Here is a 288,358-nt window from a genome sequence, read left to right as displayed (position 1 = left end):
AAATGGGAACCATTACCATAAATTTGTGTTTCCGCAAGGAACATGATATAATTGCATCTGAACAAATTTGGCATCAAATACGGTAAAAACTAGCAAAATTTAGCAAGGTCATGAAACAAGGTAATACCTGCAAATTGATCTTTGAGGATGCTAACTTTACTTTACTGAAACCAGCAACAATTCAGAGAGTCAAGTTTTTTGTACATTGGATCGTTCGTCAAAAACTTTGACACAAATCACTAAACTGTGGGGACAGTCAGGGTAAGAATGCATCTACCAGAATGAACCACTTCACTTATTTCACAATAGCAGAATATTTTCCTTTTTGATGACTTTTAAAGAGCAATTCTGTCAAACATGTTGCTGTTAATTATGTTTTGGCCGAAACACTTAAATTAGTTTGCACAGATTGGTTGTCACCATAGCTGGCTGGCTAAACATGGTCAAATCTTGTACAAATTGTAGTTGCATGAAACAGCCTTTGTATAAAAGCGTGTAGATAATGCAAAATATACGCTGTATACAGTAATTGGGAACAGCTTTTGATAGTGGCAACAATGCTTACATGCAGCAAAATAGATTTAACAAAGTTTTATATGTGCTATTTCCATCACTTTAATACAGTAATTGGGACCACAAACCGCTCTATATGGAATATATTTTAGCTGTAACACTTCTATGTCCCTCAATAACATCTAAAAATGATGACTAAAGTCCAGGGAAGTAATAATAACAGGAAGTCATTTCCGGACAGGAAGTATTTTTTTTAAACCAATCCCGGATTGATCCTGCCCATTGCACAATTTGAAGGCTTGCCGTTGGACAGTTGGACATACTTTGCGGGGGCTGTACAGATTGTGCTGGTGGGTTAACAGGGGCGGTCAGCTTCTACACACAAATGTACTGCAGTGAAAGAATGCGAAGTGACCGCCACTATGGGTTGTCCATTTTCTCCATCTGTGTATGTCTGTATATATTTGTGTGTGTGTGTGTGTGTGTGTGTGTGTGTGTGTGTGTGTGTGTGTGTGACAGACAGTGAATCAGGGATAAACTGAAAAAATATGATTAACAATATTTTCTGCGCAAAGTTCCACAAAAATGTTGGTAAACGTGTTATTTACTCTGACAGTGTAAAAAAATTAATATTTGAAATTATAGAGAAGGACTCTGAGAGCACAGACCTCCGCCAAGCAGAAACTAGAGCATCCACTCTAATGCGCATATGATAACCTCAAAAATACAATGTATGCTTGAACTCCAAAGTTTATTGACCCTACCTGCCAAAATATCGAAAAATCCCTCATAAAATCCATACAAATTCCAGGATCACTACCAACAGTTTATTATCTCTTCCTTGTGACATTCTCAACCTTTCCTGCAAATTTCATCCAAATCCGTGCACAACTTTTTGAGTTATTTTGCACTGGACAAACCAACAGTAACAAAAAACATAACCTCCTCCCTTGTTGGAGGTACATGTAACTAGCAGCACTGTCTAATTCTTGGGATTCACAAATCGTAGCCATTGTGACTTGATATGTATTGTGAACTGTGAACAGTATTACTTTGCAAAACAACAACAACAAAATTAATAAAGGTTTGTTTCTGTTGATGTGTTTGCCCAGACAATGAGACTGCCGAGTCATTTTTTTTTTTTTATTGCCATTTTTTTTCGCTTGGTGTCGAAGCGTGTCTGTACTTGTTACCATAGATACTAATTCTTGCGGTCGGCTACACGTTCACTTCCGGTTGACTGGAGTGAAAACAAACAGCTTGCACGCGCTAAGCCTGCATAATGCGCATACTGCATGCTGTGCCTGCATGTGCGACGCGTTTTATGTGCAACTCTACGCAGACAATGGGGGACTGTTTTTCATTGCTAGTATTCATTTTGTCATTTATTCATGAGATACATGCATCATGTCTTGCCAGCAATATTCTAAAAATCTGGATCCTGTCGATCGATCGGTCGGATCCCGGTATTTTGCCAAGTTGAAGGCAAGCCGGGACTGGACCTGTGCCCGTATGAAATCGCGGCAGGACTCTGGAATCAACGACCCGAAAATGGCCAGATGTGCAGTAGAACCTCATTGAGTAGGCCCTACCCCGATATCTACGTTTACTTAGCTACCTCATAGAAACTTCAGGTAGGTCTATAGGCCTAACGTTAGTACTGTAGTAGGCTTAAGGTAGGGCCTAATTTAGGGTAGGCCTAGGGCCTAATCCTGCTGCCCGCACAGCTACAGTAGTACAGCTTGCGCTAGCGCTATGCTCGCGGGGCGCCCCGGCAGAAAACACGTACAGCGTTACCCCTCCAGGCTCACGCGACTGTTTGTTTTCACTCCACCGCTATCCATGACCCCGTGACACGCAAAATACCCGGATGTCCGACCATGAGAATAAGCAAAATACATGCCCAAAGTTAAGTGCACACATTGTAGGCTTCATGTTGTGTTATGTGCTTGTGCCTATACCAGCTATTAAAAGTTGAGCAGAAAAGCATGTCTCCCGGCCAACGCCGTCCAAGTGAAAGAGGGGGGGAGCACTGTACTAAAATTTGTCCAAAAGCTGTTTTTGCATAACAAATGTGGAGCAATTTCCTTATTATACTTGAAGCAGCTAATGACAGGGCCTATAAAAACAAATAAGGTTAACACTTTCCCTGACGGTGAAAAAGAAAAAAGAGCAAACTTACTGGTAACTGTGTTGATGAAAAATCCGTCTATAGGGGGTCATCTGAGCGTCCCCACATTGTCCCTCTCATCCAGACAATGGTCTATTCCCAATGATGCCACCATCCTTTCATGGAAAGTCGCTCAACTTGTTGGGTTCTGCTGAAATACAAACAATGTAGAACAAACAGACACATCAATAATATGGTGCACTACGATACAAAAAAGTATGAACATACGATATAGCACAGGACAAAAAGGATATCAGGGAGACATTTCATGAAACTTGTCGGTCACCTACAACATTTTCAAGGTACTAAAATTCTTGCATCTAATTGGCTGAAACCAAATTTGTTCAGTGGAAATATCTGACAAAATTCTTGATGACATTCCCCCCTCCCCTCCATGAGGTGTAATTGAAACATCCCTTGAGTTTGTAAGTGGCTAAACATACATTGTACTGACAAGCAACAGAAGACTAATCTCACACACATACATTTTCTTCAAATTTTCAAGAGCACACCATTGCATTGAAAGGGTAAACCCACAGGCCCACTTCTAAGACAAGACCTCGCATTCAGCACTCCTTCTTGGCTGAATAAAAATGCTAGAAAAACTTGCTCGTCTAATTTAGTAGAAACTTGGCAACTTTTCCAAAAATTTGAAAAGATGGGAAAACAGTCTATACAAATGCAGGAGGAGCACATATGATAAACAACGACAACAACGTCAATCCCCCCCCCCCCCCCCGGGGGGGGGGGGGGGGGGGGGGGGGTCACTGCTTCAGTCTTCTGGACTAGACATTTTAGTTACTGTAGTATCATCCAGTCATTGAGGTACAGATAAAACTCTATATTAGTTTGTTTTGTGACACTTCACACAGGACAGATTGGGGAAGTTCAAAGTCTATCCTGACCCAATTGTTTGCATTATGAAATCAAAAACTTATGTACATGGCAAAGAAGTGCAAACTTTACAAATACTGTGTTTTAAGTCATCCTAATGCTCATTCATCAGTCATAAAATTTGTAGGAATTTGAAATTATACCCAGCCTGTTAAACTGTATGTTAATGATAATATATAATGGTATAGAAGTGAAGTTAAATCTAATCTAGACCTCTTCTGGGACCTAATTGAAGTTCTTTTAATGCACACATGTACATTCAGCGTATACAGTAGTCCATTGTTCTGGACCATACTGTTTTTTGGACAGGTATTGATGTCACTTGGAAATAGAATATATTCTTGTTGATACTATATGTGCAACACACTTGAGTAACCCTAATCTTCAAATCCTCTTTTTCCCCTTTCTATGAAACTGTATTCTTTTCTTTTTTTTCGACCACTTTTTGAATGGGTCAGGATGGTCTAATTTTATATATTCTTAGAATTTAGAAATTACTCTTTAAAACTACATAAACAATGGAAATCAATTTTGGCCTACTTTCTGTGGATTTTGAGCCCGGCGGTCACAAAATCTGCTATCTTGCTGTAGTCATTGCAACAGAAGCAAGCCTATGGTTGTTACACAAGTCGGAATCAATCCACCGACAAAAGGGCCTTCGCATACCACTGTTACCAGTCTTAATCTCTGTAATTCATGCCGTTGAATAGAACATTTTGTAAGAACAGAAAAAGGTCATTTGTACCGACAGCCATGTTGATTTGTAACTTCACTTTATAAGCAACTGTGGTGAAATAATTATTCATATAATATTTACAAATGGTGCTTGCCAGCACATCTACCTGATAGTAAGACTGGTGTTTGGCAATATTATCAAAAAAAGTTTCTTCACACATATAATGCACAACAATGAAGTGTATGCTAAGTGTTAATTGATAGACCATTCTTGTCACATGTTCTTGCGCAAGTTTGACTTTGTTTAGAACATGAATTCCATATGTTGTTATAAATCGGGCAAGTTTTATCTCTCCATGACATGAGTGAGGTGCCTAACCAACTGAGGAAAAGAAAGGTAATTTTCTTATGAGCACATAAGCTAATTACTAAATAGCTGTCTGCTGGATGGTGCTACTAGTATTTGGCAGCAAAAATCACAACCAGTCAGCACAGTTCTGTTCAAAGAGGCTGATGCAGTGTATGTATACTGCATTTTGCAAGTAACAGCTGATGAGTGAATTTAAAGCAATTCCATTGGCCAAAATGACTGTTAGTATATACTGTATAGGATATGCCAAATATTTCGCAAGGTTTTTTATTTTCATGAATTTTGCGAGTCAGGTGCTACATGTATTTGCGAAATTAAAGGCACACGAAAATAATGACTCTGATCCAGATAAATGTGATGCAAGCGTATGCATTTCTCTGTTCAATATACAGTACTTACAGGAAGTCCCAGTTCGCGAGAATTAAGACTCACTAAATATACGGCATACACAGTAATGAATTATTCTTTGCTGACATTATTCCATAAAGAGTGGGGCACAGGATAAGGCTTAGGAATGGCTAGCTCATGAATAATAATCACATATGATTGCAAATCTCATTAGGCTTTCATGCTGACATGGTCTGCTTTGGCTCTCTGCATGCATTCAGAACTGTTATTAGGAATGCCTTGAAGGCCGGTGAAAAAAAAGCTACACACTTCCTAGCCCTGATATCAGCTCTTCATGCGTCAACTGAAAACAGCCTCGGCGGCGACAGGAAGGACACCCAGTTTTCATTTCTAGTGGGGGGAAAAAAAAAGGTGTGCTACATGTACTACTGCATTTATATCTATAAAATAAAGGACAGTAAACACACAATGAAAGCAACTACCTCCTGCATTCAGAGATAACAGAACAGGATCATCATTATTGGGCAGACACTTTATTGATGGTAAAGTTTAGTCAGCGATAGTTTGTCCAGACATGCAAACCAGGTGCTTGAGGCCCTCATTTATTGTAAAGAAACCCATCAGAACTGTAACTCATGATATACAATGTTTAGATACAAGACTGTAAATTAATTACACTTTTCCCTAACCAAGCAGAGGATAAGACCTAGGAGCTGAGAGCTGTCCAACATGGCTCAGGAAGAAGTAAAAATCCCTTAACCCCCTCAATATTACCGCATGTCAATGGCATTACACACGTACAGTGTATACAACTAGATGCTGATGGCGATGACAGATTTACAAACTGTATTATCATGTAATGGTGTGAAGTGAACCTGGGTTGTATACACTTTACAGAATGATACTTCAAAATACAGAGAAAAAATCAATCACACTTGGACACAATTGTCTGCAACAGGGTTCTGCAGAGGCGCCAATTAATGCAAAGTTCAGTGATGTATTATTCACTGATAGACACTGAGACTGAGACTGAGACCGTCACACAACTTATGCAGCCCACTTACGAAAACTGGAGTCCTAAACACCATACAAAGGAAATTCTACACAACTAATCACTTTTTTTCCCCAGTTGTTGCTCTGAATTAGATCAGTAATTACAGGAATTTATGTCTTGGTTTGTTTGTTTGTTTATGTTTTTGTGCTTTTTTGTTGTTGTTTTGTTTTGTTTTTGTTTTTGTTTTTGATTTTTTGTTTTTTTTTTTTTTTTGGGGGGGGGGGGGGGGGGGTGACCAGTCTAGTACATGTACACCAACCTAAAGACTTCTGATGGCCTACTGTAGCTCATCCAGAACCAGTTGAAGCTGGTGATTGATACAGTTGACTTGCACTCATCAACATCCTCCTCATTACTAGAAAATTGAAAGCATAAAGGCAGACATTACAATGCGTTTCTCCCAGCGAATAACTTGAAAAAGTTGTGCTTTTTTCGGATTCACTGATGAATTGATGTGACACCTTTCAGAGTTTAACATTTTCAGCGAAACAGAAATCGATGCAAGACCACAACACCACCATGTAAGCTTTCAAGAGTTCAAGGTTGGTCCAGTTTATAATTCATTCCTGATCACAGAAACTAACAATGCATTTATGCTATAGATGCAAAAATGGGATTCTAAAGCCTCCTACACATATTCAAACCTCCTGGAGAAGGCTCGGAAACTGCGCCCACAGTATTGACCGATTCTGTGACGCGCTATGTGTATTTTTGGCATGCGTGCAGCCATACTGGGTGTATCATCCGACCCCCCCTCCACACTCCCCCACCCCTCTCCCTACATTAGCACGCGCGCAGAATGAAAAACTGCTTTAGCCAATGGGCGTCTCGTACTGAGTGCGCGAATGCTTGCTAGTGCGCGAACCTTTGTTACAAGTGCGTGATAAACATGATGCCCGGGGGTGGGGGAGAGCAGGGGGGGTCGGCTGATACACACCATGGCTGCGCCCTGTGCCGTAAAATGTCTGCTGCCCTCAACGAACCCGAATCGGTCAATAGACGGGATATATGCAATGCAGGTGCATCAATCTATTTTCACAACGTGGGGGGGGGGGGGGGGGAGAGAAGGAGGGTGTGGGGGGATTTTGCAAATTTCAGACGTGAAATTCAGCAGTCAGGTGCACACTTTTTGGTGAAAGTATCTTATTTTTTTCACATCAGAAAAATAAATATTCTGAGAAATATGAATGACTAAATCGCAGTATCTCAGCTCTTGTTAGGTAAGTGAGTCATTTTTGTATACTACAAATGTAAGTGTATGGAGGTAGATGGAAGAGGGTGTGTGGGAGGACCCCCTCCCATACGACAAAGCTTTTGCATTTGCAGAATTAAAATAGAGGACCTTAACACGCACACTTTTTGTGAAATATTCGGAAAATTGTTAATTCCCACAGTGTATCGAATCACTATATGGATGGGGACCGAACAAGGGGAGAGTCGGAGGGGGTGGGGTACAATTGTATCTCCCTCCCATTGGAGCAAGCTTTTACACTTTTATAATTGAAATTCAATGATCTCGTAAATACTTTGGGTGTAATATGCAGAAATTTGTGTCTGAGAAGTATAGTGATTCTGTCATCTATGGAGGGAGACATAGCGGGGGAATGATGTTGGAGGAGGTATCCCCCTCCAACATGAGGGAGCTCTTGCGTTTTTACGATTGCCATTTAACAATCTAGTGCGCGCTTTTGGTGGAGTATTTGGAAAATTGTCCATCCCCAAAGTGTAGCCACAGTCAATGCATTTTTGGAATTGAAATGAAAGTATCTCGTTTCCATGATTTTGATGGAATATTTGGGAAATTGTCAATCTAAAAAGCATACTACCAGTAAATAGAATGGATGAGAAACAAGCTGTGGAAGAGTTTATGGGACTGTACAGTACTGGTTGAGGTGGGGATTCAGGTTTATAGCATTCCTAAGTGAGATAATGAGAAACCTCTTATGAAATATATTGAGCATGTAATTTTTAAGAAGGATTCAAAGTTTATTTGATGAAAATTGGTTTTCAAATGGCTGAGATATCTAAAAAAGTGATAATAATAAAAGGCGACAGGCCATGCCTTTTATTAGGATCTCTTTGTTTCACCTTGTTTTTGGATATCTCGGCCATTTCAAAACCGATTTCCATCAAATAAACTTTTGATACCCCTTAGAATTGCATGCTCTTTGATATCTCAGAGTGGTTTCTGAATATCTCGCAAAACGGTTAAAGCTAAATCCTCACCTCAACCAGAACTGAACACACACTTTAATTGAAAGGGGATATCCCCTCCAACATGACCAGACTTTTGATTTTGTTGGAACCGGAGTGATAGATTTACTGCACACTTTTTGATGAAATATTCAGAATATGTCCTTCTCAAAAGTGTACAAAATGTATGGAGTAGGACCTAATGCGGGAGGGTGTGGCAGAGGGTATCACCCTCCCATGCAAGGGAGATCTTGCATTTTCAGAACTGAAATTCAACTATCTGGTGTACACTTCAAGGGTAATTATATTTGCACAATGTCTATCAAACAGCTAGAAAACTTCCTGCATCTAAGGCCAAATAATGTTTGTACCAATAACTTCATGGGGGGAGGGTAACTGCCCCCCCCCCCCCCCCCCCCCGCCCATTGACACCCTTGCATACTGCAGAGCTTTTGCATTATTTAGAATTTAACAAAGACAAATTCTTGTGAACACATTTTTGATGGAATTTGGGAAATTGTTAGGCCCAAAAGTACATACTAAATCTATGGAGGGGAACCAAGTACAGAAAGAGTTAACTGAGAGCAGATATCTCGTCCCACAAGAAGGCAACTTTTGCACAAGTTTTGGGAATTGAAATGACAGATCTGGTGCACACTTTTAATGAAATACTCGGAAATCTGTCAATCTAAAAAGTATACTCCACTGTGCTAAGTCTATGGAAAAGGACCAAGCGGGGAGGGTATGTGGGGTGGGGAGTATCCACATCAAATGTGAAGGTGATTCAATGCATTTTCAGAATTGAAATTCTACAACCTGATACACACTTTAGGTAAAATATTAGGACAGTTTTCTATAAAAAAACAAACAAGAAAATTGTTCACATCCATCATCACAAATTAAAGCCACTATTCACCATTTGCAGATTAAAAAAAAAAAACCAAAACAGCTATAGCGTTTGATTAGTTGTAAAATGTGAATCTGGGATAAAACAATCAGTGTAAAATTGTTAATCTGTCTAATTGATGTTATTTGTTATTTATATACAAAATATGACCAATGGTTAACTATTAAAATCATTTCTAAATTAACCACCTACAGTTATGGTTTACTGAGAAAATTTGCGATATCTCCACTGTGTTTGTGGCTTTACTGCAGAATTTTTATATGGTAGGATGTTTTGTTTTGTGAACTATACATAACATACATCAAATGTGATAATTCAAACTTTTTGTTAAATCACTGCTCCCAAAGGTAAACAGTGCCCCCCCCCCCCCCTCCCCGAACAACACCCCTGGTGCTATGTTTGACTGGCAGAATCAGACACAAATTAAAGTGAAAAGCTTCATTAGAAATTTTTTACCTAGCTCTGATATTTCATTGAAGCAACAGGTTTAAAGTTTACCAACATGTGCAAACAGTAGGCTATTTCTGTGTGTCCTCAGCTGTTTCATTGTGCAAGTTTCCTTAGCTGGTCTAAAAAGTTTGCTAATGTTTACAACAAACTTGTACACTCCATTGTTTTTTCAGCATGTCCTTTTATGGCACCACAGTGATGAAGTTCTCCCACATGACATACATATATACTGTACATGGACACGTACATCCTGCATACTCAGAATACAGTATGTAAAGTGGTTCTTTATCATTCATACCACAAGCTAGCACAAGGTCCGTTCACTCACTTCCCAGTTTATTTCCTGGATCATTTTACAGCAAACTAGTTTGCAGATGCCAAGGTACCGTACTCAAGACCTACTTTATGATATAGTATGTCCCCCTGTAGCCCATAGAGTATCTACACATTGCACATGTGATGAAGTTTTTCATAAAATATGACGATATATTTTCTGAAGGACCTTGTATTTGAAGTGGAATCATACTTCATAATTACATTATTGAAGTCCAAATTGTTTTCATTAGTCTTCACACTTAATAGATTGCCCAAACAATTTTTCATACTGCTCTGTTTTTATTTCACCGGCGCACTCCAATTACTTGGGAAATTTCTCTTCTGAGAGAGTGTTTCATTCTTTTGTTAGTTCAACTACAATAAAGGACTTCTCACAATACTTGGGGCTCACAAAACAACATAAAGCAGCCCATGGAACATTAAGTCTGATTCTGTTTTAATGATAGTAATCTGCTTTTCTTCAAAGTTATCTACTTTGGTAACCAGAATCAAGTCATGTTCATATTAATGCTCTATGAAGTTTCTCCAAGTATTACATGCATGCAAACATAAATACCACTCTCTCTATAAAGCTTTGTGAAAGAGATTGTCAGCGAATATGTATAGAATCCAGCTCAAGACATATCCATTTCACACTGGAAAAAAAAAAAACAGAACAAATTTGCAAATTCTCAATCTCTACATCATAATTCCACAACACAATATTCTGATCACAAATTCAAACACTCAAGAAACATGTGCAGCAAAATTGGGGTACTTACTGTATTGAAACAATACCATCCTCAAGCCAAGTATAGCCAAGAAAATATTGATAAAGAACACACTGTCCAAGACTCAGCTTTGATATTTCAGCCAATGAAATTTATAGAGCTGTATCTTCATTCCTTAATCCTCTAGCAAAAGTCACTCACATGAGGGCATTTCATAAAGGCTATGCAGCAGCAGCACCACCACACACCAACCACCATGGATATTCCTGCCATGAGCAATGAAACCTGGAAGAAAACTGGATCATTTATATACTCATCAGTCTTTCCACTTCTCTCCTTCTCTCGCTCCCTCTCCCTCTCTCTCTTGCCCACTCATCCATTCAGTTGGTTTAAATGTCATCATTTTTCTATATGATTGTGGTACGCCGTATTATCAGTTGTTCACGAGAGGCGGTACATTGTACCTTTCTCCTTGTCTCTCTCTACAAAGTGCGAGGTAGAAGTGGGCGGTGCCAGCGTTTTATACCAGTCTCTCTGAAGCACCCCCCCCCCCCCCACCGTCTGTGTGTGTATGTGTGTGTATGTGTGTGATTATGTGGGTGTGTGTCGCTCATACCATGGAGTTACAACACACACAGCGGCTCAGGGATATGCTACTCTGACTGCTGATGTCATTACAACAGCGCTAACCTGTAGAAGAGTGTATATGAGCGAAAGAGAAGGACAGGGAGCGATAGCAAATGAGAGAGCGAGAATTGTACACGTAGCACTAAATAAAACTTCACTCTCCGACCTCTCTCTCTCTCCTGTATGATCAGCTCACTGAAGCACGGAAAAACAAAACCTGGATACAGACTCATAACACTCCATTGGAATTATCAGCCCCACTATTAAAATGAGACTGCATAAACTCAATAAGGCACTCAATTAAGCAAACAATACAGTCAATCAGGTCTGACACGTGATAGCAATATATTTCAATTGTTTTCAGAGTTCAATAGCGGGTTCAACGATAAGACATTCTGAAGTCTGCCTATATTGCGATAAGTACTCAATTTTCAACACATGGCACAAATCATTAACTACGTGCGTAGTTTGCTTTGTAAAGTGATAAGCCAGGTAGATTAGAAATACTACAGTCATTATGATGGAAAACAGATGTTGCATGTGGACATATATTGGTTAAAAACAAAGAAGAAAAAAAATGATTCTGCTATGAGAAAATTTCCAGATTTAGCCAATTATGAAGATAACCAACAGATGAGGTATTTACTATAAAAGTGGATATTTTCATGTGACTATTTTCTTCTTCTTTTTTTTTTTTTTGCATTCAGCAGGGTGAGAAGAGTTTTGCATGTTTTTAATTCTGCATTCTACATTAAAAAGTTTTTCATTTCATTCTTTTCTGAAATTTATCAAGAAATTTACTTAATGGCATATCCTATAAAATATAACACATTTGATATCATAACTGATCAGACATTGTACATGTTTTACTCAAAAAGAATCTATAGATTGATGGTGGGAAAATTAGTACCAGATTATCTTTTTTGTTATAGACAGGGCACATCTGATGCATTTACGCTGAGGAGATACAGTTCGTAACTACCCTAGCTGGCAAGGGTAGAATTTGGCAGAGGTTACTGTGACAATGTCCAAGCAGCATTTTGATCATTTTAACATGCAGGGTCAAAAAAGATTACCTGGATGCTGTCACGGTAACTCTGGTTTGAAAGGCTCTTTCAAAATGGAGCATAAGATGTTAGTTGCACCTTGCGTACGAATAAGCAGTCATAGCAAGTACTGGTATACAGAAATAATTGTATTGGTACATGATGACTACACTCCATATAGTAGGCCTATGTGTTTGGATGATTGATATCACCAGTGTCTTTCACTGTGAGCTTTTCAGTTTCCCATAACAACAATACTGTGACAACTGAATTAATTTCAGCGTACCCAAAGGCCACTCTGTATAGCATCTAATATGCTGCCCAAACATCTGATGAATGTATGCATGCTAATTGAAAGCATCATTCTGTGGCTGTGCATTTGACCTATTCCACGGAGATGGAACGTCATTATATGAACTGTAATGGATTCATGGCAAGTGTCACACATACCAACACTGGTGCAGTTTTTACTCTTCCTTCATAAGCCAAAACTCTAGCTGCTATGTCACACATAACATGCATTTAAGTATAAAGGAATATAATATGACAATTTGTACAAGTTAATTTTTAACCCAGAAACCACACTTCTATGGATGGTCTTATGTGGTGTAAGAAAAAAAAACATGTCTTTCATTCTGACTCGTTTTTGTTCATATATACTTGTTTATTTCAGTTTCAGAGTCTTCTATTTCTTTTTTTTTAAAACTAAACTTGTAGGTTCCTGTTTCTCTCTCATATCAGTATTTTTGTAATCTGATATTATGTAGATTGAGTGAATTTTTCATATCCAGAAGGTTTAATTTGAGGAGACAATGTTGGTCCTACATGTACATGTGTATAAAGAAAGTGCTGAGAAGGCTCTTCTTTTGAAGACATAATAGGTATGAATGGAAAGCGTCCTAAATCTGCTGAGAAAACTATCTTTCTTTCTTTTTTAACCACTCCTTAGATATACCTCTGGGACAGCTCGACAGAGAGATTTAATTTCACATACATTTGTATAATCATAATGGTCAGCTGAATGTCCCTGACAGTGACATGGAGGCTAGGAAATACCATAATTTTGTGAAGAAAAACAAATAATTTGTAGAATTCAGACATTGGCCAAAACAGGTGGAGAAGTGACAGTTTGTTTCCACAAGGGGGCACACTTCCACTTGGAATGTTAATTGTGACCGTGCTGATGTTGGTCCTCAATTTATTGCAGGGCCTATTCGCTGACATTGTCCATTTGAGTGACCAGGGCATTATCATCCGATGAATGACCACTGACTACTGTAAAACGAGGAATGTTCACGTGCATTTTAATTTCGCGAATTTCGCGAGAGCTAAGATTCACGAAATTAAAATGCACGCAAAAGTTCTGGTCTACACAATATGCACTGAATGTTAGAGGCAACTCGCGAATATTTCATGCCGCAAAAAAGGCTGTCGGCTCCAATTCACAAAAATTTCATGCCGCGATAATTTTGTGTTTTACAGTACCCATTGATTGGTAAAAAAGTGTCAGCAAGGGGAAGGACATGCATGCAATATATTCAATGTTGCATTTCAGAGCAGTTGCCAGAAGGGGTGGACTGGATTGAGATAATCATACGTATGAAACTCAAGAGTCTGAAATAAAACCAGGGTATAAAGGACTTCAAAAATTGTAGTTCCACCCAAACATCTTCAAGTAGCTCATTGAATGAAGTCTAATTTCACTCCATCAGAACACATCAGATATGTGAAAATTTTAGCAGACACGGTTTCACATAAGACTTGTGTGAAACAGGACTTTGATTTTCTGATGATTGCTGGTGAGTGTGCAGGTGCACAATGCACAAAAAGTATGCAAACATCTATGAATGTTGAAACCTGTTACACTAGGTGGCTACAGTGGGATGAATATAATAATATGCCAAAGATGCAACAGATTATCATCAGCTGAGATCTCATCTCTGAGGGTTGTGATCCAGAGGTATCATCTATTTGGTGTAAAGTAAAATCTCGGTATTCAGATTGCGATTTTCATCCTATTTTGTCTTTGATTAAAGGGACTGTACAGCACTGGTTGGGGGGGGGTTCATGTTTTGAACATTCCTAAGTGAGATAATGAGAAACCTCTTATGAAACATGAAAGAGCATGCAATTTTAAGAAGGAATCCATGTTTATTTGATGAAAATTGGTTTTCAAATGGCTGAGATATCCCAAAAAAGTGATAAAAATAAAAGGCAACAGGCCATGCCTTTTATCAGGATCTCTTTGTTTCACCTTGTTTTTGGATATCTCAGCCATTTCAAAACCGATTTTCATCAAATAAACTTTTGATACCCCTTAGAATTGCATGCTCTTTGACATCTCATAGAGTGGTTTCTGAATATCTCGCAAAACGTTAAAAGCTAAATCCTCATCTCAACCAGAACTGTACACACCCTTTAAAATGCCACTAATGTACAGTAACCCTTTGTTTCAGAATACTGCTAAAACACTTGAAAGCCACAATGCATTATATTGACAAAACCCAAGGGAAGATGCGGAGTGGTCATTCACAGAGTCTCACGACCATACATGGTGTTACAACTTTCCCCATTCCAAATGTAGAATGTTTCCCTGATGCATGTATCCATTATGTGTATGAGCTGGTATAAATAATCAATCTTCCTGCTTGATTTTATATAATGTAACCATGACGATATACCCATGTGAATATTATATATGCTCCTGTTTCTTGTTTAGCCGGTCCTTTGGCCTCCAGGCAGAGGTTATTCCTATATAGTGACATTCTTTTGTTTGGTTGTGACACTGTTCAGTTGGTATAGTGTGGTCTTTAGTAGGCGAGTTTTACATTGTATTGCACACTAAAGTATAGTAAAAGTTCCCGAAGACAGGCCTCCTGTTCAGATGCAAGCGAGTTTATACCAAAACTCGATAAAGAAACGACGTATTAAAGAATCATTGTATAGGCGACAGACCATTCAGACGCTAATCTTGACTGTTCTGGAAATCATCACATAGATGTGTAGTTTCTCGCTGTGCGTGCTGTTATGGTCATGAGTGACAGGTATAGGGTCACCTTTCATGTGTGCTCCCATAAAGCCCCACCCAGTTATACCTTTCTATGGTCGCCATACGTTCCGATGCATAATGGACATGATGGAATGCTGATTTGTTCTAGTTCAAAATGATGCTCTGACCGTCATTTCGCTATACGTCGTTGCATTACATGTCGTTTCATTAGCGTTCAGAGGTAAAAATTCTTCGTATATCTATACTGTGTTGGTATAGCTACAAGAATACTGTTCTAGTATTATATATATATGTTTTTTTTTAAGTTTTTTTTGCATCTGAACACCATGAGAATAATCAGAAGTCACAAGACGCTTGTTCAATTCAGCCTCTTTTTTATTAATCTTTTGGTCGAATGTAGGACACCATGGACACAGCAGCCGCAGCATTGATGAATACATTATTGATAAATCATAAGCCTTTTCACTCTTGGGACGATTCCAATCGGGGCTGGAGTGGATGAATAGAGATAGCCTCTGCCGGGTGGCAAGAGGTCTGGCAGAACCAGTGTTCAGGGTGAACAAGTCCTTATAGTAGACTTATTTTTCAGTACAGATATTTTTGCGAATGAGGAGGTCACACACATTTATGCAAGATGTTGTTTTTGTGAATTGACACTAATGCTAAAGTAAATGCACAATTACCCTAGCGCCTGGCGACATTTTTGCGTGTTGTTAAATTTGCGTCCAACAGTGATTCACAAAATTCACTGAATTTGTTAAAATTAAACCCTTGTGAAAATAAGAGCTTATATAGATAAAGGATGTATAACTCCTTGCGCGGTGGCAAGGGGACTTGCAAAGCAAGTTTCAAAGCAGTGTACTAGACTCCTCTATCTCTTAAATACACGTGGACATGGGTACTAAACTTGTGAATATATTATTCCTGATACTTTACATTTTATAAAACAAACGGGGAGATTATAACTAACTTCACATACAGTATACGCAAATATATAGTGTAGATGATGGACATTATCAGGGGGACAGTCTAAATTTGGGAAGGGGAAAGTTCCGAGACCATCCATGTTAATGAGATTTTATGACTTGACCACTCTGCCCTGCTCTTGTGTTTGTCAACACAAAGGAATGTGGTGGTGAGTAGTAGCCTAAAACAAGGGGGCATATAGAGGTAGCTGTAGTACAGTCAGTGGCAGGGCGTGCGGAAGGGGGGGGGGGGTGGGCAGCCCCCCTTTTTTTGGATAATACATAGGAATACATAGGGTCTAACCCTTGCCCCCCCCCCCCCCCCCCTCCCCCCACCATGCACTGTGTCATGAAGTTTCAAGGGATGTGAGGAATTGGGAGAAGGGCATACTCTCTCTAAAAAAAAAAAATCGAGTGAAAATATTCAATCTTGAAGGATTGAGTACAAAAAAGAGTGAATTTTGAGTGAAAATTTTCATTTTCACTCATTTTGAGGTGACCTCAGGGATCACTAGAAGATTTGGGAGTGATCCCTTAGGTCACTCTAAAATGAATGAAAATAAACATTTGTACTCAAAATTCACTCCAATTTCACTCAAAATTCATTCTTTTTGGTATTCACTCCTTCAAGAGTGAATATTTTCACTCGATTTTTTTTTGAGAGTACATACTTTCCTCAGGTACACAATTTTGTATCTTATGCTGTACACTACCTCCACTCCAGCCTCGATTGGGATCATACCAGGGAGTGCCAAGCATGTTCCATTTAATATCATTTGCTTTCTTCAACTGCACTGTGTCAAGTTTTAATATATCAGATTGTCAAGTATTAATATATCAGATCATAAAATATTGGATGACCTGGACTCAATTCATATGACTTTGAATGATTCAGTCTAATGGATAACTCCTGCTTTAATCTACATTTTTTCCCACTGCAGCACTTGCCCGTAACTCTACCAGAGCATCTATAGCTGATGAATAATACACAAACAGAGTGTTTTTAACAAATGGTTTTGTGCAGTATATGCATGCATGCATACAAAACTCAAGGTTTTTCAATCCTATGATAAAACTCTGCATACTGGGGGGGGGGGGGGGGAGGGGGGAGGGGGAGGGACGGGGGGAGGGGTGCGAGTGCCCAGGATCATGTTCTTGCATGAACAGACCTAATATGTCCCTTCTATCCACATGGAGTATGAATTCATGTTAACTTACCAACGCCCTCTGGGAAGGGAGTGCTTGAAATGATGACATACATGGTATCCCGAGGTACCAAATAAAAATCAGCCATTTTGTTGAATTATTATTATTATTTTTTTAAAGGTTGTACTCTGGGTGCCAAAAAGTGGGCAATCATTTTGGTGCTGGAGCTAGCATGCGCTAGCCACTGCACTGCACTGCACTGAAGCACACGCTATATTGCTTTCACAGTACTTACACGTAGTATACCATGCATGCATAGTATCGCATTCAGTGGCATGGGAATGATTGTACACGCACACAGAGTGCATGCATTTCTCTGCGGGTGTCCTCGAGTGGACGTGAGATGGCGCTACACAACGTGGTACCCCGGGGTACTACGGTAACACGGGGTAACGCATGATGCATCAAATGCTGAGACTACACTGTGTAGAGTGAATGAAAGTACTAGGAGTTTCAAAAAACATTTCCCACTTTTGATTCTTAATAATTCATAAACTATATATCAGATAACACTGTCATTGATATGAGTAATAGCTGAATAGTGTACAATTTGGTTGAAGGTGGTTTGAATGTGAAAACATAAATCAGTTTCATGAAATCCATGATTAATTTCACAGTTAGGTTCCAGATTTTGCTCTATTTTCAACCCTCTGTACAAAATTTCACTTTGCACAGGGGTCAATGGGTGTGCATGGGAGTGTGTGGTTAACACCCTGACAATGGTCCTAAACAATGGTTAGGGTTTGAATGCTTCATTATTTATTCATTAGAAACTCCACAATCACAACTAGTCTTTATTCAGCCTGTGGCAGTATCTGTGTAAAGTCAAACGCCTGCTGATACTGTCGTTGGGTCTCGACAGTGCTCTCCCAACTTCTGAAAAACGAAAGTACAATGAATACCTTCTGTTCTATCGTAAACATGGTGACAGGAAGCAAAGAAAATCAATTAGAGTATACACTTGTGTAAATGGAGCCTTAAAGTGAAAACTAAGTTTCGGTAAGTGCTTGAGAACCCGTCTAGCACCATTTCATTTTTGCTTGCAATATATCGAAAGAGTCCACTAAGAAACTTACCTGGCTGACGCGGTTTGCCGGAATGATGAGTCGTTTTGGAGTATTTTGAGAAAAATAATAATAGTAGGAAAACCGACTTTTATTCCAGAAGGCTCCAGACTAACTCGGTCTCGGGAAAAATTCGACCCTACTTCAGACAATTCACACGCAGTAAGTGATCGCCACATTCTACTGGCCACTGCATAATACCAAATGAGGCCTAACTGAATGGACAGGAAAGTGCGTGCTAACGTAATCCTGTACAAAACAAAACAAAAATGACAGCGCGCCGTCCTCAGTTGCTGAGACGCGCGGTCTTTGGAGTTTTTGTTGTTGTTTATCAAGCGCCTTTGGTCGTTTTAGAGGTGCTTGATAGGCGCACACTAATTTTGTATGCGCGCAAAAGAGGTTTTTGATGCGCACGTTGTAACAACTCGGACCATTACTGCGAGTAGCCAGAACACGAAGCGCTAGTTTATACAGGCCGCTCCCATAGGACAACACTGTACAATAAGAGGGACAACCATTACAACTCATCCCGCCGTCAAAGCGAAGCCGAGATATCCCCGAGTCCGAGTTTAGCCTGACCCCGTTCGGGTAAGTACTGAGACTGAACCTTTTTGGTTAATATTTCGCATTTTCGTCGTTACCCATCGAATATCTTGTAATAACATCGTTATCCTGCATATTTCCTAAGCATACGTTCACATTTGGGAGCGGAATTTGACAACTTTTGCAGCCATACCAGAACTTTGTTTGGGCTTTAAATAAATCTACTGTGAAACATATCGCCCCAATGATAAATGCTGCTGAACTCTTAACCACAAATGATTTCTTTTTATCAAAAAGTGAAAAATTTGTCAGACTATTTAATTAGTAGACAGTTGTATCAAAATGAGGAACTTTAGATCACTTTTGCTTATTTATATCCCAAATTTAGTGATATGTGAAGCAAAAATTGAAAATGGTTGCCAGCTGGAATGGAATGTGGTGTTTGCAAGCACATGGAAACGTGTGCTTCCTTTTTCCATTTGCATGCAGTTTACTCTTTACAGTGCATGAATCCAGACTAGCAGTGCCCAGGGCAATCCACATGAATTATTGATTAAGCATTCATGTGCCTGGGAGCACCAGACTGACGCCTAGTCAACAGGTGGTTCAGGCATGTCCATTGTTACGGGCCATTGTCAGCACACACTCACATACACATCACTGGTTTCTGTGCAAGGTTCAATTTTTGTACAGAGGGTTAAAAATTGACCAAAATCTGAAACCTTACTTCAAAATCAATCTTAGATTTAATGAAACTGATTTACGTTTTCACATTCAAATTACCTCCAACCAAATTGTACACTATTCAGCTATTATTTATATCAATGACAGTTTTATCGAATGAATAGTTTTTTAGCTATTAATGATCAAAAGTGGGAAATGTTTTTTGAAACACCTAGTATGATGGATTTCACACTTTCAAACTTCATTTGTAACCATGTTTCTGATACTGATGTGTTTGCACAGGTTCAATGACACTTGCTCATGTGACAATTGCTACCATAAAATATCTGCAGGCTAAGCCAAACATACTTGGAGATGTCCGAATAATAAAGAAGTCCGGATATAAGAGAGGGCCGGATAATAGAGGTCAGACTGTATCAAGATTCAAGCAGAAGTTGATTGGAAAATGCTTTGGGAACGTGAGTGGCCAAATTAGATGAGAGGAAAATGTTTGAACAAACAATGATAAAAGTTTACTTTTATTTCCCCCCCCCCAAAAAAAAAAGTACTTGATAAGCCAAATAAGAAAAAAATGTCTCTAAACACATTTAAAAACAAGTTCTGTGCCAATCTGAAAGGGGTTCTTCTTTATCATTACATTGTCCTGTATCCTAGATCAAATATATGTAGACTATTAAATAAATCTCTCATCCCCCAGGGTGCTGTTTAAACATCCCGGGTGTATAGGGTATACCATCATGCATAATGGCCGATTCTAAACTTGGCAATGAGCCAAATGTTCAATGGAGTAATGCGCGGATAAATAGACTTTAAAGGACAAGTTCACCTTCATAAACATAAGGATTGAGAGAATGTAGCAATATTAGTAGAACACATCATTGAAAGTTTGAGGAAAATCAGACAATCCGTTCAAAAGTTATGAATTTTTGAAGTTTTTGTGCAGTACCTGCTGGATGAGAAGACTACTGCAGTGTATGAATAACTTAGATGTCACATGCGTACAACAATATAAGGAAAATATAAAGAGAATTTCACAAAATTCCATCTTTTGAAAAAAGTACACATTCCCCTGACTCGTTACCGATAAATGCTATGGGTAATATTATTCCCCCTGCCTTTAGAAAGAGGCAAGTCAATTGCTCTTTTATTATGCGAAAAAAGTGAAAATATGTTGAATTTTCTTTTATATTTCCTTTATACTGTTGTACGCATATGACTCACAAGCTGTAGTAGTCTCCTCATCCAGCGGTTCCAACACAAAAATTAAAAAAATTCATAACTTTTGCATCGATTGTCCAATTTTCCTCAAACTTTCACTGATGTGTTCTACTAATATTGTTGCATTTTCTCAATCCTTATGTTTATGAAGGTGAACTTGTCCTTTAAAGAGCTTGTTACCACAGGTTGCTCTTCTAGCAGCTGCAATGTTTGCTGTACCACAGATTTTTGAACAACCACCCGATACTCCGGAGGTCATCTCATGCAGCGCACTGTGCTGCCTCCTATATCTATTATTACATGCAGATCACTGACAGCAAACTACGCATCTTATCACCAATGATTAGGCTCTGTGTGAATGAACTCGTACTTTAATAAGAACAATTTTACCTATCACTGATAATAGCTATTACTGAAGATACACTGTAGCTAGGAGCCGGTTGTAGGGATATGGCTACCCTGTTGTTTATCATCACACAGAGCCACCAGTTGGGGTAGTCACACAATATTTGCAATCTTCAAAGTATTAAAACTTTGATGATTAGCTTGTAGTTTTAAATGATTGCACATCCACACAACATCTGATCATAAAGATTGAATTTTCATGCTGAGAGTCCCACTGGATTAAAGGGATTGTATAGTTTTGGTTGAGCTCTAATTTCAGGTTTCTAATATTTTTTGGCGAGATAATGAGAAACCTCTTCTGAAATATGAAAGTGCAAGTAATTCTATGAGGAATTCAACGTTTATTTGATGAAAATTGGTTTTGAAATGGCTGAGATATCCAAAAAAGAGTGCTTCTAATAAAGTGTGGGACCCACACTTTATTACGATCGCTTTGTTTTACTTTGTTTTTGGATGTTTCAGTCATTCCAAACGTGATTTTCATCAATTAAACTTTGAATTCCTCTTAAAATGGTATGCTCTGTACAAATCATAAGTGTTTTCATGGTATCTCGCAAAAATTTAAAAGCCCAATTCTCATCTCCACCAATACTGTACCATCCCTTTAAACCACGGAAATGGAGGAAATTCAAACACCAGCACTATCAATAAAAATGATAATGTACACAATACAGTAGTGTACAACACACAAAAGATTGACCCTGGAAAGTGAGGAAAATAGGTTTCAAGGAGAGGTCACACTAAACTTGTGTTCATTGATTATAACGTCCACACTACATGTAACTTTGTGTTTATTGATTATCGTGTCCACACACTGCTAAACTACAAGTTGAGACCACCTGTGGCTCATGTATAGAGCGCAAACCTGAAGATGTCTTGTAGTTCTAATCATCGATTCATTGTTAACTTTTGAGTGTGACTACAAGGGACTTTAAAATAAGCTGATCTTTAGGTTTAGGAACGTCGTATGAACGCATTGTTACATCATATGCATGTGGCATGAGAGAAGTACAGTTGTATCACAAGACAGGAAGCCATTTTCACCTCCCTGAACTGACAGAGGTTTTAGATATGAGGTCTTACCGCATTACTGCAGGATACCATTTCCCTTGTAACAACGTCTTGATCAACAAATACTGTAAAACAAGGAACATCTGCAGCATGAAATTTTAGAATTGCCACTGGCATTCAATGCATTGTGTAGAAAAGAAACCATTGCTCCTCGCAAAATTCATGAAAGTCTCATGCATGCAATTTTCCGGTTTTATGGTATCCAAGGTCTTCGGTAACTTGTAGAAAAGGCGCTTCATAAATGTAAAATATTTCTATCATTATCAGGGATGCAAGTCAGAGAGCAACAAGACATGTGATGTAACATGTCCCCCCCCCCCCCCCCCCCCCATTTACGTTAAGAAGTTTTAGCATATAATTTAAGCAGCAAATTGTGAGATGCCATCTGGTGCATACTGAATATTTTGGCTTTTTAAATTCTGATTCTTTTTTTTAAACTTTGGAATCCACTTTCTCTTGTTTTATGCGAGGCAAGAGAAAAAGCTTGTCAGGTGTTTATGTGTAAGAAGATCCATGAGATGTGAGTCTCATGCCTTCATAATGTACGAGACTTGATGGGTCTACATTATAAAATTGTATATTTAATGGTTAACAATTCATATTCAATTCAAGCTTAATTAATTTGCCAAGTTTTTTTTTTATTTCATCATTCAGCATTGAAATTCATCCAAACTTGACCTGGTCGTAAATCTAGCCACCCCACTCAATCAGGTGTAGCTACAATGTTAAACATATGCGCCTCAGGCAAGTACATTTCGTCGCTGGGGCAACAAGACCTTGTATGATCTACAAAATGTCAAATGTTCAGGGGGTTGTTTCATCAACGTTTGTCAGCACTGACAATTTCAGCAAAATCTTTGGTTTTGATTGGCTGAGATGCTCTGGTCACTGACTGTTACTATGGTGATTCAAGTTGTCAGCGCTGCAAACGTTGATGAAACACCCCCCCTGGAGAGCAAAAAAAAAAAAACATGGCAGCCAAAGCACTGCATCATATGGGATAGTCTTTCTTTTGACATGCCGGGATGGCTTCATTTTAGGGGTAAAAGACAGCTGGGATATGGAAAGGACATCACTTTAACAGATTATCTGACCATGAATCCAAAAATGTCATTTTCACCAAACTTTCAGACACGAGGTCTTGTCGCCCCAGCGACAATTTGTAGAATGGCCACGGTGACACAATAGGGATCAAGGGGATTAAGTAATCTCTATTCATTGACAATGTGTGTCCCTGAGACATCTGTGCCATTTGGAGAAGAAGCACAGTAAGGGTTAATAACACTATGCTTGGAAAAACAAAAAAACAAATCTTGAAAAACACAGTTTTGCCATGTCATGTGGTCTGTCAATCAGATACCGTACTCTATCCTTGCACTAAACACTGTTGTGATCTTACCAGTCAATTTATCATCTGCATCATAAAATAACAAATTCAAATGGTTAAGTCATCTTTGCAGTTTATGACTTCTATGCTTTTTTTGTTGGATTCTAAAGTGTCAAGATCAATACTTTCAAGATTTTAGATGCCAAATTCAGAGAAAACCCTCGCCTATACCAGGGCTCGACACAAACGGTGGCCCGGTGGCACAGGGCCACCAAAGACGCACGTCCGGCCGCCAAAATTTCAGAAATGAAGATTTTGGTGGCCCGATTGGCTCCGTAAGATGCAAAAACAAGGAAAAGTAGAAATTACGCGGTGCGTAATATACTGTATATCCCCGCTGGAAGTAGCATTTAGTAGCAAAATGTACAATATAGGTAAAAAATCAAGGTCAAAGGTCAAAGAAGTCAAAGGTCAAAATTCTGTCTAGAAGTTTTGAAGTCCTCACCTTGTGCCATCACATAAAGCAAACAGAATCGAAATCGGGTTAGAAATGGTGAAGGAGTAGCATTTTGTAGCCAATGTACAATATAGGTCAAAAATCAAGGTCAGAAGTCAAAGAAGTCAAAGGTCAAAATTCTGTGTAGAAGTTTTGAAGCCCTCACCTAGTGCCATCACATAAAGCAAACGGAAGTGAAATTGGGTTAGAAATGGCGAAGGAGTAGCATTTTGTAGTAAAATGTACAATACAGGTCAAAAATCAAGGTCAAAGGTCAAAGAAGTCAAAGGTCAAAATTCTGTGTGGAAGTTTTGAAGCCCTCGCCTAGTGCCATCACATAAAGCAAATGGAATCGAAATCGGGTTAGAAATGGCGAAGGAGTAGCATTTTGTAGTAAAATGTACAATATAGGTCAAAAATCAAGGTCAAAGGTCAAAGGTCAAAATTCTGTGTAGAAGTTTTGAAGCCCTCACCTAGTGCCATCACATAAAGCAAATGGAATCGAAATCGGGTTAGAAATGGCAAAGGAGTAGCATTTTGTAGCAAAATGTACAATATAGGTCAAAAATCAAGGTCAAATGTCAAAATTCCGTGTAGAAGTTTTGAAGCCCTCACCTAGTGCCATCACATAAAGCAAACGGAATCGAAATCGGGTTAGAAATGGCAAAGGAGTAGCATTTTGTAGCAAAATGTACAATATAGGTAAAAAATCAAGGTCAAAGGTCAAAGAAGTCAAAGGTCAAAATTCTGTCTAGAAGTTTTGAAGCCCTCACCTAGTGCCATCACATAAAGCAAACGGAATCGAAATTGGGTTAGAAATGGCGAAGGAGTAGCATTTTGTAGCCAATGTACAATATAGGTCAAAAATCAAGGTCAAAGGTCAAAGAAGTGAAAGGTCAAAATTCTGTGTACAAGTTTTGAAGCCCTCACCTAGTGCCATCACACAAAGCAAACGGAATCAAAATCGGGTTAGAATTGGCGAAGGAGTAGCATTTTGAAGCAAAATGTACAATATAGGTCAAAGGTCAAGGTCAAAGGTCACAACTGAAATTCTGTGTAGAAGTTTCAAAGCTCCCATGTAGTGCTATCATATAAAGCAAACAGAATCAAAATTGGCTCATAAATGACAGAGAAGTAGCAAATTGAACATTTTGATCACACACGGACGCACAGACGGACGCACGGACGCACAGACGGACGCACGGACACACGGACACACACACGTACGGAGCCCGTTTCATAGTCCCCTGCTCGAACTCGTTCGGCGGGGACAATAAATGTCAGATGTTTGCTTTTAATTTTGGAAATGAATAACGGTAATATTCGACTCCGTATGATACTAAAATAAATGTCGGATGTTTGCTTATACTTTTGGAAATAAATAACGGTAAGATTCAGCTCCGTACAGTGCTAAAATTAATGTCAGATATTTGATTTTGCATTTGGAAATGAATAAGGATAACATTCGGCTCCGGAAGATGCTGAAATAAATGTCGAATGTTTGGTTTGACGTTCGGAAATGAATATTAATTATATTCAGCTCCGTAGGATGATAAAATAAATCCTGGATGTTTGCTTTTACGTTCGAAAGTAAATAGCAATAACATTCAGCTCTGGAAGATGCTATTTAAAGTAAATGTCGAACGATCCCTTTGATGTTCGGAAATCAAATGTATAACAATAATACATATAAACACTCGGCTCCGTGCGATAATAAAATAAATGTTGGATATTTGCTTTTAAATTTGGAAATGAATAATGGTAATATTCTGCTCCATACGATGCTAAAACAAATTGTTGCTTTTACATTTGGAAATGATTAACGGTATCAATTGGCACAGTTAGATGCCAAAATAAATAGATGTTTGCTTTCACGTTCGGAAATGAATAAGGATAACATTCAGCTCCGTAAGATGCTAAAATGAATGTCAGTTTTTTGATTTTACATTTGAAAATGATTAACGGTAACATTCGGCTCCGTATGAGGTGTTAAAATACTAGTAAATGTTGGATGATTACTTTTACAATCAGAAATGAATAACGGCAACTTTCGGCTCTTTACAATGCCAAAACAACTGTCGGATGTTTAAAATTGTCTGCAAATGTTCCCACTTTATCATTTCAAACGTAAGTTTTGACAATCTAAATAGGCATCAACTTTTATAATAATCTATAAGCCTATTTGCTAAATCTTAGAACTCAGAATAACGGTAAGATGATTGAATTTTCTATTCATTTATTTTAGACATTGGTACCTGTATCACTTCAGTAATACTTGATATTAATTTTTCTATGTTTAGTACGACCGATTTAGTTTTTCTTATGTTTTTCTTGATTTTTTTTTCGGGCCACCAGATTTTACTTTTGGGCCACCAAAAAATAAAAATCAATGATTTTGGTGGCCCAATCGGGCCACCAAAAATAAAAGTTAGTGTGGAGCCCTGCCTATACTCATTTCAGCTAATCCTATCAGTGCTTACAATATACTGTCACATTAACAATGACTGTGTTATTCCAGATGTAATGAACCATTTCCAATATACTTTGACTGAAAATGAGGCAGCGTGGGGTAGGGTGGTGGCAGAAGACACAGTAACAATCTCTTGTTATCTCTCAAGGTGCTTTGCGACCAGCATTGAACATGTGACCTGGAGAAACATCAAGGAATATAGTAAAATGTTCAATATCACTGGAAAAGGTACTGTACAAACATTAATTATATTATATTGGATGGCTATGAATGGGATACCAGGGAATACTGCACGAGTTAGGGCCAATATTGCACGAATCGAAGATGAGTGCAATATTGACCCTAACGAGTGCAATATTCCCTGGTATTCCATGAATCAAGGCCATCCAATATAATTATTATCATCTATACAATCAAGCTGAGCAAGCATAAACTGCACAAAATTACCCGGCTTCTACTCGTCTTGGAAGTTGACTCGGCAGTCACATCCCAGCGCTGAAAAGGGGAAGCCCTTAAAACTGCGTATGAAACAAACAACTAGCAAGATGTCTGCGCGCTTGTGAATTGTAACAAAATGACGCCCACTAGTAGCAAGCGTTTGCGCATTCAGCAAACGCTCGCGCGATAGATGAGACAGAATTGAATATGGCATGATCTTGAACGGCAAGTAACAACGGTAGCCTATGGAGAATTAATACGTTGGCCTATATGCGTTTCGTTCAATATGCTCTGATATTGAACGGCAAAAATTGAGCAGACTACAATACGCGTTTTCAATGCGCCGCTAAAACGTCCTATATAGATGATAATGTGAGATCTTCTACAGGTTCAACTTTCTTTCATGAGTGCAACCCTGCCCTGAAGAAAACACCAACATCCATGCACATCCACGTACCAGACTTTCTACAATTGCCTCCAAATAATTGCGCAAAAAACAAATTTAAACAAACAACAAAAAATGAATAAACAAAGACAAGACAAATCTCCCACCTTCTTTCTACAACAGGAACGCGTAACACAAATCATGTCACTATAAATAGACATAAAACGTTTAATACCACTCTGACAGTAGCCAAGTACAGTACCCGTATCCACTCAACAAGCATTGCTGTCTACTATGCCAAGTGCAGGTTTTAAAGGGATAGTACAGTATTGGTGGAGATGAAAATTGGGCTTTTAACTTTTTGCGAGATACCAAGAAAACCTTTATGAAATAGTACAGAGCATACCATTTTAAGAGGAATTCAAAATTTATTTGAAGAAAATCGGGTTTGGAATGACTGAAACATCTAAAAACAAAGTAAAACAAAGCAACCGTAATAAAGTGTGGGTCCCACACTTTATTAGAATCGCTCTGTTTTGGAAATCTCAGCCATTTCAAAACCAATTTTCATCAAATAAAAGTTGAATTCCTCATGGAATGACATGCTCTTTCATATTTCATAAGAGGTTTCTCATTATCTCACCCAAAAATGTTAGAAACCTGAAATTAGGTCTCAACCAGAACTATACGATCCCTTTAATGCTGCAATAATTAGAATTTCAGTTTGCAATGCAAGGATATTGGTCCAACCAAGGCCAACAGGCCCAATTATGAAATCAATATTAAAATGCCATTTGACCCTTTCTATGGACTGATCAGATACAATTTCATCTGTCAAATTGGATAGATACATTATATAGCATATCAAACCAAAAACCCTTTTTTCCCCTTTCTTTTGAAGGGGAAGTCCATACTCAATAAAAGAAAAAGTAATAAGACCCGGGCTGGTCCCAATTGCAGTACTTGTGGGCACGCTTCAGTTTGTGTGTTTACACCAGTGATTTGGGGCTGGTCTAAATGAAAATACTTCAATATTTCTTATTGTACTAGTTACCACTCTACATGAAAACAAAGATTTTGGTGAGTATGGTAGTGGTGTGTGGACTTTTGTTCACTTGTGTAATATTCCCTTCCTGCATCAGTCTATCGTTGCTCTGCTTGCTGAGCATTTTAATTTTAACCTTTCATGCAATTTCTTCACTGCAGGTCATGGATGAAAAGCTACATGTTTTGCATCAGCGCCGTACAAAGATGAATCTAACTTTTAAGGCCAAAACATAAACCTAATTACAAAACATGTTGATTTTCCTAACAGCTTTATGTGTGTGGTAGTATAGGCCTAAATATCCACAAAAGAAAGCGGCTGTGAGGATTTTATTTCATTTCATGAAAAATATCTATGTACAAGTCGATCTTGCAAAATTTGTTAATTTGTTAATTTTGTGTTTAATACACTGTATGTGTTATGAAAACAAGCACAGGGGACAGCAATTTACTAATAGAATTTTCACAATGGTGTTGAGTCAGAAACATGCTTGCAAAAGCAACTTTATCCACAATTGATCAACAAAATTTCCCTCAAAGAGGAATTCCTAACACAGAACTAACGACCTCTTTGTGTGATATAATCATCTTAAATATGATATGTTCATATGTTTAAAAATGAGTTATAATGCCTTCAATGACGGAAGAGTGTCACGACAGTGAATTGTATGTGTATGGTTTACAGTTGGCATGCTGCGGAGGACATGCCCCATGATGTGCGTAAGAACATTGGACATGATCAGAATAATATGTCATATCACATGATGAATTGTACCGCAGTTGGGCCTGCCAGTCAAAACTGGGCTAACCTGGGGCCGGCCAGATACTCTCTCGCAAGGTTGTGTGAGATGAGCTGACCAAATTCTGTACCATAATGGGGCCCACAATTTTCTTTTCTTTTTCTTTTTTGTCCGTCCGATGTAGGCTCTACAGAGTTTCAGATGGAAGCTCAATTGACTTTGAAAACAAAAGTAAACTGCAAATAATAAACGTTGGTCATCGTTCATAATGATCCTAGACTGGCAAAGATATCAAATGGCACTTAGCAAGATGAAATGAAAGGGCATCATTATCATGAACAGACATACCCCATAACAGTGTACGGGTAGTCTCTGTCAAAGACTCTCTCAGTATACCGGTAGTACAAGTTGTAATTCCAAGAGAAGCAAGCAGAGAATCATTATGGCAGTGAAAGGTCGTGGGCCATGAACAGGAGCCAAGAGGGCTTTCAGGGACCCATCTGAATTTCTTAAATTCAACCTTTGAAAACTTACAAAATTTGCTACATGTACCATCATTTGGTAATAAAAGAATTCAACCAAACGATAGAGCGTAGTGTTCCAAGAAGCCCTATTCCAAGAAGCTCAAATGCATTCATGTATCACACTGACTGCTGATGGGCAAATCACGCAATGTCACTGGCCATACTGACGATCAAAATCAGTTTAACAAATGACTGAATAATTCACAAATTTTCCACAAATCTCACCCATTCAGACACACCACAATATGTGGTGGCATACCTGTGTAAAATATACCTTTGTAAACTATAAAAAATGTGATGTACCAGGAGCCATAATGCCACTAAAACAATGTTTAATACTAAACAAGAATTGCACACTTACACATCTGTTGAAAATAGATACTGTATACCCGTACGTGTATACTACAACAGCAAACCCCTTGGTAGCAGCCAGCACATAGTGGGTTGCTTACAATCCAATCTATCCATACATGCTGGTGGTTTATTTGCCTTGGGTTGTTACATGGTACCATTAGTAGAGTCCCTTTGTTATGGTCCTACTGTGTTGTGTTCCATCTCCACTTCTTGAAACAATGCCTTCCAACATTGCTTTTTCAACTCAAGTGGCACTAAACACGTCTACTTGTTTGTGATATACTGTAAAAGTGATTTTTTTATTTATTGATTTTTAAAATTTTTTTTTTTACGCGAGCAATTTTCGCACTCGGCCAGATTAGATGAATTTCGAGTGATTTCAATTCCGCGGAATCAGGACATTAATTACTGGAACATTGAAGGCATGCAAAAATATTTGCGTGCTTTCATTTTCGCATTAGCTTCTGGTTGCACAAAAATGCGCAAAAATTTCCATGTTTGCAGTACAGTAGAAGTAATCAAAGTAAATCAACATAAACACCTACAACAGCACTAGAATGGCATTTACAGAGTGACACCACAATTACTCGAAAAGTGAAGTTTGTTCTGAGAACCTCAGTACAAACTTTCTACACAGGCAATAAATTCCTTACAAAGTGAAACACTTTCCTGCCAATCGTATTCAAAACCTGCATCTTGGAATAAGCCACTTCTGCTTTCACAATGCATGTAACCAGTAATTGAACACATACATTGTAGGCTTATATTATTTCCAAAACTAGGCAAATCTTGTGATCCATCTTTATACATGTAGATCCCTTTCCCTGAAAAGTTGGATAACATCTAAAATTTCTCTAAGTGATTACCTCAGAGGCTGTCGAAGACGAGCGTTTATTGCAAGATTCAGAGTGCTGCTTCGCCTGCTTACTGCAGCATCTGCAGCGTACAACTATTTTTTCTATTGGTTTATTTCATCTCCAAGGATATGAAGGGTAGAAGATTATAATTAAGAGGAAGAAAAAAAACCATAAGATGCTGGAATACACAGATAAACATCACAGCCACAAATACAATGTATGGGGGAAAACACAGCAAATACTGAGAAAGCTGGAGAGCAGAATCAATGAAAAAGAACTTAAAAGCATTTCAGGCCAATTACAATGTAATTCTGACTTCATTTGAGTATGATAAGCATCTTGTAAATTGCTTCTACTCTTAGATACATTGTACCTTTGTAACAGAAACACTTTCCTCCACTAAACAATGTATTGCATTTGTATGTGTCCACACCATGAACACACATCCTTATGAAACTGGAAACTACCACTGGCACTTCATGCAAGGTACAGTAAAACGAGGAATGTTCGCGTGCATTTTAATTTCGCAAATTTCGCGAGAGCCAAGCTTCGTGAAATTAAAATGCACACGAAGGCTCTTGTCTGCACTATGCATTAAATGCCAGGAGCACTTCATGAAAATTTCATGCCGTGAAAAAGGCCGTAGGCTCCAATTCGCGAAAATTTCATGCCGCTAAAATATCATGTTTTAGAGTACCCAATACCCACAAGTATCAGAATTCCCCAGTACACACAAGTTTCAGGGACTTACCATTTAGGCCTACAAATGTACATGGTAGCCCAGATACAATGTACACTGTAGATGGCTATTAGAAGACCTTGTCTCCAGATGATTGTTAAACTTAAAATTAATTGGTAAAATTGGTTGTTATAGGTAAGGAGTTTCAGATTTTATAGTGATTGGGATGAAGAATAAGAATGTTTCCAAAATTCATAACACATCACAATGAACAAGGATGATGAGAAAGAAGTACAATGTACTGTACATGTAGCTTCACAACAGTACAAGAATGCATGATTGGGTGCTCTAGGAAGCACAACAAAAGAAGACAGCATGCATAAATTCTACACAAGTGAACTTGTTAATAAGCAAGTGGTACTGTAATGGAATTACCTTCATTGCTGCAATTACTGGAATGTGTGAGCCTCCTACATGTATGTTGACATGTCTTCATCCTTGTTCAGTCTATGTTGTTATTATTATTTGTTTGGTTTTTTTTTTTTTTTTTTAGTTTTTCAGAGTACTGGTTTATCTGCTGAAGGACGACAATAAATTCCACAGACCTATACATGACACTATCATTGATTCACTGCATGGCGTGAAATTACCAGTTACAAATTGTAAGGAATGCCCCTTTAACACCACTGGCTCTGTAGTAATCATCTGTTAGTCCTGTGACATCACTTCGCTCAGCCCTTTCCCCTCCTTTAAGTTTATGCCTCCTATCAGACTTTTTTTTAAAAAATACCTCTGCCAAGGAAGGAGGAGGTTAAGACGTGATCATCGGCACTGGTTTGTCTGTTTGCAAAATAACTCAAAAAGTTGTGTACAGATTATAATGAAACTGCATAAAAAGTCCATATTGACTGAAGGGACAGCTCATTCAATTTTGGTAGTGATCCAGGAATTTTTATGGATTTTTGAAGGATTTTTCATCTTTTGGCATAAGGTCAACAAACTTGGGGTTCAAGCTGTGCGTAACTCGCCTGGAGGTGTATACGCGTACTAAAGCGCATGCTCTGCTTGGGCAAGGCACCATGCAATGATGTAAACACAGCCCCGGCGATACGGTGTAATTAACTCACTGATAAGAGGCCAAAGCTTTTGAATTCGTAACGGTCATCGACAGACTGTGCGGAGGGAAGGACAAAAAAATCTAGAAAGTTCACCTCTTCGTATCTCCCTTATTTTTGCACCAAATCCCTTGAAACTTCAAACTTATATCTAATACGGATATATCATCCTTCATATGATTTATGGGCGAAAATGCTGATTTATCTTTCAAGATATGTGTGTTTTTCTGTTTGAATTGACCGTGGGAAAGGGTTATGATTTTTTTTCTGGACATAAGTCTGCGCCTGCATGACACTATGCATTTGATTTACATATTGCTAGTCTGTATACACCAGACTCACTACCTGCGAAGTTTCGTGTTGGAGCAATTAGTAGTTAGCTGAAAATAAGAGCAAAGAGACAACCCAACTTAAGAGAAAATACTGGACAAGCACAACTAGATCATCCTCCTGCGCATGCGTTCTCTACTGGTCAGTGCATGCTTAGCCAATCAGCGGTGTCAGGTTCGGCGCAATGCGACAGGGTTCGGTTTTCGGTCCACAGGGTGGTGAGTGGGCAAGAGAGGAATCCTGCAATGTGCTTCAACTGTTTCATGCAGCACAAAAACCGATACACCGGACTGCGTACTGCTTACGCTATGGACTTTACGAGGGTCACAAGTGACAGTGATCTCAATTTCTTCTGGACATATCTGTGCGCCAAATGATACAGAAAAGATATTTGGAACACAGTATGGATATACTACCATAAGTCATTTATATACAGAAGTTTCATTTTGGAGCAATGAAGGAAAATATAAAAAAATAACACTTGTCTTGAGACCAAATTTTCTGTTTTGGAAGCTAAGTTTCGACGTTATTTTCACAGGTTTATCCTCAATAAAATCCAAAATAACTAACATTGCGAGTTAGAGAATAGCTTCTTCTTCAATTTACTGTATAGGCCTAGATTTAATCATTTGATGGCTTCTGAGGTGAGATACAGTATTGCGACTGTTCTGCAACACTTCCCCAGCAGTTTTGCGTACACAAGCTGTCTACTTTATGCAAATGAGGCCTCGAGGTGATATGCTTTTGGCGAGTTAATTGCACTGTATCGCCGCGCCTGAACAAAAGGCTTCTATTTTGGGAAAATGCATGCGTGTAAGGGTGGTAATGAGTTGCTGGCTTGGCAGTGGTCTGTGTTCTCAGAGTGCTTTTCTAGTTTGTCAAGTTTTGTTCCTTCCCCATCTCCCCCCCCCCCCCTTCCCCCCAAAGAAAAGCTTTCATTTTGGAATTTATTGATTTGGATTTGAAGTTTCTTCGATAGTTAAGCCTGGACACTATCAGTTCATTGTGTCCCTCGTTTCCAAGCCCTTTCCCTTGCCTCTGACCCAGAACCCATTTATTACACACCCACATGCTTCAGTGGTCATATCCCCCTCTGAGCTCGAAGATCTATCCCCTGTGTGAATGTCCCCTTTCACTTTACTGTGTGTTGATTCGGTCATACACCAGAGGGAAAAACAGAGATGGTGCAATAGTGTGAATTTACCCTTTAGAACAATGACCCAAACACTGATGATATCACAAAGGTCACTTCGAATAATTTTGGGAATTATTTGTTCCTTATCTGAGAAATGTTTGTTCGTAAAGTAGGAAGACCTGTCCGCTACATAAAGAAATAGGTAAAGAAAGTATAATGACAGCGGGTGGGCGAGTGCAGACAATTCAGCTTCCTCTCCTACCACAGGTTCAAGACATTAAAGGACAAGTTCACCTTCATAAACATAAGGATTGAGAGAATGCAACAATATTAGTAGAACACATCAGTGAAAGTTTGAGGAAAATTGGACAATCGATGCAAAAGTTATGAATTTTTAAAATTTTTGTGTTGGACCGCTGGATGAGGAGACTACTACAGCTTGTGAGTCATATGCGTACAACAGTATAAAGAAAATGTAAAGAAAATTCAACATATTTTCACTTTTTTCGCATAATAAAAGAGCACTTGACTTGCCTCTTTCTAAAGGCAGGGGGAATAATATTACCCATAACATTTTGTCGGTAACGAGTCGGGGGAATGCGTTCTTTTTTTCAAAAAATGAAATTTTGTGAAATTCTCTTTATATTTTCCTTATATTATTGTACGCATGTGACATCTAAGTTATTCACACACTGCAGTAGTCTTCTCATCCAGCGATTACTGCACAAAAACTTCAAAAATTCATAACTTTTGAACGGATTGTCTGATTTTCCTCAAACTTTCAATGATGTGTTCTACTAATATTGCTACATTCTCTCAATCCTTATGTTTATGAAGGTGAACTTGTCCTTTAAAAGTGCAAATAGACTACATGCATAAATGATAATAATGGGAGACTTTTAGAGAAAATAAAATGTAGGAGGAAATGAAATATCTAACCAGTAAGGCTTTACAAATTAACTTGAACTAATCCTACGCAGAAAAACGACCAAAGGATTTTCATGCTAACAGTCACCTAACTGTCATTGACCAATCAAATATATTCAAGGAAAGGAAATCTGAATATTATTAGAAATTTGTGATCATTTTTTAACCCAAAAGGAAAGAGTTGTTGGAAGAAGCAGTTTGAATGAGTAATAGAAAAACAAAGCCCAAATATGTAACTGTGTATTGAGTGAAAGCAGCATTGATGTTATTTTAGAAAACATCAATGACAGTTTTAGGAAAATTGGACAATTGATTCAAAAGGTATGAATATTTAAAATTTCAGTACCATCATTGTTGGATAAGAAAACTACACGTACTACACTTCATGACATCATTATGAAAAACATTTATACACTGTATAAAGAAAATATAAAGAAAACTTAACATAATTTCACTTTTCTAGCATATTTGAAAGAGCACTTGACTATAAGTGCCACTGTCAGAGAGCAGCAACAGGGAATGATATTATTTACATGCGTGTCCACAACAAGTCGATGGAATGTGTAGTTTTTATGAAAAATGACATTTTGTGGAATTCTCCTGCCAACTGCCACTTTCTTAATACTTCATGGCAAGTAAGTTTAGGCCTGTGTGTGTGTGTGTGTGTGCTCTACTCTAGGACCTGCATTTCTCAACCGATTTCTTCAACTTGCCATAGTCATTCGTAGAAGTCATAGTTTATAATGTACATTGATTTTTAGCTCCCAGTATACTTGAAAGACACCATACCCTCATAGTCACATGGAATTAGATGACTAACTGCAGTTTCAGATTGTGTATGATGTCTGCAAAGCTCGCAAAGAGTCAATTGTTTTGAGCAACAATGGTATGCAAGTCAACATTAATACCAACACTTCCCGAAGACCTTTACAAGCTTGACTGGAAATGAGCTTTTAAACATTCCCAGCGATTATGGTGCAAACTGGTGTTGTGGGATTTCTGTTAATAGACAAGTTAGCACAAGAAGACAATACAATGTAGCTCTGGGTGGTGCAAATTGGTTTTGTGGGATTTCTGAGCTACATGTCTTCTTACACGGGTGATATAAGATAGGCTGCCTTGTACATAAAATATTCAGTCTACTTCTAACCAGAGTTAACCCTAGTGCAATATTATAGATAAGCACCAAGTTTTGACCTCTTGTGCTAAAATTATACCACGTGCAAAGGCAAAGGCAAGGGTTTTACGTATAGCCAGCTGTCGAATTTTGGATGGCGTTATGTAGGATCGGATTATCATTATGGGCGGCTTGCTGTAGTGCCAGTGGTATGTAATGTACGTACATTGTACCGTTGGTATGAAAAATCTTCAGATGTACATGTCACGTACGGCATACTCCAGAATACCGCTATGGGCTCTACAGTGACTGAAAGATCAGTCCATATCTTGTCATGGGGGATATATTCAAGAGGAGGAACATTAGTTTAAAAATGTCATATACCGGTAAGTCAACACTCCTCCGTACAGACGGATTTTTCTATCTAGGCTCTGCAGTAGTTCACTTCCTGAAATAGACACAACTTGTGTGCTTGTGTTGTAATCTACAGACTTTTCATTCTAAGTTCTAACGTCAATTACCGTATAGTCACCACTTGCGTGTATTTCCTATACACTCCCGGGTTGGTGAACTAACGATAGGCACTGAATTAGGCCAAGTAAAAAAAGAAAGTAGTTTCTCGTCCGGGTTTTTTGAGCAAGGCGATGAGGGAGGTCCTTACTATTTGATATCTTACTATTTTTTCGAGGATTGTCAAAATGAAAGTAACATGTGTTTCTCGTCCGGTAATTCTGAGAAAGGTAACGAGAGAGGGCTTTACTATTTTCTATATCCAATTTATGAAATGAAATATCACTCTGGTATGCGGTAGCTGTGTTATGAGAGACCAGGACCCAAGTGTATGTCTTGCCAGCACTCTGTGCATTTTCAAACAAAAATATTATGTACAATACTTGAAATGAAACTTCATGCATGCAGAAATACATTTGCTTTTCCTTTCCACTACAGATGTCAAGGGAAAACGACCATCTTAATACTGGTATTTAGTGTTGTAATGGCATTTCTGATACCAGTGTACTTGCAATTCTAATGTATTGTGCTATTAATTGAAACAGGTATAAAACACTCTATCAACAAATGTACGACTGAAATAAATTCCATGATATTCAAAACACTGCTTTATTTATCATTGGTGTTTGTGACTTTTTGTGTCCACACAGCTGCGCTGTAGGCCTATCTTCATCTCTTCACAGTACAATTGTAGCACATTCAACTGGAAACTGGCTGGTACATGGATGTCAAAATGATACTGTTATGGCATTAAACATTTAAAGATGTTTCTTCATGTTCTAAAAAGACATTTGATAATCACTCATCATTTGGATGATGAATGATTCAATCACACTACAGGTGATACGACTCACGGCCGTGTCCATGAATTTACATCGTATAGAAAAGTATCCCGCAGAAATACGAGACAAACCAGAATCCGTGGAAGAGTTATTCATTTTGTAGATACACCCATTTAATAATTCTACATTTGCTGGAAAAGCGCATTCATATTCTCTTCAAAATAGAATACTAGTATATCGCCGTCAGATGCAACGTTACAGAGCAGAGTGTTTGGGCCTCTACACATTCGAATGTGTTCATGCCTGCGTGCAGACAGCTGACAGACCAGGGGGATGGGGACCCTGACAGCTACAGACACGCATACGCGGCCGGCACGGCCACTGCACTGCACGGGCACCGTACCTTCCGACACTGCACACACATGCACATACAGAGTTGTAGTCACAATGACATGAAAATGTATACATATACAAACTCCTCACAAGCATTTGCACAGTACAATTCATCCGCTTAAAATATGAGAAACGGGGAAAAATACGAACAATGCGCGAAATATGCGTGGAATATCAGCGATTGTTCGAAAAAAATGTTGCCGCTATCACGTTCACAACGTACCGAGTGCGCTGTACATATACATCACAGCCCAGGCCCGCCGCGCGCCCATCCAACTACAGTTCGACTGCTTTGTGGGTCATTCCTTCTTGCCGAGCTCGCGCAGTGTGAAATGCATGCGTTATATTATATACGCACTACAGAAGCTACAGCTGTACTAAGTAGAGGACGCAAGGCGTATTTTAGCAAGGAGAAATCACGATTGGTAGGTGAATTGTCGATATTGTTTTTTTTTTCGGCGGCCGAAAAAATAGTAAATATCAAAAAAGTCGATGCGGCAACTGAAATTCGATGCGGGCGGGGAGCGGGCGGGGACGAGAATTATGAATTTCTTGGTATTTTCAGCGCCATTTTGAAAATAGTAAATAGTAAAAAAATCGATGCGGCGGCCAAAATCGATGCGCGCGAGGACGAGAAACTGGTTTCTTTTTTTACTTGGCCTTAGTTCGCCGCCCATAGCGCGCCATGTATTATGAGCGTGTGTTATACACACACTTCAATGTAGGATGCATTGTGCATCATCGTGTTTGAAAAACTGTTAATCTGCCACCTGAAATCCATTTGAAATCGAAAACATTTTCGCTTTAAAAATGGTTTTGTGACCTGTTACAGATGGTAAAATACATTTGGATTACAATTATTTGTGTTTTTATGGAGGAAAAAGGTGAATTAGGAATGTCTTTTGAGAGTGATGAAATTCTGTCGCCCCAGCTGATCTCCGATTGCGGCGCGCGATACATGAGATGAGAATGTCTGGCGACTTTAGATAGTGGTGACTTAATGGTAGATGGACGTTAGATCTATTCAGTCTCAGATTCAAGAAGTTAAATTTCATTTTGCCTCATTCATGTCTTTGTTCTCTCCATTTACATTATTGCTTTTAATGCGTAGCGATAAGGCACAAAAACGATGACCATGATGACTTTAGAAGTATCGCCCATTTTGATCTGTTTACAAACTAGACCTAGACCATCTAGAGTAAAATACCCTGTTTGCTGCAGGCTTTGTAGAGGGTGCCTATTTGCATCAAGGGCCATTTAACCCTATTCATTCACTGATGAAAAGGCCTATCAGGCATCACTTCCCATAGCACTTGCGAGTAACTCCTGCTTGTGTTCTACAGTGGGACTAAGCACAAATGTTCATTAGAGTATCCCTAACTACATTTTGTATTCTATTGATGAATGAAAGAGCCCCTGCCAGAAATACAAGTAGGCACCCTGCCGCATATTGGGTATTTTAGTACTTTACTCTAGCTATAGGGCCTAGGCCCTAGGCCTACCTACATGTAGGGTTTTTATTATCCAGGGGGGTGTGTTTCACGAAGACTCACTTAATGTAATAAAAGTTGAGATCGACTTGAATAAGATAGGTCTAATGATAATTCAAAAATTGGTTTCCCTGTAACGATTAGGGGTCTAACCACATGCCCGAATGTTTTCAGAATCCACTTCAAATTTTTATCCAAAATTTACGGTAAAAAGTCCTTTGACCTTTGTCACTTATTTACCTTATTTTGTTCATTTTTAATGCCTGTACAAAATATGTAGGGACCACTAAGTCTCCAAAATTGTATTATTAGGCCTATATAGTCCCCTATTCTAAAAGTTAGAACATTACTGAAGTCACATAAAATTACAGCTTCCCATAATTTTAAGTTGATCTGAAAATTAATTTAAATCTAATAATAGAGACTCTAACAGTCAAGTGAAATGAAACAGCCCCATGCGGCCTAGACAGAAAGATCCGTCTGTCCGGAGGACTCTTTTATATTTTGCCATTAACGCTGTCCTCCGTGTATACGGAGGGGATCCGTGAAGCCAGACGCAGTCTCCGCGGAACATTCCCCGACGGACAGATACAGACCGATCTTTCGGTCAACATGCGGCCATGCAGTGTCTGTCGCTGTACGTTACACAAGTGTCGCACGGTGTCTGGTCGAGATGCGCATGCCCCAGTTAGATACCGACTAGTCTATTCAGTTTAGATCAATATCATTATCACTTCATCGCATTTGAGCATTCGACCGCCAATTATAGATTCAGCAATTTACAAACTCTGTATACCAAATACCGGTATACCATCGTCTCGCCCTCTTTCCGCTAATTACGTTGGTTGTCTTCAAAATCATCTGAAAATAGACAGTACCACGGCACGGCGCACCATGAGCAAGAGTACCATACACAACTGTAGGAACCACTAGCTCTACTCTCTCACTTGTGTGCACCAAGGAGTTACTTGGCTTGGTGCACCGAAATGGAATTCTGAATCACAAGTGAACGTTAAAATCAATAAAAATGTATCTTACCGTCAAATACTGCCTGCTTCTGTAACTGCGATATAATCTCGAGTAAGTTGTGCATCACACAGAAACTTTGAGAAAGACACACGTTTACAAATCTCGTTGTCGTAGCTGTTCACAAAATTCTGTATACGTTGCACGTGATCCGTCGAAATGGTTGTTGTCGAATGTCCACCAAAAAGTACAAGACTACTAACATTAGACTACGTGGACGACCAAACGACTGTCTGGCTGGGCTACTAGTATTTGACACGTGCGCAATGTTTACAACCAGCGACGGCAAGAAGAGCTGCAGGGCTTAGAGGCGTGGCATGGTGGCGGCTTCTGTGAGAGCGCGCAGGGAGCCTGAATGGGCGTATTTCCTAGGCTAAGATACCAGGGAAAAACAAAGCTTGGAGGGGGGCGTCGGAAGCTTTTACTCCGCGTGCTCTTCGTCCGGCGTCCGTCGTGCGTCGTCCGTCGTGCGCCGTCCGTCGTGCGTCGTCCGTCGAGCGTAAACTTTTTACATTTTCATCTTCTTCTTGAGAACCCCACGACCGATTTTCACCAAACTTGGCAGGTAGCATCCCTAGGGGGATAGGATCTCAATTTTGTTCAAATGGGCACCATGGCCCACCTGGGGGGCCCCAGGGGGGCCCAAACACCCTAAAATTAAGGAATCTTTAAAAATCTATTTCTCTAGAACCAGAAGTGATAGAGCTTAGTTAATACTATGAGTTAGTACAATGATGACTGTTTGATAGTTTCAAGTTTGTTCATGAGGGAAGGGGAGGGAGATGGGGAGGGGTCCTAATGGGGCCTAAATTGTACATTTTCCTCTTCACTTTGATATCCCCATGTCTGATTTTCACCAAACTTGGTAGGTAGCATCCCTAGGGGGATACTAGGATCTCAATTGTTCAAATGGGCACCATGTCCCACCTGGAGGGGCCCCAGGGGGACCCAAACCCCCTAAAATTAAGGAATCTTTAAAAATCTTCTAGAACCAGAAGTGATAGGGCTTATAGATAACACTATGAGTAAGTACACTGTAAAAACATCGGTGTTAGATTTAACACCACGGGTGTTAAATCTAACACCGATCAAACTTCAATAAAGGACCACACCCACAGGTGTTAAAAATGCACTGTGATGGTGTTGAAAAGTGTTCACCTGACACTTCGTGGTGTTAATTTGACACTGTACCTGGTGTTATTTTGACACTGTACTGGTGTTAATTCAAAAATGACACCACATGGTGTTGATTTGATATTTGCTGGTGTTGATATCAATGGTTTAACACCCGTCCAGCTTCAATAAGGGACCACACCAGCTGGTGTTACTTCGGTGTAAATCTATTTTCACATTTTTTCAAAAATCTAGTATTTTAATGTAAAATTCTTGATCGTCTTGTTTGAATTAAAAATCAACAAGAAGTGCAGTTACTAAGAAACTCTTCAAAAAACAGTTTAAAATTTGGAAATGACACCCGTAGGTGTTAATTTAACACCATAAATGAGCACCGAAAATTTAACACCAGCTCGGTGTTCACTATTTAACACCGGACTTTTTGCAGTGTACCACATTGATGACTGTAGTTTCAAGTTTATTCATGGGATTGGCGGAATCAGGGGTACCCCTCCCCCCCCCCCCCCCCCCCTTGGGACCCAGGAGAGGGGATGGAGAGAAGTCCTACACTACAGTTGTAATGGGGCCTGAATTGTACATGTTCATCTTCTTCTTGAAAACCTCATGATGAATTTTAACCAAACTTAGCAGGTAGCATTCCTAGGGGGATAGAATCTCAATTCCTTCAAATGGGCACCATGTCCCTCTTGGGGGTCCCTAGGGGGCCCACCACCCACCCCCACCTCCACATTAAGAAATAAAGCATAGTTAATACCATGAGTTTGTACATTGATGACTTTAGTTCCAAGTTTGTTCATCGCAGATCCAGGGCTGCTTGCCCCCCCCCCCCCCTCCCCCACCCTGGAGTTGGGGGGGGGGGAGGTCCATATGTAGACCTAAATTTCCAATGTTCTCAGGTAAGAGTGTGCAAGAATGCATGGAAGGGGAAATTGCGATACTCAGGTGAGCGTGTGACCCGCGGGTCTCTTGTGTTTTTATTTGCCCGACACTGCGGCCCTCCGATTGAGAAGTACAGTTTATGCCTTAAGGAGTCCGATAGTATTGGTTGAGGTGCGAGAACCTTAGAAGTCACTTTTAAACAAATGTAAAAAAAAAACAGCATACAAGCCTAAGAGGATTCAATGTTTATTTGATTAAACAAATGTAAAAAAAAAGCATACAAGCCTAAGAGGATTCAATGTTTATTTGATGAAAATTGGTTTTGAGATGGCTGAGATATCCAAACAAAGTAAAACAGAGCGATCCTTATACTGGTGGGTCCCAACTTTTATTAGGATCGCTTTGTTTTGGATATCTCAGCCATTTCAAAACCAATTTATATCAAATAAACTTTGGCAGAGCAATCCAGGATGGTCCGTGTGGCTGCCGTGTAGCTGCCGTGTTGATCCGTGTAAGATGTCCTGTTTGTCCGTGTAGGCGCCGCGCTCTTCCGGCCTTATCCGTGTAGCTGCCGTGTTGATACCGTGTGTACAGTCATATCAACGCTCGTCGACACTCCATCGAGGTCGAAACTATCACGGATCTCCCCGGATCTCCCCGGTTCACCGTATATAGATCCTTGAGCATCTGTGTTTTTATTTGACTGGGGCCTTCTTAGTTCGAGTTCAGTGTGTTTGGAACATTTCTTAGGACATCTTGGCCATTGAACAAATTCTACATGACACTGTATAGCTGACTGATATAGGCCTATGCCTATGAAGGTCATTGAAAAATAGAGAACCACTTTATAAAACAAATAATGCACAGGCTAAGCTCATGAGTGGAGGAGATGCAGCTCACTCTCGGGTAAGATATTCACAATGTTGTGCAAGTTAATATTACACATACCCTCGAGTGCGCTGCTGCATCATGCACAATCATAACCACATAACGCCTTCCCTGTATACATTGTATACCTCCGCCGAGGAAGGAGGTTATGTTTTTCACCCTTGTTTCCATCGGCGTTGGTTTGTTTGTTACCTCCGCCAAAGAAGGAGGGGGTTTAGTGATCATCGGCTAAAAAAATTTGAAGTTTATATTAGCTAGAATAGCACACGAAAGAGGATATGCATTATTTGCACAAGTTTATAATAAAGTGTAATTATAACATTGATATTGTCAAGGTGTCAATGGATTCCCTGTGTAAGAATAAAAAAAGTATAGGGACTGTTCATGACCGTGAACTATAACGAAATCAATGAATGTCACGTGGTACCATCACAATCAATCCCAAGTATATATTGTTACCATTTACTACAATTACATTAATCGTTTGAAGTTGTCCTTGTTTTTCCTTTGTTTTCTTGTTGTCGTTGTTTTTTTTTTCTTCAGTTGCGAGGGGGGGGGGGGGGGGGGCGGTGGCCGAAATCTCCCGTCCTCGGCGCAATCAGCCCCCGCAAAATTAAAAGTTCAGAAATAATTATAACGGTCATGCATGCATCACCATAATAGATGATTATGGAAATATGGGGGGGGGGGTACTGCAGAGCAACACTGGACTTGTTTGTTATCTTTGAGATAGATTTAATTCGCTGATTATTTTATGAACTTTGAACTTCCTCATGTCGTGAGAGAAGAACGAGTTATGATCAAATACGCACTCGACTGTGACTCTGACAATGTCTCAGGAGCTAATTATGATTCATTATAAAAAGACCGAATGAAAAAGAATGCAAACTTCACAGACGATGAAGACAAGGTCAAGTATGGGGAAATTTCCTGGACTGTAAAAACAATGTTCACTGCGGGGATGTTCTTTATAATAGTGGTTGGTTCCGGTTATGGCTACGAGTGCACGCAACGATGCGCGGACAATAATTTACACTATACGTATAATATTATAATAGGGCTAGCGACTACAGTCATTACAGATGGGCTAATTACAATCAGCAGCCAACTAAGACCAAACGGGAGAAGAAATGTATATCTGTGTGTGTGTGTGTGTGTGCGCGCGCGGGCATACGTATTCATATATATATATATATATATATATATATATATATATATATACAACCGACGATATTATATATGAGAGTGTTGCATGTATAGCCGTTTTGAACGCTTGGCATCGTAACTATAGACACGTATATTGCTGCACATGCGCTCAGAAGGCAAGAGATATGAAATGCAGTGTATTTATACAAGTAAGCATGCATGGAACTCGAGAACTGTATACGTATAAGCTATACATTTCAGTTACAATCTGAGCATGTGTCGACAAAGGTCATTGCAGACCTCTTGAAAATTGGTGTTTAACTGCACAGGTGTTTGAAAAACTGAGTAGGCCTAGGTCTTCACGAATAGGCCTATATATTAGAATTTTTTCAATGTTTGTTCTTTTGTTGTTGACGATGTTGTTGTGCACTCCCCCTCTTCTGTCCAACATCGAAAACTACAAGTCTCACAACCGGAATTGGGATAAAGTTTACTGTCTGCCAAAAATATCAATATTCATGCAGGATCACTAGTGTCATTAGAGTTTAGACAATAATATTATAAAAACTCGTATTATATAGTTAAGTACGGGGCGCCAAGTGTCGCATGGTCTCTTTAAGTCAGTCATTTCGCATAATAGAAATGACAGTACGGGCCGATTTTTTTTTTTCTTGCCAACGGACATTTTTTTCAACAGAATGAAAATTTTTTCTACGAAATTGTTGTTTCGTCAACGAAATGACAATTTCGCCCACGAAATGGACGTTGTCACTTGTCACCGGAAAAAAAAACAACAACAATTCGTGACGAAACAGACTACATGCGACATTTGGCGCTCCATACTGAACTACGAGCTCATCCTCGAAGTAAGCTTAACTTACATTAAGAAAGTGCTGCAGTGAATTATCATAATAGCTTATTCCTGATGGAAAGAAGTTAGCAGTACATTGCTCAACACCTGCCTGAGTGAATTCACGGACTCTTTCATAGGCCTACTTGATCCACAAACATCACAAGTGGCACATTGGAGTGATGATAGGAAAATAATTACCACAACGATAGGTGATTGTGCACAAACTTTATTATGCGAATTAGTTGTGGTTTTGCAATTCCGGTTTTCTTTTTCCTTTTTAGGAGGCAAAAATGTGTGTGGGGGAGAAGGCACCCCCCCCCCCCCCACCCCGTTCCGCGGCGGTAAGTTGCATTGTGAAGACAGAAACGAATGCAAACGTCACAGACGATGAAGACAAGGTCAAGTCTGGAAATTCACTGGGGTGTGAAAACAATGTTCAGGGTGTGGTAAAACCAGGGAGCTGTGAGACAAGGAAAAGAAACAAGAGCCTCTCCTTTGTACCTTTACTTCGTGCCGCCGAGAAGTTATTGTGCTCTATTGCAAATGTGTGAACGATTTGCTCTGACAAAAGACCGCCATTCTGTTTAAAAGAAGAAATCCACCTCAATTTTTTTTTGTGTATAAATTTAAAGAGAAAGAGAAAAGAATCCCTGCAGAACATTACAGTACAAAAATGATCAAAATCGGATAAGAAATAAGGAAGTAATGACGTTCTGCAATTTCTATTTTTTTTCGGAAAACGCTTCTTGACCAGTCGTTATGAATATTCAAATCAGCAAGTTTAGGATGTCATGCTCTCACAATTCCTTATTCATTTCACATATAGAAGTGACAAAAATATAATTTTTCAGAATAATGTTTAAATGTAAACCTTGCCTTAAAACCACCGAAAATAAAAAGAACAATGTTACCTCTGATATATTTTGGAATGGGAATATGTTTTACCTGTATTAGCTGAAAATAACAATTTTCAGACTTTTATAAATGAAAAATTGTAAGGGCATGACATCATCATCTCATTCGTTTGAATATTCATAAGGACGGGTCAAGAAATGTTTTCCGGATAAAAAAAAAATCAATAATCAATGTCATATATCTTCTTATTTTTCATCGGATTTTTCGGCCATTTTTGGAACTTTCTATTACTTTCTGCAGGGGATTTTTTTTTCGCCTTCTTTTGAAGTTTATATATTTTTGGGGTGGATTCCCTTTTAAGTGCTCAATCACAACAAATCAAGCGGCAGCAATTCGCTGTCCCTATACAAACCCACAATTTTGGCCGCATTTTCTATTGTGTAGAGAACAGGACATGTGAGAACAAAAATCATTAAAAATGTAGTTCTTTAACTGTAAAATTCTACTAAACATGTACAAAACATGCATTGGCCAATCACATAATCCAAAAGATTTCGCATTCAGATATACTTAACTTGGTGAACAAAATCATGCACAAAATGTGCCCTGCATGCAAGATGGTTAAATGATAACTTTTATAAGAGACTAATATGTCTTCTTTTTTTTAGTCTTGAGGTATAGATAACAAGAGGATACGAAGAAAAACTGAAAGGATTTATTCCATTATATACCATGTAGAACGTTCCGTGGAGGATTTCAGCAATTCCTCTGAAATACAGAATGAAATACAATTCTTAAAATCAAGAACCTCTTTTTGTTGGTCTCCATGTCAAACGTCTATGGAAGAGCGGCTTGGAGCATCGAACATCAAAGCCATAGTCGAATGCTACAAGCATTCAATTGTCATAAACCAGGGTCCAGGGAGGACCGCAACCGGCGCACGCCCCCCCCCCCTTTATTTTTTTTGTTGAAACAAAAGAAATAAAAAGAAAAAAAAGGGGGAGGGGTGCGTGCGCCCCCCCTTTAATTTTGTAAACGCGCCCCCTCTTTACGGAATTCCTGGATCCGCCCCTGATAACCTATGCATAAATTTGCACAAAATTGGGAAGAGATTCCACTTCTTTCAAGACAACCGTTTTTTAGCGCTTTTGACTTTGTGGTCGCAACGTATAGGGCCTACCTCCCTGAAGGAGGAAGAGGGATATTCAATTTGAAATTGTTATTGATCTGAAAGTTTCTGAAGTAGTTTATAAGGTAAAATAAATCTTCCGTGACATAATATTGTGCTCCAAACTTTAATGACCCCACATTTCTATCAATTGATATTACAGATAAAATTTAGAGACTTCCTATATAGCATCCAAGCAATTCCGGCCTTGTGAATCCCATATTTTCATAATGACACCCGATTGTGTGAATAATGATCTTCCCATCATAAATTCAGGAAAATTTTGATCAAAATACCCATCAAATAATGTTTTTGATTTGATATGTCATTTTGTCATTCTCAAGCGTAACCTCAACACCAATACAAATAACAATAATCTTGTCTTGACTTTGATGGTGTCATCAATAGTAAGGTCAGCGGAACTATTATGCATCGCAATTAGTATTGCCAGTGTGCCTTATTAAACAAGTATCACCAGTTCATTAATAGCAACGCATGTTTCATTCAGTGCAACTCCACCTTTTCTTGCCTGAAACATTTTTCAGGCATGCGGCAATGATAACCATTGCTCAAAGGAACTGAGGTGTGGTTATTCCGTGAAACCTGTCTTGATATCGTGACTTTGTGCTTTGTTGAAGATAAAAGGTGATTGTCATGTGATGCTTATTTCAGCCGACTTTGCCGTTGATGACGTCAACATGTTTTTGTTTTGCATGACATTTGGTGCACAAATCAAAGGGAGCGTTGTGGGTACATGCGTATGGTATTTTCATTTTGATTTTGCTCACGTCCTTCACTTCTGAAGATAATTGTAGGAAATATAGGCATTATGCCAAGCGATTATACATCATAATGGAGCGTTTTCCCATTTAATTCAAAGTTTCTCGAAACATTATCTGCAATTTGCGAACGCATGAGACAAGTGGCAGAGCCTAAACACTCAATGACAAAATAAAAAGAAGAAGAAGAAGAATTGAAAAGCGTATAATACATATCCGGCGGTCGAATCCCGATGGAATCTCATTTTCTCTGCTCATTTGCAATCATGAATTTCTGATCAGTATCCATATTTGTTTGCATTTATTCAATATGATTAATATAGGGCCGGTAACATATAGGACCAATACTTTGAAGATTATAATGAATACAAAAATATATCAATACCCCCGGAGAACAATTACCCCCTAATAGCTAAATACGTGGTTAGTGATATTGTTAGGGTTGTTAGGATTGTAAAGATTAGGGTTAGGGTTAGGGTTAGGTTTAGAGTTATAAGAATTAGGGTTAGGGTTATGGTAAATGTTAGATTCAGGATTACTCTCTAAAAAAAATCGAGTGAAAATTTTCACTCTAAAAAGAGTGAATACAAAAAAGAGTGAATTTCGAGTGAAATTGGAGTGAAATTCGAGTGAAATTGGAGTGAATTTTGAGTGAAAATGCTCATCATACACTTAGAAGTTTGGGTATCCAGGGACAAGCTCTCGAATGGTTTAAATCATACCTATCACACCATTCACAGTCTGTTCTTTTGAATGGTGTCACATCGTCTTCAAAGCCATTAGGCTGTGGTGTACCTCAAGGCTCTGTTGGCGGGCCCACCCTTTTTTCTATCTATTTGATCGGTCTGCGGAAAATATTTCAAAGGCATTCTGTTCGGTATCATCTATATGCAGACGACATACAAGTTTTTGTATCTTTTCCACCACATCAAATCCAAGCATCTCATGCACTGCGCTGTCTAGAAAATTGCATCATTGATATTGATGCTTGGATGAGGTCTAACTCATTGTTTCTAAACCACAGCAAGTGTGAATTTATCCTTTTTGGTTCTAAATCTCACTTGAATAAGTTGGATATTAATTGTATTTCGATTGTAGGTAATGATATTCCTCTGTCAAAGTCATGTCGCAATCTGGGTGTTATGTTTGACTCTCACATGGCTATGTCCGATCAAATCACCAACATTTCTAAATCAGTCCGTTATCAATTGCGCAATATTGGTTTTATTCGCAAGTATTTGACTCGCTCTGCCACGGAAAAACTTGTTCATGCACTTATTTCTTCACGCCTTGATTTCGGTAATGGTTTGTTTTTCAATCTACCAAACTCGCAAATTGCCCAATTACAAAAGCTACAAAATGCCGCTGCACGTATTGTTTCTTTGTCAAGTAAACGCAGTCATATCACACCTATCCTGAAGAGTCTTCATTGGTTGCCTGTACAGGAGCGTATTCGGTTTAAGATACTTCTTTTGGTTTATCATGTTATTGAGGGAACAGCTCCTGATTACAATGTTTGTTTGTTTCGTCAATACCAACCTTCACGAACTCTTCGATCCTCAACTTCAGGTCTCTTACATATTCCGTTTTCTAGGAAATCTTGGGGGGAACGAGCTTTCGCTCACGCTGGACCAACACTGTGGAATTCACTTCCTCGTGAGCTGAAAGACTCGAGCTCTATAACATCTTTCAGGAGTAATTTAAAATCCTATCTGTTTAGCAGTGCATTTTGAAGACCAGTGTCTTTTGAAGACAGACTTTCATGTCTTTTTTTTTCTGCTTCTTCATCCTTCTTCTATTACTGTGATGTACTTGTATTTTCAATCTGTTTGCTTTGATGTACAATATTGTAAAGCGCCTTGAGCATTTAATCAAAGTGGAGAACGGCGCTATAGAAATTGTATGTATTATTATTATTATTATTATTTTCACTCATTTTTGGAGTGACGTCAGGGATCACTCGAAGATTTTGGAGTGATCCCTGACGTCACTCCATAATGAGTGAAAATGAGCATTTTCACTCAAAATCCACTCCAATTTCACTCGAAATTCACTCTTTTTTGTATTCACTCTTTTTAGAGTGAAAATTTTCACTCGATTTTTTTTAGAGAGTAGGATTAGGGTTAGGGTCAGGGAAAGGGTCTTGGGCAATTGTCCGGGGGGGGGGGGGTAATTGCCCTCCAATCCCGCAAAGGGGTGACTGGGTTCGAATCCCGGTGGATCCCTTTTTTTTTCAGAATTACGAACCTTCGGAATAACAACATAAATCTTCGAATTAGCCAATCCTCTTTCATTTTCAAATTAACAAACTTCTAGGTATAGGAAATTTGTGTGTTTCGGAATAACGAACCTTCGGAATAACAAATCTTAATTTGTTTTCAGATTAAACGAACATCACCCAATTTGGTTATCACTGCCAATGTATCTGCCTGTGTTTCCGTGACCAAATTTAAACAATTTGGTGCTCAATGATGATGACATCTTATCTGGCCTTTGAGCGCTTTATTCCGAGTGTGTCGGCCAGTTCTATAAGTCAAGGTTATGATCATCAATGTTCCTATAATTCTTTCTCTGTCTTCTTGAGATATACGTCTGTATCTAACTTGTGCTGTCATGACTGTAAGAAGATGAAGTTAATATGTAGTATTGGTACATGTAGGCCTATATGTATATGGAAGAAAAGGGGAGTCACAGAACAACAAACTCGAGTTATATCGGGTCAAAAAAAATTATACTTTTACTGCTTAACAGTGTGTGGATGAAACAAAAAGTCACATAGAAATGCACACATTTAAATGTTCTCGCCTCTTCTAAAAAGAAATAACATGACGTTCATTTGTACGAAAATGTTCGGAATTTGACTGCCCATTCGCGAAATTGAATAACTCAAGTATCGGCCTACCCTTTTCTGCGAGTGGTGGCGAATTTGAATGAACGTAGAGTACCAGCCAATTTGAAAGCCCTTTTTTACGAATTTGAAAGCCACATGTGCAAATTTCATTGATCGAAATGCTAAACTGAACGCACAAGTTGCAATAGGTAATTTTGAATGACAGACTGTGCACGAGCGGTATTTGCTATTGAATGAACCTTCTATCAAATGGACTGAAAAAAATGCGAAATTGGCCGGGAAAACCTATATTTGATGACAATAAATGTCAATGAAGTGAACTGAAAATTCACCCACTGTTATATGCCTGTAAACCTATACAGCAGCGATTCATTACATCATAGGCTGCGTTTATCAACTTTCCCCTTACGGCTTTCAAAAGCAGTTTCCAAAGCCCTTTCGAAAGCCGTTTCCAAAGCCCTTTAGAAACGGCTTCCAAAATAGTTGCGTTTATCAACTCTTCGCGAACAGGATAACTGGCCTGTCGCTGCACAGCTGCATATTGCGCAATTCGACCCGAGTAGAAGAGGTCATAATATAAGGCGTGCATTGTTCGTAACTGCAGTACATTTTACAATACTACAAAGCCGTTTCAAAACAGCTTTGCGTTTATGCAGACAACTTCAAAAGGCTTTTACAAACAGGTTTCTGAAAACCTGTTTAGGAAACCTGTTTGGAAAACCACAAATTTGCGGCTTTCGAAAGGGCTTTCCGAAAGGGCTTTCAAAACAACTTTGCGTTTATCAACTCGTAAAAATTCCTTGAAAGCTGTTTGGAAAACCTGTTTCAAGCTGTTTGGAAAACCTGTTTCTGCCGAGAAAAAAGAGTTGATAAACGCACCCATAGATAACCAGGACCGGCGTCGCGAATTTATAAGTGTGGGGGCAGTCTATATTTCTAGCTCCACTTCCGGGTTTCATCAGCGAACAAGCAAGGGGAAAAAAAAGCACACCAAAGAAAACAAAAACAAACAAACAAACAAACAAACAAACAGAAACAAAGAACGAAAACAAAAACAAACAAACAGGCAAACAAACAAACAAGCAAAGATTATAAAAAAAAAGAGGGAAAAAAGGCTTTACCCGCACTTTTTTTATGCAACTTCCAGGAATAGAAAAAATAATCAAGGTGTGGGTATGGGCCGCAAGTGGTTAGACCCTATATTCTTACATTTTTGTGCAAATAAAATTGGGGTGGGGTGGGGGGGGGGGGGGTTTCCAAGCCGCCGTCCCCCCCCCCCCCCCCCCCCCCCCCCTTGCGCCGGCTCTGATAACAACAGCAATCATTTTGGTACATGTATCACGAAAAGTAATGTTGTGGGGGGGGGGGGGGAGAAACATTACAATCGAGGAGAACATCAGGGAGAACCCCCGGGGAGAATAAGCAGCAGAATACAGTAGAAGGAAAAGCGTGAATTCAAAGGAGCTCTCGTAGACGTAGCCAAGGGTACGGACATGACGTCAGAGATGAGCGACGATGCGCGATCGAGGAGCTGATGAAGGCAAACTCTGTGGTACAGAGGAATTGGCTCAATTCTGACATATCTCTTTACCAAGACGGCATTAGGTAGGTAACCAGGGTGTTATTGTACCCATCTATGTCGATTTGAAATATTATTTAGGGTTTCTGCCGGCAAGTGCGAAGCTTTTGTAGCTGCTATTATAACACTGCAGATAGCGCACACTCAGTCCCACATATAGACAGAAAGATCCGTCTGTCCGGAGGACTCTTTTGTATTTTGCCATTAACGCCGTCCTCCGTAGACAGACGGAAGGTTGTAGTACCCATTGCTGTGTGGATGTTCTTAACCACTGTCTCTATGGAAAATTGGGTGAGGTACCTCACCCTTCTCGATTGCGTCTAATTCACGGCCCTAGGTCGGCAAATTTAAGCTTGAATAGTTAAATCAACTATTCAAGAATAGACTACACTCACCAGATTAATGAATAATCCAATATTTCGGTCGAATTTTCAACGCAAAACACACATCAACCAGCTCGTCGCGTCGTCATGTTCAAACTGCAGAAACATACAGTATGAATCTATTAGCCAATCACATGCGAGGTAGTTTCTACGTGTTTTTTTACTTAATAAAGTACCTCGCCTGTGATTGGTTTACAGATTCAAAATGGCGACCTACAGCTAGCGAACGGCGATGTTGCGATATGGATAAAATTTCTGCATTATAACCGCGTTACTGTGAGTATTTCGATTGCAAAATGTGAGAAATTAACCTTAAATATTGCTGCATAATGTGTCATGTCATGTCAAACTTGTTTGAATGTAAAAAAGCTGTCTGAAATTTGGTTTATCGTAACGTTTGATCTGTGCGCTACTGCCACACAGGAGCTGGCATCATTGACTTCGGTCTGCGCGTCTATACGGAGGGGATCCGTGAAGCCAGACGCAGTCTCCGCGGAACATTCCCCGACGGACAGATACAGACCGATCTTTCGGTCAATCCCACATATTGCCATTGGCGGGGTAGATATCGCAGAAAACTGGTGGTTTTAATACCCTAGAGAGGCGCGGCGCTAGCCAGGCCTAATCAGTTCGGGAAACCCACTCACAAGGGGGTCCCTCCTTATAAGTAACCCGTCCCCCTTATAAGTAACCCCCGGGGCACCCCTTATAAGGAGTCTCCACGCTTTTTTGCAATGCAACGCGAAAATGAAAGGACTGCGGCAATTCGCTTGATTATGTCCATAAAGCTTCACAAGTTTCCTAGTTACTCACGAAATTTGAGCAAAATCGGTTTGAGGCATCATATCTAAAATCATGGATTTAAATGCGATGTCAAACGACCCATGCGAATGCTGAAATGCGAGCGATTACTGGCGTGAGTGTCGCCAGGCGCGGCGGCGCGGCAATGCTTGAGTGCAGACGTGGCGACTGAGTCTGCCACTCAGATTGTGAGTCTAGATGAATTACTCCCCATAGAAATAACTTCTGTGTTTGATTTCAGTCTTTAACACTGCAGTATACTTTTGAAGTTTTGTACCGCCATGTAGTGAAATATAGATCTGCGATAGGTTTAGATTTACTGACACTACTGACAGTCATCTTTACACCACGTCAAGGTAATGTCCTGATAAGATTTATATGGTAGTGAAAATGATCTATTCTATTAAAGAACAAATTTTAACTAATTAAAAAAGCTTTAACCCTCGCTTTCAGAGGATTGGATATAGACTGCAGTGATAGTACAATTAGTAGATTATAACCCTGAAAGGAAAAAACATGTTGACTCGTTACCAATTATTGTTAGATAGACCTAGATAGGGTCTAGTACTCCTGCATGCTATGATTTAGTACGTCTTATGAAATAAATCTAGTTGAGAAAAAACTACTGTACTTGGACTTCTGGAGGTGAAGGCTTTGTCAATAATCTCAGGTATTTACCACATTCAGTATGCAATTTAAGCTACCTGCTCTTACCTCAAATTTTATTTTTTTTAATTGTTTTTATCGATTTTCATGATTAAAACAAATAATGTTTTTAACCATCCAATTCCATCATGTAAGATGTAGCTTTTCCATTTCAGTCAAAAATATGCAGATGATTTCTTGTGAGAATGTTCTGTAAACTTTTAATACATTTTGTAAATCTTGGTAGGAGGTGCCATTCATCTTTGAGATTTTAAAAGAAAACTACCACACAGGCATTGTAATGTGATTGAGATGGGGTCTCATGAATTGGGTAGCTCCATGATTATACTATGAAATCTTTGCCTTGTACATATTATGTACAAGGCAAAGATTTTTATATAGATGATGTACTAAAGTTCTGTGTATATTATGAAGATGTGTCTACACTTCATCTTTTCCGTTCACACAGCTGTACTTCATCAATCAAGATTCAACCAATCAAGATTGGAGCGGACAATTTGGGTCTGTCCAGTCATCGCTTGAGCTGCTTTGGCTGAATAAGTTTGGGAAGACGGGAAACGCTGCACTATGTCTCGTCAGTGTGTGCTGCCCTCATTGACGGCAATGTTCCAGTTTGGCATGCCCAGCATGGACAATCTGGAGACTGTCATCGCTGATATTGATGAACAGCTTAGTCACAATGACAAAAAGTGAGTAGTTAGGAATGTTAGGGATCACAGTTACATTTTGTAAGTTATGTCAAAAATACATTTTCGTTACAATACGTATAATCATGCAAGGCAAGTGGATTTTAAAATACAGCATGTATTGGAAACCAGCTATATTAATAACTTGTTACAATGTTCTCGAACAACAAAAAACAAAATCTACATGTCCAAAAATTTGACCTCATCAAGTTTTTGAAGAAGGTGTCGATTGTTTTCTTGTTGTATGAGTTAATGTACATGAATTACAGATGAGAAGATTTCCAGAAAATTAGTGATGATATAATAAGAAAGAGTCAACCTGCCTGAGCAACCATCTGTTTGATGCGAGATGTCAGCCACCAGACTTTATTTTAATTTGTTTGCAGAGCAATAAGCCTCATTTAGGAACAATGTAATCATTTGAGCTGTGCAAGTCATGAGTATGCGATTGTAATTTGTAGAGTAAACCTTGTACTTTAATTCCTCCAGAATTGAAGAGACGCTTCAGAAGTTGGTGAAGGCTACCAACAGCCTCTCCCTTGACAACAACTATACCAACATCAAAGACGCCATGGACAGTCTGATCCAGACTCCCGTCCTGGAAGAGTGTGCCTGCCTCACACCAGATGCCGAGGATGTTAACACACTCTTCAAGGCAATTGTGAGTTTTCATTCAAAAGAATCCCTCCCCCCTCCCCCCCCCCCCCCAAAAAAAAAAAAACACCAAAAAACAACAACAACAAAAAACGTACAACCAGAAGAGAAAAACAAATCTGAAGAGAAAACAAAAATGACAAGATCAGATATGGAAGTGTAAGTGCTGCTTCATTCAGAACTCACAGTGCATCAAAGTAGATTTATTCCAGATTTGTAAATTATTTGGGTTTAAAAGCATGAAGTGTCAGTGCATGGTATTTCTGGGGAAAAATAAAAATTGTCTTCATTTTTTTAATCGAGCAGCTCTCAATAGTATTAGATTTATGATACCACAAAATTGCCTGAGAATACAAATTTGTCTTTCTTGTGTGGTGTCTGCAAACATTCAACAATAACATCAAAAGTTATTCTGTCTCGTTAGCCTAGTCTGTGTAGCATTCCATGAATTATGATTAGGGTTTGGTCCATGGTTGAAACATTTTGAGGAAAAAAAAAAGACGGCAAATCAGTGGACATGTTTGATGGGCATTTGATCTAAATATCAATTAATATTCTCTCTCTCTCCATCCCTCCTCCATGTAATGTGACTCCATAGCTCCATCATGCCAGCAGTCATCCCAACTCAGAGTCGCTGATCTTTGAACAGCTGCTGGGCCTGGCATCCCACGAAGGGCTAGGCCTTCCCATCAGGGCCCCGAAGCCTAGCTACGTGGCTGCCAGCACTCTGTCCATCAACACTGTCGGCGACTCCCTGGAACAGGTATCGTCAGTTTAATTGTAACACACTCACTGGGGAGAAGTCGCATGATGTTTCAAAGGGAAATCGTCCAAATGTGTGTTTTCTTTCAAGCTTGCTTCTTCAGGGATTTTTTTATGTTGTATGAAAGGGGATAACAGAAAACATAAAGCAACATTAGATTGCTTTGATGGAAAATTGTTTGAAAGTGTTTAGGACATAATGATAACACTCCACAATGCAACACACCCAATTACACATAAGGATATTTAGTGTACGTGGACACAGCAAGCACCTTGCTCACTATATGTATTTTCCTGTGATATATTCTTGCAATCTAATGATATATTTAGTAAGAATATATATTTATCATTATAAATACACCTCTAATTAAAAAAAAAACAACAACTTAATGGTCCCTTTAAAATTTATTTTAGCATATGTTGATATGTAAAGGTCTACAAATCACAAATTCTGGAAATGTTTTGATCAAGATATACACTTTTGTATGAAGTTGAGATTTGATGATGAGTGATCATGCTCCACACATAGGCCTACACACACTAAGGTACAATTTGTAGCTCGATGGAGGCTCGTCACAGTTTCTTTGATGGATGCAAACTGTCATTTAATCGCAACTACAATGTATACAAACTCAAATTCAGATATATTTGCAGGCAAGTCATTGGGTCCTGTAACCTCACTGGTTCTCACTTAACTGACTTCTCTTTCTATTCAAACAAAGTTTATATTATTTGTAATTGTTGTTGCATCTTGCTAACAACGCAACAAAACAAGTCATGGTAACGTTCACATACGCCGCAAAGCTTAATATGTCACAAAACTACGCCACAATCAATTTTACTACAGCATCACAGGTTTTATTTTTTTAATCACTTTATTTGTCAATTATTTTTTTTATTCACTAAACTCTGCCCCTGAGAATTCCTTGCCTTTTGTGATGACATCAACAGTAAAGACATCTGAAAAAAAAAAGTGTCACAACATCTCGTGTTATGCACCATACGTTGACTAATGAGCACACCCAAAATTGCAAGATGGTTCTCAAAGAATAACACCTTACGATTGATATTGCCATTGCTATTTAACAATGTTCTAAGACTCAGTCTACGGTCAGAAAAGGTGTGTAATTGTAAACTTTGTATTTTAAACAAAGCTGTCTTGCTACTGTGAGCTGGTGCACATTGCTATGACAAGGCACATACTATCAGATATTGTTATGTTGCCATTAAATATTGTCATTGCAGCTGCCTTTACTCTTGACACTGTCACAAAAGAAAAATTTATTTTTTTTATGGGGGGGGGGGGATTGAGCTGAATGGGCACATGATGAAATGAAGACTTACATGTAAAATATAAAAATGATGTTATCACTTAAAGGTCGTATTAATCCCTTTTCCAAACATCACAACACTTTGTTTGGTCAAAGAATAATGTCTCCCAACATTTTGTTTGAAAACTGTTCGCACCCCTCAGAGTTTAAAAAAAAAAAAAAAAAACAGAAATGAAAAACTAAGCCGAGATCACTCAAGAACAGCTCCCCTTTTGTACAGAGAATAATGATTGGAATTTTTCAGGGTCTTAAAAAACTTTTATTCTGCTCCATCAGAAAGAAATTTTCAGACTTATTTTTCTGAGGAAAGGTCTGAATTGCCTACCTCAACAATATACCAGCTTTATGAAAGGAATCTAACTTTTCAGGGTTGCCAAAGGGACACACAAACTTTAGCTTTTAACCTAATGTCTTCCTTGCTGATTGACTATAAGAGTAAACATGTTTGTCTACAACTGGAGACATGTAGGTGTATGTTTATTTCTCTAAGATAAAGCACCTCAGATATCAAATGATGAAAGACCCTGCATGTGAGTTCATGATACCATTAATGCTGCCTATAAATGTAGTTCCTTGACGTACATGCAGTGCAGAGACTGGCACGGCTAATATTTGTTTTGTGCAAGTGTAGAGAGAACGCTGTACAAGTTACTGTGTAATGTGGTGCACATATGCATTATTTCACATGGATGTGGTATGTGTTAATGATAAGATTTAGATATGGTGATGATTTTCATTTTCTTTTTGCTTCACGAGCCACGTGTAAAGGTCTAGGATAGGGTACCGGTACTAAAAGTAACTTATGCTACAGACATTTTATACATGGACTAAATTCTCATTCTCTTGCTGCGAGTTCTTTTTCTGTGTGTGTGCTGAAGGCTCAAATGAGTTATTGCGATCATTCATCGTCCGGCATGTGCCGTGTGCAAACTTTTTTACACTTCAGCTTCTCCCTGAAAACCCAATTACAAAATTTCACCAAACTTGGCGTGTAGTGTCTCAAGGGTGATGGAATCTCAATTTGTTCAGTGCCCCCGGGGACCCTAAAGCCCTGAGATTTAAGAATCATTGACTAATCTTCTTCTCCAGAAACAGAAGGGATAGAGCAAAGTTAGTGCTGTGAGTAAGCTTTAGTGAAAGTAGTTTCAAGTTTGTTCTTGGCAGATCCAGGGGTACCCTCTTTAGGACCAAGTGGGGGAGGGGTTCAAATTTGGGGTCGATTTTCACATTTTCCTCTGCTTGAAAATGCATCTATCGTCAAAATTTCACCAAACTTGGCAGACAGACATTATCGCCAGGGTGATAGAATCTCCAGTTCAAATGTGCGCTATGTCCTACTTGAGGTCCCTCGCGGTTGCTCAGAACTCGCAGATTAGAGAACTTTCAATAAAAAGATTTAAAAACTTCTTCTATAAAACTAGAAATGTTTTCACTAACTACACTAGTAAATGTACCTCCGAGTTTGTTTACGGCAGATCCAGGGTGGCCTCCTTGGGGCCAGTACCAAATTAGTCCCCAATTTTCACGCTTTCATCTTATTAAAAATGCATTGTCAAATTTTCTCCAAACTGGGTCTCTTGTAATTTTCCACACCGGTTTCTCCAGTGGAGGCCTTCTGCATAATTCATTTTTTCAGTCGACTGCAATTGTACATTTTGTATCAATCCCCATCTTTTTTGCCCAAGTTGATGAAATTATGCATTTTACATATCAATGAGCTATGCTCGTAGAATTATAATGATTATACTTTGTATCATTCATTTTTCAATGATGTATAAAAGCATACCTCTTTTGTATGATCCTGGAGAACCCTTTGCACAAAAGATTAGAAATATCATCTCCATATTGTTTCAAGTACAGGTGAGGTATTTTTTGGTAATCCTTCACATCTTTGTGAGAAAGACAGTATACTGTACATAGAATTGGTTCAAAAGTGTGCATTTTTAGTACATATTGCAAATATTTGGACACCATATATATGATTTAGGTAATCATGTGCACTTACAGCATACAGAGAAAGGAGCCACTTTTTCCACCTATTCTAATGAGTGCACATCATTTCAGATTTGATTCTTTGCAATTATTAAAAAAAAAAAATCTCTGCATTGAATATGAATAGATTCCTGTGAGCATAATACTTAGTTTATGGATTGGTGTTTATCCTATATGTTGATAATGAGCGGTACACCATAGGGTTAGAGTAGGTTTAAGAGATTTAACTTCTCATATTCAAAGAGTGGCTAGGCATAATGACAGCACACCAAAACGTGACTCAAACATTTTGGTTATCTGCAGTAACATGCATTACAGCTTAAATTTCAACTAGCAATTCTCCCTTTATGCTTAACTACATCCTCAAATTTTGCATTAAGAATCAGCTCATAAAGGTGTGATATTGGTGTAAAAGAAAAGGGTGAAGTTGGATGGTTACATATGTGAGCATCCAGCCCAAAACTCACATTAAGTGGCAGATTAGGATTCTCTATAATGGACCAAAATGCGACTGGCTGACTCAAAGTTTGTCTAACGTGGGAGAGTAATCTTTTCTCTTTCTACTTTCAAAATTTGGTGGCTTAAAACAAAACCAAACTTGAGCTATTAGCAGTTTTTCTTGACCATGTATCCAAGTGTATAGATATTTGCACAGGCATTGCATTTACAAATTGGATACGTTTTTATTGATACAACATACTTCTGCACAACACAACTGAGTAACCATAATCTTTAAATCCTCTTTTCTCCCTTTTGTATGAAACTGCACATCCCTACTCTCTCATATTTCAGTCACTTTTTTAATGAGTTGGGATGGTCCAATCTTAACAAGTTACCATATCATTATAGAGCTTAGAGCTTACTCTTTTAAGCTGTGTAGAAAAGTGGGAACCAAATCTTGGCCTTCTTTTTGTGGTTTTGAGCTGGGCAGTCACATATCATATTCAGCCATAACCTTAAGACGACACTTGATAATCTTTGCCTACTGTGATGCATGAACCTGGTTTTCTCGGATAGTGAAGGCAAGTCAATGTACACATTTTCAAGAGGTGCAGAAAGTGGACATGGTGGACTATATTATATGTGCTATATACACACATTAAAAAATATGAACATGCAGTATCCATCTACATGTGGAAATTACAGAAGATACCATGTACCAGCAAATATATAAATGACGGTAAACAAGAAAAATACTTACATGCACAGAAAATTTACAAGATCAAAGTTAATCTGGAGTAAAAAAAAAAAAAAAAAGTAGAAGGAAAGTCTATGGATTTTAAAAATCATAATTGTATCAGAGAATTATTTCATTCAAAATATGCAAAAATTAATATTTCATGTCCTTCTGATTAATAGTTGAAGAGATATGAAGATAGACTAATTTAACAGATGAAAGGTTTGTAAGGCCCAACTCGAATTTTCAATATCAAAGTGAAATACATGTAACTGTTGCAACTGCATAGTATGCATTGACAAGAGACCACAACAGGTTGATTCTTTGGTCTCAGTTACACTGGAAGAACATGATTGATCTGTGGATTTGTCCGCATGCACTTCTCAAAATAGGCCCAGAACAAATCCTGGCCATCTTGGTCCTCAGTCCAGAGCAGGTTAGGCCTGTCTCTGCTCAGAAAGAGTCTTACCAGGTATGGCAGCCGCTCATCTGGTATGTCCTCCAAAAATACCAGGATGACTTTGTCAAGTCCTGTTTCATTCACATGCTCCAGAGCCACTCTGACCTTGGTGATGAACCAGGCGTCATCAGCACAGCGGCTGCTAAGCAACAGGACAGTCTTGTAGCTGTTCTCGATAACGTGGTGGACAGCCTCAATGTAGTACATTGTAGCCCTGAGAGCTTCGTCGCCATAGGCAACCCGTTCGAGATGGGGCATCCTCTCTTCCAGTGCAGGTCTCAGGACGTCATGAACCCAGTCATCATCATCGTCCTGGCACATGATGTTGAGCTGATACTCGTAGTCAACTGCCTGGAAGTCTTCTTCCTCTTGTTGCTTATAACCCAAGATAAAAAGCTTCAACAGGAAAATCTTGTAGTTCAGCCACCATCGTTTCCTGTAAATCAAAAGTCCCAGCAGGATGACTGTGACACTGCCAAATGTGAGTCCAGAGATGAGTGGTGTGTTGATTCCACAAAAGTCACCTGGATGGAATGCTTCAAGGGGTAGATTCACAAGTTGTTTGAAGGATGCCTGCGAACACAAGGTTTCATTACGGGGAGAGGCATCAACGTTGGCCACATGGAGCCAGTTTCGGAACCATGCCAGGTTGCAGTCGCAAATTAAAGGGTTGTTCGAAATGTCAAGGCGCAAAAGAGTCTGAGGCATATATGTGTTTGCAGAAATTGTAGTGAGATGATTTGAGTGGAGGTGCAAACTTGTGAGATTCGGCGTGTCAGTGAGTAGATTTTTGTCAAACAGAGTTAGCATATTCACCTGAAGGAGCAATTTCTGCAAATTCCCAATTTTTTCAAAAGACTGTGGATAGATTTTCTGGATCTTGTTGAAATGTAGCCGTAGTTCTTTCAGGGATGATAAATAAGAGAACATCCCTTGTGTTAAAACTGTGATATCAGAATTGCCAAGGTCAATTATATGCAGTTCACATAATGGTTGGAACACCCACGGGAACTTGTGCAAGTTTGCCAAGTTATTTCCCCATAGATTGAGGTATGTTAGCGATTCCAACCCAGTGAAGAGAGATGAATTTTGATGCTCACTTACCAGGTCCCTGATACTCAACCTTGTGATTGACATGACTAGCATTCTCATAGATCTTGCATTTGTAAACTGATGCAGTGATGGAAAGACAGTCCGTGTCATCTTCAGGTCCAGGTATTTGAGGTTTCTCAATCCAGCAAAGGCACCATTTAATGTGAGGTACACTTGATAGGACAGATTGATAGATACCAGAGATGTGAGCTTGATGAATGTGTCTTCTGAAATGGTCCCTATCTGGTTTCCTGCCAAGTTGACTTTACGTAAGCGGGGCATTCCTGCAAATGTATTTTCATTCAAAGACTGTAATCTGTTGCTTTCCATGTTCAGTGTGCGCAAGGAACCCAGATCCCATGGACCAGCAAATTTGTCTATGTTGTTTGAGAAGAGATCCAATGTTTGTAGGGACAGAATGCCATGAAATACACCGATGTCCAGAACTGCAATGCCATTTTTGGACAGTAGAAGAGTTTTTAGGCTCTTGATACAGGCAAACGCATGGAGAGGCAAGTGTGAAAGTTGGTTCCGTGCCAGATCTAAGTAGATGAGTGAATTCAGTCCACAGAATGAGGTGTTAGTGATTGAGGTCAACCTGTTGCGCTCGAGGTCCAAGTAACGCAGATTTCTAAAGCCCCAAAATGCGTTGCTCTGGATTTGAGAGAGTTTGTTTAGCCTCAGACTAATTCCCGTCACATGAGGAAAGTCTAGATGTTGACCCTTGTGTGTGAGTGGGAGTAACGTGTGAATGTTTGCATTGGTGATCCACATCTGCTTGATGGTATAATTCCCCATGAAAGCTCTCATGTCGAACGTGAGGAGGTCCGTATCATTCAAATTGAGAACTTCTAGGTGGTGAAAATGGGAGAAGAGTTTCTCGGGGAGCTTCGAGAGGTTATTGTAGCCCAGGATGAGGCTTTTGATGTAACAGTTTCCAAGGGGAGCAAAACTCTCTTTCCGAAGATGCGTGATTTTGTTGAGGGTGAGATCAATCCGTGCTAGGTGTCTACAGGAGGAGAACTGAGTGAAACTGATATTTGTTATCAGGTTGTGGCTGAGGAAAATGTACTGCAAGGCTCTGATGGACCCGAAAGCGTTATTTGGGATCTTGGTCAGTCTGTTGTGGGACAGCACGAGGATTGATAGGTGGAAATTCTTATGGAAGAGAGCGTCTGGAAGTTGGCTGATGTTGTTGGAACTCAAATCAAGCACTCTCAAGTCTTGGAGGGGCTCGAACGACTTCCCCTCGATCTGATGCAGCACGTTCCATTGCAAGAGCAGAGTTTGGATCTTTCCGTATGTAGCAAATGAAATATTGGTGATGATTGCAATGTTGTTGTATGATAAATCAAGCTTGTTGAGGTTGTCAGGAAGATTCTGAGGAACGGCGGAGAGGTTGAGGTGAGAGCAGTCTGCTTGCGGTGAGGGATCCAAGCCAGAGGTGGAACATGAGAGAGGCGATGGAGATGGTGATTGTTCCCAGTGGCCGTATGATAAAGTCATCAGCACACTCAAAATCATGACAACAGTACCTCCAGCCATCGTGGTTTGCAGCAAAGTGATTCCCTTGTAATTTCCAATGCTGTGTGGGTATTCTGAGCTGCTCTATGAGAAATGGCAGACAGATGCTGTGTTACACTTGTTTGTTTCACTATCCTTGCCTGCTTTGAAAGAATTCATGCAATTTATGTTCTAGTATATGCAACCGTGTGCAATTAAGTGCTGTAATTTGAGTTTTGGTATTTTGAGGTGTTTAGTTCCCCTTTCATGATAGTTATGGTGATAATGTCTTATGCGATGTGTCATTAGTCACATGTAGACCTCTTTCTAATCGGTTCCTTCCTCAATTCTCTAAGAACCTTAGATGCCCCCAAACGAGATTCTCTCTGTCCATTGACAGGTCCATTGACAAAGAACAGACAGGTTGGTAAAAATCTGCCAGTGTGAAAGCAGTCAAGCAGTATGTGATTCCCTTTCCACAGTGAACTGCATGTGTCATCAAACAGTAGATCCACTATGTGATATTGATTGGACTTGAGGTATACTTTGGTGTTCATTTTGTGAACCCGGTATACCAGGTTCCCATGAGGAATGGCTTAAGATGGTGGTACTGAAAGTAACTTTTAATGTTAATTATGTTTAAACATGGACCAAATTCTCATTGAATGAATCTTCTCTTTTGTCTTGACTTCTTTTCCTTTGACCCGCTTAGTGAACTATTGTCATCATTCATCGTCTGGCCTCTGGCATGCATCATGCTTAACCTTTTCACATTTTCAGCTTCTTCTTGAAAACCCTGACATGAATTTTCAATAAACTTTGGCGGTAGCAACCCAAGGGTGACAGGATCTCAATTTGTTATTATGGGCCCCCAGGGGACCCCAAAGCACTGAGAGTAAGGAATATTTAATCCCCAGAGCCCCTAATTGAGAGAATCTTGAAATATCTTCTTCTGAAAAAAAAAAAAAAACAAACAAACAAAACATGGAAGTGCTCTGAAAAATCAACCACATAATATTTCTTGTATTTTGTAAAAAAGGATGTTGCCCCCATTGTATTTTGTGTTAAGCATTGTTCATGATGTTCATTTGCTTGCATCACAGCTGTGCTCATTTGAACTATTACAATTAGCTACTACCTAGCAGCACTGCATGCAGCAGTTAATTTGAAAGATAGACAAGAAAGCACAAGTGATGGGTAGACCAAAGTTTCTGAAATGTGAATTAGGAGTCTATGTTTTCTTCAAAAACTTACTCATGACATTACACCAAAAGGTGATAGCGCTGCCCCCTGCTTGTGCTTCTAATATATGGGAAAATATCTGTGGTCTGCTGCCATATTCCATTTGGCCTTCAGCCTCATCGAGTATGGCACTGGTCAGACAGTAGATAGTTCCTGTATTATGTAAACAAGCAGGGTGTAACTCATAGTTTTCATTTTGAATGCCCTCTGACTTTTTTATAATTTCTCTTTCTTCTTCATCTGTCCGAAAACCAGGAGAACGATACTCTATGGGAGGACATACGCTCTAAGCTTAAGCGTCACTTTCTGGACAAGCTGCAGTCCATAGAGCTGCCGGGGCCCAGAGTGACCCCTGGGCCGTTGTCCAGCATGGCCCGTGCCCAGCGGGTCGAGTGTCTACAGAGTCTCTGCATCCTCTATCCCATTAAGGAGGTGTGGGCCAGCTATCAAACCATTTCTGCAGACAAGGTAAGGAGAGCCACATTATTCCCTTTCAGTAATAGCGTGTGCAGTCTTTGCCTTCAAGGAATAAACAGATACAAACATAACAGCTAGGGACGTTCTGCAAGCAACTATGAAATATGCGACAGAATGCAATGATAACAAAGAGAAAAGGAACTCAACAATAAAATCTGCATGAGTGATATGACTTGCACGTAAAAGTTGCACAAGGGGATTTGGAGTCTTTGAAGGCATGCACTATAATAGAAAGAAAGAAGAAATATGTTACCCAAGTGATGCCACCTACTATGTCACCCAAAAGTTTCACAGGGAGCTTCAAAATGAGTTTCTCCTTCCTGCTGTACAGGTGGGCGTGTTCCTCAAGGACCGTCTGGGCGGTGCTGCAATGGAACTGGACGAGCCCCGCCCAAGGGCCACCCTGAGGTCCCTGGCGGAGACCCTGGGCACCCTCGCTCTGCACTTCCACGCCATGATGGAGGAGGAATGTGCCCTTCATGTGGCCGACGTCTTTGAGGGCGAGGTTAGTTCTCTCATTGCCATTGTGATTAAATAGCTGGCGTGTGTGTGTGTGTGTCAGTATGTATGTGAGTGTGTATGTTACTAGAAATACAGAAAGAGACATTGTTTAAAAACAAACAAAAAAAGTTGTGAAAAAGATGAAATTAGCTATCAACATATGAGCATATAAATAATGCAATTTTTGAAGACTATTCTTAGCTTTTCAGGAAAGTCCGTAGTTGTTTGTAAAGAGTATTCTTCTGTCCATCATTATAATCCTAGTTACTGGTTTCTCTCTTCAGGTGAGTTTCCTGGAGGCTGCACATGAGATCTACCTCTCCCGGCTCAAGGACGACCTGCAGGGCCGTGTGGAGGAGGCCTGGATAAACCTGACCCGGAGGGATAAGAGCCGGGCGGGGCCAGGGGGCGGGGCCTCCTCCAACGGGAGTGCGACCAAGAGCATTGGGGCTAGCGATTGGCTGAAAGGAGATGATGACCTCGGGGGCAGGGAACAGGGCAAGAAGAAATCATCAGAAGAAAGTAAGCGAGATGATAATCATCAGGTCCATTGCTGCCGACGGTGCCGTGTGTTTTGTTACGTGCTTCTGTGCAGTCAGTTGTCACTGAATTCTAACAATGCTGTAACTTGAACACATTCTTTCTGGCAGATCCTCAAAATGCTGACAAAGATATCTATAGTTGCCATGATCTGATTAAAACTTATGTACACAGAAATAACACTATGTAACTGCATTTCAATGGTACATTGATTTTATCACTTAAAGGGGATGGCTAGTAACTGATCAGTGGGAATCAGTGGGAATGCTGGGGGATGATTGTTCCATTCCTTGTGAGATTCATTTAAGAGTACATTATATATCTATTGTTGTGTGAAAATTATTTGCTTCAGAATGGTCTCATATTCAAGTAATGTGCAGTTTAATGTTTCCAGGTTAGCATGCCTGTACAGTGACGGGGCGATCGTTAACGGCCCCAATCCCTTATTGGGGCATTCCCACTGATTCCCACTGATCATTTACTAGCCATCCCCTTTAAATGGAATGAAACATCGCTTGGACAGAACAAACTTGTTTACATGATATTTTGTACAAAATAGAAAATTGTTATAAGATTCATCTTTGCTTTGTGAAGAAAATTCAAGCCACTTTTATACCAGTCATGGACTTGACATGCATGAAGGAGTATTCAACCCAGTTTAGGATGTATTACCAGACGATACATCACATACCCCATTGGCATGCCTTACTCCGCATCTCAATCTGGCCTGCCATGAAATGGCTTGCACTCAGTATAGTTGAACAACTGGCAGAATGATGACTCTTTTAAGATTTAGTTTGTCAAGTTCATCTATGCTATAAACTGACCGAATGAATGACACAACCAAGATGCTTTTTGTTGAAAACGGTCATTATTTTCATGTTTGATGAATTATGCTGCAATGTACATTGATTGTGCATATCAATCCCCACTACAGTATTTATCAAAACAAAATTTTTTGCAGCCAAAACTGATATAAAAACTTGTCTTTGATGATTAGGTGTAGATACATATGAAGTTTGAGCTTCTCAGTGATAGTCAGGTGTGTGCAAATGATGTGTGGTCCATGCATGGAACTTTGTTTTTGTTTTTGGACGTATCAACATATTTTACCAAGGACAATCTCTTACTATCAGGGCTAAGGTCATGCTTTATAGTAGGCCTGACATCTCATTGGTGATGATGCATGAATATGGGCAAAAGCATTAATAGGTACTGTAATCTCAACATACCCAGAAATCAAGTTTTAGATTTGAAGCTTAAACATTGCTCCCCTGGAGTCTCCCATATCAAATTTCTACAATCTTCTCAAAGCTGTTCCTTGTAGTATTAAGTATATTAAAGTATACTTGTGGACATCAATGACAGATAACTCACTGTTTCCTTTTTTGCTCCCATATATTCCATGTAGACAAAATTCTCATGACCCCAGAGGATCTACAGGATTTCATCGCCATAGCAACTGCGCTGCACAACCTCAGTCAACATCTTTCCCAGCTGGCGCAGCATGCCACCAGGGATGTGGGGGCGCTCTTCAAGTCCACTTCTCATGGGAGAGAGCATATACGGGGTATGGATCGTTGTGAAGTTTACAAATTTTGTTCAATAGATGACCCCAACACTTTCTCTTTATTAGCTGGCTTATGAATGTAGTTGTGAAATGATGCAACGATTATGAATATTCTATTACGTGCCTGTCATAGGCACTGAATTCTCAATAGTGAAGTCAGCCATGTATTAAATCTAGCTTATCCAAGTCCATTGTCAGACAATGTGTCAGTTTTCGCTATCTTTCTATTGTATGCGATTAGGAATTGTGTATGATGCTTCTATTTCATGTACTTCAAATAAAAAGACGTGAATGAGGCTCGGCAGTGCTCAGGAGATTCCCATTTCAGTTCCTCTAGCATGGTTGAGACACTACTTTCTCTTAAGTCATTCATGACATATAGTGTACAAAAAAACATGAGGCTGATTCAATCTCAGCTGTGTCTTTCTTGGTGTGGAAGTCCCATACACAGCTTGCAGTTTGTGTTTTCAGGCATTGGCTACAGTGTAGATGAAGCACATCTGCATGGCATCATCATTTCACCATTCATTTATTGCCCTTTCAAGTCATACTAACAGCATTTATAAATTCAAACTTGCATTTATCATACCATGTCTTAAATGAAGGGATCATGAAAAGCGCACGTTAGGCTTGTTAGAAATGATCCCTTGCAATCATTACCTGATTTTAGTGAGGGAAATTGTCGAACAAATTCACATGAAACTATAATAAAAATGGAAGATACACTTTTCAACTTGAAGGAAAAAGAGGAGATGGAGGAGAAAACACTGTGTACCATTAGTGTATTATGAAGGCTAAATGTCTCCATCATCATCGGTGATTTGTTTTCTTTCATTGTTCCTCGCAGGAGTCCTGAAGCACAATAGAGATGGCGGCTCAGCCCGGGAGATCCGAATGCCTTCGGACTACACAGGGAGGGGCGTTCTCCCTGAGGCCATCCCGCCCCCATTTGGTGTGATGCCTGGCATGGTGGGGTCTGACTATAGCAAGCACAAGTCCAGCCCCACCCTGGACACATCTACTCAGCAGGTAAGGCTATGCTTGAAATGGAGGTACTGATATTTACCTTTTAGGCACTGCCTGCCATTTTGAAAGTGTCTGAAATTCAGCACTTTGCTGGAGATAAAAGCAATAGTCTTGTTGATGATTGTTTTGAAATCCATATACCATCGGACATACACTATTCAGATTATTTGTTTTCTAGCTTTGTGTGTAAACATACTAGGGCTAGAAACTCACCTAAAGTAAAAATGCTTTACATTTAGTTTCAATTCCTCTTGAAGACTTTTGTGTAAATGAATATCACAACAGCAGCAATTTGTTCATGTTTAACACTACTTATCTTTTTGTCTCTCAAAAGGACCTAAAGGGTAATCATGATATCCTTCCCTTCTATTCTCAAATTATCATTATGAGAATAATGGTATCAATATCATCTATGACAATGCTGCTGTAGCTACATCTAATGATAATGCTAATGATGATGATGATGATGATGATGATGATGATGATGGCAATAAAGATGATGGCGATGATAATGGTGATGATGATGGTGATGATGATGATAATGGTGATGATGATGTTAATGATGATAATGGTGATGATGATAATATCGATGATATGAATAGCATAAAAGTTATGATCCCTGATGGTGTTTACAATGGCTACAGAAGAACTGCTGGGACTGGTCCAGCCTCCTGGAGAACTTCACCTCCCTGGTCATCCGCAGCATCACCAAGCTGGCGGAGGATGGTCTGAAGGAGGAATGCTCCCGCGAGATGGAAAGGATGAAGACGGAGAAGAAGGTCAACATTGTGGAGTGCGGTGAGTTTCTCGGTCAGCCTCCACTTTTGATCAATGTGAAGGGTTATTTTAGCAGGAGAAGCATTCCAAACAAAACTTCAAAGTGAAGTCAACAGATGGATGAAATGTCAGTAATTTCACTCTTCTGTTGTTGTTTTTTTTTTGTTACAGTGCCACTAATGACAAACCAGGAACAATATCTTCATTTAAATTCTCTCAATTAGACACACATGGTACAATAGCAAATTTAAGGAGATGTATTTCACTTGTAAAGTGCTTTTGCACAAATATTGTAATGTCTGAAGAATTTTTCGTAGTAGGAATTTCACAATTTTACTATTCAGAATCATTTCATGAAACTTTTGCATAAAATTGAATGTAAGTTGCCTGGAACAAGTGCCCACTTCAGTGCAAAGAATGTATGATATTTTGATTGTTTGATTATGTTCCCTTTGAATATGAATCACAACCTTGATGTAGAACAGTGGTATCATTTTCATGAAGCCCATATTGACGTGTGAAATCAGGTTCATATCAGATTCAGATTCAGCTTTATTGGTCTATGATAAGACATAGAAACTTTGTTTCCAATTGACCTTTTTACAATTAGTGTACAAAAACAAATCACATCACAGCTACTTGTTTCTAGGAATGTACATACTGTAAAAAGCTAATTGAGTATGGCTCCAAAATGATTCAATATATTAGCGAGTAGTTAGTGGAAATGGTGAGCTCCTCGTGAACAAAAGAAAAATTTCTCTGGCAAGTTCTTCTGGTTAGAATTAAAGGCAGTTTTCATGAGGCCATAGGTTAGATACTGAGTGTTGCTTACAATGATGCCAGGAAAAAAAATGTTTGAAATTTGGTATATTTCTGTCATTATTTCCTATTTCTACATTTTGAATATCCAGTATATGATGGAAATCCAACTCAGCCTTACTTCACATGCCAGGTAAGATCATTATTTTACAATTTCTGTGTACCATAAATCAAATATATCATAAATAGAATATCTCATTGGAGTGAAAGTTTCACATTCTCCATGAATGTACCATATGAAATAAAAGTATTCATAATATGTTTTGATATTAAAGATAGTAGAGATAAAGAGATTAATAATCTTTGGATGGAGGAAATAACAGGAATACCTTTCTGCTGCAAAAGTGATATATCATTTCAAACTCTGCATGATATACACCCCAGACAATATTTTCATTTATGCCTTCTGAGAGGGGGACATATCGTCGCTGGGGTGACAAGAACTCATATCTACAAAATGTCAAATGTTCAGGAGAGCCAAAAAACATGGCAGCCAAAGCACTGTGGCGAATGGGATAGCCTTTCCTTTGACATGCCGTGGTGGCTTCATTTTTGGAGTAAGACAGTTTGGATTTGGACAGGACATCATTTAACCCATTATTTGACCATTAATCCAAAAAAGTCATTTTCACCAAATTTGCAAATACAAGGTCTTGTCACCCCAGCGACGATATATATCTATATTTATATCTTTATGTATATGTATATGTATATATATTTGTACATACATATTCATTCACATCTTATTGTGCATCCTTTTTCTAATGCAGCGGCACAATTTAGTGGATTAAATATGTTTCACAATGATCTGGAGATGGCATTATCAGCATAATAGAAATATCTAGATCAGAGCTTCTCACTTGTAAGACCTCGTAATTGTTGTTATTGCCTGCTTCCATTCCGTGATTTTTGTGCGACAGAGTGTAGCGCTGGCGTGCAAGTTCGTCAACTCGGTGCTGCCCCTGGTCACCACGGTAACGGATAAGGTGCTCCTCCCCATCCGGGCCGCTGTGGTGGAGGTGATGGTTTCCTCCATGCAAGAAATTGCTCAGCATCTGACCAAGGTAGGAAGATTAATGCGCTATTGCCACCCTCTTTCGCAAGCTCTCATGATTTGCAAACATCTGATCCATAGAGGAAATGATGACATGAGCTTGGGTAGTGGGGATGCAAATAAGCGTAACTTTGATGGATGACACAGATTCTGAGTAGCTGGTGTGAAGGGGATAATGAGAGTTGAACTCTACAAACTAATTGGTTTACCATGACGGAAATTGCAATTGATCTTGTCTCTTCTCTGAACTAGCCTGTCCGGGGATCAAAGTTTTTAGACTTTGTAGACTACCGTATTTGCCGGCGATAAGGCCGCACTATTAAAAAAACAAACATAAAGCAGTAAAGTCGGGGTGAAGCCTATGCGCCAGCACAAGCAAATTATTGTATTGTCTTTCCAACCTGCCTGACCGAAACACATATTCATGTATGGGACTATGCAATGTGCCAATTGTTAGGAAACGTGCGGAAACATGTAGAAACAACGAAGTTTCTTGTAAGAAATGACGTAGAAAAGTTTTGATCAGAACAAAGTCCCTCTGATTTTTTTTTCTGTTTTTCATACCAAAGTCAGGATGTGGCTTACTGTAAAACATGATATATTCGCGGCGTGAAATTTTCGCAAATTGGAGCCGACAGCTTTTTTTAGTGGCATGAAATTTTTGCGAAGTGGCACTGGCGTTCAATGCATATAGTGTGCACAAGAACTTTCGCGTGCATTCTGATTTCACGAATCTTGGCGCCCGCGAAATTCGCGAAATTAAAATGCACGCGAACATTCCTTGTTTTACAGTATCTGGCATTGTGGCCTTATCGCTGGTGAATATGATATACCACCTTTATAGTGCCACATAGCCCCATAATACAAACACTACAATAGCAACTTACCAATTGAGCATCTGCCAATCTGTCATGCTTGTCTGGGATCCTAGTCATTTATAATAATAGATTTCTATTACCTGCTGGATATTGCCAGAGTTTGTCGACAACTTTTGCTCGCACTGTCCTGGGAAAGAAACAGATGTTATGCCACATTTTAATTTTGCTAGTGATATTTGTTGAAAGCATTGTATGTTGTACCTTGTTTATCTTGGGTCTTTTTAAGATGCATTATGCTGACTAACTTGTACTGTTGTTTTTTAAATGTATCAATATTGATCTCTCTATGGAAAAAAAAAGAGTGATGTTTTCAAAACAGTTTTACTACCAAGGGTTTTTTGTCTGCGCAAACGTCAAGCATTTGACACCTGAGATGGACTACTTTTGTTAAGACATTGCTAATTGCTATTTGTAGGAAAGTCAAATATCTTGTAACGAGCTACATGTATTGCGACAAGGTACATCCAAGTTTGGTTTACCCGCTGAATGATGTCATACCTTATGACTTGTCTTTCCCTCCTGTAACCCCTCCAGCTCCTGGAGTCTTACAGCCAGGCCAGTGAGGAGCAGGGGGCCAACAAGGACCTGTGTGTCCTCCTGTCCTCCACCGCCTGGGTCCTGGAAGAGCTAGCTCGCTACGGGAGACTGCTTCAGGAGGAGGATGCCAAGTAAGGGAGTGGGAGAGTTAGCTTTGTAGTGATGCTCTTTTAGTTCTAGAATAGCCAGGGTGGCATTGTCAGTGCTATAGCTGCTCTTTCTGGGGACCTTAGTGTATTCAACCTGTTGAAAACTAGTTCCGAGTGTACTTTGGCAGGTGTCTGTGGGATATGTGTGCTACAGCAAAAAATCAGCTCTTCCTCAAGGGATAAAGTAATATTTTCCCCTTCTTTTGGAACTTATTAAAACAAAGGGAACACTAAAAGGGAGCATGCCCTAGAATGTCATATGCTCCCACCACATCAAGGTAGGCAAAGAAGTTTCTTGATTCTTTTTAGAGCCTTTCGTAATGAAAGGATTGTACTTGACTACATTGGTATTCAAAGTCCTCCTGTTGCTTCTTGAACCATATGGTCTATAGAGGTAAACTGCTCTGTGTTAAAAGAGATTGTTAAGGTGTGCAATACACTGGCACCTGGAGGGTTAAGGGCTATAGAGGTAAACTGCTCTGTGTTAAGAGAGATTGTTGAGGTGTGCCATATACTGACACTCAAAGTTTAAGGGCTGTAGAAGTAATTCCTTTGTGCTACTCTTTACAGGCGCTCACTGGCCGGCATTGAGAAGCAGGTTGGTCAGCTGCAGACCATCATCAGACAGCAGGTCATCGCAAGTCACATCACCGTCATCTCCACGGTGATACTGCACGATGCGGAGAGCCATCACTGGGCCGACCAGCGACCATTCTTTGAGGTAGGTAAACAGACTCGTGGGCAACATCATTTAGGATTGACACACCTATCACAACTTGATCCAAAGATGTGTACGACAGCACTGCTAGCTAGGCACAAGTTGTCACAGTTGTAAATCTTCTTAAATCTTCTTGTTTTCTTTCTTGTTAGTTTAAAAAGATGTCCATCATCTTATCACAGTATTTCACATGACTTTGTTTACACTGTGACTATGTCAAAGAAGTCTCAGTGGAAGGGTCTCTTACTAAATGATATTTCTTGTACTAGTGAAAGTAGTCCCAGATCATCACCGCAAAACAGAAGGAAAACATTGAGTTTTTAAAGTTACCTAAAATCCATCTGAAAAAAGCATATATAAACCTGTATTCAAAGAAGTCACAGAGCTTCTCTGTGTCTCATGAGTATCTCCCTTTGGATTTTTGTTTTGTTTTGTTTTGTTTGCCTTGGCCAGGATGAGCGCTGCTCCTATTCTGTCCAGATGTGGCACCTGTATCTGGAGCGCCTTAGATACGAGATGTTCTCCTTCACTCCTCCAGCCGTTGCTCAGGATGTGTTTGCCACCATCTTCAGCGAGTCCCTCACTCAGCTGTCGTACCGCTACAGCCGGGCCCAGCCTTCCTACAAGAGAACACAGCAGTTCAGGTGGGTTTAGCAACTGTAAAGAGAAATATTCATGTCTAAGGAAGGATTTTCCTCTTTGAATAAATGAAGACATAAGTTTTATGAAAGAGGTCTGCTAGCAAGAATGCAGCTCTTGTTCCCATAGTAATATTCATTTGATCTGGGCATCAAGAATGACAGAACCTCTGAGCTAAAGTGATCTGGAAAAACTTGTGAAAGAAAAATAATTTTCCAGTTGTTCTGGGGCCCGTTTCATAAAACTTGTCATCAGTGACAACTGCCACATTTCTATGACAAATTTTCTCTCAGCCAATCAGATGCAAAGATTTCAGTAGCTTGTCACATCTATGACAATTTGTCACTGATGACAAGTTTTATGAAATGGGCCCCTGATTTTCAAAATGGTAAGAGGAGGTATAAAAGGAGGACAAAACCTATGAAAATTGTCACAAATAAAATCATCTCTGTCAATTCTAATTGTATTGTGGAGCTGATTTCTTGATATCTTTATCAGGGCTGTTAGCAATCACAGAGTTATATCACAGCTGGTTTACTGGAATGTCTCTTGATGCTATCACAATTGTACCTTGAATGAAATAACTGAACATATATTTCACCTTTTACTGGAAATTTCCATTTTTGCTTTATTTTAACTTAATTGATTTTACGTCAAGTATTAAAATTTTGTCACTTTCATTTATTTCAATATTTTTTGTTTTTGCAGATTATGAAAATTGAGTTGAAGTTAGAATGTGCATGAAACTTTCCAAAATATATGAAATAAATTCTGCATTCCGGAACTTGCCTACTACATGAAAGTCAAGTCATCAGCATCAATATCTGTTGTGCGTTACTGTGTGTTTGTGTGTGTATTTTTATGTGAACAGTGAGTATCTTCTTCTCCCAAGCTGGGCTTAATTTTCACTTCATTCATTCTGTGTATCCCAGGTCTGACATCACCTCCATCCTGCTCTCAACACTGACCCATCTCTGGTCGGCCAGTGGCACCCCTCTCCAACTCCTGTCCCCGCCCTCCCTCCTCTCCGGCTCGCCCCACTTCCCCTCCGACTCCGCCCCCCTCAGCATCCACAACTCGGCCACCTGCCTCCTGGCGGCACTGGGCGTGGTCTCCTCCCCGCTCCAAGACCTCTACAAGGTCTTCAAGAAGGGATTCCAGAGGAAGGCGTCCGCCTCGGTGCAGAGGGGCGTCAGTTCGGGGAGAGAGGGGAAGGACGGGAACGGGAACGGGAATGGTTTGAGTGACCAGCGGCTGTGGCTGGCCTGGATCAGGCCTGGATTGTTTGACCAACTCGAGCAGGGGTAAAATTTTTCTTAATTGCACAGATGTTTCTCACAACAATAAACTTGCCCAAATTATAGGCTCTTTTACCAGAAAAGATGAGTACCATCATCTTAATGTATGAATCTAGTCAAACCATTATAATGTTTTCACACCAATTTCAGGAGTAGATTTTGAGAATCTGTTACTTTTTGCAGTAACCAAACTGATAATCAAAGACAACAGTTGTGTTAGTATCAACATTAAACTCTTGTGTGGAACATCATTCCATGATTTAGTATTGTCATAATGACATGGCACATTTTACATGTGTGTTGAAAGGCAGTGCATTTTCACAGTAGTGTTAATAAAGGAGATTCATCAACCATCTACTGACTAAGGAAGGAATTTGACTCTTTCCATTTGACTCTTCGAATGGCACTCCTGAAGCGTAAACTACTTTGTTAGTGCTTGATTCCGAAGTGCCTCCTCCCAGAGTACAGTATGAGCTGTTGCCATGGTAATGATGCTGATCCAATGCTGCGTTTGGGTGTTTTCAGATGGAGCCTCCTTCCTGACAAGATCGCATCCTTCATCCTCCTCAAACTTCTAGCCCACCAGCCGGCCCCTAAACATGGCCTGACCCTGCAGGTGAGTATTTGGATGGGGTAGCTGGTCCCCCCGCCCCCACCTATGGGGCCTTTATTATTGTCTAATCATATTTTGTAATTATCCATTTATCTGTATTATTTGCTTTTCCTCATTTTAACATTTTTTTTCATCATAGGCATGACCAAACTAAACAGAAATTTAGGCAGATTGTTGTCAAGTCGCATGAAGAAATCAACAGCAATAAAGCAATCAACTGTAAATGACTGACTTCCTTTCCTCCAGAGAAGTTTCTCCAGAGAAAGTCAAAGCTGGGCATGTCACTCTGTCACTCTAGAAGCACTAAATCCAGTAATGTGGTTTGGTTGCAATATGCAGACGTTGCTGTCTCGGGACGCCCTCCTTGCATCCCTGATGATGTCCAACACTGGGGGCTCCCTCCGCTACGAGGTCTCCACCATCCTGCAGCCCCTGATCGATGTCCTCATCCTGTGTAATGACCACCCCACTGCCCTCGGCACTGTACTCATGGCCGTCATCGAAAGGTGAGCTTTGATGTATTAACGTCTCGACTTTCGCTTCATCTAGAGATGTGGCACAGTGTGGCTTTGTCCATGGTTTACAGCTGAAATGCTCCCTCAAATGTGGTTGGTATATGTTCATCAGGGATGCACTTACTTTTCATGTTCTGTGTAATATTTACAATGTATGAAATGGAGTGTTTCCAAGGTGTGCAGCCCACATTATCAACTTTAACTAGGGTGAGTTTGTCAGAGACAGGTTAATTATCTCTTCTGAAAGTATGGAAAAATTGACTCTGTACAAGATGTGCAGCCACAGCTTCTGCAACCTGCCTCATTTTTTTTTTTTTTTTTTTGGCTTCGCAGCCGAGTTGCATCAATCTTGGCTTGGATGCTGCAAACCTGCTTGCCCGCTGTGTTTGCTCAGGGCAACTAAAACACTTTGCCTGACAACTGTTAAATGAATGGCCACCTGCCTGAATGCCTATTCTGGCAGATGGTAGAATGTTCTCTTCTTGTTTTATTTTTTCCTTCATCAAAAAAAAGTTGGGAATTCTTATTGTGCAGCTTCAGTATGCATGATTTATATATATAAAATACAATTCAACTACAAAATTGGTGAGAAGAAGAAATAATGTCTCTACAGGGTATATTCAACACAACTTTAGTTGTTGCACCTCAGCAGCATGTTTTTGCTGTCTGTGCAATGCTTTGCCATGCTTTTCAGTGGTATTGCTTGAAGTAAGAATTTGCTGCGTTCATAAGCAAGATCGTTTGTTGAAATAATGCATAACTCATGTGTAGTGTGTGGTCTGACAAAGAAAAATGAACAAGCAAAACGAAGATGAAAACAGAGTAAAAAAATGAATAAACAAACAAACAAACCTTCCTTACAACACTTTGATGGAAATGAATGAGACATTGTGGTAGTTTTCTTCAGACATTGTAGTGTTCATGTATTGTTCGTTTCAAACAGGCAGGATAACTGGCCCATGTTCCGCTATGACAGTCTGCCTGGAAAGACAACCTCAGTCCCAGATTGGCTTGCCTGTCTCTTCACTGTCCTCAAGCCTTTTATTACAAGGTAAATTGGCTTCTTTGTTCTTTGCATCATAATTTATTCATTTTTATTTATTTTTTATTTTATTCTTTTGCTTTTCATGCCTTTGGCAAAATTCTTTGCAATTAAACTCCTGCATTAAAGAATTATATCATTGGAGCAAGCAAAGTAGTTTAAAATTTGAGAGTAGGTATGAGAAATTATCATATAGTGTCATGCCGAGTGCAGTATTGCCTGTAGCTAGTGGCATATCATGGTATTTTACCATGAAAACATATGTTGCATATAGTATGATATCTTTTCTCATGTCAGGTGTCCCGCATCTATGTATTGTGACTTTATGTCACAATACATGCATGTAGATGATATTTTACAACAAAATATAGACGTAAAGTTCATTTACGCCAGGAAGAGGCAAATGTAATACAATACAGAAATGACAAACAATAGCTAAAACCAAAAAATATGTAGATAAACTTGAGCTGATCTTGAATTATGGAAGAACGTAGATATCAGTTTGTAATTATAACAGCTGAGAAGTGGCTGCTGTGTTGAGCATAGCTGGAACAAATGGCTGGCCTTATTTGATAGTGATGTACAAGAGGGCTTACCCATCTTGTCATCGTCAAATTGACCACAATTGCTCCCTCGAACCCTAGGGGCGTCTGCCAGGCCGCTGAGGTGCTGCTGAAGAAGAGGAACGTGGTGGAGATGACAGGATTTCTAGAGACCCTGGGGGAACTCCCCTGTGGCTGCCGACCCAAGCACAGAACAGCAGCCGCCAGCACCTTCAAGCAGGGTGAGCTGATGTATCATTTAGCCTCAGAAGCAGGGGACACCCTTATATCAACCCGTCAAAGACTAGACTTGAGTACACTTGAGCAGGTGTCTATGGGAAATGCATGTTACAATGTATATCAAAATTGTCTCATTCTAAGTTGGGTAATGTATTCATTCATTTCACTGTGGAATTACCCCTTGAAGATGAAAATCGTTGAAAAAAACAAACAAACGAACACACCCGAAGTAAAGATCTCAGAGAGGTGTACAGTCTTCAACATACATAGAAATTTATGTAATTGATGTATCGATATAAACATTTGTCACTTGTTCTTGTAGCAAATTCTGAGTTTGATGTACACCATTTGTGTGCGAGATCACACATGAAAAATTAAAGATGAAAATCACCAGGGAAACTGTCAAATGAGGGGTATAACAGGTAGTGTGTGGCTTGATTGACCTTTACATGATAGTTGCATGTTGACAAATCAAATGATGCTCAGCTATTCTCCCATCAGAAAGAGATATTTTGACTCTGCATACTTCTTCCTGAAGCTGTTGCTAGCCATACAAAAAGTGATGGATTCAGTTCTTACATACAAAGTCTAGGAGTGAGCAATTGGTCAACTTGGGTAGTGCAAAGGCTATGCAGATGAATCGAATCCTGCTCTCCTACCATCTTTTGGCAACTTTGCTTCGAAAGAGTTAAGATTTCTAATGCTGTCAAAAGTATCTATATCAGCATCTGTGCCCTACCACTTTTGATACATTTCAAGTCTGCCCTATCAGGGAGAGAGAGATATTTCTATTCCATGTGAGTGTTGCTGAAATTTGTTCTCTGCCTCATGCTCTCTCTCTATCTATCGCTTTCTGTCTCGGCGCAGAAAAAGATGCCACCCTTGCCGCCCTCAAGCTCCTGCTGTCCAGCATCGCGGAGGACTGCATCGCCCTGCCGACGCCCCTGAAGATCTTCCTCTATTCTCTGCAGGAGAAGCTGAGGGAGAACAGCATCCGCTCCGCCCACTGCTGTGTCGGCTTGCAGGTGGGTGTGGCTCCTCTTCTTCCCCCCAGCCCCTGGTTTGGGATTGATTGGCACCTGCTGGGGTCAATATCTATCATCCATGGTCAGAAATTTTCGGTGCAAAATCTCATGATGAACATGATAACGGTTGTGTTTCTGTCTCACCTCTCATCTCGTCGAGGCATAATTTCTTGTCATTTCTCTCCGAGAGAGCCATGATATCAATCTCAGGTCAGTAGTTTTAGGCGACAGCTGTAAAGATGTGAATTCTTTTCAAATTCATGCCTTTGCAGCAAAAAGTAAAGTACGAGAAAAGTGTTTATAATCTAGTAAAATTGTGAAACATTGCAAAGAGTCACATCCTAACACAGGACGGTCTTGCCTTATTGTTGCAATCTAATTTTTTCCATCCTGTACAGGTGATAGGTAGCTGTGTGTCGGCCACATTGTCGGATGAGGCAGAAGTAAAGAAGATCGTGGGAGATTCCATTCCAGATGCAGGGATCAAGGCCTTTGCACAGCTAGGAGAATATGCTTTTCTGTCGCTAACGGCAACGTCAAACCACAGTAAGGCATTTAATCCTTCATGTGCTGTTGCGCTTTGTTATAAATTGCCAAGCAATTTAATTGGCACTCTGATAAATACCTTTTAAACTTGACCTTAATCAGTAGCTAGACAGCCCGCTCAGGCATAAACACTCCTTCATGAAAGCTAAGGTGATCAGTAGGGATTGGGGAAGTCTGTTCGTCCTTTTCTTGGATGATAAGTTTCCAGAGATGTCATTCCCAAATTAATAACAGGAAGGGATGAAGAAAGGAAACGTCTATGGTGAATTAATTCTGTGTAAGATTAACCAAAGATGGGTGGGAATCAAGGTGAGTTAGGAACAGAATTGCATTGCCATAATTAGATAATTGTGTGTCATCAGACATCACATTTGTGGAAGTCTGATGTGCACTCTGTTCATAAACAAAAACAAATGCAAACAAAGACCAAGAGTAAGAATTTGCCTGGCAGTTAACTTCATATTTTGTGTCTTGAAGGTTACTTGAAAATAACCACAATTTTTTTTTTTCAGTACATCTCCACCCCATTCATTAAGAAATTGTCTCACTCAACAATTCTGGAGTCCGATGCAAGAATGCAACCAAAAATGAATGAATAAATAAACAAAAAGAACAGAGAAACTAGAGTGACAGAAACAGAATTCGTTGCTGGGGTGACAAGACCTTGTATCTCAAATTTTGATAAAAATGACTTTCTTTAATTAATGGCCAGATAGTCAGTTCAGTGATGTCCTTTCCAAATCCTAGCTTTCTTACCCCAAAAGTGAAGTCACCATGGCATGTCAAATGAAAGGCTATCCCATTTGATATAGTGCTTTGGCTGCCATGTTTTTTTGCTCTCCCGAACATTTAACATTTTGTAGATACGAGGTCTTGTCGCCCCAGCGACAATATGAAGGAAAGTTATTTAGTATGTCCACTAGATGATAATATAACAGGACTCAATGATTTATATGTTTACAAATCATGGTGTTACATTGTGCCTTTTGGCTTCGTTGAGAAATTCTTGCTCCACACGTTATTAGAATCTTGTCTCCTTGTTTTGTTTTCGCTTTTCCCTTGCTAGGCACGCAGGAGAAGCTGCCCAATCCGCTTCACACTTTCACCAAGCTCCACTCTGATTGGCTGCAGGAGCAGATTGACATCATCATCGATCACCTTGGCAACGAGTGAGTGTGCACACTGAGCGTGAATGCAAGTAGAACAAAAAATTGTTTGTGAGCAATCCATTGCAAGCTTGTAGTTGGAGTCGTGCTCTCCTGCACACATGTGATGTCCATGAGAATTATCTTGCCACTAGCTTGAGTGAATAGAAGCCTTGAGACCTACTACTTGTTATCAATTCGTAAGCAGTTTCCTCGTCTGCCAGAGCAAGAAAAAGTCAACTCATTGACTGTGACCTGTATTCCTCACCACTTGAATATATCAGGTGGCATTTGTGTGTTTGACTACTTCGACTAACTGACTGACTCTAGACAGTCTTGTAAGTTTTGCTGGTGATGCTGAATATGATGATAGATGCATTTCCAGTGGGGTTTTACAATTCATTAAATTTTTGAAGAGAGAAATATCCAGATCTCCAGTGCAGTTGAAGTATGTGATAATGTCACATGCGTGCAGTATTTATCGACCAGTGAATTGTTGATGTGAGAAGAATCCTGACAGTTAACACGATTGAAGCTTGATGACATCTGCTCAATACTTCCTGTAGCAATGTATGTGTCATCCAAGATGAGCTGCCAAGAGATGGTACACTTGATTTTCCCTCATTTCCCATTAGATCACTGGGTCAGCTGACAAACTACAGCTGGGATGAAACTAACTTGGACTATTTGGAGGAGTACTACGCCCTGCAGGCTGATCATGTGACCCGAACCACCAGTGGTAAGGATAGAATGTGTCACAGAACTGGTTAAGTTTGGGGTACTTGCATATTTCTCAATTAAATATTGTGTATAGCCATGATTTTCTTTTTCCTTTTTTTCCCTGGGAAGGGGGAGAGGGAGAAATGGCTGCTTGAGGGAGGTGTAGTGTGGACTGATCCTATATCCATGGTTATTCTTTCCTGCTTGGCTGGAAGAGTGGAACTCTCCTGTGTCTGGCAGCATTACCCAAATGTCATACATCTTTCTGTCTGTCTCTTCCAGGAACAATTGGGCTGCTGAAAATCAACAAGCTCTTCAAAAATAATCTGGTAAGTTGTTGCAATCGTTGATAGAGACTGGAAATCTATGACCCTCTCAGATGAATGATACTGGTCACCAAATGTTGAACTCTTGTTCCAAGTGTAGTTGTTATGGGGAGACAGCAGGTGTGATGAAAGTTCTCACATTGCTTCAGTGATCTCTATCAAGGTCAAACAACGTATTTTGATTTCCCTGAAAGATCTGTTTGAAGTATTCATGTAGGATTTGTGTCAGTTGTGCAATCCAGCACAAAATTTAGTGTGTCATATTTAATTTCCATATCCTACATTACATGGTAGATACACTTGTATAGTTTCACTGGTGTGGTTTGATGGACGTGAAATATGAATACCAGGTACTTGATACGCTCACCACAAAATGTGGTATATTAGAATACCGGAGTGCAGAATGCATTTAGGAGGGTAGTATGGCTTTTGCTCCATCTTGATGTAACATGTCTGAGGTAAAACTATTTTGCAATTTGGAGCGTGAGGAACCATCGGTCGATCACCTTTTACTATATTCCTCTTTTTTTACTTTGCCTGATCACCTAGGCGTGGTTCCAGCACCACCTTGACATACCCCCCGTCCTCCCAACGGGCGAGCCCCAATCGATCCCCATGTTCGACCCGACAGCGACCATCCCATCCTTCGCCAGCACAGCACCGGCCGTGGCCGACCCGCCCGCCGCCGCCCCACCCAGCCCGCCCCCGTTCAACCCGCTCATCGAGTTCCACCGGCTGGACGACGCCATCTTCGACCACGAGGCCATCGCCTCCTTCTCCTACGACTGGGCGCGGCTGCTACAGTCCCACCTGGGGCTGAGCGAGGCGGGGTTCCGCTCCCTCCTCTCCCACCGCCACGAGATGCAGGAGGATGCGTGCCTGGAGGAGAGCGAGAGGAAACCCGTCCGCGTCCTCCGCTCCAAGTTTGACCTGGACAAGGGAGACCTCGTGTGACGAGAGAGAGAGAGGGGGGAGAGGGTGGGGCAAGAGGCCGTTGTAGTGTCTGCTGAATCAAGAGGTAGCAGCTTGATTGTGTGTGAGCTACAATGTACACTGTACTGTAATAGATTCTTATCGAAGATATTCCATCTAATGTCAAGAAAATGTCAGCTTATCTATTTCATTTGATGAACATGGAACATGTGAGCTTTGTGTTTTTACAGATTTAAAGAGGAAGTACTATTCTAAGTTGAATAAACACATAATTGCTGCGATTTTTAGATTGAAGTGGTGGCGTGACTTCAAAGATTTGGTGTTGATAGCAATGCAGTTTTGTACGCACTCACTGCTTATGCTCTTATCATGAGCTATAGATTTTTAGAATATTTGTAATAAATTGATCTTGGAATTTCTTTTCTTTGTCACACTCATTCTCAGTCAGGTTTGTTCAACTTTTAATGTGAATTTTGAAATGGTAGAAAGGTGTAGAATTCCAGCAATATCAAATAAGCTGCTTGAGTTCTACATTTCATCATGTTTCTCATGGCTAAGAGTGAATAAATAAAGATTCCAATATATTGGGGGATGTTGATTAAACACTGGCCGATCTGAACTGCGCAAACATATATTGCCTCAGCCAAAGACTTCTAAAACTACCTATCTATTGGTCAGCATCGGACATTGAATAATATTTAGACAAGAATAGATTGGTGCAAATCCTTCAAACATGAATTAATGTAGTTTTCTGAATTCATACTTGCAATGCACTGTGACTCATGTGTAATTTTTTTTTTTTTTCAAGGAAATTTGCAGGTCACATGGAAATGTGATTTTATGAATCACTCCGATGTTTTGTGTGCAATGTTAATTCGACTAAGACAATTCTAGTAGTATGGTATTCCTATAAGCCTATGTGTATGGATGTAGGCGTCTGCACAGTGACACAATGACACTATTAAGTGAATCTAGTCACACAGTGATACTATTAAGCAAATCTAGATAGACAAGTCATGGTTGTACAGGTGTCAGTCAAATTCAAATGTGATACTGTCAAGCCAGGGAAGTTATTTTGTGTCCCCAATGAACAACAGATCTTATGATATTCATATTTTTATTCTTATCTATGAGCCTCTGTAATTGGAGTTTTTTGTAAAGAAGAGCAAAAACCCAAGAGTTGAATCAGGAACGACTCTCATTAAGGACTCTTGAGGTATCACAACAAAAATCATACTGGTAGAGTTCCAGGGCATTGGTAAGAGTTCCAGATTTGTTAGCATGGTAATAGAATGCCTGTTCACACTCAACTCTGCAAGATATCACACGAGTATTACATTTGTGAAGCTTGAAGCATTAAACTCCATGCTTTGGTTTCCCCATGATACATTATTCAAATACAAATCAGATATTTGTACTCTCGAGGTGTCAGTGACATGCAGTGCAATATGATACCATGTGCCGGGTTGAGAGAGCAGATGGACACAAATAGATGTTGTCATATCTTAACTCATCTTATCACTTGATGTACATAGCATTTACAAGTATTACGCTCATAAAGCACAACACAACTATTTTTTGAATGAGTACTAGAAGAAATATTGTAATGTGTTAATTCGTTTAGAAGATTCAATTTTGTGATGATGCCTTCATTTTGAGTGTACCATATTTCAAGTTCCACCATTATTTAATGCAATGTCCACTTCACACTGCACAGGCTCCAGTATTAACTGGTATTTTGAATTGAGTTCAAGTCTCTGAAAATCTACATGGAACAGAAATGCCACATGAAAGATGTTATTAAAATTCAGACCAAATCTGAAAGGTGTGTATGAAAAGACACTTTGGTGGGTACCAGGAATATAGATGTAAATATCAGCTATGGATGTTATGAATGTGAACCCAATCTTAGGGAACATATTGAGTTCAAAATTATGCTATCTTCACAGAAACATAGCCAACAGCTGAGTCGTCAGTCTTTGCCTTTGGCTTAGGCTTTGCACAGCACACACAATGGAAGTGCGCATTGTAGATGTACACTGCATATTACAGTAGTGAATAATCACACATAATCCGTAGGAAGGATACCCCGAGTCTGGCAGTGCTACAGAAATGTGTGAGTACTGTTCGTGATCAGCAGTATGTGAATGATAGTTTAAGGATTCATAATAATTATGAAGTCATCAAAACAATGTTTTGTTTTTGAATGACGTAATGGTATCCTAAGACAATACCAATGTGATTCTGAGTAATGATAAAAACTTTGCAACAGGATATGTGTGTTATCAAGAGAGACCAGCACTTACATTGAAATTATTTCTTGAATTGGTAGTCGATTAAAAAAAAAATAAAGTTCCTTGTTTGCATGCATTTCCGATAAAGAAGAATGGATCAACTCATGACATGCATGTTATATAATGAATACCTACAACTGTGAACACCTGTGTACTTGTAAAGGTACATGTAGTACCATAATAATTTGTAGTGCTAGTATATGTACTAGGTAATGTATACAGTGTAATCCATGGACCACTCTTAGTACTGCATTTAAGTGTATACAGTACTGCACTCACAAAGTATTATACCAATGAGTCTTGTAAATAGTGTATTTATTATCTTGTATGGAGCAATCACAACATTGTACAAGAGTTTTATCTTAAAAAGTTTTATCTTAATGTATAGATTATAATTCAGTGCAATCTAGAGTGGATTGAAAGGGACAGTGAGAGAGAATGTAAGAAAAGGAGAGAGAGAGAGAGAGCAATTTTGTGCATATGCAAGGCTGAAAGTATTCCTTTGTTGTATATCTGTTGGGCAGGAGTGTAGATGTATCCTATATCCTGCTGTAGCCTGCTGTTCTGCTGCAATATTTCTGGCATGTCGGCATTCAGCTGATCTTATGCGTTTGTGCTATGGTTACTGAAAAATTAATGTGGGTCCCCATTGTTGGTTGAGAAAGACAAGGGCGTTAAAGTGCCACTACAGGGTTAGTGGCACTTAACGCCCTTATCTGTCCCAACCGACTGCGATAACAAAATGCAATACTATGGTCAACTCATTATTTTCCGATAGTTTTCTGTTAAAAAGTTCCGGGCCAAGGAAGTGGGGAATTCACCAGGCAGTCTTTATATCATGTGACTTTGAAGGATAAAGAAAGAATTGTAACAATTTGTGGATATTTCATTTTTTGTATTCGTGCACATATGAGCTCACGTATCAACGCCTATTTTGTTTCTGTTTTTCTTTTTTCTTTTTTTAATATACACTATGTAAGTAATGTTCAGTAATTAATGACAATTTATGCACATGTACAGTCAACCAGCCTGGCCAAATTGATCAGAAGATCAGTAGAGCTGTAGTTGATCTGTAGTCGAAACATTACATGCGTCAGGGCTCCTGACAATGACAAAAAGTAAGAATTTTGCCGTTGGGCAGGAGACAAATCAATATCAGCACGTGTAGAAACCATGTTGAATTTTGCATTGTTTTGATCACAGTTCGTAATCAAAGTTGGTAGGAATGCAATCAGCTGACAGGGTTAACCAACTTTTGTTGATGTATAATGTTCAATGCTAGAAGTCAAAGTTTAGAGATGTTAGTTGCAATGAGGTAGAATATCCTGAATGAATGCGCAGGGCGCGATGTATTCATTTTGCCATGCAGATGGTACATACCTAAGTCTACTGGTGTTACAACTCATTTCCAATCGACATCATTATTTCTTGACAATCCTAGTGTCAGTAATCTCCGGTGAAAAAAGAAAAAAAAAACAAAACAGGAGACAGGTTTATGACTTGATGATCATAGTATTTCAGTTTCTTGAACTTGGTGGATGTGTTTGTTGTATTAATCACACATGAGCACGGTGTCCAAACCTAGCAGTATTTATGTAGGCCGTAGGGCAGGCACAATTTAGTGCCATGTCCGGCAAGCCACTGCAGACCTGTGTGCAAGCTTTAAATGAAGGTCATGTGTCGAATGGACTTTCGACATAAATTAAAAAAAAAAAACTACACAAAGATTTCAAAGTCAGGTGCAAGAGTTACAAACTTTGTGGGTCTGCACATTTTTTGCAACTTCTTTATTTGGAAGCAAGCAACATATGGCAAGCAATACCAGGTTAAGTGTGCATTGTACATAGGTCGTCTACACTAATCCCTCCAGAGTTGTAAAAGATACAGTGAGAGTTTTCTGGATGGTGTTGATGTCTTATAGCAGGGCTCCACACTAACTTTTATTTTTGGTGGCCCAAAGGCAAACATCCGACCTCTTTTGGTGGCCCGATCAGGCCACCAAATTCTTCATTTCTAAAATTTTGGTGGCCTGACTTGCGTTTTTGATGGCCCCAGGCCACCGGGCCACCGTTAATAGTGTCGAACCCTGCTTATAGTATTGATTATGTTGGTTATGTTTTAGACCACAGTCATGTTTTTCTGTGATGTAGTAATAAAATACAGTCACTTCAGAACACACCCTAGTATGTCCTCGGTCTGTTTTCTTCAGCCTTACTGGGTTAGATTACCAAGTTTTGCTCCATTTTGCAGGGTGGAGTGGTAAACATATTATGTGTAATTAATGATTTGTTATGATCCAAAATGGGCTACTGGGAAAGTTATCAAATTCCTTGTCTCATGTCTTGTCGTAAATGTCACAAACAAAATAGTTGTACTAGCATTCAAAGCATCAAGACCAAAATAACAAATTCTGAACATGACACATCGTCCCTTAATCATATTTTGATTAAAAAAATGCATGCATGCACACAAAGGCTCCGTTGTATACATGGAGCGTACTCGAGAGAGAAAAGATGATTCTTCCAAGAAGGTGATCCGGAATATCAAGTTCACGTTCACAAAAATTGAGAGGGGGTTTTAGTGTGCAAGCAAAGTCACAGCTATGGTTAGGTCCGTACCATGGGCAGCCAAGAGACAACCAATCAACAAATGGTATTCTAGTTGGTCCTCCCCCCCCCCCCCAAAAAAAAAAAAACACCAAACAAACAAACAACAACAATAACCAAACAAACCTTGGAGAATTTTTTTTTTCACAATTTTTGGCAATACAAGGAGAAAAAGATTTTTCCACATTTTTATAACTTATTCTCTCATGAGGTATGTGTGGACAAATTAATATAATGCAGAACAATTATTCTTCGCTGTTAGTGTGCGTGTGTGTGTATGTATATATATATATATATATATGTATATATATATATATATATATATGAATATAAATATATATATATATATATATATATATATATATCATATATATATATATATATATATATATATATATATATATATATATCATATATATATATATACACAAACACACACACACACACACAGTCCGAAATTATGTCGTGTGGAAAATTTTGGGCAAATTTGAAGTAAAATCCTGGATGGTCTGATAAAAACAGGCACCTTGTTCATCACACAAGAGGCATAAAATCACAGAATGTGAGCCAGATGATAAAGAGACAAAAACACAATTTATTATCATTTTTTTTTTTTACAGCCAAGACTCTTTTTAAATCTCATTTACAGGGCATTATTACATATCAGAAAAAAAAAAAGAAACCTGAACGTAAAATAGACACATCTCTTGAGTGTGCAATGTTACATTCATCCCTACACGCTATAACACAGTATCTTTTTCTCATGTATAATATTACACTTTGTCATAGAGTTAATGTACAACTGCCAACCCAAGAGTAGAAAGGATCCAATAATGATAATATAAAAAATATCTACCCTGGGCATTGACAAGGGTCTGCTTCATATATTTCTACACCCCCCAAAAATTGAATCCATTCACAACATAGACTTCATATAAAGACTTCTAGGTCTATACACAATCAAATGCACTTCACAAATGACACATAGAAAACGACGATATGTAATTGCTGTGTCTGCTCTCCTTTCCCAGTTCGTAAAGATCTTTCGCATCGACGAAAGTTTCCTTGGAAAGAAAGAAAAAAAATAAAACAAAAAGAGAATAGCCTCCTAGATAGAGAAAACTTTGACAAACTGTACAAATATTAGTTGATGTGATACCCATTATAAATAATGATCTACATCCATGAAGAGCTACAGATTTTGCCCGACGAGAGTTCAGAAATGAAATAACACATTTCTGCCTTTTTTTTTTTTCGGTCTCGGTGGAGACGGCACATTAAAGTCAACTCTCTCTTGACACACGAATTTGAGCGTGTCACACGCTCATTGCATTGATCCATACAGGTTTGCATCTAAATCTGCTTGATTCGGTGATCTGTCTAACAGCCCATATGCAGGAATTCACAGATTCACAGAATTCCCAGATTTGCGATATTTTCTCTCTTTGAGTATGTGTGTCTGTGTGGTAGAAGCTTGCTCCTTGGAAAATATTTGTACCGGGTTAGAGAGTGTCAGTATCTAGGAAAGGAAAAATCTAACTCTGTAACTTACACAATAGGGAAAGAAAAGTCAACACTTAGCTAGAGATAGATCATTGTGCACAAAGTCACTGACACACACCATCACGCACTAGAGACACTATGCAGCTAACAGTGATGCAAGAGAAATGAACTGCCAAAACAAGCCAATTAGCTAATGTCCTACGCACATACGGAATTCACGGAAACACACGACAGCACCTTCTTTTGCTCTGTTACCAACAGACTAATGACGGAGGGGACCGTGGTAAATAGATCCCAAACCAAAGAGCTCTAGCCTCTCAAACTGATGTAGCTTTCACCGCTCAATAACTTGTACAGATCTGGGACATAATTTCTCCTGTTGTTGATTTCTCTCTTTTTTTTGGGGGGGGGGGGGGTCAGTGGGGTCACTTTATCTAGCAAATGTTTCCGAAGGAGTGCTCCTTCTATGATGCAAAAAAGAAAAAAAGAAAACACATACAAATGGAGCATAAAAAGAAAAAAGATAATAATAAATGTGTGGTTTGTAGCTATCAGGCTGAAAGTGTCTGAGCTGAAAGTTTCTCCTATCCTAATGCTGCTCCAAAGAAATCTCTTTTTCAAATGTGATTGCATAGCACACGTTAATAATGGTCAGAACTCCACAACATCCCATGAAAGTGTCTGCACCTCATCTGCAAGCAATAAGCCACACTGGCAGACACCCACAGCTACACCAGAAGCACTAGAAAGAAAGGAAGTGGGTGCAAGATTCTACGAGAATTACAACACAGGCTCGATTTACGTAGCCCTACCGGGTACACACTTGGATACTGACTGGACTGTGCCCACAGATATTCCGCAATATTCACGAGTCACGCATTGGGAGGAATTTTATTAAGACACGGCACCAAACAGTGCAATGATTTCAGGGGCCAGAAATACTTTTAAAAAGACGGGGATTGAGAGAGCATCGCCGTATCCCCATCCCTCCAGGAGGAAATTAATCGGCAGAATAATGGAAATAGTCAGTACATTTTGACATGCCTCTTATTAACAATGACGCAGACCTTTGGATCTCTGAGAATATGACCATATGCTGCATTTCAATTGAAGCTTTTTCCTCACAAAATTTCTCTCTTCGAACAGGTTGATAAATGGACTGTGAGATAATATCTCATTCCCCTCCCATCATAACTCATCTGAACACTCCTGTCTGACAGCATGAGCGTCAACTACTGCAGAGCCCATCCCTAATAATTCTTGCCGGGGCAAATAACATCGGGTAACGAATGGCAGAGACACCAAGCCTTATGACTGCAGAACACCATGCAGTGCTATGAGGTGGATACAAATTTAAACACCTGATCATCCTTTAGAAGCATGACTTGTGGCATAATAACAACATCTTTATCACTAGCATGAACGACACAAAAAGTTGCATAGTCCCCTAAACCTACGTATTGTGTGCACGCGGGCAAAATGTCTGCATTCACATGGTACAGGATTTAGATATTGGAAAGGCAAAGCCAAAATATTCCACTTAACTTACATCTATTGCCACAGGAAAGGAGCAAAGCACATGACTACGAAGGATCAAGAGGAAAAGATAATGCATTTTTCGATATTTCAGACAAGATGTTGTTTCCTTCTAGAAGTGCGTTAGAAGACATGGACATGTTATACATGGTGCTTGTAATATCAACGGCAATATGAGATCACCTCACTTTATCACTTCAAAAAGTCAGTTCAACTGCTCGAGTCATATATTACAATGTGCGGGGCAAATGGAGATTACTGGAAACGACTTTTGACTTCTCAAAATGGAAGTGTAGTACTAAGAGCGCTCACTTGGTTCAGGCACAGGTGTGAATTTTAAATGGCAACTGCAAGCAAACAACGGTGACGGAAAAATGTAGAGCCACTCTCTCGAGCCACCTGCTGCTAAACTATACATTATCAACCAGATAGGCCTCACAATGTTTTGTCATAAATACTACTAGAATATGTTACAATAAAATCATATATTGCTTCAGCTTAAATGCTAGCCCGGACACATTGATTTTAGCATGCAGTAAAACTTCAAAGCCTTGTCCCTCTCCAAGGGGGGGAATATCATCTAATGTTGGCCTCCATGCATGACACACCCTATTCAGAAGAAATAGCATTGAAAAAAAAAGAAGAAGAAAAAACAGATGCATTAATACACTCTTTGGTAGCAGAGAATTAATCAGAACATATCGCACTAGCTGAATTGCTGCGTGAAGTACACTGAATATCATCATGGAGCAGAAAAGCAAGCAATTTGGACATTGATGGGGGAGGGGGCATCTAATCACTAAGAAAAAACATCAATGAATCACCATAGATAGCTATCAAAGGAATTCATTTGAACATTTGATGGAGGGCAGAAGTAACCAAGAATCCGTGGGACCTTGTCAGCTCGGGTCAGGTTAAGAGGAGGGGCCCACTGCAGAGGATGTGGTGCCCTCCAAATGCTGATCGGAGGTTGACTGGCTTAGGACGGCCAATAGTTGGTGCCGTAGGACTGCTTGCTGGTCTTGCTGCTCTGGCTGCCGGCTCCCTGTGAGCGACCCGTGGACCCCGCCCCCTGGTTGTCCCCCGGCATCTGGTGGGCCAGCATGGTGGCCGAGTGGTGGGGGAGGATGGGGACGAAGGGCCCATGGTAGGCCGTGGGTGCCCCGCCCGCCGCCGCGGCGGGGTTCAGAGCTCCTGCCTGGGTGACGGCCGTCATCTGGTAGTTGAACGGGGGCGGCGTGCCCGTGTGGAAACCGCCCTTGTTATCAAACGCCTGGTTGTGCGACTTGCTTGGGTACGAGGAGCCGGCTAGGTCTGTGGGACCCGTTGAGGCCGAAGTGACGGACACTGCACCAACAACAGGAATGCAGAAGAGGAGAAACCACATTATTATTCCTGTCATCGAGCGTAGTGTCATACAACATATACAGGCCTCCCAAGGCAGAAATGATTTCCCCAATGATATTGCATAAAGGTTACATGCAATTACAAACTACTTTGAAGGCAATTCTCAAACAAGCAAGCCATGCTATGATGATCTGCACACAATGTGTGACACCAAATGTGTGACACCAGTTAGAAAATCCTTTTTTCCCCCCTTATTTTTGAGTCACCCACAGCCAAAACAGAAATATAGCATATATGAGGGATGAACATGCTTTTGATCACATGACCATTTCAATGACAATCTCTTTATTAATCTTCATCATTCATCTAACTACCATTATCATATCTGAAATTGAAGTGGGGGACACCACAGTTTTGTCATCTTGTAGTTTTAAACTTAAAACATTATCATCTATTTACTCTCCTCTCTCTCTCTCTTCAAGAAAAAGTTCCCCTACTAGTGTCAGACTGTCCTAACACATACTGTCATAACAGCAAAGACTTTGCCATTGATTGATGATACTTGAGACAAAAACAAAATCCCAGTGATGTATGCTAGAGGCGTTTACATGTCATCAACCCCTCAAAACAAATTTAACTGCTTACTGTTTTGTTTTGTTTTGTTCTGTTTTTTCAGAGAAATCTCCCTGTGGCTGTCTCAACAGCACACAACATGCAATGACAGAATTATTGGTACTGTTAATCTACTGCCGAGTGGCAATGGCGAATTCCGTGTCATGTACCTGAACCTCTGGCAGCTAGTGTTGCACCATCGATGTATCAATAGGGCCGAATAGATGAGACACCAAGGGATTCAGAGGGAATGGGAAGGGGGGGGGGGGGGAGGAAGGAGAGAAGGGGGACAGGACCCCAATCATTGAAGGAAAAGGAGGGGTGACAAAAGATGGCAATGGATGCATCGTGACAGGTTTCAGGCAGGTGATGTACATGCACATTACAATGAGGTGGGGGGGGGGGAGAGGAGGAGGAGGAAGGAAGGAAGGAAGGAAGGAAGGAGAGAATGAGCGATTGGAAAAATGAGAGCGAAGGCAGAACAGACAGAAGGATTAATAGAGAGAGAGAAAGAATGAGAGATGCAGGTAACCATGGTGATAAGTAGAAATGTAAGTGAGGGAGAAATGTAAGAATTCGGATTCAGATACATTTAGATTGTAGAATGAAGAGAAGAGAATGCAGTAAGAATGTATATAGGAGAGAAAAATCAAAGCAGGGATGAGGTAACATCCAGAGCAGAATTTGGTGATGAACAGAGAAAAGGGAGTGAGTATGAGAGAATCCAGGATTGAAGAGAAGAATCAGTGAGATTTGATAATAGGAATAGATGTGACGTATAGACAAGAGGACATGGATGGGATGAGATAAGAGTAAAGAGAAACAGGGAGAAGGATGAGAAAGAGAAACGGTAAAGTGTTAGTTGTGAAATAAAAAACCACACGGTTATCACAGCAAATCGTGTATCGATATATTGACAGGATTTTGTCATAATGCAAAAGCACCACTACAAAGACATTATCAGAGCTCTCTACGTAAAGCTATCAGCACTGCATCCATTAAAAATACCATGATGTTCTTTGATATATGGAATGGTCACACACGGCATGCCATGATAGCAATAGGGGGGAGAGGTTGGGAAGGGGGAAATCTACCAAAGAAATCTACAAAGATGATGCACATTAGACTGGTCTCAAAACCCTTTGCCACGTTGTTTCGGTCATGAAACAAAATTTATGTGAAAACTTCTTCACAAATGCTACATATTTGTAAATCATACTACATCGTGGTCTGTATCCTAGTACATACATTCACTGGTATGGTAGGACCATAATATTGGACTACATAATATATGTGCCATGTTCTCAAAGGTATTGTAATGAAATGAGTTTAGAGCACTAGAAGTAGGTGTCTCTGGTACGTCTAGTAGGACGTTGGCGGCGTGCGGTGACCCCGTGACCTTAAGAGTTGTAGTGGGGGCACGGGTCGCACGTGGGTAAAGTCTCGCTCGAGCGAGCAGTGTGAGGGAGCAGTGGTTAGCTGACTCTCGACAGAGGCGGATGTGTCCGTGGTGTGTCCCCCTGTGCTTTGTTGTATATTGTATACAAGACGCTGTGTATCGACTCTTCGTGCGGTGATCAGTTACGCACCGTGGCAGACGAACTCTCCGAATTGGCGAGTACGGTAATAAAGTTTCTTCTTTGCACGCACTTTTCTTGTTGCTTGTGAATTAATGATGTCGACTCGGCGTGATATGGAGATGTGGTCTGATCGCTTTGAGCGTGAGTGAAGTGTCCGCGAATATATACCCAGTAAAGATCCCACAGTAACTGGAGAAATCCGGTGATATTACATTGGTGGCAGCGGTGGGATGGGTTTCGTGGACCAGGTGACTGCTAAATCATGTTAATGTAAAATTGTTTTGCATTAATAAATTAGAGGAGAGAGGATTTATCCTGCAGTGCTATAGTAGTGCCCTCGTTACGAATGCCTACTATACTTTTCATTGCCTGCAGGGTGAGGCTGGATCAGTAAATACATCTTGCGTATATTTCGTCCTGCAGTGAAGGGCGCCTGCAAGGAAGGGCGCCTGCAGGGAAGGGCGCCTGCAGGGAAGGGCGCCTGCAGGGAAGGGCGCCTGCAGGGAAGGGCGCCTGCAGGGAAGGGCGCCTGCAGGCGAAAGGTGCCTGCATTGTTTTAGTAGACTCTGCGCCTGAAGAAAATGAAGAAATAGTATCGCCTGTCAAGAGAAGTAGTAGCGCCTTGCTAAGAGAAATAGTAGCGCCTGCAGTGCCAGTGGTGCCTTCATATTGAATGCCTACTATGCCTGCAGTGCCAGTGGTGCCTTCATATTGAATGCCCACTATGCCTACAGTGCCAGTGGTGCCTTCATATTGAATGCCTGCTATGCCTGCAGTGCCAGTGGTGCTATCGCATTGAATACCTGCTATTCCTGCACATGCACATTCTCACAGCAGACTGATAGATTGAACTACGCTGTTCCGGGTGAATTTTAATTCAATTCAACATTCTTACACATCATGGCGGCAGAGAAATTACATCCCGATGTTGAATTAGATGTCTTAGTGGCGGAGGTCCAAAAAGGGGAGGAGGCATTGCTCAGTTCAAGGGCAGAAAATGAGACACTTCTGGAGGAGAATCGTGCACTGAGAGAACAGTTGCAACAGCTTGGGTTGGGCCAGAAATCGCCAGTGAGCTTTCCAAAAACAACAGCTGCAACTATGACACCAACAAAGTACACAGCCGACAGCAAGTACACAGTCCCAGTAGCGCCTGAGGATGTGCTGAATTCCCCTCTCAACTTCAACAGGCCAGGGACTTCGCTAAATGTGGAAGGACCTACACCCGGAATCCCAAGACAAATCGGTACCACGGAAAATTGGATACCTCAGAAGTCTTCAACTAGTCGGAAATCTTGGCTTCAAGCAAAAAGTCCAGAGTCAGTGGAGGTGCACAACATGGATGAGTGGCAGGAGTTACATGCACCAAGAGTAGTTCCTACTCAGCGTCGAAAGCAGGTGGAAATGCAACCTAGTGATCGCCAGTTTCAAGAACACCAATTCGAATCAAGACAGTCCCAGTCGGTGTACACAAATGCTACTGGCTCAAGGCCGAACATCATTCCAGACAGGTTTGACGGAAAGATTCCATGGACGGAATATCGTAGTCACTTTGAAGCCTGCAGGATGGCTAATGGTTGGGATGATGAGCAAGCCAGGATCTTCCTAGCGGCAAGCCTGAGGGGGCCTGCCCTGAAGGCCTGTGGGGTTGAAGTCGGCGAATCTTCACGGCTGTCCTATAAGGAACTCGTACAGCTCTTGGAGAAACGTTTTGGACCAGGGCAGATGGCAGAAAACTACCTCCTTGAATTACGCTATCGCCGGCAAGGCCCAAAGGAGAGCATCCAAGAGCTAGGTCAAGGAATTTGGGAACTCACCAGGCTAGCGTATCCAGAACTTCCTGGGGAGTCACAAGACCGCTTGGCAAGGACACACTTTGTTGAAGCAATAGAAGACCAATCAGTGCGAGAGGGCATATTCCGCTCAAAGCCCACTACTCTAGATGAGGCTATACAGGCAGCACTTACAACAGACAATTTCTACCGGCTCGAGGAACAACGAACGGGAAGAAGATACAAGCAAGCACGGGTCTTGAATGACGATGTCATTCACAACAAAAAGTTGTGGGAAGAGATAAAGAAGATCAATGATAGGCTGGACAAGGCAGATCGAGGCAGCCAGGAGCGACGTGGTCAGTGGAAACGGAGGTTTGCTTCAGTAACAGATGAATGCTATTTCTGTCACGAGAAAGGACATTTCCAAAGGGAATGTCCTAAGAGAAAGAAGAAGACAAGTGACCAGCAATCCCGGGGAAACGACAACCAGCCACCCACACGGCCCGAGGGAAGGCTGGACACACAGGAGGGCCAGGCGGGAGCGCCAAAACAGTAGATGAAAGCCCATCGGAACCACAACTGGAAATCAGACCCAACCTCCTTCAAGCTCGCAGTGGCTTGTTTGTAGATGTAGAGATCAGAGGCATTAACGCAAGGTTGCTAGTAGACACTGGAGCAACAGACACGATTTTGTCAGCAACCTTGTATTACCGCATCTCACCAGAAAACAGGCCCCATTTGCAGACCAGTGGTCTAGGAGTACGGACTGCAGATGGTAGCCCCTTGAAGACACTTGGGAGGACAGTCATCGAGTTGAAAATTGGGAGAAGGATAACATCATTGCAAGTAGTGTTCGGAGACACAAACCAGTTGGATGGAATCCTTGGAATGGATTTCCTACTACAAAATGGGGCAAGCCTTGACCTCAAGAAGATGGAAGTGAAGCTAGATGGGGAGAGAATCGAGTGTAGTGATAGACAAGGAACACCGCTCTGTTCGAGAGTAATGGTCGGTGAGACAGCAAGAATCCCAGCTGGACATGAAGTACTGGTGCCTGGTACTGTAAGACAGAAGGGAGCTGTTCATGGTGTTGGAATCATTGAGCCAGTAAACAATGGTGAACTGGCCATGAAGGGAATATTAGTTGCCCGGGTGCTGGTGGATGCCTCGGAGGATTTCCCAATCAGGATTTTCAATCCAGGACAAGCAGACTGTGTTGTCAAGCGAGGAACTCTTGCAGGCTACATTTCACCAGTATGTGAGACGGATCTGATGGAAGAACAAAACAGCTCAGCAGAGAACAAGGAGAGTAGTCCCATTCCTAACCATCTCAGAGACCTATACGAAAGGAGCACACAAGAGGTAGACAAAGCTCACCATGCCAAAATTGCTCAACTACTCTGCGATTATCAAGATGTGTTTTCTACCTCAGACACAGACATTGGCCGCACTGACAAAGTTCGCCACAGAATCAATACAGGAGACCATGCACCAATCAAGGAGAGACCTAGACGTTTCCCCCCTGGGGAACAGGCAGAGATAGACCGTCAGATCAAGCAGCTGCTCGATACAGGCATGATTGAACCATCAGACAGCCCTTGGGCTTCCAATGTTGTTCTCGTCAAGAAAAAAGATGGGTCAAAAAGGTTCTGTGTTGACTACAGACGACTTAACCATCTTACCACCAAGGACGCCTACCCAATCCCCCGGATTGATGATTCCCTGGATGCCCTTGGAGGCTCAAAGTGGTTTTCCACTTTGGATCTTGCGTCAGGGTATTGGCAGGTAGAACTGGATGAAGACGCCCAGAAGAAAAGCACTTTTGTGGTTAGGGGAGGCTTGTACAGCTGGAAAGTCATGCCCTTCGGACTCTGTGGTGCACCATCTACCTTTGAAAGGCTCATGGAGCGAGTGTTGGCAGGACTTCACTGGGAGACCCTCCTAGTGTATCTAGACGATGTCATTGTGTATGCCAAGTCTGTAGAGGAAGAGTTGAGCCGCCTTGAAACTGTCTTCCAGCGCTTGCGAGAGGCAGGATTGAAACTCAAGGCAAAGAAATGCCACCTCTTCAAAGAGAGCGTGCTGTACCTAGGCCATGTCGTGTCAAGCCAAGGGATCACCACTGACCCGGAAAAGATTGCAGTAGTGAAGGAATGGCCCACTCCCACCAACGTGAAACAAGTCCAAAGTTTCCTTGGTTTAGCCTCGTATTACCGAAGGTTCATCGCCGGATTCTCTAACATTGCCCGACCTCTCCATCGCCTGACAGAAAAGGGTCATCAATTCGCCTGGACAGGGGAATGTGAGGAAGCTTTCCAAGAGCTTCGGAAGCGACTTGTCGAAGCACCCATACTGGCCTACCCCGATCCTGAGCAGGGATATATCCTAGACACCGACGCTAGCAACGAGGGGGTGGGAGCTGTTCTGTCACAGGTGCAGGGTGGCGAGGAAAGGGTAATTTGCTATGCTAGCAAATCCCTCAGCAAAGCAGAGAGAAACTACTGCACCACACGAAAGGAGCTTCTAGCTGTCGTCCTGTTTTTGAAGCAGTTTCGGCAGTATCTCTACGGACAAAAGGTGACAGTCAGGACTGATCATGGGGCCCTTCGCTGGCTTTTGAATTTTCGTGATGCTCAAGGCCAAATGGCAAGGTGGCTGCAGGTCATTGCGGAATATGACCTCACAATCATACATCGTGCTGGGAGGTCCCATGCAAATGCAGACAGCCTGTCAAGGAGACCATGCGTGGACTGCAAACAATGTGACACCAGCGATAGATCACCTATGCAGGAGGCAAGGCCATATCAAGTTGACCAAGACACTCAACCTCGCATGGAGGTGAAGGTGGTGACATTGCAGCCCTTGGATAACACTACCCTAGGCCAAGACCAAGCCGCAGACAATTCATTGAAATGGATACTGGACAGGATGAAGGAAGGAAGAGACAGGCCAAGCAAGGCTGAAATGGCAGCCAAATCCAGTGTGGAAAAGGCCTACTGGCGAATGTGGGAGCAACTTGAAGTCAAGGAAGATATCCTGTACCGGCGATGGGAGTCGGATGAAGGGGATGAGACTACCTGGCACATTGTCCTGCCGGAAAAACGCCGGAAGGAGGTCATCGAGGAATTGCATGGTGGAAAGTCCAGTGGTCACTTTGGGATGAAGAAGACTCGAGCTAAGGTTAGAAGGAGGTTCTACTGGGTTGGAATGGACGCAGATATCCGATCAGTGGTTAGAGGGTGCAGCACTTGTGCCCAAAAGAAAAACCCTCTGAACAAGAAAAAGGCTCCTTTGATTCAAGAAGTAGTAGGTGCTCCCATGGAGAGAGTGGCCATGGACATCGTGGGTCCTCTGCCCGAAACAGATAGAGGAAACAAGTACATCTTGGTTGTAGGGGATTATTTCAGCAAATGGATGGAAGCTTACCCCATACCGGACCAGACTGCTGAAACAGTCGCACACAAGTTTGTCAGTGAGTTTGTAGCACGGTTTGGAGTTCCTAAGGTGTTACATTCCGACCAAGGGCGTAACTTCGAATCCCAGGTCTTCAAGGAGATGTGTAACATTCTCGGAATTGACAAGACAAGAACTACCCCATACAACCCGAAGTCCGACGGAATGATCGAGAAGTTCAATCACACGCTGATCACCACTGTGTCAATGCTGATAGATCCCTACAATCGACAGAGGGACTGGGACATCAAGGTGCCACTGGCCCTCTTCGCATACCGCACATCTCCGCAAGAGTCTACTGGGGAGACCCCCAGTATGATGATGCTAGGGAAGGAGCTCTCATTGCCGATCGACCTCACTATAGAAACAGCCAGGCAGGAAGAAGAAGTTACCCCGTCCCCGGTAACAGATTATGCCTACCAGTTGAGGAGGCGCATGCGAGAAGCGCATCAGAGGGCCCGGAAGAAGTTAGCAGCAAGTGCCCGACGGCAAAAGGAAACATATGACCGGAAGGCAGAGGGAAGCAACTTCAAGGTTGGAGACTTCATATGGCTCCACAACACAGCAAAGACTAAGGGCTTATCTCCAAAACTGCAGCGAAGATGGAAAGGTCCGTTTCTCGTTGTGGGAAAGTTGTCGGACGTTACGTGCCGAATACAGGAGAAACACAATGGAAAGAAACGGGTGGTCCACGTGGACAGGATGAAACCCTACCTTGGAGAGCCGTTGGAGTCATGGATCGAGGTTGGTGGAGGAAGTGATGCTCCTTTGCAGGAGCCGGATCCTCATGTCCTCCAAGCACCACCTCACGAGAGACCCAACGAGGTTGCCGAAGTTCGACCAGAATCTAACCCTCCCACTACACAGTCTGGCGAAGATGAGCCCAATACCCCAGATTCTTCTAGTAGGCCTACTCCTCCGCGACGCTATCCACCTAGGAGGCGAAATCCGCCTCAGCGATACGGAGACTCCTAACAGGAATGTGGGACAGAGTGTGGAGTGATTGCAGTTTATTGATGTACAGCGTAATGTAAATACGTAGGAAGTTGCAGGATACCGTCAACACCATGTGATAAAGTGGTGACCGTCTAAACAATGTATATATTGTCATATTTGTTGTCTTTTTACAACAGAGTTTCATCATGTCGAGATCACCGGAGAAAGGACTCTACAAGTGCTACACTTGCCATAGATACTTCTCCCACCATCGGAGTTTAACCCGGCACATCGAAAGCGAGCATCGAAGTCGGCGCAGCCACGAGTGCAAGCAGTGCGGGAAGTTATTCTCCCGGAGAGATAACCTCTTGGCTCACTACAGGAGGCTGCACCGCGGGCATAGAGGAGATTCCCCAACAGCTGGAAGGGACAACCACTCTCGCGAAGTCCACAGCCGCAACGATGAACCTGGGAGACGACATAGATCCCGCTCGCCTGTTGCGAAGCAGGTGAAGAGCAGTGTTTCAGTTCCTGAGACTCCAACCCCCTGTGCGGAGATTGAGGTGACGGTCTCACCGGGGACGCGGCAAGAGGTGGAGTCTGTCCCAGGTCCCCTAGCTCCACCAGCAAGGGGGAAGCCACGAGGCATGCTAGCGATGATGGGGCCGCCGGATCCCGGATCCGGGACATCAGACTCGGAGCCGGACAACCAACTACCTGAGCCAGACGACATCTTGGAACCCCAAATCCGGCGGGTCACGGTAAACGAGCCGGTCGGAGAACTACCCGTCCCAGATCTCCTGCAGAACCAGCGGGTGAACGTCGGTGAAGAATCCTCTCGGTCCATATATCGGGAAGGCGAGAAGATATGGGAGGAGAGCCGAGACAGGCAGTATGAAGTGGTGTTTCTCCGAGCGGGGAGCAGGAAAGCACCTCATCGCCTGACAAAGCTGCATCATGTGGAGGCTGGGGCACCAGGCCAACCGATGACGGAGGGGGAATTGACCAAAATTCTCGTTGGGAAAGTACACAAGATAACAGAAACCGTCTGCGAGATGACATACAAGGACGGAGCCTTGTGCACCAAACTAGAACGTCGCAAGGAATTCCTTGTTGACGCAGTAGTGGGAGTGCAGACTTAGCGAAGAGATGCAACGACCATAACGCTCCAGTGTTTTTCGTGTTTTATATGTGTTTAAGATAATGTGGACTGCTATTAAGAAAGCTTTGTTTATTTTGTTTATTCATATAATTAAGTGTAAATATAACTCGAATCACTGGAAGAGTTACCACTGGAAAAGCGCAAATAACCTCAACGACAGAAACTTTAATCAATGTACTTACACAAGGTGCTCTGTGAGATTTACGTCATGACAAAGACGGAAAACCAAACTCTCATGACCTTTAAATAACTCAAACGCAGGTAATGATTCAGCTTTATCTCCGGTGTTGACTTAAGTTATGTAAATACATGTTCATGCAGAGTTGGCAGAAAGTGTTTCATGTTGTTTTCATGTAAGATACTTGTTGTTTTAATGTGCTTAGAGAGAAGGGTAAAGGTTGCTGTACGTGCTAATTGGAGAGATTCAAATAAGCAGGTCGATATTGCGTTATTTTTTGTGTTTTTAATTAAGAGAGATACGGAATTTAAGTATCCGATTTTTGGTCATTTCATTATGTGTGAGAAGCCATGCTCTAGTCAAGGGACTGACTAGTCTTAGGGAGGGGCTGTGTAATGAAATGAGTTTAGAGCACTAGAAGTAGGTGTCTCTGGTACGTCTAGTAGGACGTTGGCGGCGTGCGGTGACCCCGTGACCTTAAGAGTTGTAGTGGGGGCACGGGTCGCACGTGGGTAAAGTCTCGCTCGAGCGAGCAGTGTGAGGGAGCAGTGGTTAGCTGACTCTCGACAGAGGCGGATGTGTCCGTGGTGTGTCCCCCTGTGCTTTGTTGTATATTGTATACAAGACGCTGTGTATCGACTCTTCGTGCGGTGATCAGTTACGCACCGTGGCAGACGAACTCTCCGAATTGGCGAGTACGGTAATAAAGTTTCTTCTTTGCACGCACTTTTCTTGTTGCTTGTGAATTAATGATGTCGACTCGGCGTGATATGGAGATGTGGTCTGATCGCTTTGAGCGTGAGTGAAGTGTCCGCGAATATATACCCAGTAAAGATCCCACAGTAACTGGAGAAATCCGGTGATATTACAGTATTATAAGTTACTTTAGCACAGGCATTCCACTGCTGCATCAATGGGTGTCTGATATAACAAATTTTGAATGTGAATTTAAATTCATCGTGTTCATAGGTGTGATATGAAAACATGAAGACATACAGACTAGGCACATGTCACTTAAAACGCTGATGTGACAACTCTTTGGAATTTCTTTAAGTTAAGTTCACATTTTGTTTCATCTGGTGGTATTCTTTGCAGTTCTTCACGTCATAAAACTTCAAAATGACATGAAGTTGCAGTGTGTCTTACAACTAGTACTGAGTCAACTGTACTACACTTGAGGACAATATACAAATATAAATCTCTCTTTTCTTTTCTTTTTTTGTTTAAATCTAAGCAGCTTTGAATTCATCGCATTTGTTCCCTTCTTATGCAGAGTTCAAGAAATACACAACTACTTCGCATGTAAGCCTACTTCCATAGCAAAATCAGACAAATGCATTTGAAATTTCTAGCTGTTAATGCTACATGGTATTGCAACAGGATAATATGACTATAAGTCTTTTAGGCAGTTGGATCTTCATTCAAGCATAAAACCTGTGCAAAATCTGAATTGTCAAAACGTGATGACCAATCTCCTTTCATAAGGGCAAATGACTCTGGCTGTAGGTTAGAAGGTGTTTGGCATCAAGAACCACCAAGATTAGGATTAGTTCACTCTATAGTCATACTAAGGGACTCTACGAATCGTCGAGAGAATAACATGTTAGACTAGTCACAAGGCATTGCGGAACCAGCATGGCGCTGGTGACTAACCTGTGACTCCTGTCCCCTTGGACTGTGATTGCGACAGGCCAGAGTAGCCACCCTTGCTGAAGTCTTGCGTCTGGCTCAGCTCATCGTAACCTGAACCAGGCATGAGGAAAATGGTTGACACTCCATTGAAAGATGCTGCTAATACATTGCCACCTCACAATGACACATAATCACTCCTCCTCCCCCCCCCCCCCCCCCCCTTGCAAATATGCTTCCACCACAGTGTGACTTTAATACTGAACTGACCTTGCTATGCAGAAAGTGTTGTTGGATACACAAACAGTGAATGCCACGATAATTTACAGATCTATCTGTTTCACACATTTTGCAATGAAAATCAGACAAAAACCTTGTCTGGTTGAAATCTCTGTATGGTTTATCAAGCATTCTGTGTAAAACATCCCCAAACTAAAGAGATTGAGCCTTGTGCTATGTCAATGAAGAGCAAAAGAAATCAAACTGACAAAATATGGCTGATCAGGGACTACAAAGTGTATCACCAGATTTTAGTTTATTATCTGAAGAACGAAAGTTTTGAGTCATCACATCACTTCAGCCAATGTTCAAACACTCCTCTCTCCTAAAGCTGTGACGGAATCTCACTGAACTATTTCTCGCAGCTAGGCACATGCTTAGATCTTTGCAAGAAGTACATATCCATGTTGTGGAACCTTTGAATTATCTGTGCCAAATTGGGGAAAGAGATTATATGAAGCATTTTTATTGACATTTCAGGTAAAAAGGTTTATGATCATGTCAAAAAAAAAAATCATCATCATCGTCTTGCATGATTGAAATATATATATTTCCATCATCTTGCATGATGGAAATATATGCATGAAGGAAATATATTTTTCTTGACCAGCAACAAGCATCCCTGCAACTTTATTGCTAACACAAGTCATAAGATCTGATGTGTAATCCATTAGCAAATATTAGTAACTCACCACGAGCAGAGCAAAAACAAAATCACTCTGTAAATATTTTCTTTTTTTCCTAAACAGCATCTCAAAAGTGCTTAACTGTCCGTACCTGTGCCGTAAGCATTGTGCGACCCTGGCTGCGTGTAACCACTCTGCTGGAAGGCGGAGTGTGGCGTGGTACCCGTTTGCCCTCTGTTCGTTGGCTGGACCTAAACAAGTTGGAGCAGGAGTTAATGCAAAAGTCACTCAGAGGAAAGACTGCTCCTAATATTTTGGAAATAGCTTAAAGAGAGCCAGAAGGGACTCACTCCCTTCAGAGTCTACAGAGATAACGACCTTCTGCTTCTTACCTTAGAAACTTATAACACATTATTTCTCTTTTACCCATCGCTCAATCATATGCCAAACAACTACATGCTCACAAACAATAGTCCTTCCAATACTTGATAAGACATTGTACATGTATTTCTCATGTGAGCCAGCAAAAAAAAAATTGCAGGAGATAAAAATATGCATCCTGGCCACCTGTCTCGCAGCGACACTGACTCTGAGATGGAGCATTAGATTTGTTGTGGTAAACACACTGATGGTGGACTGTCAATCTGACTTGTAAGTCAGGCACCTTTGACACAGTGAAGATGATTGCTGACATCGAATCTGCATGGCTGACTTGACTGCCTTTGTCATATTTAATGGCATCTAGCTCATAATTTTGGTATTCAAGCCAAAGATACTACGATGCATGGAACTGTACAATTGTATGTCATAGCATTCACTCCACAGCCTCATCCACCAAAAACACAGTTTTACGAGTTAATAACATTATATTGCTTCAAAAACCTATGCAACTTCATTGCAGTTATATTAATATAGTCTTTAGAAATAAATATGAAATAGTGTCATGTGATTGATGTATATGTTTGTTTCCTTTGTTAATTGTCAAATATTCATTCAGTGTCTTTATCTGTAAAGTGCTCAAACACATTTTGTATTAGGTGCTATTAATATGAATTTTCTATATCAACACTATCATTATGATGGTTGTTGTCTTCGGAACAGGAGTCCCATTGGATATATCTTGTTAACCTCCCCCTTGCCACTGGCTTCAGAAGAACATGCAGAAGTGGGTGTGGCCTTACGCTACTAACAGCAGGGAAGACAGCTGGGTACTGCAGGCCGGGAGGCATCATGCCCGGACCAGCGGGGTAGTAGGGCAGGGTGCCGTAGCCCGCGTAGCCGGGGGGCAAGGTGGTGTTGAGGAAGGGCGTCTGTTGCTGGGTCTGGGTCTGGTGATGGGCCCCCTGGCCAGCTGAGGTGGAAGGCAGAGCAATGGACACCGTTTTAATAGTCTGATCACTGAAGCTCTGGTCATTTTCTCTTTTAAGTAATTCAAATGAAATACATATCATTTAAGAATGCTAGACTTGCACAACACCTACATAGTTATAATCATGATGAGAGATATGAGCATTCCATTAGGATTTCCTTCAAAGTACATATGTTAATGGTATGTTTTCTATCCATCAGTTACAAATGCATATAAGGCCATAGTAGGTCTGGCACTACTCAGTGCAATCATGGACAAACAGAGATTATTGCTGCAATTATTATGCATTGCAGCAGCCATGCCACAGTGACGTCACATGTTTATAGCTGCTTGGATGCTGCTCTGAAGAAACCACAGTAGCTGTACTTCTATCAAGTCTTAATTGTTCGTACAACACTTGATGAAAAGAGGTCCTGGACGGTGTTTCATAAAGCTGTCCATAAAGTTACGAACGACTTAATGAACGACTGGTGATCAGTTCTCGTGCTGAATTATGGAAATTCTGATAAGTATAGCACATCAGAACTGATCCCCAGTCGTTCTTAACCCTAAAAAGACAGGCTATTTTGGTAGCTCGAAAGACTGGGGGGGGGGGGGGGGGGGGGGGGGGGGGGGGCCTAAAGGCCCCCCCCTTAAGATCTCGGCCGTGGATCGCGCGATGGCCGCGGAAATTTGCACAATGGTAGTGTGCGATGTAATCTACAAGGTCGCATATTTAAATTTTCCAAAATAGTTTTCTTTTAGTTCATTTTGATCAATTATGCTAATTTATGCGAGAAATCAGACTTTTTGATCTAAATCAGTAAATAAAGCTCCAAAAGTGATCATTTTTGGTCTAGATATTCTTTGTGGCATTCTTAGCAAATGTACTTGAAAAAAAATCAGTATCAAAATTAATTTCTTATCTATTTTATTGTTTGATTAATTTCTTATGTATTTCATTGTTTTTTCGACCTTTTGTTTTTGTTGATTTTTTCAGCAAAATTTGTGGCAGACCCTTTTTGAAGCATAATACTACTAAAACAAATTGATTTTAGCCACTGAGAGAAAAAATATGCATATTTAAATGAACCATGTGATAAAACTCAATTTGTACTGACTTTGTACACAAAATCACATTTTTGAGCCATTTTCGGTCTCACGTGCATGTACAAAAAGTTATGTAACTTCAGAACCATACCCCCGGGCGTCACAAATTTGGTGTCAAAATGTGTGGGAAACTCGAAAGAAAAATGTCATAAAGCATCGCGGCGAGAGCATTGCGTGTTGCAGAGTAATGGCGCGAAATATCGAGGGGGGGGCCCTTTTAGGCCCCCCCCCCCCAGTCTTTTTAGGGTTAAGTCATTCGTAACTTTGAGAACACCTTTATGAAACACCCCCCAGGTTTCATTCATGCTCGCAGTCACTTTATTTCCCACCAAGTTTGCATTGAGGCATGTTTTACCCACAGGCTATGTTTTGCTCAATCAAGATGCTCAGCAAGAAAAAATGTCATAAGAATGTGAGAGTTTTTGCACAGCTACAACAATGCAAAAGGAGACCTCTTCTGATAAACTTGTAGATGTTTCAAATACATAGAAACAAAAATATGGCATTAATCCTCTCACCAATTGCTGATCCCGCTGACGGCTGGTGCTGCTGCGTCGATAACGACGTTGCTACGGGGGAGGCAGCATCGTTCCTCGGAAACTTGCTCGCTTCCGTGACTGAATACGCCGTGTTGCCCAGTGAATTAGTTTCCCGACCAGTGTTCAGCGTTGTGGCTGCCAGTTGTTGGAATGGCTGGAACACAGAAGGGGGGGGGGGGGGGGGGGGGAGAAAGAAGGGTGAGATTATAACAACTCTACACGCACTGTTGAATATGTACACTGTAAGCAGATAAAATGTAAGCATATAAAATGTAACTCATTACTAAAATTAAACTATTTTACTTAAAGTGCATAACTTCCTTCAGCTACCAAGCATCACAAACAGTAGCTTTCCAGTAATAAGCCTTGGCATGTGTTATCATTAATACAAGTCACATTCCATTGGGATAGGCAAGCGGTAAAGGCAGGGGCACAGTGAGCTCCCTCTCAGAGCAGAGCAGTGTGTAGACTAGCTTCATATGGCCAGCTATTCGCTCCACTTCAATCATACATGACACACACTACATGGCCCTGCATGGCAAGATGTGTTCTACTAGTATATCTGCATTCACGCAAATCCACATATCGTCTGTTGAGAATGATAAGAGCGTTAAGTTGCCACAAAACCCATAGTATTCAAGACCACTTAACGCCCTTCTCATTCTCAACAGACGATATATATAACATAGACTTAAATGATGAATAGAAAAAAAAAAAGAAAACTCTTGTACATTATACAATGTTAACATACTCCCAATCTTTGCAATGCATCAACAATATTTCTAGGTGGCTTGTAAAGCAAGTCATCACCCAGCAAGAGGGCATCCTGCACTTACCATCGGTAATCTGGACAATTGCATCTGGAAATCTTCATAACCATACATGGGTTGATGTGTTGGCTGCATAGGAATTAAAAAAAAAAAGTTGCATAAGTGGGCAAAGAGTGAGAACACAAGAGGTGAACCTGATTGAAAAAGTACTTCAGGCTGACATAAAATTCGAACAGGTGTGTGTGAAGTTTAGATAAGAGACACATCTTGCTTAACGATGCTTAACCTCTAACCCCCTTCCTCCCCACTCCCCCCCCCCCCAAACCCCCCCCCCCCAAAAAAAAAACAAATGAAAACTAGAGAAGCACTCGGAGAGTGCAGACCTCCACCAAGCAGCTAATTTCCACCACTGATCTTGTTCTTCCATAGAGATTCCACCCACACGTATGTGTGCTAAAAAACGCCCGATTTCCCAATATAGAAGCCTTTTTACATCATAAACCCTCAGCTGCACGGCGCGCCTCGCCCTAGCAGAAGGTAGAGCACGCACTTTAGTGCGCGTATGAAAACCTTAAAAATGCACAGCTTGAACTCCCAAGTTCATTGACCCTGCCAAAATATAGAAAATCCTTCATAAAATCTATAAAAATTTTCAGATCACTACCAAAATTTAATCATCTGTTCCTGGCGCCATTCTAAACCTTTCCTGCAAGTTTCATTCAATCTGTTCACAACTTTTAGAGTTATTTTGCACATGGACAAACATACCAATGGAAATGAAAACATAACCTCCTCCCTTGGCGGAGGTAAAAATTGTGTTCTCATATGATGCTCTCAAATTTGTCGTTTTGGTTCATCCCGGCCTTGACAACGGGTAAAAGACGAAAAGAATAGACTCTTCAAGGAACTTCCTCAGTAAGGGACAAGGGGATTTTTTTTAAATAGTTTTTTTAGTTACAGTTATGCTCATGGTTGTTTTTAATGAAACAGACTACAGCTGTACTTGCGGACTGTATGCAACAAATTTTGCTACCATACGGACAAACCCTACCACCCTCATGACACCAGATACTCACAATCGTGTTGACGAGTGGAAAGCCGGCACCAATAAGGTTGGGGTGATACATGAACGGCATTCCAGGGGGCAAGTTTGGTGGCAGTTTGGCTGCAATGAGAGTGACAAGAAGACAGTCAGGGGTATGGTCAGCGACAAGTAATATATCACTCTTTCTTCCTTTTTATCTAAAATGAATGTTTTATGTTTGTCTATCGTTTGTTCTGTCAAAGAACTGTTTGATGGTTACATTGGTTGTCAAGAGACAAGTTGATTACTGTGCTTGCCGGAAAGGGTGTAGAACCCTTCCCAAAAATGCTCTACAAATATCATTGAGCCCTTTGTAAGAAGTAATACAATGTACTTTGAGCTACAGTGGCACAAGATGACATTACCGGAAGAGATTAGGAAGAAAACAAGTCTCAAACTTCACACATCGATCGAGTCTGAGAGGTCTGCTCAAGTCTCACTTTACTTCCTGAGTTAAAGGGTAAGATTCACGGCGTAGTCTCTGTCTCGCAATGACAGTAATCCATACCTGATCCTTGTGATAACGTCTTTGATCCTGTGATACTTTGACTTGGATACCCTAGCGACGTGGATGACAGCACCGATGACGTGACCGACGTCGCTGACGACGACCCAGTGGATGAAGCACTGCTGAGGCTGGTGGATACCGATCCTAAACTACTGGAACTGAGGGAGGACTAAAATGAGGAGAGAAGACAAAGAAACCTCACATTTTATACAGTGTCGTCTTTCTTATATGTCAAGCAACAAAAGTGTTCACTGCCTACAAGAGTCACATAATGCTAGTCACTTCTACGTCAACCTCAAATTCAACCAGGCTTCAGGATATTGCATGTAATTTGTGAAAATGAGCTCACAACTGATTTCTTGATAAAAATAAAGGACTCCATGGTCTTCCCTTTCTTGGCAACTACAAATATAAGTGACAGCTACATTCAACTCTAAACACAAATCCACTTTCATTGCAATATTTTACCATGAAACATGATCATGAGAGACCAAGTAAGGTTTGTACTTCAATCAACAACCATTACAAACATGCATGTGAGGCAAGAACTTCCTAAATCTCAGGAAGATTTTTTTCACAATTGCTGATGGTGCTGCTGACTGACCTGCGCATGCCTTGTGTCAAGACCGGACAGCTTGGAACTGGACAACGTCGTTGTCGCCTGCGACACGTTGCTGCTGGCGCTCAGCCCTCCCGCGAGATGACCCGAGCTCGATAGACTACTTCCTGCGACGGTGACCGACTGGTGTGTGCTGCCCGCTCCTGTCAGCCCGCTACTGGCCGACTGGGACGACGAAGAGTAGCCGATATTGCTGGGGCCTGAGGACAGGCCGCTGGATAGGCCAGAGGACCCCATGGGGGTTGAGAAGGCGCTGGACCCACTGGACAGGTCAGAGGTCTGGTACTGTGAACTGGATGTCACTGATATACTGGACGAACCGTAGGAGTTTGGTACCTTCAAGTGAGCAAAAGTCACACTGGTCAGGAACTCAATGGACTTTGATTTTCTCCACAAAGCGTTACAAGCAATATTTATATGAAAATGGGGTGCATGCTACCACAATGGGCAAGGGGAGTCAGCACACTTTTAATACAGAATACAACACAAGAAACATACAAACGTAGGACTGCATTAGCACATTGAAAATCACTCTCAACATCTTCAGATTTGACTGAAAACAAACAAATAAAAGTCCTTCTTTGATCAGACAATTTGGAATGTGTGAATAACAGCAAGTCTTACCAGCTGACATTCCAGTTCTTTCAAGAACTCCAACACCCCCTCCCGGCTAAAATCATGAAATCAGGCTGATTACAACTCAGTGAATTATTTTTATGGCAACTGATAGATGTGATTTATTTGAATAGCTAAATCATCATTCTTAAAATCCATTTGCACATCTCTACCTTATAAACACAAATAGAACTTTTGCAACAACACTGTTTAGCATTACTTTCCATTCTACACCACTGAGGGAGCCACATATGTAACATGCTAATGACCCTTTCTACTCCATGGTCAAGGACGAATAATGAAATAAGCCCTCACAAGATGACGTAGGAACAAGATGCAGACCAATCAGTGTTTCCACCATTATCATCAAACTTTGCATATTCAGTAGAACGAAAGTTTAAGCTTCATTTACATCACTTTGGTCTGCTGGACTTGCATACATTCTTGGTAAAGGACGAGGCCGATGAGCAAGCACCAGCACCTTCCACAATAACACAAAAAAATGTAATTGGCACAGGCATCTATTCTCCTCCCTCAGACCCAAATACACTTTGAAGCTGTTTCTGGTTTCTACGACTACAATCATGCAGCAGTAACTTCTACGGCCACTTATGGCAATAATTATTTCATATAAAATGCAGATGATGACTCCACTCTTCGCTGCTTACTGAATAACATGTGCTTTTACGGACTCATCAAATGACAAAAAAAGATCTCCCTCATGTGAAATGAAACCAACGTCTACTCACAAGCTTGGCACGCAAAGAGTGGTGGTCTTCACATTCATGGGAAGAACAAACTCATTCAAACTGGGTTGGGTTAATTTTCTTTTTTTTCCGTGTGTGAGTGTGTGTGTGTGTGTTCCCTTACCTGTCTGCTGCCACCTAGTGACTGGCTGGTGGAGAGGCCAAAGCCGGACGAGGAGGATAGGCTGGCTAGTTGAGAGAGCTGCGACGCTGTCTTGTCCTTGTCTGCATGGCAGATGTATGAAGGGAGGAGGAAGGGGTGGGTTGCTAGGAATTATTTACAGTGGGAATGGCAAAATATTTCACACATGAAAGTTTTGGTCATAATGGAGCTGGGGTGCCTCCTGTTTGCTATTACTCTGATATTCAACCTACAGTCTGTCATGTTTGTCTTTGAATTCCAGGATATTTGTATTGTGTGTATATATATACTTTGCTACATTTTGTCTTCCAAACCTCTCGTTTCTCCTGCAGGACTAATGACCTTATGCTTGTTGTCACATTCACACACTCATCTTTTTGATTTAACCATCATACCCCTTTAATTTGAATATTTGATATCTTAACTAAAACTTCACAAGAATTTCAATGCATAAAAAGAGCACCCATACTCAGAAGAAATCTGGTAATGCCAATCTTCACAGGTGCCATGGGTCCTCTGTTAAAAATGTAACTATCACAAAGACAAAACTAGTTGCCAGGAGCATCCAAACATACACACATGGGCTAATTACATTACATAAACTTGCAAAGAAGAGCAGAAGGTTGTTCATTCCCCCTCCCCCTTCCCTGAAACTATGGCACTCAAAACAAAGAAGAACATAATCGGGTGGGCATATACTCACTGTCCATTGACTGTGCTGAAGTGGGTTTCTGTGAGCTGAGGTATGTATTGGTCTTGATGTCACTTTGGTTTGGTAGGGGGATTGGTTCCGGTGTCATCTGGAAAATAAAATACAACAATACAACAAAACCATCAGACCATAAACCCAAGTTTTCCTCCAGGCACGCTGTTGGAAAACAAATCATAGCTTTTATTGAAATCATAAGCAAAACCACAAATAAAGCAAAACCACACACACATAAAAAAAGAATGCAAATCCAATTTCCTTTTCACTGCCAAACAGGAGGCTGATGGTCACAAACTTGACAAGGTAATCTTAATGTTGCTGACTGATGTAATGGCAGGAGTAACATGGGTATGCACCAATGACTTTTGACATCTTCATACAATTGGTTGTGTAACAATTAAAATCAGAGCATAAAGTGTCTCTTGCCTTCTACTGACGAATGGCCAGCATAGGCCTGCAAATGATCAGAGATTGCTGTGTCGCAACGTGAACCTACCTGCTTCTGTTGCGTGCTCTGACCATAGTGTTGCGGCGCTCTTTGCTGCGATTGGTCCAATGACTGCTGCGAGACACTAGAGGGCGTGCTGACTGTACTGGTGAGACCTCCTGGCGCCATGCCTGTCGACGTAGCATACGGAGGCTCACTGCTCTTGCTATACGGCATATGGTTTGCACTGGTCCCAGATGAATTGACACTGTTGAGTCAGAAGACAAGTAAATCTTTTTTACAACGTACGTCAAGTTTTTAAATGTACCTGTGATAGGACGGTTTATAACCTTCTGTGCCTAATGGAAATGTCTAAGCAAAGTTAAAGCCTCACTAGTCCACAGCATGAACATTGAATCACTCCTCAACTGTAATCTCACAAGAGCTGCTCTGTTTAGTCGACCATGAATTGAGTCATCAATGCACAACAGCCCGTATGAGAACAGTTGGTGAGAATCAAAATTTCAATTGTCCAAATTCACGCAGAACAGACATATAGCAGAACTATCTTTATTATCTTATCACATTGTCACTTACATTCCCATACTTACAATGCTGCTGGACCTTCCATTGAAATCCCCCCCCCCCCATCATTTATATTTTGATGGTTACTAGAACTATACAGCTATTCTTGTTACATCAGTCTTGTATGTGCTCAACCTTACAAGACTTAAAAGGGACATTAATATTTTATATCATGTTTTTGTTTTTACATTTTGTTTAGTCGAGACTATAAAATGGCCTCTATAAAATCTAGGACATGGGCTGTCTCATTTCAAGCATCAACAAGCCCACTTGTGCTTGAGGCCCTCTCATACCTCACAAAGGAAGGTTACTATCAATAAAAGGCAAGCAAAAGATGTCTCAGAACGGAAGCAGGTAATACATAGGTCTGAAAGGAAACTTCTTCTGCTAGCTGTGGGCAACAGCACATAGGGGATTTCTAACAGCATTACAATGTATATACCGAGAAGAAGAAAAGACAACACAAACAGAATTCCGAGGAGAAAATTTTCAGGACACCCCTGAGAACCAACTCCTTCTCCTAAAATGTAAGATCTGCGGATACGATACACAGCTTCTGGGGATGATGTTCTGCACCTGAAAGCACTGTTGGCAAGTCCTCCCGTTGAGGAGAGGGTCGATGACAGCGAGACGGACGAAGGCATGGAGCTCGACGACAACCCAAAGTCCGACACGGCCGGGTCCATGGCGATGTCCATGGCGCCAAACTGGACGTCGAGGGTGCCCAGACTGCGGGCCGAGTTGGGCATCTCCACGGCCGAGGCCGGGATCTTGGTGGAAGGTGGAGGCAGCTTCTTCCTGGCGGGCTTGGACTGGGTGGGTGCCCTGGTGGTCACTGGCATCTGGCTACCACCTTGTGACTGGTCCATGCCCATCTGTTGTCACAGGCATGAAAATGACATCAAGTATGTTACCTAAAGAGGAAGACTTTTCTGACAAAGCTAGCCCACTCTACTTGACAACTTCTTCTCAGCTGCCTTCATAGTGACACATGGACACTTACTTTAAGCTTTATTTGACAGAAAACATAATGCAGTAATAGATTAATCCTCTGTATAACATTCCTGGGTTCAGTGATACCAACAGTGCAACTCTTGTTTGCCAACATCTAAATGTTTAATTTCAAATGACAAGAATAACCAAAGACAAAAGTTCATCAACTGCCTGTTTAATTTCTTTCTGCTACAACACATCATGTGTTAGCCAATACAAAAAGAAATAGTGGAACAAATAAGCTAGACAAACAGAATTTGCACTCTTGGAAGAGGTTGACAACCTGCATAATATCATAATACAATAGTAGACGAGCTCACCTGGACTTGCTGTGCTGGCTTGCCTGGTGGTTCTGAGCCTGGTATTGAGTTCATGCTGGGTGGGGCCTTGGGGTCCCTGAACTGGCTGAACACACTGCTGCTACTGTCCCTGGCACTGGACTGGTCACTCACACCTCCCAGGGATGTGGTGGGGGGCTGCACCGATTTGCCAAATAGCGCTGCCAAGTCAATGCTGTCAAATAGGAAGTTTTGACCAAGGTGTGAGCAAGCAATGAATCAACAGCACTCAAACTGCTGTACAAGCTGTTATTTTTGCAAGGGTTTAATTTTCGCGAATTTTGCGAATCCCAGTTGGATCGCGAATTTAACAACACGTGAATATGTCTCAATGCCCTTGGGTGATAGCGCATTAATGTTAGCGTCGGTGCCAATTCGCGAAAACAACAACTCGTGAAAATGTCTATGATCTCCTCATTCACGAAAATATCTGTACACGAAAGTAACAGCTTATACAGTGTCTAGTCCACAAACATTTCATAATGAGAACAAGAATTCATGTTCTAATTTCATACTTTATGTTACTCATCCATGGCAGGCTGCAAATGTTACGATACAGTATCAGGGCAAAGAGACCAATTTTCCTTTGGAAGAAACTTTCTGCAGGGAAAAGGTTAATGGTTCATTGATGCTGGACCATGATAACCTTTTGACATATCATACAAATGCAGTCCTGACAGAAAACCTGAGCGCATACCACACAACATGAATTTTTCTTCTACCTATGACAGTTAAAACTCCTTGGTCAAATCTAAAAATGTTTCTTTTCCCTACCTTCTGGACATGTCAGGCATGGTGGTACTGACTCCCTGTCCCATGACGGTTGCCCCGCTCAGGCTCCCTCCTACACTCATCCCAGGCGCTGGCTGCCCCATGCTGCCACCCGGCTGCACCATGCCGGCCTGGGGCTGACCCATCCCCGGCATCATGCCCCCGCCCGGCTGTCCAATGTTCCCTGGGGGCGGGGTCGGCCTCACGGCATTGGCCGGGGGTTGGCCTATGCTGCCTCCCGCCTTCATCCCGCCGGCACCGCTGCCGACGCCCATTCCGCCGCTGTTACCCATGGGGCTGCTGCCACCCATCCCGCCGCCAGTGCCTAACGAAGATTGAACGTCCATGGAGTGGGACGGGGGAGGGGGCATCCCCTGGCTGGGGAGGCCAGTTGACGGGGGCTGTCCTACAGGGTTTTGCATCTGGGGTGGGTTGTTGGTGATGGGATCCAGGGGCATGGGCGGCACAGGATTGGAGGAAGGGGTGAAAACCTGACTCTCCGTCAGCTGACATGGGGGGATGGGGGAATAAAATAACAATTATAAAGAGGCACATTACATATATCAAAAAACACATCAATAAAAAAAGTGTTTCCCTACTTACAATGCCGTACTTCCAGTCTCTTGCGAACATGAAAGGAGGACTGTGTACAACACTGTTGGAAAATTGAAGAACTTGTTTAACACAGGCAAAAATGTGTTCTGTATTGTTTTGTGTTGCTTTCTGCAATCTAGCCTTGATGTGTACTGATGAAATGTAAGATTTGATCTTTGAGAACTCATAACCGGGCACAAAACCTCTGAAGATGCTATCATTAAACCAGTCATAATGACATGAATCCAAAGACAAGCAAACACCTTATGGGCATAATCTTACACAATTATCATTTGGGGATAGCGTTTTACCCACTGACCGACATGTCAAATACAGATCTATGATTTTATTTTCAACAACTAAAGCATAGTGCCACTATAGACAAAAACAAAACAAAACTAGAAAAGCACTCTGAGAGCGCAGACCTCCGCCATGCAGCTACTAAAATACTTTCCATAATGATCTTGTTCTTCCATAGAGATCAGTGATTTCCACCCATACTTCTGCTGAAAATCGCCCGATTTCCCAATATAGAAGCCTTTTGTTACGTCATCAGTCCTCAGCTGTGCGGCGTGCCTCCCCCTAGGCAGCAGGAACTGGAGCACGCACTTTAGTGCGCATATGAAAACCTAAAAAATGCGCAGCTTGAACTCCCAAGTTCAATGACCCTACCTGCCAAAATATCGAAAATCCTTCATAAAATCCATAAAAATTTCCGGATCACTACCAAAATGTAATCATCAGTTCCTTGCGTCATTTTCAAGCTTTCCTGCAAGTTTCATCTAAATCCGGTCACAACTTTGGCGCACGGACAAACAAACAAACGGTAATGAAAACATAACCTCCTCCCTTGGCGGAGGTGACAAAACAGAGAAACCCCTGCACTTGAAGTAAGTATATTGCCAGTTGCTGAAGTAGAGTTAGGGAGTTAGGGAAGAGATCATTGGGGTCAACTCACATCACCCGTCCAATCGTCCGTCCCCCATTCCTCTGTGGCCCAGTCACCAGTCTTAGTGGCAGGCTGGGTGTTCGAGTTAACTGCATCGTCCCAGGCTGCACATGTGAGAATAGAAAATTTTCATGATCTTACAAGGCTTGTTTTGATATATCAGAAACCACGTATCTGTGGTTTGGTACTATAGATTTCTATCACAATTGTTCACTTTTAATTCTTAGTATTTCATGAGGTGGAATGAATTCTCCACTTTACAATGACGTCTACTTTGGTTGCATACATTGTCTATTTCTGTGGGAGAATTATGAACATCTCTTAATTACTATAACTGCTCCATGGATCAATAACGGATAGTGCAAGATTACAGTTAAAGGGACTGTACAGTACTGGTTGAGGTAGGGATTCATGTTTTGAACATTCCTAAGTGAGATAATGAAAAGCCTCTTATGAAATATGAAAGAGCATGTAATTTTAAGAAGGATTCAGCGTTTATTTGATGAAAATTGGTTTTCAAATGGCTGAGATATCAAAAAAAGTGCTAATAATAAAAGGCGACATGCCCCAACTTTATTAGTATATCTTTGTTTCACCTTGTTTTTGGATATCTCAGCCATTTCAAAACCGATTTTCATCGAATAAACTTGTAATACCCCTTAGAATTGCATGCTCTTTGACATCTCATAGAGTGGTTTCTGAATATCTCACAAAACGTTAAAAGCTAAATCTTCACCTCGACCAGAACTGTACACACCCTTTAATGTCTTTGTCTCGAGGCGGGATTTGAAAACATTGGTTTTCCGATTTAGGGCAGATGTAATGAAGTTAACCACTCTGGTTCTCCAATATAGGATACATAGTAGACTTAAGCATTGTCAATCAAGAAGAGAATGAGACAATGACTTCTGCTGTAAAATGACACCAGGCCCTGATGGGACAAAGGACTATGGATGACTTTTTCTCCACTTCTAACTTGCATCAAACACTCTGCCATGCTGCAAGGAGTAAAACATCAGAGCGCTGACTACATAAATTGGTGAATTTGTAACATGAAGCGAGTATGTGTGAGCACGCTGAAGAGATCTTCATTTCCCCTTGCAAGCCTCATGAAATTAGTAGAAAACTTGCTTCTGATAAAGATTTACACATCAGATGAACCTCCTCCAAAAGTTTCATGGAAGTGTCGTCTGCAGGTTGTCTACCTCAAAGATCTCACTGGTGGGTATTTGAACAAAAAGTCAGTTTGATGCGCCTAAAGGCATCCGCATTGCAATAAGGAAAATGCAAAGTTTGGCGCCATATTAATGCTATTGATAAATGACACTTCATCCATTCTTGCACATCTTATCAGCTTACTTGTCCATACTGTTAAACTCACATTCTGTTTCTGGCGGATTTCTCCATACGTTATCTGTCGACTTGAATGCATCCTCCTCTTGGAAATTCCTACACATAGAGACAAAGAGAAAATAAAGATTGCTCCACTTCCTTTTTGTATCTGAGCATATTTCTCTTATTCATTACAAAACATTAAAAGAATGACAACAGCTTCATGCAAACTTAGTGCGGATACAACAGAAACCCAATAACAAATGACAGACATCCACCAAAAGACAGAAATGTAATGACATATGACATACAGTCTGCAGAACAGAAATTAAATGAAAATGACACCATCAGGGCTTTCAGCAAGCCCTGCTAAATATTCTAAAGGGAAGAATCTTGTGCACGCTACATACAGTGATCTTTACCAAATGTATCTTAAAAATAATGACAGGTACTATGGCCAAACAATACTTGCATGAAGTTAGGGTACGAACGACATATGAAGTCCCAGAAATACTAATGATGCCAACTTGGCAAGACACAAGCTACACAAACTTACCCAAATTTAGAATTTGTGAATGACCGCGAACCACCACCTCCTCCACGATTTGATCGTCGAGATGGACCATTCATTTCTGTAAATAAATGTAGTAAACACATTACTGATGCTTCCATAGATCTAGATTCAGCTTAAGATTCAAATAAGACAGGTAGGGAAATACACTGTATATGAACTACTGAGAATTTGGCCTGAGCATTTGTTAGTGTCCAAATTTTTAAATGTGAAGGGCAAACTAAAACATCTACAGCATAAACTAGAAATGTCGCTACAGCGACTGGTTATACCCCCGCCAAACAACATTTCATAAGCTTTGGTCAAAACAACATTTCATAAGCTTTGGTCAAAAAACTGAGGAAGTAGTTAAATCCGCAAGATCTTTCCTTGATCTTCTGCCATTAATATGCCGTTACCATGGCAACGTACTTTCGGGTACTGTTGAAAAATGCGTCTTGCACATCTACAACCAAAGGCACACATCTGTACCAAGTTTCATGGAAATTGGGCAAAAACTGAGGAAGTAGTTTGCAACACAAAATTTTCCATCATTTTGGCTCATAATATGTGAGCTGTTACCATGGCAACATACTTTTTGTCACTGTCAAGAAATGTGTCATGCTGACCTATATCCTAAGACAAACATTCAATATGAATTCCATGAGAATTGGAAGAACACTGATGAAGCAGTTTTGCCATGAAGCATTTTGCCCTATATTTTACCAATAACATGCCGTTACCATGGCAACGCACTTTTTGCCACTGCAGAAATATGTGTCTTGCACATTAACATATTCAGATGAACATCTGTACCTAATTTCATAAAAATTGATCAAAAACTGTGGGAGGAGTTCGCGACGCAAGATTTGTACCCATTTTTGCCCATAATATGCCGTTACCATGGCAACGTACTTTTGGGTACTGTCAAAAAATACGTCTTGCACATCTACAACCCAAGGCACACATCTGTGCCAAGTTTTATGGGAATCGGTTGAAAACTGAGGAAGTAGTTCACGACGCAAGATTTGCAACGGACCGACCGCCCGACCGCCCGACCGCCCGACCGACCAACCGCCCGCCCGACCGCCCGACCGTCCGCTGATTCCTATATACCCCCTTCAAACTTCGTTTGGCGGGGGTATAATAAGGCAAGATTTCAGATTATTACAGGATTAACTGACATGAGATTGACTGGATTGCAGCAAACCCCACTTTCAATTAATGCCATTTCATTTCTTTTCCCCTTGGTTTCTAAAAAGTTTGGGGTTTTTTGACAAAATTTCTATGTCCAAAATGAATCAACAAAATATTCACCTCCACTCATATACTCCTGACTGCATACTTTCAACATAATCTTTAAAAGGTATACTTTATGCAAATAATTTCCTATGGAAGAAAGAAAAAAACTCTATTCACATTGTTGGTTTCTTCAGTAATACGGCATGACGGTGAAAGCCCACATACCTGCATTGCGACGGCCACGCCCCCTGCCAGACTCGTTGCGACTGTTGCGATCACGATCATGTTCACCGTCCCTGTCTCGCCCTCGCCCTGAACGAAATTAAAAAAAAACACACACACACATCAAATATTTTCCTATACGATAGCACTGACAATATCCGTAGTTTATCATTGTGGGCATACCATAATCTAATGCACAAAGCTTATCCCAAGAATGCTAGACTCCTGGTCGAGATGATTTTCCGGGTGATACAGCTGAGCTGAGAAGGCTTCATTTTCATCATCCCTCACAGTGCATTTTATATCTATGATAATTGTTCCGAGGAATGTCGGTGCTATGTTGCTCAAACATTTCTGCAACACATTCCAGATCTCATTACAGAGTCCGCAACCTTAATGCCACTTGGTAGTTGGCATATTTCTGTAGATTTGTAACTCGGCACAATGCATGTCATGAAAAACAATTGGGCTGAATAATTGGGGACATTAGCAAACAAAGAAATCTGTCGTCACGTATGTTGCACCTAGTATTTGTATCACAGCAACAACAGACTAGTATAGCTTTCCGACTATTGTTAGTTTTGGGGTTATTTTTCCTTTTTACAAAGCTATTACTATGTAGAGCCATGTAACAAACATGTTGAAATGAAAGAACAATCTACTAGTATAGGCAGTTGTAAATCCCCAGCATGCTCAACTAGACTGGCTAGAAAAGAAAAAAGCAATTGTAGATCAAAGTGACCAGTAGGTCATTGCTCTGCATTTAAACACCAAGAGTGATTAGACAGGGGAAAAGTTCTAGTTTTGATGGATTTGACATTGTGATCCATCCTTGTGACAATTCTCCAGAAGCCCCGTTTATCTTGGCTATAGGCAAAAACTCAAACACAATGTGCATTATACACAGGTCTTGCGCTGCAGTACAACATTGATTGGCAAGTCCCGTATGTGACAGTGTGAAACCCAAAGGTACAATCCCGCAGTACACACGCCTCCAACATTGGTCTGCAGACATATACTCAAATAGCACACCAGAGTTGTTCTGTCTCCAACACATTCATTAGCACTCAACATCACCTGGGACAAACATGAGAAGAAAGCTGTGTTTAACTCTTTATGTGCCGTGGTAGAAACCCCCTGAGTGCCACATTATTCTGAGTACACCAACGTAGTCATGCTTTGAGAAAATATTGTTTTTTTTTTTTTAATCTATGTTACTTTTATAGATTTCTGTTAGGCTGAAAATGTAGTGAGATAAGTTTTAGAGAAAATGTGAAGCTTTGCTTTGGTGTAAATTGTATGTCATCTCTATGATTGCTTTTCTTTCAAATGACCAATAGCTACATTACTGTAAAGGCATGACTTTTGAACGGAAAACAGTAACGGAAACTTAGAATTTGCATGCAAATCCAGTAGGGAACACCGCTTTCTGGAAAATCCCCACATAATATGTAAGCTATATGTGGGAGGAATGAATCGCGAGAAACGCTTTCATTGTATTGTGACATTTGGCGATTTATCGATCGGTTTGGGCGGGTTTGTGCGTTTGAGCAGAATATGCGAAGTTGGCATGCCGTCGACTGAGTTGGGCGTGCGAATGTGGCACATGAAGAGTTAATCAATCTGAAAAGACAAGACCCTAACAACCACAACAGAGGGGACAACAAGTTCAAAGCCGTTGTCACTGAGTCAATCAAACATGTTTTGTTGTGGTCTACAACATGCTACAAGAGAATGTGCCATTGGCTACCACCACCGGAAACCAGTTACCAGGGCTCGTCTATTTTGGTATTGTCATTGAAAGCCCATCAGCAGTAATATACACTGTGAGACTGTCTCTCACTACTTAAGCCAGAGTATTGGATGACAAGCAGAACATGAACATCCTGCTAAATGTCACACAAAAAATGAGACTGGAGTTGTTTGTTTTTCTACGAGGATATTCTACACTATGCAATGGAAAGGAGAGAGAGAGGGGGAGAAATAAGAGAAGGCAATCTTTTTAAAAATCCTCTCTCTACATCTTTGGTCATATGAATACCAAGCACGAAAACCTTCACTTTCGGTTAAAATGCAATGTCATTGAAAGTCATTTCCTATATCCTTGACTAAGATGGATAAAAATAATGTAAGGTAAAACTGCTCTCCCACCAGTTATGCCACTATGTCATGTCACAATTCACTTGGGACTATGTTCTACTTATATTGACACAATGGCAAGTAGAAGCTAGTTTTTTGATGCATGCACCATACCAATCTTATGAGGTTTGGCACGCATGCAAACAAATTTGATGGACTCTTTAATAATTCTTGACTTATCCTATAAATGAACACTTCTATAAATGAACACGTTGGGCAGATTGCCCAATGAGGGTATGACCCAAAACACACAGACTCCTGCATCTGTGCCCAAAGAGCTAATGAAGAAATAAAGGGAGAAAAATGGACAGCAGCGAGGATGTTTCTGGTACAGAAATAAAGGGCAACACATAACATACTACACAAAATACAGTCAATCAATGACAAATACTTTTTTTCAAATTCATGAAATTCTTCCGTTGAGATGTTTTTTTCATTGCAACTGATTGACAAATTGCCCTACTTCGACATCGATGTAGGGTTATTTGTCAATCAGTTGAAATGAAAAAAAAAAAACATCTCGACGGAGGAATTTCATGAATTTGAATAATTACGCAGTACCCGCAGCATGCTATAAGGATTAGAACCAACACTTGCTGTCGGGGGAAAGCTCGACGGTCTAGTGGAGATGACGCCTGTCCGGAGATCAGGAGGTCGTAGGTTCAAATCCTGCTGGAGTACGTATGCCCATGATTTTTATCATGGCTACTACTATAACACTGACCAATTCAGTGCTTATTTGCGTCGATGTAGGGCAATTTGTCAATCAGTTGCAATGACAAATACTTTTTTATGCCACAGCGATTAACAAGTCACTTCCACTCACCTCTGGTCATTCTAGGCGGCAGGTTGCCCCTCCCTCCTCGCCCCCGTCCGCGACCAAAACTGCCCTCTCTGTCACCGCCCTTGTCGTTCCCGTCCCTGTTATCCCGACCGTCCCGGTTGCGGCCCCGCCCGCCCCTCTCCCGGCGGTCGTCGTCCCCCTTGTGGTCTTTGTCGTGGTTGTTGCTGAAGTCTGAATTGCGTGCAGATGGCGCCGTGTTACGACCCTTGTTCTTTTTGCTGCTGATCGTCTCCCATTCATCCTTCTGTGATGTGCAAAGTCAGACTCAAATCACATTTCTTGCAAAACTGCATCAAATATCAACTCATGCGCAATAAGCCATTTTTCATCTGATCTAGTCTTCACTACACTACAATCATTGTAAATACCCAAGATTTTACTTGTAGGCTTCATTTCATTCATCTTTTTCCCCCCTTTTTTTTAGTGAGGTGGGTGGGGTAAAAACAAATCAAGATTCTTTTAGGACCGTACACAGTGAACTCGTATACAAGCATACAAGGACAGAGATTATCTGAAGTCTGTACAGCCACAGATATGCATATGAGACTAATGAGTGTGCTTTTGTAATTCTCACTATCGCATATAACTGGTTTCCATGGAAACTTCGTACTGACCCGACTGCCCTCCTCACTCTCCAGCAATAGAATGATGGCCTGTTCTGTGTCGTAGTTACTGTCGTGAAGCGCCACCATCACCTCATGCTCTGATCTGTTGGTCAACTCTCGCACCTGTACAAAGAGGAAAACACACAAAGAAACAAGTGCATAAGGTACAATATACAATGTCAGTATGTGTAGTGTGATTGAATCGGGGTTCTCTGATGAGGATTCTTTGCTTCGTGTAACATGACATGGATACTCATGGGCTTTACAAGATCAGAACTTACATGATATAGATACATCCAAATCATGACCTTCAAAACCACACAACCATTCATTAATGAGACATCCAGTACAATTGTACATTAGTGTAGAAAATAAACCTATAGTAGTTTACAGAATGATTTTAAGTATTAACCCCCTTAACATGTATCCGGAAATAATCATGAACAAGAATGATAGAGTAGTTTAACGGCATAAGCTGTAGAACAGGTGACAGCATATAAAAAAAGTTTCTTCCACTTGCCCTGATGTTCCTTGAACCAAGGGCAAGTGGGCAAGTTGGTTTGTAGCACCTTGCTTACTTAACACAATACATAATCCCTTGAAATACAAGTTAACACTGAAGACAAGGAAATATTGATCGGTAGTGAGTGTTTGGTATGGTTGTGCAAAGGCTACAAGTGTAGCCATACTTTAACAACTATGGTCAAATTCACAGCTACATCTGTATGTCCTTAAAGCCACTACAACTATATACAAAGAAAGAATGTCTAATCATCTTCTTCACTGCTGGGAGTGAAGTTTACCAGGTGATTACAAGCCAAAGTGCAGTGATCACAGGATCTGACAAAATCCACATGAACTTACAGTGTGCCTCATTTTGCAAATATTTACCTTCACAGAAAAGTGTTATCGTATGCATGTTCAAAATGTCCGTTCTACACTTCCTCTGCACTCTGATTTCCCCCAAAGTGCAACATACAATGTACATTGTAAATCTTTTGTGTGTTCCTGGCACTTGGCAAAACATCCCTATATTTCCATTCTTTATTCCCCCCCACAAAAACTTGGCTAATCTGTAAGCTACAACTAACTTGGGTGCAACAATGCAAATGTTCCACTTTCAGGCAAGTGTGACATAATGAGGACCGAGAGGGAAGGAGAAGGCTCATGTAATCGTTATTTTCAGGCTGTAAGTGTCAGGAAATCTCAGCTTGAAGAGATGGTAGTTTTGGTTGAGATGAGGATTCAGATTTCCAGCTTTTGGTGGACATAATCAGAAACTACTTCTGAAATATGAAAGAGCACACAATTCTAAGAGGAATTCAAAGTTTATTTGATGAAAATTGTTTTTGAAATGGCAAAGATATGCAACAACAAGGAGGTCCTAATAAAAGGTGGGACCCACCTTTTACTGGGACTACTGTAAAACATGATATATTCGCGGCACGAAATTTTCGCGAATTGGAGCCCACGGCCTTTTTCGCGGCAAGAAATTTTCGCGAATTGCCTCTTGCGTTCAATGCATATAATGTAGATAAGAAATTTCGCGTGCATTTTAATTTCGCGAATCTTGGCGCTCGCGAAATTCGCGAAATTAAAATGCACGCGAACATTTCTCGTTTTACAGTACTTAATTTTACTTTGTTTTTTGATACCTCAGCATTTCAAGACCTATTTTTATCATATAAACTTTGAATTCCTCCTAGAATTGTATGCTCTCTTTAATATTTCATATGTGGTTTCTAATCATCTTGCATTAAAGTTAAAATCTGAATTCCCATCTCAACCAAATCTATACCACCCTTAAAGGGACTGTACAGTACTGGTTGAAGTGGGGATTCATGTTTTGAACATTCCTAAGTGAGATAATGAGAAACCTCTTATGAAATATGAGAGCATGTAATTTTAAGAAGGATTTAACATTTATTTGATGAAAATTGGTTTTCAAATGGCTGAGATATCCAAAAAAAGTGATAATAATAAAAGGCGACAGGCCACGCCTTTTATCAGGATCTCTTTATTTCACCTTGTTTTTGGATATCTCACCCATTTCAAAACCCATTTTCATCAAATAAACTTTTGATACCACTTAGAATTGCATGCTCTTTGACATCTCAGAGTGGTTTCTGAATATCTCGCAAAACGTAAAAAGCTAAATCCTTACCTCAGCCAGAACTGTACACACCCTTTAAGTGATAAGGAAAGTGAGCTAGTGAATTCAGCACGATAACATGGATTATGAAAGCATACATTGCACAGTGTACATTTATCGCAATTCTCTTACACTTTAATTTGGCCCGCTTAAAAACAAAGTTAAATTTTGTATTCATGTTGTCTTCATTTATACAGTGTACAGTATATACTCATTTGTGTATCTATTAAAGAATTCATTACAAGAAACAACTGTACTTCTCTTACAGTGACTTATACCCGCCCCTGCTCAGTAACAGCCCACAGGTAATGTATTCACAACTCCCTATCATTCATCAGGATTACCCACTGTGAAAAGGTGGATTCAATGTCATTATGTTTGGATAATGTCCTGCACATTTACACTTTGAAAATCCTCTGTTGTAACCATACCCTGTCTGAGCACTTATTTCTACAGCAATACACACTGATAGCTCTGTGTGTGTGTGTGTGTGTGGGGGGGGGGGGGGGGGATTGTGCTGGCACAGTGCAAGTTCATGAAAACTGCAAACACTGCAGCAAACTGTCTGCTTCTGATTTGGATCATGTCATACAAACTTCCTGAAACACGACAATAGAAGCAGACACTGTGTCCTGTGGCTTTGCTTGAATGTATAAATGTGCACTGCGGGGCACACATCTTTCAGGCAACAACAGGGAACAATTCAGTAACAATATGACAATATTTACATGTATATACTGTATTTGTGGGGAAGGTTCTTCTCTTTGAGGCCTGGAAAAATGTATCTGATATCTGTGGCAATGGCTGGGCCATATCACATATCCGACAGTATGACAAAACACCGGATATGGTCTCCCACAAACTTGAATGATCATATGACAACTGCTCCACTGTTGCTTCCAGGCCAAAATGCTGATTTATATGCACCGTTCATTAAAAATTTGACTGAAGTTGCAGTGTACAAGCACACCTTATTTATGGAACCAGCATGTACATTGATCCTCTTATCAAATTCAGTGATTGAGAGCTTATAAATCCTCAATAAAGAAAGGCAAGAATTAAATAGCTATTATGTAATTGTTTACCTTCAAAACATATGATGGACGTCACATAAGAATCAGTGCTCATGGTAAGGTACACTGTACAATATGGCACATTCATCCTCACAGCTGGTAATCATCATTTTACATTTTGACTGTCTACAGAATGTCTACACAAGGCAACTGTAATCTATCAAAACACCACTACGTATGTTCACGAGGTAAACTCTGGAACATTATAATGTTACATAGAAGTTACCAGCTTAACAAAACATAAACTGTGTTTCTACATGTAAGTCTGGCATTTCAAGGGAAGTAAACAACTGACTGCTAACATGTTATCCTTTTTAAAGAAATAGGAAGGGGGTGGGGGTGAGAAAGTGAGAAAGGAGGAATAAAAAAGTGGAAAATAACAATGTTGTATAACCATCCAGGGAAGCATACACTGGCTGTTGTCCAAAAAAGACCTCGAAACACACTTATTTACAGTACAATGTACATGTCAATGACAATGAAGAACATCGGTAGCCTGGTCAGACATGTATGCCTTTGTTATCTAAGTAGAAAAGTGATGTTCGTAAAGCCAGGATTTAAGTTGCCATTGTACATGTGTAGCTTTATGTACCCAGTCCAGAAATGCCCACTATACTTGGTTACAATGTTCTGATTTCCCTTCTAGCATCTACACAAGGAGAAAGTAATATTATGTGTTTTTTTTTTCATGGGTATGGTTCAACAGTAACATGGTTACGAAAATCTGCAGCAAAGCTTCCATGAAAGTGAGTTTGGTATTCCCACTGAATAACATGCTGCTGACAATACTATTGACACTAAAACTAAAACACAAACACACACACACACACACACACACACACACACACACACACTAAAAAAGACGAATACAAAAACATGGTACACAAACTCTAATACTCAGTTCAGGATTACATGGAATTCTAATGTCGCTTCTATTACATTTTCTAAATATATCTTAAAAGCAAAATATCAGGCTAGTGTGTTCTTTTGTGCAAAAAAAACCCCCAAAAAATCTGGACGTTCAACGGCACATGAACAGATTTCATGGAATGCAGGGTCTAGCAGATTATTTTTTGTGTGACTCTTATGATGCATCTATCAGCAGAGAATGTACTTGTACAGTGGTAATGGTACACAACTGTTACACTTTATGTACGATTTTACGGTTTTACAGAACTTCACAAAAGCTCTTGCCTGCTTGAGCCAGCGAGTTGAACTTGACCAAACTTACTGGCTTAAATGAGAAGCTGACATGTCTGAAAAGCATGGTCTTTTAAGTGTATATTCCAGACTTTGTATGACACATATGCGCTTCGATGAATCACAATGCTGTCATCAGAGTGAGTGTATATTACCTACATATACTTACAATTACATCAGAGCATACCATTTACCTGACACGTACAATGTACAATATGACAAGGATGACTACATGTCCCCTACCCATCCACTCTACAGAGTCTAAACTCATCCTAACTCCCATGACATTGGGATGTGCAGTAAATTCCTGCTCAGCGTACAGTGTAGGCCTAAGTGTACCTCTTGAATAATCATTATAGTCTTACACAGTGTGCACATGAATAGTCACTGACAAGAATCCCCCCCCCCCCCCCCCCCCCTGTATGGGCAGAGAACATGTATATTGCTCACTGAGAGGGGATTTCCCTTTTCAAGTACTGCGCTCCTTGCCCGACCTATAACTTTTATAAGCAGCATCCTGCCCTGCACATTGCACTGCCAGTATCAATCCTGCATTCTGACCCTGAGAGGTTGTTTTGGACAAGTTTACAGCAACAAAACAACACAGAAGTAGCATTCAAGTGTTTGGGTCTTCTGTTGTTTTTCTTTTGGTTTGTTTATTTTTTTTTTTCAACAGGCATTACTCTACAGAAATTGCTATGCACTTTTTTTTCTGTTGTTGTTGTTGCTTCACATGCTGCTCTGTCCTTATGTCTACTTATGTATGAAAGCAAAAGTGAAACATTCTACAAAGATTTTTTGACTCTGATGCACTATCCCTCTTCAAACAAACCCAGTACAAATTTGTGATTTTAACAGCTTTGGAAAACCCAAATCATTCACACTATCTTGAACTGCACACAAGTAGAACTTTGAGTAACATCTGGGGAAAGAGGTTGTAATGAGATCATCATTACATGGTGTCATGCAGGCACCATATATTTCATATCTTGATCATGTGACATGATGGAATTCTCTTTGCTGCGAGTAGCAATCACATTCTACTCCAATAACTTTTTTTTTTCTAATAGGATCTACAAATGTATTAATAGAACAGGCACTTGATACACTTCTGTACTTCCTATGGTAAAAAATCTTGAGAGGGGTAAAGCTACTATGAAGTACTGTAATTCAAAAAGATTAAAAACTAGAACTTTCTTCTAAACAATGGTACAGTAGTTACTGCTACAAGTCCATGTGACGCTATTTTAGATGACTCGCTGATACAAGAATTGCTTCAATTTCCCACGACAAAGGAGGACTGTCTAGCCTGCGATCAAGTCTTACTTGACATTCTCAGAGACTCCAACCCCAAGCACCTTCTGATCTGGAGATTCTCCCGCCTGAAACCCCTAGCAAACGGGAGACTCCAAGTTGATGTGTGCGAAGCGCGAAGTTCCCAGGGTTCTAGATGCTCTCTGGTGCTATATAAGGCTTATTTTTTGCAAAAACATACAATAGCAATAAGTAAGAAATCCTTTCGAACGGGAGACACAGAGCCAGGGCGGGAGAAATTAAATCTCAAACGGGAGAACGGGAGATTTTGCAAAAATGGGTTTTCGGTGGGAGATCTCCCGTCGAAAACGGGAGAGTTGGAGTCTCTGCATTCTTTACTACACTTGCAGATACTATAACACTACAGTCAATTTAATGGATGTGAATACATATGTAAAGTATGCCCCTCCCCTCCATCCCCCCAAAATCATTTGCATCGCTGATAGGACTATATTGCAAGTCAAATCAAAATTGTTAAATTATTGTATGAGACTATCGCAAATTTTGAATTCGGTTCTCCTCTGACTTTCTTATATGCAGCATATCACATATGCACCAATGCATAAATAGCAACATGGCCACTGAACCGAATGAGCCCATTTGCTTTGTGCAAAGCCATCCCCAATATGCATTCCAGTCATGTAATACACCCACGGCATATATTCTTGGCACGCTTATTAGCGCGAGTGGCCGCGTCTCGTTACCCTGCCAAATAGAATTTCTAACCAGCCCCCCGACACATCATCTCTCATGTTTCCCTTCCACATTCGCCGTCTGCAGGGGCATGCTTACACAGCGACAGTTACAAAACAAACAGAGCCCCCATCTCCCAGCCAGGCCCTGTGTCATACCTCCCTGATTCACCCAACTGACTCAACCCTGGACGTTTGGGGGTCACCGCCAGGTGAGGACTACCGTTCCTCACACCAGGCTGCATTCTCGCGACTGCTCGTCTCATCCACAGACCCCTTGCGGACACTGGCGACACCAGCACATCACTGCAGCACAGTAGAGATGTGCTCTAGACGGCTGATGAAATCTACGCTTAGAATCAGTACTTTGATATTCTCCTCGAATCCTTGAATATCATGCATGCATGTCTTCTGTGAACAATATTGACTGCGTCAGAGATGAGGCAGAAGCTTTCACACTCAAACTTGTACTTCAGAAGTTTGTTCTGATCTCCATGCAAAGCACAATAGAATCTCCCGAGAGTAAAAGTACACCAATTTTCAGAACCTCACTCTCAAACAGACAAGCTCACAGAAGATGGGGTGATGCAATTACAGGCCTTTAAGCTACAAATGTATCTCAAGCTTAGGCAAGAACCTAAAGTGGGGCTGATCAAGCATTCAACACCTGCAGAATGGGGTGGGCTCTGACATCAAAGAGCAGTGTTAATGGAGGGAGGGGGGAGATCAGGTGATACATAATTACACAATTGACAACATGACATGAATTCTGTGTCACTAGGTGTATGTCCTGGCATAATCATGTTCATCACTTACATTGTATCCAATAATCCAACCACTCACAATAAGATGAAGGGTTGTCACATTTTGTTTTATGGCTTAGTGCTAGCAACTAATACAGTACCAGTTCTTTCCATTAGTGGTAGTATACATATTCACTGGTACATGTATCTGTCAGCCATTATCTAACAATTTTAATAGTGCTGGCACTTTTGTTTTTTCTGTGCCTATATACTAAAATTAAATGAACAACTGTACATATGTAAGACAAAAATTAACATGTGTTTTACCTCAGGGATATGACTAGGTCTGTTTAAAATTTTGTTACAACAGTTGTTCGACTACCATATGCACACATTTAAATCCTGCTGTATCTCCCCCTCCCCTCCCTCCCCCAAACACATTTGGTTGCATTCACAGTCTACATTGCACTTATATCTCTCCATAAGCTTTTAGAGCAAAGGTTGCATCACTGATAAAAAGGTGTTTTCGCATAGGTTAGAATGGTGAATAAAGAGCATAATGCTGATGCAATACCAAATATCAGTATTGCCATGCTGTTTGTTTTTTCTTTCAAAGCTAGTCCTAAATTCCCGGCCTGAAGAACCAGGATAGTATACAATGTATACGCAGAATATTTCATGAGGTTTTTATTTTCGCGAATTTCAAGAGCCAGGTACTATTCGCGAAATTAAAGACACACAAAAATAATGACTCTGATCCCGATATGAGATGTGACGTACACATAATCTCTGTTCAGTACAGTATGCTCCATGATCGTGAATTTAACCACTCGCAAAATCATCAGGAAGTCCCGATTCACGAAAATTTAGACTCGCTAAATATATGGCGTAAACAGTAACCTCATGGCTTTATTCATGTTGTGTATTCATAGCAAGTGTGATTTTACATGTGACATACATGTATCATGCTACACTATAGTTAAGAAACCTACTGTTAAAATGTCGGGGGTAAAAATACACTTTGATTGTTGAGAAGAGCAAGATGTCAATTTCACTAATTGCTTTCAACCTTTTCGTGCCGTGCAGTGAGCCAGAACTCTACACCAGAAATTGGTTCTTGTCAAATTGCTTTGATGAGGACTGCATCAATACGAAGTACGGTATTCCCCTGTCATGGCAACTAGTTGGCCTAGCTATCACTCCATGTATTGTACTGTTTAGTATTTTTTTATTTTACTCTGTATCAAAAAGAGTTTATAATCCATAAGTCTCAGTAGAATTTGTCATGATGTGAAAATTCACTAATGGCACCATGTTTTGTCTCAAGGGCAAAGCATCCCTTCAAAAAATGACAAACACAATCTATATGACCCTCAGCTACAGTTTAGGGTTAATGAATATGAAGAACCAATGAATATAACATTTGTAAGGTTTTTAAAACCTTTTTCAGTGAGTCATTTTTCCCCTTAAAACTGAAAGTGCTTTCATATTTTTTGTGTCTACACCCCTAGCATATCTCTTTTTACATTTAATAGAAAATGTGTATTTTTTTCAAAATCTTGACAGATTTATGGCTATTTGATGGAATGATGCTATTGATCTGCAGGTGGCAAATATTTTCATGTTTATTCCTAAATAAATGGTTAGTGGGGGTAATGCATGATTTGTACACAGATATTGCACTACAGCAGGTGGTGTGGGTATGCTAAGCTTGTATGGAATACAAAAAAAAAAAAAAAAAAATCATCTTACCACTAGTATCTGGCATGTGAAATCAAATGTTTGACCAGTCGAGACCCTGGGTCATTTACAGGTCATGCATACTTGTCTTGCACATCCGACACCTCATGTTTCCATGGATAATGTCACAGAACTGTTGCACAGGCCTTATACTTGTTCACATCCCACACCATGTCGCATTATGCTGCAAAAAAAATACACCACACTGCAACAATGCAAGGGTATTCATTTCCACCACACATTCAGGGCGAGGTGTGAGTGTTTATGCGGGAAGAAGAATGGATGCCGTCGGAGCAAAGTGTAAGCTCTGCCATTCAGAAGTGATCTGGTTCTTTACCCCCTCAATGCATGGGAAAAGCACGCAGCAAGGCGCAACCCCTTGCCATTGTTTGTGACATTTGTGCAACTTGAAAAGAATCTGGGAAGTCTTTATAATATTTCAAGAAATCTCCTGCATGTGTTGATATGTAATTTGTCAAGACCAGGGCTACCAACCATGTGAGTCTGTCTACAATATTTCACCTACTGCCATTCTTGCAAATAACATGAATGGATGAGAAAAAGAATTGGTTCTTTGGTCTGCAAATGGACTAATGAAGATTTCTTTCCTTCAAATAGTTCATGCTAATTAAGTGAATTAAAAGTCAAAACAGTATGAGAGATGAAAAATAATTGTGCACAGCTCAATGAAATATGAATGCAAACCGTTTAAACATCATGCGCACTAGAATCCCATTTTTGAATGTTGCATGACATGCATACTATAAATTGAAGGCACAAAACCCCTTTGTACATCAAACGAAATCAACGGACTACATTTTATAATACATGAGAGGATGTTAGGCTTGTCTACAAGCATTCAACTCACGATCATCAACTAATTCTGTATTGAGAATAATCATTAAAATGCCATGTTTACAACAATGATTCCTTGGATTATTCTATTAGTTGAGAAGGATGCCAATAAAGGGGTTAAATGACCTATAGGGCCTTACACAGCATGACTGAATATCTCATATTTGATGAAATTGTCATGGCTTTGAAAAGGAGTTGCATCATCGTTAACTTCAGCAAGTTATTTTAAACTCACACAAATGTTCAGAGACAGATGATTCTTGGTAATCAAAATTTTGCCAGGAACATTTCTCTATTCTTTGCCCAATCAGGGACGGGCAAAAATAACTCACTTGCAGTAAGGTTTCTGTTGCTGTTGACAGCAATGACAGCAAACTTTGTTGTAACATTTCATATTCATCTGGTTGTGCCAACTTTTTTTAAAACTTTTCTTCTTCTTCTTCTTCTTTTTTTTTTTTTTTTTTTTTTTGGGGGGGGGGGGGTTACCTTACGTACAAAAATTTACATTGCATTGAAGCATTCGACTAAAATCAAATTTGCATGTTTGTTACCATAGAATTACTAACCTAGATCATTATCACAAAAGTACGAAACGCAAGTATGGCATAATTGGCATTTGCTGATAACAATGTTTTGTAGCACATGTCTGTGTAGTGTCCATCTGAGATCATGGAAGTCCGTGGGGGGGGGGGGGGTGGAGTTACCCTACATGGATGATACAAATGTAGATAGAGAGTCTATCTTCTGTAAACATGTAATCACAATGTAACATTTTCTCATATCGGGTGATACTGAATCACTTGTTGCTTCGCCAAGGGCGGCAAAATAACGGACGCCAAATCCACTTGAGGAGCAAACAACCAAATCTGATGATCTACATGGCATCAACATCTCGCTCTCAATCATCTGTATGACCGTTCTTCAATACAGTTGATGCAGTCTTTGAAAATGAAACACAATTCTGACAACTACAAAAAACAAAAGAAGTCATGCATGCCTCTGAATTCACATAACACCAACAGTGTAAGCATGTTCTCCCTTGTTTTTGCAAAGTAATATGATACGATCAAATAGTCCTGTGGAGCTGTTTTGACAGAGATTTATCACTCACAGCGCATCAAAGTTGTTGAGCCTACATATGATGGATGAAAGAAAAGCTATCTTTCCCAGAACTACGGCTATTGTGAAATGAAACATGCATGATGAATTGCATGAAGTTGGGATTTGGGACAGAAAGACAGTCACAGTACTGATGAAAATTCATGAATTCAATTGAATCCAGAAATAATATGCAGAATGAGAGTCGTTGGTTGACATGATAGACTGACTTCACCACGTTTTTGTTTGGGTAAGTAAACTTCCTTGTTTGGGTCAACAAACTTCTGTTTGGGAGCAAATAAATCATTTAGATTTCCACATAACATGCCTGAACGGGGAGTGTTTTTCCATTTTGACGGCGTAAACTAACAGCACAGACACCTCAAAATGGTTTCCTGCTGAGTTGACGAATGTCACATTTAATTTGTTTATCCTTTTTCTTTTTTTCTTTTTTTTTTTTGCTTTATGGTTAACCTCAAAGAAATGCTGCCACTGCACCAGAGATCATGGATACTAAGACTTTGAACATCCTGCTACAAGGTGTACACCCTAGTGATCATGTATACAATGTATCTTTGCAAGCATTTGTGTTTGTATGTTTCGAAGTACGTGTGAACAAACAACAACAACACAATGAGATAACCACGACAATTATGTCACATTTATGGTGTTAGCTAGCCATTATGCCCTGAGCAAACTACAAAATATAGTGTTGGACTGACTTACTTTTTTTGTACTTTGTATGCATTAGGTAGGCTTCTACCGTGACAGCCATTTACGCTTGATAATTTCACGCTCTTCTGCTTACATTACAAGCATGTTGCTACATGAACACCTTCATCAGCAACAACAGCACGATTGTCCAAAGGCACAATGCTATTAAACTAGAAATGTTCACATGTAGTTGAGCCTACCAGGCATAGGTACATGTGTACACACAATGAGGAACTCACCTGTTCTACCTTCTCTGTCATCACCTCATTGTCTACTGTGTTGGGGTCAGCAATGATCTGGGCGATTCGCATCTGCTCTTGGGTTGCCTGCAAAGAGGTGATCACACTTAAACCTTTTAGACTTCTACAACAAGTTAAAGCTATTTCTTTTAAAGAAAGTAATGACCCTATCAGAGTGAGCCGTAAGCAACAGTTTGGAGCTCTTGAAGTTCCCGAGTGTCTGAGCAAGCAATGCTACAATCTTCGAAGTTTACTTACCAGCAAGAACTATGAATCCTACTTGCATACACAGAGCAGAAAATAAAATACCACGTATCTCATAATCATGTTGAGCATTTGAATCAGGGCATACTATTCTGCTTGAGATGTATGTACAAGTGTTACTTGTAGAAGTGAACCTCACAATGAGATGGGATGGCTCAGTGAGCTTTACATATCATGCCATTATAATTTTTGCTTCATCTAACATGAATCTTACTCTTATTTCAGTAAAAAAAACCCAAATATCACAAGCTCATTTATTAAGCTCATTTGAAGGGAAGTTGTCACATCACTTCAACCGATTTTGCCCTGAAATGAGTTTTTATTAGACCAAGTCAGCATGCAATATGAATAATTTATAGCCCCAATAAACACATGCTTTACGCTTGACCTGATTACATGGTAGAAAGCAGCAAGGCAATAACCATCCCCAAAGTTATGTAATAGAGAATGCAAATTAATATGCTACATCAAGATAGCCCTACCAGAAGTGTATGATTTAAGTATGTTGTGGCAATTCTCTGAATTGAAAGAAAACATGTTTGTTTTTTTTTCAATTCATACAAAATTCTAATCATGATGTGACAATTTTTAATAGAACCCTTAAAAAGTAGGCTCTAAATATTTGAAAACACAAATTCTCAAGGATTCTCAATGATGTTGTGGTAATGCAGGTATTCTTCATGGTAATAATAATGATGGTAACAACATACAAAATGTATAAAGACAATGTTACATAATGAGAATATCTTATCAAATGCTAGGAAATCTTATAGAATAAAAACCTAACTGATGGAAGTTCCAACAATGTATACATTCATCTGCACCCAAAATCATACAAATACCAGTAATGATAAACATACAATTTCATGCCATTAGCAGGAATGAAATGAATACAACTACAATGATTCTTAGGAATGTGTGCTTAAATTTCACTGGCAAAATATCACTACCATCTAGAGCAGAAACGGACAAATGCATTCATGATTTAACATGTGGTAATGTGTAATGAAATTCCACCTGGGTTCACAGTAATAGTTTACCCATTGATTCAACATTGCTTTCATATGGGAAACTATCAAATCTCAGTGCAAAACCTGTTACATCAGTAATGAAATTGGCATTATGATAATATGAATGCACAGTTATTAAGGAAAACCAAAGCCCAAGTTATGTAAATATAGAAAAAACAAGGAAAAGTAGAAATTACGCGGTGCGTAATATATGTCCCCGCCGGAAGTAGCATTTTGTAGCAAAATGTGCAATATAGGTCAAAAATCAAGGTCAAAGGTCAAAGAAGTCAAAGGTCAAAATTCTGTGTAAAAGTTTTGAAGACCTCACCTAGTGCCATCACATAAAGCAAATGGAATCGAAATCGGGTTAGAAATGGCGAAGGAGTAGCATTTTATAGCCAATGTACAATACAGGTCAAAAATCAAGGTCAAAGGTCAAAGAAGGCAAAGGTCAAAATTCTGTGTAAAGTTTTGAAGCCCTCACCTAGTGCGATCACATAAAGCAAACGGAATCGAAATCGGGTTAGAAATGGCGAAGGAGTAGCATTTTGTAGCCAATGTACAATACAGGTCAAAAATCAAGGTCAAAGGTCAAAGAAGGCAAAGGTCAAAATTCTGTGTAGAAGTTTTGAAGACTTCACCTAGTGCCATCACATAAAGCAAATGGAATCGAAATCGGGTTAGAAATGGCGAAGGAGTAGCATTTTATAGCCAATGTACAATACAGGTCAAAAATCAAGGTCAAAGGTCAAAGAAGGCAAAGGTCAAAATTCTGTGTAAAGTTTTGAAGCCCTCACCTAGTGCGATCACATAAAGCAAACGGAATCGAAATCGGGTTAGAAATGGCGAAGGAGTAGCATTTTGTAGCCAATGTACAATACAGGTCAAAAATCAAGGTCAAAGGTCAAAGAAGGCAAAGGTCAAAATTCTGTGTAGAACTTTTGAAGCCCTCACCTAGTGCCATCACATAAAGCAAACGGAATCGAAATCGGGTTAGAAATGGCGAAGGAGTAGCATTTTGTAGCAAAATGTACAATATAGGTCAAAAATCAAGGTCAAAGGTCAAAGAAGGCAAAGGTCAAAATTCTGTGTAGAAGTTTTGAAGCCCTTACCTAGTGCCATCACATAAAGCAAACGGAATCGAAATCGGGTTAGAAATGGTGAAGAAGTAGCCTTTTGTAGCAAAATGTACAATATAGGTCAAAAATCAAGGTCAAAGGTCAAAGAAGGCAAAGGTCAAAATTCTGTGTAGAAGTTTTGAAGCCCTCACCTAATGCCATCACATAAAGCAAACGGAATCGAAATCGGGTTAGAAATGGCGAAGGAGTAGCATTTTGTAGCAAAATGTACAATATAGGTCAAAGGTCAAGGTCAAAGGTCACGACTGAAATTCTGTGTAGAAGTTTCAAAGCTCCCATGTAGTGCTATCATATAAAGCAAACAGAATCAAAATTGGCTCATAAATGACAGAGAAGTAGCAAATTGAAGATTTTGATCACACACGGATGCACACACGGACACACGGACGGACGGACACACGGATGGACGGACACACGGACACACACACGTACGGAGCCCGTTTCATAGTCCCCTGCTCGAACTTGTTCGGCGGGGACAAAAAGAATCAGAGTTTGTAAATCTAGGGATTGAAAATATGTTGCACCTTCTTCAGTGTTCCAATACAAAATATCAAGCATGATTATGAATATGAGGTGAGTGTCGGAAGAATACTGGAAGTGATTGCAAAATATGGAGTGACAACATTAACAGAAAAACATCAACCTTCTGTGGATTTTGCACACCTTGTATCTGAATGCAAGTCTCACCTTTTTGCCAACAGGTTGCTGTGGCTCTGTGGGTGTGGATTTGGCTGTGACAGTCTGTGAAGAGGACTTCTGGGAGGACTTGTCGCCTCGTCCACCCGACCGTGTGTTGCCCCGTGTAGAGCCCATCGAGGACATCATATACAGGTATATACAAAGCAGGTATATACAAATAGCTTAATATTAGTCTGCAGAGGGGAAGAGATTCAGAAAGAGAAAAAAACAGAGAGATTGACATGGGTATATTGTTCCCATGGAGTCACATGCTGAATGACAGCGATCTTCAACTTCTGAATGTGTTCATATTTCCTTTATGGCAAGGCAGGCGCTACATGTTTCCAGGAGGGTAAGCACAAGGGGAAATACTTCATTCAGAATGCTTTGACCATCTGCTAATGACATACTTAGCATTCCATTTCTTAAGGGGGGAAATTCCAGGCAAAAGTTTTCATAATACACTACCTTCATATAAAATAGAAACTGGGTTAGTTATTGATACAATGAGCAGAACGAAGCCAACACTGCCCTTGCCCATACAAACGTGTTTACCCCATTATGGTTTCATCATACCAACATATGAGATTACTGTAAAACGAGGAATGTTCGCATGCATTTTAATTTTGCAAATTTCACGAGAGCCAAGATTTGCGATATTAAAATGCACACGAAAGTTTTTGTCTACACTATATGCATTGAATGTAAGAGGCAACTCGCGAATATTTCATGCCGTGAAAACGGCCGTCCCAATTCGCTAAAATTTCATGCCACGAAAATATTGTGTTTTACAGTAACAAATACCCATAAAAAATTATGATACATTTGTACACAGACCTTTACAAAAACAGCGCATACACACATAACACATTTCCCATCACACATAATCATATGTGAATATATCTATGGACACTCAGAACACACAAATTGTCATCAGTCATAATGGCGTAAGTGAGCAGTTGATGCTGGTTTGTGCCTACAGAAAACACACACTATGGGGGGGGGGGGAGGTAGAAAAGAGCCAATATGTACCTTTCAATATCAGTTGCATAAAAATGGGTATATGGTCAAGAACTATCCCAGAGGCAACACCCTAACAATCAAAGAGATATTCTTCCTGTCAAGAGCATCACCCGGCAGTGAACAGCTCTTAAGGGACCGTGCCTCTGTCATGTGGTGAAGGCCAACCACCCTTCCATGAACCCCAAGTTCACCAGAGGCTACGGTATTGATATTATCTTGGGGAGATGCAAAGTAAAGAGGGTCGTGAGCTGGTGTATTGGGGGGGGGGGGGGGGGGGGGGTGATGCCGTGAGGTTTAGGACCGGTGGGAAATGCTCTCTTGCATTACACCCTATGTGTCCGGTGCAGTTGATGTATACTTTGTATGCATGGAGTTACGTCACAGTGATGTGTGCCAATGATGGAATGCCACCATTCAACTTGACCTTCTTCGGGAAATGCATGTTACGTTGGAGGCCCTTGTGTCGCATCAATAGGTGCACTCACAATGCCGTGTGCATTCAAGGATGCATGTACATGAACAGTACATGTACAGTCAAGAATGCACACTGAATGCTCCACACAGAGGCAATAGCGGGTGTTCACAAACATGGATACATGGTCTTTTGCACTGAAAAATTTACAGTGGATCAGGGTAGCTACAAACATTTTGGAGGTAATCAATTCAGATATCTGATAATATAAAATTGATTAGCCCCCTGTTGAGCAATATCTAGAAGCATTACATAGTTATCAAGTTCCATCTAAGCATATTAAAGGGCAACTTAATTTTATCATCAAATGAGTAGATTAAAACATCTTTGAATGAAGATAATTCATTGGTTTTGTTATTCTGTCAAACCGTGGTTACATAAAATATGTGTACTAGGGCATGTGGTAACTAAGGGACCTGCCATTACATGTACAGTATGAAGCCTTTACAATTTCCCATGACAGAAAGCATAATTATCTAATATTGACAATTTAACAGCTGCAGACCCTTCACAAAATGGGTTCAAAGCCCATTTCCATGTTAAACCAAGAATCTTTCATGAAACATTCATAGCTAAAGCATATTAAAGGCATATTAACCTATAGACATACATGATGGTTCACATGGCTAAAAACAGCACTGAAAATAAATCCTTACCACCCACAAGGTATGAAACAAACTACAAGAAAGCTCTTTTTAAACTGAGCAGTAGAGGAGTAGGGTATTTGATGCATCCTGAAAAGCCAAATATCATATCTTTCGTAATAAATGATATATTATGTCATCATCACAGGGTACACAACATGAAAAATTATGCATTATTTCAGCATACTCCAATCGAAATGAGTGCTTTTGAGTGTACTGCCCATACAAAATGTATAGGAAATGCAAATTACAATTTCTTTAATGTATGCCATGTACCTCTAGTTTTCTGCATGGCAGGTCGGATAAAAAGGAAGGGGGGGGTGTTTTTAAAATAGTTACAGTAAAGTCTTGTCACGCAGCAAAAATGCTACACAATCATTCATGTCAATATATTGCTATTTACTGAAGCAATGTGGACTTGCCAACTCGACCTATCAAGAGAAATGAATGGTACAACATGAGTAAGTGTGGCTGATTGATAAGGGATCAACAATGTAAGACAGTACCATGGCAGAGCTACATGTAGATGGTAAACTTGGCTGACTGTCTTTCTTGTTAGGTTTGTTTACCCTGACAGCCACATTTATTTGTGGAGCTGTGTCATACATTTGGCCTTCTTTGATCTATACGATTCAGGAGATAAAGCATTCTTCCCGTTTGAGCAGGGCTTCCTTGATGCGGACCAACAATAAGCCGTGCCAATCAATTCACAGGTACCCTCCAGCATTTGTTTTCAATGTCTTTGCCAAGAAGGCATACCCTACTATTCATGGAAAATCACACTCTTTATTTCAAAGGAAAAAGAAAAGCAAATTACTTAATTATCTCTGAAGACTCTGCAAGCTGATTTACAAAATACAAAAACTAAATATTACGGGGTCAATGCATAAGCATCTGTAACTTGCATTCCACAGTACTCACTATCAAATCATAACTCTACAATAATTGGATATATCATGATGCCTGTACATGTACACTATATTGTACCCAGTACTTGAAATGCATATCTTCTTGAATTGTCACAAAAAAGAAATGTAATGATTTGAGAGCAAGTTGATACATGTAGGACACTTACTTGGTACATTGTAAGGATATTTTATTCAATTTTACAGTCATGATTGATAGAGTTATCTTCTGAAAATGTGTAGAACATCATTTTTTTTTTAATTTTCCTACTTTTGTCAGAGAGAAGAAAACAAAAACAAAACAAAACATGTTTTCTGTCTGCACTTAAAGCACACACAGGGTTAAAACTAGAATGGCATACACAGGCCTTGACATGCAGCTCTTTACACTTTGTACACTGTTAAAGCTCTTGTGATTCTCGAGTTCAGCTGATTTAATGATGTGATGAATAAGCAAACACACAGCTAGAGCATACCATGTTGTCTTCATTGATTTGGAAATGCAACAAAGTTTGACTCCATTTCTTCTAAATCATTCAGCTTTTGGACCAATTTGGAGAGAAGAGCCACCCCGAAACCTGCATGCACTTAGGTTTGTTCACGGTTTGCCCACCGGAACGTACAAAGTGCCAAAATGCGGGAAACGTTCCTGGCAACGTACGGAAGGATGCTGGTAAGGGCATGAAATGCATGATAACATTCTAAACATGTTCAAATTTTGGCACAGCTAAATTTTTTAGCAACTTTTATTGACCCTTTGTAAACTATGTGCAACATACGCACAAACTACCGTTCAAGCGTGTGTCATATGCTCAGCAGCATGAAGCACATACGTACATAATCCAGTCTCATGAACAGAAGAAGAAAAAAAAAAGTGACATATCGTTGCCAGGGTGACAAGACCTTGTATCTCAAATTTGGGTGAAAATGACTTTTTTGGATTAATGGTCAGATAGTCTGTTAAGTGATGTCCTGCCCAAATCCTAGTTGTCCTACCCCAAAAATGAAGCCACCACGGCATGTCAAAGGAAAGGTTTTCCCATTTGACATAGTGCTTTGGCTGCTACATGTATTTTTTTTTTTTTTTTTCGCTCTCCTGAACATTTGACATTTTGTTGATACAAGGTCTTGTCGCCCCAGACAAGATATGCAAGTACATGCATGCTGCCGCATTGAATATCAATGCATGAACAATGTATAAAGTATGACATGAGCATGAAGTGTCAATGCATGTCCTGGAGATTACGCATTTCACGAACTACTCGTAGATTAGACTTGACCAAAAACGGACAACGTGCCACTAAATGGCACACACTGGCAAGCCATTATGCGGGGCAGTGTGGAAACCAAATTTGTGCAAGTGTCTGGCAGCTTTGCCTTACACATCACGCAAGTGGGCAGGCACAATGTGAAGAAAGCAATCTCAAGGCTGCCTACATCTAAACAAGCATAGTGTCTGCGTCTTGTAGGCTTGCGCCACATGATTTGACAGAAAGTACACTGGTCTTCTCTCGAGAGACAATTTCACAGAAAGGCATTTTTAATAGAGGCATTGCAGCCGGCTAGATGCTGATTACTACAGACAATGTTCAATGAAACAACTCTTCACTCGTCTACAGGTCTCCCTCTTCACTTTCATGACACATTTGTAAAAATACCCAGGCCACAACATACTGTCAAACAATATTTTTGCGGCATGAAATTTTCTCCAATTGGAGCCGACGGCCTTTTTCGCAGCATGAAATTTTCGCGAGTTGCCTCTAACACTCAATGCGTGAAGTGTAGACAAGAACTTTCATATGCATTTTAATTTCGCGAATCTTGGCTCTTGCAAAATTTGCAAAATTAAAATGTACACAAACATTCCTCGTTTTACAGTCATGAACGAATATCATGCTCTGTAGCAGTGAGCCCCAAGACAGCAGACATCAATACAAGGTTGTATAATACAGGGATGTGATACGGCTGATGCTGGTCATTCATATGCCATGAGTAGTGTGAAAAATGAAAGGTGCAATTTATAAAAAAAAATAACCAAACACAACTCACTTGGATAGAATGTACAATAATATTGGCTAAGTACACAAGAGTCAACACAGAAGCCGACAGTTGACTCATTTTTTTTTTCTTTATCATGATGTTTATATTACGAGATTGAAAAACATATATCCATGATCAGAGGGCCCCTAGAGAATTAGATGGCAATAATACCAAGATGTGTTGCATTTCTGGCTGGTCCTCACTTTGATGTTTGATAGACAATTGGGAGGGAATTAAAAACTTACGCAAATTTGTAGAAGGTATTCACACTACATGTAACTTGTACACAATATACTGTATCTTAAAAAAAAACAAGACTCATAAATCTTAGCACGATGTACACTATTGACTCCGTGTCCTAGTATTGTGGTTCATACATCTGATAATAATGATTTTTTTTTTAAATGTATGGTTGCATTATTTGAGCACGTGAGGAAGCAGTCAAAACAAAACTTCTTGTGACATACTGTGTTTATACGTCTGATATTGAGGTTAATGCCTTTCCCTTTGGTTTGGGGACAGGTTTTTCTAACACTTTTATATTACGAAAAGAAATAGATATCAAAGATAAGATTCACTTCAACTCCTGCACAAGTCATGTACCATTTTAACTACCCTAAAATACCATGCCATACAATAGGCAGGGCTCGACACTAACGGTGGCCCGGTGGCCCCGGGCCACCAAAATTGAAAGTCGGGCCATCAAATTTTTAAAAAGGGCAAATTTGGTGGCCCGCCTCGGGCCACCAAAATTTTTTGAAAAGTATGTCAATTAATTCGTAACTTTTTGCGCCGGAAATTAGCAGTTATATTTGTTTAAAGGATGGATGAAAAGGACTGAATGAGTGCCTGAGAGTGGGTGTTGCGAGTTTGTTGAGGTTTATTTATGAGTAGATGTATGTCCAACTTCCAATTCTTACTATGACTGGATAAAACTTAGATATTTGACTCATTAAAAAAAACAGGACTTTTAATGTTTTTTAATGGTTTTTTCTTTCGGGCCACCAAAAATTTGAAATTGAGGATTTTGGTGGCCCCATCGGGCCACCAAACAAAAAAGTTAGTGTCGAGCCCTGCAATAGGTAACCTACAGCCCTGTAGATAAGAAACATAATACCACCAAACTGAAATGGCAGGCTGTAACAAAAAGCAATGAATAATGCACTCAGCATGCATTCATACACTTGTATCACATGCTGCTTGTCACTTTGGAGCAGGAGCTACGGTGAATGCACAAATTTTACAAACACTTTGCAATGCAGCGTGTCTACAGTTGTGTACGACAGAAAGTAACGCGTCAGAGAATATCTAATGAAAATGTAGCATCACTTGTGACATGTATGTATCACGTTGCATGAATTGTACCGTCTGATCCTGCTCACAACTGCTTGTCTCCCGACCTTTCTCCACAGCACAGCCTCTTGTCACGATGAATTCTCCCTTTTATCATTTTCAGTTAATGCCAAAAATTACAGGAATATCTTTCTCCCACAAGGACAAGAGCAGGCTGTGAAAGACACTTTGTACAAAATGTATCCCTGTTGGGCTCTGTAATCACAATTGACGATTACGACTTTAAGGATGTCTTACAAAACATCGGGAAATAATGCCTCTGGCACCACTTCGTGGCAGAGGCATAAAAACAACACGGTTCTACAGGCTGTCACGCTTCACTGGGTGTAAATTATTCCAGAAAACTCACTAGAAAACACACAGTAGTTTGTTATTAAAATGAAAATTTCAGTGCAATCGATTTTTCTTACGATATGAAGGTTCATTTTGAGTGTTTCATATGATGCAAAAATGGTGGCCAGTGACAATCAAAACATAGTGTCAGCTGAACATACTGTACCGGTTCAATATTCACTAACTTTGTATGGAAAGACATTCTACTAATGGCAGTCATAGTAATGCAACATTAATACTAACATGTGCACACTCAAGTATTAGAAGTATGCACTTTAAGAAGTGTACATCAGTACACACAAGTTCTATGTCACATTAAAAAAGAAAAAGAAAAACTTACTTTAAAAAAACTTGTCAAACAATATTCCATTTCACAAGCAATATTCTCCATTGGTGGGACAGCAGGAAGGATTTTAATACCTCAGTCACTAACAATCACTCTAAAACTGTGAGGTCCTCTTTTCATCACTGAATACATTGCACATTGTAGTAAAGCATAGAGTTGTATTGTATCTCTACTGCTGGAACACACAAGAAGTCTCACACACAAAAAAAGTCTGAAGCTCATCAAATCAGTGTTTACATCTCTTCAAGAGATTGGATTTCTGATCAACTCCGCATGCTAATGCACGCAAATCCTGCTAAACTACATAATCTGTATATCAATTATATATATTGTTCTCTGTACCAACAGGCAATGAAAGAAATAGATTCTTACTGCTAGTGAAATGTACAGTTCAAAGACCTGATGCAATGGATGGACACCATACTTTGTTGTTGAAGGTAACTTGCACTTTTAACTCGCAGCAATTATTAGACAACTCGGCCGTGACCAAAATGCAAATCAACACGAAGAATGCCAGTAGTCAAGATATTTGTACAGGTTTACGGTCAGAAAGTAAAAATTCTATTTTGATGGTTATATTAACGTTACAGCTTATGATTAGGGTTAGGGTCAGTGTTAGTGTAACGTTGATCCTGCAGTCCTAGGGTTACGCAGACCCGGTGTCCTAGGGTTACGCGGACCCCGATGTCCTAGGGTGACGCGGACCCGGTGTCCTACTTATAGGGTTAGGGTCAGGGTTAGTGTTAGGGTAACATTGACCCTGATGTCCAAGGGTGACACAGACCCCGGTATCCTAGGGTGAAGCACACCCCAGTGTCCTAGGGTGACGCGCACCCCGGTGTCCTAGGGTGACGCGCACCCCTGGGTTACGCGATTCCCTGTGACATTAGACTCTTATCCACCTACATGTATAAATTAATAAACCTTCTATGGTTTTGATTTTATGCACATAATGCTTCAATTGCCTGAAAAACAGTCAAAACTAGAAGAAGTCAAAGGTTGGTCTGTACTGGGGTGAAACTTCAAGGGGCATTCCAAACGATTATCATAATTTTACATCATGTAGTACATAAATCAACAGCTACATGAATAGATTTGTGGGATTTATAGTTGTTCTTGAGCAGAGAAACAATACATGTACTTTGAAAAACTTTGAACAAATTATACTGAACAAGGATGATGACATAGGAGGCTCACATATTTCAGAAATGTAGAAGTGTAATTCCCTTACAATACCGCTTGCTTGCAAGTTCACCTGTTTATAATCTATGCATGCCTTCTTCTTTTGTTGTGCCCCAACTCATGCATTCTTATGGCGACCCTGTCACCATGTCATCATCGTTGTTCATTGCAATTTGTTATAAATTTTGAAAATATTATTCTGCATCCCAATTATCATAAATTCTGAAACTCTGTCCTCAGTAGGCGTTTTGACATCAGCCCGATGTTTCGAAATAGCGCGCTATTTTCTGACTTGGGAAATTAAAAAATATCTCGAGCTTGGATTTTTATCGGGCTGATGTGAAAATGCCTATTATAACTAATTTATAGTTGATCAAATGTAAAAATCTTAAAATCATCTGGAGGTCTCCTTTCATTTGCTGAGACTGCACCTATTATGCAAACAATATAAGGCAGACGACTCGGAAGAAAGTATGCAAATAGCGCCATCTACGGTGAGCATAGTACAGTTGATACATTGTATATTTCTCATGAATTTCCTCTGTTGCAACTCATCATGCAGCACGATCGTGAGCGCACTGGGCTCAGATACTCATGATAGTGAGTTTGAGACCCGGACCCGACAGTATGCTATGTCAAAATGTTTCCTCTATCTATTACAGTGCACTCCCGTTATAACGAAATCCTCGAGACCGGCAGTTTTCTTTCATTATGACAAAATTTCGTTATAACCGAACAAATACAGATTATGATGAAAACACGCAACTACGCATAGGTGTTTTATTTATTAAGTATATTCATCATACACTGGAAAGTTATGTCAAATGGAATGCTATATATTATTATTTCGTTTAATGTTACATTTAAGAGAGAGCATAAAGTTGTTTGTACTGTCATGCCTAGTATCAAAACACATGTACTTGTAGGCCCTATAGAAAATGGTGGTTTAGGATTTGGTTACAGTTCGTTATTTCAAAGGTTTGTTATAACTAAGGTTCAGTACCTCAAAGGCTCCTTATTCTGAAGGTTCACCATTCCAAAGGATTGTTATTCCAATAGTTCCTTAATCCAAAATTAAATGAGGTTTGTTATTCTGAAGCTTCACTCATCTGAAGATTCGTTATTCCAAAAGTTCGTACTATTGTATCCAGAAGAGATATAAGGTTCGTTTTCCAAAAGTTTGTTTATCCCAAAAAATGAATAAGCTCCTTTATTTCGAAGGTTTGCTAATTCTGGAGAGAGGTTCGCTATTCCGAAGGTTCGTTAATCCGAAAATGAAATAAGGTTTGTTATCCCGAAGGTTTGTCAATTCAAAAATGACAAAGGTTCCTTTTTCGAAGGTTCGTTTATCCGAAGACTATAAGTTTGTAATTCCGAAGGTTGTCATTAAATTTGCCTTTTCCAGTTTTGAATTAATGAACAAACTTTTTTTTCCATGTTCCGATTAACGAGCATTTTGAATAGCAGGAGATTCCTATCATTTTCGGTATAGGCAAACCTTTGTGGTAAGAACCTTATTTTATTGTCGGATTAACGAACCTTATAAAATTAACAATGAACCTTCAGAATAACGCCCCAGTGTTCGTAATAAGGAACCCTTTTTAAAAGAACATCTAGGTATATCAGAATTTGTGTATTTCGTAATAAAAACCTTCGAAAAACACACCTTATTTCATTCCAGATAAACGTATTATAGTAATGAAGGTTCCTCTCAAAAACGATGCGTAACACGGGGAACAAACGCAGAGTGAGGTGGAGCATTCGCCTACGCAGAGACAATCTTTAAATGCTTGTTCCGCTATGTTTTTTTTAAATCTATCCGCATTTCTTTATAATGGAGCACATTTCTTTTGCTTTTGTCCATGGCGCTCAAAAAGATTTTGTTATAATGAACATTTCACTATACCATGTTCGTTACAAGAGAATTTAGCACCATAGACTTTAACGGCGATAATTTTTGGGACCATAAGTTCTACTTCGTTATAACCGTGTTCGTTGTAACGGGAGTGCACTGTATGTCATGTTTGTCTTTACGGTACATTGCAGGAAGTCCTCTGAGATGGCGATCGTCAAAAGGAGAGACAAAAAGAAGGAGAAAGGGAAAGAGAGAGAGAGAGAAGGAAGGGGTCGGGAGAGGAGAGAAAACACTTTTTTGATGTTTTTTTTTCTAGAAATAACCCCCCTAAAAAATACCACGCCCATTTTTCACCTAACCCCCATCAAAATTATCGCCCTTTTGTAGAATGTCAACCTAGAGCTTTTTTCACGCAATTTTAGCAGGGGGTACATATGTAAGTCTTTCCAAAAAAATAGCATCAGAACTAACCCGAGCTGATCTTGTGCATCCACACCGATACAGTAGGTTGGTACCAAATTTGTCAGCAAGCTAATCACTTTGCAGGTATTACAGGTTCACTTTCTTAATGAATTCTGCCATCCACAAGCCTTTGGGCGCCTGTCATGCAAGCATCCCGTGGCATTCAGCGCAGACAGTGCATAAGCCGTCCTATGTACAGAAATCTCACACCATGCGTACGCAAGCTCACTCTGAAAACCCCACAGCTTGCATGGCTTGCGTGCTGTCTGCAGCAGGAAACTTGCACAAAAGGTGCCCATAGCCGATGGATGGCGGCATTCACAAAGAAAGTGAACCCATAACACCTACAAAGTGATTAGTTTGCCGACAAATTCGAGTACCCAACTACTCTATCAGTGTGGAATATCGAATAGAATTTAACGTTAGTATTAATTTGGAATACATGCACAAGATCGGGTTAGTTCTGATTTTTTCTCTTTACAAATATTTGTAGAATGATGTCAGACTCGCTTTCATGGGGCTGATCTGCTGATTCATGCACGGAGAGCTACATACATGTACGTAGGTCGAGAGGTGAGAAAAAAAAACACAGAAAATTTCGAGTCGGATCAGGCAGAGAACTACAAACACTGTGTATAGGTGTGGCAGCCCTGCATTGAATGAACCCGCTGGCACTTGTGTTTCGTTGGGCGGCTGCACACATCGGTTAACTGAAACTTGATTTTTTGTGTCAAAAAGCGCAGACAGAATTTTTTTTTCCTTTTCATCATGGAGAGTGAACATGTCTATGTAACAAAAAAATCACAGTGAACTTGCGACAATATATTGATGTCAGATGCGAGATGGATGATAAGTGAACAGGGGACGTGACCTCATGAGCATCTCGCCCGGGGGTCTCATGAGCACCCCGGCCATGCTCATGAGCATGATGCTCGAGGAGGAGGAATCCTCATGAGCCAGACTCCAGAGCCCTCTTCATGAACAGTTTCCCAGATAGACGTCTAGAGGTAACTAGTAAGTCGTCTTCTATGATCATGGACATGAGTGACATTGGTCATAAGGACACCGCGGGGCGGCCCGTCTCCATCAGTGAAAAAAAAAAAAAAAAATCTAAATAGGAGAACCCGTTTAAAGTGGCACGACACACGAAGCTCGAAGCCACAGTTTGCATACCCGGGTATACGTTTGCATTCGCCCATCCACGCTTCTGTAGAATCCATGTAGCCAGCAACATGCCATGCAAGCAAGCGACGTCGGGGTGACATCATTGGATTGCCCATCACACACACACGTACACACACACACGGTACGGCATGCGAACACACAGAAGGAACAATAACAACGTGAGAAACATCACATGTAGGGCTCACGGAAAATCTCTTTTATGACCGTATTTTGGAACCAAATTCCATATGGCTCCTACCTTGCGAATCAAAAATCATTCAAGATGGTGGATCGCTCAATATCTAAGGAGTAAATTCACTGAAATACACATATTTTGCCGGTTTCGCAAGAAAGTCTCTAAATTCGCACTTACCTTTCTCAAGAAATTGAGATCCGATGGTTCACAAAGCCTTATGTCACGTGACAAAGGTCAAAATATTTCGCGGCGGCCAGACGATTACTTCCGGGAAAATGAATTTGATAATAGGGAGTTTTATCAGGGAGGTACATTCCACCTCCCTGGTTTTATAGTTCTCGGATAATATTATTCATACATCTTAGCTATATATAGACAATGCAAATCCCCTAGTTGAATAACCATCAATATTTTTAAGTAACACAAAATAACTAAAATGAATTTTTCCAACCTAATTTTGATTTAGCTCCTTGAAGATTATTGCAAGCCCCTGTAATTAATCGTTTGGTCTAATCGTGGCCCTTTAAATGTATTTAGTATTCTCGTGCATCGCGGCGTCTCGTGCATGTATCGTTGTGAAGTGAGGGCAGCTGAAGTGTGGTGTACGAGTGTGGTGTTCCCAGAAGTTCGGTCGGTCGCGAGCGAGGGGCTCGCCGCGCCGGTGGGTGGGTGTCGGTCGACGGCAACTGGCTGTGCGCGCTGGCTGCTGCTGATGCACAGTTTACCGGAAGAAAGCTTGAAGAAGAAAAGGTGCCGCTAATGAGTTGAACCTGATGCTGTCGATGCCCGTATCAACGACCAACAAGTGCAAGTGTACACATAGAACCAATAATTTTTTAATAGTGAGAAGATGACATGTGTTACTGTAGTGTTGGCAGCTATCAACGGCCTGAATGAACCCAAGTCCAAAACATCATTTCGTGTTAACCAAGACAGCGTCTGCTGTGTGCCTCTTCTGCTCTGAATTGACTGTCCACGGCCACGCGGTAATCACTGCACACTGTCAAGGCGACGTCAGTCAGCAGATGAGATAGAGAGTAGAGTGCGAGCGAGTGCAAGTGTGCTCAACTTAACTGTTTATTATGTGAATTTTGTGATCCGAGGCCGAGTATCCTCTCGTAGTCTTATCATCTTCTGTTTCTGTACGAATTCTTTACTTTAGCCAGTCTAACGTTAGTCTTCTTTATTTTGTTTTCTTCTTATTCTTAATGATAAGTATTAAGTGTGGGCGTGGCGTTTCGTCCAAACTTTTTCACTGGGCGTAGTAATTTTAATTGCAAAACACAGCCCGAATGCCGAATGCCAAATGCGAAGCATTCCACAGTATAACTGTGTACAAGGAGCACCCAGGGGTTATGGGCGTAGCTGTGATAAAGAAGCTGCAATAGAGAAATCAAGATATTCGAGTTTGACATACAGTGATCAGTGTCAGTGGAAGCTTGCTGAAACTAGTGAAAGTTAACCCCAGGGTGTTCCTTGAGTTGTAACACAGTTATTCTGTGGAAACCCAAACGTGAAGCGTTTGGGCTAGTCGCAGTTAGCTGAAAGTGGGAGGGTGCTACAAGAGTCAAGACTGCTGTCTTTTAGAGGCCTGACAAATCGCCAGGCAGATCTATGAAGACAGGTGTAGTTTCCTGGGCCCCGGGGTAGCTTGGCCATTGCGAGCATTGGCTATTGCCCGATGTGCTGCATGCCTACTACCCTGCTAGCAGTTTGGCCTGTGGACGTGGGACACGTTGACATGGATGGAGATGGAGACCATTTATGGATCGGCATCTCCAAATTGTCTGCATGCCTGCTGTGCAGGAAGGACGAGGAACGTTTATTGAGTTTCAAAGAAAAGGCCTTGGGAGAGCCATAATAATTTTAAAAAAAGAAAGAAAAGATGATTAAAAAAGAAAAACTCACTCCGGTCAGATGGATTTTTCTGCTTAGTCAAGACCCTAGGAGTAGCATATCCTGGTTTCCAACAAACCTTCCTTGGTATTAGACTTGAGAGCTGCTAACTGCGAAACACAGCCCGAACGCCGAACACGAAGCTCCCACAGTTAACTGTGTACAAGGAGCACAGTATAACTGTGTTATTTGGTTCTTTGGTGCATGTAGGACCCTAGCAAGGAGCATGGACGAGGAGAATTCCCAACGGCCTGTCATCTCAAAGACCTTAGCATGCCGCCTCCTTGAAAAGCTCTATGGCCACAGGGCTAAGGAGGCTGAAGAATTGAACAGCTTTGCAGATCGCAACTTTCTCATCGACCTTGGCACACCAGTGACTGTGGGGGACGGAGATCGCCAGCTCAGTTCCAGCCAGTTTATTCTCAAGGTATTCTCGAGCAAAATGCAAAAGCACTTCACTGCAAGACTTTATCTTTTCTGGCCAGATGTTTCTTTGTGTAGGGGAAAAAAAGGATGGCTCAGAAAATAGACCCACTGTATATTAATAAGTAGTTGCTCTAAATCTGATAAAACGAGGTTGAACCACTCGTGATGATTGGGGTGTATTGGACACGTGAGAGTCAAGGTTTGCAACATTAGGCCTATCCATTGACATATATCTGACCTCCAGACAGTGATGTTGTTGATTATATTTATTTGAAAGCTTTAACTCCATATCTGTCATTAAAAGACTAATGTTTATTGCAGAGTGGCAAATAAACTCAAAACTGTCTTCATCTTGTGGAAATTTGGGATATTTTCTGAAGACATATAGACATGTACAGTATGTACCACGGTACATGTTGTTGGAAAATGCAATGATACACGATTTGTACCAACACACTACTCTTGAAATCTAATGGTACCAGGTATTTCAGTTCCAAGCTCACTATTTATTATTTTGAATATGTAAGAAGTGCAAATAAAAGGAAACTGACCAGAAATGCATATAATTTATAAGTGAGAATTGAGAAAAAAAAAATGGAATTCCATCGGGATTCGACCCAAGACCTGTGGATGCTAGCCCTGTGCTCTACCGACTGAGCAATAGAGAGCCCTAGGACAGTGTCCATCCCAGAAACCCTCAATTCTCAATAATGCTTGTTTGGTCAGAAGCTATTGTAGTGTGTGTGTGTAAAGCACACACAATACACACATATTGATAATTTACATCCTGGTTTATGGCTAGCATCTGGAGGACTCGGGGTCTAATCCTAATGGAATTCCATTTTCTTTGTTCAATTTTTGATTTATTTGATAATTTATTATTATTTTCACACATTTTATAGGAATCCAGCACCTTTTCAAATAAATCATTAAATTCTGTGATTTAAAAAAAAATGTCATAGTGTGTGCTTGTGGGGGTGGGTGGGAACTGATGACATTTCATCGGATGTTGATCAAAGAAAATATAATGTATGTGGAGTGGAAAAATATATGTGGAAAACTTACTAGAGCAAAAATGTGTAAACAATTGATACATAAAGCGATGGCCTAGTGGCCCCCCAAAATTATTGCCAGGTCACCAGATTTGTCTTTTGATGGCCTGATCAGGCAACTATAAGATTCAAAATGGATTATTGTTTTTGCTTTAGTTTTGAGCCACTACATACCTTCTTCGGGCCACCAAAATTTCTGATTTCAAGATTTTAGTGACCCGAATGGGCCTCCAGACAAGAAAGTTAGTTTTGATCCCTGATATGTTCAGGTTCAGGTTGAGGTTAATTCAAATACAGTATCAATGATGGTGACGTGTCATTGCCATAAATGTGCTTGTATGTATCGGTCTTGGTTTGATCAATTTTGCACCAAGATTTACAACTCAAAGGACTCTCTGGATGGGAACAGGGTGGAACTGGCTGTGAACACAATGGCCTATCTGTGGCAAAAGGGGTTCAGCTGCCCACTCCCCATCACAAGTCAACATGGAAAGTTGCTGCACCTGGAAAAAATAGCGATGGACAATGGTGGTTCTGGTAAGTGCTTCTTCCCCGTACAATCGTTTGCCTTGAAATGGAATTGCTTAAACATGGCTGTCAGGAAGAAGGTTTAAATATCGGCAGTGTCAATGTCATATTATGACTAGCATTGTATTTGAGTGAAGGAATATTTGGCTTTAATTCTGTGAAATGAATATTTGTCCGTCAGTGTAATGCAGTTGAAAGGTAAATACCCTTGTATAGGTTCAAAGTCATTATCAGATGTATATATTCTAACTGTCATGATAAAAGTGTAAAAATAGTGAAGAAGATTCATTTTGGTCTTGGATTTTCCAACTTTCCAAATTAGCTCTGTCCATGCTGTTTTATAGGACCCAGTGTTCCTTTCCCAATTTTAACTTAGTATTCTTTTTTCTATCAGGGCAGAGGTGTTCAATAGTTGGAAATTTTTGCTCAAAGTAAATTGAAGGGGAAAGTGTACAGCTAAGCAGAAATAGTACCATTGTGCATTGTACAGCTATTTTATGATTGTAGGCAGAAAAAAAAAATATACACCTCAAGAAAGTATGTATTGTGAGGATAAGTCATAGTGTTGACAGTTGATAGTGTATTGCTTCACATTGCAGTTGTGCAGTCAGTATCTCTTACTTTGAAATGACCAGTATAATTTTGTTTTTGTTTATAAATATAATTTATGTGTGTGTGTTTTTATCAATCCACTTACAATCAGCTCTGGGATGTCATATGTTAGCTACCCATCCCCCCTCTCCAGCAACATTTCAAACACTCTTCCTCAGATAAGACATGCATGTATAATGGCCATCACGTTTGTGAAAGTCGCAGGTGACGCATGTGTAGTAAGTGACATCACTTCACACATCCCCAGGATCAAGGAGCAAACCTCCAAATTCTTATAAATCAGCAACAAGACTTGAAAGGGATCATATAGTGTTGGTTGAGACCTAACTTCACGTTTCTAACATTTTTGGTGAGATAATGAGATACCTCTTCTGAAATATGAAAGAGCATGTAATTTCAAGAGGGATTCAACATTTATTTGATGAAAATTGTTTTTGAAATGTCTGAGATATCCAAAGCAAAGCAATCCTAATAAAAGGTGGGACCCACCTTTTATTAGGATTGCTTTGTTTTGCTTTGTTTTTGGATGTCTCAGCCATTCCAAAACCGATTTCTGTGTAATAAACTTTGAATTCCTCTTAGAATGGTATGCTCTATGTTAACTTCATAAGGGGTTTCTTGGTTTCCCGCATAAAGTTATACACTGTGAGCCCAATCATCATATCTCCACCAATACTAGAGTACTATACCAACCCTTGAAACTTACATCATGCCAGCTTCTTCCAGCATCCTACCATAATCTACATGAGTTTATCAGGGAATAAACTTGGTGAAATGGCCTGTCACACACACTGGACAAAGGGGTATATGATGCAGATGCCTTGTTTGTCCTAGGTGACTAGCAACAGTCAACACACAGTATTATATACCAAAGTACCTCATAAGTGAGATTCGTATCACTGATTGGTCAAAAGTATATCACGTGACAAGGTGTAGTCCCGTCTATCTTGCCTTATTGTTTTCATGTAAGTGATAGAAAGGCAAAACCCTCGTGATAGTAAGTCAAAACCCTTGTGATAGAATCCGTAAACCCTCCGCGACTTTTGTACACATAACAAGTAACCCCGTAACCCCTCCAAGGACGTTCACTACGCGCATCGTATACAACACATGTGCACAATCATCGCACTAGCGCATAGCAAGCAGTACTTCAACATGGCATGGTGATCTCGCGCTCCTCCATGATTTGAAGTGAGTTGAATCAAAGATCGTACACTTTGTCTTTAGGATTTCTTAGGATCCCGAAGCAGAGACAAATCTCAGCATGTTGGAAATATCGAATTAAAACACAAGCGACGAGAAACTGGATGTATACTGTAATTTTCTGCCAAGATTTTATGCAGGAGCTCGCCGAAGGCAGTGTGACCGTGAGTGAGTACCGTGCGTACTGGGCAGACTACGAAATGCATGAAAACCATGCAAGCGAGCGCTGTGGCCTGATTTTAGGGCTAGGCCTAACACTAAACAGTTAGATTACTTCGTTTTTGCCTAGCCCTAGATCTTGATTAAGTCTTAAACGATGAGGTATATAAAACAAATATCAACTACTCTATATTCGGATGGTGGTGGAAATTATCGATGGAAGGGTCGGTATGACAAACACCTTGGGAATGATAATTTCCACCATCATCCTTACGAGCAGTCAATATTTGTATACTACTGCCCCATGTGAAACATGAAGAAGATTTTCTACTTGTTTTTGTTTGTTTTCCTTTTTCCCTTTTTTTTCCAGACCCTGAAGAAGTGAAGGAAAGCTCACATATGGTAGTTCTCCTAAATTACTTACCTGGCCAACTGCTGAGTTCCCTGGAGCCTGTCCCTCCGGGTGTGTTCTACGACTGTGGTAGACATCTTGCAAACTTTCACACCCTTGCGCAGGTAAGTTCTGGATGTGTAGAATATTATAACTAATCGAGAATATATATGACATGGGAGTCCTTGGAAATACTGATTTCACCCCCGAACTTGCCTCGCACCTATGGAAAGTGAAATAGAATGCTCATACTTCATTATGCCATTAGAATAGTGAACAACTTAATCTTTTCAAATAAAGTATACAAAATAGGGAATTTATTCTTGTTTTATAATATGGCAAATTGGTGTGTTTATCCATGAGTTATCCACAGATGATTTCCCCAGTGTCTTATGTAAACCATGCATAGAAACCAACCTGACAAAGCCATTCTTTCCGTTTACCACTAACAAGAACAGTTTTTGCCAAGGAAAACAATCGAGCATAATGGTCCTAAAGTCTGGAATGGCCTCTCTGAGGTCATCAGGTATTAACCATTCCCCCCCATTTTCAAAAGCAGATTAAAATCTTTCTTGTTAAAAAGGTATGACACCACTTTCATTTCATGTGATAACTTGATAACAACATTGTCTCTTCATCAGCATTCAGGCAAATTGAGATCCAGTTTGACATGTCCATGTATTCTTTCTCAACCCTGTATTAAAGAGATGCTTACAAAAAGTATTTGAACATGATACACTTTACCTTGTTTTTGTCTCTTTTCCCCTTTGTTGTTTATCATTATTAATTATTCGAAGCAAAAATTGAACATTTTTATCTTAATGGATAACAGAAACTTTTGTTTCAAGAATTCTGTTCTCTCTTATATAAACTTAATGTGCGCTCAAATGAAGAAACCGACTAGTACTTACAAGCATTGCTTTCAGTTGATTCTATCATATTTTACTCTCTTATTTGTTATGTACTTAAAGCCTTGAGTCCATCATTATACCCCCCGCCACACATAGTGTGAAGGGGGTATATAGGAATCACCGTGATGTTGGTCGGGCGAATGGGTGGGCGGGCGGTCGGTCCGTTGCAAAATCTTGCGTCGCGAACTCCTACAGTTTTGAAGCAATTTAACTGAAACTTAGGGTAAATGATGATATTGAGGTATAGATGTGCAAGACATGTTTTTTGTGTTTGTCGGACAATGCGTTGCCATGGTAACCATAATTTTACCAAAACCTTGTGGATTGAATAACTTTTACATCATTCAAGCAATTAAGGTCAAATTTAGTATGTGTGATGATCGGGAGGTGTAGTTATGCAAGACACTGATGTGTTAATATAAGAAAAATGTGTTGCCATGGTAACCACTCATTTTTGTATCAAAATAAACCATTCAAGCTATGAAGGTCAAATTTGGTGTGTATGATGGTCTTTAAGTGTAGTGATGCTGTGGGAAAGCATGTTTCCATTTGCTGTAAGTTTTATACTCAGTGTCAACTCTGTAATTGTACAGTAAACTAAAATTATTCTGTTTCCAATTCGACAAGTGCACAAACTTGGTATTAACGTCATTGCCCTCATGACATCACATACTATAAAGCAACACTAGGGGCGGGGGTATTAATCACGTTCAGTGATAATTCTAGTTTATTTAGATTTGACCTTCTTATTTACGAGCTCATGCAACATTGCATATACTTTGTATTTAGTTTTTATGCTTCAAATTTTATTTTGATGATTTCAACATATGTTTTGTCCATGCGCTATGGATATGTATTGTATTTTGCGGCAAAATGTGACAAATAATTTCAATTCAAAATTCAATTCAGCTGGTCAGTATGGATTAGTTTTCAGTTTAAAGGTGAAACAATGATATAACAAAGTTTCAGTAATTGAATATAAAAGAATTAGATTATTGGTAGGTAACTGGTAAAGGCAGGTGTAGAGAAGCAAAGGAGGGATAAATAGACAGTTGTGAAACAATACCACCCCGGAAGCTATGAAAATGGTATAGATGCAACCAGGCAGATGTATTGACCGATTCGGGTTCGTTGAGGGCAGCAGACAATTTGTGGCACTGGGCGCAGCCATTAGCTCATTTTGCGGTGTCCCAGCCGACCCCCCTTCTCTCCCCCACCCCACGGGCAACATGTTTATCGCGCACTTGTAACAAAGGTTCTCGCACTAAGTAAGCATTCGCGCGCTCAGTACAAGACGCCCATTGGCTAAAACAACCATGCATCAGTTTTTCATTCCTTGCGCGTGCTAATGTAGGAGGGGGTGGGGGAGAGAGGAGGGGGGGTCGGCTGAGACACCGCAGTAATGGCGCTGCCCATGCCAAAAATACACATAGCGCGTCACAGAATCGGTCAATAAGCTTGAAAGTATTGATAACTAGAGAAGCACTATGAGAGTGCAGACCTCTGCCAAGCATGCAGCTCATTTTCCACCACTGATCTTGTTCTTCCATAGAGATATCAGTGATTTCCACCCATACGTACTTATAGCACTGTGTGCTGAAAGTCGCCCGATTTCCCAATATAGAAGCCTTTGTTACGTCATAAACCCTCAGCTGCACGGCGCGCCTCGCCCAAGCAGAAACTAGAGCATGCACTTTAGTGCACGCATGCAAACCTCATGTACGCGCAGCCTGAACTCCGAAGTTCATTGACCCTACCTGCCAAAATATAAAAAATCCTTCATAAATACCCAAAAAATTCTCGGATCACCACCAAAATTTAATCATCTGTTACTTGTATCATTCTAAACCTTTCCTGCAAGTTTCGTCCAAATCCGTTAACTACTTTTTGAGTTATTTTGCACATGGACAAACTAACTAACAAACGAACAACCAACGGTAACGAAAACATAACCTTCTCCCTTGGTGGAGGTAATAACAACAGACTTTGCATAATAATTAGTGATGTGTGCTATAAATGAATGGGCAATGCCTCAAGATATAAGGATACAGACTCTGGAGATAACCATATAAATATATGACCATTAATGTGCAATTTGAAAAGATGTGTAAAACTGCAGATTTTAGTTCTTCCCAAGCCAGATTTAATCAATAGTGTATGAAATTGATAGTATACTGGACAAGTTTATGTGCATGACAAAGGCATGCTTATTCAGAGAGCACTTTGACTTTGAAAGACTCCTGTTTGAAGATTGTGATATACGTGGAATACATACCAATGAATGTCATGTACAATAGTGAATGACAGACGAAAAAACGTTTGATACATTTACAGGCGCTGTGTAATGCAGCTGTATGTCAAGCAGTGACAGCTATTATTTTTTGGCTCAATCAGATTGAGCCTCACCCCCGAAAGGTGTTGGCGGCATTATGATAAAGTTTATCTGTGTGTCTGTCTGTCTGTCCATCCCATATCTTGTTGTTGTGATTTAAAGCATATCCATATCCTGAAAATTAACTTTGACAGTTAATCAGCAAGTAATGGCTGGTAATCCAAAACTCCATGTAATATATCATGCTTACTACTACACTTCATAATCTTATTAGCCCTTTCAGGAGCAGTTCTCCTTCCTCCAGTGTGTTTAGTTTAGTTTGTTTTCGTAATCACTGTCTCTCCCCTACCCTCTTATGCATACCATGTAATACTCTCTGTCTCTCCAGTTTGTGAGGTTTCTTTGATGTGCTTCAATTCAATATTCATTCCCAGGTCTTTAGAGAATTATTTCGTCATTTTTTTTCCCCCGTCAAGCAGGCAGCTATAAAAGGACCAAATGCTGATGCAGAGCTCATAAGGTTGGTAAAGGTATCGGCGAATTCTTTTCTACTGTATATCAAAGAGAAACATAAATTGACCATGCATTCATTGTCAAAGATGATTGTGTGCTGATGAGTGAATGCTTTGTCCACTTTGCATGTTTTGAATCTTGTAGATAGCACTTGTACATCACTCTGTGAATACTGTATACGCTGTTATTTTCGCGTACAGATATCTTTGCGAATGAGGAGGTCACAGACATTTTCGCGAGATGTTGTTTACGTGACTTGACACAGAGGCCTTCATAAGCGCACTTTTACCTTAGCACATCTTGACATTTTCGCATGTTGATAAATTTGCGGTTCAGCTGTGATTTGTGAAAATTCACGAAAATTTTACCCTCCGATCGTGAAAATAACAGCTTATACAGCAACATGGAGTTATTATGCCTCTGCCACGAAGTGGTGCCGGAGGCATTATGTTTTCGGGTTGTCCGTCCGTGTACGTACGTACGTCCGTAGCACATCCGTCCGCATTCGTTTACGCGATAACTTGAGAAATATTGACTGGAATTTTACCAAACTTGGTGCAAGTATGAAGTATGATAGGGCAATTACTTAATGAGATTTTGGGTGAAATCGGCCAAAGGTCAAAGGTCAAGGTCAAATCATGAAATCGTATCCATTTACACGATAACTCAAGTCTGGATCGAGCAAATTTCACCAAACTTTGTCCGACGATGATGTATGATGGGACAATAACATGATTAGTTTTTTATTGTAATCGGACAGAGGTCAAAGGTCAAAGATCAAGGTCTAATCCTAAAATTTATCTTATTACGTGATAACTCAAAACTGGATGAAGCAGCTTTCGCCAAACTTGGTCCAAGGATGATGTATGATGGAATTATTAGTTGAGGAGATTTTAGTGACATTGGCAAGAGATCAAAGGTCAAAAAGTCAAGGTCAAATGCTAAAAATATTGCTATTTCCCCCAAATCTATGCAATCCCGAAGGTATTTTATTGAAACTTAGTGTAGACATGAACTACTGCGTAAAGATTCTCCAGAGAGAGTTTCATGTCATAAGGTCAAAGGTCAAAAGGTCAAAGGTTAGGTGAAAATGTTGCAATTTCACTTTTCTCTCAAATGGTTCAATGTATCTTCATGGAACTTGGTACATATGCATACAGGTACTGACTGGCAGGGATTATCTAGGGAATTTAGGGGTCATGGGTCAATATTCAGGGGTCAAAGGTCAAGGTTAACTCCTCAAAATTTTACTGTTTCCCTCATATACTAGTATATGCAATGCTTTCATTATTAGTTTTAAAACTTAATATATACATGTATTACCTAATGGAGATTCTCTAGGAAATTTCCAGCCAGAAGGTCAAAGGTTAAGGGTCAAAGGTCAGATTTTGATTTTTTTAAAAAATCTATTTCATACTGTAATTACACTCTTTCTTCATACCTTGAAAATTACTTAATGCATACAGAGATTCCAACCCAAAGCACCTTCTGATCCGGAGATTCTCCCGCCTGAAACCCCTAGCAAATGGGAGACTCCAAGTTGATGTGTGCGAAGCGCGAAGTTCCTAGGGTTCTTGATGCTCTCTGGTGCTATTAAAGGCTTTTTTTTTTCAACATACAAAAGCAATAAGTAAGAAATCCTTTCCAACGGGAGACACAGAGCCAGGGCGGGAGAAATTAAATCTCAAGCGGGAGAACAGGAGATTTTGCAAAAATTGGTTTTCGGCGGGAGATCTCCCGTCAAAAACGGGAGAGTTGGAGTCTTTGTGCATAAACTTGTAACAGGGTCAGTCAGAAGTCAAGTAAAAATCCTCAATTCCCCAAATATGTGTACCTGCACTCTTAGACAATTATAGCAAACCCAGTTTGAGGAAAGTGAACATTCAAGACATTTCTGACAAACCTGTCATATCAGTATTTTGCCAGTTATGTGAAACTGTCATCACACATTGTGAAGACATTGTACTATACACCTATTGGGAGAATCATGCATTATGGCGGAGACGTCAGTCGCCATAGCGACATTTCTAGTTTTCGTGCAGCTAGGAAATTCTTAGCTGAAGATTGGTGAAAGCTGTGGATTTTGTTCTTTATAAAAATAGAATGCATGCATATTCATATTTTATTGTGTGCTGAGAATTCACGTGCAGTGCTTGCCTGTTTGGTATTCTGTGACAGATATACATGTTTATATTTTATATGTATCTCTCTCTTTCCTTTCTCTCTTTTTGTCTATCTTCTTACATTCATAACAATTCAACTACCATATCATATGGGCTAGTAATTTTACATTGCTTCCAACTAACTTCACCAACACTTTGTGAATCACTCATTGTTTCCCTCTAATTGACCTTTTGTAATCATTTTGTTTGTTTTGTATTGTTTTGTTTTGTTTTGTTTTGCTGTAATATGCTTGGCATACCACAAAAACCATCTATTCAAACTTTCAAATTTGTACCAAAAAACAAGGCAATCACATGCATTTCTTTGGTGAGTACTTGTGTTAAATACTTTAAAAGGCAAAAATTGTTCATAAAAGTAACTACAAAATCAAATTGCTTGAAATTAAGAGAACTCAAGGACTTTGTTTTGCTCTTCTGCTTTTATTTTGTTTGTTTTGTAAGCCAAAGTATACATAAATAAACAGTTCAGCACAATAGGATGCAATATCGGTATTTGTAAAGTCAGCAACCAACTGAATTATTACTTATATTTTCCTGATAGTACAGTGCACATGTACTGTAGGCTCAAAAAGGGTGTGGTTAGGTGATTTCATTTTTTTCCCCCCTAGTGGCTTCGGATTCTTGGAAGATATTGGTACATAGACATGTACTGTATGTGCATTTCGTACAAACCTTTCATGTTCCCACAACCTCCTCCTATTCCTGTGTGCATATATTATATGAATTTTTAAGTTGAGGCATGGTAAGTACCAGATCAAGCATTCAACATGATCTATTACCCTTTCAGATAGGCACTTCCTCTTTTACATTCACTTCATTATATTGCCCTGTTATATTTGCCTCCATCAGCAGAAGGGTAGAGATTGATGTACTTTGCCAGAATGTGCAACAGAGGTTCTTTGGTGGGACAATGTTTAAGAAAATATCGAGATAACAGCTCAGTTTGTATTTTTTTCTTTGTTTGTGTCTTCTTCTTTTTTCTTTTTAATTGAAGCAAGGTACTCAAAGACACAGGTATTTTTGTCATATATTTCTGTCATATTGCACTGTAAAACTAGATTTTGCTTTAAAAAAGTGTCCATCTCCATTGATAGAAACTCTTCAGTGCATCTTGGTGATAAAGGTATTCAAAAGAAAAGAGATACAGTGAATACAGTGCTGACCTGATAATTGGAAACTTCTTAGCAGGAGCACTGCTTAAGTGTAACAAAATTCACTGTGTATGTGTTATTTTCACCACTTACTGTATAAGCAGTATATCTAGCAAGTCTATTTTTTCGTGAATCAGGACTTTCTGACAGTTTCACAAGTGGTTAAAATTTGCATATGTGTAGTACAGTAATGCATTGAGAAGTGCATGTGTGCACATCGCAGTCATGCCAGGATCAGTTATTATTTTTGCCTGTTGTTAAATTCACAGTATCAATGTAGCATCCAACTTGCAGAATTCACAAAAATAAACGCCCCATGAAAATATAGGGTGTTTACACTAACCAGAACTAACTGGAAGTGTTTTGGCTGAAACCCCTCTAGCATCCGCAAACTTTGCCTAAAAATGACATCTAAATCACCAGAAGTAATTACAGGGATCTCATTTCCCTAGCAAAACTGTTAATTTTGAACCAGCCCCAGATAGATTCTTCTGATTGTGCAGCCAAAACATTGCCAGTTAGTTGTAGTTTGCTTGATTACAAAAGTGGATCGCACTGTTCTGGTCTTGTTATCGAGTGCCGTCATCTTCTATGCACACATGCACTTTTTTCCTTTAATTTCCTGGTTTGTCTCGGAAGTGTTTTAGCATGTGTGTATCACCTGTTGTTTTGAATGTTTAATTTGTAGGATGATTTTACATGGTTTGGTATAATGTACACACTGGGTTTTGAGTAGGGTGGTGTGCATGAGTCTACGGAAACACTTTTAACAACCCTTCCCAGTTAGGAGGCCTCTTGACTGGTATTGTAAACAACAATGATTATAATATTCAGTTCTTAGAAATGCTGATAATATTCAGGTCTTAGAAATGCATATGTTCATATATAGTTCACTAACACAAAACAGTTGAAACAATTAGATATTGGTAAGGTGTACCTTGAGTTAACTGTAGCATGATACAATTGAGTAAACTGTAGCTTTTAACCATAGCAAGTTAACAAAAGTATATGAAAGTTATATAACGAGATATAAATTACTTGTTGCATTAAAGACATGCACTCACTAGGGGCGGATCCAGGAATTCCGTAAAGAGGGGGCGCACGCACCCCTCCCCCCATTTTTTCTTTTTATTTCTTTTGTTTCAACAAAAAATAAAGGGGGGGCGTGTGCCGGTTGCGGTCCTCCCTGGATCCGCCCCTGCTCACATTAGTTGTTATGAATGTAGCAGTAACCGCATGTCCTGAAAAATAATGGACTACTGGAATGGTTTTAATTGCTGCTACATTGTATTATAAAGCTGCCATATCGTTTTGTGTGTATGTGTGTGGATGTGTATGCAGTTGAGTGAGGCTGATTTGTTTGCTAATTCCTTTCTTGGTGCCATTTGTAGGACTTTGAGGAATACGACAGTCAACACCCGTCCACCTACTGCAGTGGCCAGTGGTCACCGGATAAGCTGAGCGGTCAGCGCCATCTGATCAGCCTTGTAGAGGACAGCCAGCTGAGGATGGATTTCGAGAAGACCATTGACCTGTTTGACCAGCACGTGGTGCCTGTCATCCCACAGTTCCGCAGAGGTATTCTTTGTTAAATTTTCAACTTTTAAGGGATGGCAGAGTTTTGTTTGAGATGGGGATTCAGATTTTAACTTTTTGCAAGCTAACTAGAAACCACTTATGTGAAATATTACAGAACATACAATTCTATGGGGAATTAAAAGTTTATTTTTTTAAAAATGGGTTTTGAAATGGCAGAGATATCCAAAAACAAAGTAAAACAAAGTTGTCCTAATAAAAGGTAGGTCCTCCCTTCTATTAGGACCTCTTTGTTTCTGAATATCTCAGCCATTTTTTCATCAAATAGATTTCAATTCCTCTTTCAGATGTCAATGTATGTTGTTTCTAAACATTGCACTAAAAGTTAAAAATCTGAATCCCCATATCAACCAAAGCTATACGAGTGATCTTACCAAGGAGACACCACCTGCAATTTGCACTCGTAGGGATGGAGAGCCATGACCAAGATTGCATAATTCTATTTCTGACAGGCAAAAGATAAACCATGAACAAATTACAAGTATACTATTGAAAAGTAGACTGGTATCTCAGATTACTGAAGGATGAAGAAAGAGATGATACCTTTGCTCTGCTTGTTGATTAATGGGCCAGTAAATTTGATCGAGGGGTAACCATGAAAATTATGCTCATGGGCAATAAACCCCTTTTAAAAGGGTTTTTATTCATTATAGAAAAGAAAAAAAAAAACTTTTCACACATCGTTACAGATCATGTGGGAATTTAAGTTATATGAGTGGAAAAGTGATGAGAAAGATAAGACCTGTGGGATGTCAGCATCTATCCAGTGTGATATCATCAGAGTCAAGTATGCAGATTTTTCATGGAGATTTTACTTGCTTCTTTCAGACTAAACCCTCATTTTGAGAGTACTTATTATTTTTTCTTTGTTCATGTATGTTGATTGACAGCTTTGTTAAAATTACCAATTCATTTCCTTCCTTCGCTAAATGTAAAGACCAACCATTGTCAATACTTGGACTCTCATTTGTGACCACGTATCATATAAAGTGTATTCGTAAAGATAATCATATCCTATTGAGTTTGGTAAGCGCGGAGTGTTTGAAGAGAGTGCCGGAATGATATAACTCCTCTTCCCCCACTTCTCCTCCTGACTGTTATCTTACAGGTATCATCCATGGAGACTTCAATGAGGATAACATCATTGTATCAGGGCGGGACTCGGAGGCAAGTGATCCTTCCACCTTCCTCTCCAAGGACCGCTATGCCGTGTCGGGCATCATCGACTTCGGAGAGGTGGCCGTGTCCTGTCTCATCTACGACTTGGCCATCACCGTCGCCGAGTTGATGCTGTCCCAGACCACGCCCGGCGACAAGCTGGCAGCCGCCGCTCAAATCATCTCGGGCTACATGTCCGCCGCCGAGGTTCCTGCAGTGGAGCTGAAGGCTCTCTTCTTCTGCATCGTGGCTCGCAATGCCCAGCATGTCATCCTCTCCCATGAAGCACGGGATGAAGACCCAACCAACGAGTACATCATGGAGGCGGTCGATAGGGCGGGGAAACAGGTGCAGATGCTGCTTGGGATGCCAAAGAATGAGTTTGATGCAGCCTTGAATATATGATGCAGCCTTGAATATAGCACAATAGCAACAAAATGCTGCAGAGGTGAAGGAATTTTGTACAAGCCATAGGCACAGGTATGTCTTTCAGAAAAATAAAGACAGGAAAGAATAGGTGCATGAAGAACTTACTGTGGTAAATGCCATAGCAACAGCCAATGACTTTTTGTGGGGATATAAACTTTTGATACAGTACATACACAATTTGTCTATTTTATGTATTTTCTTTGTGCAACTACTTTTATCAAAATGTAATATGTGGACAGCTTTGATTAACATCAATGGAATATACTTTTTTGTGTAGATCCTTGTACGATGTTGATTTATTATATTAAGATGCTTTAATTATTATCATATGTTGTCACTAATACACAATTACTCAAGACTAAAGATGATGATATATGTGTATCATGTTGATTTATTATGCTTTGTATTATTATAGAATTGGACAAAAGTTATGTCGCTAGTATACAAATACAGTTAAACTCGCATAAGTCGATCTTCTCGGGACTGAGCAAAACACATCGACTTAGGCGATTTTCGACTTCGAAAAAAATCGACTTAACAACAGTTACACATATACATGTATGTTGTCTAATCTGGAGCCGAGAGCTGGAGAGGTGTGCCGCAGCACGGGTCGCCCGGCAGGGCCGCGGTGAACTTTGCATGGACAGTGCATTAGTATTGGCACAGGTCCGATTACTTTACACCCTTGTTAAACCTTGAGGAAGTGAATATGAACGATATTTGAGCAGTGATTGATTCCAGTTTACCATACCATGGCTTGAAATGCTTTGAAAACTCAGCAGCTTCATCCATCCACTGCACAGCGCAGACTGCAAACATACATAGACTATACACAGCCCAGTCGCTGTACGCATAACTATACACAGCCCAGTAGCTGTACGTACGTAGCGCTAGCGCGACAGGGTAGTACCAGCGGACCTCCAAACACGAAGAGAGTTCAACAATCGCATGCAATCGCTTTGAATTTTGATACTTTAGATCATTTTTTGTCACCTGTCTGGTCGGGCTAGTTCTTATGTAAACAAAAACTGGCGTCTCGTGATTTTGACAGTGATTTATTGCACAATAAAATCTTATTGGACTTAGGCACAGTGAATTTAATGGTTTTTCCGTGAAAGTGTTCTTGGAATTTCATCGACTTAGGCGAATATTCGACTTACAAAATTCGACTTGTGAGTGAATTAATACACGTAGGTCAATGGGGAAAAATCGGGACTTTTTAAAATCATCGACTTGCGCGATTATTCGACATATGCGATGTCGACTTAGGCGAGTTTAACTGTAGTCAGTACTAAAGAAGATAAGATGAATATACAGAGTATCATGTTTTATCCTGTTTTATATTATAGCACTGGATGAGTGTTATGTCACTAGTATACATTTACTCAATACTAAAGACAATGACATACAACTTGTATGTGTATCAAGTCGATATATTATGTTTTATATCATATCATTAGATGAATGCGAAATCACTAGCATCCAAATAGTGTGTCTTCATTTTTATATTGCTTTCCTAAACCTTGACTTTCAGTTTATATCTGATATCCGATGTCTTTTTAAAGCACATGCAGATTTTTGTATTCTATTAATATGTGGAGATGTTGGTTATGTGTGCCAAAGTTATTGTGTCACTGCCACCAAATGGCTTGAAGGGACTGTACAGTACTGGTTGAGGTGGGGATTCATGTTTTGAACATTCTTAAGGGAGATAATGAGAAACCTCTTATGAAGTATGAAAGAACATGTAATTTTAAGAAGGATTCAACGTTTATTTCATGAAAATTGGTTTTCAAATGGCTGAGATATCCAAAAAAGTGATAATAATAAAAGGCGACATGCCACAACTTTATTAGGATCTCTGTTTCACCTTGTTTTTGGATATCTCGGCCATTTCAAAACCGATTTTCATCAAATAAACTTTTGATACCCCTTCGAATTGCATGCTCTTGGACATCTCATAGAGTGGTTTCTGAATATCTCGCAAAACATTAAAAGCTAAATCCTCACCGCGACCAGAACTGTACAGTACTGCTTACTTGGCAGAGCTGCTGCCTGGCAAATGAGACAATGACAGCTTCAAATCCAAGTTTGGAACAGGGGTATCCTGTCATAAGGAGGGCGTTGGGCCCAGCTAATCAAACTTGTTACAGAGGACCCTCACGTGTTGCCTCCGGACTCTTTAAACATACCCACAAATGTGTGAATGCAAACATCTTCTACTATGTCAGGGTTACATTATGGTATGATGCAGCACTGTTGAACACAAAAACAGGAAATAAATCGGAAAAGTGTTGAGAGTATTCGTGCAGGAAAAACATTACTCTTGCCTCTTGTCAAATATTTTAGATTTGACAGTAATCATGATGCAGATCTGGGATCTGCGTGTTGTTAGATTGTTATCCACTATACTATACTGAGATCAAGTGATAAGCCATTTCAGAGTTAGCTTACGGGCACAGTGGTACAAATTACCTTTCTTTTTTTTTTCAGTCAGTGAGGGGCACTTCACTCATTTTCAGAGCGACATAATGCATAAGTTTTACATAACAATTTATGGGGTTCATCAATCTTGTTCAAACAAAGAATGAACTTGCATAGACCAAATGACCAGAATGATCATTCAGTTAACACCTGGGAAAGCATCCGTTTTCATTATTTTGCATTGAATGTACATGTCTTAAAAATCTCTTTTTAGTATTGATATTGCCAAATGCCAAATACCACTTTTGCTTTCAGGTGGATGTGCTGGCAAGCAGCATGTAAGGATTACATCAATAATTGTTACATCACAGATGTTTATCCCAGTGAATTTAAATACCAACATGCCTGTCGGTAGGAATGACCTTTTTTCTGCTCCTGCGCGCGAAGTTGAACTGCGAACTGGCGTATACAAAGAACACATGTATGTGGCACTCGTCACTGGGAAAATTCGACCATGCAGCGATAATTCTGGCAAGTATCAAGAGTAGTCATTCAACAGTATTTTGTTGGTTTGGACAGGGCATGTGACTTTGCCGTTGTTTGGTATGAGACCAAAAATCTTCCTTGTTTCATGTGGACATACTGTATTCTCCTATATCTTTCCGTGATTTTTGGCCTGAAATTAATCTTGCAGTAAAAGAAACTTCAAATTCCCTTAGTTGAACAAGGAAAGATTAGTTGGGACGTGACAATTAACCTGGTGATTTTCATAAAGGGGACTCCCCTGAATGTTCTGTTTCACTCGGTATGTTATAAAATTGATAAAATGGTATCTAAGGACAGTTACATGCCCTTTGGTGTTGCAGAAGCTCATACTAGAATGCTGATTTAACCCATTATTTGCTACTGAACGGTACAGGCCTTCACAGTGAAGGTTTTGTTTGTTTGTTTGTGTGTTTGTTTGTTTGTTTGTTTGTTTGTTTGTTTGTTTTACAAGTTCTTGCAGTTTTGCAGAAAATACCGGGGATACATGTTCCTCAAATGTGGTCCAACTTAACAGCTGATGTCAATTAAGATATCATGAGGCATTGTAGAAAAACACTTGTCTCGGAAAGTGGTCATTAGACCTATATGCCCATTTTATTGAACTGGTGCAGTGACCAAACCTTGCTGTTTTACTTGAAATAGCACACTCATTGAACTAGAAAGTGAGTTGTCTTGGATCTTTACTGAGAAAATATACGTAACAGTCCTCGTGTGCCAGTATTCATTTTCTACACCTTTGAAGATGATGCACTGAAGTTGTTCAGCAAATTCATTAAAAAAATGACTACTCTAAAATTCTGAACATGATATTTGTATATTGAGAATACCTTGTTTTTCAGGTAGTTCAATAAAATATATTTTTCTCATTTACGTGAATCATTAATGTTCAAAAGTGTGCCTAACTCGTATATTCAGTGTTCATGGTATAGTTTGAGCAGGTTGTGTGTTGATGAGTTGTGGTTATAGATTGGTAAAACATCATCACTGTTATATCCCCTGGGTTGAACTCTCTTATAAGGAGTGGGAAGGGATAAACATTTGTAACAAAAGAAGGATTGAGTTTGAGGAATGTCTATGCTTAATTATGATTGGAAATTACATTTGTGTGTTTGTGTTTGTGTGTGCCAGTGTTTCTGTAACGTACAAGGGTTCATACATGTATATATTGACAGTACGAATCCCTACCCGGACACGGTTAATCAATGTGAAATTTAATTGAATTGGATTGGATTGGATTGGATTGGATTGGATTGGATTTGGATTTGGATTGGATTGGATTGGATTGGATTGGATTGGATTGGATTGGATTGGATTGGATTGGATTGAATTGAATTGAATTGCATTGCATTGGATTGGGTTGGATTGGATTGGATTGGATTGGATTGGATTGGATTGGATTGGACTGGACTGGATTGGATTGGATTGGATTGGATTGGATTGGATTGGATTGGATTAGATTGAATTGAATTGAATTGACTGTACATGTGTGGGAAACATGAAATGGTACAGAAGATTACATGGTGTTTCTATGGAGAGTATCAGTCAATACTGACATAGCGGTGTTATTAAGTAGTATGTTAATTATTTGAGAATGTTTTTGTTGATATAATGGACTAGGAAAATGGGCAATTCTACAGTATTACAATTAAGCTATTTGAGCAAAATCAGGAGATGCAAATGTTGAAAAGTCTTGGATAAAAAACAGTAGAAAGTGATACCGCACACCATGGCCACCTGAAATATAAATCCTCATCATATAACTCTTCACGCACAGGTTGTTGGTTTCAAAAATGCAAACAAGTAACAACATTGCAAACAAAACCTCAACAGTTGGGTAATTTGCACTTGTGAGAATTAATGCTTTTTCGTGTCCTGCAGAGATTTATTTTTGACATCATTTACAACAAGTTTGAAGGACATTTGATAAAGTGACAAGACAACAAAAAAGGTATTTTTTCAAATAATACTGTGTAATCACATGAATAAGATTGCAGATATCCGTGGCAACAAACAACGATGACGTAGTGGCAATAACTCGTCATAGGTTTCTTTATCTGATTTCACTCGCATTTTCACCATGCTGTTTGTCTTGGCTTCACTACTTACAAATGAAAATTACCCTACCCATGTATTTCATGTTTTTGCTACTAAAGAAATCATATATCATTGTACATTTCCGGATGTGAGACATATTGTGAAAGATCAAAGCATGCAACATATCATGTACTAAGTACATTGTATTACATTTTGTCTAAGCTTTTTAAAGAAATGAAAAATGACAATCATTTCACCACATAAATTATCAAAAACGTTTGACCTGAGCACTCAAGATGATTGGCACTGTGTAAGATAAAAATTACATATAGCGTGATGAATGTTCTCCTTTCTACATTTTATTGTTTGATCCTGACAAATCAAAAATAATTAGTTGAAATGATGAAGAAGTTGGCACAAATAATCTGAAATTCAAACAAAATAAAGAAATCTAGATAGTGCTAATTAGCTTCAAATTTACTCCACTTTTAAACTTATTTACTGGTGAAATAAAATCAAAATATGCTGAAACGCAAATGAAATTTAGATAACATAAATTCTTCACGGAGCTTCGGGTCTGTGCAACGTCATCACCCCTCATACCCGATTCTCCTGATTTGGTGCGGTAAAACTAGTTTTAGTAGATATCTTTTTATTTCTCTCTCCCTCTCTCTTTCTTTTCTAATTCCTCTGTTTCTTTCATTCTTTCTTATTCCTCCTCTTTTATCTTTCTTCTCTCTTTACTTCTAAATTCATCTATTTAAATGTTTATTCAAACTTTTATTCTTTGTCTTTTAAATGGAGCACCAAAAAACAACAACAAAAAACTAAGATATTAGTGAAAATCATAGCTGTGATAGTATTTCACAACGATTATTACTATGAGGGGTTTGATGGCACTTTAAAGTGAACCAAAGTCGATTTGACCAATGTGACCTTTATGATATGCAGGCTGGACACATTAACTTACAGAGATGACATTTGAGAGGAGTGATCTCGATTGCGTCGAAAATTTGGGATGACAAGTCGTCATATTCTCGTACAGCTGAAGTGGAAATAATGATCATACATTGCAATAAAATACTAATCGAGTCCATCGCGTGTATGAACTCACACAGTTCAAGAAAGCAAGTTATAGAGAAGAACAAAGATTGTAGCTCCAAGGCTGCCGATCTGTCCGCCTTTCCTCACAGCATGTCCACTGAGGCAATCGTCGTATTTGTCGTAGTCGAGGTTGGTGATGGCGCAAAAGTGATATCGTCTGCAATCATCATCGCACTCTTTCACGTCCGCCAGTGCGGTGCTGTGGCCATGGTAACGGCGAAAGATTTCGTTAGACGCCGCTTCGCCTTCGGAGAATTTCTCGATGAGTGCGTCGAGGGAGGCGGGACTGAGATCGCTTACGCCGTACGAGGTGGTGGCGCGATATTCGAGCTCCCACGTCAGTTGGCTGTTCGCGAGGTCGAGGTAGTACTGTTCGATATCGAGTACGTCGCCGGTGGCGCGATCGTAGCTAACAACACGGAAACTCGGATTTCTCGGACCCAGAGCAGTGGCGTTTCGCGGCGTCAAAGATGGCTGTACATACAACGCATTAACCGGAGTGCCTGTTTGGAAAAAAGAAAAAAAGAAAAAAAAAGGTCATAATTCGTGACAAATGTCATTTTGGTTGTCTGTTCTTCCTCTCCACTGATAGGCACATGAATGGTTATCAAAGGATCGTCTACTTTGATTTACAGCATTGTTAGGGTTTTTGAAATCCAGCGATGAGGGCAACCTAAATAAAGCGCCCAAAAGTTCAATTTGTCTTGTCATGACTGTCATTTTCATCTTCACCCACCCCCCCCCCCCCACACTTTTATTGTTACATTGCTGATTTTTAATCGCTGGTCTGACGTGTTTGAAGTAACTGAAAGACTATTGAGATTATCAACCCATGATACAAATGAGGACAGAACTATTTTCGAAGGCAAAAACGTTATTGTAGTTTATGGAATAGGACAGAATAATCCTTTTTTGCGATGTGTAGTTGTTTCGTATCATAGTTTGGGAAATCAACAAAACCCGAATTTGTTTATTTCTGAAAGTAAAGTTTGCCATCATTCAAAAAAAAAAAAAAGTAGCCTACTTATAACTTTGCGCAGAATAGCGATCAGGTTAAAATGTTCCCTGCACGTCAACAAGGAGTCCGGTGCCATGAATATGGTTTGTCAATAAGTACGAAAAAGTGCGGCTTCATTTCAAGGTTCTTGGGAGAAAAAACAAACCAACTCAGTCATTAGAGTGTTCATCACGAGCTTTCCTCGTAATACAATGATGGAGTTAATTTTGCTGTGTGTGAACTTGTGCGTATTAGTGCATTAATGTATTATAATATCTATGGGTGAATGAGTGTGAGTGCATGTGCTTGTATGTGTGTTCTTAATGGCAGGATATACATTACGCATTTTACATAGCCGTATGCTTCCTGACGGTATCTGATTATATCATAATTACATTTACATGTTACCATGCCGGAAAACGTAACTCCAATCAGTCAAGTCAGTAGTCAGTAGTAAGTTATGGGATGAATGTACTGCAATCACTGAAGGGCAACATGATGGCTCAAGAGAAGAATAATCATTTGCATTCAAGTTTTTTTTTTTATTTTATGGTATTTTAAGTTTCATGACATGCTAGTATTACCCGGGCCTCTTATCATAAAACGTGATTGATAGTAAGATCATGGAACTAACTCCCATGGTAACATTGACCCCTCTCACCTCCAACTCTGTGGCATAAAATCATAATCATGGCAACTGCATGAAACGAACGCAGACTTATAAACTTGCATCAACAGCAAATCTGTTTGAGAAGCATCACAACAATGGTTACTCTCATCCATCACCTACCGTCCTCAGCATACAGAACCCGGAAGCTATCGTAGTGGTGATGGCCGTAGAACTGTCCCTTGATCACGTGACTGAAGCGTCTAAGTATGTCGAGGTATCTCTCGTTGAATCTGGGCTGGAACGACTTCAGCGTTTCCCCTTCCAAGGAGCCCGGTAGGATATGTGCAACGATGTAGACCTTGCATGCAGAGAGGACAAATCCATGTAGTTTGATATTCAAGACACTAAAGGGGGTATCTCACTGGCTTAGAGACCATAGCCAATATATTGTGGCCACCTAGCATGCGTAGTGGACACTCAAATCTCTCTGGTCGCCGAGACGTCTCCGCGACGCGACGTCTCCACAACGTCGCCTGTGACGCCTCCTTGAGACGAGCCGGCTATGGTCTCAGGGGAGTCGCGAGGAAATCAAACACGTTCGATACTTTTTTTTTTTTGACCTTTTTTTTTTCAGTCTCCAGCTGGTCCAGGAGACGTCTCCACGACGTCTCCACGACCTTGCGAGGACCAATGGAGACGTCGCGGAGTCAGAGAAGACGTCTCGGAGTCGCCTTGTTGTTGAGAGTGCAAGCTATTTTTTGTTTGTCTTTTTGTCTTTTTTTTTTTGTCTTCTCAGTCGCGGCTGGTTCCTCCAGTGAGAGAGTTCGGAATTTTACTTTTTATTATATACATGTATCGAGTAATTATAGGGTTAAGGATTTTCTAATAGTTATACATATACCTCACGATCTTTTCAAAAGTGTAAACACGCTGTGTGTTGAGAGGAAAAATCATCTATTTTGATATACGATGCAATCAGGCTTAAATGAATGAAAATGAATGAATGAATGGATTTGTTTTAATGATATACCGATTCATGTCATGCTTTAATTTCCGGTACATCAAAGCTTAAATATTTAGGCCTTGTACTCAAGATTTTATAGCATTTTTGTGTATCAAAAAAAAAAATCCTATTCTCAGCCCCCCCCCCCCCTCTCTCTCTCTTATATAAAATATATCATACAATGCCTAAGAACATGTTTGTTCGGCAGTTGGTTATGGAGGACATACCACCACGCCATCATTCTCCGCGTCTTCTAGCTTCTCTTCCAGCCACACGAATTGTCCCGCCGGGTCGTCGAGTCCTTCGACGCGCGTGTCCTTGTAGTAGTAGAATGCAGTGTTCAGCGAGATGACAGACAAGTTGGCGTTAATTGCAGTCACGTAATATCCCCCTGCGTATAGGCAATTGATATTGGTATTGTGAAAGGGCAAAACGTAAAATGATGGCACACGTGCATACACTCTAAAATTAAACACAAAAGATAGGCATACACATCACATTCAATCTTGCATACGATGATGTTTACGCACTGTGCTTAGAACCTCGAGACTAAACATATTGAAATGCACTTACCGTAAATTATATGAGCGCCCAAAAGCCTTCACTTGCGGAGACGAATAACTATCGTGTACTAAAATTATATACATTTCGCTGGTGATACCTGGCTAATGAGGGGCCAATAGCAAAAAGAATGCGTGCAAAATAAACGAAGATTGAGGAAATTCTCTCTGCGTAGATTTCTCTTTGAAGGTTATTACATTATTCTAGGATAATGTTATGATGATGATGATAACGATAATGGTAAGACATAGTAAAGATGATAATCGCCTACCTTGGCTGAATGTGTCCAACGCGCCGGAGTAGTCCGCCAACCACGAGGCCCACACCTGGCCCAGGGCATCCCGGAAAGCATTTGGCTGGGGCTCCAGAAGATGCCGCGGCCAGTTGTCATGGTTACCGATGGCGGGAAAGACTGGGAGGTTCGGAAAGCGGTCTTCGATGGCCCTGGAGGCGTTCTGGATGATTTCGAGGACTGTGGTGTTGGGCAAGAGGTCTTGTGCCAACGCCCCAGGTGTGTCGCTGCAGATTGACAGGAAAATATATAATTATTGAAAGAAACGGGTTCTAAGATTGTAATCGCTTTGCGCATCGCGCTGAGCAATCAGTCATTCTTGCATTGGCTGAATCTATTTTGACTTAGAGAAAATTCGACTTATGAGGGATTAAATTCAATAAAATATAAAGAGAATAAAGGTCTTGAAAAGACCTTCGACTTATGCGAGGTCGACTATTTCATTATATAATCATCTTAATGCCATGGCAGCACATCGTGGTGGAATCCAATCGCTTGGTGCATTGATTACAAATTACAAATTCTTTCCAAAGAACGTTTATTTTCTTGATTTTTTATAAATGCAATACGAGGATGGATTAAAACAAGGCCAAAGATCAACACATGATACGAGACGAGAAGCAGCAGGAGATTTATTGGGGGCGGTCTAGTGGTCCATTCGACTAATAGATATTAGTCGAATGGACTAATAGATAATCTAAAAGTGCAGAAAAGCTGTTTTGCTTCAGCTGACCAATATCATTTTCCTCGAAAAGGTAGAGACCTAAACTTCCAATCAATCTCTCTCTCTCTATGTTTTACCCCTACCTCGGACGGACATGTCGGAAGAAGAATAGAAAGTGAATTGAAAAGGCCAGCAGTTTGTACGTACCCTGTCCAAACTATGAAGTCCGCGGCACTCTCGGAGTCAGCCATTGTCTTTAGAGTCGCTTCGACCAGGGACCAAGGGGAGTCGCAGTCGTAATTTCCGAGGGGGAATTCCGCCACGTCAACCTGCACCGCGCACGAGGAAGCTTGCGGATAAACTCCTTGTCCATATTGCGGGTCGTAGTGGATGTCAGAGATATGGAAGAATTTGCCCTCTTGATTATGGGTAAAAAGGGGAAATAACATTATATTACTCCTTGGTACGACACAATAAAAAGACATGGAAGACCAAATCTGCGGTTATGGTGGTTTAATCGTGGAAGCCATAAGTTATATAATCCATACAATCGAATGACAACGTGCTTATCCATAATAACGAGTTCGATCTTGCATATACATTTTGATATAGTGAGAACTTCTTACACCATTCCAAACACGTACAATAGTAATACACTTCACAGCATTATGCATCCCGAGATGAAGGGGGTTTATAGCCTCTGTGACAAGGGCCCTTAATTCATATAGTAAACCAATGTTACTCAACTGGTATATCAAGCGAAAGCAAAGCCACCCGTAAAAGTCCATCTGCCCCGCCGCACCGATAGCGAAATTGGCAGGAAATAAAACCCAAACACCTGTTCTGGTCGCATTAACAAGTGCTTCACGAGGGCACATATACCAACTCCGATCCCTTGCGTCCGCGCCTTGAAGCAGTCACCGACCAGCGCGACTGCCCCAAGACTCGCATATTTACGGAGGGCTTAGATAACAATCCATCCTCGTGGTACTAAGGTCAGCCTGCTTCGCTACTCGCCGGTAAATAGAATTGCATCAAAAAGTATGTTACCAGAACAAAGCCCCCTTTACCTCGAGAGGAATATAATTATGAACGATTCAAACTGTACTTTAAAGCAGATGTTATCCTATAGCGGCTTAATTTTTTCAAAATACGGCCGCAAAGTGTGGCAACCCCCAAGCAGGGGCGAAAAACCAGCAAAAAACCCTTCAGCTTTCTCAACCACCCTTATTATGAAGGGAAAATGTCGCCGGAAAATTCCCCTGCGGTCCACCTGCGCGGTGCAACCAAGCTACGCTCTTGAGAATGGCCACACTATCCCACTGTTACCTTACAACCCATGCCTCCCTGACATGTTATCATTAATCGGCACATCCGTTTCCATCAAACCGAAACGTCCATTACGACGACCGTATGGAAATACGTAGGTAAGCTTGCCCCCTATGTACTTTGTTATCAATTATCGAAACACCCATTAGAAATGAAATACCAATCCAAGATTTGCAGGAGGCGGACGGGGAGGAGGTGGGTTTCGAAGTTCAATGTGTAAGACAATGCACGAAATCCAATATTAGGAGCCGCCTCAATTACTTCCTGCTTCCACGACAAACCACCATCGAATGACGCTACCTAAGCAATTTCTTCACCGCGTGCGCTTACCCCCGCAAACGAGAGGGGCAGCAAGAGCAGGGGTCACCTGTTGCGTAATCCCCCCTGCCCTATATCTGCCCGGCAACATCGCTACTGTGTCCTTCAAGAGTAAATTGTTTTAACTTCCTTGCAGTCCGTTAAAACCCATTACTCCTTGGTACGACACAATAAAAAGACATGGAAGACCAAATCTGCGGTTATGGTGGTTTAATCGTGGAAGCCATAAGTTATATAATCCATACAATCGAATGACAACGTGCTTATCCATAATAACGAGTTCGATCTTGCATATACATTTTGATATAGTGAGAACTTCTTACACCATTCCAAACACGTACAATAGTAATACACTTCACAGCATTATGCATCCCGAGATGAAGGGGGTTTATAGCCTCTGTGACAAGGGCCCTTAATTCATATAGTAAACCAATGTTACTCAACTGGTATATCAAGCGAAAGCAAAGCCACCCGTAAAAGTCCATCTGCCCCGCCGCACCGATAGCGAAATTGGCAGGAAATAAAACCCAAACACCTGTTCTGGTCGCATTAACAAGTGCTTCACGAGGGCACATATACCAACTCCGATCCCTTGCGTCCGCGCCTTGAAGCAGTCACCGACCAGCGCGACTGCCCCAAGACTCGCATATTTACGGAGGGCTTAGATAACAATCCATCCTCGTGGTACTAAGGTCAGCCTGCTTCGCTACTCGCCGGTAAATAGAATTGCATCCAAAAGTATGTTACCAGAACAAAGCCCCCTTTACCTCGAGAGGAATATAATTATGAACGATTCAAACTGTACTTTAAAGCAGATGTTATCCTATAGCGGCTTAATTTTTTCAAAATACGGCCAAACGGACCCCCAGGGTCCGCCGCCATAGGATAACAGAGTCACCGAGAAGTACGGACATCATTATCTCCAATCATCCAAGGAGCTCAACGGAGCAGCTCCTTTATAATCCCCTAAATTCATACGCAACCAATCCAGACCCTACTAGAGCATGCCCGCTACCCCCAGACTAGCATATAACATATATACAACCTATAATAGTGAAACATGAATTTACACGGCCGAACAATAATCCAGATGGCACAACACTGACGGGCCGCTACTTTACGAGTTTGTATTATATTTCTAATTTATTTACTTACTAATGTATTCATTTATCTACGTGTTTAGTTCTAATCCATGCCAATAGAGTTAACATTATTATATGAGAACGGTTGGCCACAATATTAAACTGTGTCTTGAAGGGCCCAAACAAGGGAATGTATGATACAATGTAAAACAGTCAAGTATGTAAACCCGAATAACGCGGAAAAGAGGAAGCAGAACCTACAATCCTGCGGGGAACCGGCTTCTGTCGAAAGTCAATGCCATGGCCTGTTTGGGTCCATTTAAGAATATTGCTCCCTGCCGCTAAATACACCTGTGCTCCAGCCCATGGCTGACATTATAATGACGCGAGAATATTGCTTTATTTATTTATTTTTTTTTTGGCTTGTCTGTTTGTTAGTTCGTATGTATCGTGCTTTAATCCATTCGGAACAATGTATAACACAAAGACCAGGCAGTTCAAGATCGGTAGTGGGATGATATCATGGTTGCCTGACAGCGACTACCAAGGAATGATAGGATAAAGTTGCCCCGGGTTGAAACGCACACTATAAAAGTCGATGATTCTGACCTCCTGTGTAAACGCACACTATAAAAGTCGATGATTCTGACCTCCTGTGTAAACGGAGCCGACCAGGCAGCAACGCGAAGGTGGAGATGCTAATGACCTTATTACTATGCATGTCCGAAGAGCGAGTCCCAGCAGGACAGCCCGAGCCCGCTTCGTCGCTCCCCTGAATCCCCGTCTGCGATCACTCTTACGCCTGTATTGTGATAAGAGAGAAAGAGAGAAAAAGAGACGAGAAGCGCGGTATCCGAAATGGAAATGGGGGGGGGGGGGGGGGAGGGTGCTACCTTTGGCATGAAAACAAACTTTGTTGCCCTATCTGTACTTCGACTAATGTAAGACAGCGTTCGGCAACTGTAATGCAACTGTAATGCACTGGCATATTGATAACTCTCAGTTTACAACTCTCAGTATACGATAATAACGATTGGGTAGCCCTTACCACAACTTGAAACATATAATTAAAGCTAAGAGTGAAGAACATTTGGCTTTCAAAAGATTGATAAAAACTTATTTTCGCTTTCAAACCAAACCTTTACTTGGGTTGTAAACCCCGAAACGCTCAATAAGCGCCACAATAATGTGCGCTATTATGAGAAAATCTTATCAATTCGGATGTAGCGTCTAAATGTATTAGACGACCACCGGCCCATGCCTTTAATCCTTGCATCCGGAATGCCTGCCGTGGCAGCTGACGTGGCCGCTCCAATACGGAACGAATGAGAAGAAAATAGTGCGACTGGGAGGCGTACGAACTCCACGCAGCGCTTTAATATGTTATTGAAATCCTTCCTAACTAGGGGGGCCCCGTCATAACGCACGAAGAAAGCTTCGCTACCACGTGGACGCACAGCCACGTAGGCACTAGCGGCTGCTACTGGACATAAGCTCTTGGATTCGTTGCTAGGCAAGATTATATAACAACCAGCACCCCCCTGGTCAGTCTTGGAAGAACGGAGGTGTAGCTCCAAAGCTGCCTTGCCGCTGTGCAGGCGAACGTCAATCAATCTGAGAGTGGGGGTGTGGTTTCGGGCGCGGACGGTAAATTCCCCAACCCGGAGAAACGCAAAGAAAGCTACTAGGAAAGCAGTTCGAAACAGCAACGCGTCGAATGACGAAGCGCACACGTGTGGGAGAGCCACAAGCATGCGGCTTAATATGGGTAAGGTGATCGGGCAGCGCACGTCCCTGGAGATGCGACCACGTTTGCTGCCGTCCAGCATGCGCCTAACGATAAAGCACTGTGTGACGTCACGTAGCCCGCGTGACTGCAAATGAAAGGAGAGCCCCGCGATATAGGTGGCCAACGTGGCAGCTGCGTAACCGTTAAGGGACAGGTAGGCTATAAATTGCACAATCTGCTCGAGCGTGGGGTTAGCGCTGAGGCTGAAATGATAAGCCGATCGAAAAGATTGAAAAGATTCCCATGCCTGTGTATACGTGCTGTGCGTGCTAGCAGCCCGGGATTGGGATAGGAGTCTCTCTCGTTCTAGCACAAGCTCTCCCACAGCTGGCGTGGCAGGGGGGTCTCGTGGGGATCTGCTTGTGGTGCCAACAAACGGAATCTCTCCATCTGAAAACGAGACAAAGAATCAGCTATGTCATTACGGCAACCGGGGACGTAACGTGCTCTGAACCAAATGTTGCGCTCGAGGCAGCACACTACGAAAATTCTGACCAGGGCCATAATGCGTGGGCATTTAGAGCTCTGCTTGTTTATGACATGCACTACCGTCTGATTATCTGAGCAAAACAGCACCTTCTGATTAGCAATGCGCTTTCCCCAAACTTGCACTCCGATGACAATGGGAAGAAACTCCAAATATGCGATGGAATGTTTTTCCCGCAGCACCCCGGCGGGCCATCTGCCCTGCGCCCACTCCCCATCGAAGTAGATGCCAAACCCAATGCTACCCGAAGCGTCTGTATAAAAACTGAACGCGCTATTCGAAGTCCATTCGCTTGCCGATCTAATCACGGTGCCATTGAACTGCATTAAGAAGGTGAGCCACGCACGCAAATCCTCTCGGGCGCCGCGGGTCAGTCTAACCTTATGAAATGGTTGCTTTATCCCAATTGTAAGGTCAATTAGTCTCCGCAAGAACGCTCGCCCAGGTGCGACCGCGCGACAGACGAAATTAAGCTTGCCTATTAGCGACTGCAAACGCCGGAGTGTAAGCTTTTGGCAACAGGTGGCTTCCTCTAGATCAGCGCGCAAAGCCACCACCTTCTCTGCTGGGACCTGTACAGTAAGCGAAACAGAGTCGATTGTGAGCCCCAAATACTCGATAACGGTGACAGGACCCGTAGTCTTGTCATTAGCCACTGGCACCCCAAACCGCTCACACATTGCAAGGAAAGAACGCATTAGACTGGCGCATTCACGTCGAGAGCTAGCTGCGAAGAAAAAATCGTCCAAATAATGCAATACGCCATCCGACTCAGCGATATTTCTACAACAATACTCAAGAAAGGTACTGAAACGCTCGAAAATCGCGCACGACGCCGAGCAGCCCATCGGAAGACAACGATCGTAATAATATAGACCATCTATGCGCATGCCCAGTAGCTCAAAATCATCAGGATGCACGGGGATAAGACGAAAGGCAGACTGTATGTCCGCTTTTCCCATGACTGCCCCCTGCCCCAAACGCATTACGAGGTCAACGGCGTCATCGAAAGTAGAATACCTGACCTGACAATCGCGCGGGTCAATGCAATCATTTACGGATGCACCGCGAGGGGCTGACAGGTGTTGGATCATGCGAAATTCCCCTGGCACCTTCTTTGGCACCACCCCAACTGGGGAGCAGCGAAATCTTGGAAAAGGAGGTGAGACATATGGACCGACTATTCTCCCCAGGCTAACCTCTTTGAACAATTTACGATGTAGAACTTGCGCGTGTGCTGTCGCTGAGACCAGGTTCCGTGACTCGTGAGCGACCCGCTCCCCCGTATAACCCAAACGGAAACCAAAACGAAAGCCCTCAATAATGTTAACTGCAGCTGTCTTATCCGGATAATTGCGCAGAAAGGGGATCACGCGCTCAATGTTAATTGGGGATGGGCCGAGAGTCTTTTTGGGTGCCATTGACAGCGCCCCGCGTGCAGGCTTGAGCTGTGTGGGTAGAGGAGCCGCAATTTGCGCAGACATGTGCGAATCTGCAGATCGCCCGCTTGCAAGAGCCCGCGTTGAATGCGAAGCAGTGATTGGCTCGTCCGCGTGCAAAATCTGCCCCCGCTCTCCTATCTCTCGGGGGTGAGGAAGGCCCCCCGCGACGACCTCGCAGGTATGACGTGGCGGCTCCTGACCCAGCTCCCGCCCGAAAGGGCTGCAACGGAGTATACGAACGAAACGCTGCTCTGGGCTGGGCTGTGGCTACGGTTAGCCACAGCTCCGTGTCAATAGTCGCCCACGAACGGAGCGGCTGTCGCGCTTGCCGCAGCCTGAATTGCACGTCGTAGGTGCGCCAATTATAGCCTCCGAAGCGCACGATTGATCGAACTGTGTCCATATATTTGAACAACTCGCGCGCTCGATTTCCATGCTTTTCTACATACACCGAAGCGTATGTCAGAAAGGCCGACGTCCACATATCAATATTTGCAATTTGCGGGGTGCGACTCGCGCTCCTGACTTGCAGAGATCCTCCAGCCTGCACGAGGCTGAATGACGCCTCCTCACTCAGGGAACCTACGTCGGATTTGAGGAGGATGCCCAAATCAAGAAACTCCCCCTTCCAAATTTTCTCTTTAACCGACATGGGGACGACGCTCCCCAGCTCATCCCCTACGCACGACAAGGCTTGGGGAAGGGCATCAAAAGTGTCAGGTGGGTCAATCAACTGACCAACCGGACTAAGATCTACCGATTTGCTTGCCACGTGGTGCTCACGCACCACCGCGTCGACCACGGTGGGCCAAGAGGCGTCACCATGCCCACACGCAGACACACTATACTCACCGGATGCTGCAGGCGATCCGCCTTGACCAGCTGCCGGGTCCTCCTCCCCACTCTTGGTTGTCTTTCGACCACGACGACGCGTCGACGAGGGCGGCGCTGGCGGCTCCTTCCCCATCACCTTCTTCATGATCTTACTCCGCGACTTCGGCATAGTGAAAGTCCAGAACCGGCGTTGTGATATGCAGAACTAAGATGATATTAACTTAGGCCCAAACGTCCCAATGCGAAAATGCAAAGACAGTGCCCCAGAATCGACGATGTAAGTTCACGTATGATATCCAATATTTCAAAGGCAAGAAGGTATACCCAAAAAAGTTCCAAGGGAGGGAAAGTAGCACGAAGATGATAGAAAACTACAAAGTTTCGAAGTTCAATGTGTAAGACAATGCACGAAATCCAATATTAGGAGCCGCCTCAATTACTTCCTGCTTCCACGACAAACCACCATCGAATGACGCTACCTAAGCAATTTCTTCACCGCGTGCGCTTACCCCCGCAAACGAGAGGGGCAGCAAGAGCAGGGGTCACCTGTTGCGTAATCCCCCCTGCCCTATATCTGCCCGGCAACATCGCTACTGTGTCCTTCAAGAGTAAATTGTTTTAACTTCCTTGCAGTCCGTTAAAACCCATTAAAATAAGATTGTAGGAGCACGTTCCACAAAATTTGCTCCGGTGACAATTGCTCCCATGAAATATCTGCACGCCAAGCCAAACATAAAACATACCCACACGCATAACCATACCCCTTATCCCTAATCCTAGTCCTCACATCAAACCATGGAAGTCCATGATCAAACTAACCCCCCCCCCCAAAAAAAAAAAAGATTTATTTTTCACATCAAATTCATCACGAGCAACACTTTATGTATTTTTTACCTATCATAAAAATTGAAAAGCAATACATTTCTACAATCTTGGGTTGAAAAAAAAAATGACAAGCAATAGATTTGATATAAAGGTGCATAAAAAGGCTCCAAGTGTAAATTATCCTTCACACAGTGACATAATGTCGCAAATTTGATTGCTGTAGTCTGATTTGTCGCTAGATTTTTAAAAGCTTTAATTTCCTCATGTCCGGTTTTCTGCAAGTTCCAGTGATTCTCTTGATGAAAACGATTTGTTGATGTCTTTGTTTTTGTTTCGTTTTGTTTTAACTACAACAAAAAAATGTTTATTTCCTTGTTGTTGTTATAGTGTCCTTTGAGCCTCGTCATCCTCAGAACTTAGGCAAAGAGGATGAATGCTTTGTCTCCTAGGGACACAGCTCGCCGCTGCTGCCACCTATTTTTACTCATGATGCATGTATTATATTGTTATTGATCAGTCACCATGGTCACGAAAGCTCTGTGCCGCTCACTGTGCAGACGAGATAACTCTTGCCTTCTCGACCAACACGAAGATATGAATCACCTTGCCTGAAATTCTCCGGAGAAGAAAAGACGACAAGACGAAATCTCACAACTCGCCTTCTCGGACCCAAAAGGTCGAGACGACGAGATCTCATAACTATCTCGCCTTACTGCCTTCTCCGACCCGATAAGTTGAGAAGCCGAGATCTCGGATCTCGCCTTCTCGGACCCGAAAGGGTCGAAAAGGCGATGAACTTCTCGTCGTCTCGGTGGTAAACTTCCTTTTAAAGCGGTTATTAAAACAACTTACTAATAGCCGTACAAATTTTATGTTGATTCTTCTATTACTAGTATATTAAGCACGATTTTGATCTCTTTCCTCTGCAATGGCATTTGATTTATATCAAAAAGTGAAACATATGTATATATATATATATATATATATATATATATATATGTATATATATATATATATAATAGCACAATGACATAATTACACACGACCTTGATATAACTGGCCAACAACATCACGCAGAGGGAATTAATTACAGAAATAATAATGTCGTTACCGTTTCTTGCAGCAATCGAAGAACTTATTAAGAATCCTAGAATGCACGTTGCCGAGTATACTAGTTCCTTCAGACGCACCATCTTGTATCAAATAGAAGAATTACAGTTGTATGTGACGAGAAACACAAGAGGTGCAATTGAAGTGAGAACAGTATATTGCCAGGTTACAGGCAGTTTTTGCATTCCTTGTGCGAACTGGGCAAAGCATATCGCAAGTCGTGTTGACCCGCATTGCGTCCTGTGCATATTTGTCACACAATATCCCGGAGATGTCGACATTTTCCATTGTTTGATTGCATTACATCATGGTTCCTCAAAAATTCCCATTTCTGGTTTTGTGGTCTCTTAGCTGGACCAGGTAGACCTATGGAATGGGACCAGTCTGAGCGAGGAAGCGGACTTTGAGCCTCCTGAGCTGATAATAAAGGTTGTCCTTAGTACAGTAGTCTCCGCAAAAACGGGTTTATACTGTCGGACGGTGTACCCGATTGGAAGACAAAAACGACCGCACCAACTCACCTGTCTCTTTGGCACAGCCTGTGAACTGTTAATAAATTAAGTAAATTGTAAATATGGATCAAAAAGATAACGAATTTTGTTACATAAGTTGACTTCAATACAAATAATCATTTTTGAAATACAGTATACTCCAGTTATAATGAGGTCCTCGGGACCGGCAGTTTTCTTTCATTATATCGAAATTTCGTTATAACCGAACAAATAAACAATAAAAATACATATAGAGTGCATAGTATTGCGGCCTAAATTTTTACTTCGTTGAAACCGGAATTTTGTTATAACCGTGTTCGTTATAACGGGAGTGCACGGTACACTGCTCCTGGACGCTCCTGTTATTTGCAAATGCCAAGGTTCTGAACACATACATACATTGTTTACATTCATCAAAGGAATTACTTATTAACATTTTCTGTGATTGAATAAACACAAGATTTATTGAAATTTTAATATAGATACAGTGTATTAAATTTTCTCCCTCTCTACTTTCTGTTTCGTTATTGGTCTTCTAACTAATGTCAGGACTTCTCCGAATCTCTCTTTGTGAGCTATACGCTCTTGTCTACGCACACCTCACAAGTATCTTGATGACTGCAATTTATACTGTGTAATTATGCAATGTAAATTATGGTCACAAATGATTTGATATGTTGGGTATTCATTATACCCCCGCCACACTTAGTGTGAAGGGGGTATATAGGAATCACCGTGATGTTGGTCGGGCGGTCGGTCGGTCTGTTGCAAAATCTTGCGTCGCGAACTCCTTCTACAGTTTTGAAGCAATTTAAATGAAACTTAGAGTAAATGATGATATTGAGGTATAGATGTGCAAGACATGTTTTTTGTGTTTGTCGGACAATGCGTTGCCATGGTAACCACAATTTTACCAAAACCTTATGGAGGGAACTTGTACTTCCATAGTATTTAAGCAATCAATTTCAAAATTGGTATCTATGATGATCTATAGGTGCAGTTATGCAAGACACTCTTTGTGTTTGTATTTGACAAAGCGTTGCCATGGTAACGGCATGTTTTCTTCGAAATTCTGTGGAGTGAACAACTTCCACAGTTTTGAAGCAATTGAAATCAAATTTGGTAGGCATTATGGCCTTGAGGCATAGATGTAGAACACATAATTTTTGTGTTTGTCAGACAAAGCGTTGCCACGGTAACCATAATTCTACCAAAACCTTATGGATTGAATAACTTCCACATCATTCAAGCAATTAAGGTCAAATTCAGTATATATGATGATCGGGAGGTGTAGTTATGCAAGACACCAATGTGTTAGCACAAGGAAATGTGTTGCCATGGTAACCACTCATTTTTGTATCAAATTGAACCATTCAAGCTATGAAGGTCAAATTTGGTGTGTATGATGGTCTTTAAGTGTAGTTACTAGTATGCAAAATGTCCCTTGTGTTTGTATCAGACAATGCGTTGCCATGGTAACCACACCTTTTACCGAAACCTTGTGGAAACAACTGTTACCATAGCACTCAAGCAACTGTGGTCACATTTTGTTGTATGATTACCCTCATGACATCACATACCACTGTACGAGCTGAAATTTTCGCGTACAGATATTTTCGCAAATTGATACTTGGAGGACATTTTCGCGTGTTGTTAATTTTGCGGTTGCGAGGGTCCAGCTGAACTCACTTATACGCGTGTTGTTATTTTCGTGGTTCAAAGGCGATTCGCGAAATTCGCGAAAATAAAACCATTGCGGAAATTTCAGCTCGTACAGTATAAAGCAACACTAGGGGCGGGGGTATTAATCACCTTCAGTGATAATTCTAGTTTTCCTTACTGCATCAACTCTCTCCTCATCCTCCCATCTCATGCTCCTCTTCCTCCTCTTTCTCACCTTCTTATACAGTATACAATCAGGAGAAAATGTACACAATTTGACCTGCACACAAAACAGACACAAACATAATGACGCTGAAAAGAAAAGTGTCCTTTCATTTTTGTTTGTTTCTTTTTTGTTTTCATCATCTGCTGACTGAACATAACTGAAGCTTTTTTTTCTTCAAACTTATTTTACAACATACAATTATAATCATCTGTGCATGCACACACATTTGAAATGATCATACACGGTGGCATATGTGGTGATATAATTAACACACAAATTCTGTGGAAAATGAGCAAAGTCTGTACAGCTTTCAACGAAAACTTACTCCCAGGAAATCAGTGAAGCAGAGGGAAGAGATCAGTACAAGCCAAGGGCAAAATAAGATTGGGGGAATTATTGTACATTCTGGTACATCATTGATCACGGGGCAGAGAGGGTGTCTTGAAGTCATGTCTTGCCCCTCATTCATTCATACACATGTCAATACACTAATATTTCTAAAATGACATAAAATATTATGTTCTAGACTCTACTAAGATATGACGATACAGATTTCAGGAAAAAAAAAAGATGATTCAATCTTTAAAAAAAAAAATGCAAACAAACATACAAACAACCCAGAAGTTACTCAAATTTCAGTGCAATGCTCCATCAGGATCATGTGAGCAAACACTTTCTTCCAAGACACCATGGTGGACAATCTCCCCATGTTCAGACAGCTTTTTATTCCTCAAAATCTTTGTTTGTTTCTTTGTCTCTGGCCTCTCTGGTCCACTGTTCTGATTTTACTTAATTCATTCAAAATAATATTTTCCTGGAAGTAAACTTTCCTTCAACAAGCATTCTTCTTTTATATACACTGTATATTTGTATATATAACCACCATCCATACTGTATCATGCATGATACACTGAAGGCAGGTCTTACAATTTGTATTTCTGGCTTATCGTGTACAGTAACATCTTCATGATGCTTTGTTGAAATTAAAGGATAAGAATCAGATGTCTTAAGTCACATGTTGAGAAAATGGAGTAGCATTTACAACAAAAAGATGTCAACATGGCCAAATATTAAGAGCAGGATCTAATTGTGCACTTTCAATCAACCTTTAACAAGACATTTTACCACAAGCCTGCTGGATTCATCTTACTTACAAAACAATGAGTGTTTTAACGCCTTTCCACAAATCATGAACAGGAATATACTATATTTACACTTCTAATATGATACAATACACATTGCATTTTAAGGAGACTACTGCTTCATGCCAAGACCACCTGTCATTTGGTATGTTTCAGCAACATTATTATTTTTTCTTTAAAAAGAAAGAAAATAAGAGTATACAGCATCCAAGCATATTTTTTTTTCTGCTGGATTCTTACCAACATATAATACAATGTACCTAAATCACATGGAATCAAAACTGATATTATTCAGAGACAGCACCAAATGAACAGCCCTATTAATGGAAGTTTAAACGTCTGTATATTGGGGCTTGTGATATGAAAATGTGCAAATGTGAGAAGACGTTGAACATGTGTCTCGCTTCATCACAGACCTGCACTTCAAAATTTGCCGTGTCTGCAAACCATGCCCACATTACTGTCCAGAGACGATCAACAATTTCCTTTTACAGTTGCCATGGTGTCAAGGCCACTTGTCTTTGACCGATCCTCGTAAAGGCGTCCCAGGACAGCTGCCCCATTTGCTGCACTCAGTGAGGCAGCAAGTGCAAGTTACAATGTACTACAGAATGCAGAGGCCAGCTTCTGAAATTCAGCAAGACGGCTGACCTATCTCATGTGTGTTCTGCTTGTATTGGATGTTTGGGTCACCTAGCCCGTAATTCTATGCGGCCACTACGATAGTCCTTCAATGCTTATGAGCAAGCTATGTACCATGGGACTGCTGACTATCAAGTCCATTCTGAAGGACTATTAAAAGTAAAGTGGATAACATGTTTTGGCCCTGGGGCACATCCACCTTTGCCAGCAGACTTGAACCAGGAACCTCAAGATTAAGAGCTCATGGTCTTATCCACCAAGCCATGACAGCCCAACATCAGACAAGCCCCAGTGGGGCAGTCATAGTTTCTACGTATCAAATCAAGAGCCTCGACTTCCAAGACTGAAATCGTTACATTTTCCATCACAGATACGAGTACCGGTAGTCTAAAGAAATACTGTCAACCTCGCCTAAGTCAGCCTCGCTTCAGTCGAGCAAGCACAAGTAAATAACTCGGCCTAGTCGAAGGGACACTCTTCCCCAGATGGATATGCAATGTACATATGTTTTAATTGTACAGTGTATGTCGAAATTCATGCAAGTCTCTTTGAATTTGACTCAGGCGAGGTTGACTGTACGTACATTTGCACCTATAGAGTCATTGTACATAATCAAATAAGCTCCCTGGTCTTTTACAGTCATGGCATCGGGTAAAATTTGACAAAAATAAACAAGTTTATACAGTGGGTGAAAGGCTAGTATTGACAATCAGCATGCTGGCAGAAAATTGGATTCTACAACATTCAAGTTTAGCCAATGACGACCGTTTGAACACATGAACACAAAGCACGGCTGAAAAGACAGTGTTTGCCTAGACAGTGATATATCAAAATGTGACAAGTTCCACACAACATCCAATGTGTACACTTCGGTTTTCTCTCATTCTGCTAAAAATAATCTCGACAATTGCATCACACTAGATCCACTCATCTCTGTTAGTAAAATATAAACATTCAGAATGCTATAGAAGTTATATTCATTTTCTCCTTTAATGTAAATGTACAAGTCTAAACAGATATACAGTCTTTGTTTTTACTTTTTGCTAGCTTGTCAATGACAAGGCTCCCAGTTTCCATCCCACTAAACAGTCCAAGAAAGAAACGTGACAGTGCCAAAATACCGAAGGCGCTGAGACCATAGCTGGGCGAAGTATCAAAGAATTATCAATCACATTTCCACAATGGAAATCATGTAATTATCTCAACTACAGACAGACTGGAACATTCCATTGAAGTTAAAAAAGGGGGAAGAAGGTGGCAAAAGCATAGCCACAACATCATTTCGACTGTTGGGGGAAGTTACACTGCCATACAACCTATTGCATTGCATTACACGTACAACGTTTTTACACAAACCTTTCTGCATCAGATGTATCGGTGAATGCACGCAGGAGGTGATTGACCTGCCTCACGGTATGGATGTTTGTTGTGTCTAAGAGTGGATCCTGCTGGTCCTTTGGTAAGTCTTATACTAGAAATGAATGAAAATATGGTTTACCTGTGCAATAGATAAGATGCAAGACAGAGGAAGAATGCACACCCTCCCCACGTCTGTCGCACAACCTATATGACTGGGTAAATCTCTGATAATGGATATGTATCGTACGTGGTAGTACGAGAGTGACAAAGTTGGCCCAGCAGGATCCTTGGGACTGTGTGCACCCGATCACGATACACCATACGGCAGAGAGTATATGATATCCTCTGTCATTGATTTCTACCATGACACTGATGGCAAGCATATGTACCAACCATAATTTGCCCAAAACACAATTAACAAGCATACTGTGTAGCAAACCCCCTTACCTATCAAGCGCACTTCCTCTTTCGTTCTCAATCCCATGTGGTACAAAATAAGATGCATATACACGATCTCTGGACAATTCCCCAAGAGTACTCACTTATCCTTAACTTCCTCAGCACCGCCATGTCACAATGCTATTGACAAGACATAGAAACAAGTGGCTGATGGTAACAGCAGGGTTAAGTAGTTAATGAAGGAGTTAGCGTGGGGGGGGGGGGGGGTTCACATAACTTTACATCAATGCTCACTTGTGCATCAGACAGGGGGTCAATGGAAAGTATGTGTTAAGTATCATTTCTAATCATAAGTGAATCCTGTTCATCAGCCTTTATACCCATCCAAGACAGTGTGACACACACAGAACTCTCGACACACTACACGTGAGGTACAACATCCAAATATTGATGCGGTGGTACAGATATAATGTGCAGTCTCTACATTCGACAAGTGGATTAGCACAGTTGGCTGTTGTGCATCTGTTGGCAATTCCCACCTCCCAGTGGCTAAAAGTTAATGAAATTTCCTACTGAGATTATTGGCATTAATATAACAAAGTTTTGAAACTTATAATGTAACTTACAACAAAATTTTCCTCATTCTTACATGTCTTTGTTAAGTTGTTTCAATTTGACTGACAATATGCAAGTTAAAGTTCACAGGATTGTGTGAGAGTGACATACCATATCAAATTCTATTTGTAAAAAAGAGATAAGAAAAGCAAGGCATTAAACATTCAAAGCATACCAATATACCAATAGTGCGAATATATGGATGAATCAGTGCCTACTGTCCTGGGTAAAATCAAGTGGCAGCTACATGTACTTCTACCATATTGGCTTACCCTTAGTTCATTACTTGCTTGGCATGAAGCTACAAAATATAAACACTTGGAATTGATCATAAAGAAATATGAAAGTATGAGAGTAGATTAATCGGTGAATCTCGATACTCCTTGTATAATATATTTTCTTTCTTTCCACATATATTTCATTGAAGACTTCTCACAGGAAATGATTCAGATCAATGCAGCACAGCTATGCTTTTTGTAAGACATCAGTCTGCATGCAATCAGTGAAAGTTTACCATTGTCTCCACATATCATCACAATATACATGCAAGAGTTGTCGACAACAGCTAACTTAATGTATGACAGAATTCCCCCTTCCCATCACTCCCCATCTTCTTCTTTTCTTCTTCTTTTTTTGCTCCTATTCTTTACTGGTAGTTGCTTTCTTCCTGGCTCTACCTCTATATTCAGACCAGTAGGTTTTGAACTTTCATAACTATATCAGTCAGTTTTCTTTTGCGTTTTGTTTGTTTTTGCAGTCAGGATTATTTGATCAGATGACAGATGGTTATATCTCTTTTCTTTGGTAGCAACTAGTGGATACATAAAACACAGGGTTTTTTTTTTCCTACTGATGGCAGAAGTGCATATCACTGGCTTTAATGGAAGTCTGTAGCACATAGCAAAAAATATGGGGGATATTCAAAAATACAAACACCAAGGCCAGGAGAGAATAGTAAAAGAGCAAGATAGAGGGAGAGACAAAACAGATGGAAACGTATACACACATATACTAGAGCATTTACGCGTTGCGTAAGACAATGGACATGGACCCAAGTCACCTCCATACTTAGCTGTGAAAGAAATGTTCCGCACCCGATCAACTTTGTGCAAGCACGCGTGTTACGTAGCAGCCAAGATAACTGGTTGCGAACTAAATAATCCCTTCAATCTCAGAAAGTCCTTTAAGAGACACCGGGAGGAGAGAGACTCGACAAGGGTTTGAAACATCTCATGGGATTGGAACTTCTCAGATGATTGCACCTGTTACCCCCTCCCCCCACCCCCCTCCTTCCTTTACACGGCAAGCTTGCTGATCTCCGAGGAGGGCTTTCTGTGGTGGATGGAATCTACGGTGGGGATGGCCTCCCCCGTCGGCTTGGGTTGCTGGGCCTGTGGGATGCCTGGCTTGCCGCTGGCCGGCCGAATCTTCAGCTTCCCGGACTGCTTGGCCATCATGTAGTCACCAGAGTCGAAGTACTTCATCTGCTGGATGTTGGCAAGTCAAAGAGAAATGAGACATATTTTAGATAATACACACAATGAAGCTCATTGTTTACTGCTGGGACACCTCTTCAAGAGAAAGAAAGCAGCGACACAGAACTAAACATGGCAGAAAGGATAACATGAAAACAGTACAGAGAGGAAGGGAACACAAGAATTAGAAAGGAATGGAACAACCAAAATCACATGACATGGCCACATGATAGTCATTTCACATTTGACAACAGCAGTGTTTGTGAAGAAAGTACAATTTCCTGCACCACAAATATGACTGTGGGGGTCTGCTGACAACGATGCAGCCGCTCTCTTGTGACTCACGTGACATTTGCTCACAAAGCCAGCTGTTACAATACATGTCTGCCCATTCAACATACATGTGTTTTTTTCACTATGCTGGGACTGGTAGTGTGCATGTGAATTGCAACCTAATGTGCTTGTCTCAGCGACTCTATGGAAAACCTTGCTAATGACTGGCCAAAGAGTTTTCACACTCCTTTGATCTAATATCTTTTTTTTCCAAGAAATCAGGGTTTACTGTTTATTTGTAAAATGTACTGGTAATTGGCAAGAATCCAACCACTCCACATACAGTGTACATCTACATTGTACATGCATTAATTATTCAACAAGGCCTGCTAGGTTTTTATCTTTTTTTCTTTTGATTTTTAGATTTGCTGATGCATACACACAAACAAGGACCCCGTTTACAGTGCGGGGCTGGGCCGAGCCGCAGAGGGTCTGGAACCCAGACTAAATTTGGTACCGCATTTGGCCCAGTTTGCGTTTACCGTGAGAAAAGGCCGGGCTCCAGAGCTTGGCCAAATGCGCGGCCGATTTTGGTACCGCATTTGGCCTTTTGCGTGTTTACAATGAAATGAAGACTGGGCTCATAAGCGGCCGAACCCGGCCTTTTCACTCACTGTAAACGGGGTCTCACACAAACACACTCACACACACACACGCGCGGCGCGCATTTGAAGACAAATATGATATGGAAGAAGCTTCATACAAATGAGAGGGTTTCATGATGCAGTTTATCAAAATTCCACATGTGCATTTCCGGTGTAAATACAAGGCAGTGCTATCAAACTGTTAAAAATTAGAAGCCCAACCCCACAGGGGTATTAAAACATTGATAAATGGACCCTTTCTGTGGCTTCAACATGACCTGACAAGATTTTACTGTACACCTGCCATGTGCATGTAGATTTAAGAGTAATGTCTGATAAACATAAAATTGTTCAACAGAAAGTGCTTGGCAATGACATTCAAGATAGATAAACAACCACACATAAATATAATTATGTACACTCGTCCAGACCAGACATCGGAATAGACTGCTTCGCATCTCAACCACAGAACATTCCCATGTTAAGCCCTAGGCCCTTTAAATACCCTCAGATAAACACTCATACCTAATTCCTGCCAAGAAGACACAATATTTACAAAGCTTGCTTTGTTCATAGAAGACAGGGAGGTCAGAACTCTTGCACGTTGGACTGCATCCAATCACTGACTAAGATCTTATATGTAAAGTTTTCTTTAAAGTGCAACACCCCTCAACATTTAATTCGACTTCAATATCAAAACTTGAAAAGCACTTACAGCGCACAGACTTACAACAAGCAGCTCATTTCAAACCCACAGACACAACATCAACGTTCAGTTGTGTACGTGTACCTCAAATACAATTGAATGACCCGTCTGTTGGCAATTTGTGTATTTGCCAAAGATAAAGAATCCTTCAAAAAAATATTGTTTTTTTAATGGTTATCATGTATTATGAAATGAAATAATAGGGAAAAATCTGAACTTTTTTGGTCTAAATTGTTCTGTCGTTGAAGCCTTGTAGTGAAGATTGCACTGGATTGGAGATTCAAGTTCCCTGGCTCAGAACACATTTATTGCCCATAAGAGAAACTGGTTTATCTATCTTTCAAGCGACAAATCAGACTCACTTTTTAAGAATACAAATAAAAGAAATGTTACGGATATCTAAAATTGGAAATCAATGGCTTTTAAATGCTCATAAGTTCGTAATGTAAATATATATATATTTTTTTATGAAGAAATCTCTATAAGCAGATTCATCTAAGATGTAAAGCTATTTGCTAACAAACTGACACTGACAAGAAAAAAAAAGAAACAGCAAAGCACCAAAATACTGACCCCTTTATTTAGCCTCTTCTGCAGAAACTGTGAACCTCCTGGCTTTTGAAGTCCCCCAAACTTTGCCTTCAGCTTGGCCTCTTCCATCTGCTCAATGCTCTGTGAGAAAGAGAACAATGAAGATGAAAAATATATAGCAATACAAAGTTTGATCTGTAAAACTGTTGTTGCTATAACATGCAATTCCCCAGACACCTGCCCTAGTATACTCTGGACTACTTTTCAACGCAAGCATGACATGTGATTATTCTACATACAGTCCCTGCTACATGGGTATTTCCAAGGTAAAGGGGGACATTTCAGGGATGACTTGTCCTTTAAAGCAATTTTATGAATGATGCATGACACATTGTGGGAGCCAGGCGCCTTTCAATGTTTCAACAGATTAATGGTGCTATATAAATGCCGTTTCATCATCATCATCATCGTTAATTTTGCTGTTGTTGTTGTTGCTGTCGTTATCATAATATATGTACATAATGCTGTATTTTGTTTTTACGTTATATATATTATTTTTTCCCCGATTTGATGCGCTTAGAAACATCAGTATTAAGCGCTATATAAATGTTATTCATTATCATTATCATTATCATTATCGTGGGGTAGTTTTTTGTTTCCAACGAATGGGCATTACCCCAAATACAGTGAAACCCTGTTATAACGAGGTCCATTGGACCAGCGATATGACCTCGTTATAACCGGTAACTCGTTATAAGCGGTAACTCGTTATAACGGTACGCATCAAAAACAAAGAAAAACAAAAGCACGACGTCATATACCCATCAATCAAACTTAAGAACATCCTTTGCGTTGTTTCTACACAATTATGGATCATTATTATTGAGAGAATAAAGGGAAATTATTTGTAAATTGATACAAAAAAGACGGAAAAAAGTAGTGGTTGAAAATGTGTTAATTTTCATTTTTCTTCCGAAAATCTCTACGCATTAAATAGTTACACATTATGTTCTTGACAAGTAGGCCTATATTATATCTGTGGTTCTTTCTACACCTATCTCTTCCTCTTGTATTGATCCATTCTGAAAGTATATTTTTCGTTTGTGAAATACAATGTAAAATGATTAATGAACAAAATCATATTGTATAATATGCGTTTGTTAAGTTTTTCTAAACACCAGCGCAAATAGTTATGCATTGTTTACCGTAACTTTCGAGGTATTCTACGCTGTTGGTGCATTGTGGGAATGCGATGATTTCATGAATCATTTCGGCTGTAATCTTATATAATATATGATCGTTGCGCCCGAAGGGATTAAAGGACAAGTTCACCTTCATAAACATAAGGATTGAGAAAATGCAACAATATTAGTAAAACACATCAGTGAAAGTTTGAGGAAAATTGGACAATCGATGCAAAAGTTATGAATTTTTAAAATTTTTGTGTTGGAACCGCTGGATGAGGAGACTACTACAGCTTGTGAGTCATATGCGTACAACAGTATAAAGAAAATATAAAAGAAAATTCAACATATTTTCACTTTTTTCGCATAATAGAAGAGCAATTGACTTGCCTCTTTCTAAAGGCAGGGGGAATAATATTACCCATAACATCTATCGGTAACGAGTCAGGGGAATGTGTACTTTTTTCAAAAGATAGAATTTTGTGAAATTCTCTTTATATTTTCCTTATATTGTTGTACGCATGTGACATCTAAGTTATTCATACACTGCAGTAGTCTTCTCATCCAGCGGGTACTGCAAAAAAACTTCAAAAATTCATAACTTTTGAACGGATTGTCTGATTTTCCTCAAACTTTCAATGATGTGTTCTACTAATATTGCTACATTCTCTCAATCCTTATGTTTATGAAGGTGAACTTGTCCTTTAAAAATGCGTTCTTTATTTTCTTCCGAAAATCTCTTCGCGTTTTGTACATGGGTAATTCCATGAAGTGGGGCAGTGTCCATGTAGCATCGTGATATTTGAAAAATACATTTCAGCATAACTCAATATTAATTATGCTATACATTTATTGTTTGTAGGCTTTACATTTGCATTGAGGCCACACATTTTCTTGGAAATTTTGTGCCATTCAGACTCAATTTTGATGAAGTTATCAAACAATATGTAATGGTGTCCTGTAGCATCGTGACATGTCCATGTAGCATCGTGATATTTAAAAATTTGGTCCTAAGAGACAAATTATGGCAATTAGCTTGACCCAAATTTGATGCAATATGCATATTTACTACATACAGTGTAGATTAGTCAGATAGCTAAATATATCTCAAATTTCCTGTACACAGTTTTAATTTAAAAAGAAAATTACAAAATGTATCACGATGCTACGCGGTGTCCTTTTTTTGTGACATTTGGTGGACACCGCCTAGCATAGTGACACATTGTGTAATTTTCTTGTAAAAGTAAAACTGTGGAAAGGAGAGTAAAGATATTAAGCTATCTGACTAATCAAGTAATTATGCATATTATATCAAATTTTGGTCAAGCTAATTGCATTAATTTGTCTTGACCAGATTTTAACTATCACGATGCTACATGGACACGTCACGATGCTACAGGACACCGTTACTCTTTTTTAAAATAACTTCATCAAAATTGAGTCTGAATGGCACAAAATTTCCAGGAAAATGTATGGTCTCAATACAAATGTAAAGCCTATAAACAATATATGTATAGCATAATTAGTATTGAGTTATGCTAAAATGTCACACTTTGTGCCCCAACTTCATGGAATTAACCACATCCCTTCTTGAAAAATATGCGACAGGGAATTTGGAAGGTTGTGATCCTTTTTACGCAAATCTGTACCTCGTAGACCATTCTGAAAGAAAGAAAAATCTTCGTTGTGTGAAATGCAGTATTGAATGATAATGAACAAACCCAGATCTATTCAAACCACTGAATGCATTTGTTTCTTTTTCTGAACGCCGACTCAAGCAGATTAACATGTGTCATTCAAGTATTTTTACACTACGGTCATCCGGCGGGATCACGTTGATTTCATTAATTATTTTGGCTTTAATCATACACACTCATACACATTATCATTTGTTAAATGATAATGAACAAACCTAAATCTATTCAAACCGCTGAATGCGTTTGTTTTTCTGAACACCGACTCAAGTAGATTAACATGCGTTATTCAAGTATTTTACACTACTGTCACCCGGCGGGATTGCGATGATTTCATTAATTTCGGCTTTAATCATACACACTCATATGTACTAACCAGCAAAACGTGTAATTCGGAACGAAAAATGGAAAGGATATACAATGAAATGATGAGTTACACACGCATTCCATATGTCCATATTTGGTCACGAGTGCTGCTACATGAAAAGTTTTTGAATGCATTTTGTTTCTCTCTCTCTCTCTCTCTCTCTCTCTCTCGTTGTGGTGTGGTCTGATCGACCTTCTATCACGCACGCGTATCTCGCAAAAAAAGAAAATGAAATAATAATACTCAATAACTTAGTCGGAACATCACAAGGTATTCCTGTGTCTTATTCCGTGGGTTGGATAAACACGGAAGAAATGGCACTCTGCTAAACGGGAAAGAGATATGGATAGCGTGAATTTGGTTTTCAATGTTTCGTTTGTCCCGTGTTTGAAAGCAGCAAGTCAAGAAATGGAACCTCCTTATATCCTATCAAACTGCTTATGTTTTTCTTTATCATGAATGATGCACTGAAATTGTCCTCATTATAACCGGAATCTCGTTATAACTGAACTCGTTATAACCGATTCGTTCTGCCATAGGTTTACACACAAAGGAAAACGGGACCGACGCGATCACCTCGTTATAAGCGGTTCCTCGTTATAACCAAACTTCTTATGACGGGGTTTCACTGTACAATACAATCTTTTAGAACAGTTTCATGAGATATAACTTTGCCCCAAAATTGATTCAAAGAAGCAATCTATTAGAATTTTTGCAAAATTTAAATTTTTAGGATAATATACCGTAGTTATGGGTAAACTCGGCCTAGCGGGTAAAGTCGGCCGCCAGCGCGCACAGTACAATTTTATGTACTGTGCGCGCTGGTGGCCGACTTTACCCGCTAGGCCGAGTTTACCCATAACTACGGTACAACATTAAACACTGGACAAACATCGGTGTACATGTACTAACTTATATGAAGGTCAAATAATTAGTATTTATTGGAAATTTGTTTTTCAGCTGAATGGCCCAATATTGGTTAGAAATGATCACAACAGCACTGAAATTCTATTGAACACTTGTGTTTTACACCAGTTTTAGACTTAGTGGGGAATGTACACAATGGACAGACAAATATTGAGACGTCTATGGCAAGCCAAATGCTCATTCACAATATTACGAAGTTAAATTTAGCGCTCGAACTTACTAGTACTTTAGTCAATAAACTTAAGTGTACCGATATACATGTAGTGATTGTATGGAACATTTGGCTTGCCATAGACGTTCATGCAGTCATTTTTCAAACGAAGGCGGCGATGAATTGGGGAGCGCTGCAAAGAAGTGGAGGAAACAACCAGAAAACAGGAGAAAACAGTGGAAGAGGCGAGTCAAAATGTTTACTGATTAATCCTGTATCCTAGATAATTTTCCAGATTGGCTTGAAAACCAAGCTGGAAAAACAATAACCAATTTTATGCGGGGGGAACTGAGTCGAAGTTGCGTTTAACTAGAACGGTTGAAACCGTTGCAATAGCGTATGTATCGATGGTGTCTGTCTACTAACCAGCGAAAAACTGACCCAGCAAATGTCATTAAGCTTTTCGCAGAAATAGACATAGGGGGCCTACTTGTCGGTCAAACACAACACATGCAATTCACCATTTGCCAGTCCTCTTGGGTCACCACTGAACAGCCATGTTCGATGTTGTCACTGTATCAAGATGCCACCCTTATTTTCTCTCAATGCTCAAGTGGTCACAAATGATCCAAGCTGCACTGTTAAAAATCACCCTCTAATAAAGTGGCTCTGAAATGTTAGTCCATAAGTAAAAATAAAGCAATGTTGCATACATACCAGTACTGGTTCTTCTTCTAAATCTAGGTTTACTTTGTCTAGCTAGCCCTACTGTTGTGTTGTTTCTTTTTCTTTCTTTCTTTTTGGGGGGGGGGGGGTGTGAGGAGACTGCATGCCTGCAGTAAAGAAGAACCCACCTGTTTTGACGGTCTGTCCTGGATAGTTTTTGGTACTGGCGGCTTAATTACTGGCTGTGTCGATTTTGTTACTTTTTCAGAGCCATCCTTTGGAATAGTTTGACTTGACTCATTGTTTTCGCGCTCTGTTTTTCCTGCTGGAGATTCAGATGACGGCGGTGGATTTGTGTCCATGCTCTCCTCTTGTTTGTCTGCGGGCGCTGGTACTTCCGTTGCCGGGGATCCATCGGGCGCGGATTGTGCTTCCTCCGTTGACATCTTGCACAGCTGTGACAAGGAACAGCGTGGATATCTCTTTCAGTAATCGTAAAAATGCGGTCAATATACGAATTCAGATACAACGCTAAATACACGAAAGCCTTAAAATACTCTAGAATCGTAGCACACTCGTAATAAAAGACTCCGTTGCTGTCACCCCGACGAAGAAATCGCTCTGTTTTCTGCCCGTAAGAGTACTCGGAGTATTTTCAGCCGTTCGACGAAATATGGCGGTGACATTCGCTGACACTCGACGCAACACGAGAGGGCAGCATTCCGCTACAAATAGTAGGACGGCGCCGCACAGTGGGCCAGAGAGATACCAAAGTGCGCCAAAAGTCACTTTGGGCACTTGGGATTTTTTAATTTTTGACATGCGCCCTTGAGAGGCAATACTTTGAGGAATTTATCATTGAAATATTTAAATCAGGTATGTACATTAAAGGGGTATATTTCCTACCTGAAGTAGCAAAATACAATATTTTAAGAGTTTCAAAGCAAATTGTAACCTCTTTAATAAATAAGTAATGTCAACATGTAGTTTTTGAGATATCAACCTGTAATTTCTCCCACATATTTCTCAGAGTTCATTTTACGTTATGAATGCCGTAAAAATGCAAAGAAACTTAATGTTCATGAATATTTTACGCTAAATATCCTGGAAAAGAGGCTAATTATTTGTCTTTTTAATATACCCTAATGAAAAGTTTAGATTGCCACGGATTTCCAACTAAATTCTATTACCACCACATTCCCTGATGTCTCAGCTTTAAGCTGATACCAGATTTGGCTGCCACCTTTTGCCACTTTTTGTGTTAGAGCCGATTTTCCGCGACACAATACGTCTATTTTGGACCTTGCAGCCGCTCAGGAATGCTGTTATATCATACGGGGCCGCATGAGGGCGGCACTTTTTGTAAAATTTATTTATTTTTTCTCGCACGTTAAAGGCACAGAAACATGAATAACACTGAAAAAGAGGCAAACAGATTGTATAGGGCTAGTCTGGCACCTAAAAGACCCCTCCTCAGACGATAAAAGAGTACATAATTTCACATAGCCAAGGCCATATAGCCTATTGTTCATAATTGCCATAGCCACTACTGTAAACATAGCTATTTCCACTGCGTTACATACTGTGTGGACACCTAAATACTTCGATCCTACTCTTGACATATGCAGATAGAACGTTATACACCAAAACACAGAAATTTTATTCTCATCTATTACTCGTTGGAAACAAAGTCTGTTGCTTTCCGGCCGCTCAGCAAAGTGTATAGGATCGCAGTTTGTGAATCCGATTGCAGGTGATTGTCAGACATTGCTCGCGTGATCCTCATCGGACGATCTTGCCTCATCGGATCATGCCTGACATGTCTGACATTGACCTGATAGGCGACCAATACAAGTCGGATTCATCAGACTGTGATCCCATACACTTTATGGGTTGTCGGAAGCAAAAAAAAAGAGAAAAAAAAAAACTTTGCTTCCGACGACTGATGAGAAAAAAAAAAATCATTGTGGAACGTGGATGAATTAATAATTTCATATGATAGTGATTCCGATAAATTTTTCATCCAAAAAAAAAAAAAAAAGAAGCTTTTCCAAGTAAACTTTTATACACGGCAGACTCATTCTTGGCTGCTAAATCATAATCTTTCATTTTCCTGATTACTGACTTCACATTTTTTTTATTTTTCCAGTAAAATTAGACAAAATGGTTTTTGCGCTTGTAATCATGAATTGATATGGCATAGGCCTAAGGTTATCATTATGAAGTAGAGAGATAAGAACTATATCGGAGATTGATTTTATATCGCATATTTTATTTTATGTCCTGCTAGAATAAAGTGAAAAAATTCACCCAAAAGTACGGCGTTCATACATCATAAACTTATATTGTAACTAGTTTACACGGACAACAGTATCATTTTGCAGTACGTGTGTAATATGGAACTTTCAGCATAAATTCGATTCTTTTAACGAAACCCGAATGTTTACACACTTTCTGTGACATGTAAGCATCGTGTATTCAATGGTAGTATATAAGCAGTGTCAGTGAATGTGAAAAGATAAATATTAATCTTTAAAGAAAAAAAATAACAGCCTAAGATTTGCATTGCTTTATTCGTCATTTACACAGATTTTTGGTAGCCAATGAAAAAACAGCATCACAGTGACGTCATATGAGTTTGAAATTATGTTCAATCAATTCTACGCCCCAAATTACCCCTAGACACCAAATTTGGGTAAAAAGAAACCACGGAATATAATTCTGGCGCACTTTGAGCTCATTCTGGCCCACTGTGCGCCGGCGCGCCAGGGCCCTGTTGCATAAAACCCTTACCGCTGGACTTACCGCTCCTTTCTAGCGGTAAGTCTTCAAATTAGCGGTAAATTATATAATCCTTGATGCTGATTGGGTGTGACGCCTAATTTTGACGGTAGTTACCATTGAAATTCAACGGTAAGTTTTATGCAACGGGCCCCAGGTCTGCATGCAGCGACCGACATGCGTCAGTCATGGCTGATCGATCAGGGCCACAGAACTCCTACTGTGATCAGGGCCCTGTTGCATTCAACCCTTACCGCTGGACTTACCGCTCCTTTCTAGCGGTAAGTCTTCAAATTAGCGTTAAATTTTATAATCCTTGATGCTGATTGGCTGTGGTGCTTAATTTTGACGGTAGTTACCATTGAAATTCAACGGTAAGTTTTATGCAACGGGCCCCAGGACAAAAATGACTGTGGCGACATTTCCATCAAAATCATGATTGGTATCACTACACCTTTCGGAAGGCATGAGGGATATAGATTGTGCTGACACTAATTCATGACAAACGAAAGACTGTTAACATATGACTGAATTATATTTACTATTTATTATTATCATTATTATTACATACAACATGAATGACATATCATTGCCACCAGATATCACTATTGGTGTGGAAAAAAAAATGCATTTTATGTCAATCAAACAATCACTCATGATTCTGAACTTTTAAGTTTCCTTATGGCATTGAGCGAAACCCCTAGTCTCCTGGCCACCTCCTTAACCCGAACCCCAGCTTCAAGGAACACTGTAGCTCTCCCTCTTTCAAAAATTTGCAGACGCGGCATGATGCAAAATGGCCATAAGCACATTAATGTGATCAACCCAAATTGGAATTAAAAAGCACATGGCTTCTACCAACATTTTCATATTGAAAAGGCCTATTGTTTAAAAAGTATGCATAACATCTGTTTAATAGGGAAGCACATTGTACCTGAAGAAATTCCTGAGAATTACATAACAATTTAAAAAGGTCATTTGCTAACTTGCATAGGATGTGTACACAATATGCTTCATATAACGTTAAGTGCAACTTTTTTCCCATGCATTTCGACATAAAATGCATTTTTTTCACACCAATAATGATACCTGGTGGCAATGATATGCCATTCATGTTATGAGTAATAAAACTCCCTATCCATTTCCGTTTGAATCATGAAAATCAGTAAAATGCTTTTTGAGATATATCTAAAAATGCTAGGGGGAACTTACTTTTTTGGTTGAGTGCATTATATATATCTATATCTATATATCTATATATATATATATATATATACACACACACATATATATTATAATTATACACATATAAGCCCATACTCAGCAGCAACAGAGTAAGTTCCGTTCTGTGATTGTATTATTATAACATTATTTTGATTTTATCATTTGGTATTTGTTAGAAATGTGTTGTAATTTTGTATATGTTTTGTAGTTATTGTTATATTTAAATATTTTTGAATGTATAGAATTGAATATCTTGAAGGTTAGTTAAGTTTAGTATGATTTTACACCTTGGTTGATTTTGTTTAAATGCTGTTGCTGGCAATATATATATATATATATATATATACATTATATATATATATATATATATATATATATATATATATATATACATAATATATGTATGTATGCATGTATGTATGTATTTGTAATATACCCGGTATATATGAAGAGTTTGTTTGCAAAAACCGATAAGTCCATATTTGCCAAATGGAGATATTTGCGATTAAAGGTCAAGAAAAATAAAGAAAATAATAAGAAAAATGTTGTTTTTTTTTACCATAACTTAAAAAGTATACCTTTATATGTAGTGACCAATATATCATTTAAAAGGTATTATTTTGTACTTTATGACAGAGATCGTACTTAAAAATCTTCAAAAATGGACTTATCGGTTTTTGCAAACAAAGCCTTCATATATACATACGAGCAATCTGCCTTTCAAAGCGCTTCGCATGAAGAATCAATACAAGATTCTCACATATCTCTCATTAACTGATACTTATCAGGCTGTACGTGTTAGAAAGACAAAACTGAATTGCACTGAGAGACAATTTTAATACATGTAACATGACTTTACTAGAGGATGAAGTATGGTTGTATACAATGAGAATGACAGTTTAATAGACAATATGCTTCGTTTTTCTAACACAAGGGCAGATCAATTTATCAGCTCACACACATACACCAATGCAACATCTGCAATCCATGAAGCTGGACAGAGCAAGTCATTTACACATTCTGCAGGGAAAAAATGCATTAATTTCTGCTGATAAACTTAAAAAGGATATACCTCTTGGGGCAAGCTAGTCTTGATATCAACCAGTCGTCATTGAGCACATCAAATATTGCAAATTTTTCCAAAATCTGCAGGAGTCTATCCTCTACTAGTTACCCAGAAAACTCTCATATATGACAGTCAGCTGACACAAAGACTTGATATTTTCTGATGAAGATGACAATGAATTCAAGAATTCAAAGAGAAATTAATGATCCTTGTTAATGCAGGACAAATGAGCACCATTGGTACACTTAATTGAATTCAGCAGTAAATAACCAAATAAAGTATCCCGGTATAAATGTAATTAGAGGTTAATCTCTGTCAGAAAATCAGCATGGCTAAACTATAATATAATATCATGACAGGTAAATGAAAAGGACCTTTTATACATTGCAATATTCAATTCACATGACCAGCTCATTTCAAACTGCTGACATTATCATGACGAGAGAAATAATGAAGGGAAGTATAACCAGTTCATTCAATTCTTCAATTTGTAAATGCAACCATCATGAACAATGACTTCATGAGGCCAACAATATGATGCAAGAAATGTTCTTTTCTTGCAGCTAAATTTGACAGTAATTCAGCAGTGCGTTCCTCAGTTCATTCTCACAAATAAACTTTAATTTTCCCGTCGATGTAGGGCAATTTGTCAATCAGTTGCAAACTTTCATTTATTTGATATCCCCCAATATTCTTCACATGGTAACCTTTGACCTCTAACATACCATGTTGATATTAACACTTTTCTGGGGGAGTGCCAGTTTATACTGTATCCTCTAGGTATTACCATGTATTTTCAACATCAGCTGCATTGTTGAGGTGGATTAATATGTTATGTGTGAATTTGCACATTGCTGTACTACAGCTGTCATTTTTCACTTGTGCGAACTGATACAGTATCCAACAGAAGTGAGTACACCCCACATGAGCATCTGGAAATTCGAATGTAATTCTTCAAGTTGTTGATTTTAGATAACAAGTCTCACAGAGATTGTAAAAAGGACCTGGCGTGATAGGAATTGGGCAAAAACTAGTACAGGTGTATTCATAACCTTAATTATGAAATATTATGCATATTTCATGAAAATAGTGGCAACAAAAGCAAGTACACCATGTGTAATATTTGCATTTAAATATGATCAAATCTGGAGTTTTATGGTCCCAGCATTTGCCATAATTTTCCTTAGCATAAAAAACATGTTGATATTACATGGTAGTGACCTTGAGTTTGTGTTCCATGCATGTAACTGCTTTTCTAAAAAGTTAGCAAGGGAGTCAGTTGCATGTTCGATGATTTCTCCTGACCACACTAGTCACACCAGTAGTAATGCACAGAGGAATACAAGAATTAAAGTGAGTCAAACCCTGACCACTCCAAGAAGTCATCAAACAGGAGTGAAACACAGACAAAAGAATACGGAGGGGCATTATAAGGCAGTGCCATGTCATATATCAACATGTTTTTTGTGCTAAGGAAAATTATGACCAGTGCTGTTGACCACAAAACCCCAGATTTAACAATGTTTCCATGCAAATATTACACAGGGTGTACTCACTTTTGTTGCCAGTATTTTCTCAGGTATGCATAATATTTCAAAATTAAGGTTATAAATACTAGTTTTCTGTCTCAAGTCATATCAGTCAATGCCATTTTTACAATCTCTGCTAGACTTGTGAGATAAAACAAATAATTTAAAGAATTACATTCAAATTTTTAAATGTTCACATGGGGTGTACTCACTTCTGTTGTACACTGTATTTAGAGGAATTCAAATACCAACTTGTGATTGGACTGGCTATTACAAGAAAAATTCTTCAATTGCTTTGAAATAAATCTATCACCAAGAGATACTGGTAGGTAATATTTCAACTGATATCACAAAATGTTGGGATTGGGTACCATGACCGCACAAATTTTGCTTTTCTTTTTGTGCATGATTCTTTGCATTTCACTGTCTAATCACTGTTTTGTCAGTCTTCAAGTTTTCTTCTACTTTTCTTAATGAGAAAAAGACCAGGATATGCATGAAGCAATGCGATATTCATTCCTTGTTAAATTCCAGACATGCAAGATCCACAGGTGAAGTTTTCCAGGTGGTTGTACATTGTATTCGATTACTGTTACAAATGGCATTCCTGGATAGTCTCTTTCATGTGACTGCTGAAGTATGGTGGAAATTATATTTTAAGTTTGCCAGTTAAAGTAGTACACACCAATAGTCAAATCCTTTGCAGGGTAGGGCTTTGTGAAGGACATACATACAAAGATCTTCATTCTTCCTTCATCTGTGTTGCGTGTGTGTGACCACAATGACTGACCTTATTGCTTATCATCCAGGAAGTGTATACTCAGCGTTCTTTCATGCTATAAGAGGGTCTGATATTGAGGAATTTATGAGTTCAAGCCCCCGCAAACATGACAACCATTGACACATTCTCACTATCTGATGAGAAGCAAAGTGGAGGAGATGGAAGAATGCAATGCTGCACTCGGATATCCACCCTAATACACTGTGAAAACTTGTTGAGAAGGGTAGAACTCACAAGAAACAACACTGCAAAATGGAAACAAAGCCCATAATAGGTCAATTATAACAAACGTGGACACTAGCACTCTTCTTACACTTGAACACTTGCAAGTCAAGTCTGAGAAGGATGGGTACTGGTTCACTCATGAAGTCCTGTGTGTGTCTGTTCTATATATATAAAAACAATTCAAGAGAGTAGTAATGTTCAATACTGTACAAGCTGAAATTTATGTGGTTGTTTCATTTTTATGAATTTTGCAAAGAGCTTATAAACTGCAAAAAAATAACAATGCATGAATATTAAAAGGCACAAAAATATCATTTCTAAAAGAAACGAAGCTATGCCACCTCTAGATCGTGTGCAACTAGTAACTACTGTGGTTTTAGCATGCTGCATGGGCCATGACGCAGGGATATCTGGGGCATAACATGCTAGTACAGTACTTTGAATGCAGAAGACAGTACTTGTTTATGTACAGACAATTATCAAGTAAAAAGGGTCAATACAAGTATTGTTGTTTGTTACTTATCTTTATTCATTTGTGAAAGGTGAAGTAATGATTTCTAGACCCTTGGGAAACACAAATTAACAACATGCAAAAATGTCTGACAAGTTGTAATTTGCGATGATTATATCTGCGCACAAAAATTTCAGCTCGTACAGTACATACATCTACTGGTTTGCATATTCATCAATAGGCGGGTTGATGAATAATGTTTACTGGGTTAGGCTTATTTGCATACAGTTTGTCATATTTATAGAAGCAATAATTCAGGCTGGAATTCAGCTACATGCAATACAATTTTTTTATGCTGATCATAAAGCATGCAAAAACACAGAGATGTTGAAGATGGATCATCGAGCAGCAGCGATTTCAGCATCATTCAGCAAAGCCCAGAACCAGCTCTGTTGCGCGATGTGCCCTATGGACTGTTACACAGCAAGTGTTGCGTTGCAGTTCCATCACAGACACAGGCTCATAAGTCAACCTATACATTCTGCAGCGCTTCAGACATTCTGGCAGTTACTTTGGCATCAGCGACGTAGTGCGTACGATTGGAGTCAGTCTGTCAAAAATCGTCCTTGTATCTGACATAGCTCTTCACAACATTGGCTATGGGCAGGTCGCTGATGTGGCAAAGTCGCTGCTGACCTAGGGACCGTCGGATGACGAGACGACAGTGGTCTTGGAGAGATCGCGGGTTTCCTGGTGGGCAAAAATATACAAAACCAATGAACAAGTGCATCATACTGGTTTTCCTTTTCAGTTTTTACAGTGGCTTTGTGGCATGATCAGATATGTCAACTTTGTCATGTACTGAATGATTTATACAGGAGAACATCTTTACAGCAGAACATCTTTCTTCTGATGAGAAAAGGTAGCTAGAAACCTCTGAAAAGGAGGGTGATGGCTAATTGTTATTTTGATCGCTTATTCTTTTATCACTTCAAAAGTTCACTAAGCACATGCTGTTGAAATATCCCTTGAAACCAAGATATACTCTTAGTCACAGATCAAACATGATGCCACTTTCCAACTAAATGTATACTAGGCATTCACAAACAGTTATTCATTCAACCATTACTGCTGTAACTTATTGTAATCCACATTAAACATTCTACATTTATCTTGAAACGGGCACTGGTCTGCCGAACTGGATACTCATTCTGAGAAAGTAAAAACATAGAATATGTAACAGATGCATTTATTTATTTTTTTTACTTACTCGAGGCTGATGTAAGTACTGACATGCAAGGTCCTGCATCTTCCATAAGGGTTTTATACATGGACAATGGGGTCTTCCCCTCGTCGTTGAGGGCATGACTGTCAGCCCCAAACATACAAAGCAATGAGCAGCAGTCCACATCATCCTTCATCGCCGACAAATGTAGGGGCGTCTGCCCATCTTCAGTCCTCCCCAGGTTGGGGTTTGCGCCATGATTCAGCAAGAGCCTGGCCAGGGCCGTGTTCCCTTTCAAGATGGTGTACCGCAGCGGGAAGCCACTCTGTATGTCGATGTCTGAGCCGTAGTTCAGGAGGAGTTTGACGCATGGCAGTTTCTCCCGAATGATTGCCAGCTGGAGAGGGCTGGTACCCTTTGTGCTTAGCGCCTCCACACGTGCTCCATGTTGAAGTAACATCCTTACGAACGATTCCCTACCATAGTGGGCCGCCACATGGAGCGGTGTCCAGCCGTCTGAGCTGGGCGAGTTCACTAAATCATACTTATCGTCCATGTCGTACTCCAAAAGGAGCTGGGCAAGTCTTGTTCTTCCATGCATCGCAGCATAGTGCAGACATGTGAATCCTCCAATACCATCTTTAGCACTAGGGCAACCTGAGGTAATATGAGAAGTTATACATGAAGAAGAAATACATCCTGTAGGATAACATAATAATGCATAAGACAGCCACAAAAGAAATTGTAACATTTAGTGTTTTTAAACCGGTGAGCAATATCTCTTCATGAGAGTGTTTTTATACTGGTGAGCAATATCTAAAATATTGTGCCTAACTACAATTATTGTAGTATCAATGTACTGGACATTTGTAAAGAGACATATCTGTTCAGTGAAGACTTCAAGAAACTAAGACCTTACTGGAAGAGCATCACTCATTTTCTCATCAGTGTGTAAAGCATATTGCATACATTCACATCATCTATGGGAAAGAGATTACAGAGACATGATCTGGCAGATTTTAATATGGTGAGAATCTCTCCAAGCACTCTCCACTTGCTTGATAACCATGGGAATGGTGATTGAGAATATGATCCAAAGTGCCAGAGGCATGACTTTGATTTGATGATGATAATGTTGTAATAGCATGCTGTCAAGATGGTTGTGTGCTGAAATATGCAGCGATCTCTCACCGTCGTGCTCCAATAGTGCCCTCAGGACTCGTTCCCTCCCACGAGAAGAGGCCAAGTGTAGCAGGGTCCAGCCATTACAGTCTGCCTCATTGGGAGACAGGCCGATTGAAAGCAGCTCCTTCACACGCTTGACGTTGCCCACGGCGACTGCCTGGCGCGCCTCCTGGTTGATTGGGTCCATGCAGCTTAGCCGCCGGGCCCCCTTCCGGGTAAGAACCCTCATCCTTCTCTGACAATGTGAGCAGAGGACCAACCATACTCAGGCAATTAACACTGCACAGGTTACCAAATCAATCATCAACAAGTTTGCCACAACACGTATCAACACAAGCATTTCAGCCATCTGAGCTGATAAGTGATATAGGCCTAGTGAGAGCAAACTAACATTTTTTGACATGGTATTGTGAAAGTCATGATGCGAGTGTAGGAGAATACATAAAATTATAATTATGCAATATGCTTTGAGCCTTTGTCAATTTTGTAGGGTAGGAATGATCAACTTTATTCTTAAAAATTTATAGTTTAGATCTAACGTGAATAGGTTCCTACACCAAGCAGTCACTGAGTCAGCTTATTTACATTACAATACAAGAAGCTTGTTCCTTTCCCTTTTAATACATCATTTATTGAATGACACACTGATGGTAAATGTGGCTAAAATCAATAATGGCTATTTAATTTACGGAGGCATGACATGGTTAGGAGACGATTGAGGGAGAAGAAGCCCAAATTTCTGGTTACATATTTACAAATAACTCGAGATGAAAGTACACAGACACAAAAGTGTGCATATGGGACTACACAGATCGGATGTCTCTCGTCTCATTAACTTATCGGTGCGATGACCGATGCTTGATATTCTGTGTTGTTTCATTATGCCTCGTCTCTGTAGATCTAGACAAGCACAGATGAAAGTAAACGGTGTGAAATATACTTACTACATAAACGATGAAGCTGTTTAGGTCATAGATGAGGCCTTCACGGGGGAATTACTTCTCAACTTCTCTCTGAAATTTACGTGTTTTGTTGCTTACGTCTATGATGGTGGACACGAAACTATCGATTTCGATCGCATATTGATGAATCGCCTCGCTCTGAGCTGGCATGGTGTACTGGCAGAATGATTGCACGAACGTCGAGCGATTGCGAGCCGATTTCGACAGGGCACCTGGTATGGGGCGGGGTGCGCGCGGGGCAGGGGGTGGAGTGGTGGGGGTGACGGGGAGGGAGCTTTGGCATGCCGGAGCTTTAATGCGACGAGTGTATACTAGTATTTTAAACATAATTTCTATACTAGTACATGTATGATACATCCCCGCATACTACAGGGGCGCAGGGGTGGATCCAGGAATTCCACAAGGGGGTTGCCTTTACAAAATTAAAGGGGAGGGGGCGCATTCTTTTTTTAAAATTTCTTTAGTTTTAATAAAAAATAAAGAGGGGATGCACACCCGGTGCGAGGGAGCTTTAATGCAACGAGTGTATACTAGTATTTTAAACATAATTTCTATACTAGTACACGTACGATACATCCCCACATATACTACAGGGGCGCAGGGGCGGATCCAGGAATTCCATAAAAGGGGATTGCCTTTACAAAATTAAAGGGGAGGGGGCGCATTCTTTTTTAAATTTCTTTAGTTTTAATAAAAAATAAAGAGGGGATGCACACCCGGTGCGCCCCCACCTGAATCCGCCACTGTTCTATGTCAAAAGTTTATATATTTCCTGATCAGGACTTGCAACTGTAAACTTTCACATCATAGAAAGTATTTTCGCATTTTTGTTATGGTGGTACAGCTCTGTAAAACATGAAATATTCGCGGCATGAAATTTTCGCAAATTGGAGCTGAAAGCCTTTTTCGTGGCATGAAATTTTCGCGAATTGCTACTGGCATTCAATGCATGTAGTGTAGACAAAAGCTTTCGCGTGCATTTTAATTTCGCGAATTTTGGCGCTCGCGAAATTCGCGAAATTAAAATGCACGCGAAAATTTCTCGTTTTACAGTAGTACCGGTGGCAATAGTCTAGTCAATTGCTAATGTCTCGGATATCAGTCAACTTGGTTAATTCATCTAAACATTATTTATAGATAACAGGAGAACAGAAAAATTAATCCGGAAATTTATCATGCTGTACACCAACAATTTACAATGTATTTTCAATACGTGGCACACAAATTTCGGGCACCTTGCCCTTGGTCAATCACTTTACAAAAGGCAAGGTACCAGAAAATATGTATACAGCATGATAAGTTTCTGGAGGAATTTTTCAGTTCTCTGCTAGTGGTATGTTTGACCAACATGTGGACTACGAATTACTTATATTATATAATTATGAAGGCCTACGTGTATGTATATATATATAGTATGAATAATATATCCATGCACACACACACACATGCACACACACACACACATGCACACACACACACACACACACATTTATACATGCATACACACCTGTTCATACATATGTATTGACACCATTTTTCAGGTCTAGCAAGATCTGCTGTGGAGATAGTTTACACTGTATTTGATTTCATCAAAATAAAATATGGAATCAGCAATATTTTGTACACAAAAAATATTGCATTAGTATTTTCTTTGACATTACAGTTATTAGAAGAATTCTTCCACCAAGTTTTTTTATTGCAATTGATTGACAAATTGCCCTTTGTCCATATAAATAAGCACCAATTATTCAGTGTTTTAGTATGAGCCATGATATATAATCAGTGCTGATTTAGGTTGTCATAGAGCAATTTATCAATCAATTGTAATTATGGAGTCATATTGTAAACTCAACATGCTCTTAAAAACAAAGCATTATACAGTAGTTCTTGGTTGATATAATTTCAGTTCCGTACCCAGAACTCTCATTCAATAAATCATAATTTTAATTCGAGTGTTTTTTATGGCATGTACATGTAGTTTGTTTTGTGTGTGTGTATATGTGTGTGTGTGTGTGTGTGTGTGTGTGTGTGTGTGTGTGCATACAAAGTACAATGCATTGTGTAAGCAGCATAGCATATGCATGATTTTGTGACACCATCACAAAGTATATTGCATGTCTGTATTTAGAAAATGCTTAAAAGACTTTCTTTTAATGGACACTCACATAATCATGTGTTGCACATATCCATGTCAGTTCATTTCATATTACACAGCTTTCAGAAAGAGTTTGTGAGTTGGCACAAGCTAGTCTGTCAGATTTTTCAGAGGCATTCATTGCAAAATAAACATAAATCATGAAGATCACATTTGAAGGAAAAAAAAATTGAGAAAGAAAAATCTCAAAAGTGTACTGCCTTTGCAACTACGTGTACATGAAACCCCCCCCCCTCCCCCCCAAAAAAAGTTCTGAATAGCTAAGAATGCAATACAAATGCCTAAAATGTTAATTTCTGTTTTTTAAGTTGGGGGGGGGGGGGGGGGTGGCACTTCATGAAGCATTTTGTCAGATTTTTTTTCTGACAAACTGTTATAGCTACGGAAACCCCTCATTTATTGGGGGAGCAATGAAGCATTTTGTCAGGTTTTTTTTTCTGACACACTGTTATAAACTACTGAAATCCCTGCATTTATTGGGAGAGAGCAAATTTGTTAGAAACAAAATATCTGACAAAATTCTTCATAAAATGTACCCCTGGACTTCTAAGATACACAATAATAATTACAAGAGCTCTGATGATGACCAAATGGTATTAATTTGTCTATTTCCTTATACGTACATGCATGACTATTATTTTGAAGTGATTGCAAAGCTGTCCTGAATGTTGTTTTGTTTTCATTGTTGCTTTTTACACTAAGACGTATCTACAAACCATCTGTAATTTAATCAAATTATGAAGAGAAATACATGCATACTTCATGTAGACATGATGCAGTATGTACAAATTGTACATGTGTAAAGACAACTTTTATTATTTGAAAACTACACTGCTATGACATCTTTCCATAACATTTGCTACTCTGTATGTTATTTCAGTATTAAGAAACCAAAGATTTGCCACAGGTGTAAAGAATTGCACACACAATCAACATTATATTCAATGTACAAATTGTATGTATATTTACTCAGATATAATCATATACACGTGTATAAAACAAAATCATAACAAGCCAGCAAACAATAAGCTTCTTTCATCATGGTCCCATCAAGATGAGGAACAACTTTAATATTTGTGAGACTCACATCATTCACACTTGCTTATGAATGGAGAGGCTAAGGCACAGAAAACTGGCTTTATCAGAGAAACTAATAAAATGAAAAACAATTCTAGAATGAAAGCATTAAAAAGCAAAAACACACAACCTCTGAGCAGCCATTGAGAGCATCAACTGGTCATTACAAATAGTTGATATTGTTGCTATTCACTCTTTTCCTATTCTTCATCATTCTATTATTTCTTATCTTTTTTGATGTTGCCTCCCTATTCATCTATATCCTTCACAGGTTGTCCCCAATGATTCTGGGATCATCTGGGGGGCCCCACCTCTGCCTTTTGTCTGTTCACCCCTTGCTTTAATCCCCCTCCCTTACCCATTTGGCTCCCTGCCTTTGACTTCAAACCCACCCCTTTTGTTTTCTTTGTTCGGTGTCCCTAAAGCCCTCTCCTGACTGTGCTTGTTGTGTGAAGTCCTTATAATTATGTGATTGCTTTCCCGGTTTGTTTGTCATTTTGCCTCTGATGCTGATTCTGCTAGGATCGAAAGCTCAGGCCCCTTTTGATTCCATTTCACTCCATTGGCTCACTACTATTGATTTAGTCAGCATTTTCTGCAGCTTTTTTTTTGTTGCTACTTTTAGTTGATAAGGAATCACTGTCTTTAACCAAACAGATGGAGAGTTAGTCCTTCATGACATCTTCTCTTAAACAGGATTAGTGACAATGTCAGGACCCAAATGCCTCTTCAAATGCTTCTGGATTGATCACACGTCCATATCGCAAGGTGTAATACAATGTCTGTTTGGTGCTGTATCGTTCAAGTTTCTTCACGATTTCTCCTTCTTTATTGCCCCCTTCACCAAGAGGAACAATATCGTTCACTGGAACAAGGAGATCCTGTCGGGTGCCCCAGAAACTCAGGTGCGACACTTTGATGACATGTCCTTTTTTGTGCATGTACATTGCTCCGATTACTCTGCGAAGGTAGAAGCTCATGGCATACAGCATGAAGAGGGCAAATGTTGCTGTGCCAATACAAAACTGCAGCTGCCAAGTTGCTACCACGCCAAGAGAGTGATAGTAGCCGAGTGGTGGGAGTATTGCAAGAGTGAGACAGGTCTGGGCGATCTTGACTCTAGATAGTACCCGCAACCCAACGATAGAAGGGAGGCGGTAGAAGGGGATGAACTCTGGAAGTGTTTCTTGGGAGGGGACACCATTCTGCTCCTGTTGGTGCCTCATGAAAAGAGTTGATACAGGTTGGCATCGCATGAAGTTTTGGTTTGAGATTTGATACAGCACACATGTCCTTGGGATTAAACACCCAAATTTGGGGTTTAACGTGTCCTGTAATGATTTGCAAGGTATCACTTGTGACCTTCCTGCTATTGATAGTTGTCTTGTTATTCCTGCGAGGTTGGTGCCTCGTGTGCTGGTCAGACATCGCAGTATCATGTTCTGCATGATGAACATCAACAGACCCTCAGTGGCATTTCTGCAAATAGAACGTAAAAAGGGTGCACATAGCAACTATCAAACATTCACCTGCTTTAGTGGCATAATTAAGTGTACTAATCATATTATCTACACTTATATATACAGTTGTATTTCCGCCCCCCCCCCCCCAAAAAAAAAAGAGAAAAGTACTACGTTACATGTATTTGAACACCAAACCTCACAATGGAATGTGTATCCATACAAAAAAGTTCAAAAGTCCTCAAGACCTACACTGTAGTGTGCTGGGAATATTTGATACCAGCTGAAATATCTGATTGCATGGGGAATTTGCATTAAAAAAAGTTCTGATTTGATACAGTCTAGTATCTCAGGACAGCAACTGACAGACATCACTGACACTGTACATGCTGCATCACACTTCACATCTTTTGCTAGCTAGCTGTGGTTTGGATATGCAGGCTCATGTCTGAACAGCAAACTTATGATGGAGATACACTTATTACAGGTCAGTTGAGAGCAAACTCCAATTATGCGATCATATCCCCCCTCCCCCCTCCCCCCTCCCCCCTCCCCCCTCCCCCCCTCCCCCCTCCCCCCTCCCCCCCCCCCCCCCCCCCCGGCCCATCTCATTAAACATGAATCCATTGAGTCCACTGTGCTGTGCCAAAATATTAGTGCCCACACTGGAGCTGGCCACTTTAAATTGCAGCTCAGTCGTACTACAGTACAGATAACTATTATCAGTGATTATCCCAAATAGGATATCCTCTCCTAGTAAGGTACCGGTAGATTCTACGTACAGGGTTCTACTCCTTTCCCCTTTTTGCCTTGTGTGGAAATAATCTGAGTTGCTCATTATCAAGTAACTGAATGTTTTTTGCTCAAGTCCTCAAGGTACATATATACGTTGACCGAAAGATCGGTCTGTATCTGTCCGTCGGGGAATGTTCCGCGGAGACTGCGTCTGGCTTCACGGATCCCCTCCGTATACAGACCGAAGTCAATGATTGCGGCTCCTGTGTGGAGCAGTCGCGCACAGATCAAACGTTACGATAAACCAAATTTCAGACAGCTTTTTTACATTCAAACAAGTTTGACATGACATGACACATTATGCAGCAATATTTGGGATAAATTTCTCAATTGTGCAATCGAAATACTCACATAAACTCGGTTATAACGCAGACATTTTATCGATATCGCAACATCGCCGTTCGCAAGCTGTAAGTCGCCATTTTGAATCTGTAAGCCAATCACATGCGAGGTACGTGTTTTAGTAAAACAAACACGTAGAAACTACCTCGCATGTGATTGGCTAATAGATTCATAGTGTATGTTTCTGCAGTTTGAACGTGACGACGCGACAGGCTGTGTTTTACGTTGAAAATTCTACTAAAATTTTGGATTATTCATTAATCTGGTGAGTTTAATGTATTCTTAAAAAGCTAATTTCACTATACAAGCTTAAATTTGCCGACCTAGGGCCGTGAATTAGACGCAATCGAGAAGGGTGAGGTACCTCACCCAATTTTCCATAGAGACAGTGGTTAAGAACATCCACACAGCAATGGGTACTGCAACCTTCCGTCTGTCTACGGAGGACAGCGTTAATGGCAAAATATAAAAAGAGTCCTCCGGACAGACGGATCTTTCTGTCTAATATATACGTAAATACTAAATTACACATTAAATTCAACCTAAATATAGATTCCACCCCCACCCCCCCTTGCCGTGGATTCGATGAAAACATCACTGAAGGTTTGACACTTATCCTAACTACACACAGCCGCTGTCGTGAACCTTCGCACAGCGGTCTGGTCAGGCTAACACTTATCCTAACACGTTTACGGACATGTCGGACTGAGTGAGCTACAGTACTTAGTAGTCTAGAACATTTACGTCTAGTTATCTATCCGTACACAAAACGTTTGACTTTGAAGTGAACAAATGTACTCACGCTCATCAGCGACGGGGAAACCGGCAAGTAACTCAAGGAGATGGGATCAATATGGCAATACATGTATATACCACATTAATCTCTACGTTCTACATATGGGTCACTGACACGGTCGCACGACGACACGAGAGGCACCATCAAGCGCAGTGAAGCCTGACCATGTGCAATCCTGCTGCACTCCAACAGCGCTGTCAAATCGGTCCCACAACAACTCGACTATAATAGAATCCGACCCATAAAAACTCGACAACGCTGCACTGGACAATGTGACTCTGTCCGATGAAGGCCACTGGGAGCCGAGGGGGCTGTCCGTAAATTTTTATTTTTATTTTATTTTTTTAATTATTATTATTTTTTTTTTTAGACTGACAAAATTCTGAGCATTTTCATCAAAAGTGTGCGCCAAATCTGTCACTTCAATTGCCAATATGCAAAGTTCCCTCCCGAGAAAGGGGGATATCCCATTCTGGTTAAAGATAGGTCATCCCTTTTGCATGCAAATTTTTGAAAATTTGGTGAGAGCACTTAAAGTATTGAAGAAAACACTAATGGGAAACCTCCTGTAAATTTTGAACTCAAGAGGGTCATTTCTTTGTGGAGTTTAATTGACCGTTAATATTTGAGTAATTATTTCGTACTACGAAAAATTTACAAATCAAAACTACTAGTCTAGTTTTGCAGATTGTGTGATGCACTTATGTAGTTCATGTAAGTGGTGTGTTGTTATTTGCCATACATAACAATAAAGTAAAAGAAGCTAGTGAATTCTGGCTTTCTGGCAGCTTTAACATGCATATCGTTTGCTCGAAATAAGTATCATATTACAACCACAGGAGGATTAGTATATGCAGCTGTGCCTCGTAACGTATCACAGAATACGTTATGGTGAGCATTTGGTGCATTATTTGACTTTCAACGGCTAACAACCTTCAAATTTCACAGAAATGTTATAACTTTACAATAGTCTTGTCATTCTGGTGGAATACATCATGTTCTGTGCTATTTGGGAAGGAATGCAAAAGGGATGGCCCAGCTTTAACTCTTCCCTCGCTCGGTTCCTATCCATAGATTAAATGAAAATTTTCAAATATTCTATTTAGACAAAATCGTATTTTCATTCTAATTCTAAATACAGGTAAGTAAAAGAGGGTTTGGGGCCGATAGACCCTAATCCCTTCAAAACTCTCTCCTGACTCGCCTCCCCTCCATAGACTATAGAGATGATTATGGCTATGGCTATAAAATGTGGAGATTGACCTAGTCCAAATATTCCAAAAATATATGTGTATATATGCACCAGATCGTTGAATTGCACTTATGAAAATGCAAAAGGTCCGTCGTGTGGAAGGGGGTAACCCCTCGCAACCCCCTTCCATCCACTCTTGAAACTTGTAGGCCCTTATAACCCTGTATTTTTTCGATGCACACGCGAAAAAGAATTGATGATATCGTTATAGCAATTTTAATTTCTATGAATATGTATTTTCATAGTGATAGGGAAAAAAATCAAAATTTTACTTCACCAAAAAGTGTGCACCATCTATGCAGATCGTCGATTTTCATGTGTGAAAATGCAAAATCTCACACACCCTCCCCCGCCCTGTCGCTCCGCTCCCTTGCACGCGCCATATTGTATAACTTTGGATGTCATCATATCACTTTTAAATTTGCTATTATATAGACTGATTAGACTTTTGTTACTCCTCTTCAGTATATCCGCATGTCGTCTACCAAAAACATTATAGAACCTGATGTCAGGACAATGATGATATATGCCTTAACATCATAACCAGTGGTATGTTGCGGTACACTCAAGGAAATATTCATGAATACATTGAAAAGTTGCTACCCTCCCAAACACACAAAACGCACCTTTTTCCTAAGACACCGATATCATTATTATTATTTTTTTATTCACCGCAAGTCAACGATTAAAGATACATTGTTTTGTTTCGTATCGTGTTTGTTTATTGTTTTTCTGGTTATCGTGGTGTGAGAATACATGATGACATTCATGGGCGGCGCTTCGTTTGTTTCAAGTGAGGAGACCAACTTTAACCCTTTCCATAATTCATACTGGATTCTTAAATTCCCACTTGTGTACTTAACACACACGTAACCAGGTGCCCGTCGGGAACGAGTTATACGAAAAGAGCAGGAACATCAATTCGTTTTCTTTACTGACATCGCCTGATAATCAGTAAAACAAAACAAAACAAAACAACACAACACAAACATACAAACAAACAAACCGACAAACAATAACAACAACAAAATGAGCATCATGCACCCATTATTCCCTGCATATAGCTAAACTGGGGGGGGGGGGGGGGGGGGCTGACAGTCAGAACTTAAATCTTCGGGGGGGAAAAATGGTTGCGCCGGCCCAGTCCTGCTGTATCGTATGTCCATATACCCACCGGAGAGGCAACTCTTGCTGGAATCGTATATGGGAATATGTCATTTGAGAAAGTAAAATAATAATAATAATAATAAATGTGAGGTGAGTTGCAAGTCGCGTTCACTGTCGCCTCATCGTTTAGCGTAAAAGTGTCTCCATGATGGTCACATGCTGACAAAACTTCCCAAAGTTATTTGCTCGTCTGCTCACATGATTATCAGTTCTCCATGATTTCGAGATTTCGGTCACTGGTGCGCATGTGTACGCGCAACAAAGAAGACAGCTCGTCATCATTTCCATTTCTAAAAGAGTGTAACGAACAAAAGGGGACTATGGGGCTGCCGTTATTATACGCATCCCCCATCCCCCAAGTGGGGGATGGGGGGGGGGGGGAGGTGCGGCAACCTCCCCCTCTCCTCCTCCCCTCCCTTTTGATATTGCGTATATATAATTCACAGGCCAGTCCCCCCCCCCCCCATGATAGTTGCTTTGTTATACTTTGTCGCAGTGGAGGCAGGGGCGCTCGGGCTCCCACTTTTTTGTGCGTGTTTTGCATAATACATTGTAGGAATATAGGGTCCAACCACCCCCTTTTTTTAAACTGATGAAACTCGGAAGTGGCACCAGAAACATAACTGCCCCCTCCCGGGCCAGTTTTTAAATCGCAGCCCAGATGCTAATGCCAGTGTATATGTCTCTTTATTTGTTGCGATATTTATGTAGTCCTGTTTGCACGAGTGAGTTGGGAGTAAGTAATCAAAAGATCGACATTTTTCTTCTGATATTGTTATAAACCCAGTTTGGTGTTTGACGTATAGGTTCAAAGAGAAGGACCTCCAAACCTGGCCGGCCTCCAAATACAGACAGTAGACAGAAGAACCTAGATACAGGCGTGTGTGCGGTGTTGTGTCGTTCATAATCCGAAGTCGGCTTCTACTGGATCTGCCTACCTATCACATTAATGCTGCCAAGGGTATTTCTTGAGTCTTTCACTGAGCCCAAAGAACCACATTACCACAATCCGGACAAGACAACATACATGTAGTTCATTTATTGCACCCTATGCATTCTTGACGTCATGACGACACTGTACCCCATAGAGAACGTAATCAAATGGGCCGCTTCGTTTAGGGGTCGAGTTATTTTGTGGTCGCATTAATCGGAGCCCTAATACTAGTATTTCCTACTGCTTGTGACGCAATAAACAGACAAAGAATGAAAACAGCTGACAGCTAGTCAAGAGTGGTGACAGATTTCGACATGAGACAGGGTCATCATCAGTGGACGGACCACCGAGTGAACCTCTACTAAGGCTCTAGTGGTAGCTCTCTCGCAAGAATCGCGACACGCGTGTAATTTGTGGCTCTGAACAAAAGAAATTTAGAGATCAACGGAGTCTGCTCACTTCCTCCAAAGTCTAGGTGGAAGGAAAATGAAGGATCACAGAATTTCGTGAGGAAACGAGACGCAATAAAAGCTGGAAGTGAAGGGGACACTGAAAACGGATGCGACCGACGATTACGCACGGTATACAGCATTACAAGTCTGGGCAAAATCCATAGTCTGTTTTTGGTAATTTCTGCAAGATTGCACCCCACGATCGGCCTGCTGGTTTGGCCGGATAGTCGCCGGAAAGTGTTCTGTGCAGTTCTCGCGGGGTTTTGAGCCGCTGCCACTGGCTGGCCGGGGATACTGCGGGTTTCAACTCTTTCAAAGACAAAATTTCATCTCTAGCATTTAGCAAGTTCTCCCAGGTAAAAATCACACGGTCTTTGTCTAGTGTATGTCTAGTTCTTGTTGCTTCTCCTTTTTCTCTTTCATCACTGCCTCTTGCTCTGTCTTCCTCCTCTCTGATATCTTTCTGCGCCCATAAATGAATGATACGAAACTGCGAAAGTCACAATTAATCCTCTATTGAGTACTAGTATTGTAGTATTGATCTCCCCGCCCCGCAATTCTCTTTCTCCTTTTCTCCAAACAAATCCAATCTTCTTTCTCCTTCCTTCCGTCCTTCCCCTCCTCATTCCTCCCCCTCCTTCACCCTCTTTATCCCCTCCACCCCCTCTTGTTTCTCACTTAATCTTTAGCTCAGACAGCTCGACAGCTCTCTGCAATTTTATATTTTATAAGGCAAGCACTGTACTCTGATTACTAAGTACTCATGTAGTGTCTAGCCCTCAAGATCATCTAACTGCGACCAGTCTGAATGCTTCACGTTTGGGCCGTAGCCTATAATGTGTGAAGGAGCGTCCCAGGGGTATTCTTGATCTAGATCTATGTGGTATATTCTAGCCGGGGACAGCCGGGTTCATGTTTATTGACAAATAACTGTTCAACCTTCTTCCTCTTCGAAATACATTGTACTCCTCAACGTTCCATCTCTGGAACCCCAGTCTGGAACCAAATGAGGAGGAAGAGGGAGTGCGCAATATAAATATTGCTCTATACTGTTCACGGGAAAAGTTGGTTGCATGTAGTTTAAAAGTGTCGTTGTTGACTATGCTCTGGATGTCGGGTGGGAGTGAGTTCCAGTCCTTGTATTTTTGATGGTATAGATCTATGTGGAATATATTAGTAGTGTTTGAAACAGTTTGTATTGAGTGAAACCTTTAAAGGGATCATACAGTTTTGGTTGAGACCTAATTTGGGGTTTTTAACATTTTTTTTGTGAAATAATGAGAAACCTCTTATGAAATATGGGAGAGAATGTAATTCTGTGAGGAATTCAACGTTTATTTGATGAAAATTGGTTTTGAAATGGCTGAGATATCCAAAAAAAGCAATTCTAATAAAGTGTGGGACCCACACTTTATTACGAATGCTTTGTTTTACTTTGTTTTTGGATGTTTTAGTCATTCCAAACCCAATTTTCATCAAATAAACTTTGAATTCCTCTTAAAATGGTATGCTTTGTATCATATCATAAGTATTTTCTTGTTATCTCACAAAAAGTTCAAAGCCCAATTCTCATCTCCACCAATACTGTACTATCCCTTTAATAATAATACTTACTCTATAGTGTATAAAGACAAGTCTTGGAAAATTTTGCCTTCTGAAAGCTCACATGTTGCTGCATGATCAACAGCACCATCAGTATCTGATGCTGATGTAATTGTAAGCCTACTACTGTAAATGCAATAAATTTCTCTGCGTATTTTGAAAGGGTTAGCAATTGGGGCAGCACAAATTCAAGAACCCGTGAATATGTTTTTGAGCTGCTCGGTGTGAAAAATGAATCATGTGAAAATATTGACGTTTACAGTAAATTAGGAGCAGGGCCCCTCCAGCTGATCTATTGCTGGTACCATACTTTCTGAATTGTTCAATATCAGATTTTTTGAGTAGTTGCACTTCGTGAATCTCATATGGTGGGTTTGACATTTTCAGACAACGACTAGTAGAAGCAGACCTTTCACTTTATTGACTGTGGGAACAGCAATTATAGACTAAGCCCTCTAGAGAGAAATTAGCATTATGATTATTATTACTTCCGCCAAGGAAGGAGGAGGTTAAGTGATCATTGGTGTTGGTTTGTCTGTTTGCAAAATAATTAAAAAAATTGTGAACGGATTTGAATGAAACTTGCAGGAGAAGTCGATAATGAAAGAACGAACAGATGTTTAAATTGTGGTAGTGATCTAACAATTCTTATGGATATTTTGAAGGATTTTTTATCTTTTGGCATATTTTAGGTAAATGTACCTGGGACTTCTAGCTGCACGCACTGCACTGGAAGTTTAATGTGCACTAAAACGCGTGCTCTGCAAGGCGCCGTGCAGCTGGAAGCTGATGACGTAAACAAAAGGCTTCTATATCGGGAAATTGTGTGCGTATATGGGTGGAAATGAGTTGGTGGAGGTCTGCGCTCTCTGAGTGCTTCTCTAGTTTGAATTGCACTCTACTAGTGACTACATGGTAGAGTACTTGTAGTTGATACTGTCTGTTATCGATGGTGCTACATGATGCTCTAATCTTGGATATGAATTATGTGCTTTCATTTGATTAAATGTATGCACATGAATAGTGTACTACTCAGGCAGGTACTACTGGCAAAGAAGTCTAAGTATGCTACAGCTGCAGTTCAACAGATAAAGACTTTGATGTAAAAGAGTTCCAGAGATGCTGGCCCTAACTGGAAAACTGTGAAGGGGTCCCATAACAGAAGGAACAGTTTCTTTTTTTTTTTTTAATTTCCAAATGATTAGATTCTAAGTGACATATCTTATGAAATTATTTGTGGACCAACTGTACATGTACATTGCATTTTAATCATGCCATGATTTTTCCAAGTTCACTAAGTCTGACATATTGAGTGTGAGACTTTAAATACACTCATTTTACATTGCTTAGATAATTCTGCTTATATCTTGAAATATCTCATGTTTGAGAGGGGAAAAATATTTGTCATGATAAATACCAGCTGCCAGTGCTTGATCTTTTTTAAAAAGAGTAGAAGGAGTACAACGTATTGATTTTATGTGAAATATCTAAATCCATCTTTTTAACAAATAAATCTGCATATTTTGTACAATATTGTCAGAGCTGATTCTTGTTCACCTTTTCTGTGAAAAATGAACTTCGAAGCTCGTTACATGTACAGCGTATGTTTTCATTTAAAACTTCTCCCAAGTACAGTACAACTGTGTAGTTGTGTGTCTTGCAATATCTCATCTTTATGAGAATATTTGTTCTTACAATATTACATGCAATATTTTGAATACATACATAAAGTCATTACAATGTACCATCCAAGATTTTCTGATTATCCCCAAAGCACATACAAGTGCACAAATGAGGAATCTACACATGTAGGCTTATAAATACAGAACAATAATCAAATTAAAAGGTAGGATTTTCATGAAACAAAATGATGTGTCGTGATGTCTTCAATACATGCTGTTGAGATACACATACCCATCCATAGTCTCATAAATGCATATTCTAACAAAGAATGGTAGAAGAAAATATTAATATTAACTTATAATCTAAATGCTTCACTGAAATTTATCTTCATGTATTCATTTCAAAATGTCAAGGTAGCATGTAATATTATTTGAAAGTATAGTTTGAATTATAAATGGCTAAATCAGACCAATGCTGTATCAGGTATACTCATACTGAAATCCATTAAGTTAACATCGAGTTCACAGATTTGATCTGAGACTAATAGAGACGGCAATGTTGCTGTTGCACGTTGCATGCTACACTGACAAAAATAGACTGGGGTGACCTGTGAATGAACTGTGTCCCAGTGAATACAGTATCACAAAATGATACCGGTACACTGCACTTGCAGTGTACATGTTCGTGTATTGTAGCTCAAGCCCTTCTCAGCACCCTAGCAGCACTGTGTTGTACATGCTGCTTTTTGATGCAATATTTCTCCAGCATGTGGTTCACTTCCTGTCCACATGCTAAGATCATTTCTTGAGCACTTCCATAAGATGTTTGAGTGCAGCTCGTAGAACTGTATGACTGAGAGTAATGAACTGCATACAGTCCAGTTCAAATCTGAAGTCCCTATTGAAATGAGGGTAATGCTTGACTGAAATTATCTCCTTGAAGGAATGCAAGAAATAATGATTGGATGGGAGAAAAAATGAAATAAAGAATGTACATGTAGTGGTACAATGTACTTGAGAGATCAAAGGGAATTGTGACCAAACCTAATATGAATAATGTAATTCTTTGTAAATACAATATATGATTTTTTAATAATTATGTATTTTTCTAATATATTTTATATCTCATTCATTGCTTGATAAGAGATGTTTGCAATTCAGATCCACATTAACTTCTACATGTACATGTACTACAGTACTTGTAGTCCTGAGAACTACGTGTTACAACAGGATACCAACTTTGCCATAAATTTGAACTTGAAATTGAACTTTAACTTGCTTACCCTACAGGATGTAAATTAAAGTGGGGTGTACAATTGCAACCCTGATGCTGAGTTTGTACATTGACATGCCTTCATGAAATTATTACAGGTATGTTAAGCATCTGGTTTAAATGAACATGGGAACATGTTTTTTTTTTGTCTTTTCCCAAGAAAAGATTTTCACATTATCTATCTTAGAATTGACAATATCAAAAAAGGACTTGTGTTCTACTCACTTTAGCTCAGTGATAAAGATAAGATTTGTTAAAGACTATTTTGACAATCTCCATCTACTCTAGCCAGCATCAACATGGAGTGAAAACTTCACTTTATAAGTTATACACTGTACAATGTACTTTCAAGAGATTAATGATTATATGTACATCTCCAGCCACTATTAAAGATTCAAGTACATGTATCTAGCCAACACATTTTGTTATGTATTTTTATGTAATATAACATTCAACCAAGTGGTCTCATATTGTATGTCTGTGGGATATTGATTCCAATTAATTAAAACACACAGCTGTGGCCACTGTTTGTTAAGCAGTGTCTAGAACATGTAAACTTGATTAAATGTAGGCCCTATTTGATTGCAGTGTGGTCTTACAGACTTATCAGATTGTACTTTTTCTGTAGTGTAGGAATTATTTTTAGAGTTGTGGTATTAACAAATTTTGTGATAATTCATGAACTATTCTATACAGGTCTTTTCTTTGCTGTTTGGAGCCACCTATCAAAGATACCCAAACAGAGTCAAGTTTTGCTGTGCAAACAGTATCTTTCTGTCTCACACACACACACAGACACACAGACACACAGACACACACAAAATGTATTTATCTAGATCTTATTGCATTATTTTAAACATGATACAAATTCATATCAAGAAACATCACACAATAACTGATTTATGTTGCATACTTGCTTATATTTCAGTTGAACTTTGTATAAATTAAAGACAATATTTATGTAACTGCTCTTGTGCCTGTACAAATAAAATACTGAGAGTTGTCTATTTCCTATATAGCATATTGCAATTACTGCAATAAACCATAAGGCTCTTGTCTAAATAATGAAAAGTAACTGGCAGTTGTGGCCTAGATGTAAATATTCATCTCCATAAATTTTCATCCTGTAAATTACAGTTGACAGTCATCAGACCAGAAAATGGATAATTTGGAGAGGGGCAGTGCCGCTATAGACTGGTGTGAAAACAACTACGCCATATATCCTGGGATAGCTGAGTTTTACAATACGGTAAGTGATGCTTTGGATCTTTTTCTTTGTTGGAAAACCTCTGTGGCAACTTTTCCCAGGCTAATGCAGTGGAGCGTGTTCTTATTTTCATGCGGCAGTGATCAGATTTTCACCTGTCAGTTTGTTTTTGTCTGTCCTTTGGTAAGTTTGATAATGTTCTATTAAAAGCCCAAGAGAAACGGTATCTATTTAATGTACAACTAAATCATATAATTTTGTGGACTATTCGTAAACCAGGGTAGGCCCTATACATTGTATGTATGCATCTTTAGCAGATTTTCAAAATACTGTTCATATTCAGTAAGTTATGTAAAATATTAGCTTGTGTTGTACGCTGTATTAAATATCTTTTGCTCTGTGTTCCTTGTTTTCTCTTTTCTGACTTGCTGTACCACTCCTACCAGTGAAAAAAGTGCCCTTTTAGCTTTATTGACGGAGGCAGATTTTGCATTATCAGTTTTTTAAAGCATACATGTATACTGACTGTGAGAGCAAGAGGCTACACAGTGTAAAATGTTACAGTCATTGGTCCAATCTGTGAAAGTGGCACTGTAGCTTTGTTTTGCACACGCAGTAAATCATTTTACATTTCTATACTGGTCTAAATACAAATATGTTTTTATTCGTCTGTGTTTATTATTATTTTTGCAGGGGTGGTGGGGGGGGGGGAGGATCGTGTTTCTAAGGAAATGTAGGCATCTCTTAGCCTCTTGTATATTAGTGTACAAATGTATGCTTATGAATGCCATTTTTTGAAGATTTGCTAAAACTCCACACCATCCTGAAATAATTATGATGCATACCTCATGAAGGTGCTTGATGAATTAGTTTTCCAATTAAAGATAACAATAAAACAGTTGACATTTCTGACAGGCCCAATATAATTATTCATTTTCGACTACTGAATTGAAATATATTTACTGTATAAACAAACCTAGAACATAGCTTTCCCTGGAAAAAAAGCCAGTTGAGGGTGAGTGAGAAACCAATGACTGAGTATTGATCTTTACATGCTGTGATGATAAATCGTCACCCCTGTGCCGCCTGTATGGCTACATATCAAAATACAAACATATGGTGAGAATTATATCTCCGAGGGAATTGATTTTTGTGATACAGAAGGAGTAATATTTGTAATGTAAGGAGAGCAAGTACGAATACACATGTAGGCCCTATGTATAGAATGACACAAATGTTGATAAATCTTTGAAAATGAATAAAGCTGAAAGCTACTGCAATCTGTTCTCAAACCCCTGTATGATATCCCTTCTTAGTCAAATTTGAACGATTGGTGTGATATAATTGCGCAGTGCTGCTGTAGACTACAAGGCCGTGTTTATGCTTCCCCTTTTCAGGCCAGAATCAGCGTTTTGAAAGGTTATAAGTGCAAAATGCCGTTGCGTTCATGCTCACTTCGACAGAAACGCTGATTCAAAACGCCAATCCAAAATGCACAAAAAGATGCGTTTACGATCGGCGTTTCTGACTAATCACGTTTGATGCGGAAGCATAAACGCAACAGCGTTTCTAAACGCGTTTAGAGTGACGTCATGTAAACGCCTTTCCGGTTCACGTGAAAAAGCACGCGCCCGGCCAGCCAGCTACCCTGGCCTGTGTAGTTTTCCCATGTACTGGGCATACGCATTTCTTTCCCAGCTGCTCTCCCAGGCCAGGCCACCGATCGCAGCACGCCCCCCAATTTGACCTGCCTCTGCTGAGGTCAGCGAAGCAATCGCAAACGCTCTTTCCAAGGCTCGAAGAAAGTGAGCATAAACAGTGCTCCCATGAACGGCGTTTTGAATCAGCGTTATGAATCAGCGTTTTAAAACGCTGCTTCTTCCTTCGCAAATTGAGCATAAACACACCCTAATGTAGATTAGGGAGGCAGACGCAACTCCTAGAATAGATCCAATCACTTACAGTACTTATGATGTCTTAATAGTTCAATATAAATTTCTTCATAAGTGTTTCCTCACGTACAAAAGTCTGTCGCAGATAAAGCTACCCATACTTGCTATGTAGAAAACAAAAGCAATGTTTGTATAAATATGATTAACGGTCTGGAAACAAGAAATCTGCCGTTATTCGTGAGGCCTAGGAAATCATTAATAACAGTCTCACATAATACAGTATGTGGTGTATACCCGGGGTACATACATCATGTAATGATAGTAATAATAATAATTTATAATAATAATTATAGTAATAATGATAATAATAATAATAATAATAATAATAATAATAATAATAATAATAATAATAATAATAATAATAATAATAATAATAATAAATAATCAGTAAATAAAATGGCTGGCAGATGTATGTATTTAGAGTGTTTGAATTCTTTTACCCTCAGAGTTTTACCCCGGAGGCTCTTATGAGAAACCACCACTGACAGTAAACTTTCATTGTATACAAGTGTTGGGGTTTTCCCCCTTTTCCATGGATACTATGTATGTGTGAAGGAATTTACTTCTTCATACAGTGTAAATGATTATGGAGTGTATTTTTGTCCTTAAACGTACTGTATCATGCCCACATGTGAAAATGTTGCTTGTTTGCATTGAAGTGCAATGCATAATGTTTAAACTAAAGGAAGGGTGCTACACATGCAATATTAATCAATTGACCCCCATGAGATGGTCATGTGATGCACGAGATATGGATGTCACATGAACAGTTAAAGTAAAATCATGGGTATAACTTTTTACATGTTTGTCAAATCCTGCTTAAATCTTTACTCAGGCATCCCATGTTTGCTTGAGTTTGATCAACTCATAGATTCAGAGCTCTGGCTCTACATAAGGCCTACTGAATGCTTTTGGCGAAGAATGTGTGAATGGACTTTTATCCCATATCAACCCAGATATGGGATATCCTATAGTTTGCACAACCCCCGCAGAGGCCACATGGGATAGCCTGTAGTGTAGGTGAAAAAGCAGCGATGCAGCTGTTCAACTTTGTTGAATGCTGTAATCACTGAATATAGATCTTTGATGACAGTGATTCATGATACAATATTGAACATGTACAGACATTTTTCTCCTTTATTTAATGATACCGTACATAACTTGCCTGTGTTTCATCATTTCTTTGTCAATAGGGAGTACTAGTCATTTTGAAAACTGTTGGTTTGTATTCGCTCACATGGAAAGGTGGATGGTAACCTGAGGTATTTGTGCATGGCTCTCGCGCTGGCCTGAATTGGGTTAACGGGTTCTTGCTCTCCATTGCTAATCTTCTCTCACTCAAACCATCTTGCATCCATTTCCGCATCACAGATCAGCAATGTGCTCTTCTTCGTCATTCCGCCCCTCCTGCTGTACCTTTTCCGCCAGTACGCCCTCTGGTTCAACTGGCACATCAACATCATGTGGATCCTGCTCATGGTTGTGGGCACCTTCTCTTGTTACTTCCATGCCACCCTCAGCATGTTTGGCCAGCTGCTGGACGAAGTGGCCATTATCTGGGTCGTCCTCTGTGGGGTGGCCCTCTGGTACCCCCGCAGGTACTACCCTGCCAACATCAGAGGCAGCAGGTATGACATTCTCTTCCCCTTTGTTCTTGCAACTGATTGACAAACTGCCCTATAAAGCACTGAATTGATCAGTGTTTTAGTAGTAGCCATAATAAAAGAAATCATGGGTGTACGTACTCAAGCAGGATTCGATCCTATGACCTCCTGATCTCCGAACAGGCATCATCTCCACTAGACCACAAAGCTTCCGCCCGACAGCAAGTGTTGGTTCTAATCCTTACATGTATAGCATGCAGCGGGTACTGTGTAATTATTCAAATTCATGAAATTCTTCTGTCGAGATGTTTTCATACAACTGATTGACAAATTGCCCTACATCAACATATATTAATTTTTCTTGTAAATTTTTCTTGTTGTTTATTAGAACAGGGTTTTCTTTGTTGGCATGAAATAATCACTGAATGTGATAGACTTGTAGCGATGTATGGATCTGTTGAATTTATCCTTTGATGGTTTTCTTTGTTGGCATAAAATAATCACTTTGAATATGACAGGCAGGTAGCGATGTATGGATCTGTTGAATTTACATCCTTTGGTGTGAATTTGTTTTCATGCGATTGTCTGTGGGGGCCAGTAAATCACGCTTGCAGACATGATTACAATGCAGACATGCGTGTTGATATGGTACTGTTTGTCCTTGAAAGTAACAGAATTTATACAGTTGTACGTCTGTAAAATGATACATTTCATTGTTATGTTTTTTTTTCCTTCTTTATATCATTCAATGGAACACTTCTTGAATATGTACATGAAGCTTCACCCGATAAACTAGTATTAAAGACGCCATAGGATTGTTTCTTTTTTTTAATAGTCTTGATTTGTGAAAGTTCTACAAGCTCCCTGGGTCATAGCGTGGAGTTGAGATCCCTCGGGTCTAGTTTCGAATGTATCGTAAAAGTAGGCTTGTAACTGTGGTCCCTTTTCTTCTGTTCTCCTTTGTGTTGTAGGAAGAAGTTCAAGATGATAATGCTGCTATTCACCATTGCCAGCACCGGTCTGGCCCTCATAAGACCTGCTGTCAACTCCTTTGTCATGATGGCCTTCATCGGTCCTTGTATTGTAGTCCTGGTCTTGGAACTTAGAAGGTATGACTGTCCTACAAAAGAACTAAGTGAGGAGAAGGGAGAGTCACTGCACTGACTTAAAGCGGATGGCTAGTAACCGAACAGTGAGAATCAGTGGGAATGATAGGGGATGATTGTTCCAATCCTTGTGGGATTCATTTAAGAGTACATTATATATCTACTGTTGTGTGAAAATTATTTGCTTCAGAATGATCTTATATTTAAGTAATGTGCTGATTAATGTCCCGTCACTGACCAGGCACGCTAACCTGGAAACATTAAACTACACATTACTTGAATATGAGACCATTCTGAAGCAAATAATTTTCACACAACAGTAGATATATAATGTACTCTTAAATGAATCCCACAAGGATTGGAACAATCACCCTCCAGCATTCTCACTGATTCCCACTGATCAGTTACTAGCCATCCCCTTTAATATTAGTTTATTATGCCACTAAATAAACAATGTTTGTACAGTATATCGAGCAGAGTTTAATGTGATTTTTTTTTTCTCAGCAGATTAATGATTTCTTGTGTATGTTCTAAAAGGTGTTTATTGAAACCCTTTTATAATTATGAGAAGGTGTGATAGGGAATTTAAATAAAATAAGTTTGTCTTAAGATCACCAGGATGTATTATCTTTATGCAAGAAGACATGAACCCCTGCTACTGTTTGATATGTTTATAAGTATCGAAACTGTTAACCGGGTTAATTCAATGGTTTTTGAAGTTGATTGGATTTGCTTTATGGTTTATTACAACAGTGGTGGATCGGGGGGGGGGGGGGGGGGGGGGGGGCGGAGGGAGCGCACCGGGCGTGCGCTTCCCTTTTATTTTTTGTTAAAACAAAAGAAATGGAAAAAAAAATGGGGGCGCGTGCTCTCCCCCCTTAATTTTGTAAAGGTGCACCCTCTAAACGGAATTCTTGGATCCGCCCCCTGATTACAACATCATAATAGATCTAGGATACATAGATCTGATGGTGTGATATTTTGACCCAACTGCTGAATATCTGTAACAATGTGTAGGACATCCCCACTGTGCTTTGCAAATTGGAACCACCTTTGCTGTACCACTTGTCAAACTAGAAATTTAATTTGAAACTGTTTAGATATAAATAGTTTTGGCCCCATAGCCATATGACATTATGACCAAAGATTTTTGTCATTAATATGGATACCTGATGTACTATTAAATACTGCTCCTTGGAATGAGCAATTATGCACAAACTAGATTAGGCAACAAGAAGTTAAATGAAAGCCTGCAACAAAGTTATAAGTACTCGTGATAAAGTAATGTGAGTATGATTTGCTATTGAGGTTGAGAAAGACATATTTCTATACACGCAATATTTTCCTCTAAATCTTTAAGAGGACTTCTTACCAAAGTCATGCTGGACCTCCTGATTCATTTTATGACTTCACATGATTTTGAAGAAAGCACACATTGTACAGTACTTTGTTGTGTTTTATTTGTTTTTTGTATATCTTTACAAAAACTTAAGCATCAGATAAATAGACAGTGCATTTAATAGTAGCCCCAACCAGTTCTTATGCGAAAAAGAGAAGTGAAAAAGCCAGTTGAAGGATTAGGTCTGGTGGGAGGTTAAGGGTGGGTCTTATAGTGACTCTCCTCCCATGGACATTACCTGTGAATGGCCCCTACCCTCATATTTGGCTGCACAGCGTGAGAGCCAGCATTTTGTTCCAGTTTGGTCACTTGACCATGTCAGTTGTCAGTTCTGACAGTGAAATTGAAGACTTCCTGAATTTTAGCTTTAAGTGCAGTAGTAGATAAAGTACCCATTACATGTGTTGTGAGAGGTCCAGTGAAAATTGAACTTACTGGTATTTCCCGATCGGTCAAAGGAAAGTATAAATGCATTATCATACAAGATGTAGAAGCCTATTTGCTATGTATTTTTATGCCACATGTAGAATAACAGGTACATTGTATGTAGGCAACATTCACCAATAGTCCCTCTTTCTGATTTCACATTTTTATTATCAGGAGCATTACATATCAGGAGGATTAAAATAAAAAACCAGCTGTGAATGTACGTTAGTAATGAGAGAATAGTTTCATTAAAAGCTTTCAAACATATAGTAAGAGTGCACATATTTTTCATCTGCTGATCAGTCGAGTGTTGCTTTGTTTTGTTTTGGCTTTAAAACAGAACGGAGTGTCCACGTGTCGCCAAGCTGGGGCGGACGTGCGCCGTGCTGTGGATCGTGTCGGTCGGCTGCTGGCTCAGCGACCGCTTCCTGTGCGACTTCTGGCAGCGGATGTCGATGCCGTACCTGCACTGCGCCTGGCACATCATGGTCTTCATCTCTGCCTACACAGCCTGCGTGCTCTTTGCCTACTTCGACGCCATGAACGAGTGCCCCGAGATGGGGCCCGTCCTGCGCTACTGGCCCAAGGACTCGTGGGTGAATGCAGGCATTCCCTACGTCACCCTTCGCTGCGCGGGAAGCAAGCCGGCTGGTGACTAAGCAACCTCGCGACAAAAATGCCAAAATGGAATGCTGCAGGCAAAGGCTGATCAAGAAGGACAGGAGACCCATTTCGAAGTATACAGAAAAAAAATGAGAATGTATAATTTGCTGTGCAACAGTAATTTGATGTAGAGGTCAAAATCCCATCCCTTGTGAAGTGATTGATCAACGAAAGAAATAATCACTTGGCAAACACTGTCAGCATATTTACAATGCCCGATCAAAGAGTACTTGCATCGTGATGTTTGCTTTAGCATAATAGCGCCAGTGCAGTCTTCCTTGCTATTTTGATACTTCAGCAGAATGTCTTTGAATTGCGTGCACACACAGCTCTGACTGTGTGTAAATAGTTGATGAAGAACCGTAACAAGCATTGTTTCTCAGAAAATAAATGCTTCTGTTTACACACTTGTGGATTCAATCACGTAGTGTCGCATCACATAATTGAATGGTGATTACCCGTATGTGTGATCTTGGTATTTGATTTGCATTTTTCACTTGTAAAAGGCCAGTTAAATAGTGTATTCAACTTTATGAATATCTTTTCTCTTAGGACCTGATAGCAATCTATTCCATCCACTCATTCATAATCATACTCAATGCATATCAAGAATTGAAATTCACTTGACAATTTTAGTTCCTGCTGTGTCAGGCTAACCTCAAGCAAGCCTCTGGCAAACTTATCAGGAAAAGTTTTTGTTACAAAGGTATGCATGAAATATGTAGACGTCATGGACTGCTCTTTTGTAATCATGTTACGAACTTGCACAGAAACAAACAAAAAGCTACTGAGGTACTATCAATTTGATAACTGACATCTCAATACTGTATACGTTGTTATTTTCGCGGGTGAGGAGGTCATAGACATTTTCGCGAGATGTTGTTTTCGGGAACTGACGCCGACGCTAACGTAAATGCGCTATTACCCTAGTGCATGGAGATATATTTCGCGTGTTGTTAAATTCGCGATCCAACTGAGATTCGCGAAATTCGCGAAAATAACAGCTTATACAGTATATGTATTGTACGTAGTATGCTGGCTGACCAAACAGAGCGTATCATCTATCTTTACTTAAAAACTTGTTCGGTTTTAAAGGGTGTATTTGTTTGAAGCAAGCTATCGTTCATGGTTGAACATTCCTCTCTGTATGAAGAACACCTGTCCTGTGTAAATACAAGAATGTAGTGTAAGTCAGTACTATGCAATTATTAGTGTGTCATTTGGCACGATTGAAGTATGACACTGTCAATTCAAGGAAACTTCACTGTGTGTCAAAGTTCAACTGAAAATCATGGTTCCAACCAGCAGAAGAGCAAAACTTCGATTGAATTGGGGAAAAAAGCAAACAACAAAGTTGTGGCTTCTTGAAGTCTTTAAAAAAAAAAAAAAAATCCGTAAAGAGTGGTATTTAGAGTCACAATTGCAGACACAAATATGCCAAGGGAATGATGTTCTTGCCATATATCTCTCTGACTTTGTCATAAAAAGAAAAGTTTATAAATCATTGTTTTTTGTTAATTATTCAGTAGCTCACACCCTTTCCCTTTACAAATCATCATTGCTATTAGAATTAGAATTGTAACAATTGTAGAACAATTAAAAATATGATGTGAAGGACCCATGTAACTTCTTGCATTCGCACTGATGAAGAAATTTAGTAAAGTTTGTGTCCAAATGAATGGGATAGAAATATGCTTGGAATTTTTGGTGAAATTTTGAAAAATGGATACCTTTGTTACTCTTTTGCCCAAGTTCAATCTTTAAGAATCTTGAAAAATTGACACCATTGCCACCCTTTTTCCCCCAAGTTCAATGAAGTTTCACTCTTCTTGTTTAATCATATTTATTTTTTATTTTTTGGTTTGTGTGTGTTTTTCAGTTGTCATTATCACAGAGGCGAGTTTCCCTGTAAGTTTCCATATTTGATATACCTCTCTAGCACCATCACAATCAAGTATTACTCAATTCAATCATCTCAGAAGTTTTTGATATTATGTAAAGTCCTTTAATCCACACCTCTTCAGTTTCCCTTAGTCACCTCTACTCTGCAGCACAAATTGAAGTCATGCCATAATATGTCAGTGTGTAAAATATCAGTCTCTATTTTTCGCCTGTGTTATGCATCTCTTCCATTAGTCATTTCCATTTATAGTGTTTAATGGATGATGTGCTAGAATATATGTGTACTGGTATCAGATAATATTTTCAATCTCTTGCCCACATAGTCATGAAAAGGAAGAATAATGTAGAACTCGATAGATGTCCCTTCATGTTCATCTTGAGGGCTTATCTGATTTTTACACGAGTGCAATATGCATGCAGTCTTATACAGAAATACAGATATTGATCACAAGTGATGTTTAAAAAGCTATTCAGGCATTTTTTTTTTCTTTTCTTTTTTTTTTTTTTGGGGGGGGGATGGGGCAATGTTGGCAACATGTGGCCAAAGGAGGAAGTTCAAAGCAGTTCTGACCATAATCATGTGGTGGTTGAAGCTTGCATCACTGCTGCTTCAACATCCTGTTTGACAGTGCAGTCTGTATTCCGTTTACCGATTAAAGATTGGCATTAATTTTCTTGGTATTCGATTATCTGCTAGCAGTAAAACTCAGGTTAGTGTCTGCTAATTTTTTTTTTTTTTCATTTGCATATATTTATGTCTTCTGTAATATAATTTGAATTTAAACAAATACCCCTGCTTCTGACTTTATAAGGTAACCCTTCCAGTAATTTTCAAATCTAAATTCTGTATATTCTATTCTCAGTTTTTACCTTATGATATTGCTGTCCATAATGATCTTGCCATATTGTGATAAAATGAAAACTTGGAAAGCAACAAATAAACAGTATTGGTATGTGGAAGAGATACAAAATGGAAAGGCATGTCTGTTTTGAAGTTCATTTTTCTTGCCGCAATCAGTAGGAGTAGTAAATGCTGCATGTCGAGTGCAGTGCATTTGTGCAAAACTAGATGTGCAATGCATGCAAACGCCAAGACATGTTTTGTGGTGATGTGCAAAATACATTATATACAAACTGTATTTTGTGTCATACACACGTGATTGTGATTTTAAAGAGAGGGGTTGGAGTGATGCCACAAGGCAAGATGTGTATAAAGAAGACGGCAATTAATTTATACTCACATGGCACATTTGCACGTGGTTACTGTTTTGTTCAGGTGCAATAAGGACTTTTCGATTGGCATGTCCACAAAGTGGACTGTGACGTGATGATGCCATTTTGAAAAAAACTGTGCATGCTTCATGTTCTCTGGCATGTTCAGTACCAGAATCAAGAATGCTTCCACGAAAGATTTCATGCTTACAAATTGTGTATCTCAATTTTAGGATGAATCATGTCATCGGGTGTAAAAATCTGGCTGGGTTGGAGCGGTGCCACGTTGACGTGACGTTCATATGGTGAACATGCGTCGAAAAAAAAATCAGATTGGGTTTTTAAGTAGGTAGATGTGCCTAGTGGATCCCAGCCACGTGGCATTGCTAGAGAATGAGAACGGTGTGCTTGTCTACACAATCAAAAAGTCCCTGATAACCTCTGTAACAAAACTTCATGGATCAGTTTATAATTACAATAAAAACAATGTAAAAGAAAAAAAAATATTACTATTATTATTATTACCATGCTTGGCAGACTGTGTAGATGTTGTCATGGCACAGTATGTTATGGCAGCTATTGATGTATAATTATTATGTCTAACAAAATGACTCATGGTTAAATGTACCAGTTTGTGGTTTTAGCTGTAAAAACAGCTGTTGGTAAAGCATATTTAGGGTTTGGACATACTTTGTCCTTTACGTTTGTCAGCTATTTTGTTTCGGCCCAGCAAAAGTTTCACATTTAATCAAATGTAGAATCATGTCAGCATAACGAGGAATATGCTCCAGCTGTGCATGTGGCAGCTTTGCCAAGGTGACAGATTCGTACATGTATGCATGCATGTCTCAAGGACATGCTGACAGCTGTGTAGTAGAAGATACTAGTAGTCAAGTATTTAAGATGTACCTGTTCTCAGATCCTGATTGAATGTTGAAGTAGTTATTAAAATGTGGTTATCACCACCTGATATGAAGGTTTTGGTGTTTGCTAACACATCATGATTTATGCTATATCCCAAAAGAGGCTTTCACTAGTCAGGCATTAATTTGCTCACCAATACATCATTTCTGTGGTATATTTTGGACCACTGCAATTTCACACCCTTGCATGTCATTTCTTCTTATAGTTTGAAGGTCTACTCCTTGATAAACCAGGGCCCTGTTTTATCAAAAGATCGATTTTAAATTTCCTTAACACACAGGCTGCAATAGACTGATGATTGAAATCAACTATATAATCAATTATAACTCTTCATAAAACAGGGCCCAGGCCTGCCAACTTTCCCTGTGATTCTGGAAGATCAATGGCAAATTGATTACTGTATACACCGAGCATTTTGCAAGGTTCTTATTTTCGCGAATTTCACTAGTCCGATGCTATTCGCGAAATTAAAAACACGCAAAAATATTGACTCTAATCCAAATGTGCATGTGACGTACGCCTGTACATTTCTCTGTTCAGTTACATGACTCCACGATCGCGAATTTAACCACTCGCGAGATCAACAGGAATTCCTGATTCACGAAAATTTAGACTCGCGAATTATATGGCGTATACAGTATTCTAATGTGTGCTGACAGCACTGTATGATAACCCCCTCCCTGCATTTGGGTATTTAATTTAATAATATCACTGGGTGAGAGACATATTAACTGTGAGTACACTGTATCTCCAAGAATCGCTTATTAGCAGGGAGAAAAAAATGTAAACATGTAATAAAATTGATACATGAATATATATCTCTCCCCCCCCCCCCCCCCAACAAAACCTTTCCAGCTTTTCCAGGTTTCAAAAGGTGGCAGTGACAAAAGCATAGTGCTGTTATTTGACAGTTTATGCAACTAAGATCACAAAACAAGTTTTCATCATGTTCTTTGTATGATATGTATGATTTACATAGGTGAAGTGCAGCTGAAATCAACTGAAAAAAGTTTTATCATTTCAAAGACAACTCTTCCAGCTCAGTTTTGTGTGATGCTAAGTTATTTGTGATCGTTCCATACCTTCATGTACATCCACTGTGAAATTCATGATCTCAGAGTAGCATTGTATCGTCAGATGGCATTTAGTATTTATGATAGTAAACCATGTATTCTGCTACGCACTGTATGTACTAGATGGTGAAGTCTTGTTGCTGTGAGTTTAAAGGTGTATGCACTAATCTTGATATGGCACTATGCCAGTGAAAATTATTTACAAGTTCCAGAAATTGGATGAGTTGTTCTGTTTGTGGTACAGTGGTGATTGATGATTGATAGTAGACTGTAGTAGAGCTATAGCTTTAAGAGGTAGACCTATAGACACTCAAGATATCTTCAAAAGATTTCTGTGTTAGAGTAGAAGCTCATCTGTATTGGAAATTCATCTGAAATTGACATTAAACTTTTGATGTCAACACAAGGTGATTACCTCCCAAATTTTCAGTTGTTAACGCTATAGCCTTCATCTGTGGAATTATCCGTCTTTGCCTTGATCATGTGGCGGTTAAAGCAAGTAGTAGAGAAAGGAAAACGTGACATCAAAAAGGCTCTCTTGAACTGCGGCTATCCTCCGTGGGCCTTTGATAAGATCAGCCAGCCCAAGAAGAAAGAGTCACACACCATCACAGAACTCTACAACTCCATCAAAAGGACAGATTGTACTGCCTTACATCAAAGGAGTTTCTGATGCTTTGCATAGGAACTTCAACAAGTTTGGCATAAGGGTTAACTACAAAACTTCTGAAAGTCTATGACCAGCTTATCGACCATTATGTGATCAGGGTGTGGAAGGATCATTCCCCTGATGAAAACTGTTGTGTTGACAGCTGAAAATTTCAGAGGTAAATATTTTGTGTTGACATTGAAAGGTTGACACTAATATTCAGAAGAGTTGTGTGATTTTACATGCAATGAAGTTAGTACAATGTAATTATGAATAGAATACCATGTGGTACTAGCTGCCATTCATAATTATATCAAGCTTATTTAATGGCAGTCCTGAAATGCATGTATTATATTGTAAGCTTCTTTTGTATAATTTTACTAAGTTTTAATCGCGATCACTATAGGCAAGTTTTATTTTGTTATTTGAAATGTGTTTTAATCAAATTGTAATGCAGCAATACAGTTCGTAAGCAGATTTATGACATTCAGTAAATTTACTTTATCTGTCAAATAATGGTGTTTGTTGGTTATTTTGTGTGTCTAATTCTTTGGCATACTAGAAGTTGGAGGAAGAATTTGCAACTGTTACAAAAATGTATCTGAATATTTTTGTGAGCAAAGTTGTACTACATCATGTGAAAATTGGCCAAAAAGATATTGCTCAAGCATTCTGCTTACCTAATCTGAATTTGTATTTTATATATGCCATATAAATATGTTGGAAAGAGATGTTGATTTGTGAAAATGTCATTTTCTTGTTCTGTCAGATTCAACTCACAATTTTCTCTGGTGACATCAGCTGCAATTGTGTAAAGCCAAATTGAATTTGAGTAACATGATTTTTGTCATCAGCTCAGAAAAATTAGGTACAAAGAGTGTAAAGCACAAATTCTGTGTTGATTATGTTTTAAACTAATGAAACACATACAAGCCGAGGAATTTAATTAAAAAGGTAAATTCCTGGGCTTGTATGTGTTTCATTAGTGTAAAACACAAATTCTGAGTTGATTTTGTTTTAAACTAATGAAACACATACAAGCCCAGGATTTAGCTTTTTAAATGAATGCTAAGAATAAAGTTTTAATTGCAAAAATGTCATTGTGGTGAAGTGATCATACATACATATACTTGGATACAAGTATATTTGACAATATTCATACTTCGATTCACTCTATCCAAATACTATTCTTTGATACTTTGTAAGGCTCCTGAAGTACGGTAGTTTCAATTTGATGACTGACATACTGTTAAAGATAATATAAAGTTTTGGTACCTCAAAAGTTTCCCCGAGTTTCCTTGTCTTAGTTTGTGTTTCAGGTTAAAGTACCTTTCATATAACTAACACTGTGAGACTTACTCGCCCCAAAGTGCTCTCATGTCTTAGTAATCATGCAATAATGGTTTCGTACCAGAGCAGAGCGGGCTCTGAAAAAATGAACGAGCCGTTAGTTTGACTCGATGCTTTACCGCGACAATCAAGATACACGTATTGTACGAAACCATTATTGCATGATTACTAAGACATGAGAGCACTTTGGGGCGATTAAGTCTCACAGTGTTAGTTATATGAAAGGTACTTTAACCTGAAACACAAACTAAGACAACGAAACTCAGGGAAACTTTTGAGGTACCAAAACTTTATATTATCTTTAAGGGGCACCACTGTGAAGTTGCATTTAGGCTGAACTTGTCTTAAAGCTCAGGTTACCATGAAACCACCCAGGGGGACACTTTTCTTTTAGTAATCTCAATACTTAACCCACTTTCCTCGATGAGTGGGAAACTTGAAAGGGTGTGTCCGCATATTTCTTATATTGCTTCATTCCTTGGGTGCCCTTGTAACTCTGTAGCTGTCCATTTTCTCATTTGCATGTATTGACCAAGAATACTGGCATGCAGAGAATGTGCCAACTTCTGAAAATATGTGAAGGCAAGAATGTATGTTTCTTGTGTTTGAAAACAAAACAGCCGACACAAAATCATTACAGGCTCTCAGTCTGTGCAACAGTGAAAGAAACAATAACTCACTTCAATAAATGGTATTCAGGTACACCATGGACCTTTTTTTTTCATGCTGAATGAATTACCCTTTTCAATGTGATCATGATTTCATAAAAACTTATGTTGTTACAGAGATCGATGGATAGAAGTATATCAATGCCCAAGCACATAGTGAAAGTAAGATGAGCCGAGTATGTTTCTTTGACAGCATTATGGTTTAAATGTAACAGCACCATAAACAAAGCTCTGCTCATTAATCCCCAGCAGGTAGAGCTGAGTGGTCTGTAACAGGTACATTATGGGCACTGTGAAATTGTGTGTAGAACTAGAGTCTTTACAGGGATGGTGTAGTTTTGATTGAGAGGGGGATTCATATTTCAACTTTTTGCAATGTAATCAGAAACCACTGATGAAATATGAAAGAGTATACAATTTTGAGATGAATTCGAAGTTTATGTGATGAAAATAGGTTTTAATGGCTCAGATAAAAAAAAAACAAAGTAAAACAAAGTGGACCTTGTAAAAAGTGAGTCCCATCTTTTATTAGGACCTCTCAGCCATTCCAAAACCAATTTTCATTCATTGAACTTTGGATTCTTCGTAGAATTGTATGCTGTTTCATATTTCATAAGAAGTTTTGATTTCACCAGAAAGTTGGAAACCTGAAGCTCCGTCTGAACCAAAACTATACCATCCCTTCAAGCATTTTGGATCTAATGATGTAATTAGTCATGAGGATAGTCATAAAATATATACACACCCATGTTATATTAGGATTGATACATTTATCAATATTTAAAGAGAAAGGCAAACTGAATGGTCTGAATTAAAGGAAAGTTCTGAGTAGGATGTTATACGATGTATGTATACTCCTCCCGCTTTGTTGTTAAAATGTTAAAATGTCTGATATCAGTAGTACAAATGTAACACTAATTATACATTGTGGTGGAATTCACGTTCACTGGGAATACATGCATAATAACTCATCTACAGATGCCAATAAATGACTGAATTATGGTGTGTAAACCAGATCACTGTCTTGCTGAGTGACCATGTGGAGGTACAAGTGTACTTGATTTCTTGCGTTTGTGCATACACGAAGCTCAATATGTTGAGATGCAGCTATGTCTGTTGTACTGTTTTCTTTATAAATATTTTTAGTTGAGTATGTTCTCTAGAAACTTTGCCATAGCTATTGACTCCATGCTGTTGAGTGTGATTTTGGCTCACTGCCTTGGTAAGTCATACCATTGGTATGTGCTTGCAGCTACCGTAGCTGCACCTTGACTGCTCTCAGCTGATTGGTTCGCTGATATGCTGCTGTGCATTGATGGTCCTGTTGAGGTTCAGGGGAAAATAGATGCTGAAATGACCAAATTACAAGACCTGACATTCTTAGCAAATTCCTCTTACAGACCAAGACTGTACAGATGTTCTGATGACACTCTGATCTGCCTTTGTTGTTCATTCAGACTGTGCTTTGATTTGGGCAACCAGAGGGTGAAAGTGCATCACACCAAAAACATTTGAGGACAGCACTTTGGTTCACATACACATAATCATGTCATGCACAAGCACACAAACAACATAACATTAATCCCACTGGAGACTAATCAGTGGAAAATGAAAGTAAGTAGATCCTTTCCAACCTGTTCATGAATCAGAAAGTTTTTAGTTCCAAGGGAACATGGTACCACTGTCTATTTTTTTTTTTAATAGTTAATGAGGCTGGGAGTGCCTTGGAGCCCCCCCCCCCCCCCCACCCCAATCATCTACCTAGAATTGTAGCCGGGCCTTGTTAGGGCTAACATGTAGGGATATCATGGGGGGGGGGGGGGGGGGGAAGGATGTAATGAGGAAGGCTGGTATTGTGGAATTAGATTCATACTTGTCTGTGTAACTCACCAATCTCTATATCAATCATGCTTTTAAGGTGCTATTCACAGGTAAACAACAGCAGAGGGCAGAGGAAGTGGAAAACATTTAACCAAAGGCAACTCAGAGTTGAGTGGCAGTCACTGGCCAGCTAGTACATTGTAATGTTTTGCAACACTAGTGCTTTGTGCCGGAAAATTATTGGCATATTCCATACACTGGTCACATAACACACAGGGCAAGAATGACAAGTGCATTGAGACAAAACAAACGTTGAGACCAATAACATCATTCATCTTATGGCCATGATATTCTTCTGTCAGTGACTGGTGGTCCATTGACTTTCTTCTCGTAATATCATTACAAAGCACATACACACCAATTATCATTTTCTATTTACAAAATCATAGAACCCAAAATGAAGTTGTAGAATCTCCAGCAATACAGCATAGCCTGCACAAGCCTGATGGTTTTATTCATTGGCTATAAAGATTTCAGAATCTTGGAGGGAATCAGTTAAAAATACTAAAACAATCCCTACCCAAAGTATGACAGGATGCAAAGGTAACAGATTCTAGGATAGCATAGGGGCATACATCTCTTCCACTTGGAGACATATGTAATGCTTGACCAAACATAACTGTCTATTTAAGTGATATATTCTGTGTCCTGTCATATATATCTCATCTCATTATATGGCTTGGCAAACGTCTAAAACTGAATGGGTAGGGGGAAAGGGGGGGGGGGGATATAGGATTAGCATTGGATGTCATTTTTATTGTCTCTCGCTTCATTGCCATAATGCCAATCACTTGTCACATGAACGTAGAAGCTTCTGACCTTGATACATGTACTCTCGGGCAGTTCAAAATAAGACAGAACACCTCTGTTTACCATAGCTGGACTTACAGTGATTTTGCTGGCCTATCGAATGCCTATGAATTAATGATGCAAGAAGCTGTGACCAGATCATATAGTAGAGTTTGGAGTCCTTAGTCTAGATGGTATGTTGACACACACCACTTTATGGTCACAAGAAACATGCTTTTATACAGTGGACTCCCATTATAATGAAGTCCTTGGGACCGACAGTTTTCTTTCGTTATATCGAAATTTTGTTATAACCGAACAAATGAACAATAGAAAACAAAGATAGGATAAATTTGTGGCCTGAATTTTTATTTCATTGTAACCGTGTTCGTTATAACGGGAGTGCACTGTATGTACTAACATACATGTGAGTGTATTTATAATGAGAGAATTGTTAAAGGCAATTTCTGAATCCACAAGATGTCACCATTTTATATTGAATATATTGCAAAGATGCATATCAAGTTATTCACAGACTCTGAAGAGTGTGAACTGGTATCATAGCAATGGGATTGGAGTTCATGTGCAAGATCTTTGTTGTCACGGATCCCATCGCTCCGCCGTAGTGAAATCTATGTGCCTGCCAAACGTGGTGGATATCTCTTCTGTGAGGAGATCATGGAGAGCTTTGCCATCGTGGGCGTACACCCATCGGTTGCCGACGTAGTCATATCTCTTGGGACCACTGGAAACCAAAGGTGAGAGAAGAACAGAGCTTAGATGTCACATACAGAATTGTGAAAGTGTCAAGTATTATGCTATGAACAGATGTGGCACAAAAGTGAGCCCTGTTGGAAGTCAGAAGTTCTTGATTACAGCCCTGAAAAGTCTATTTAGAAATTGATACCTTAATACAATCCACCAACAAAAATGTATATTTCCATACATAAATTACGAATAGCAATCTGAAATATTTCTGCCTGAATACATACACACGTCACCTTCACCATGCACACAGCCATATTTTCCCCCTCAATTTATATATTATAAATTTTATCTAAACAGATTCATGCAGAAACCTTGCTCAAGTGACAAAGATAGACATGAATGGCGTATGTAACTTCTCTGTAGGGCTTACAATAAAACAGGGAAAAAAAGAAAAAAAAAAACCCTCGATAAACCTACATCAAATGTCTGTTTGCATGTTGTAACATGTGTATGCATTGACTTTAGTCCATAATGGTACATCTTAACAAGGAACATTCTTAATCACCATGTGCGAACATAGCGTTACAATAACATGGAGTCTTTCGAAGCAACCTGAATATGCTATCAGATCTTCCTCAGTTGCTACATAATGACATATAATGGTACCAACCTGATTGGTGATGAAAGCCAAATCTGCTTGTTGGGAGTTTGTTTGTTGATGACATATGTTCCATGTCCGCCACCTAGCGCCACAGTAAGAACACCTGACTAGAAAACAAATACAAAATTTAAGAAAAAAAAATGGACAAATTTATATGATTTACAATACAGTATTGAAGTGCCTAATCTATATCATGTAAATCTATATCATGTAAATCTATATCATGCAAATCGCAATCTGGGGCACTCTGGAAGATGTGGAAATAAAACAATAGTAAGTACTAGATTATTTTGAATCTTGGAAGTCATTCAACAATATGAAAAGGAAAAACCATCATGACGGAAATAATTATGCAGTTGCACTAATGCTGATTCTATGTAAAGGATAATCCTGATGAGTATGATGCAAAATATCCCGTGCAGATAAGCAACTTATACTACAACATTTCTTTCAATGTCTTACTAGCAAACACTTAATCTTACACTGAATGTGCAGTCAAAGTCAGATGCGCTGTCATCAGAATCTCCAAGAATTTCAAACATCTCGGCCAAATAGTCCAGAGCCTCATCAGCAAGTTTCTCATACTGCATCTCTGTTAAGACCCTGTTAATATGTTGTAAGAGCAAAGAAACAGCTACATACATGTATATGAATCAAACAATTCAACAAGAAATCAGTGCAGATTTTCTAGAATAGTGCAAATTATAATCAGTTGGACATTGTGTAAATGTTATAAGAAAATTATCAACATTACTTATTGTAAAGAGTAATTAACCCTGTTGAGGATGAGTCCCAAGTATACTCGGGCAGGTGTCTTTCGGAAATGCATTTTGTAGCAATATCAAACTGTCCTCAGCAGGTTAAAAGTCTTTAATATGTAAGCTGTGTGAAATGTCAGATTAACAGTGATTTCATAGCCTGTGTTATTTCCTGTAAAAGTGGAATATTTCATGGGATAGAAAATTTCATGAATTCTGCATTTCATTATGAAATAGCACATATAGAGTCGAGTCATCCATGAACAGTTTGGGGAGATGTCCTATTGCAGTATGTGTATGTGTGAGGGATAGTCCCACCCATGAAGAGATAAACATGGAAAGTTTGCTGAAATAGACTAGAGGTAGAAGAAAAATCATTGAGTGAAAAGTTTACATTTTTCACAGTTCATGTACTATCCTATACTTGAAGTCTCATCTCAATTTTTTTTTCTGTCACAATAAACCCTTCTGTGGCCACACACAGACTGATACAAATATTACAAAGTTGCAAAACTCCAACCCATTTCCCTATTCTCTTGGACTCTACAGAAACTAATTAAAAATGATAATTTCTCCAGGGAAAAATAATACATATATCAATTTTTGCTTCATGTATGTATTTACATTGTTTTACATCATACACAGTACAGAATGTACCTAAGCAACTCTTGCAGGCGTTCTTTTTTAAATTACTCACTCCTGAGTGGATTTATTTCTGAAACTTTGGGCAAATATTCCTGATGTATGCAACTGGTCAACATCTGCTTGGTGTCTGGTACGGGAGATGGCATTTAATGCCTTGCCCTGATTGTGTATGATGCGCATTCTCTGCCATGATGACATTTGTCTCTGCAGTGGGTAGTAAAGAAAGAGAGATTTTTAAAGAACAAAATATATTGTCAAACAAGAAGACAGAGATGTAGATAGCAGATAGGAAAGACTTCCTTATGTCCCCCACTAATTTTGCCAAACCATTCTACACTACCCTAACCTTTTTATAGCTTATGCACAGATGCACTCACTTGCATGCATTTGGCAAGTGGCACCATGGGTACTACCTATACTGGGTATGAGTCGGGGGGGGGGGGGGGGGGGGGGCAATAAGGTCTTGCAAGCAGATATACCAACAATGAATGAACCATGTGATGAAGTTCGTCAATTACCCTCTACAAATGTTTTTACTTCGATACCTTTTACCATCAACAAAGATGGAGTGAAAGCAGACTCACCATTGTACAATTGTCTTGGATTTATTGGCAAAGAGTTTATATGTACAGTGGACTCCCATTATAACAAAGTCCTCGGGACCGGCATTTTCCTTTTGTTATATCGAAACTTTGTTATAACCGAACAAATATACAATAGAAATACATAAAGCCGATAATGTTGCAGTCTAAAGTTTTATTTCGTTGTAACCGGAATTTTGTTATAACCATGTTCGTTATAACGGGAGTGCACTGTACCTCGCTCTGAGATTAAGACCCTAATTTAAACCCTGCAAACTTACAATCAAACCCAACCCTCAAGTGTCATGGTTTACCCAACTCTACCACTCAGCGCAGGATCAATTTAAATAAGGGTACAATTGGAACTCTTGCCAATAAACTTATTTTAATACCCTTGCTTTGCATGTCACTTCAAAGCATAGTAAATGGCATAATGATGAATAAATTCACCTGAAATGGCTTTTTCAGTCAAATAAATACCTGTTAGGATTCCTGAGGAGAAATACATAACTGCGCCAAGAAAACCAAGGACATGACCTTTAAGACTCTTGTATAGTTGTAAGACTGTTACTCAACTACTGCTCAACAGTTTGGGACCCCCACATCCAGATTTTGATACAGACAGACGGGAAGTAGAAGCTCCTCAAACATAAGCGGCACAATTTATTCCAGACACAGCAGCATCACTGATATCATATGAAGCCTGAGGTGGACTGGGAAATGCTGCAACACGACACAGGCCACAGGGTGGGATGCATCACCGTATTCCGCGAGGCGCTTGCAGGTCACCTATCCATTCCAGTACAAAAAGCCGCGCATCCCGTCCAAAGGGTTCTCCAGAGGCGGCCCTCTGCTACTTAGTACAAGTACTCATTCACATCACCAAGGACTATCACAGAGTTGAATGCACTGCCATCAGCAGTCACTGTAACGCTCACTGACATTTCAAACAAGGATACTTTCAATACAGCAGCCCTTTGATTCACTAGATCTACATCCATCCAAGAGCAAAGCAACTGACTTTTCTCCCTGCACTACCATCATCAGTGCACCCCCTGTCTAGTTGGCCCCGGCATAATTTTATTAGCATTTGTCTCAAGAGCCAAACACCATTGAACTTTTGATTTGTCATGTCAATAAAGATTAGATTCTAAACAGTCAGCAGCTAATAAAGCCAAGGTCCAAGGAAATGTAAATTAAATAAACATTCATTTCATGTCTCGGTTTACGGAAATACAAATCTGACTTCACTACAATTCAGTTATACTATATAACTACACATCACAAAAGAGAACAATTGATTCCTATATGAGGGATTAGAGAAAGTCCCTGTTTCTGGGTTTGCATGTTAACTGTTGCAAAATGCAGAGCTGTCAATAGTCGCGACTGAGCTGTTAAAGAATGATACTGACATGGATTTGAACATATGGGATCTTGTGTTCTACTTACCATCATCACTGCTGGCGATGGCGATGGTGGTGATGATGAAATACGGATACATAGTTCTAGTTGTTTTGATATGATTTGGTTCCGTTTTACATACATTGTACACAGTCGAAATTGTAAAGACATTTTTCCCCAATCTTAACAATTTGCTTGATGTAAAATACTCGATCAGTGCAGTGATGCTTGGTAATTGGTTCTTGTTGCTCCAGATTGTGCATGCACGTACATGCATATTATTAGTGTGTATGTTCAGCATCAGCAGACGATAAAGCAAACAACGCCATCTACCGATAAATCACTTGTACTGCCTCCCTCGCCCCCGGGGACGAAAGGGGTTTCAGAAAGTTCGTTACATGCATGCATGGCAGCCAGCTAGCTAGTGCAGTGCTACTGCGCGGCAGTGCTGCTGCGCGGCAGTGCTATTACCGATGCTACGGCTCATGCGGACGAGGTTGTTTTAGGCTAATGTACAAACAGTGTACAAGCAAGTGTGATGACACATCCTATTTTTGGCAATAACATACGAACGAGCTGAAAACCCTATGCAGCTAGCTAGCTAGCTCTATACGAAATGCTATTACACAGTGTGTGTGAAGCAGTGAGTCGAGTGCCGAAGAAGTGCTGTAGGTATCATCATGAATGAATGGTATTAAGCTCCTTTTGCATAGATGATATTCATCACATTGTCGCTGTTTCTATCATCTAAGATGGTCTAGATGCTATTAGAATCTGTAATTATATAGATTCTACTTTACCTGAATCGTTCGTTACAACCCCAAAAAGGCAAGACAGGACTGCAGGCTGTGTTTGAAGTGATTGTTGTTTCATGGTGCAGAAGGTAGGTGCCCACAAGGTAGAATAAATAATTGATAAACATAGCTCACAGAATGTAACTGCAATTTGCAATTATAAGTGTAATTCTTTGCAGGTTGTTTATTTTGCACTTTGTCGGCTTTTTCATGATAATTGCAAACAAACAAAAAAACAAACAAACACACACTGACAGTGACACACTTGAAGTTGATGTTCAGAAGGAAGTGCAAGTGACAAAGTGTGGCCTGTGGGACTGTCTAACTTAACTAATCAAATTGCTAATGTTAGACTACAACTCAGACACCTAAACAGTGATAAATGTGATCAAATCTCAGGAAAACAAAAACAAAAACAGATCCAGTAACACTAACAGTATGCGGGCCTAGATGGTTTCTATTATTAAAACGCATTAAATTAACATTACAAAGATTTGCTGGCAGTGCGTGCAGAGAGCAAATTTTAAATTTCTGTCGGTATTTTTGGGTGGGTGCTGTTAAATATTTTGATGATTGAGACAATGAGAGCCTATTTGCGAAATTTGTAATATTTCGCAGGGTGGCTGCTACGACTACGAGTGCCTTGCAAAACATGATAAAATCAAAGAGGCACTAAAAGTACAGACTAAATTTATAGTGAGGTGCCTGCATCTCGCCAGGGGCCCGAATACCGTCACCCTGTTTAAAATTGTTACGAACGCACTGAATATAGGCCTAATTCATGCCTGGGATTGTGTTCAGTACACTTGAAACTTGGCAGGACTACCACAACCAAGCAAATTGTGGTGAAAACCGAAGAGTTTTTCGCGAAAATCTGAAATTTATATTAGGAATACGTGTTATAAGTATCATTACGGTTACCCGCATGCATCTTTGACGTGTATGTCTATGGGAGCATCACGGTCACCCGCACACGTCTTTTATGTGCTTTGTCTATGGGAGCGCGGGTGACGAGTTGCGGGCCCCCTTCTTAGCGCACAACTATTTCGCATCGTTTGCATTTGACGACGATAGCTGCAAATTTCCGGTATCGATCAGTGAACTTGAGATTCTATTGGAATCTTCAGCATTTTGCCTGTATGTGAATGGGATTTCATAGAATTTCAGTGACTAAATGTGATTCAAATATGCATAAATATTAACTATGACGAGGTGCGGGTCACCCACATATACTAGCTAACCTTAGTGTGGATGGGGGGGGGGGGGGGGGAAGAGTCCAGCAACCCAAATCCGCTGAACTGGGTTACCCACTTTAATTGTCAATATTGATGCGAGATGCGGGTTACTACAACAAATAAGGAAGTGCACCGTGCTTGCAGGGCAGGGGTACGTAAGGGTGTGTGTGTTTGTGTGTGTGTATGTATGTACACTGTTTTACATGCACTGGCACATTGATGAGCAAGGGGTTACATGATGTACACCACCGCGCAGCATACAGTAGTTGCCGGTTGGAGCCAGGCAACATGCATATATACTTCACAGCCAAGGGGAATATAATCATTGATATTCAATATGCAACAGTGAAAACCACTGTGAAAATTTTAGCGTACAGTTTGCGCAAAAAAAAAAAAAAATTGTCATTGGACTTTCTGCATCTGATAACTGTCATAATAACCAAACAATCTAGATGCTATTTCAGGGTATGTAACTACATCATAGGTACATGTATAACTTGTTCCCTATATCTTGCAGAAATCCCAATCGATTTGGCTCAGTGGTCAAGTGGATCTTTGTAAAGCATGCATGGGTCCATTTCATCCAAGTTTAGCACTTGGTGTGGATGCTTTTGGCATCCACAATGAATGAAAATATTTTTCTCACATTAAGTGAAAGGGCAACTAGCATTATGATTTAAATTCTATGCATTAATAATCAACATAATCAATATGGAAATATATGTAAATATCATTGTTTTAATCTTGATGAAGAGAGAGAGAAAAAAAAACCAACAACAACATACAAACAAACAAACCAGAAAACAGAAAGCCAAAAAGGAGGAAGAAGTCACTCCAGTCTTCCATGAGTTAATAATTTGTCATTCTTTAATCATTCATTTTCACCCCTTACACATTTTTTTGTACTAGTCCGACTTGTCTGCCAGGCCAGTAGGTACCAAGTTTTTCTATTTTTTTGCCGGTCCATTCCTGAAAAAGTTACTGGTCCGACAGTGATTTTTACTGGTCCCGGACCATCAGACCAGTGCCTGTTTGCAGCGTTGCCTTACATTCATTTGCAAAACCAAGAAATCTGCCTCCTTTTTTTTTCATGTAAATCATTATTCATATTGTTAGTTGAAAAACTTGGCATTGTTTCTCCCCCAACACCTACATGATAATGATGCTTTCTTAGGAAGTTACAATGTACATCGTGTCTCACATAATTGACTAGAGTCTACATGTAATTCTAAGGAGGCTCAATACTTGAAATGCATTTTCAGTACGGTAACTCTGTTTTTGGCACAATGTAAACATTGACCAAGATATTTTCCTGAGACATTGCATTAGTAATAAGTAAAGAGGCCCTGGACTAAAAATGAGAATTAGTGAAAATTCAGATTTTCATCAGTATTTTTTTGGTGGTGATTTCTATGTCATTATTATAACTTTTTGTTTCTTTTCAGCCTGTCCATACAGTGGACTGAAGAATAATTGTTATTATTATTATTATTATTTTTTTTTTTTTGGGGGGGGGGAGGGGGCAGGAGGTTGATGTTTGTGGTCACATAGTGGCCCAGATCTTCACATTGCAATGGATTTATTTGATTTATTGTGTTCCCGTTTAACTGTTCAGTGTTGTGCAATGTATGTGTTGTTTTTCTGAAGAGATTGTCACCTGTAGATCAGTTCGTCTTCTTGCGAACACATCTAAAACATAGAGTTGTTCAGTAAGATGAAATCATAAAAGTACTGTTAGTGAAAGCACTGGTTTAAATTATCTAGTTATCTGTAAGGCAAAGTCTCCTCATAAAGTGTCCTCTTTAATGACCCCTCTTGCAGATTCCAGCTGCAATGGCTTACGGATCTCAGACTCTGCACAGGGCATACTCTGGTAAGTAGATATCTGAGTGTTAGACCTGTACTCATATTTTGCAAAGCTCTCATGCACTCTTCTGTTAGAGGCAACTGCAAAGCTGAGGCAACTGCAAAGCTGAGCTGCAAAGCTTCCTTCTTCTGCAAAGAGAAGAAGGAAGAGAAGGAGGAGAAAGAGGAGGCTGAGGAGAAGGGGGAAGAGGAGAAGGAGGAGGAAGCTGAGGAGAAGGATGAAGAAGAGGATTGCAAAATGGAAGAGATGTGCAGATCTGCAAACAGATGCCCAGTGCAGTGCTACTTAGCTGCCTATAGGCAGCCTAGAGAGCTAGTGGTCATGCAAAGGCGGGACCCTGAGGCTGTATGTTAATTATTAAAAAGATTATACTTTTTTTATTGAGTCGAAATATGTCGCCAATGGTCTGATTGAAAGCTGAAAAGCATATCAACAATAATCCTAAATCTTGATTATAGAGGTACAAACCTACATCTTTATTTTGTTTTTCTATATGTGCTAGAAAACATTTCTTCAGAGATATGACTTTGCATTATCATGATATAAGACTTGCATGCTATTAAATACAGTCATTTCCTTATTGACTTGTACAAATGTATTTGGGCATGGAAATGGCATAATACTTGGCCTGCTGTGAAACCTGTCATTTTTAGCAAATTTTGATGCTCTTTTCTCCAACGCTCCTCCCCAACAAAACATCAACCAGTGTCCAGTGCAGAGGGTATTGAGATGCGTCTGAATGACAAGTTCAAGCCCACTGCAAAGGTTCTCCTTCCTCTGGAATACAAGCAAGAGGAACCCCGCTCTTTTTCTCAGGCACTGGAGGTATGCTTGAACTTCCATATTTATGTTGTCTTTTCTATTAAGCAATTGTTTAATTATTTATGTCGATGTAGGGCAATTTGTCAATCAGTTGCAATGAAAACATCTCGACGGAAGAATTTCATGAATTTGAGTAATTACGCAGTACCCGCTGCATGCTATAAGGATTAGAACCAACACTTACTGTCGGGCAGAAGCTCGGTGGTCTAGTGTAGAGATGATGCTTGTCCGGAGATCAGGAGGTCATAGGTTCGATTCCTGCTGGAGTATGTACGCCCATGATTTTTTATCATGGCTACTACTAAAGCACTGATCAATTCAGTGCTTATTTACGTCGATGTAGTCCAATTTGTCAATCAGTTGCAATGAAAACATCTCGACAGAAGAATTTCATGAATTTGAATAATTGTGGTAATGCTGACTTGCAGAGAGAGTTTGATCACATCAGTAATCAACTTTGTTTGCAATTAACAATATAAAAGTTTCACCTACTATTAATGGCATGCCAGTGAAATTTTGCAAATCATAAAAAGGTTTGAAAATGAGCTTCCTTTTCCAAACTTTCCATCAATACCGTAGGATGATCATTGACTCAAAGTGGCTGTCCGGGAACTGTTGTGGTTCAGTAGGCTTTCACTCAGTCTCTTGGGCCTAGTCACACATGTGATCACGGAAATGTGGCAATATATGCATTTGTGTACGAAATGAATGCTTCACAATTGGGTGTGTCCAAATATGTCCAATACAATGAACTTGAGGTTGTGCTGCATTCCAGTATGTAAAATACTCTTATATTGTCAGTATTGATCTGAATATGAAACACTGATTGAAAGGTGTAAACTGCATTATTAGTGCTCAGGTCTTTGTAAACACACAACTTTTAAAATACCATTACCTAGACTGCTTGACAGTAGAATAACATGTCAATTTGCTCATTCATCCTTATTTTCTTTTCTTTTTTTTAGAGAAATTTTGTTCTGTGAATATGCTGTGGATTTCAGCGCACTATCTAGTATAGAAAGTCCTGATTTGTGGGAGAATGCAAAGATTTTTTATCCTTTTTTAGTATCAGGAGTCTTGTTGCCATTCTTTGTCTCAAAAATTTAGTTTTCAATATAGATAATGCCACCAAATTATCAATCTAAAAGTCATATGAATTGGTAAATTTATCATATTTGTTTGCTGTGATTTGTGTTTGTCTGCAGTATGATTTTAGCACTGAGAATACCTACCTGCAGTGGCTTCAGGGAGTTAGGCGGGCAGAGGCTGAGCGAGAGAAGCAGCGAAAACAGCAGCAGCTCGGAGCGGAAGCAGCCGAAGCTGCTCTCCAGAGAGAAGACCCTGTGCCCGAGGACACACCCCTGGGACACAGTGAGTTCCCGATGCAGGCTAGCGTCCCGCAGCGCCCTCTGTTGCCTCCAGCAGCAGCAAACCTAGGCCAGGAGATACTTCAGCCCGTGCCTCTCACGAACAGCAGCGCAAAGCCTGAATCAAGTATTGATAATTCTGCAATGGACAGCTGGGCAGACTTTGAAGGCAAATCATTTGATCCATTTGAGCTCACTGAGCTAGAGACCATCAATGATATGGAGGAACTACGTAATGTACTTGCTAATTCCGCACCCCCTCCACCTGCCACGATGGTTGCAAGCATGGAAATTCAGCAATCCAGTCCCCCACAGACAGATTCGGAGCCAGAGGTATCTCTATGCAAAACCAATTCTTTGGACGCAACTGATGATGGTCATCAAACCAGCATTGATGTCAGTTTTGAACGAGTATCATTCTCATCGGGAGGCATAGCTCCACAGACCCAAACGACAACAGCGTACAGCCCTGACATTTCCAGCAGGTCAATACCAAACCAGCCGCCTGGCGTGGTTCAGCCAAACAGGACTGCAGCCACTGACCTCGCTACGAGGTTGCCACCCGTGAGAAGTGAAGTCTTCGGCCAGCGGAGCCCACTCCCGCCTATCGCCCCTTCCAGGGAGAACTCTGACGTAAGTCTACTGTCACTCGACTCACACAGTTCAGGTCTGCAGGTGTCAGACCACGGAGGTATGGCGCCTCCTCCATACACTCCCATGGACACATCGCTGCCGCCCCATGGAACTCCATCACCAATCCCCATGGAGCCTCCACCAAACTACCCAGCGGTGAGTATGGCATTTCTCCTTTGCAATAATTAACTGCATGCTGCAAGATTGTCACTGCCAATGTTTCATTCAGAGGCTGTGGTGTTTGTTTTTGGTGGTATCCTCGTCAAATTTTTGCTGCACTGCTTGAATGGCCAAAACAAAACAAAGCTCAGGTTTTTCAAAGACTGAGATGCATCACAATGCTGCCTTCACTCTTACACACATTTGCTGTGTCTGCACCCTATGTCTGCTCCTCAAATTTTGAGTTAGTTTAAATCTTTGTTGCAGTTTTCCCATTCATCAGCTCTGTTCCCATGCAAAAAGACAAATAAAAAACTTGTGCACATCATGTAATGTCTTTTTTGATCATTAGAATGAAGGGCAAAACTTAGCCATATTTCTTTTCATGGGGTGGGGGGGGGGGCAGGTTGGTATTTGCATGGTTTCTTAGTTCTGTCTTTTAAAGCAGTACACTATAAGGTCAATAGAGCTCATGCGTCATGCTTCTTTGGATAAAATTTTATTTTTCTTCATAAGCTCCTTATTTCTTGTTGATGAATTTGCACAAATTCTGATGTTTTTGAAGTAGCAGGAAAATGAACCTCACATCAGGTTTGTCTGTTGCATGTGTAGTACACATTCAAGAGGTTTATAAAAATATGTTAAATTGAGTTCTTTCTTCATAATTTTTCCAAAGGGATTACCAGCTGAGAAACAAGTCAATGTTGGATGAGGTGTTACTCTAAATTTGTGCATGGCTGACATATTGTTTGAACTTCTGTAGTTTGGATTAGAATTGGTAAATGGCCAAACAGTGTTAAAAAAGGCTTTTAGAAAAAATCATTTACTCAACCACATAGCATCTCATATCAATGATGAATACTTCTGATCCTGATGATTTTTAGGCAAAAAGGTGTCATGCAATAACATACTCGTACATGTAAAGAATGTAAATACTGATTTTGTGAACAATATATTCTCTATCATGTATTCTGTTAATGCACATCAGGGTAATAATCCTGCAACTGTGTTGAACGGGGCAAAACGTTCAGCTTCATAAGACCTAGCTTCCTTGTGCATACATGCACAGAATGCAAATCAATCAACTTAATGAGAACAGCTAGCGTATCTAGATGAATAGGAAAGGATCATATTGTGTTATATTGCCTTTTCTTGGTCCACGATATTGTGCTAACAAGAGCTTTACAATCTATCTAATGGCCAATGTACAACATACTGGTAAGTATGTTGTTTGGTGATCGAAAGTCAAAGCAATAGAGCATTCAGTGTGTTTTGTAGTTTAGGACATCAGAATGCGTGCCAGAATTTCACACAATGTGATATTCCATACTGAGAGATGATACATGTGTACACCTGTACACCTCATTAAGTTTCCAAATTCACAATCATGTCCTTCATGATGATTCCCTATCTTTGCCAAGATAGGTCATACATTCACTGTATGGAATGTGCAAATTTAATTACTGTATGTTTCAATTTTTGCCAGACAGTGTCAAATAACTTCCAAGAACAGATGAACATGATATTGTGTAGCCTGTACAGTACATAGATCCTGTAAACAGATGTGAGCTAGGAAACTAAAGCAGGTTATGCCAGTTAGCAGGGTTCGAAATTGGCGATGGTCCGCTGGCCATTGGCCACCCAAAATCATGTCGGACTAGCTAAAAATCATAAAATTCTGAAGTAACTAGTCCGTCTGGCTAGCCAAAATATTGCTTCAGTGTCAAAATTGATTCTAAGTAGTCCGCCTGGCTAGTTAAAAAAAAGTTAAGTGCGACCCCTGGTTAGACATACTGTACTTTTGTTGTTGTTGGGTGTTTTTTTTTTTTTTTAGTCTGTGAATGATATTTAATTGTTTGGGGGTTGGGGGGGGGGTTTGAACAGCCAAATTGAAAAATAACATGAAAATCTACACAGAATTTTATTGTGAACAGGTGTGGTGTACAACGTGCCCGTGAGTAAAATCAAAATGCAGTGAAGTACTTTTATACTTAACTCAAGTGATACGCCTTGCAGATATTCTTACAGGCTGCTAGATAATAGCCATATCTAGAGCAATTACTTTACAGACTTCTGAAGCATACATTGTAGTCTATTAAGCTTTCTTAAATAGAAAACACTTGCTCAGATTTTACCCTTATTAGCAATATGATATAAACAAAAAAAAGGAGCACAAGTTTGCTTGCAAAATGCAAGCATATTTTGTATTATATATTGACAATTTAAATAGGACAATGTACTGTGGATTCATATGAAGAGTACAGTATTTGTATCAGATAAGATGTGAATGATGATGTCTGATTAGTAAAGTGACCTCAATACTAATAGTAACCTGCTCATTGCTGGAGAATAGTATAATTAGCAGATTTACTATGAATCCCACTTTGGTTTTTTTTTTTTCTGTTAGTTTAATCTTTCTTCTGTTTGTTTTGTTTGTTTCATATTCCATTGTTTATGTTCACGAACATGTCTTGAATAAGTCATGCTTGCACGATGTGTTTAGGACACTTGTTTTTTGTTTAATGTAAATGCATTGCACACTCCCCTTTGTTTAATCTGGAATGTGTATGCAAGTTTCCATGCCATTAGGTTTATTGGTTTAAAGCAAGAGGACCTCAAAATATATTGTGTGTTTGTAAATCACCCTTGTTGTGTAGCCATGTATGCTCGTAAAGTAATAATGAACAGTGTACTGTGGATCATTGTTTCATTGGTTTCTATCAGCGTTTAGGTACTTTTGTGAGCATTAAGCTATGATTTCATATATAGGCACTTCAGGCAATTAATATTGTGTCTTTGAACCCATTATTCTGTGCTTGCAAAGTAATCTCTTGCACACATGCAACACTTTAGAAACATGTAGTGTTAGAAACTCCCCAAACCTGTAGACACTTACAAAACAACTGATAAGGGCAGTTTTGCAATTCCTTTGAGTCCATGTACAAGTGTACAATGCATTCCTATGACATGTGTGAAGGTCCTCTCATATCAATAGCAGAAATAAACCAAACTGACCATGAAAGCAGTACCAGCATGTGCCAATAGAGATCTGTCCTTGGTAAAGATCGGGGGAAAACCACACTGATAGTAGGGACAGTTGCCAGAAAAGTATCACCATGTTGCAACACAAACAGTGCAGTACATTGTAATACGAGAGAGAGAGAGAGAGAGAGAGATGGAGAAGGAAACACAGAAAGAGAGAATGAGAGAGAAAAAAGAGGAAGACAGGAAGAAAGAGAAACAACGCAGTATATATGGCACTTCATAATTGCATGATACTCATAACCTCACATGATTTTTTTTTTTTGATAAACTTTCTTGTGCTCTGATTTGTACCTTTTAGGTAAAGTACTACAAAGCTACAGTGTAGTGAAGATATGCCTACATGTGCATGTAGTTGTCAGAAAGTGTTAATAAAATTGTTTTGCACATCTAACTACTTTATAGAACCTCCCGATCATATTCATCATCATAATCACTTTTTAAGAAAAAACCCAAAAACATGATTTTACCAGAAGATCTTTCTATTATCAAGGGGCTTGGCTCATATTCACATTTATGCTTTAATTATAAAGCAGACTTTAAAAAAAAAACAACAGTTAATAAAGGGTGAATGTAAATATTGCTAAACTTTTCACAGTACTGTGTACCATATTGATTGATAAAGACTTCACATTCGTTGAGAGGAATGGTTCATCTGTAAGTACAGTATGTGGATTTGTATATACATGTAGAATAACATGCAAGTAGTAGCATGCCAAATATCTAGAATCTTAATATAACACTGTTTTACATGCAAGTAGGAGAATGCCAATTTATCAAGAATCTCAACAGTTCAAGAACTGGAGAACATTTCAGTGGAGAGGAAACCAACAAAGAGTTAGTGTTTTCAGAAATGACTCAGTTTGAATTATTCTGTTTTATTTGGTTTTGTAGGTTCAATTCCTGTATTTGCCCATCAACCTTTCCTGAAATGAAAGTCAAAAACCTGTTAGTTTTTCCCAAACTTTTCAGATGAATCATCCAAAGTTATCAAGGCAGGCTTTGTAATTGTACATGTAGAAGCCAAACATTATTTTTTAAGTGCAATGTATGATATGTTTACATGCAAGCCATCTTAATGTGAAAATGGTCTTCCTACAGTGGTTATTTTGGTACAGATTCAATTAATACAATACAGTATTATAGATGTGTTGTAGTTTTCTTGCATAGATTAGTAGCTAATTCTCTGACACTCCATGCACTGGGTTTTTGCTGCTGTAGTCATACCATGTCAGTCTACAGTGCTCTTTAGTGGTGACTACATGTTGATGCACAAGTAGACTTGTGTGTTTTATAGTTACTGGTAGGTAATGTGATGGTGATTTGTGGTTTGAGGCAATCAGTTCATACAGTTTTATATTTCAGGAAATATGCATCACTTGTTTTTTTTTTCAAATAAATTTCCTACAGTTTGTTTCAGTCTTGTCGTACTGATTTCCTTCTAAAAAGGGAAGGAAAATAAAAACATCAGTATACAACAAATTATTTTGGCTGATGTAAATCTGACTTTGTCCAGGCTTTAGGTGATTAGCTTGGTTGAATTTTTTTTTCTGATCCAAAGGCCTGACGGAAGAAACCTGTCATTTTATAATTGATCTTCAAAGTTGCTTATAAGATGATCTAAGGTTATAAAAGTGTAGGCATGAATATGAGACATTAGCATAAAATCAATTTATAGATAAGATGTGGCATATTATTGTTTCCAGTGCAAATATTAAAACTTTGATGAATATCTAGTAGTAACAACTCAACTGTCTTGGAACAGCTCTGATTCTGAAGGCATAAAGTCTGTATGTGTAGGTATTGTACCTGTGTGTTCTTGGAACTGGAGTTATATTTGAAGGACCAGCAAGTACCCAGTCCCATCCCAGCCCACCATTCATGTGCAGCTGCACCTCTTGTGTTTTGAAAGTACAATAGATCATATACTTTCAAGCTTTGACAGCTTTTTATGTCAACTCCTACCACCCCCATTAAACAATTTGTGACTGAAAGTACAATTTTGATTGCTCTTTATTTGTGATAACCCTCTATTATATTTTAATAATTTGTATGACAAAATCAGACTGTACCCTTAGTTTCATTTTAAAAAATTATGTATTTTCTTTGTAAAATTTTGTTTATGATGAAGTTGCAGACACCTCTAAATGAAAGTGAAAATGAAATTGGAAATGTATGTCATTGAATGTGTTTGTCAAAGGGCATACTTCAGAGTTGAGTGTATCAAAAGTATGTCCTGAAGTATATTTTTCTCAAGTTTGGAGTGCAGCTTTTCTGGTATGATTGTACCATCATCGTTTTGGACGTCTCATCAGAATATTACGATGTTATCATACAAATAGTATTTGAGTTACCATTTACATGATAGATTTCTGCAACATAATTTTGTCTTTGTTCTTTGTTAAGGGGTTGTGCATTTTAAATGCATGGTATCCTTGGGTTGTGTCTTAAGAAATCTTTCTCATTCTTTCCCAAATTGTAGTCTGTGTGTTTTCATAATGATCTTCCTCACAGTTTGATGTGTTGCATACAATGTACCGTATATGCTGAATGTTGTTTAAATACCTCTCCTTTCTTGGTTTGATTGCTGTGAATATTGTATACTTTCCTCCCTATCTATCTAGGTTGAACTAGAAGCTAACTTTCCTCAAATGGTGAGTGTTATTGTGCTGTCATTGTTAATTTGCATGTACATTGTACATATGATAAAATCTTTCATGTATGATAGAAAGTACAGTCATTCGTGTGCAACTTCACATCTAGAGAATTTTCTTCTACATTCTAGTTTCTCCATGCATACATGTGTATATACATACAAATATAATGGAGGTTCCAGATACTTCCAAGTGCTAAAGCACACCAGGGTCACATGTTTGCTGCTAAGGATGTGACTGCTTGCCTTAGAATCGCTAACACATAACCATGAATAATGAGCTACTCTCATTAAGGTGTACTAATAACATTTTGTATTCTATTCTATCTGTGTGTGTGTGTGTGTGTGTGTGTGTGTGTGACTACAATGTACATCAGTCACTTCTTACTCTTCACTTCAAGTGATTTTATTTATTCATTCATTTAGAGGACAACAATTGCAAAATATTCTTTTACACTTTATTGGTATTTTTTCTAATCCTAAGCCTATGCAAAGCTGACAAAATATTTGTTGAAAGTATTTGTTGCCACTTTGCTCAAAACATACAAAAAGTAGGACAAAATTAATTTCCATTTTTCTACATATTTTTTTACAAAATAAGCTCTATGCTTTAAAGTAATAACTTGTTAAAACTTATCCACCCTATCCTATTTAAAATGTATATTAAAATAAGAGACAGCTAGGAGTTGCAGTTTCATAGAAAAGGGAGAAAAGAGAATTTAACTCTTTATGTTCCATGTTCGCACGTCCCACTCAGTCGACGGCGTGCCAACTTCACATATTCGCTCAAGCTCACTAATCCGCTTTAACTGATCGATAAATCGCCTAATCCCGCGGTACAATGAAAGCTTTTCTCGCGCTTTTGTTCCTTTTCCATACAGCTTGCATTCTATGTGGTAATTGACTATCAAGCGGTGTTCCCAACTAAATTTGCGTGTAAATTCTAAGTTTCTTTCATGGTTTCATGTGCAAAAGTCATGCCTTTACAGTAATGTAGCAACTGGTCATTAAAAAAAAAAATAGAAATAGATTTGTCATACAATTTGTATCAAAGCAAGCATGGCATTCCTCTTCATCTTTGCTCACTATTGTGTCCAGCTTAACAGAAATTTGTAGAAGTTATATAGATTGGAAAAACAGAATTCTTTCTCAAAGCATGACTACCTTCGTGTCTCAGAATAACGTGGCACACAGGGGGTTTCCACCATGGCACACAGGGGGTTTCCACCATGGCAAATAAAGAGTTAAAGACTAGGGTCACTTAGGTATGCTGTGCAGCAGTATCAATGAAAGCATGTTCAATGTCACAGTGAAAGCGGTGCCAGTCCAAAAAAATGTTTTAAAAAAATACAAACAAACCTGCTAAAATCTCCACTTAAAGTGGGTCTGCACCGGAAAGAAACATGTCTAGCGCCATCATAAGGCTCATTTTTCTCTGTGGTGCCCAGCATTTCTTCCATAATGCCAAATGGCGTGCAGCAATTAACCCGTTCCATACTGAATTCTGATATCCCCCATAGACTTAACACACAGATCACCAGGTTCCCGTAAACGTAGGGGATGGCCTAGCAGCGCAGCAGCTCGCTTCGATCCCGCATTATCTTGCGCAGTCCAGTGCATACGTATATGATTGTATACCACGTACTATAGTACCATGGTACGTACCATTATATGTATCGCGTTGTCACTTACTAGTACATGTATCACTTCGCGATCTGTTCGGTGCTTTCAAACACTGTCTTCAACACTCAGATCGTTTACTCTGATCGTTGTGTCGAACTTCAATCTGCGATTATGTCGCGGATACGACTTGGTAAATGCTGGATCCAGTGGGAGGAGATGCGAGCTGTGCTGGTGTATAGCGAGTAGGTCATTGGGCTGAGTGAGTGGATTGTCGTGGATCTCTCTCGCGACTAGTAACCCGTTCCCTCGCGATCGGCCGAAAGATTGAGGCCGCGCCGGGCGGGCCGGGTTGGGCTCTCGGTACCCCACCATAATATGCACTGCTTGTGTATGTTCTCTCGGCTCTGCGCACAGCTGCTGTGAGATCGTGCGCTGACCGGCAGGCGGCGATCAGCCACAGTATAAAATAACGATGTAACCACAGAACTACAATTGTGTGGATGTAACCCGGCCACCGAAAGTTTTAATAGATGGCGCTCTTTACAAAAAAGTTCAGGCATCAAAATAATGGCTAGTGCAGACGGGCTTTAAGTTGAGTTTCAAGCCACCACATTTTGACAGTAGGTAGAGGGAAAATTACTCTCCTGAGTAAGACAAACTTTAACAATTTGAGTTTGACAGGCCAAATGACATGTTTTAATCCATACAGAGAATCTTTATCTGTGACTTTACATTTTGTATATAATATGGGTTTTGAGGTGGACAGTCATATTTGGAAAGTTTTGCAGATAAACCTTATGCTGGTTTAAAAAAGAAAATATTAAGGGATCTGCTCTTTTTGTGGTGCATTGTATGTCAGAGTTTCTTTTTTTTCTTTTTGTGATCTTTTACTGTTTTGTGGCAAGTTGTCATATTTATTTAGAAATGTCTTAATACTGAAAGCATATTTTATTCTTAAAGTATTGCCTTGGCATTCTGTTTGTCTTGCATGATCAATCCAGAAAAAAAAAGAATCTAATTAGACAAGGTAGTGCAAACATAGTATGGGAACCACAGCAACAACAACAAAAAGAAAAATCATCTAGTTGGCTTTGAGATTTGTCAATTTCAAGTATTTGACAGCATAACATTTCTTCTTGCTCCATCTACCTACCAACCCTACCCCCTCCCCCCCCCCCCCCAAAAAAAAAGCAGATGAGTTTTAAAAGAATCATTTTTTTTTTCATATTGCATTGTCGATGATGTTGGTCTCAATCTTTCTCATTTTTTTTTCACGCTTTCTTTCCCATCCCATTCACCCTGATATTCTTTTTTCAGTGGAAGTAGATTCATCATATGTCATTATATAAAATGTTTAAATATAATTTGTACCATCAAGACAATGGCTGTTGAATTTGTCATGTGATTTGACTTCAGTGCACACTGAAAGATGGGTCTAATTATGTATGCTTTTATCTACAGGAGTAATATTTCTGTTTAATGTAAATTTATATTTGGAGAGATTCAGCACCATGTATTACCCTTCTTTTTATGCCATTGGTTCCATATACCTGGTATATGTCATCATCTTTTATCATCATCCTGAAAAGGTTGATGAAATACTTGTGTAGATCTCAGTCGTGTGGTAGTTGAGGCAGTACAAATGTGCTTGTACATGTACGTATAATCTCAAGTACTCCTGGCAGGATAACAATCAAGAATCCAAAGTCTGCTGTACACATAGCTTTGAAAGTCCCCGTCAGTCATGAATTAATGGCAGTAAAAAGCGTAGAGATAAGAATAGCAATGTGATGTCCATTTTGTTTCAACAGAATCTGAGCAGATACACACCGCTTCCAGCGCCGACGAGCCAGGGGGGCGAGAGTGCCAGCATCTGTGCCATAGCAATGGAAGAGCAAGATCCCACGTACGAGGCACTGAGCGTAGAAGAGAAGAACTTTGTGAATACAATCGTAGGGATGGGCTTCCCAAGAGGCCGGACAGCTCGGGCGGTGAAGAACATTGGCAATGATGACAGACAGGTATTGAATCAGAGGAGCTTACATACACTTTGTATGTACATTGTTTTTAAAAGTACTGTATATGCCATATATTTCGTGAGTCCAAATTTTTGTGAATCGGGACTTCTCAACAATTTCACGATTGGTTAAATTCGCGATCGTGGAGTCCTGTACTGAATGGAAAAATGTATACGCGTACATCACATTCTTAGCGGCATTACAGTGAATATTTTCGCTCGTTTTTAATTTCATGAATAGTAGCTGACTCGAGATATTCGCGAAAATAAAAACCTCGCGAAATATTCGGCGTATACAGTTGTTGGGTTTGCTATGCTACCACTTTGAAGCGCTATGCATGAAAAGAAGGGAAAATTTGACTGTCCTGAAAGAAAGGCATGGCAAATTTTATAGGCTCATTGTGATGTCATGTTATGTTGTGACCCAAGGCCTAACACAGAGTGAAATACTGCCCAGAAGGCAATAAAATCAGGCATGACTCATTTTATGGAACCAGTCAATGTTTCTTTCACAGACTGAATATAGAATTGCTTATGGCATTGCCAAGTTGGTAATTTGAACTTGCAATGCACGGCACAAAGTTCATGTTGAATAGTGGCCCGGCATTAAGGCTGCATTTTATAAGCATAATGGCCTGCAGTATCACACCGCTTTCATTTACATATCTTCTTGTACAAAGGAACCTTTTTTATATGTGTAAACTTGTGGGGATCATGGCAAATAACAATTTTGTTTTGAGTGCACTTTCTTTTTCTACCTGGACTTGTGCTATGGACAATAGAGTCACTGTATTAATGCATTCATGTCATTGCATTTTGTCAGAGGCACATGTCCTGAGAAAAAAACAAACCACATTGTGGAAATAGTCAACCCTTCTTAGGCAAAGTGATTATTATGTGGATCAGGTACTTGGATTCTCAAGGTGAGATAAATAAGTTTTTGCAGAATTTACATCAATCATATCTTTGGAATGAATGCCTGTTCTCCAGTTCATATGATAATGGTGGTGGGGGGGGGGGGGGGGGATTCCAGCTTAACCCATAATGTACCAAGAGAGACAGGCTTTCAAGTGGCCCTACTTTTCCTACTTTTTCCTACTTTTTTACTGCTGTCCCTACTTTTCCTACTTTTTTGCTCAAAATCCTGCTTTTTCCTACTTTTTCCTACTTTTTTGGTGAAAAACCCTGCAAAAAAAAAATGTGCAAGGCTACTTGAATAATTTATATTCAGAAATGATGAGTAGACTCTAGTTGTAGATTCTTACTGGTGGGGAGAGCCTCTTCAGCATGAAAGAGGGATAACACACACCAATCAACCACAAACCTAAGACTGCTGCCAGCCTCAGCTTTTGCTCCTGTGCAGTGCTCAATCAGCTCTCATCATCGCTCAAAATAATACCAGGCTCTCCCAGGAGCAAAAGTGAGGCTGAGGCAGCAAGGTTGTGAGTACAAATTAAGATTTACATGTAACATCAAGAGTTCTGGTGAGTATCGACGAAAACTACTCCAAAAAGCCTGCACATGTCCTGACTGATTCCTACTTTTTTTCTTAAATACCCTACTTTTTCCCTCTTATGTCCTACTTTTTCCCTACTTTTTTAGAGATTTTGTTCCTACTTTATTCCTACTTTTTTACATTATCCCGCTTGAAAGCCTGGTTGTAAGACTGACTGTAGAAAGCTCATCTTCCCGATAAAGATATATTTGAAGCAAAATTAATAAATAAATGAATTTTTATGAGAAAACATGACAGTTCCAGTAGATATTAATCAGCCAGAATTAGACAGATAGAGATGCATACGCTTTAGAATGGACTGAGATGAATTTGCAATGTTATTTGTAAGGTAAGCTAGGTTTAAATGCGAACATTCTATGATTTTTGTACTCCCTAGTCTATGGACTGTTAGGCTGTGCTTTAGTTTTGTGCTTTAATCATGTAAGCAAGTATGTGTGGGCATGGTATGTCATGGGTTAGAGGAAAATTGGGTTTTCATGTTCAACAGCACACATGTGGACAATTTTTCACGTGTTAGGCAAATAGCTGTAATTCTTGCAAATTCTGTTTTGGAATAAGGCAAAACTGTTCTGCGCATGATACTCGGTGCAAATATGTTCACTGTGCCCAGTTTTAACACTTTTACAATATTGTAGCGAAGTGAACTTTGTTTCGAGTGCACTGAGACAGGTCATTAGTTTTATACTCTATCACATCATTATTGCTTTCCTGTATGCAAGACAGCGGTAATGGTGGTAATAAATGCAAGGTATACTAGGTACCCTGCTAGTGCTATAGGGAGATTATACTTTGCTGCATAAGCTAGACATGTGGTTCCTTCTGGTATATTGTATTGTGCATTAGAAGAGTTTTAATTATGTAGCAAGCTATGTGAGAACCCTTTTAATTGCCTTTAAAGCCAAAATGGCATGTGCTTCAATACCAGTATTGAAATTGATGTATGTATAAAGAAAAAAGGCATGGCACTGCTGCATTTAACATTCTGTCCTGCAATACAAAATAGGAAAGTTTATCAGAAGGTGGAAAATGGTGCAGTTCCAGGGTCACAGTTTCCTTCACACCTTCACATTTTCAGCTGTGCCAGACATGAGTATCCTTGTTTGAAAATAATTGTTCTGCAGCCATTTTGTTTCTGTGTGTGTAATGCTCTGGGTTTTATTACATATTCTACTGGTGTTTCTTTTTTTTCTCTGTTTTTCCAGGTGGTAGACTTGTTATGTGCAGTAGATCACCTATGTGGACAGGGGTATCCGGAAGCCAAGGTGGAAGTAGCTCTCAGTCTACAGGACAACAACCAGGAGAAGGTAAACAGTGCCTCTGAAACCAGCAAGCTCATTGTACCCCTGGAGCTCCTGCTTTAGGCACCTTTCACTCCGGTGACATATTGTATTTGACAGTGTATTAAACCTGCTGCACACTATACGATCAGACCAGTCGTATGACCTTGTACGACCTTAAGACCGGAAGTGTGACGTCACCAACCTTGCCATTTTCCAGTGGTATGACTGGGTCTTGGTGCCAATCGTAGAGATTTGACATGTTGAATTTCCACGACCGGTCGTGGGCTTTCAGCCATTCACAATACAGTAAAATGCAAGTGCACTGTGCGCTATGTGTGCGCTTCTCTTTTGGATGCTCTGAAGCCAGAACGGTCGTAAGCCTAGTTGTGTGGTCTGATCGTATAATGTGCGTTGCCAGGTCATACAACCTGGGCCCCATTTCATAAAAGATGTTAGGATGACAACTCTTGCTGGAATGACCACTTTCCACAGCAAACAGCCAATCAGGAAGCTGTATTCTTGTCGTTACCATGACAATAGTCATTCCAGCAAAGAGTTGTCATCAAATGAAATTCTTTATGAAATGTGGCCCTGGTCTTAGTTCAGTTCAGTTAAGTTCATATAGTCATGAGTCATGTAGTGTGCATCGGGCTTTAACTGCACAATCTTTTGAGCTATCAGGACTCAAAATTCTGGCAAGTTTATATGAAAAAAACAATAGCAGGAACAACAACAAAAGCAATTGATGCTTTGGACACTCACTTGCAATTTTGTATGTGCCGGACTTGGTTTTGTATCGATTACAATTCATTGTTCCTATGGTTAATTAATCTGAAAATGAAATAGGGTTCATTATTCTGAAGGTTAGTTAATCGAAAGTGCAATAAGGTTATTTATTCCGAAGGTTCGTTCGTACACGCCGCTTTGTTGACTCTGAACGTGATTATGAGCAATTAACTATTCAAGCACAGTGAATGATGTTTGTTTGCCTGTATGGACTTTCAAAATGCCAAAGCTGCAGGAATCATGAATTGGGAGCATAATATTTGGACATTTAATTCTCTCAATACACAGTGTTTAATGATACTACAAATCAGTGACTCACTTTGTTAAGTGATTTGATCATATTTTTACCTGTAGGCAAATGTGGCTTCTAGTCTTTGTGGCCAGTATTTACAAAGGTTGTTAGAACAAAATCCCTGGTTTTGATTTGGTCCATGGGCTAAAACAAGCGTAAAGTAGGTATACCTTGCACATGGGCATGTTAGCAGGCATTCAGTATTGGTTGTCTTTTGGGGTATGTGATGTGTTAAATATGCACATTAAGGCAATCGCCCTTAGCATACTCCATAGACTAAATTTGAGTTGCCTTTGTGAATTATGACCTCTTGAGTCTGTGTGAAAGAGATTATCACTGTGTCCTTCTTCTGTCCTGCGTTGTGTAGGCACAAACCTTCCTGAGTCTGTGGCAGCGGTTTGAGGAGCTGGGTTTCAAGTCGGAGGACATCAAGAGGGAGCTAGTCATACACGGCAACGATGAGGAGAAAGTCCTCGACACGCTGACGCGATGATGGTACCACAGCCGCTTCCTCCTGCTCCTCCTCTGAACTCTGTTTGCTGCCCTCGTTTGGAACAGCCAGGACCTTTCCTTTGCCTCAAGCTGTGTTTAACCCGTTGAGGACGGACTGATTTTGCTACAACTTGCTTTTCGTATAGACACCTGCCCGAGTATACTCGGGACTCGTCCTCAACGGGCTAACCCTTGTCAGAGTGGAAACGAGAGAGACAAGAGTGTTGTGACCATTGGAAGAAAAGGTCCCTCGTCAGATTCTTTGACTGCTCTCGACTGTAACACATTGGCCTGAATGGACGGACGAAACCACCACAGCATCAGTGTGATCAGATTGCTAAAGTCAGGAAAGAGGAAAAAAAAAAAAAAAGGAAGAAGAGAGATTGAAAATATATGTATATTCTTGGTTACCGAGGCATGTAGTGCATGATTGTGTCTGCATACATGTGTACCAGCGCATGTTGACCACAGGACCAAGCAGTATATCATATTAATTCAACATCATGAAGCATGATACAGTGCAGTTTTATGCCCATGATGCATCTTGAATTATTTTTTTTTTCTCTAGCAGAGATAGCATAGTTCAACATGCTTAGAAATACTGCTAAACTAACTTTAAAGTTCACTTTTCATCTCTTGTGTTCATTGCCTCCTTTGATTTCATTCATTGATATACTTTATATGATTTTAATTTATGCTATTGCAGAGTATTTATATTATATAGAAGATATTATGCTACATCAAGCTTTCTGTGATCATTGATACTTGATAAATGACTAATGCTGATTACTGTACTCTGTGATTGGTAATGGTGATTAGTCATGTATCCTCATATAAATCTTGATATATATTAGGTAATGCTAACAGTCAGGTTGATATGCCCTTCATCTTTCTTGCATCCCAAAAAATAGTGATTCCCTGAAGTTTAAAAACTCAAAGAATCCTAAGGAAAGGTGTCCTAAATTGCCAAGTCATCAGATTTTCCTTGTAAAGTCATTTTAAAATTTATAACTCAATGACAAAATTGCAGGGTAGGACTCGGGTATTCTCAACTTCTTGGCGTACCTATGCCAGGTCAAATGACAGAATCTAGCATGGTCCTTGAAGAATGACATCTTTAACCTTCTACACACTTTTTGTATTAGGCAGTGAAACTAGAAGTGGATCATACAGGCAATTAAAGCTGAAAAGGTCTATCCTCATGGGTAGGAGAAATATCTGTTCTCATAGGAGACATCTCCAGGAAGTGTTTGAGAAGTAATATGCTTGAGTGATCATTTTGTGTCTCTTCTGTTAATTGTACAGCTTTTCAGTCGCATAATTCAATGTAAACATAAACTGTGATATTAAGTAGCAATTAGAACCATCAGACAGTACTGGAAACAAAACAAAAAAACATAAAAATATTGCATAGCGGTTAGTGACAATTCAAAATGAACCCTTGTGTAATTAGACGATATATTGATACTTTATATCAAAGATCTTACCAAGGTTTTGCTCTTTTTCTTCGCTCTGCTTGTGGGGAAATTAAAAAAAAAGACACAAACACTCGAAAATGACAATCCATTGTAAAATACACACAAATGTCACTGCATGTGAATATTGCCCCATATCATGCATTGTGTTTTGTTTTGTTCTCTATTTTTTCTGTAGCTGTACAAAGATGGTCTTCTAATCAGCATCAAAACTATATCCTCTTTCAAAAGATGAGATAAGTGCTCTGTGTGTAAAACTAACACAAGTCAATCACCATAACTATGAAAATGACCTGATGTCTGACTCTTCTTCCTACCTATAATTATGTGAGTGATGTCCCGGAGTTGTTTTATTGGCTTCCTTTCATTTTTCTGGGTCATGAGCCATTTAGTTGCAGAGAAAAAGAGAGAGAAAGAGAGAGAGAGTTCAATGACCTGTATCAAATTGGTGATTTCGGTGTAGATGTTGAATGGAACCCTGCTTTATACTTACATCAAAGAGATAGGATAATATAGGTATTGTAATATTACGATTAACCCTATACAGAGGAACCTTGTAACAAGATAGCGAGATACCTGATATGGCAAGGTAATTTTCCCGGTCCCATTCTTTTTGTATTCTTTTGTTTTAATCCCTGCTATGTGTATATGAGGTAGTTTTTGCTGGTGCTGTTCCTTTCATATTCTTTTTTTTTTTTTTTTGGGGGGGGGGGGGGGTCTGTAATTAACAGAGGTAATTTTGAAGGTCCCTTTCCATTCATATTTTTTTGTTTTTTATCCCTGATGTAACAAGATATGCAATATAATGAGGAAATTTCATTGGAACCAAGCAGCTCCTTTCTGTACAAGGTTCCCCTGTAGTGGGATCATTGTGACTAAGTGGACAAGGTAGTGAACTCATAAACAGTGGGTCCTGGGATCAACACTCACAGTGCCTCTCATGCCCGTACCTTGCAGAGCCTTCCTGGAATATCAGTGCTAACACTAACAGGCTACTAATACAGGAAAAAGCATCCCTATGTATTGCTTTATAGCCAAAAAAAAATAAAAATAATAATAATACAATAAAAATAATAATGATAATAATAAATAAATAAATAAAACTCAGAAAAAGCATTAATTTGTCAAAACTCACCAGGTACTGTCCTTTGTGAACACAATCAGATGAACTACAAATCTATCATGCAAAAATGCAGAAATTTGACTTCCCTGTGCCATAAAAATAAATGCATGCATATGTCGAGATATCGTATAAGGGCATTATAGGTTTTACTGCAGTTCCAATCATGACAACAATGTGTATTTTCTTGTGATATCATTGTGACATTTTACATTGAGTCTAGGTTTTATGAAACAGTTGAAGTGTGTACTCATACACTTATATTGGTGATGTCTGACACACTTTGCTATAATGTTGTGTATGTCAACTTTGCATATCCTCTGGTAGTGTGTGACTAATTAAGAATGCTGGGTGCCGTCTTCAAAGTAAACTTCCATTTGCCTTTACTTCATCCATCCCAGCATCTATCTAATTTTCATGGGGCAGACAAGTATTACAAACGTTTTTTCATGTTGAATATTGCCCCTTGCTGTACATATGGGCACGAGCTATTACTTTCCCCCTTTGTGCGGGCACTGGAAATGAAAATCATCCTGGTATCTACAAGCTATGAATTATCATTGTGTACAGTGTGTCACATCAGTTTGCACATGGTGCCATAAGATCTGACAAGTCACTTTTGCTTCAGGTAGTGGAATGCCAGATTTTTAAATATTTTTTGTTGTTGCTCTTTTGCAGCTGTGAGACAGATTCAAATAATGATCAGCTCCACTCATGCTCTGTCACTGTGATATGTTCATGTGTACAACGTGAATAAGCTTTGTACATTTTGTTAATCACACCTTGTCGAAATTGGGAGTTATTTGTTTGACTTGTTTTGGTGTGGGCCTTTTTGCTTTTTTTAAAAAACCAAAACATGCTCGTAAGCAGCTGCATGATATTATAATAGCAACAGTGTACGTTACTGTAGTTAAAAAGAAAGGGTGTCATTTTTAAGTTGTGTAGAATGCAGTGTTTGCATTCTACGGGTGGACTGAATGTATGTTAGGATGAAAAAAAACAAAACAACAACAAGAACACCAGCACGGATTCATTATTGATTAAATGTGCGATCTGTATGCTAGCAACTCAACATGCTTGTGCTGACGTTCTTGCGTCACTAGTAGGCATGGTTTCTTCTTCTTTCTTTCTTTTTTGTATTGCAGCCAACCTGGAGCCATGATATGGCCAATGTGAATGTCTTGCGTGATCATGTTTGAAAGTACTATTGCCAACATGTACCAGATTGCAGTGTGTGTATATTTTGAGCAATCTATGTTGTTAAAAGAGTATTGCTGTACTGTATGGAGAAAGAATGTTATTTGTCAGAAGATGGTAAATGTGCACCCACGCATAGATGCATACAGATTGTGGGATTATACATAATGTATGAACTTATGGATGCCGCCCCACTTCAGTGGTGGATTGCAGTTTTTTGTTTTTGTTTTTGTTTTTTTGTTGACTATGAATGGTCCTGGTCAGCTGTAGAAATATGAATAGGCCAATAAACATGCATTTAATAATGGAAGCGTATGCACCAAAGGTGATCAGCTTATTTTATTCTGTTTTGAGTGCATTGATCAAGTATCTGATTGTAAAGACAAGTGAGAAGCAGTAGGTGCTAACTCCACCCATAGATTTCTGCATGGAGTTAGCATCTTTTGCTAATTAGCTTTTAAATTGGTACTGTGTTTCGACTTCTGGAAGTACTGGTCGTGTGAGTCCTTAGAGCCCATTTGTTGTCACAACATAAGCCAAGTTTATGTTATTTTCTTTTTTAATGGTGTGAAACCCTAACTTAGTCTGCCAGTTTTATTTTTCTTTCATCACTAACTTGGTAACAGGAACCCTGTAACTTTCACTACTAGCCACCAGTGTGTATGCTGTACCTGAACTTATATTCGTGGGAGCTTTCTGTGGTTCATATCAGTTTATGTCACCGTCTTTCTTCTTTCGAAGAACAATGTTGCACGTGACGATCCTAATTTTGAGATGGAAGCACTCCAGGATTCATCTCTCACTCTTGAATTCTCAGAGCCTTTAGCTGATATCTTGAAGTGAAGTAATTGACCTGAGGCAGCCTGAACCCTTCCTTCTAATATCCAGTGTCTCTGTGAAAATTCATAATTACAAAAAACAGTGTCATCAAAATACAATGCACACTTGGGAATGTCTTCACATAATAGCAAATTATTAGCTGTGTGCATGCTAATGCAGTGGACTGCCTATTAAAACATTTCAAAGCTCTGGACACAAGTTGCACCCTCTGAGTTGTCTATGAAGTGAATGCACCTGCCCCAAAATTTTGCTGTCATGCTCATTCTAGGATGGATTTCTTGTCTGTGAAGTCATGCCAAACTCTCATCGTGTTCACCCATGCACTAAACCTCAGCAGAATCAAAACGCTTTTTTGAAGCATATACATGTGCATATTTTAGCAGTCAAATTGTCCATGGATAGTACCAACAAATGTTTCAAAGATTCTTGGTCATTCAGTTCACAATATCCATGATGCAGTTTACTTCTCTAGAGCAACATTACTGACTTCCCAGTTTGTTTGTTTGTTTCTTTCTTTCTTTCTTTCTTTCTTTGAGGAATGCAATACATGTAGGTTGAAATACCATTGTAGGCTTGGCGTAGTCAGGAATAACATTTAGATAGGAATGAGGGGCAACATTTTCTCTGAAGTCATTGCTGCCAAAGAAACCCAAGTATCATAAGCTAATATTGTGGGTCTTATCATGTGGATTAGACACTCTGATATAACTGAAGTTTCACAAACAACCAAACATCGTACTGGAGATATTGACTCCTGAGTACTGCATAACCATCTTTGTGTATGGCATCACATACAGAATGCTAAGTGGATTGATATTGAGAGGCAAGTTCTCAGGTAAGACTGAATACTTAGTAGGATGGTTTGGTTATAACAAGGTGTAACTTGATCATTTTTTTTCCCAGAGAATTGAGTTGATCTGTTTGATTCAACAACATTTTATGAATTTTTTTTTCCGTTCAATGTTTTGAATCCAGGTTAGATTTATTGTAATTGTTACCATGTGTGGGGGAAGTCTTGAACAAGCCATCTCATTGTCAAAAGCCATGTGTGGTATGGTATGCCAAAATTTGAATACAGTTATGTACCAGTGGATTATCTAATGTAGTTTTACAGCATTTAGCATTTTTTTTTTCCACACACATGCATTATGAGTATATTAGAATTGATTTAGCATCCTTAGTATGTCTAGTTCACCCACTTTTAAACAAACTAATTATTATTTTTTTATTCTTTCTGGTTTTGTTTGTGCTTTGTATTAGCAAGTCTGTAATGCAAAGGTTGGCAGCCATTCAAAGGGATAGGAAGTCAGTGAGCATGCCTGTCCTGTACGTGAGCAATAGAGGGAGGCATTGACTAATCGACGTAGGTGCAGTCACTGGTGTTGAATGCACCTCTTCCTGGAGGTGTTTAGTTACCACTACCCCCCCCCCCCCCCCCCCCCCCCTAAAAAGAAAAGAAAAAAGATCATCGTCATCATGTTGTCATTAGCTCTTATCTACTGTAACATGTACCAGGTGTTTCAGGAAATGGTGGGACAGTGTTGATAACAGACAAAAACACACAAGATGTGGGATATAGAGATATATCATTGTTGGTTTAATTTAGAAGCACACCTCTGTTCTTCTGTATGAGTATGACCAAAGTATGTCATAAACAGTCGAAGATATGCAGCTTTCTACCGGAAATCACAACTCCGACAAATTCATACGAAAGTTATCTATGTAAAGGAAGTTAGCCTCATTTGAAAAAGCCAGGGATATGGTAGCACGGGGCAAAAAGAAGGGGTAAAAAAGCAGAAGAGAGCTAGCAATAATGGAAATGTGTTCCACATGCAGTTCCACTTCTGTATGCATGTTTTTGCACTGACAGACAGTGTTAACTCTTTTCTTTGGAAGCCCTCTCACAAGGGCCGGCGATAATGCGGTGACCAAATGGCAATCCCCAAGTCTTTCTCTGAAAGAATAGTTCTCTCAACAAGGACTGTCACAAGAGGAAGGTTCATAAATGTCCATGAAACAATCACACATCACTTTGATTATGTAGAGATGTAGTGATGTTTGCATTATTGAATTTGTGGCCATGATTTAGCATGTTTTATGAGGATGTTTTTAATGCTGATGACATCTGTATGCTGAATTTATTCAGTTTCATTGTTGATGCAATACACATACGTATATCTCATTGTCATAGCCATAGACTCTCCCCGTTGGGCCTTGAAATTACGTACATGTGGTTGATGTAATCTTTATTTGCCAGGATGCAAGTTGTGGTATCAGTGGTACCATAAATGTTGAGTTTTTGTAATAATGAGCAGTACTTTCAAGATAGTTATGAACACATTAAACTCTGCATACAGCATACAAGTGTTACTGTACTTTGTATAGAAGAGTTTGTGCGGTGTGAGGTGGACCGATACATAGTTTCATGATATATTCCAATGTGTGCATATTTCACCCCTGCACACTTCGTCAGAACTGTTTCCACATGCAAGTTGTCTCATCTATAATATTCAATGGAATGAGTGTATGCATACATTGGTAGTTGCTAGGTTGGGTAAGCCTCTGATGAGCTTTAGCATCTCTTTGTCATGGAAAATATGTATGGAATATGAATGCATCATGAAAGGGGCTACTAAGTATAGAATGTCTTGTAGCTCCTTTGCCCTTGACATGAAATGACAGCATATTTTTATTTTATTTTATTTTATTTTTTTTATTATTATTTTTTTTGGGGGGGGGGGAGGGAGGTGTCTGTCGTTTATTTCCCCTTCATAGTTATCTTTGCATTACTCTTGATTCTTTTGCATATCAAATTCTTGCTAGTATAGCTTATGATAGTACCATCTGTTATATATTGGGTGTAACAAACTTCTGTATAATTTGTAAAGTGATATAAATAACAAAAAAATGTGTATCAAAATGATGATTTTACATGCATTAAAGGCATTAAAAACATGTCACATCTCTTGTCTATGTATTCCTTGGTGTGATGTGATAGTGTGGCATGTGTGTTCAAGAGTGTATAATATCATAACTATGATATCAGTAATGATGATAATGATGACGACGATGATGATAATGATAATAATGATAGAAATAATTACAAGAGGAAGTTGTATCCCTCCCATAAAATTATTCTTCAAAAAGCTCAAATAAATAAGCAAATGTATACTTTGGGGAATATCTTACTGATTATTGACAAACAAGATATTTATTCATCTATTCTGTTACAATGTACATAATCATTGGAAGATTTGTTTGGCAGATCAATGCCAGATCCAATTTGGTTTGTCATTGTGACTAAAATCATTATTATGTGTAAACATTGGAAACCTGAAATTCCATATCTTTATTATCCATCATTTCAATATATTGGGGTTTTTTTACTTTATTTTGATTATAATGAATCTTTTTAGTTTGACTTGGGTTGTCGGGGTTTTTAGTTTCGTAATTTGGTACATCCAGTTTTTTAGTGATGTGAAAAATTTGGAGTATAGCTTAAGTGTAGGTGTTCCATACAAGTTGTTTCTCAGACTGCATGTAATTAATACACGTACATGATTTGAGACGGTGTGCGCGACTATCCATATGCAATGAACGGTGTCGCTCGAGGAGTTTGTGGCAAAACATCAAAAGCAATTAATCCAGAACAACATTTCGTTAAGTTTATTAGGGCCATCATTGTATAAATACTGCACATTTGGAATCTGTTTGCAGTAGCTGTTGGCCTCGTCGTCTGTTTGTGAATACAGGTAGCCTAAATCATACTCCGTTTGTCTAATCTCTGGATACATCCCCCGGTTACATCCGAACCGAGTGCCTTAATGGCGGTAAATTTCTGTGTGGGACCAGGAAGGAAAGCCATCAGTTGGGTTATTGTGGAGCGGGCCGGAAGGCGCGCAGGAACCTCTCTTCTTCCGCAGAACGTTATTTAGCTGGTGATTATATTGGTCCAGGGAGATGATTGGTCCCCATTAATTTTCTCAGTCGCTCTACATATATGGCAAGCAAACGAGGTATAACAGATAACGTTCACATTTTGTCTCAAATAAATGCATCAATCTCTCACTCATTCATGAACACAGCTACGGTTGTTGCTTTTTAATTTCTCCCTGCTCTCTCTCTCTCTCTCTCTCTCTCTTTCTCTATCTCTCTTTATTTCTCTTAGGCCACCAAAAATCAACCAACCAACCAACAAACAACCCCCCCCCCCAAAAAAAAAAAACCCAACAAAACAAAACACGATGCTGTAGCGAGCAATCATATGTAATAGCCCAACCTTCTTACCAATTAATCAACCAGAATCTACACATAACAATATCATTTATACGCATAAACAAATACAAAACCAAGGTCAGTATAATCGGTTATTACTGTCGTAACTGCCGGTGATTTGCACCAACAGAGGCTATATTGTCACTATTCACGGAAATCCTCAGAAAATTAATCTAAAATCAGATATACCAACATTTCGGATTTCTTTGCAAGCATGTTAATGAATTATCACTTCTGTTCTTTACCATATATGAGTTGTTATTGACATTCCGTACATAAACACAAACAGACACCCATTGGTCATAGGTATAGCTACGAGAACGAACTTCCAAATACATTGTACAGTGTTCAATTAGCGTATAGAAAAACCGATAGAAGCTCACGTTTGATATTGGGCATAAATCCTCGTATCAAACGTACCCGTATATGGTACAACTTATTTTGGTCTTTAATGTAGACCTATACCTTTTAATCTAAAATGCGTTACTATGCTCCTTGTGTATGAATATACTCTGAATACAACGTTCTTGAATTTCAAATGATGCTGCGGTGACATCACATTATTTTTTGCCTCATCCGCCACCCACCTTCCAAGCGTCTTCTTCCCTTGCAGGTTGGTTGATCAATACGCACCTCAGCCTCCCACACACACAAACACACACGTAATCTGTGATTGTGGACGTGCAAATAATAACGACTGCCAGTTGAGTGTTTGATAGCAAGAATGCACTTCGACTATTTTTTTTTTCTGAAAGGAGATGAAACGGAAGAGAACCGAGTAGCAATTTCCACTCGCGAGCAAAAGAGAGAACACTGAAACCATGAAACCAGATCATATAGGCCTACACTTATAGAGCCCTTCACTATTTAACCTTGACAGTAATATGTCAGATTTCCTGCCAAAGATGTCAAAGAAATTTCGAAATGCCTCATGTTAGAGGCCATACATGTTTTCTACTTTGATCCATCAAGCCCTGAGCAATCTTTGCTGTAGTGACTTTTGGCACAATTTCGGGATTGCTTCTACTTCCTTTTTTTTTTCATTTACCAATTTAAGAGAGCATAACGAGAATTTTTATCTTCTTGAATGTTTGCTAAAGTTTAGAATCAGTACTGTTGCCAGAACAAACAACTGTGTTTAAACAATAAAGGGCTTTGGAAATAAAAACGTAATGCTCTACCATGCAAAACTAGTTGCAAGGAATGGTAAGAACTATTGCAGTTAAAACATGCACAACCAAAACACAGAAATGAGATTTCAGGGACAAGACGCCACCATACAATCCATCAGCAAATCTATACAGCCCGCACTCTAACGCAACTAGATCTATCACTGGCTCAGTCTTTGAATCTCGACAGTAAAATAGAAACATGCATAACAAACAAAAGCACTAACTACAAACTGTAATAGTTTGAAATCTTTGAACCCGTAAAGTGAGCTTACCGTAAAGAGCAACAACCTCGGAGTTTTAATCACCGCTCCTTCTAGTTGTGAAATGAGATTTGAGGTTAAACGCAGAGGTACTCACCCCCCCCCTCTCTTATTCTATCTCTCCACTCTCTTCCAAAGCTCCCTCCATCTCTCTCTCTCGTTTGTTGTCATAGGACTTTACCAGACTCATCTCCACTTGTCACGGAGACAATGCACTTTGCAGATTGTGTTGTCTTGGCTTAAAGGGGTGGTATACTAGTAGTTTTGGTTGAAATTGGGCTTCTGGTTTCCAACTTGTTTTGTGAGATATTGAAAAACCTCGTGTGACATATAAGAACGCACAATTCTAAGAGAAATTCAAAGTTTATTTGATTAAAATTAGTTCGTAAATGGCCGAGATATCCGGAAACAGAGGTAATAGTAAAAGGAGGGACTCACTTTTTATAAGGTCCATTTTTTACTTTGTTTTTCAATGTTTTAACCATTCCAAAACCTATATTCATTAAAAAAAACCTTTTAAATTCCTCTCAGAATTGTATGCTCTTTCATATTTCATAGGTGGTTTTCATTATCTCGTAAAAAGTTAAAATATGTACCCCCCCCCTTAACCAAAACTATACCGTCCTCTTAAAGGGATAGTAGTTCAGAATTGGTTAAGGTGGTGATGTGACAGAGCACAAAATTCTAAAAGGAATTCAAAGTTCATATGATGAAAATTGGCCTTGAAATTACTGAGATATCAAAAAACAACAACAACAAGGTACTTCTTATAAAATACGGGATCCATCATTTATTTTTATTAGAACCACGACCAAAAACTATACCATTCTTTTAAGACTCAATAAAAAGACAAGACAGAGAGAGGAAAAACAAGAGCAAATGCCCAAACCATCATGACATGCCTACGCTTCCTGTTTAAAAGGAAACTCCGTCCCATTTTCGTAGTGACTTCTCTACGACGAGAATACATCAAACTTACACGTATGATGGATAATGCCCCATGAAATATCGGGAGTTCTCACAACTTCGAAAAGTTCTTGGAATATCATTAACAGTCACGTGATATTTTGTTATGCAAGATGGTCGAGATGATGTCGACAATACTTCATAGATGTCCTATTGATTAGTTATACAGGAAATATAATTTTGTTCTTTCTATCGATAATTCGTCTACTATGATATCTCTGGGGCCAATAGGAGCCAGAACTTTCTATCTATGAACTTCGAGCTCTTACCTCTTACATCAACAAAGTCAATGCCACTCAGTCTTTGAAAATGTAAAATGCAAAATAACAACAACAACAACAACAACAACAACAACAACAACAACAACAACAACAACAACAACAGAAGAATATACTTTTTCTTGAATTCATGTTAAGAGATAATCATGATTAAAAACTTGTGTACCAGCCGCTGAATTTTGTGCCCAATATCACAATGACGGGATAACGCATACAGCTATAGACACTTAGCTGCACGTCTCTTCTCCTTTTTGACCGACTGTATTGAATTTGTTACCTCTTTGGTTGATGAAAGGTGAACTTGAACAGGGACTGGATTTTGACTTTAATGTCTGGATTTCCCATATTTTCCTCATGTGGGCCTCTTATACGACAATGTTCGCGGTCATTTTTGAGGACATGAAGTCATATCGAAAGATATTATGTCTCCTTCCGTCTGCCTTATGCAAACATAGAAATCTCTCCAGGAAAAAAAAAAGTTCTCCCCAGACACGCCGACTGACAGCCATAAAACACAGTCAAAACAAATACTCACACAAGAAACTCCACAAAACACACACGTACAAAATGAGCAACCACAAATAACTTTTCCTAAAACTTATACAGGTATGACAAAAACAACACCAATTACCTTCAACATGATTCGACGATTTCTATAAAAAAAAAACACGTGTCACACAAAATCTTATGTTTCATGCTGAATATGCAGCTTTTTCGTGCCACAAACCACTATGAGTCTCTCGGAGACTAACTCCGTCGTAAGAACTCGTCATCACTTTATTCAAATTCGAATGAAAAGCTACATCACTTTCAAATCGACTTTAACAGTAAACAGTAAAGTCAAACAAACAGAGACTTTAATTTTCGTGAATATCGTACCACAACTGAAGTTTAAGGAATTGCGAATATTTTGCATTGCTAGGTGCATTTGTAACCGCCATCACTGTGTTGTGTAAACTCAAGAATCTTATCTGAGATTGTGGTGTTGAAATTTTTATCTCAATACAAAATATATACTTCGTGATTCCCAACACCAAATTCAGGTGAATTTCCAATACCAGATGAGCTTCTACTCCAACACAAGAAACTGTAATTGTTTTCTACAACTTTCGCTCAATATCCGATTTTTATGACACTGCTTTCATTCTGTCATTTTTACGGTATTCAGTAAGCCAACCGTAACCATAGTAACGTGGACCTACATCTGACTTCAAAACCTCCTACAACTCGTTGGTTAACCGGAAGGAAAAAAGAAAACAACAAAGACAAAGCAAAATGGGCTAACACATTTTGCTGAAACTCATGTTAATAGGCTTATTGAAAATTGATTATGCTTTGATGCGTTTCACTGGAAAAAAAATCTTCATAATTGGAACACAAGAAGTGACTTTTAGAAATGTTTTTGTTCTAGCTTATGTTAAAATGCTTTAAAAAAGAAAGCAAATCATACATAAATCTGTCTCTAGTGACATTTTGATCTAGATTATTAAGAAAGAATCTATATTTTTGAATGCAACAGTGAATGGGTTAAGAGAAGGATCTGACGTCGAAGGATATAACAGATTCAATGTCGATAACATCTTATCGAAAACTGAGTGACATCCAAAATAATGTCCAGTTCCTAATGAAATCTAATTTCCATGCTGGCTCTGAGACATGATGCACAGATTATATAGAAGAGACTAGCTTTTTATACTAAATATACCTTTTATAAAAAGCTGCAGATTGGAAACATTTCCGTATAAGGCTGCCACGTCCGGCGTGATCTTCAAAGCAGAGCAATAGAGAAGATGACCAAATTTTCTACTTGAGTCTTCTGTAAACGGAAGTGTTTGGTACCACCCCGCTGGGACCGACTCGCAATCTCAAACTCCCAGGTGTCTTAGTTGACATTCACTTTCCCACTTTTGTGACAGACTTTGGGGGGGGGGGGGGATGATTGCAACTTTACAGGCACCGATACGTCAAAGAGAGTTTTAATTTTAACTGCTCGTCATGCTATTCTTGTCTGAGTATATTCGTTAAAGTTGCCACGCATGTTCTCGTTTCACTTTATATAGATTCACGCAGGTAGTTGACTCCAATAGGTGGACAGATTAACGCATGGCTGTTGACTCCAACAGGCGGACGAAAGAGAACGATTGAGCTGAGAAAAGAACCATCAGCTCTAACTATTCTCTCCACTCGAGAAATAGTGACAATTTGGTTAATTTCTCGCAGGTGAAATAAGAGGAAAAACAAACAAAATGAAAGAAATGAAGAAAATCATCGACAAATAGTATGCTACAATAAAGGTGCAAATATAAACAAAGGCATATAAGTGGTCAAGCAATGGACGTTAAAACAACAACAGCACTTACATGCACTTTATTTGGACGTTTCAAAGGCCAGCAAAATGACTCTTGTAACTTACAATTGAAAAGTGACTATTTTGCCTTTAATGTTGTGTTCGTTTATGCATGACATAACAGCTGATTTTTGTTTTCACGTACAAGTTAGTCAATCAATGTAGGTACACCTCTGCTACACTAGTTTGGTCAAAACTTACTCGGTCCTGTGAAGTTACGCCATTGTGATTAAGGTTATTTTGATTTTATGCCTATACATATCATTTAACAGGAATTTTCATATTTAATGTATACAGTATTCAAAATATAATGGACTGATGATGAGTGCTGGTTTGTTTGTATGTTTGTGTGCGTGTTTGTGTGTGTAAGCGCGCGTGTGTGTGTGGGTGTGTGTGTGTGTGTGTGAGCGTGTGTGTGTGTGTGTGTGTGTGTGTGTGTGTTTGCGTGCACGCGCTTCATACAAACAAGAAATGAATCACAGATACAACCAGCATCCA

The 288,358-nt window shown here is 39.8% G+C and overlaps 12 protein-coding genes across 13 annotated transcripts; 5 read left to right on the top strand and 7 right to left on the bottom strand.

The window, feature by feature from the left end:
• The first annotated feature begins 55,147 nt into the window (after positions 1-55,147).
• Positions 55,148-84,341, top strand: LOC139731890 (uncharacterized protein KIAA0825-like). The gene is made up of 25 exons (XM_071642766.1): positions 55,148-55,269; positions 55,756-55,927; positions 56,519-56,683; positions 65,735-65,947; positions 66,288-66,461; positions 66,742-66,979; positions 68,409-68,567; positions 69,415-69,596; positions 70,238-70,391; positions 71,282-71,322; positions 72,110-72,253; positions 73,656-73,789; positions 74,378-74,528; positions 74,979-75,169; positions 76,097-76,468; positions 76,988-77,078; positions 77,415-77,581; positions 78,534-78,641; positions 79,277-79,416; positions 80,282-80,439; positions 80,838-80,985; positions 82,052-82,154; positions 82,766-82,869; positions 83,133-83,179; positions 83,726-84,341. The coding sequence occupies exons 1-25, from the start codon at positions 55,148-55,150 to the stop codon at positions 84,128-84,130; spliced, it is 4,083 nt and encodes a 1,360-aa protein (XP_071498867.1). The 3' UTR covers positions 84,131-84,341.
• A 7,182-nt stretch (positions 84,342-91,523) lies between these two features.
• LOC139731905 (uncharacterized) lies at positions 91,524-152,485 on the bottom strand. Its single transcript, XM_071642780.1, has 25 exons — positions 152,470-152,485; positions 140,327-140,511; positions 137,227-137,313; positions 125,416-125,529; positions 124,784-125,045; positions 121,822-121,908; positions 120,361-120,436; positions 119,854-119,921; positions 118,482-118,576; positions 116,933-117,435; positions 116,141-116,333; positions 115,404-115,702; positions 114,312-114,510; positions 113,810-113,906; positions 113,089-113,189; positions 111,589-111,939; positions 110,985-111,153; positions 110,469-110,557; positions 109,459-109,521; positions 108,602-108,776; positions 106,807-106,976; positions 105,777-105,876; positions 104,745-104,834; positions 94,178-94,192; positions 91,524-93,395 (listed from the first exon to the last, which is right to left on the bottom strand). The coding sequence occupies exons 2-25, from the start codon at positions 140,462-140,464 to the stop codon at positions 93,028-93,030; spliced, it is 3,909 nt and encodes a 1,302-aa protein (XP_071498881.1). The 5' UTR covers positions 140,465-140,511; positions 152,470-152,485; the 3' UTR covers positions 91,524-93,027.
• LOC139731806 (uncharacterized) lies at positions 95,563-102,893 on the top strand. The gene is made up of 2 exons (XM_071642682.1): positions 95,563-95,630; positions 101,949-102,893. The coding sequence occupies exon 2, from the start codon at positions 101,958-101,960 to the stop codon at positions 102,891-102,893; it is 936 nt and encodes a 311-aa protein (XP_071498783.1). The 5' UTR covers positions 95,563-95,630; positions 101,949-101,957.
• Positions 152,486-152,983: 498 nt separating the features above from the next.
• LOC139731889 (hydroxylysine kinase-like) lies at positions 152,984-169,056 on the top strand. The gene is made up of 7 exons (XM_071642765.1): positions 152,984-153,042; positions 154,399-154,615; positions 156,041-156,203; positions 158,539-158,684; positions 162,282-162,332; positions 167,041-167,227; positions 168,354-169,056. The coding sequence occupies exons 1-7, from the start codon at positions 153,005-153,007 to the stop codon at positions 168,806-168,808; spliced, it is 1,257 nt and encodes a 418-aa protein (XP_071498866.1). The 5' UTR covers positions 152,984-153,004; the 3' UTR covers positions 168,809-169,056.
• A 5,884-nt stretch (positions 169,057-174,940) lies between these two features.
• On the bottom strand, positions 174,941-188,484 carry LOC139731888 (acid sphingomyelinase-like phosphodiesterase 3b). The gene is made up of 6 exons (XM_071642763.1): positions 188,285-188,484; positions 179,275-179,485; positions 178,383-178,630; positions 177,778-177,941; positions 176,728-176,905; positions 174,941-175,443 (listed from the first exon to the last, which is right to left on the bottom strand). Exons 1-6 carry the CDS (start codon positions 188,364-188,366, stop codon positions 174,956-174,958), a joined length of 1,371 nt encoding a protein of 456 aa, XP_071498864.1. The 5' UTR covers positions 188,367-188,484; the 3' UTR covers positions 174,941-174,955.
• LOC139731926 (uncharacterized) lies at positions 185,173-186,517 on the bottom strand. Its single transcript, XM_071642803.1, has one exon. It carries the CDS (start codon positions 186,515-186,517, stop codon positions 185,456-185,458), a length of 1,062 nt encoding a protein of 353 aa, XP_071498904.1. The 3' UTR covers positions 185,173-185,455.
• A 2,922-nt stretch (positions 188,485-191,406) lies between the features above and the next one.
• On the bottom strand, positions 191,407-204,104 carry LOC139731904 (alpha-endosulfine-like). Of its 2 annotated transcripts, none has more exons than XM_071642778.1 (3): positions 203,626-204,104; positions 198,491-198,589; positions 191,407-196,306 (listed from the first exon to the last, which is right to left on the bottom strand). In XM_071642778.1, the coding sequence occupies exons 1-3, from the start codon at positions 203,881-203,883 to the stop codon at positions 196,115-196,117; spliced, it is 549 nt and encodes a 182-aa protein (XP_071498879.1). In that variant the 5' UTR covers positions 203,884-204,104; the 3' UTR covers positions 191,407-196,114. The 2 variants fall into 2 exon arrangements, with proteins under 2 accessions (XP_071498879.1, XP_071498880.1); XM_071642779.1 differs by having other exon boundaries at positions 191,407-196,303.
• Positions 204,105-211,931: 7,827 nt separating this feature from the next.
• Positions 211,932-214,951, bottom strand: LOC139731887 (ankyrin repeat and SOCS box protein 7-like). The gene is made up of 4 exons (XM_071642762.1): positions 214,849-214,951; positions 213,911-214,139; positions 212,765-213,376; positions 211,932-212,244 (listed from the first exon to the last, which is right to left on the bottom strand). The coding sequence occupies exons 2-4, from the start codon at positions 214,131-214,133 to the stop codon at positions 212,108-212,110; spliced, it is 972 nt and encodes a 323-aa protein (XP_071498863.1). The 5' UTR covers positions 214,134-214,139; positions 214,849-214,951; the 3' UTR covers positions 211,932-212,107.
• A 3,857-nt stretch (positions 214,952-218,808) lies between these two features.
• On the bottom strand, positions 218,809-221,583 carry LOC139731886 (transmembrane protein 186-like). The gene is made up of 2 exons (XM_071642761.1): positions 221,498-221,583; positions 218,809-219,577 (listed from the first exon to the last, which is right to left on the bottom strand). Exon 2 carries the CDS (start codon positions 219,553-219,555, stop codon positions 218,809-218,811), a length of 747 nt encoding a protein of 248 aa, XP_071498862.1. The 5' UTR covers positions 219,556-219,577; positions 221,498-221,583.
• Positions 221,584-225,217: 3,634 nt separating this feature from the next.
• Positions 225,218-239,339, top strand: LOC139731884 (alkaline ceramidase 2-like). Its single transcript, XM_071642760.1, has 5 exons — positions 225,218-225,652; positions 230,931-231,042; positions 234,324-234,580; positions 235,528-235,665; positions 237,828-239,339. Exons 2-5 carry the CDS (start codon positions 230,953-230,955, stop codon positions 238,144-238,146), a joined length of 804 nt encoding a protein of 267 aa, XP_071498861.1. The 5' UTR covers positions 225,218-225,652; positions 230,931-230,952; the 3' UTR covers positions 238,147-239,339.
• A 9,748-nt stretch (positions 239,340-249,087) lies between these two features.
• On the bottom strand, positions 249,088-253,452 carry LOC139731837 (frataxin, mitochondrial-like). Its single transcript, XM_071642713.1, has 6 exons — positions 253,401-253,452; positions 252,601-252,674; positions 251,423-251,574; positions 250,450-250,570; positions 249,977-250,074; positions 249,088-249,343 (listed from the first exon to the last, which is right to left on the bottom strand). The coding sequence occupies exons 1-6, from the start codon at positions 253,450-253,452 to the stop codon at positions 249,199-249,201; spliced, it is 642 nt and encodes a 213-aa protein (XP_071498814.1). The 3' UTR covers positions 249,088-249,198.
• A 585-nt stretch (positions 253,453-254,037) lies between these two features.
• On the top strand, positions 254,038-274,563 carry LOC139731836 (ubiquitin-associated protein 1-like). The gene is made up of 8 exons (XM_071642711.1): positions 254,038-254,235; positions 257,203-257,254; positions 257,955-258,073; positions 259,276-260,226; positions 265,896-265,925; positions 269,359-269,568; positions 272,283-272,384; positions 273,806-274,563. Exons 1-8 carry the CDS (start codon positions 254,224-254,226, stop codon positions 273,929-273,931), a joined length of 1,602 nt encoding a protein of 533 aa, XP_071498812.1. The 5' UTR covers positions 254,038-254,223; the 3' UTR covers positions 273,932-274,563.
• The last annotated feature ends 13,795 nt before the right edge of the window (positions 274,564-288,358 follow it).

Source organism: Diadema antillarum, unplaced genomic scaffold, assembly GCF_040938485.1.
Source record: "Diadema antillarum isolate AM-2024a unplaced genomic scaffold, OU_Dant_1.0 seq00000386_RagTag, whole genome shotgun sequence".
NCBI classification, from domain to species: Eukaryota; Metazoa; Echinodermata; class Echinoidea; order Diadematoida; family Diadematidae; genus Diadema; species Diadema antillarum.
This window is presented reverse-complemented; position numbering and strand designations above follow the sequence as displayed.

Bases quoted from the DNA above. Each gene is read 5' to 3' on its own strand.
- LOC139731890 (XM_071642766.1), top strand. From the start codon at position 55,148: ATGTCTCGTCAGTGTGTGCTGCCCTCATTGACGGCAATGTTCCAGTTT. The intron at 68,568-69,414 runs GTATGGATCGTT...TGTTCCTCGCAG, and splicing joins TGGGAGAGAGCATATACGGG to GAGTCCTGAAGCACAATAGA. The intron at 80,440-80,837 runs GTGGGTGTGGCT...CATCCTGTACAG, and splicing joins ACTGCTGTGTCGGCTTGCAG to GTGATAGGTAGCTGTGTGTC.
- LOC139731806 (XM_071642682.1), top strand. From the start codon at position 101,958: ATGTCGAGATCACCGGAGAAAGGACTCTACAAGTGCTACACTTGCCAT.
- LOC139731905 (XM_071642780.1), bottom strand. From the start codon at position 140,464: ATGATGTCCTCGATGGGCTCTACACGGGGCAACACACGGTCGGGTGGA. The intron at 125,046-125,415 runs GTCAGTACGAAG...TGCACATCACAG, and splicing joins AGAGTGAGGAGGGCAGTCGG to AAGGATGAATGGGAGACGAT. The intron at 108,777-109,458 runs GTAAGTGCAGGA...TCTGTGTTCCAG, and splicing joins AATTGTCCAGATTACCGATG to CCATTCCAACAACTGGCAGC.
- LOC139731889 (XM_071642765.1), top strand. From the start codon at position 153,005: ATGCACAGTTTACCGGAAGAAAGCTTGAAGAAGAAAAG. The intron at 153,043-154,398 runs GTGCCGCTAATG...TGGTGCATGTAG, and splicing joins GAAAGCTTGAAGAAGAAAAG to GACCCTAGCAAGGAGCATGG. The intron at 158,685-162,281 runs GTAAGTTCTGGA...CCCGTCAAGCAG, and splicing joins ACTTTCACACCCTTGCGCAG to GCAGCTATAAAAGGACCAAA.
- LOC139731926 (XM_071642803.1), bottom strand. From the start codon at position 186,517: ATGCCGAAGTCGCGGAGTAAGATCATGAAGAAGGTGATGGGGAAGGAG.
- LOC139731888 (XM_071642763.1), bottom strand. From the start codon at position 188,366: ATGGTGCGTCTGAAGGAACTAGTATACTCGGCAACGTGCATTCTAGGA. The intron at 179,486-188,284 runs GTAACGACATTA...CCCATAATCAAG, and splicing joins TTCGATTGCTGCAAGAAACG to AGGGCAAATTCTTCCATATC. The intron at 175,444-176,727 runs GTAGGTGATGGA...TTTTCCAAACAG, and splicing joins GGTTCTGTATGCTGAGGACG to GCACTCCGGTTAATGCGTTG.
- LOC139731904 (XM_071642778.1), bottom strand. From the start codon at position 203,883: ATGTCAACGGAGGAAGCACAATCCGCGCCCGATGGATCCCCGGCAACG. The intron at 198,590-203,625 runs GTGGGTTCTTCT...TCTTTCTCACAG, and splicing joins AGGACAGACCGTCAAAACAG to AGCATTGAGCAGATGGAAGA. The intron at 196,307-198,490 runs GTCAGTATTTTG...GCCAACATCCAG, and splicing joins AGAAGAGGCTAAATAAAGGG to CAGATGAAGTACTTCGACTC.
- LOC139731887 (XM_071642762.1), bottom strand. From the start codon at position 214,133: ATGAGGGTTCTTACCCGGAAGGGGGCCCGGCGGCTAAGCTGCATGGAC. The intron at 213,377-213,910 runs GTGAGAGATCGC...ATATTACCTCAG, and splicing joins GGCACTATTGGAGCACGACG to GTTGCCCTAGTGCTAAAGAT. The intron at 212,245-212,764 runs GTAAGTAAAAAA...TTTGCCCACCAG, and splicing joins AGTACTTACATCAGCCTCGA to GAAACCCGCGATCTCTCCAA.
- LOC139731886 (XM_071642761.1), bottom strand. From the start codon at position 219,555: ATGTTCATCATGCAGAACATGATACTGCGATGTCTGACCAGCACACGA.
- LOC139731884 (XM_071642760.1), top strand. From the start codon at position 230,953: ATGGATAATTTGGAGAGGGGCAGTGCCGCTATAGACTGGTGTGAAAAC. The intron at 231,043-234,323 runs GTAAGTGATGCT...TCCGCATCACAG, and splicing joins TAGCTGAGTTTTACAATACG to ATCAGCAATGTGCTCTTCTT. The intron at 235,666-237,827 runs GTATGACTGTCC...GCTTTAAAACAG, and splicing joins CTGGTCTTGGAACTTAGAAG to AACGGAGTGTCCACGTGTCG.
- LOC139731837 (XM_071642713.1), bottom strand. From the start codon at position 253,452: ATGTATCCGTATTTCATCATCACCACCATCGCCATCGCCAGCAGTGAT. The intron at 250,571-251,422 runs GTGAGTAATTTA...ACATATTAACAG, and splicing joins AGAAATAAATCCACTCAGGA to GGTCTTAACAGAGATGCAGT. The intron at 249,344-249,976 runs GTTGGTACCATT...TTTGGTTTCCAG, and splicing joins TGGCTTTCATCACCAATCAG to TGGTCCCAAGAGATATGACT.
- LOC139731836 (XM_071642711.1), top strand. The intron at 260,227-265,895 runs GTGAGTATGGCA...CTATCTATCTAG, and splicing joins CTCCACCAAACTACCCAGCG to GTTGAACTAGAAGCTAACTT. The intron at 269,569-272,282 runs GTATTGAATCAG...CTGTTTTTCCAG, and splicing joins TTGGCAATGATGACAGACAG to GTGGTAGACTTGTTATGTGC.